The sequence below is a fragment of the Pan troglodytes genome, chromosome 2 (assembly GCF_028858775.2).
Source record: "Pan troglodytes isolate AG18354 chromosome 2, NHGRI_mPanTro3-v2.0_pri, whole genome shotgun sequence".
Classification (NCBI taxonomy): domain Eukaryota; kingdom Metazoa; phylum Chordata; class Mammalia; order Primates; family Hominidae; genus Pan; species Pan troglodytes.
The window spans coordinates 55,956,308-56,214,882 of NC_086015.1; the positions used below are offsets into that span (position 1 = coordinate 55,956,308).

General features: G+C 53.3%; 10 protein-coding genes across 59 annotated transcripts; 4 read left to right on the plus strand and 6 right to left on the minus strand.

Moving 5' to 3' along the window:
- Positions 1-20,741: 20,741 nt before the first annotated feature.
- On the minus strand, positions 20,742-29,499 carry RRP9 (ribosomal RNA processing 9, U3 small nucleolar RNA binding protein). 2 transcript variants are annotated; one of them, XM_001170125.8, is made up of 15 exons: positions 29,075-29,499; positions 28,702-28,784; positions 25,393-25,502; positions 24,967-25,034; positions 24,843-24,884; positions 24,491-24,617; positions 23,730-23,854; positions 23,556-23,648; positions 22,892-22,992; positions 22,654-22,788; positions 22,509-22,571; positions 21,943-22,088; positions 21,784-21,863; positions 21,020-21,093; positions 20,742-20,911 (listed from the first exon to the last, which is right to left on the minus strand). In XM_001170125.8, exons 1-15 carry the CDS (start codon positions 29,159-29,161, stop codon positions 20,818-20,820), a joined length of 1,428 nt encoding a protein of 475 aa, XP_001170125.1. In that variant the 5' UTR covers positions 29,162-29,499; the 3' UTR covers positions 20,742-20,817. The 2 variants fall into 2 exon arrangements, with proteins under 2 accessions (XP_001170125.1, XP_063662856.1); XM_063806786.1 differs by having other exon boundaries at positions 28,702-28,800; positions 29,075-29,291.
- On the plus strand, positions 29,429-36,154 carry PARP3 (poly(ADP-ribose) polymerase family member 3). 5 transcript variants are annotated; one of them, XM_063806784.1, is made up of 12 exons: positions 29,563-30,002; positions 30,225-30,341; positions 30,644-30,833; positions 31,384-31,509; positions 31,682-31,870; positions 32,070-32,202; positions 32,290-32,516; positions 32,788-32,937; positions 33,146-33,232; positions 33,459-33,636; positions 35,031-35,186; positions 35,602-36,154. In XM_063806784.1, the coding sequence occupies exons 3-12, from the start codon at positions 30,651-30,653 to the stop codon at positions 35,769-35,771; spliced, it is 1,599 nt and encodes a 532-aa protein (XP_063662854.1). In that variant the 5' UTR covers positions 29,563-30,002; positions 30,225-30,341; positions 30,644-30,650; the 3' UTR covers positions 35,772-36,154. The 5 variants fall into 5 exon arrangements, with proteins under 5 accessions (XP_001170233.2, XP_063662854.1, XP_009443844.2 ...); XM_063806785.1 differs by having other exon boundaries at positions 29,904-30,002; positions 30,649-30,833; XM_001170233.7 differs by lacking the exon at positions 30,225-30,341 and having other exon boundaries at positions 29,429-30,002; positions 30,649-30,833.
- A 6,592-nt stretch (positions 36,155-42,746) lies between these two features.
- On the plus strand, positions 42,747-44,747 carry GPR62 (G protein-coupled receptor 62). Its single transcript, XM_009445576.5, has 2 exons — positions 42,747-42,836; positions 42,930-44,747. The coding sequence occupies exon 2, from the start codon at positions 42,955-42,957 to the stop codon at positions 44,044-44,046; it is 1,092 nt and encodes a 363-aa protein (XP_009443851.1). The 5' UTR covers positions 42,747-42,836; positions 42,930-42,954; the 3' UTR covers positions 44,047-44,747.
- Positions 44,748-44,760: 13 nt separating this feature from the next.
- Positions 44,761-55,756, minus strand: PCBP4 (poly(rC) binding protein 4). 26 transcript variants are annotated; one of them, XM_063806791.1, is made up of 17 exons: positions 55,668-55,718; positions 54,648-54,756; positions 52,693-52,824; positions 50,131-50,213; positions 49,262-49,409; positions 48,482-48,626; positions 48,332-48,355; positions 48,190-48,222; positions 47,850-47,966; positions 47,513-47,644; positions 47,220-47,348; positions 46,901-46,975; positions 46,691-46,735; positions 46,553-46,616; positions 46,371-46,423; positions 46,113-46,282; positions 44,761-45,652 (listed from the first exon to the last, which is right to left on the minus strand). In XM_063806791.1, exons 6-17 carry the CDS (start codon positions 48,560-48,562, stop codon positions 45,364-45,366), a joined length of 1,212 nt encoding a protein of 403 aa, XP_063662861.1. In that variant the 5' UTR covers positions 48,563-48,626; positions 49,262-49,409; positions 50,131-50,213; positions 52,693-52,824; positions 54,648-54,756; positions 55,668-55,718; the 3' UTR covers positions 44,761-45,363. The 26 variants fall into 26 exon arrangements, with proteins under 26 accessions (XP_063662861.1, XP_063662862.1, XP_063662863.1 ...); XM_063806792.1 differs by lacking the exon at positions 52,693-52,824 and having other exon boundaries at positions 55,668-55,741; XM_063806793.1 differs by lacking the exon at positions 52,693-52,824 and having other exon boundaries at positions 55,634-55,737.
- An 82-nt stretch (positions 55,757-55,838) lies between these two features.
- ABHD14B (abhydrolase domain containing 14B) lies at positions 55,839-62,421 on the minus strand. Of its 3 annotated transcripts, none has more exons than XM_003309819.5 (4): positions 61,332-62,421; positions 58,791-59,029; positions 57,274-57,515; positions 55,839-56,933 (listed from the first exon to the last, which is right to left on the minus strand). In XM_003309819.5, exons 2-4 carry the CDS (start codon positions 58,999-59,001, stop codon positions 56,754-56,756), a joined length of 633 nt encoding a protein of 210 aa, XP_003309867.1. In that variant the 5' UTR covers positions 59,002-59,029; positions 61,332-62,421; the 3' UTR covers positions 55,839-56,753. The 3 variants fall into 3 exon arrangements, with proteins under 3 accessions (XP_003309867.1, XP_063662875.1, XP_516497.3); XM_063806805.1 differs by having other exon boundaries at positions 58,791-59,142; positions 61,332-61,601; XM_516497.7 differs by lacking the exon at positions 58,791-59,029 and having other exon boundaries at positions 61,332-61,997.
- On the plus strand, positions 61,047-68,565 carry ABHD14A (abhydrolase domain containing 14A). Of its 3 annotated transcripts, none has more exons than XM_009445571.5 (5): positions 61,047-61,272; positions 65,249-65,460; positions 65,637-65,752; positions 67,762-67,997; positions 68,205-68,565. In XM_009445571.5, exons 1-5 carry the CDS (start codon positions 61,219-61,221, stop codon positions 68,385-68,387), a joined length of 801 nt encoding a protein of 266 aa, XP_009443846.1. In that variant the 5' UTR covers positions 61,047-61,218; the 3' UTR covers positions 68,388-68,565. The 3 variants fall into 3 exon arrangements, with proteins under 3 accessions (XP_009443846.1, XP_003950172.4, XP_009443847.1); XM_003950123.6 differs by lacking the exon at positions 61,047-61,272 and adding an exon at positions 62,364-62,571; XM_009445572.5 differs by lacking the exon at positions 61,047-61,272 and adding an exon at positions 64,981-65,057.
- A 1,552-nt stretch (positions 68,566-70,117) lies between these two features.
- ACY1 (aminoacylase 1) lies at positions 70,118-76,580 on the plus strand. Of its 2 annotated transcripts, XM_001170638.7 has the most exons (15): positions 70,118-70,967; positions 71,429-71,540; positions 72,586-72,650; positions 72,740-72,844; positions 73,231-73,325; positions 73,634-73,710; positions 73,794-73,883; positions 73,984-74,040; positions 74,368-74,441; positions 74,527-74,576; positions 74,689-74,833; positions 74,936-75,004; positions 75,904-75,983; positions 76,146-76,206; positions 76,291-76,580. In XM_001170638.7, the coding sequence occupies exons 2-15, from the start codon at positions 71,447-71,449 to the stop codon at positions 76,453-76,455; spliced, it is 1,227 nt and encodes a 408-aa protein (XP_001170638.1). In that variant the 5' UTR covers positions 70,118-70,967; positions 71,429-71,446; the 3' UTR covers positions 76,456-76,580. The 2 variants fall into 2 exon arrangements, with proteins under 2 accessions (XP_001170638.1, XP_063662874.1); XM_063806804.1 differs by lacking the exon at positions 72,586-72,650 and having other exon boundaries at positions 70,841-70,967.
- A 4,449-nt stretch (positions 76,581-81,029) lies between these two features.
- On the minus strand, positions 81,030-83,362 carry RPL29 (ribosomal protein L29). The gene is made up of 4 exons (NM_001251939.2): positions 83,256-83,362; positions 82,818-82,862; positions 82,436-82,500; positions 81,030-81,516 (listed from the first exon to the last, which is right to left on the minus strand). The coding sequence occupies exons 2-4, from the start codon at positions 82,852-82,854 to the stop codon at positions 81,151-81,153; spliced, it is 468 nt and encodes a 155-aa protein (NP_001238868.2). The 5' UTR covers positions 82,855-82,862; positions 83,256-83,362; the 3' UTR covers positions 81,030-81,150.
- Positions 83,363-136,051: 52,689 nt separating this feature from the next.
- Positions 136,052-143,612, minus strand: DUSP7 (dual specificity phosphatase 7). The gene is made up of 3 exons (XM_009445579.5): positions 142,956-143,612; positions 141,046-141,480; positions 136,052-138,228 (listed from the first exon to the last, which is right to left on the minus strand). The coding sequence occupies exons 1-3, from the start codon at positions 143,470-143,472 to the stop codon at positions 137,921-137,923; spliced, it is 1,260 nt and encodes a 419-aa protein (XP_009443854.1). The 5' UTR covers positions 143,473-143,612; the 3' UTR covers positions 136,052-137,920.
- Positions 143,613-162,436: 18,824 nt separating this feature from the next.
- Positions 162,437-242,066, minus strand: POC1A (POC1 centriolar protein A). 15 transcript variants are annotated; one of them, XR_001713353.4, is made up of 13 exons: positions 241,528-241,906; positions 238,189-238,273; positions 236,985-237,156; positions 236,379-236,558; positions 234,158-234,265; positions 233,019-233,134; positions 225,345-225,478; positions 212,291-212,359; positions 209,557-209,655; positions 186,472-186,512; positions 184,062-185,499; positions 183,738-183,881; positions 162,437-163,169 (listed from the first exon to the last, which is right to left on the minus strand). XR_001713353.4 is itself a non-coding variant. In XM_063806806.1 (12 exons), exons 2-12 carry the CDS (start codon positions 241,543-241,545, stop codon positions 163,071-163,073), a joined length of 1,224 nt encoding a protein of 407 aa, XP_063662876.1. In that variant the 5' UTR covers positions 241,546-241,817; positions 241,993-242,066; the 3' UTR covers positions 162,437-163,070. The 15 variants fall into 15 exon arrangements, 11 of the variants coding, with proteins under 11 accessions (XP_063662876.1, XP_016796706.1, XP_063662878.1 ...); XR_010155598.1 differs by lacking the exons at positions 184,062-185,499; positions 186,472-186,512 and adding an exon at positions 199,870-200,111 and having other exon boundaries at positions 241,528-241,937; XR_010155597.1 differs by lacking the exon at positions 186,472-186,512.
- Positions 242,067-258,575: the final 16,509 nt, after the last annotated feature.

Consider the following 258,575-nt stretch of genomic DNA (forward strand, 5'->3'; position numbering starts at 1 on the left):
TACAATCTGAGGAAAGAATATTCACAATACCTATATCTGGCAAAGGACTCCTACTCAGAATATAAGAACTCTTACAACTCAGTAATAAAAAACAAACTAATAAAAATGGACAAAAGGCTTAAACCAATACTTTATAAAAGAAGATATTCAAGTGGCTTCCAAACACATGAAATTTGCTCAACATCATTAGATATCAGGGAAAGACAAAATTTAAGCCACCATCATGATGGCCAAAATTAAAAAAAAAAAAAGAAAAGGAGAATACCAAATGTTGGCAAGGATGTAGAGCAAATGAAACTCTCATATATTTTTGATAATACAACCAATTTGGAAATTCATTTGGCTATTTCTTTTAAAATTAACCATATACCTACACCTACTCTCTGACTCAGCAATTTCATTCTTAGGTATTTACTTAAGAGAAATGAAAACATATTCACAAAAAGACTTGTACAGGAATGCTCATAGCATATACTCATAATAGTCAAACATTGGGAACAAGTGAAATATCTATAAATAGGATAATGGATACACAAATTGTGGTATATTCATAAAATAAAATACAATTGGGCAATAAATAGCCAAGAACCAATGATACATGCAATAACATGGGTGAATCTTATCCATGACATTATATTGAGCAAAAAAAGCCAAATGCAAAACAGAACATATTGTATAATTCTATTTATATCAAATTTAAAACAGGCACATTTGTTGTGGTGGCTTATGCCTATAATCCCAGCACTTTAAGAGGCCAAGAATCTCTTGAACCCAGGAGTTTGAGACCAGCCTGGGCAACCTAGGAAAACACTGTCTCTACAAAAAATGTTTTTAAAAAAATTAGCCAAGGATGGGTGTGGTGGCACATGCCTGTAATCCCAGCACTTTGGGAGACCGAGGTGGGTGGGCCACCTGAAGTCAGGAGTTCAAAACCAGCCTGACTAACACAGTGAAACCCCATCTCTACTAAATACAAAAAATTTAGCCAGGAGTGGTGGCACATGCCTGTAATCTGAGCTACTTGGGAGGCTGAGATAGGAGAATCACTTGTACCTGACAGGCGGAGGTTGCAGTGAGCCAAGATCATGCCGTTGCATTCCAGCCTGGGCAACAAGAGCGAAACTCTGTCTCAAAAAAAAAAAAAAATTAGCCAAGTGTGGTGGTGTGCACCTGTGGTCCCAGCTACTTGGGAGCCTGAGGTAGGAGGATCACTTGAGCCTGGGAGGTCAAGGCTGCAGTGAGACAGGATCAAGCCACTGTACTCCAGCCTAGGTGACAGAGCAAAACCCTGTTTTTTAAAAAAATGCAAAACTAATATATTATGATAGAAATCATGAACAATGGACCAGGCGTGGTGGCTCACGCCTGTAATCCCAGCACTTTGGGAGGCTGAGGCGGGCAGATCACCTGAGGTCTGGAGTTGGAGACCAGCCTGACCAACATGGAGAAACCCCGTCTCTACTAAAAATACTAAATGGGCCAGGCATGGTGGCGCATGCCTGTAATCCCAGCTACTCGGGAGGCTGAGGCAGGAGAATGGCTTGAACCTGGGAGGTGGAGGTTGTGGTGTGCCGAGATTGCACCATTGCACTCCAGCTTGGGCAACAAAAGCTAAACTCCATCTCAAAAAAAAAAAAAAAAAATCTCGAACAGTGGTTGCCTCTGGGAGTTGAGATTGATTGGAAAGGGACACAAAGAGACTTTCTGGGATGATATGAGTGTTCTATATCTTGATGAGGTGTGGATTTGAGATATATGCATTTGTCAAAATTCATTTAACTTCACATTTAAGATTTCTCCATTTCACTGTATATAAATTATAACTTCGCCTTTTCAAGGAAGGTGAAATAAAGACATTTTCCAAAATATAAAAGCTGAGATAATTTATTACCAGCAGACTCACACTGCCAGAATGCTAAAGGAAGGTCCCGGGTGGAAGCTCAGAGCAGCAGGTGGAAATGAAAGCCTCACAATGGTGATTATGTGGGCAAACAGAAAAGATCATCTTTTTAAATGTCTTTAAAATACCATTGAATCCAGTGCTGGCAAGATGAAGTAAGTACACTACAGACAATCTTTCCCAGTGATTACAACGGAAAACTCTGGACAGAATACAAAGTCAACTAGACTCTGAAAAGTAAACAATAGCGGCCGGGCATGGTGGCTTACACCTGTAATCCTAGCACTTTGGGAGGCAGAGGCGGGCAGATTACCTCAGGTTGGGAGTTCGAGACCAGCCTGACCAACATGGAGAAACCCTGTCTCTACTAAAAATACAAAATTAGCCGGCCATGGTGGCATGCACCTGTAATCCCAGCTACTCGGGAGGCTGAGGCAGGAGAATCACTTGAACCCGGGAGGTGGAGGTTGCAGTGAGCCAAGATCGGGCCATTGCACTGAGCCTTGGCAACAAGAGCAAAACTCCATCTCAAAAAAAAAAAAAAGAAGAAGAAGAAGAAGAAGGAAAGAAAAAGTAGCAATAGCACACAGATTGGGGAAGAAAGTCAAGTCAAAGTCAAAGATAGCCTAAAATGCAGAACCGCACAAGTGTGAAAGTAAATAATCCAAAAGAAAGTCCTTATTTTGGATCAGAGGATCAGAAAAAGACACTTCCTCATGCTAGAGAGTATGGACAGCATCCTTCTTCTTTCTTTCTTTCTCTTTTTTCTCTTAGCCCTACCCCAAGGCCAGGCCCAGTCACAGAACCGCATTGTCCCGGTGGTGGTGCTATGGGCACCTGAAAAATCATCTCCCTAGCTAGAGGAAATGTACAAACGGACGGGACCCCTGTAGTCTGAAAGAAGTAATTTTTTCTCATTTCTTTTGCCCCTTTGCCCTGAAGGCAGCTCTAGTCACATGGAACTGCATGGAAGTGTGGTGGTCTAAAACTCTGAGACAAATCCATATTTCTGGCCAGAGGAACCAAGAACATAATCTCTAGGAGTGGAAGAATGAGGAAAGTTCAGAAAATAAGGAAAAAGGAATCCCCTAATTCTGTGTATAACAAACACATGTCTCAGGCTCACGCCTTAGCTGCACATAATAAATCAAAAATAAAATTCTAAGCCCCCAACCACCTGAATGGACCCCTCCTCTTGGGCAAGGGCACTCCAGAGTTAACCTGTAAAACTAGTTCAGGCCATGATGGAAAGTGGGAGTCAGACATGCCTCATTACTATTAATATCAACACAGACCTTAAGACTGATAGAACAGACTCTTTAAGCCTGATAAGAAACACATGCAATCTATTTTCTCTAAAGCCTGCTACCTGGGGCCTCCATCTGCATCATAAACCCTTGGTCTCTGCAACCCCCTTATAACCCAGACATTCCTTTCTATTGATTCCAAGTCGTTAGATAATAACTCAACGAATTGCCAATCAGAAAATCTTTGAATCTGCCTATGACGTGGAAGCCCCCACTTCCAGTTGTCCCGCCTTTCCAGACCACACCAAGGTACATCTTACATGTATTGATTGATGTCTTATGACTCCCTAAAATGTATAAAACCAAGTTGTAGGCCGACCACCTTGGGCACATGTCATTAGGACTTCCTGAGGCTGTATCACAGGCATGTCCTTAACCTTGGAAAAATAAACTCCTAAACTGAGACTTGTCTCGGATGCTTTTGGTTTACAGCATCCTTTGAAAAATGAACTACAACAAAAAACCACTACCAAGTCCCAAACTAACCCCTACGTAGCACATGCAAGGGCAGACTCAAACAGCATAGAAAAGAATTTGAAAACTGACACTGACATTAGAATCATCATCCACGGAAAGCAAGACAAAGCCTCTGACCTTTACGTAACTGATTTGCCTGCTAAAATAAAAACTAAACATTGTCCAGAGATGTAATATTTAAACTGTCTAGGATGCAATCCAAAATTACTCAATACATGAAGAGCCAGGAAAATCTGATTAATTCCCAAGGGAAAAGACAATCAGTTTTTGCCATTCCCAAGTCACTCACGTGTTGGAAATATCAAAGACTTTAAAGCAGTTATCATCACCATTATCCATGAAGCAAAGGTGAACCCTTTTTTTTTTTTTTTTTTTGAGACAGAGTTTTGATTTTGTTGCCCAGGCTGGAGTACAATGGCGTGATCTCAGCTCACTGTAACTTCTGCCTCCCAGGCTCAAGTGATTCTCCTGCCTCAGCCTCCCGAGTAGCTGGGATTACAGGTGCCTGCCACCATGCCTGGCTAATTTTTGTATTGTTTTAGTAGAGGCAGGGTTTCATCATATTGATCAAGCTGGTGTCAAACTCCTGACATCAGGTGATCCGCCTGCCTCGGCCTCCAAAACTGCTGGGATTACAGGCATGAGCCACGGCACCTGGCTGAACTCTTTTTAAATGAATAGAAAGATAGGAGCTCTCAGCAGAGAAATAAAACAAAACAAAAATATAACCAGGGTCCTGCCCTCCCTCTCCCTCAGGAGGGCAGACAGGTCCACCAAAAATTTAAAAATGAAGAAATATAACTGAATCGAAATTTTAGAACTGTGCCGGGCACGGTGGCTCACACCTGTAATCCCAGCACTTTGGAAGGCCGAGGCGGGCGGATCACGAGGTCAGGAGATCGAGACCATCCTGGCTAACACAGTGAAACGCCGTCTCTACTAAAAATACAAAAACTAGCTGGGCGTGGTGGCGGGCGCCTGTAGTCCCAGCTACTCAGGAGGTTGAGGCAGGAGAATGGCGTGAACCTGGGAGGTGGAGCTTGCAGCTTGCAATGAGCCAAGATGGTGCCACTGCACTCCAGCTTGGGCTACAGAGCGAGACTCCTTCTCAAAAAAAAAAAAAAAAAAAAAAAAAAAAAAGAAATTTTAGAACTGTAAAATACAATCAATAGCTGACATAAAAAAATCCACTGACAGGCTCATTGGCAGAATGTCAATGACAGAAAATCAGTGAATTTGAATATAGGGCAATCGAAATTAGCTAATCTGAACAGCAGAGAAATAAAAGATTGGAAAAAATAATAAACAGAGCCCTAGTGAACTGTGGAACAGTATCAAAAAGCCTAACATTCATGTTATTCAAGACCTAGGAAGGAAGGAGAAAAATTGTTTAAAGAAATAATGGCTAAAAATTCCCCAAATTTGGTAAAAGGCATAAATCTACAGATTTAAGAATCTCAGCAAATACCAAAAAGGATATACTCAAAGAAAACCATGCCCAGATACATTATAATCAAACTGTTGAAAACCAAAGACCAAAAAAAAGAAAGAAAGAAAGAAAAGAAAAGACAAAACACCTTAAAAGTAGCCAGAGAAAAAATCATGCATTACTTATAGAGAAATAATGATTCAAATGACCGAACTTCTCATCAGAAATCATGGAGACGAAAAGACAGTGGAACAACATCTTTAAAATGCTTCAAGAGAGCCGTCACCCAGAATTCTATATCTAGGGAAAAAAATTGTTTTGAAATCATGGTGATATAAAGACATTCTCAGATGAAGGAAACAAGAGAATTCATTGCCAGCAGAACTGTTCCTAAAGAAATGCTAAAGGAAGTTAGGAAGAAGAGAAATAATACCAGAGGGAAACTTGGAACTTCAGGAATGAAGACAATACAACAGAAATGGTTATCTAGGTAAGTATAATAGACTAAAAGTAGTAGTCTTTTAAGTTCTTTAGAATATGTTTGACTGTTGTTATAGCATTGTCTGGTGGGGCTTTCAAATTATACAAACGAAATGCACATGGCAACTATTACATAAGAGGTGAAGATAAAGGGACTTGTATGGTTGTGAAGTTTCTACATGTCACTTGAAGAGAGAAAGCATTAATTCTAACAGATTGTGAAGGTATGCTATATGTATAAATATATAGTAACCCTGAGAGAAAACACTAAAAAAATACAAAGAGACACATTCAAAAATCCAAAAGTTAAATTAAAATGGAACACTAAAACATATTCAAATAACCCAAAAGAAATCAGGAATGGAGAACAGAAGGGGAAATAAATAACAGAGGGAACTCACAGAAAACAAACGATAAACTGTAGTCTTAAATTATATCAGTAATAATATTGAATGTAACCAGTCTAAATATGCCAATTAAAAGAGAGGTATTAACAGATTGGCTTTTTTAAAAAAGACAAACTGTGTGCTCTCTATAATAAATCTATTTAAAATGTAATTATATAGGTATGTTAAAAGTAAAACAAGTACTTAATGTACAATGAAAATAGTTAAAATTGTAAATTTTATGTGTATAAAAAAATTTAAGTAAAAGGATGGGACTTCCATTTCCAGCCAAGATGGAGTAACAGTAACTGGATTTACTCTCCCACCTGAAACAACCAAAAACTAGACAAAATCTAGAAAACAATGATTTTTAAGATTCTAGAAACCAGGCAATGAAGGACAGTAATCCCCAAGAGAAAGGAAACAAATGAGAGTTTACTGCCTGGAGAGTTTCCAAGCAACCGCACAGGAAGGGGGAGCCAAAGAAGATATCTCAATGGTAAACAAGCCTATGTACAGATACTCAAAATCCTTAGTAATTAGGGAAATGCAGACTAGGACGATAAACTATTATGGCGCACATATTAAAATGCCTATAATTTCAAAGACTTATGCCAAGTGCCAGTAAGGATGTAGAGCAACTTGAACTCTTTAGATGAGAACAAACTCGTATAGACTGCTTATGAGAATGAAAAATGGTACAACTGTACAAAAAAGTTTGACAGTTCTTAAAACATTTTACATATACCTACCATGTAACCCTCCTATTCCAGTCCTAAGTATTTACCCAAGAGAAATGGGAGCACATGTGTACATAAAGACTTGTACACTAATGTTCATAGCAACTTTATTTGTAATAGCCAAAACCTTAAAACAACACAAATGTGAACGCATAAACAAAATGTAGCACACCTATTCAATGGGACACTATTCCACAATAAAAAGGAATAAACTATTGATACATGCAGTAACAGGAATTAATCTCAAAATAAATTTTGTTTGAACGTATACAGATGAGGCCGGGTGCGGTGGCTCACGCCTGTAATCCCAGCACTTTGGGAGGCCAAGGCGGGCGGATCACGAGGTCAGGAGATCAAGACCAGACCATCCTGGCCAACATGGTGAAACCACGTCTCTACTAAAAATACAAAACAAATTAGCCAGGTATTGTGGCGTACGCCTGTAGTACCAGCTACTGGGGAGGCTGAGGCAGGAGAATCGCTTGAACCCGTGAGGCAGAGGTTGCAGTAAGCTGAGATCGCGCCACTGCACTCTAGCCTGGCGACAGAGCAAGACTCCGTCTCCAAAAAAAAAAAGGATACAGATGAAAAGAGTATATCCTAAAACATTTATCATTTCTTTTTTTTTGAGATGGAGTCTCCCCCTCTCGGCTCACTGCAAGCTTCGCCTCCAGGATTCAAGCCATTCTCCTGCCTCAGCCTCTCGGGCAGCTGGGACTACAGGCACCCGCCACTACGCCCGGCTAATTTTTTGTATTTTTAGTAGAGATGGGGTTTCACCGTGTTAGCCAGGATGGTCTCGACCTTGTGATCCGCCTGCCTCGGCCTCCCAAAGTGCTGGGATTACAGGCGTGAGCCACTGCGCCCGGCCAACATTTATCATTTCTTTGTGTTGAGAACATTTCAAATCTTCTAGCTATTTTGAAACATACAATAAATTCTTTTTTTTTTTTTTTTTTTTTTTTTTTTTGAGACAGAATCTCACTCTGTCACCCAGGCTGGAGTGGAGTGGCTTAATCTTGGCTCACTGCAACCTCCGTCTCCTGGGTTCAAGCAATTCTTGTGCCTCAGCCTCTCAAGTATTAGCTGGGACTACAGGCTCGCGCCATCATGCCTGGCTAATTTTTGTACTTTTAGCAGAGAAAGGGTTTCCCTATGTTGGCCATGTTGGTCTCAAACTCCTGACCTCAGGTGATCTGCCCACCTCGGCCTCCCAAAGTGCTGGGATTACAGGTGTGAGCCACAGCACTCGGCCACATGCAATAAATTCTTAACTATAGCCACCCTATTATGCTAACACTTTAACTTATTCCTCCTAGCTAACTGCATTTTTGCACCCATTAACCAACCATTCTTCATTCTTCCTCATCCCCGACCCTTTCCAGCCTCTGGTAACCATCATTCTACTCACTCCCTCCATGAGATCAATTTTTTTAGCTCCCACATATGAGTGAGAAAATGTAATATTTGCCTTTCTGTGCCTGGCTTATTTCACTTAACATGTCCTCCAGTTCCATCCAGGTTGTTCCCAAATGTCTGAAGTGATGGATATCCCAATTACCTTGACTTGATCATTACCCATTCTATGCATGTATTAAAATATTATATGTACCCCATAAACATGTACAACTTTTATATATCAGTAAAAAAATATATATATACTGTATAATTTCATTTATATAAAATTCTAGAAAAATGTAAACTAGTCTAAAATGTCAGAGAGCAGATCAGTGATTTCCTGAAGATGGAGGTGGGACTTCAGGAGGGGTGAGAGGAAGGGATGACAGAGGAACATGAGGAAATGTTTAGGAGTGATGGATTCTAAACACAGCCCAGGCTGCGCGCAGTGGCTCAAACCTGTAATCTTAATGCTTCGGGAGGCCGGGGCAGGTGGATCACTTGAGCCCAGGAGTCCAAGACTAGCTGGGCAACGTGGTGAGACCCTATCTCCATACAAAACAACACAAAAATTAGCCAGGCATGGTAGTGCGCGCCCACGGTTCCAGCTACTCAGGAGAAAGGAGAATCACCTGAGCCCAGGAGGAAGAGGTTGCAGTGAGCTGCACTCCAGCGTAGGCAACAGAGTGAGACTGTCTCAAAAACAAACAAAAGAAAACCACAGCCCAAATCCTAGCAGATTAACATAAATACATCGATCCTTACACTAAAGGCATATTTACCTCAGTTCCTATTACCTGATACATGTCTAGCTTTTTTTTTTTTTTTTTTTTAAGAGACAAGATCTTGCTCTATCTCCCAGGCTGGAGTGCAGTGGCACAATTATAGCTCACTGCAGACTCGAACTCCTGGGCTCAAGCAATCCTCCCACCTCAGCTTCCTGAGTTGTTAGGACTACAGGCATGCACCACCAGGCCCTGTTAATTTTTTTTTTAAGAGATGAGGGTCTCACTATGTTGCCCAGGCTGGTCTTGAACTCTTCACCTCAAGCAATCCTCCCACCTCAGCTTCCCAAAGAACTAGAATCACAGGTAGGAGCCACCACACTCAGTCCATGTCCAGCTTTCAACACAACACTACAAGCATGCTAAAAGGCAAAACATACCACACATACACACAATTTGAAGAGACAAAGCAATCATCAGAATCAAACTCAGATGTAACACAGATATTGAAATTATCAGACAGAAAATTTTAAGTAACCATGATTATTATGTGAAGGGCTCAAATGGAAAAAGTAATGCAAGAATAGATGGGTAATATAAGTAGAGAGATGGAGACTCTAAGAAAGAATCAAAAGGTAAAGCTAGAAATTAAAAAACGTGATAACAACAGAAATGAAGAATGTCTTCAGTGGGCTCACCTGTGGCCTGACACGACTGAGCTTGCAAATATGCCAATAGAAACTTCCCAAACTAAAATGCAAAGGAAAAAAAGACAACGCACCCAAGAACTGAGGGACAATTTCAAAAATGTGTAACATATGTGTCATTGCAATACCTAAAAAGAAGAGAGAACAGAGCAGAAGAAATATTTGCGGAAATAATGGCCAAGAACTTTCCAAGTTAATGGTAGATACCAAACCATAGATCCCAGAAACCCAGAGAACACCAAACAGGATAAATATCAAAATCTACAGTGATGCATGTCATATTCAAACTGCAGAAAATCAACGATCAATAGGCAAAGTTGAAACGCCAGGGGAGTGGAGAGGAACACCTTACCTACAGAAGAGCAAAGAAAAGAAATACAGCAAACTTCTCATCAGAAACCATCTGAGCAAAGAAGAGTAAAGTGAAGTGTTTGGTGCTGAAAGTGAAAAAAAAGACCAAAATGCTGGGATTACAGGCGTGAGCCATTGCACCAGGGCCAGGTGCAGACGCTCACACCTGTAATGCCAGCACTCTAGGAGGCCAAGGCAGGAGGATCACTTGAGGCCAGGAGTTTGAGACCAGCCTGATCAACATAGCGAGACCTCATCTCTACAAAAAATAAAAATAAATTAGCTGGGCATGGTGCTGTACACTTCTGGAACCAACTGAGGTCAAAGGAACTGTTGAGCCCAGGAGTTGCTACAGTGAGCTATGATTGCACCAATGCACTCCACCCTGGGTGACACAACCTCATCTTAAAAAAAAAAAAAAAAGGAAAAGAAAAGAAATTAACTTTTATGTTTAAAACTTTCTAATAAAGAAAATCCCAGATAAAGATGGTTTTGCTGGCATATTCTACCAAACATTTAATGAAGAAATAACACCAATTCTATACAATTTCTTCCATAAAATATAACAGAAGGGAATCATTTTCAAATGGCTTTAGAGAGCAGAATTACCTTGATATCAAAACCAGACAAAGACATTGCAAGAAAATTAAACTGTGTTCCTCATGAACATAGAAAAAAAAATCAGCAAAATATTAGCCAATTGAATCTAACAATATATAGAAAGAATAATACACTACTACCAATGGGGATTATCACAGGAATGCAAGAAGGGTTCTACATTCAAAAAAAAATCAATACAATCCATCATATAAACAGATTAAAGAAAAAAACTACATAAGCAGGCTGGGCACGGTGGCTCACGCCTGTAATCCCAACACTTCGGGAGGCCGAACTGGACAGATCACTGGAGGTCAAGAGTTCAAGACCAGCCTGGCAACATGGTAAAACGCTGTCTCTACTAAAAATACAAAAATAAGCCAGGCATGGTGGTGGGCACCTGTAATCCCAGCAACTCAGGAGGCTGAGGCAGGAGAATCCTTGAACCCGGGAGGTGGAGGTTGCAGTGAACCGAGATTGTGCCACTGCATTACAGCCTGGGCGACAGAGTGAGACCCTGCCTCAAAAAAAAAAAAAAACCCACATAAATTGGCCGGGCACGGTGGCTCACACCTGTAATCCCAGCACTTTGGGAGGCCAAGGCAGGTGGGTCACCTGAGGTCAGGAGTTCAAGACCAGCCTGGCCAGCATGATGAAACCCTGTCTCTACTAAAAATGCAAAAATTAACCAGGTGTGGTGGCACATGCCTGTAATCCCAACTACTCTGGAAGCTGAGACAAAAGAATCACTTAAACCTGGGAGTCAGAGGTTGCAGTGAGCCGAGATCACACCACCGCACTCTAGCCTGGGTGACAGAAGGAGACTCTGTTAAAAAAAAAAAAAAAAAGTATATCAATTAATTCAGAAAAATCATTTGACAAAATTCAACATCAATACATGATAAAAACTCAGTCGGGCACAGTGGCTCATGCCTGTAATCCCAACACTTTGGGAGGCTGAGGCGGGCCGATCATGAGGTCAGGAGTTCAAGACCAGCCTGGCCAAGATGGTGAAACCCCATCTCTACTAAAAATACAAAAATTAGCTGAACGTGGTGGCAGGTGCCTGTAATCCCAGCTACTCAGGAGGCTGAGGCAGGAGAATCACTTGAATCCAGGAGGCCGAGGTTGCAGTGAGCCAAGATCATGCCACTGCACTCCAGCCTGGGCAACAGAGCGAGACTGCGTCTCGAAAAAAAAAAACTGGCAGGTAAAAGAATTGTTAATGGTGATAAACTAAATGTTCGCTCTTATGATTGGGAACAAGACAATGGGTCCACTCTCACCACTCCTGCTCAAGATTGTACTGGAAGTCTTAGTGCAACAAGGCATGAAAAAGAAATAAAAACCATACACATTCGAAAAGAAATAAAAGTGTCCATATTCACAGTGACTGTCTACATAGGAAATCTCAAAGACTCCACCAAAGGCCCCTAAAACTAAGTGAGCTTAGCAAGATTAAAATAAGGATTTATTTTCATGCTCAAAGAAAAAAAATATGTAAGGTTAACATGCAAAATTTAGTCATAGGTCCATATACTTCCATGAATTGTTGGAAACCAAAATTATAAAAACAATATCGCTTACAATAGCTCCAAAAATATAATGCTTGGATTTATCTAATCTAATAAAACACATATCTAATAAAACATGAGCAGAATACATATTCTGAAATATACAAAATGCTGATGACCAAAATAAAAAGACACAAATAGAAAGATATATCATGTCTATTGATTGGGAGACTCAATATAGCTAAATACTCCCCAAATTGGTCCATAAATTAAACGTCATTTGAATCAAAATCCCAGCAGAATTTTAGAAGAGACAAGCTGATTCTAAAATTTATGTAGAAAAGCAAAGGAACTAGAATAGCACAATTTTGAAGATTAAAAAAAGTTGAAAGACTCACATAACTCAATTTTAAGACTTACTATAAAGCTATAGTAATCAAAACATTATGGCATTAGTGAAGATTAGAAGCACAGATAAATCGATCACAATAGAATGTCCGGAAATAGATCTCCACAAATATGACTAATTGCTTTTTTTCCCCACAAAGATGCAAAGGCAATTTAATGGAGAAAGAGTAGTCTTTTTTTTTCAATGGTGTTGGGATAATTGGACATCTATCAGAAAATTTAAAAAGGAGGACTCTCAGCCTAAACTTCCTACCTTATAAAAAATTAACCCAAAATGGATTATAGCTGTAAATGTAAAATGTAAAACTTTAAGAAGAAAACAAGAGAAAAATTTTCATAATATTGGGTTAAAGAAATACTTCTTAGATATAACACCAAAAGCATTATCCATGAAAGAAAAAATGAATTTGACTTCAAAATTTAAAACTTTTGCTCAGTGTAGGTCAGGCGCAGTGGCTCACGCCTGTAATCCCAGCACTTTGGGAGGCTGAGGCGGGCGGATGAGGTCGGGAGTTCGAGACCAGCCTGACCAACAGGGAGAAACCCCATCTCTACTAAAAATACAAAATTAACTGGGCATGGTGGTGCATGCCTGTAACCCCAGCTACTCCAGAGGCTGAGGCAGGAGAATTGCTTGAACCTGGGAGGCGGAGGTTGTGGTGAGCCAAGATCACGCCATTGAGCTCCAGCCTGGGCAACAAGAGCGAAGCTCTGTTTCAAAAAAAAAAAAAAAAAATTTTGTTCAGTGAAAAAGACTGTTAATAGAATGGAAAAGCAAGCCACAGAATTGGAGAAAATATATGCAAATCACATTCTAGAAGGGACTTATTTATTGAGAATTCTCAAAATTAAACAATAAGTAAACAAACCCAATTAAAAATGGACAAAGGACTTGAACAAACACAGCATCAAAAAGGATGTAATGATAGCAAGTGAATGTATTAAAAGATGTTCAATATAATTAGCCATTAGGAAAATGCAAATTAAAACCACAATGAGATATCACTATGCCCCTGTTAGAAATGCTAAAATTAAAAATCCTGGCAACACCAAGAGTTGGCAAGAATGACGAGGAACTGGAACACTCATACACTGCTGGTTGGAATGAGAAAAATACAACCATGCTGGAAAATGGTTTGGCAGTTTCTTATAAGGTAAACATATACTTACCAAATCGTCCAGCAATCCCACTCCTGGGTATCTGCCCAAGTGAAATTAAACCTTACGCTCACACAAAAACATGTACACAAAGGTTCACAGCAGTTTTAATTGTAATAGCCAAAAACTGGAAACAACCCAATGTGCTTCAAAGGATAAATGGATACACCAACTGCTGTAATTCCAGCAGTGAAAAGGAACAAGCTGTTGATACACACAACCACTTGTACAAACTCAGAGACATTAGGTTGAGTAATAGAAGCCAGTCTCAAAATGTTATATGCTGTATAATTCCATTTATTTGACATTCTTTTTTTTTTTTTTTTTGAGACGGAGTCTCACTCTGTCGCCCAGGCTGGAGTGCAGTGGGGCGATCTCTGCTCACTGCAAGCTCCACCTCCCGGGTTCACGCCATTCTCCTGCCTCAGCCTCCCGAGTAGCTGGGACTACAGGCGCCTGCCACCACACCCGACTATTTTTTTTGTATTTTTAGTAGAGATGGGGTTTCCCCTCGTTAGCCAGGATGGTCTTGATCTCCTGACCTCCTGATCCGCCCACCTCGGCCTCCCAAAGTGCTGGGATTACAGGCGTGAGCCACCGTGCCTGGCTATTTGACATTCTTAAAAGACAAACAACATAATATTTAAATAAGCAAAGGATTTGAACAGATACTTCACCAAAGATACACAGATGGAAAATAACCACATGAAAGATATCCAACATCATTATCCACTAGGAAATACAAACTAACACTAAAATGAGATACCACTACACATTTATTTAAATGGATAAAATTTTAAATACTGATAATAACAAGTGTTATAAAGGATGTGGAGTGACTAGAAGTCTCATAAATTGCTGGTGGGGATGCAAAATGGTACAGCTGCTCCAGAAAATAGTTTGGCAGCTTCTTATAAAGTTCAACATATGACCCAGCAATCTGGCTCCTTGGTATTTAACCTAGAGAAGTGAAAAAGTATGTCCATGAATATTCAGAGTAGTTTTTTTTTTTTTTTAAGACAGGGTCTCACTCTGTCATCCAGGCTGGAGTGCAGTGGTGCCATCTTGGTTCACTGCAACCTCTGCCTCCTGGGTTCACACAATTCTCCTGCCTCAGCCTCCTGAGTAGCTGGGATTACAGGCACCTGACACCACACTCGGCTAATTTTTTGTATTTTTAGTACAGATGGGGTTTCACCATGTTGGCCAGGCTGGTCTCTAACTCCTGATCCACCCGCCTCGGCCTCCCAAAGTACTAGGATTACAGGTGTGAGCCACCAGGCCCGATTTCATGGTAGCTCTATTCATAGTACCAAAAATTTGAAACAACCCAAATTTCCATCACAAAATGAATGGATAAACAAACTGGAATCCATTCATACAATAGAATACCACTCAGTTGGAAAAAGGATGTGAAAATGTGAATGAATTTCAAAGACACTATGCTGAGTTGAAAAAGACAGTCTCAAAATGTTACATACTGTATGATTTCATTCATGTGACATTCTCAAAAAGACAGCTCAGTGGCTGCCAGGGGTTAGGGATCGGGGAGGTCTGACCACAAAGGGGTACCAAGGGGATTGTTTTAGGGTAACAGACTATTCAGTATCTTGGTTGTGATGGCGGTTACATGAATCTATACATGTGTTATAATGTATAATTCACAGAACTGTACATTCCCTTAAAAAGTCAATTTCACTGCACAGTAATTTTTAAAAATTTAGAACCCCATATGTCGCACCAAACAAGTTTATCGTGTGTAAATTTTAAAAACAACTCAAAACAATCATGATTTTTTTTTTTTTTAGAGACAGAGTTTTGCTCTTGTTGCCCAGGCTGGAGTACAATGGCACAATCTCAGCCCACCGCAACCTCCCCCTCCCAGGTTCAAGAGATTCTCTTGCCTCAGCCTCCCAAGTAGCTGGAATTATAGGCATGCGCCACCATGCCCAGCTAATTTTGTATTTTTAGTAGAGACAGGGTTTCTCCATGTTGGTCAGGCAGGTCTCAAACTCCCAACCTCAGGTGATCTGCCCACCTCAGCCTCCCAAAGTGCTGGGATTAAAGGCATGAGCCACGCCACCCAGCATGATCCTCTTATTTGGGTCTATATGAGAAGCAAAGAGATGAAGGTCCTTGCACTCCAAGGGCACAGAAAAGATCCCACATTTGGAGCCGAGGGTGACTACAGAGCTGGAGCCCAGAATGGAGGGAGGCCCAGACAGGGGAGACCCAGGGGCTGCGGCGTTCGTGGATGAGGTGACTCTAGAGGCAGGGTGGGCGCTGGGGCCTTGAGTACCACCAAGACCAGCTCAGCCTCTAGCCAGTGGGCAGGGAGGAGGCACCCCAGGGGCTGAGGAGCAGAGGAAGATGCCATCCAATGGGAGGTTGGAGGGTGCGCTGGGTGAGGGGGCTGGGGCGAGCATGGTGGAGTGAACCTCCTGGAGCTGGGGTAAGGGATGCAGCACAGGGAGCAAGACACAGGCCCCTCAGGGCCACTGTGGGTGAGCGCTGAGCACAGAAGTACCAGCATCCTAGGGTACCATTCTTCCATCCCACCCCCACCAATTCTCCACCTCCTCTACCAGAGTTTCCTCCAGAGGTTCTCAGTAGGCCCCTTGAAGGAGGGCTGGAAAAAGGAGAAGAAAGCAGGACTCAGTGAGGGTCCCAGTGGGACCAGCCCTCTGCATGTGCTCCCAGCCCCACGGCCTGCAGAGGAGGAAACGCAGGTCTCCTGGGAATGGGCTATTCTAAGGCAACACTCAGCCCCTGCCTCAGGCATTTCTTCTGCAGCAGCCCCAGCCCCATCCCGAGGTTAGTGACCCTCACATGCAGCCCCTGGCACAGCAGCCTCCCAGGAGGACCCAGGAGTTTACTTGGTGGATCCTGCACCTTGGGAAGCCCTGTGGCCCCCTTTAAAGATCTCCACCTGATCTATATCCACCTGTGGTCCTCACCTGATCTTATGCAGTCACCTTTGCTAGCCGGTCTCTTCCTTCTTCTGGCTCCTTGCTGGCAGAATCTGAGCATTTCCTCATTTGTGTCCCCAGATGCTAAAAAGTGCCAGCACAGAGCAAGTACTAAATAAATGCTCATTGAATGAATGAATATTATAAAGTAAAAGAGGACCAGATGCTTCTCTAAGGAGACCCAAGGCCCTAAAGTCCCGAGACCCTTTTCTCCATGCCTAGGGAGAGTCCTGTCACTGTGCTTCCCTGTACCCAGTGTCCCCAGAAAGAGGTGGGGGTGAGCAGGAAGTGACTGGGCTGGGAATGAGGAAGCTCCACACTGGGGAAGGTGGTGTTCAGCACTGGGAACTGGACAGCAACCAGAAGAGCCAGCACTGGAAAGGTAGGGGTGGGGAAGAGAAATGAGACAGAGACGTGGTAGAGTAAGAGGGGTTGAGAGAGGCAGGCATTTAGCTGGCAGCCAACCCGTCCTGCACCAGCTACCCTTCTGTCTTACTCACCTCTGCCTGGGGTTTCTGTCCACACACTTCTCTAGTCAAGAGGCCCTGGAAAGTGGCTTCTTGAGGAAGATTCTCTTGTCTTAGGCCTTTGCACAGATGATTAAAGACTGGGGGTGCTCTTCCCCCAGGTCTTCCCATCATTCAGGTCTCACTGGATGTCACTTCTCCAGAGACCTTACCCAGTCTCTGTCCTCTCACTCTGCTTGACCTCCTCATTAACACTAATTATCTGGATTTGCATTGTATCTGATTATTTACATGCTTTATACCTCCAGAGGGTAGACTTCTTGAATGCAGGAACTTTTTCTTGTTCGTTTCTGTATCCCCAGGAGCTGGGGCATCACTGGAACACAACCAAGTTTTGTTGGATGGACAGATGCATGGATGGATGGATGGATCAATGGATCAATGGATGGATGGATGGATATGCTACAAAGATGGATATGCTACAATGGATGGATGGATGGATATGCTACAAGGATGGATATGCTACAAGGATATGCTATAAGGGATGGATGGATGGATATGCTACAAGGATGGATATGCTACAAGGGATAGTTTTCCAAGAGAAATTGGAGTTACACTTTCAGAAGGAAATGGGAATGAGTACCTGGCAGACCACACAACAGGTATCGAAGACATATTACTGTCACCATCTCCATAAAGTGGCCTCAATCCTTCCTGTTTGTGGAAAGAAGGTGAGTTGCCAGCCCTATTGCCTTCACCTCCCTGATTTCTAGTTTCCCTTTTGAAGTTAGGATTGATGGTAGATTCCCCCAGAATGGCAGTGATTTGTGTGGCTCAGAGGTTCAGACTGTACTACTAGGCCCATTCTCAGGCAGGAGGGAAGAGTGGATATTGGCTGCTCATCTGTCATGCCAACCTCCTAATAGTGGCCAGGGGGTGGCCAGGGGCTGTGGCTCATGCCTATAATCCCAGAACTTTGGGAGGCCAAGGTGGGCAGATCACTGGAGGCCAGGAGTTTGAGACCAACCTGACCAACATAGTGAAACCTCTTCTCTACTAAAAATACAAAAATTAGCCAGGTGTACTGGCTCATGCCTATAAACCCATCTACTTGGGTGGCTGAGGCATGAGACTCACTTGAACCAGGGAGGCAGAGGTTGCAGTGAGCTGAGATCGTACCACTGTACTTCAGCCTGGATGACAGAGCAAGACCCTGTCTCAAAAAAAAAAAGGGGGGGCCAGTGAGCTAGGGTCTGGTCGTTCATCCTTGACTCTTACTGCACTATCAGAGTCTGAGGTTGCCCTCTAGCACATCCTCTGCCGACTCAGGAGTAAGAAGAGCGTAGCTCTGGCAGGAGAAAGGTGGAGTGATGTTCTGGACTGGACAGTAAACTATGTGGATTCCCTGCCCTTCACAACATGACATGGCAGTCAGTCCCATCAAGAGATGAAGTTTCCTTCCCATCAATCTAGGATGGCCTGCCATTCACTTTGGCCAACTGAATGCAATAGAAGTGCCAGATCCAAGCCCGGACCTCTAGATGACTTGCATGCTTCTCTCCTGGCCTGGGCTAGCCTGCTGGAGAATGAGAAACCACATATGGAAGTGCAGTTTTCCCAGTGTGTCCATTGCCAGCCAACCTCCAAACATAGATAAGTCAAGGTCAGCAGAGCTTCAAACACACAGCTGACTGCAAAATCATGAGTAAGCTCAGCTGGGACCAGAAGAAACCCCCAGTTGGGCTGGACGCGGTGGCTCACGCCTGTAATTCCAACACTTTGGGAGGCTGAGGCAGGCAGATCACCTGAGGTCGGGAGTTTGAGACCAGGCTGACCAACATGGAGAAACCCGTCTCTACTAAAAATACAAAATTAGCCAGGCATGGTGGCACATGCCTATAATCCCAGCTATTCCAGAGGCTGAGGCAGGAGAATCACTTGAACCTGGGAGGCGGAGGTTGCGGTGAGCTGAGATTGCGCCATTGCACTCCAGCCTGGGTAACACTGGGTAACAAGAGCAAGACTCTGTCTCAAAAAAAAAAAAAAAGAAAAGAAACCCCCCGTTGGCCTGCAGACCCATGCACACTAGTGGTTCTAAGCCAATTTTAGGATGGTTTGCACCCAGCAATAGCTAACAGATGCAGGAGCCAGGGAGAACACCTACTCAATCTCAGCCTGAAAGCTGGGTGGAATGCAACCTGCCCGGAACAGGCAGATTTTGGCCAAAGTGGAGGTGAGGAGAAGGGTCCTAGGAGAGGCTGAAGGCACCGGGTTTGCTGATAGCAGCCCCTGCTCAAGAATCCAATAGCAAGGAAGCCCCGACGGAGCAAGGCTGAGAATAGAAACCATGGGAGAAGTTATCTTCACTTTGAATCCAGAGTCCTCGTTTTCGTTTGATGAGAATGTACTTAGGAAAGGGTTCACTCCTTCAGCGGCTTCTCTGGGTTGTTTACAGTGTTTTTCAGGTGTGTTTATGACACTGCTGAGCTCAATTTGGGACGGGACACAGGAGTGAGTGAATTCTACCAACATCTTCTCATCTGCAATAGGATTTTTCAGGCTGGGCACAGTAGCTCACGCCTATAATCCCAACACTTTGGGAGGCCGAGGTGGGTGGATCACCTGAGGTCAGGAGTTTGAGACCAGCCTGGCCAACATGGCAAAACCCCATCTCTACTAAAAATACAAAAATTAGCCAGGTGTGGTGGCACGCACCTGTAATCCCAGCTACTTGGGAGGCTGAGGCGGGAGAATTGCTTGAACCTGGGAGGCAGAGGTTGCAGTGAGCCGAGATCGTGCCACTGCACTCCGGCCTGGGCAATAAGACCGAAACTCCGTCTCAAAAAAAAATGATTTTTCAGAGGCTCAGCCTGAACCTGACCCCTCTGGTCCCAGATTAACCGCAGACACAGGTCAGTCTGAGGGGGAGGCCTCGTGAGCATGGGGTCAAGGGGAGCCCTGTGGCTTCGTCTCTCAGGGGACCACACCACTCCTTCACAGTTTCAGCTGTTGGGCCCCATGGGCACGGGGCTTTCCCTTAACACCCCTTCTCCTTTTTCCTGATAGGAGGGGACCTCACTGTGCCTCTACACCTCCAGTCCACCTCTACCTCCTCCTCGCTGGCTTCACCCCACAGCAGGAGGGAGCTACCCACTCTGAAATCAGAGAGAGTGAGCATTCCTTTGACTCACTTCCCTGGCAGGTAGGTCCTGGCAGGTAGGTCCTGGTTCTGACATTCAGACCAAAGACAGAGCTCTTCCCAACTTGGACCCCTGTCTCCAAACAGTAAGCCCACCAGTGCAGGGTCCCACTCCCACTCCCGACCCCCACACCTCAGGGCAGTCTGTCCCCTCCAGCTTCCTGACCTGACCTGGGAGAGGAAGCGAAGCCAGTTTGATGTGCAGGTCCGCTGTCTACAGTCCAGTCCTGACCCCAGCACCAGCCCTTACAAGCCCTGGCTTCTGAGCTGAGGGGTGAGTAGCTTCTGACCCCGACCACCCAGAGCAGTGGCAGGCAGCTAGCCTGAGGAGGTCGTGCAGGACACGCAGGGGCAGGAGCCAGGAGCCAGTTGAGGTCTCCATCCCAAGTTCTTTGGAAAAGGATAACAGCCCTCAGGCTAGCAGAGGGGCAGAGCTAGGAGACTGCTGGAGTCCTGCCCCTCCCCAGGCCACCTCCCACCCAGTCCTTCATGCACCCCCACCCCCACCAAAAAGCTACAAGAGACAAGGCCCAAAAGAGGAGGCTTTTAATACAAAGAGGGTGGGGCATAGCCTGGGAAGGACTTAAATAAGGAGGATAAGAGTGTCAGGAACCAGCAGCTGGGGGTACAGGGACCCTGCGGAGTGGGATGATGCAGACAGAATTCCGAGCCTCTTTGATTCTCCACCATCGGCCAAGCCTGCAGGGAGTGCAAGACGCAGCTGAGACTCGGCCCAGTCTCCACCCCATTTCCACCGAGCTGACCAGCCTGCACCACCTTACCTGAACCCTCGAGGGCCACACATACCTGTGCTCCTGCCCTACCCCAGCCACCAGGAAGTCCCCAGAGCTGGAGAACTTGAGGCTGTTGATAAAACCCACCTGAGCAGAAAGACAACACGGAAAGACATTAGAATGCCCCCCGCCACCACCGTCCTCAGCATCACAGTCAAGGGCTGGGCCTTATCAGGCCTGGGTTAAATCCCTGCTCTGCCTCCTGCCACCTGGTGACACAGGCCAGCCCTTCACTTGTCAGGGCCTTAGCCTCCACATCTGCGAGATGGGGGTAAGCAGAGCACGGGGCTAGCAGTGAGTTTGTGAGGATGAAGGAGGCAGTGTACACCAAGTATGGCCTGAGGCTGGCTCCTGGTGGTGGGGCCCTGGAGACCCCATGACTGTCCCCACTGACCTAGACCCTGCATTCTCAGCACACATCACTGACAGATCCTGCCACCCTCCCCCAGGTCACCCTAGTGTGGACAGTGAGGTCCACACCCTCTAGCCTGGCACCCAATCTGGCACCAGCAGTACAGAATTCATCACAGGGCCAGGCCTCCATGCCTCTCCCCATGCTGCTCCCTGACTTGTACCCCAGCACCCTGGACAGGGCCTAGGATAGGAAGGGGAGCAGAGGAGGGAAAGTGGGGAGGGTTCCTGCCAGGCCCTGTGCTAGGAGCTGGCCCTGCCCTGAGAAGGTTCCCTTCTGGCAGGAAGAAAGACCTTAAAGAGCTAATTCCAGGGGCCTAGGCAGTGTGGCAGAGACAGGCTGAGCATTCAAGCCCACTCACTCACCAGGGGGATGTCACAGAGAAGGTCAAGCTGCCGGAAGCCTTCCCCACACTGCCAAAGCCGCACACAGGAGCTGTGGGAGCCTGGGGAGACTGGAACAGTGAGCAACCCCTGCACCGGCCCACCTGGCGACCCCTCCTCCCTGCCTCTCAGGGCACCCACCTGTGGCCACAAGGTCTGTGTTGAGGAGGGCTGCCACCGACGATATCCAGAAGGGCTGCTCCAGGCCTGGCTCTCCCCGCAGCCCATGAGCTTCACGCTGCAGGGCAAGTGGTCGCTTCTTGGAGAGACCCCACAAGGCCACAGAGCTATAAACAGGGAGGGAATACAGCAGTGAGGGGGCCAGAGGCAGAAAAGGCCCCCTGTGTAACACAAAGGATTAATGCTTGAGGGGATGGATACCCCATTTCCCATGATGTGATTATTACATATTGCATGCCTGTATCAAAACATCTCAAGTACCCCACAAATACGTACACCTACTAAGCACCCACAAACAATTTTTTTTAATTCTAAAAAAAAAGAAAAAAGGCCACATGACAGGAAGGGATCAAGGGCACACAGCCCAGACAAGGTCATCTGAGCTCTCTGCCTCATCATCCTCATCTATGAAAAGAGGTTACAACAGCTCCCCCACTGGGGGTGCCCTGAGGCAAGCTGAGCACCCCGTGGGCAGCCAGCACTCAGGAGCAGAAGCCGTGGCCAGAGACATCCAAAGGACCTCTTACCCATCGTCCGCGCCGGACACCATGTGCTCCTCATTGATTAGGTGGATGCAGTCGATGGAGCCCCTGGAGAAAGGGGCTATGAGAAGCGTGGCCCAAGCCCACCCCCAGCCCATGTAGCCCCCACTGGCATGGCAGGCCACCTTACTGGTGGCCATAGAAGACAAGCTGGGACTCCTCGGGGATCTTCCACACACGTACAGTCCCATCCCGGCCCCCAGCCGTCACACAGCACTCCCGGCTCAAGGCATCCAGCGCAGCCACAGCGTCCTGATGTCCGAAGCTAGAGGGCCGGGCAGAGCAGGATAGTGGGGATAGGGGTATTGCATGAACTCACGGGCACACACTCCCACACCATCCACACACCCTCTCCCAAACACACTCACAGCGTCTCCACGTAGGAGTTCTCTGCCACATTCCACACCTTCACGGAGCGATCGTGGGATGTGCTGTAGAGCTGGTGGGTGCCTCTGCGGAATGCCAGACCCTAAGGGTGCATGGGGAGAGGACAAAGGGGACCTGGACTACAGCAGGCGAGAGACAGGTCAGGCCCAGGGAGGACTTCCCAAAAAGCAAGCCATGTGGCACGTGCTGTGAGGCAATTTTGTGCTGCCCACATGCCCGTCTGCCCCGAGCAGATGCAGACGTCTTTTTTATTTATTTATTTTTTTTAGCGACAGGGTCTCATTCTGTTGCTCAGGCTGGAGTGCAGTGGTGCGATCATAGCTCACTGCAGCCTCCATCTCCTGGGCTCAAATGATCCTCCATCTCGGCCTCCCAAAGTGCTAGGATTATAGGCAAGAGCCGCTACATCCCGCCCAGAGGCGGCTTCTCAAGGCCCTCGTTGATTCCTGAGCAAGCTCGGCCCGGTCTCCCCCAGCTCCTCCCCATCCCTTTAGCCCATTTATGTATTTTACAGCACCACTCACTACCCACTCGCTACCCCAGGATGCAGGTTCCCTGAGGACAGAGACTCCAGAGGCCAGCACTGAGCCTAGAACACTAGCATGTGCCCACTAAAGATCCACTGGCATAGACCCAGCTCCTCACCGACACTGCATCCCGGTGTCCTGTGAAGGTGTACAAGTGCTGGCAGCTCTGGGCCTCCCAAATGAGAATGAGCTTGCTGCGGTCACCAGAGGCCTGCAGGGATGAAGACAATGATCACAGGCACCCACCATGCACCAGACCTCCCACCTGCCCCCAGGGCCAACCTGGCCTTACAAGGTACTTGCCGTCGGAGGAGATGGCCATGCAGAGGACGTGGCTGCTGTGGCCAGGGGGCTTTCCCTCGGCACCCTTCTTGGCTCGAGGAATCACATGCAGCTTCCGTCCACTCTCCACGCTCCCTGCCATTGGGGGTGGGGGAGAAGCTACTGGGATGGGGGGATAGGGCTGGCTGGCAACCCCCCTCAAGGGGCAGCATGGAAAGAAGAGCCATGGCAAATGTCCCGGACTCGGCCAGAAGACCTGGCTCAGCCACCGTGAGCCTCTGGACAAGCTGCCTCAGTTTCCTCATCTATGAAGAGGGACATTAGTGCCAAACAGCAGCCACAAAGCCCAAAAAAGAGAAGGGATGTACAAGGGCTTTGGGATTGATGGTGTGAGTTCTTCTGTTACTACAGCGGGTGTAGAAGGAACCGCTGGTCAGCCAGCAACGGGTGGGAAACCAGGAGGACCGGGCACTCAATCCCAGGACTGCACAGCCTCAAATGTCTTCTAGTCCAACCACCCAGCTGCAGCATTAATTCCCATTAAATCATCATCCTGACTTTGCCCAAAGGTCTCTAGGGACAGGGAGCTCATAAGCCCCACTGCCAGGCAGCAGCTTTCACTGTCACCCAGCGAGCACTTCTAGGGCAGCAAACCTGCCTCCAGAGACTTCCCCACTTCAGGGCTCAGCCTGCCGTGACCACTCCCACTCCCCTGACCAGCCCTCCTGGATCCGCCACGGGGGCTCCAGCCCCACCCAGGCACTCACTCACACTTAATGACGGTGCAGTCTTTGGCAGCAGAGAAGATGGCTGAGTCATCGGGGGTGATGACCAAACATGTGATAGAGAGCTGGTGCCCCCGTAAAACGCGAATGTCAGCTGAGGCTGGGGCCTGGATCTGGGCAGACAGGGGCCGGGTCATTGTGGCTAGTGGCATAAAGGCACCACCTCACCAACCCCACTGCGCAGTGTTGGCCTTTCCCACCCAGGCCAGAAGGAAAACAAGACCCAAGGCTACAACGACCAGATCCTTACCTGATCAGATAGGCCCAAGTGTCCACCACGTTCCAAGTGGGGCCCCCAATTCCCTCCAACCTTATACCAAAATACCATGCCCACTCACCTCTTTTGCCACCAACTTCTGCAGCCTGCCCCTCTGCTCGAGCTGCATGGAGAAGAGATGGATGAGACCCTGGGAGCAGATCAGCTCCACCCCCGCCCTCCCCCAACTCTTCCTCCACACTTACCACATCCTCCTTCAGGCGCCCCGCCACCTGGTCCTCCTCAAATGCACGGGCCTCAGCCTTCTCCTCCTCTGTGCAGGCCAGACCAGACCAAGTAAACTGAGGCTGAGACCCCTCTTTCCCTTCCATCCTGTCCCCATCCCACTGCCCCAGGGCTGGATAATGCAGGAAGCTCCAGCTGCCTCAGCAGAGGGGAGGGCAAGCTGGAGGGTTTCCTCCTGCCTTTACTTATCGGATCAGCCCCCTGCAGGCTCCCCAGGAGACCCATGAGAGCTTCTGGCCACCCCCACAGGGCAGCCAGCACTGACAGCCTGGGCACCCACTGGGAACCCATGTCAGTCACCCATCAAGTGGCTGGGGCTGCAGCGGCGGGCAGCAGACCAGCACAGGCAGAAGCCCTGGCCATGGCTGGCCTGCCCACTGGCTCACCTTGCTGACGGAGCTGCTCTAGGTAGAGCTTGGCCAAGCGCAGCTTCTTTTCCTGTGCAGTTTCCTCCAGCTCCTCCTCCTCCTCCTCCTCAGGCTTCCTTGGAGCTAGGCTGTGGGCAGGAAGGGGCTGGGTCTGAGGGGCTCACCTTGTTCCTCTGGCTGCTAGGATCGTGCCTTCTGGATGCTCACCTTGCCATCCAACCTCCCCCATTCCCTGCCAGCCCACATGGCCGGTGACTACACTGCAGAAAACTGAAGGATGTGACTCCCCAAACTAAAAGGCCCCACTCAGTGCCCCACGTAGGGGTGGAAACAGACCCAAATCCCAAAGAGATCACTAAAGCCTCTCAACTCTGGGGGAAAGAGGAGGCTTCCAAGAGAAACCAGGCTTCCAAAAGAAATCAGGTCACATACAAAGAGTCAGGAATCAAAATGTGCAGGCATCTCAACAGCAATACTGAGAACAAGAAGACAAAGAAGCCTCACACACAAAGCTCTGGAGGAATACACTGACCCCTAAAATGCCATGCCCAGTCAAACAATCAATGACGACACTGCCAGGTGTGCAAGGTGCCATGGAATTTTCTCCCTCTTTTTCTTTAGGAAGGATAGAGGCTGTGCTCCCAAACAAGAGGGTAAACTGGGAAAGAGAAAGGCAAGGGATACCGGAAACCAGAGATGCGACACAAGAGAGCAGAAAGGGTGACACTATCCCCAGACATGACGGGGGCAGTCTGGATCAGATCCAAGGACCCACCAGGCAGACACACCAGGACTGTCATCACCACAGCACCATCATTTACCCTGGGAACAAGGTTCCAAGCGAACCTTCACTGTTTGGGGATTGGCCTTTACTGGTGAAGTTATGGCTTTCCCCTCCATGCCCCAGCCCCCGGACCAGCTGAGAGTACTCACTTCACTCAAAGACAGGTGCTGCTTTGACCTGCTCCTGGGAGCTGGGGGTAGGTCATGGGCACTCAGACACAAAGAGAATCCAGGGCAGCCCACTCCCTCTGATCATGTGCCTGAAGACATCTAGTCTCTGTCCACTCCCCTAACCATGTTTCCCAAGACTCACTCGTAAACCTGCCCCTGACTTCCCCAGAAGGGACCTTGAAAACTCTCAGGAAAGCCAAAGCTGGACCATGCCCCAGAAATAATTTAGTGCCCTGTGCCTGGCAAGCCTTCAGCCAACAGGGCTAGTGCTGCCCTTCCCTTACACAGCCAAGGGACCTGTGTTAACTTCGGACTTCTACTCAATTTAGCCAAACTAATTAATCTATTGTTGAAGGATTCATACGCATGAGGCAGAACGCTAAAGAAATGCAAGGGAATTACACACTATGATTCCATTTACAGGGCATGCTAGAAAATGCACAACTCTAGGGGCAGTGGTTAGCAGAGACTTGGGGGGAAGGAGAGGGGCTGACTACGAAGGAGCAGGAGGAGTTCTGGAGGGTGATGAAACTCTTTACCTTCAGGGTAGAGGTGGTCACACGACTGTGTGTGTTTGTCAAAACTCACTGAACTATAACTTTAAAAAGTGAATGTTACTATATGTAAATTATACCTAAATGGAAAATGTTAATTTTTTAAAAGAAGAACAAAGAAACCAAAGAAATGATTAACTCAAGTTAGGAATGACAGTTGCGGCTTCTAAGTTTCTGCAAATGTTCTAGTTCTTAACCTAAGTGGTAAGTAAGTGTACAGAGGTTTACCATTTTACCATTACTCTCTGTAGTGCAAATATATCTCATTCACTTTTCTGTATCTAACACACTTCACAACACAACATTCTAAAAATATTTAAAAGCACTTAGCCCACACTAGCCTGGCACACACTCACCCACAATAACCTTCAGATTAAGAAAAGTACATTAATGGCTGGGTGTGGTGGCTCACGCCTATAATCCCAGCACTCTGGGAGGCTAAGATGGGCGGATCACTTGAGGTCAGGAGTTCGAGACCAGCCTGGCCAACATGGTGAAACTCCATCTCTACTAAACATACATAATTAGCCAGGCATGGTGGTGCAGGCCTATAATCCCAGCTACTCAGGTGGCTGAGGCAGGAGAATCACTTGAACCTGGGAAGCAGAGGTTGCAGTGAGCCGAGATCGCACCACTGCACTCCAGCCTGGGCAACAGAGTGAGACTCTGTCTCAAAAACAAAAAAAAAAAAAGTACATTCTTTCCATGAGCAAATTAAGGCAACACATACTCAATTTTAGAAGCGAGTTCTAAAGTCAACTCATAGGGAAGGCACTAGGATTCTCTGGTCCAAGAGCCTCCAACCCACAGGGTCAGGCCTGACACCATGCCTGACCCTTTGAAAACCTGCAAGCAACCACACCCATCACCTGCAGAAATGAGGGAGGCATCCAAAGCCCTCTACAATCTACATGCACTTATGACCAGTCCTCCTGTTTTTGTGTGTGGTTTTTTTTTAGAGACAGGATCTTGCTGTCACCCAGACTGGAGAGCAGTGCATGATCATAGTTCAACTCCCTGGGAAGGGATCCCCAAACCTTAGCCTCCTGAGTAGTTGGGACTACAGGGGCACACCACCATACCCAGCTAACTTTTTTTTTTTTTTGTACAGACAAGATCTCGCTATGTTGCCCAGGCTGGTCTCAAACTCCTGACATCAAGCAATCCTCCCGCCTTGGCCTCCCAAAGTGCTGGGATTAGAGGCATGAGTTACCAGGCCCAGCCCCCTTCCATCTTTTCTACTGCCCATTCTGGCACACTTACACCTCAGACTTTCCTCTGATCACTGAATGCCTTCCCTACCTCTCCGTGAGAGACTCCTCTTCATCTCTCAAGACCCTATTTAAATGTCCCTCCTCTGTTCCCAGAACACACAACTATAAAATACACACCTCACTACAACACACTCTCTTCACCCGCCTGCCTATCTCTGCACTTCCAACAGCAAAGGCAGTGCCTGGCATGTTAAGAGACGGGGAGCCCAGTAATTGTGAAATTGCAGGAAAACTGGCAAAGGAAGAAGGATGCAAGAAATACTTGACAGCTTTGTTCTGTTTTCCTGCAATTTCTCAATCAGTCCAGTCCCTGCCAAAACCTAAGGAGGTCTCAATGGCCTTGGATTGGGGCCCAGGGTCCTTCCACCCAGAGACCTCGCAGAAACAAGACTTTGCAGGACCAGAAACTAAAGGAAACAGCCACGATCTCAGAGCCAAGGGCCAGAGTCTTGGATTCTAGGCTCAGTTCTGTTCGGACTCACTCAGTCTTCCGTGCACCATAGGACTCAGTTTTCCCTCCCACTATGTGGAAAAGAACAGCTCACCTCTCGCTCTCAGAGTCGCTGGAGATCTCCTCATTCATCTTGCCGCCACCCTTGGATTTGCCCCTGTCCCCCGCAGAGTCGGCCTGGGAATTATACGGTCTTTTCTTTGGTCAGGGGTCCAGACCACCCTGGCATTGACCAAGGGCCCCCCCGCCCTCGGTTCCCTCAGAACCCCAGGAATGGGGAAGGCGGTGGTTCCCGGGTTAAGCGAACGGCTTTCTAGGATTTGGCTCGCGGAGAGAGGGACGAAGCTGACTCCAGCAGGGGTCCAGGGCGAAGGGCTGGGGAAGGGCCCGGACCCAGGTCCCCTGGATGGGATGACGGTTGTCCGAGTAGCAGGGCTGACCGCGGCCCTCAGAAGCGCCATGCTCACCTTTCGCCGCCGCTTGCCGGCCCCCGCGCCAGCCCCGGCCCCAGAGGCCGGCTTTCCCCGCTTACGAGCAGCCGCTGTTGCCGACATGCTGCCCACCAGGCGTGTAGCAGCGGCCGCAGAACTCACGTGGCAGCTGAACCCTCCCAGCTCCCCAGCCGCCTGGCAAGACCCCGCGTATTGATAGGCTTCCACCGCCCGCCGGGCCCCGCCTCCTACTGCTCCATTGGGTCCTTCTGCAGGCTCTGCCACGCCCCCAGGCACCCATAGGATGCACGCTTGTAGCCCCGCCTTCTGAAGTTCCTAGGCTCCCGCACCAGGCTCGAGTAGGAAGCCCGCATCTCCACGGCGCTTCCGGCCTGAAGCTGTGGCGCTTGCGCTCTGCTGCTGGCCGACTTCGAAGTCGGAGCAAGAGCCTTCTCTGTGTTTGCGCCCCTTGGCCGCTGGGGGGCGCCAGAGACGCGGCGCCCTTTCGCGTTCTGGAACGTGACTCCTCCCCTCCATGGGCAGCCCGGCGCTAGACCCAACGGGGATCCAAGCAGCCCCGGGGAGAGGGAGGCTGCGTTTGTATCCGGGCCCAAGGTCACCGCGCGACCGGCAGATGCGTGCTGCAGGCCCCGGCCACATGAGCAGCGCTACGGACGCGACTGCCCCGGCCTTGGATATGCCAGATCGAGTGTCCACCCGTCCGTAGGACTGGTCGCCTGACTCGGCCTGTCCCAGCCTCTGCTTCACCCCACTGGTGGCCAAATAGCCGATGTCTAATCCCCCACACAAGCTCATCCCCGGCCTCTGGCGATTGTTGGGAATTCTCTCCCTAATTCACGCCTGAGGCTCATGGAGAGTTGCTAGACCTGGGACTGCCCTGGGAGGCGCACACAACCAGGCCGTGTGGCAGCCAGGACCTCTCCCATGTCCCTGCTTTTCTTGGGTGAGTGTCCTATGGTCCTGCCCACAGCAGGGCAGGGCAAGGCCTGGTGGGACTGGCCTTTGCCCTCTATCAGTTCAAGGCCACTGATCCGGAGTTCTGGCTCCTCAGAACTCTTGAGTCCATTGGGAAGGGCTTCTACAGCTCTGGGTTCTAAGCTCCGGGAGGATAAATCTGGCCCCAAGAATCCTGCCCCCAGGAGCCTCTGCCCACCCTCCCCCATAGCTCGGTGACTCAGCCCGGCAACCATGCCAGGGCCGAACTAGCTGACACAGGGGGAGGAGCCCCGAAGTGGAAGAGAGAGATCCTCCTTTCACTTTCCCTACCCCTCAGGACACACAGGTGAGCTGCAGAGGGTAGGGAGCCAGGCAGACCCTGTTGACCAGAGTGGGCAGACTGGACAGAGTCCTAACCTTGCACTTGGGACTGGGGAAAGGGGTGTTTCTGAGTGACAAAGAGCCGGGTGTGGTCTGGGGCTGGGAATGCCGTCAGAGTGGACACAGGATGCAGTGGGAGGCCACCGAAGGGCCAACCCGGGGTGGGGCAAGTTGGTGCTGTGCTGGCCCAGGGCAGGGGTGGGGACTGAGAGTGGGTCGTTGGGGATGAGGAGACCATGGAGGCCTAAGGGCCTCTCTGTGCCCCAGGACAGCCATGGCTCCAAAGCGGAAGCCCTGGGTACAGACTGAGGGCCCTGAGAAGAAGAAGGGCTGGCAGGCAGGAAGGGAGGAGGACCCCTTCCGCTCCACCGCTGAGGCCCTCAAGGCCATACCCGCAGAGAAGCGCATAATCTGCATGGATCCAACATGTCCACTCAGCAGCAACCCCGGGACCCAGGTGAGCTGCAGTCCCCAGTCAGGCCCAGAGCCTGCCCACTGATAAGCACAAACACACCCAGGCCACCCCCTTAGGACTCTGTTCTGGTTTTGGAGCCCAAGGCCCCCAGGTAAGCGCCAGAGCAAGGCCATGTTCTCCTGACCCCAGACGTCAGGGCTGTGTCCCGTCAGGTCCAGGCGGGTCACATCTGCCCTTCAGACCCCATGCAGGCCTCCTCCCACCGCACTTAGGGAAAGGCTGTGACTACATCAGTCTCCTGGGCGCTTGCCCATGTCCCCTCAGGGCAGAGCCATGTCCCTCTCAGATTCCCCCATCCAGGGCCCAGCTGTGTCCCCCCCAGCACCCCCCATACCTCCATGTCAGGGTTTAGCCATGTCCTCTCACACCGCATCCCCTAGGGAAGAGCAGTGACCCCCCCAAGCTTCCAAGACAGGGTCCCTCTGACTCCCACTGCCGTCAGACTCCTGTCGCCATCAGAGCCCTCTCGGTGTACGGCCAGGCACCCCATCTGACCCCAGCCAGCCTGCCCCCCACCTCCCCTCTGGCCCAGGTGTATGAGGACTACGACTGCACCCTGAACCAGACCAACATCGAGAACAACAACAACAAGTTCTACATCATCCAGCTGCTCCAAGACAGCAACCGCTTCACCTGCTGGAACCGCTGGGGCCGTGTGGTGAGTGCCCTGCCTGCTCTGCACATACTCCCCAGGGTCCTCAAAAGGCCACAGCTACTGACTGGGGGGGGCACCTCCCAACTGTCCCGGGGCGCTCAGCACAGGGCCTGGCCCGACACACAGGCCAGCAAATGCTGATGGTGGGCATACCCCTGAAGGCTGTCGGTTGCAGGGAGAGGTCGGCCAGTCAAAGATCAACCACTTCACAAGGCTAGAAGATGCAAAGAAGGACTTTGAGAAGAAATTTCGGGAAAAGACCAAGAACAACTGGGCAGAGCGGGACCACTTTGTGTCTCACCCGGGCAAGTACACACTTATCGAAGTACAGGCAGAGGATGAGGCCCAGGAAGCTGTGGTGAAGGTGAGATGGCCAAGGAAGGTGGGCAGGCCCTGGACTGAGGGAGGGGACTCGTTGGAGAGTTCCCGCTGGTTGGGCTCTGCCACTGCCCAGCTGCGCAGCCTCAGCCACAGAACTCCCCTCTGGCCTCAGGCTGGCTGGTCTCTGTCTGGTGTCGCGCCCTGCCCAGCTGCTCCTGCCCACATGTGCCCTCTATCTTCAGGTGGACAGAGGCCCAGTGAGGACTGTGACTAAGCGGGTGCAGCCCTGCTCCCTGGACCCAGCCACGCAGAAGCTCATCACTAACATCTTCAGCAAGGAGATGTTCAAGAACACCATGGCCCTCATGGACCTGGGTGAGGGGTGAGAGGCAGGCAGGGTGGCAGGGGCCTCAGGGTGGCAGGGCTGTGGGGCTGAGTCTCCCCACTCCCCTGTCCCCCTAGATGTGAAGAAGATGCCCCTGGGAAAGCTGAGCAAGCAACAGATTGCACGGGGTTTTGAGGCCTTGGAGGCGCTGGAGGAGGCCCTGAAAGGCCCCACGGATGGTGGCCAAAGCCTGGAGGAGCTGTCCTCACACTTTTACACCATCATCCCGCACAACTTCGGCCGCAGCCAGCCCCCGCCCATCAATTCCCCTGAGCTTCTGCAGGCCAAGAAGGACATGCTGCTGGTGAGGGCTGGCAGGGATGCGGGCAGGCAGTGGGGCACTGAACAGACAGCCTAGGCGAGCGAGATGAGGGGCAGGTGGCCAAGAAGGCCCAGAAGGATGGACTGCCTGGGGCAGGCTGACAGACGGGTGGGGAAGGCTGGGCAGACAGATAGGGTGGGGAGGGACAGGCGGGACACACAGGTGGGGTGGCTACAATACCAGTCATGTGAGAGAGGAGAGGGGAGGCCAGAGGTCAAGTGGGAAGACAAACTGCCAGGGCCCATCATCCTAGGTGCTGGCGGACATCGAGCTGGCCCAGGCCCTGCAGGCAGCCTCTGAGCAGGAGAAGATGGTGGAGGAGGTGCCACACCCCCTGGACCGAGACTACCAGCTTCTCAAGTGCCAGCTGCAGCTGCTAGACTCTGGAGCACCTGAGTACAAGGTGAGTTGGGCCCCACAGAGGGGCCAGGCTATCAGTGGGCACTGTCCCTCTGCCCACCTGCCCTCGAGGTGCCCAGAGGAATACTCGCCCTCAGCCTTCTCTTGCTGTGTCTCCAGGGCCTGAGGAGGGCTTGGGACTGGGGGAAGAAAAATGGGGGATTAGCTCCCGAGCCTCCCACCCTGGCAACCAGCTTCTGCTCTCCCCACAGGTGATACAGACCTACTTAGAACAGACTGGCAGCAACCACAGGTGCCCTACACTTCAACACATCTGGAAAGTAAACCGAGAAGGGGAGGTGAGGGAGGTTCCCCCACCTCTCCCCCATCACCACTGTGCCTTAGGAAGATGTCCTTGGCTAATCGGTCCCTTAGCAAATCGTTTAGCAGCTCTGGTCAGTTTCTGCCGGCCATGAGTGCGTGTGAGTAAGCAGAGGGACGCTAGGCCTTGGTCACGAGCAGCAGGGCAAGGCGACTGAGTGCTCGGGTGGCATCACTCCCATTTCTCACTTCCTCTCCACTCAGGAAGACAGATTCCAGGCCTACTCCAAACTGGGTAATCGGAAGCTGCTGTGGCATGGCACCAACATGGCCGTGGTGGCCGCCATCCTCACTACTGGGCTCCGCATCATGCCACATTCTGGTGGGCGTGTTGGCAAGGGCATCTACTTTGCCTCAGAGAACAGCAAGTCAGCTGGATATGGTGAGGTGCCCCTCTGGGCCCAGCCCTGGGAGGGTTGGCACTAAGATGGATTGGGCCCAGTCCTTGGCCACTGGAAATTCATGGTGAATCCAAGAGAGGAATCCTTTAATGGTTAATGACTACAGTGCTCAGTGGGTTGTCCTGGGCTTTGGTGGCGGGGGTCTTAGAGAAAGTGTCTGATGGTCAGGGATGGCTTCCTGGGGGAGGCAATACAGATAGGATGGGTGCACCAACCAGACCTGGGAGGGGGTAAAGGGGGAGCCTTTGAGCCAGGTGTGGTGGCACACACCTGTAGTTCCATCTACTCTGGAGGCTGAGGCAGGAGGAACGCTTGAGCCCACAAATTTAAGGCTGCCATGAGCTATGATCACACTCCAGCCTGTGTGACAGAGCCAGACTCCATCTGAAAAAATAAAAATAAAAAAGAGGAGACGTCAAGGCAAGGGGATGGGCAGAGAGGCTGGGAGGATGTGAGGATGTGGCAGGTCAGGGCTTCCAAACACTTCCTGATACTGGAGCTCAGAGCAATGCCTAGCGGGGGCAGGGTGGGTTAGGGGCCCAGAACGATCGAGGAGGCTTTATCCAGAGAGTGATGGTTAGCCCAGCTGGACTTGTCTGTAGCAGGATCCCAGTGGCTACAGCTGTGGAGAGGGGGGCAGCAGCCAGAGGCTGCAGAGAGGCCATGCTCTTATCCAGGCTGGATGTGATGGGTGCCTGGCCCAAGGGCTGGGAAGTGCAGGGGAGGGAGCCCATGAGAGGGGCATGTAGGAGATGGGATGGGGAGCGTGTGGGAAAGGGTCAAGCCTGTCTCCAGTGACTTCTGAGTTTCTGGCCAGGAGTGTCCTCACCAAAATGACCCCCCCAGACCAGCTCCTCCACCCAGGCTGTCCCCATCATTGGAGGCCACCACCCAGCTGGCCAAGAGAGCAAGGACCAAGGATTCATCCCAGAACAGATGGGGCTGAAGTTCTAGGATGCCTGAGGTCACCAAGAGCAAGGGGTCCACCAGGAGGGCAGAGGGGCTTAGGAAAGAGTGGCGGGGTGGAGGGCTTAGGAGAGCCAGCGCGAGGAAGTCCCAGGTAGGGGCTGATGATGTCAGGAGCAAAGTCAGCAGAGCAGGCCAGGGAGAAAAGCCCCTGCCACGGGTTTGGTCACTGGGAGGCCATTGCTGACCTTGGTGAGGACAGCAGAGGGTACAGATGCCTGGCCATAGGGAGCACAGTGAGGTGGGAGGGAGCAGGCCGGGACAAGGAGGGAGTGACCGTTGGGGGAGAGTGAGCCTTTTCTTGCTGGAGCAGCAAAGCCAGAAGGAATAACATCGCAGCAGAGAGGGGCCCCACAGGTCAGCAGGAGGCAGGCTGAGCTGCCCACCGGTGCCTCCCTGTGTCCTGCAGTTATTGGCATGAAGTGTGGGGCCCACCATGTCGGCTACATGTTCCTGGGTGAGGTGGCCCTGGGCAGAGAGCACCATATCAACACGGACAACCCCAGCTTGAAGAGCCCACCTCCTGGCTTCGACAGTGTCATTGCCCGAGGCCACACCGAGCCTGGTGAGTCCTCAGAAGCTGTACAGCCCAAGGAGAGAGGTGGGGCCGAGATAGGGGCTGGGACATTTTCAGGGAGGGGGCTGTGAAGAGGGACAAAAAGAAGCTTCCCTGTCGTCACTCAGTTTGTCATTTGACAAACATCCACTGGTTCAACAAATCATTCCTGGGCATCCCGGAGGGCTTCAAAAAGAGGAGTTGTTGACTGAGCATTGAAGGATTAGTATGAGTTTCCCAGAGAGAAGTCGGGGAGGACACCCCAGGCAGAAGCCCCAGCCCCTGCAGTGGTCTGGAGGTGGGCAAGGTGGAAATTAGCAGGCGTGCCCCGTGACAGACATGCAGAGCGTAGGGGTCAGGACTTACTCGTAAGGCCTGGGACCAGTGACCCCTGGGCCACCCTGGCCCTTGCTGTGCCCTGCAGATCCGACCCAGGACACTGAGTTGGAGCTGGATGGCCAGCAAGTGGTGGTGCCCCAGGGCCAGCCTGTGCCCTGCCCAGAGTTCAGCAGCTCCACATTCTCCCAGAGCGAGTACCTCATCTACCAGGAGAGCCAGTGTCGCCTGCGCTACCTGCTGGAGGTCCACCTCTGAGTGCCCGCCCTGTCCCCCGGGGTCCTGCAAGGCTGGACTGTGATCTTCAATCATCCTGCCCATCTCTGGTACCCCTATATCACTCCTTTTTTTCAAGAATACAATACGTTGTTGTTAACTATAGTCACCATGCTGTACAAGATCCCTGAACTTATGCCTCCTAACTGAAATTTTGTATTCTTTGACCACATCTGCCCAGTCCCTCTCCTCCCAGCCCATGGTAACCAGCATTTGACTCTTTACTTGTATAAGGGCAGCTTTTATAGGTTCCACATGTAAGTGAGATCATGCAGTGTTTGTCTTTCTGTGCCTGGCTTATTTCACTCAGCATAATGTGCACCGGGTTCACCCATGTTTTCATAAATGACAAGATTTCCTCCTTTTTTAAGGCTGAATGGTACTCTGTTATGTGTATGCACCACATTTCCTCTATCCGTTCATCTATCAGTGGACACCAAGGTGCTTCCATATCTTGGCTATTGTGAACAGTGCTGCAGTGAACTGGGAAAGCAGACGTCTCTTGAACATACTGATTTCATTTCCCTTTGATGTATACCCAGTAGTGGGGTTTCTGGATCCATATCACCCCTTCTTGCCAGGCTCCCCTGTGTCCCAGACATCGATCCCCCTTCCCTCCAATCCCTGTTAGCCTTGATGTGTCTGTGGCCCCAGAGTCTTGCCTCCTAAAGTGATGGGTGTGGTACGGGCGTATTACAGGGACACAGATGCAGCAGCTTACTCAAGGGGCACAGCTGAGAGTGGCTCGGATCCCACATCCACCCAGGCCGTCCATCCTGGCCTGGACTGCATGTTGGAGCCATGTGGTCACCAAGGTAGGCTAAACTGCAGGCATGTGCAAGCAGCTTTACTAAACATGGTATTCTCTTGCCCCAGCCTCTGCCTGTCTGTGCCACAACTGTGCTGGGCCTGGGCCTCCAGCCACACTCCAGGGAGCGAGCGCTCACATGGGTTGATGTGGATCATGCACATACTCCTTGCCCCTCCTGGTCCATCACTGCAACAACCTGCTTCCTCTAATTGAGCCTTCAAGGGGGACCCCCACTGTCTACTCAGAACTATTTGTCATCTGGGGACCCACCTGGTGATTCTGTCCTTTATCCCAGACATTGCCAGGTGAATCAAGCATTCCTCATGTCTTGGCACCAAACATCCCTTTGTGTCTTTTTTTTTTTTTTTTTTTTTTTTGAGGCAGGGTCTCACCCTGTCACCCAGGCTAGAGGGGAGTGGTACAACCACTGCTCACTGCAGCCTCAGCCTTCCCAGGCTCAGGTGATCCTCCCACCTCAGCCTCCAGAGTAGCTGGGACTACAGGTACATGACACCACACCTGGCTAATTTTTGTGTTTTTTGTAGAGACAGAGTTTTGCCATGTTGCCCAGTTTGGTCTCAAACTCCAGGGCTCAGGTGATCCTCCTTCCTCTGCCTCCCAAAGTGCTGGGATTACAGGTGTGAGCCACTGCACCCAGCCTCCTTTGTGTCTTAATCTAAATGTTACAAACAAGCTGAGCATATGTCAGAGGGGCACAGCTCTGCAATCATGAAAGGAGGCTGTTCAGGCAGGAATGCCAGTGATCACCAGGCAGGTCATCCTATCCACAGACAAAGGGTGCCATTGCTGGAGGAGGCCAACATCCAGGCTAGGGTTGCACATTGCATTTAGTTTTTGTGTCTCTTTAGTCTCCTTTAATCTGAAAACACTCCTCAGCCTTTTTTTTCTTTTATAACTTTGACATTCTTGACACTCTTGAAGAATACAGGCCAGTTGTTTTATAGAATGTCTCTCAGTTTAGGTTTCTCTGACGCTTTGTCGTGATTAGATTTAGGTATTGCATGGGCAGGAATGTGACATAAATGATATGCCCTAGGGAATTCCATCTGTAGGGGCATGGCCCATTCTTGGTGATGTTAATTAATTTTAATCATCCATTAAGGTGATGTCCGCCATGTTTCTCCACGGTGAAGCTACCATTTCTCCCCTTTGTAATTAATCAATAATCTGTGGGGAAATATTGTTGGGTGTAAATGTCCCTTTCCTCATCACCTTTCACCCACTAGCTTTATCCATCGATGATAACTTAACTGAAATCAACTACCTGAATCAATTTTTGCTAAGATAGTTGCAAATGGTAGTTATCTAACTCCATCATTTCTTTTATCTGTATTAGTTTCTGTCTTTATTATCAGTGTAGACTCATGCATTTTTATTTTATTCAGTGAGTTATAATCTATTACTGTCCTCAATTATTTTGATTCTCAAATTGTCCCAGATTTGGCCAGCAGAAGGTCCCTTCCGTGTCCCGATCATTTTTTGAGCACATCCTTTCTCTCTGGCATCACAAGATGTTCCAGGTTCATCTCGTACGAACCGGGAATCAGCCATTTCTCCAAGGAGCCCTGGTTCCCTGGAGCAGGAAATGTTTAGAATCCAAGATCTGGGCAATAGATGTGCTCCTTGGTACTGAGGTGTCATTGCTTTTAAGTCCTTTCAGCAAAGAGAGCTAAGGAATGTGTCTATGTGGCTGGGCGCAGGGGCTCTCACCTGTAATCCCAGCACTTTGGGAGGTCAAAGCTGGAGGATCTCTTGAGCCCAAGAGTTCAAGGCTGCAGTGAGTTATGATTGCAACACTACATTCCAGCCTGGATGACAGACTGAGACCCTGTCTCTAAAAAAATAAAAAAGGAAAAAAAAGGGGGGAGACAGAATATGTATGTGTGAATAAATAGCAAACACATCTCTCTATATCTATTTCTCCAGTTCCAATCAAACACCACAGAGTTCTTCCATTCTTCCCCAATTCCCTATTTCCTTGATTCTTAAACAGTAAGAACCTGGGTTTCTATCAACATCAATATATCTACTTATTTGCTCAATCCTGCACAAAAAGGAGTTTCAGAATTGCCATACCCATACCCTGTGAAAAACAAACATTCTAAATAGAGCTCAAGATGTATCTGATCTTACTCAGTATTTTTTTTTTTTTTGTCGTTAGATTGAGGGTCCATGGTCAAAGTAACAGTTTGAATACACGTTCAGATGTTACTTGGATTGGTTCTTTCTCTTCAGTGTGGTTATGTTATTCGTCTGAAATACAGGTAGGCTCAGTCATTTCTGTCTACATTCTTCTTTGTTACTTTATTGTTTTCAATATGTAGAACATTAACATAGTTCCAAAAGGTCCACTCTATGCAAGCTGTGCTCAGAAGAGTCCTTCTATCCCCCACACTCCATTCCTACTCACCTGCTGGAGGGAGCCAGTTTCATTAGTTTCTGGCATATCCTTCCTGTGTTTTTTTTTTTTATTTTGTTTTGTTTTTTGGAAATTTTGCAATACACATACACACACATGCTAAGGAAGTGTTTTAATTTTTTATTTATATTAATGATGTCGAAGGGAGCATGAACTCTGCAACCCACCACAGTCCCCACCCATCCCTATCGCGTTCCCCAGTCCACTTTTCTCATTTGCTGTTCCCACTTGGCCCCACCGAGCTCTCTCCAGGCCCTGGTAACTCAGGGGCTGCCCTGGGCCTACAGGGCTGCCTGGGTAAGGACCAAAACTTCAAAAATCCATCTTCACCTCCTAGAGGCAAATGCCCAAGTTCAAGTTGTAGCCAAGGACAGTAAGGGACAGCTGTGTGGACAGAGCTCTAGGAAGCAAAACTCAGCTGTGTGACCTGGGACCCATTTCTCCACTCTACTTTTCTCATCTGAATAATGGAGAACTGCGCTGGAGCCCTTTGAATTCCAGCACAAAATCAGTTAAACCAGGAGGTCCATGTCCTGTCTTCACCATCTAGATCTGCAGCAATGCTGACCGTGTGTCTGTGAGGGGTGCTAGGGCCACAGGCACAAGTGAGGCTCAGATGAGGTCCCTGCTGTCATGGAGCTTACATTCTAGTAAAGCAGGCTCTAAGCAAATGTATGCATAAATATGAAATACCACAGCAGGTAGGGAAAGTGCCGGGAAGAAAAATAAAGCAGGATAAAAGGATTTGAGTGATGGGAAGGTGGAACAATTTTAGAAAAGATGGTCGCAAGCTGGGCGCGGTGGCTCATGCCTGTAATCCCAGCACTTTGGGAGGCCGAGGCGGGCGGATCACGATGTCAGGAGATCGAGACCATCCTGGCTAACACGATGAAACCCCGTCTCTACTAAAAATACAAACAAACAAAAAAAAATTAGCCGAGCGTGGTGGCGGGCACCTGTAGTGCCAACTACTCGGGACGCTGAGGCAGGAGAATGGCGTGAACCCGGGAGGTGCAGCTTGCAGTGAGCTGAGATCGTGCCACCGCACTCCAGCCTGGGCGACAGAGCGAGACCCCGTCCCAAAAAAAAAAAAAAAAGAAGAAGGCCGGGCATGGTGGCTCATGCCTGTAATCCCAGCACTTTGGGAGGCTGAGGCAGGTGGATCATGAGATCAGGAGATCAAGACCATCCTGGCTAACACGGTGAAACCCCATCTCTACTAAAAACAAATACAAAAAATTAGCCGGGCGTGGTGGCAGGTGCCTGTAGTTCCAGCTATGCGGGAGGCTGAGGCAGGAGAATGGTGTGAACTTGGGAGGTGGGGCTTGCAGTGAGCCAAGATGTGCCACTGCACTCCAACATGGGAGACAGAGCAAGACTCCGTCTCAAAAAAAAAAAGATGGTCACTGAAGGTCCCTCTAGAGCAGAGACCTGAATCATGTGAGGGAGCAAGCCATGGACAGATCTGCAGCAAGGGTGTTCCTGCAATGGAAACAGCAAATGCAAAGAAACTGGCTTGATGGGCGGAAGGAACAGCAAGCAGACTGCTGTGGCTAGAAATACTGTGGGCAAGGAGGAGAGTGAGCTCAGAAAGGGATGGAAAAGGCAGATAAAAGGGCCTAGCTCCCTTTTATCTGCCCTTTTTTTTTTTTAGTTCCAGAGGAGCTGAGATTCTATTCTCATCTATTCTGATGATGGGAAGCTCTTGGAGGGATGAGAGCTGGGTCATGCCCCCATCTGCTTTGTTTTTAGAGGGATCCACTTCAGCCCCTGTGTAGAGAGTGGACTATAGAGTATACGTCAGTTAACAACCAGTCAGCAAAACAGAAATTACCCTAGGTATTTCAGACAAGGGAAATTTGATACAGGGAAAGAATTGAATGACCAAATGGGGGATGATGAGGCAATCCAAAGATGAGCAACAGCCGGAAGTCACTACTACTCTTAAGACTGGAGAGATAAAGGAAGTGAATGGTGCTCTGATGCCCAGAGGCTAGGATCACCCTGCAGGAGCCAGAACCACAGAGGGGGCCACCTGAAGGGAGCCCCTGGCTGAGCTTCAGAGGGAAATAAATCCTGGCTTCTTCCCTCCTCCCATCTGCCAGTCTTCTGCTGGTAACTTTCATTGGCTGAACATACCCAAAGTCAGTTGACAAAGGAGCCTGGGAAATACAGTTCCCAGGAAGGCAGTATAGCACTGGGGAAGAAGGGAATGAATCTGAGGGCAAACAGGCAGATGGCCAGCACAAGGTGCAGGAGCTGAGGCCGGGAGACCAGTTAGAAGGATGCTGAAATGGTCCAGGTGAGAGGTGGTGGTAGCTGGGACCAGCTTGATGGTGATGGTGAGAAATGGCTGGATTCCAGAGACCTCAGCAGACTGGATATAGGGCGTGGGGGAGAGGGAATCATCCTGAGATGGACACTAAGATGGAGAAGATTCTGGGAGGAGCAGGTTGTCGGGGAGGGATCAAGAGTCATGGTTCTGTTTTGGACATAGGAAGTTTGAGATGCCCATTAGTGAAAGTCCTGGTGGGGAAATGTTGAAAAGGCAGCTGGATACCCGTGAAAAGAGGAAGAGGCTTCAGATACAAATGCAAGCTATCAGACTATAGATAGGGTTTTGCCATGAAACTGGGTGACTTTGCCTGGGGGCATATGCCCCACGGGAGTTACATGGCTTTCCATGAGCCAACCACATTGGGGTGGGGAACCCTGACATTCACTGATTAGTCAAGACTGGGTTTTGTGCCTAATCAGGAAAATAGAGTGTGGGGATCTTGTTCACCCAAACTTCCTGTCCTGAGAATTGGGGAGAGGTGGTTTCCTAAAGAAAATTCAGGGTGTTTAGCCAGGTGTGGTGGCTCGTGCCTGTAGTTCCAGCTACTCAGGAGGCTGAGGTGGGAGGATCGTTTGAGCCTGGGAGGCAGAGATTACAGTGAGCCAAGATTGCGCCACTGCATTCCAGCCTGGGCAACAGAGACCCTGTCTCAAAAAAAAAAAAAAAAAGGAAAGAAAAGAAAATTCAGGGTGCTCTTACCAAAAGGGGACCTGTTTGCTAGCAGCAAAAACAAAAGCAAACAACAGCAACAAAAAACCAAACAGCATCTGCCTGCTAAGGCCTCCTCTCACTCATCTCACACACTATCATGGAGCACCTATTCTGTATGAAGTTAATATTAGCTGAGCACCTACTATGTGCCACGTCCTATGCTTTTCTCTCACTTTTCCAGCCTCCTTTCTTTCTGAGAGAACTAGCCCTCTTGGGGGGCCAGGGCATGCCTAAGGGTCCTCCTGCTTCAGCTTTTGTCTCACTGGTACCTCAGTTTCCCTTTAATATGAGAGCTAAATGCTCATCCCATTGATGAGGATGAGGCAGGACAGGAGATGGGGGGGGCACTTCTCACCACTGAGAAAGGTAGAGCAGGCTCTGGCTGACTCCAAAGCCCACACTCTAACCCTCTCAAGTCTAGGCTCCAAGTCTGTGCCTGCTCTGTCCTCCACCCCTCCACCCTAGAGGCACCCCCAAGCACTTCCACAGCAGAGCCTCCAGCCTTCAGCTGGCAGCTGCTAGGACCCAGGGGGCTGGCGCCAGGCCCTGCCCCTCCCTTGCCAGCCGTGTGTGGCAACATCAGAGTGACAGCCAGTACCATCTCCGACAGGGGCTGAGTTGCTGGAGCTGGGCTGGGGCAGGGGAGAAAGACAGCAGACTCATCCTTGCACCCCTCCATGGGCCTGGCCAAGCCCCCAAGAGGATGGCAGCCTGGGCGTCGGAGCCACCTCCTGGGCAGCCAATGAGGTGAGGGGCCGGAGGAGCAAGGGACAAGAGGAGCAGGGGACAGGTGATGGAAATCCTGCAGCTTTAGGCTCCATTCTGCCATCTACATCCTAGCGCAGGGTGAAGCCTGAGAGCCCAAATGGCCAACTCCACAGGGCTGAACGCCTCAGAAGTCGCAGGCTCGGTGGGGTTGATCCTGGCAGCTGTCGTGGAGGTGGGGGCACTGCTGGGCAACGGCGCGCTGCTGGTCGTGGTGCTGCGCACGCCGGGACTGCGCGACGCGCTCTACCTGGCGCACCTGTGCGTCGTGGACCTGCTGGCGGCCGCCTCCATCATGCCGCTGGGCCTGCTGGCCGCACCGCCGCCCGGGCTGGGCCGCGTGCGCCTGGGCCCCGCGCCATGCCGCGCCGCTCGCTTCCTCTCCGCCGCTCTGCTGCCGGCCTGCACGCTCGGGGTGGCCGCACTTGGCCTGGCACGCTACCGCCTCATCGTGCACCCGCTGCGGCCAGGCTCACGGCCGCCGCCTGTGCTCGTGCTCACCGCCGTGTGGGCCGCGGCGGGACTGCTGGGCGCGCTCTCCTTGCTCGGCCCGCCGCCCGCACCGCCCCCTGCTCCTGCTCGCTGCTCGGTCCTGGCTGGGGGCCTCGGGCCCTTCCGGCCGCTCTGGGCCCTGCTGGCCTTCGCGCTGCCCGCCCTCCTGCTGCTCGGCGCCTACGGCGGCATCTTCGTGGTAGCGCGTCGCGCTGCCCTGAGGCCCCCACGGCCGGCGCGCGGGTCCCGACTCCGCTCGGACTCTCTGGATAGCCGCCTTTCCATCTTGCCGCCGCTCCGGCCTCGCCTGCCCGGGGGTAAGGCGGCCCTGGCCCCAGCGCTGGCCGTGGGCCAATTTGCAGCCTGCTGGCTGCCTTATGGCTGCGCGTGCCTGGCGCCCGCAGCGCGGGCCGCGGAAGCCGAAGCGGCTGTCACCTGGGTCGCCTACTCGGCCTTCGCGGCTCACCCCTTCCTGTACGGGCTGCTGCAGCGCCCCGTGCGCTTGGCACTGGGCCGCCTCTCTCGCCGTGCACTGCCTGGACCTCTGCGGGCCTGCACTCCGCAAGCCTGGCACCCGCGGGCACTCTTGCAATGCCTCCAGAGACCCCCAGAGGGCCCTGCCGTAGGCCCTTCTGAGGCTCCAGAACAGACCCCCGAGTTGGCAGGAGGGCGGAGCCCCAGCATACCAGGGGCCACCTGAGAGTTCTCTCTCCTGAGCAGGAGAAAGGAGGGTGGTTTCCGTGGGGGCTCATCCAACCCCTGCACAGGTCACAGCAGGTGCCCTGCTGGATATCTGGGTCTGGAACAGGAGGAGAAAGGGTGTCTGCTGCCTGGTGAGGCCCACGGACTTCTGAGAGCCAGGAATCCTGCGGTCTGGGCCCAACACTGCATAGCACTGTGCACAGGCCGACCCTTCCTTAGGCCTCAGCTTTCCCATCTGCACCCTGCAGCATCTCTAAGGGCCCCTCCAGCATAGGTGGTTTGTGAAACTCACAGGTGGTCCCCAGGCCAAGATGGGCAGGTGTCACAAAGAAGAGGGCCCTAAGGGCTCACAACCAAAGTGATCCGCCAAGCAGGGCAGTATCTGGGTTACAGCCGCAGCAGGAAGAACCACTGGAGAGACACTCAGAAGGACTTCCCTGACATCTGCACCAAGGAGAGTCTGGACAAAGCTACTGAAACTCCTTCACCTGCTTCTAAAATGCCCAGAAGACAACTGGACCAGTTTGGTGTTAGAAGTAGGAGGCTGGACGACTTCACCCCCAAAGGGTCCTGAAGCCCCAGAACTGGCGTGTGGAAGGGGCTGAGGCCTAATTGAGGTTGGTGGATTCACACATGGGGGTCCTCCAGGACCTCAGCTGCACCCATTTTCTGGAGGTTTTGCTGCCCACAACACCAGTATTTCACAACTTCCTGGTCGCTGAGAATATTTATTCAAAAACAGGGATTGAAAAAACTGTACAGAGTGTCTGCTGCTGAGAACTGGGCCCCTGCCCCATGCCACTCCCCCAGCTACCTGGCAGTGCCCCCTCTTTGGGGTGCCCCCTGACAAGCCCAGCCAGTTCATTCCAGTCAAAAGGGTATCAGTGGAAGCAGCAAGAAATCTGCAGGTGGTGGGGAGAGAAGCCTGGCCCCAGCTACCCAATGGGCCCTCCTCCCTGACTCCCACAAGGATGCAGTAGGCCAGGAAGCCCTAAGGGATGGGGAGTGCGTGAGTGACACCCGCCATGGTGGGGGCACTAGGGAGTCTCCTGGCTGCTCCCTGTATCCAAGCACAGAGCTGAGGAGGTAGGGCCCCCTGCCCTGGGGCTGCCGCAGCTCAGACCCCTGGGCCAGAAACTGCCCCCACTCTGAGAGAAAGAACTCCCATAGATGGAGGCAGGGTAGGGGGTGCATCCATGCGTCTGGGCGTTAGCGGCGTTTGGGACCCCAGGGTGGAGTCTCCTTGGGCGGGTAGGGTGCAGAGGCAGCCCCCTGCTGGTGGTCCTGCCTGCCCCTGCCTGTACCTCAGCTGGCCTCAGTAGGGGGAGAATTTCTGCCGCTCAGCCTTCTTGCTCCCATTAGCTGCTGCCATCTTGGCAGTGTAGGCCGCCAAGCCCGGCGGCGGCCCTGGGGAAGCAGGTGGTAGAGCCAAGAAGGGCATGGGCTTGAGGCCGATGAAGTTGGAGAGGGAGATGGCATAGGGTGTGCCCAGCAGGCCAGGGGGAGCTGTGGGCAGGGCCGTCAGGGGTGGCGAGAAGGGGGCAGGCAGGTCTGCGGGGGCCGAGCTGGGCGTCCCCCCAGAGGTAGACTTGGCCGTCTCTAGACTGGAGAGAGGGATATAGAGGGGAGACAAAGGGGAAAGTGGGAGTGAGAGAGGGGCAATGAGGGCAGAGATGGGCATGAGATTAGATGAAAGGCAAGAGAGAGGTAGTGAACAGAGAACAATCACATGGGGTGGATGTGTTTAAGGGGAAGATGGGAAAGGTGGAAGAGGAAGGGAAGAAAGGACAAGCAGATATAGCACGAGGTGCAGGGAGAAATGGGGTGGCCAGAGACCCAGGGAAAAGAGACAGCAATGGAGAATGAGAGGTGGATATAGAGGGGGGAGATGGGGCAACAGAGGGTGAATTAGGCAAAGACCATGGGGAATTGGAGTAGGGTTAGGAGAGGCAGAGGTCGGGCCCAGACAGAGAGAGGAGGCCAGCTTCCTCTCCCCACCCCTGCCTTTCTTGGGCACATGAGAACCGTGACCTGCTCCCCCACTGCCGCCCAGCCCGCGCTCACCAGGCAGTGATGAGGTACTGGGCCAGGGCGATGGAGACCGGAGAGCCAGTGATGGTGACATGCCGCTCCCCAGCGCCCTCTGCTTGGTTCCCGATCTTGATATGTGCCCCTGACATCTGCCGGATCTCGCTGATCTTGCTGCCCTGGCGCCCGATCACACAGCCAATCAACTAGAGGGAAGGCAGAATTCAGCCCTGGGTGAGGTCCAGACCCCCAGGCCCCCCTACCCACCCTCCAGCCATCCCATCCCCTGCTCACATCGTTGGGAACCAAGAACTCCTGTGAGCTGGTCTGTGTGCCGGGATCCAGTCCTGAGGGGGAGAAGAGGGACTGAGTGTGGTTCTGGGCCTTTCCCGCCCCACCATTTCCACTCTCCCTGGAAGGGAGGGGGCTGCCCTCTTAGGACCCTCCCCCTGCCTCCTTGTGCAGGGGTGGCTTACCTGGCACCACGCTGGGTGTGGCAAAGGGGACCGCATGGCTTGAGAGCTGCTGGAGCTTGGTGACCTGTGCCAAAGAGGGGTCAGAGGTCAGAGGAGGCATGGTTCAGGAAGGGGTGCCTTGGGCTATGGGTCACTCACCTCAGCTGGGGTCACAGCCCCATACTGACCCTGGACAGAGAAGCCCTGTGGGGACAAAGTGGGTGAAAAGGGGGTTACTGTGACATTGCAGTTCAGCCAGAGTCACTCCTTCCCCCGTCCCTGGACCTCCAATTCCTTCTTCCATCCCCTCCTCCATCTCAATCCCCCTTCTCCAGTAACGTGTCCCACTGCTCCTGTTGTTCCCCTCACCTGGTTGGCAGAGAGAAGAACAGTACCTAGGGAGAGGCTCGGATGGTAGGGGATAGTGGCTCCTTTGGGTGGAGACTAGAAGGCATAAACAGGGCTCTGTCAGGACCCTCTCAGGCTCCGATAACCTCCCCAACTGCCCAGTGGCCTCAGGCCCCCACCATGACCCCCAGGGAAATGCACATGATCCCTGGAGCTCATCATCCATCCCTGCAGCCCTGCCCTGCCCCACCTGCAGCACAGGCATAGGGTTTGGGGTCCCCAACAAGGCAGACCCAGGGCCCATCTCCTGCCCCCCTCTCTCCCTGCCCCAGGGCAGCACCTCCAGGATAACAGCGCAGATCTGGCGCACACACAGGATGATGGCATCAGGCACCCCAGATACCGTAACAGCTCGCTCTGTGGAGTTGGGGAGCAGGTCCCCTGCCACCTGTACCTGGGCACCCGTAGTCTGCAAACAGAGAACAGGGGCCACTTCTGGCTGCTCCCATAACCCAGAAAAGGGCTGCCCAGGCTCAGAGCTCTCTAGGTGGGGAGGACGCCATAAGCCCAACACCCTCTTACAACTGCTCCCTTGCCCCGGATTCCCTGTGGGTGGTATATCTTGCCCCTCACCTCTCGGATCTCCTTGATCTTGGTGCCAGCCTTCCCAATCAGTGAGCCACACTGACTGGCAGGGATGACAAGGCGCAGGGTCACTGGAGGCCTGGAGACATTTCCACCATTTGCAGGAGCAGCACAAAGGTCCTGGGACAGGGAGACGGTGGGTTGGCCATGCTCGTCCCTGCTATATCTGCCCAGGGGTCAGGAGGGTACCCTTTCCCCAGTCCCACTTCAAGGGAACACTGCCCTGGGCTTGACCTCCCCTCCCACCCATAGCCACTATCTGGAGTCGGAGTTGCGTTCCTCCTGGGGAACCACTCTTGGCCTCCTGCCCTGGCCAGCCACGGACCTCGTCCAGTTTGAAAGCAATCATGGAGACTGCATGGAAGACAGCCGCTGTAGACCCGGTGATGGTGGTGATGCGTTCAGGGCAGGAGCCCTCGGAGATGGTGATCCGGGCACTGCTCTGCAGATATAGAATGAGCGCCGGGCAGCGGGGCATCTTCCCTGCTCCCTTGCCGGAACTTGTCTGCCTGCCCCACTCACCAGGCCTGAGGCAAGGCTCAAAACTGCCACCCTCTGGGGCACTCACTGGTCAGCCCAGAAGGAGTGGTTCAGGGAGAAAGTGGGGCAGGGATCTCCCCTCCACATCAGGTGCCCTGGGCTCCTCCCCCAAACTCCATCCTCACCTGCTCCCGGATTCGCTTTACAGTCTCGCCCTTCTGTGGGAGACAAAACAGATAATCACTCTTAACTTAGAGGTCACAGCCTCCTTCCCTGGGCTGAAGCCTCAGCTGGAGGGGGATGTACAGAGCAGAGCTAGGCACCTACCTTCCCGATGATGCTGCCCACTTCCTGCGGACAAGACAAGAGCCCTCAGATGGGTGCCAGTGCCCAGGCCCAGCCCCTCCCCACTGGGATACCCAGTGAAACCCAGCCCAGCCCAGCCTTGCCTCGCCTGGCCCTCCACCTCCCGCTCACCTTCCCGTGCATCAGCATCCGCAGCGTGAGGGTGATGCTGAGCTCTGGCTCCTCCTCCAGTCCCCCGTCCGAGCCGCTCATTCTGTCAGGCGAGGCTGGGGCCACAGCGACCTGTGAGTGTGTCCGCGCTGCGACCTGGCCGGCTCTGGCAGGGGCAGCCAAAGAGAGGTTCAAGAGGAGCCCAGTCCACCGTGCCCCTGCCCTTACATGGGGACCCCAGAGCTGGGCTAGTCAAACTCCCAGAGGAAAGAGACTGCATGGACCTTGAGCGCCACACATCACTCTGACCGGGGTGCTTATGTGTGTCTCACGAGCTGTGTAAGCCTGGGGAGCCCATTCAACCCTCTGAGCCTCAGCTTCTCCATCTGTAGAAGGGGATACAAATTCCCATCTCCAAAGAGTGATGAGAATTAAAACAATAAGCACATACATGGTAGGTACCTAGCCTTTCCCTTACCCTGAGATACTAAAAGAAATAATTAACTAGGAAGCCTATGGGAGTCAGGAGGAGAGCCTCCTCCTGACCTCTTGGAAGAGGTAACCTGTGTGGATGGGGCCCTGAAGGTGGAGTTCAGGCTGAAAGCTTACTCCATATGAGAGGCACTTGCGTCCAGCAGCCAGATGGTGGATGGAGCACAGAAGAGCAGCTGGGGAGGAAGCTGGAGCAGCCATGGGAAGCCTTGAAGGCAGGGAGGCCTCGGGTGTGGTCAGGTCTTGCCACTGCCTGGTAAAGGCTTGAGGCAGGGGTTGAGGGGGGAATTGAGGCACACTCCCACCTACCAAAAGTCACTAGGGCAGAAGCTCACTACAGACACCTCTGGGCAGGGTTCATTCAGCACTGGGCTGCAGTGGGTGGGGCACAGCGTGTCAGGGGACTGGCAGTTCTGCACGTTGGTTTCCAATCTCTCTTCTATGTGCTGGAAATGGCCTTGGGAACAGGAGGTAAGAAGTGTCCAGGCTGGCCACATTCCCAGCCTGGAACACTTTCTACTGTACCAGAAACAAGCCACTTGGGCTCTAAGTCTCAATTTCCTCACTTATAAAATGGAGGGAATACCTCTCCCTGGGACTGCGTGATGGGTAAGAAAAGGATTTGGTGGGCTGCGGGAATGTCAAGGCCATTAACTGATGGAGGAAGGTGGAGCCTGAGATTAGCTGCTGGGATTAGCTCAGTGGCCAGCCCTCCCCACCCGACCCTTTTTCATGCCCCGACTTAATCCTCAACCTTAATCCTGCTTGGAAATCCCTCTCCTTAGGCGTCTGTCTCCTGCCAAGGCTCAGCCTTGATGGGGAGCTCACTGGGGGACCAGAACCCTATGGGGAAAACAGGGAGTGGGACCAACTGGTGCTAAGTCTGGGCCAAGACCAAGCCCTAACACTGCAAATTCCTCATGCCCAGGAGGGTGTGGGGGTGAAGGATGAGTGTGCTGAGCTTGGAACACTCCAGAAGTCTCTGGGCGCCTTCCTCCTCAGTCCCCTGCCCCATCCCAACATGACAGGAAAGGGCATGGAGTTCTGTCCAACGCCCTCTTCTGAACTCCCCTTGCTAGACAGAGCTTGAGCACGGAAGGTGAAAGGGGCTCCCAGCCTGGCTCCTTCTCAGAAGCCCCAGCAAGCCACCGTATGGCATAAGGTCTTTGTTTCCTCACCTATCCAACGGAGGTGACACCCTGCTCCCCTGGGCGCAGCTGCTCCTCCTTCCATTTGAGTTCTGCCACAGGGACTCCAGAGGCTGGAGATGAGCAGTGGATGCAGGGACTGTGCTCTCCGAGCATCCTGGCCAGCCTCATGCTGGCTGCCCTTGCTAGACATTCCCCCAGCTGCCTGCACTTCCCCCATCAAAGCACTTGTGATGACGTGCTTGGTTTCTGCCTCTCTGGACAGCCAAGCCCAGGAGCCCCTTGGAGCAGGAGCCAAGGCTGCTGCCTTCTCCTTATGTCCCCAGGGCTCAGTTCAGAGCCAGGCCAGAGAAGGTGCTCAGAACATACTGAGCTCAGCTGGAACTCAGCTAACATACTGGTTAGCTGAGCAGATGAATTCACTGCACAGGAGAACCTGATGCCTGGGGAGGATCAGTAACCTGCCCAAGGTCACAGAGAGGTGGGACACAGTGGGACTAGCATTGCTAGTGTGAGGCTATCCAAAGCCCCATCTGCCTCCCCTTTCAGGCTGCTCCTGTCTGGATCTGTTAGTCCTCTTCCTGGAGGGCGGGCTCCTTCGAAAGTGGGGATTGGGCTTCAGTCGTCTCTGAGACCTTTGCCTAGCTAGAAGACAGGGATCCTATTTGGAAAGGACTGACAACTTGTCCAGAGCCTCGGTCTTAAGTTCCAAAATTTTCTGGGGTTCAAGGACCCCCTTGGGATGGTAACCAGTGGGAGACCTGACATTGTCCCCAAACCATCTCCACATGACCTCTTGTGGCTCCAGGAAAAATGGGGCAGGAGGGCTGGAACATGGCCAGAACTAGAGCTTCTGCCATGAAAAGATGCCTGGGTCTCCAGCAGAGACCCACTGCCCCAAGTCCAGTGGGTAACTTTGGCCAGGTCTTCATCTGACCTAAACCCACCTGTATTGTGTTTAGGGGCTGGGGGTAGGGAGAGAGTTGCTGGTCTATCTGCGCCCTTCCTGGTCTGAGAGACTCTCAAGGTCTTTCTCATCTTTAGGCAAGAACAAGGGGTTCTGACCCATGTCTTCCAAATTATTCTCCTAGGGCCCAAGGAACGAGCAGCCCCATGAGGCACCACTGGCTCCCCCTGCCCTCAGTGGGGCTCTAGGGAGTCATTTGCTGCTCCAGCCGGGTGGGCCCTGGGTCTTTGCCGGGCCACCCACGTGGCAGCCACACAACATGCCACAGTGACCTCCAGCTCACCTCCGCGGGTGCCCAGCCCCCTCTGGTCAGCAGGGCTCCCTGGCAGGGCACACCAAGCTCACACCAGGCCTCTGACCTCGGGCATTCCCTCCTGACTCCCAGGCCCCCTCCCCAGCCCCAGTGCCCACTCCTTCTGTCCCTGGCTTTCTGCCACTCAGGCTGGAGGAGGCGGGGGGGTGACAGCTGTGTAAGCGATGGTGGCTGCCCCCTTCCTGCCCCTCCCCCCCAGCTGTCTCTCTCCCATGACAGCTGCCCAATCAAAGGGCTGGGGGCTTAGCCAGCTCACCCCACATGCAGGGATCAAGTGTCCACCCTGCCTTTGTTCTGGAGCAAGAACAATCCGGGGGAGGGGAGGGCTCCTGGGGCCAGGCGATTCAAGTAGACTGGCCCGCCCCTTGGGGGATTCCCTCCGCTCTGCTGGCCAGAATGTCTGGACCAGCTAGGGCCTGTGGACCCACCTGGGCTTCACTCTCCATCTCACATCCCCCCACATCCTCTCAGCACCCCCAACTCCCCACCTAGCAGCCCCCTTCTCCTATTCCCACTCCCAAAGCAGCCATGCTAGCCACACCCAGAGATGCTGGGGAATGGCTCGGAGCATCCAGGGAGGCAGGGTGTGGTGGGGGTGGACCCTGGGCCACAGCACGTCTGCATCGAGGGCTCCTAACTCTCCTGCCCAATCCCTTCTCTGGAGATGCTCACTCTCCTAACTAGCCAGGCCTTCATAAGAACTGCCCCAGCATCCTTGGACACATGTGCCCAGCCTCTTGGCCTCCCAGCCTCCCGGGATAGCCAATCATCTACAGTTGGGAGAGGAGGAAGGGAGTGGGAAGCCTCAGGTGAGCATCCTGGGGTCCACAAGTTCCAGCCTCTGGCTTCTTGATTCAGATCTGCCACATAGACAAAGTGCCAGGAAGGGAAAGGCAGCTCTGACAAGTTGGCAGGTGCCAGAAATGCTACAGCTTCCATACACCATCATTAGGCAGCCCCCAGGAGTCTTCGGAACCAAGGGAAACCAAGTCAAGCCCGGGCCCAGGCTGGGCTCCAGGAGAAAGGCCACAGCCTCATGGTACCCATCCCCTCACTCTCTCACCTACATTGAGAAAGGCCTCTAGCTTCCAATCTCCGTGCTGAAAACTGTATGCTTACTCTGCTGCTCAACAGCCACCCATGGCTGCCCAGTGCCCAAAGAATAAAGCCTGAACTCCACAGACAGGCCATCAAGGACCTTCATGATCCAGCCCCTGTCTCTCTTGTCTCATCTCCACCCCATCCTTCACACATGCCAGACTGCAGAACACACTTAGCACCTCCAGCCCTTCAGGCCTTTGTCCAGGCTTACCTCAGCTCAAAACGCCCATCCTCCCCGCTCTCTGTCAAAATCCTTCTCAAACGCCACCTCCTCTGTGAAGCCCTCCCCAGGCTTCCAAGTCAGATGTGATCACTCAGGCCTCTGTACCCCTCAAAGATGTTGCTGCAACTCAAAGAAGTCCCCGTTGGGCATTTCTGAGCCTGTCTTTCCACTATACACAGAGCTCCAGAAAGAGGAAATTTGAGACAAGACCAGGGTCAGTGTGCAGGGAGAAGAGTTAAGGTTCATGGGGCCTGGGGACATTTGGAACCAAAGATGGGGCTGAGGGTCCCGGAGGAGTAATGAGAGTAGAGTGAGAAGACCTAGACATGAGGGCCAGCCACATGGGCAGAGGTAGGACCTGCCTGGACAGGATTCCTGGTTCCTTTCTCAGCATCCCCAGCCCTACTCCTGCCGTTTTACCAGGACTAGGAGCTCCCTAGGTATGCTGCTGGGGTGGGGGATTTGGGCTGTGCTTTAGGTTTTCAGAGGGTGGGAGCAGAGTGGGTCTCCTCATGGAAGAGGGGGACTGGAAGAAGGGCTGGGGGGTGAGGTACGTTTCACAGAGTCGAGTTGGGCTCAGTCTGTCACAGCTGGAAAGGTCTTACCAATCACAAGAGGGGCTCGAGGCCCAGAGAGGAAGGGAAATGTTTGTAAGGCTACATGGGAGACAACTGGCAGAGCTGGAGAACCCAGGGGTCTACCTGTGCAGCTCAGAGCTCTTTCCTCAAGATGTCAGCGCCACTGGGCAATGGTGATGGAGGCTGGAGGGGCAGCAGTGATGGGAGTAGGGAGGGTGGACAGCCTGTCTGGGGACACAGGGTGGGGCAAGCCAGCCTCCTCGTGGCCTGGGCCTGCCAGGGTGTGTGGGCTGCCTGCTCCCAGCCCCCCACCCTGAGCATGCAAGAAGAACAATCCCCTTGTGTTTGGGCAGCCTGAGCCTGCATGCTGATGAAGGCTAGGGGGTGGGGGCTGGGATGGGGGTGCCCTGGAGGTTGAGGGGGCTCCAGGACCTGGGAAGACCAGGGGATTTTTTCAGATGGGTAAGGAATAGGGTCCCAGGTACTGGTCCTGAGGCAATGAGGGTGACCCAGGGAACAGGGAGGGCAGGAGCTCAGCTCCTAGGGAGTTCATGGATTGTAAGAGCCTTTGTGGCGGAAGGCAAGCCCCTGGGGACACATGTCCTGCTGGTTCAGCACGAACATGAGCATCCTGGGCTTGGTGGGGAGAAAGGAATGCAACTGGTCCTGGGTGCATCATCACCTTGGAGACCACTCCCCTGGGTGCTGGCGCCGGGTGGGGCACTGGGTGCCACAGGTCTCAAGATGGCGGGCCAGGGATAGGGGAGAGAGGAGGCGGGCACCTCCCTCTCCTGGCCAGGCAGGCATGAGGGCCAGGCTGAAGTGAGTAGCAGAGCCTCCCACCCCCACCCCCCAGGACCCCAGCCAAGAAGCTAGGTCAGAGCTGAAGGGCTGAAGAGCTATGGGGCAAGAGGGACCACTCTGAGCCCCCAGCTGTCATCTCCATACACCCCTGGCCTGGAGGTCTGTATCTGGCTCCCCCAACGACTGCGGAGGATGGGAAGGGGTGTGTGCCCAGCCAGGAGCTACAGGGGAGTGGCGGGTGAGGGCAGAGATGGAGCAGAACCAGAACCCAGGGCAGGAGGCAGAGAGAGGAGCAGGCGCAAAGGACAGAAACAGCGAGTGGGATGGGGGCCTCAAATCTGGGATCTAAGGTCCAGGAAGCCCCTCCCTGGTGCCAAGAGCGCCTCTGGCAGACCAGCGCCCCCCACCTGTGCAGGCCTCAGCGGTGTGGGACAGAGAACGTGTTCCTCGCAGTCTCACAAACCCGGGACCCCAACCGAGGGATCTGGGCGCGGGCTCCCTGCCCCCGGGCGAACCCCCAAACTTCGCGGCCCGCCGTGCCCCGCCCGGCCCGCGCCCTACCTCGCTGGGGCTGTCCTGCGGCGGCGGCGGCGGCGGCACGGCGGCTGGGCCGCTCAGTCCCACATTGTCCCCGGGAGAGGCGGCCGCTCACAACTGCGAGTGACATCAGCTGCGAACAATGAGGGGTTTGACAGGCGCGGAGCCCGGCCGGCCCGGAGCCCGGCTCCGCGCCCCCCCCCCCACCCCCCGGCCCGCTCGGCCCGGCCCCTCCCCGCCCCCTCCCCGGATCCGATTACAGAGCGGCGGGCCCGCCCCAGCCGCCCCAGTGCCGCAGCCGCCCGCCCCGCCCCGCGCGCCGCGGTGCGCCCCGAGCGGCGGCCGCTTCCTGGAGGGCTCGGGCGACCCTTCCCCTGCCACTCCCAGAGCCCCACGGGTTGGGGGTAGGGGCGTCCGGCCTGAAGCCCGGTCCCCCAGCCACGGCCTTCCCCGCACCGCCCGCGCTGCGCCCGGCTCCAAGCCCCTCCGCTCCCGCCAGGCCAGTCCTTCCGGCCCGGGCCGCCCGCCCGGCGCCTCTGCCGAGCCCCCTGCACCCGCATCCACGCCTTGGCCCCGCCAGCCCCGGCTCCGCCTCGCTCCCGGCCCGCGTCTCTCCGAGCTCCGGCTGGGACCCTGCGCCCCGCCTAGCTCCCGGCTCTGCTCGCTGCGCGCCATCCTCCGCTCGGGCTTGCGCCCACCAAGACCCGCTCTCCTCGGCCACCCACAGCTGCATGGCCCGGCCCTCGTCCGCGCAGGACAGGCTGGAGGAGGGGCCTGAGAGCCGTGTGGCCCTGTGCACCCGATCCTGTGATAACCCCAAATCTACCCCCGGAATTCCTTTTGGGGATAGGGTCGCAAGGAACGGGCTCCGTTGAGTCTTTTACTGGGGAAGGGATACTAGTGGGGGTGATGAACTGTTCTCAAGTCCCCTGGGCACCCCCCGCCCTCGGGGGAGCAACTATTCCTTCCCCCGCCCTCCTGCATAATCGGCTCAGCCTGGTCCCACTGACCTCCACCTCCCCCCACAGCTGAGTCTCTTGGCACCTGGGTATGTGTGGGTGGGGAGGGGAATCCAATCTCCCTTCCTCTCCATCTGGCCTGGTGGACAAAGGGCAGGGGGACCATCTGGTCCCGCCGGGGTGGGGGAGGGGCCCACAGTGTTCGTCCCAGGGGTGGGGGAGGGGCGGCGCTCTTTAGAAGCAGGAGCCGGTGGGGTCTAATTGCATCACTTTATTTCACCGACCTCCACTCTGGCTCCCACCCCCCAAGCCTCAGAGCAGGAAACAAGCTTGGCTGAGATGCCTCAGGCCTGGTAACCTGGGGAGGTGTAGAGCACCCAGAAGGAAGGGTAAAAGCATGGGGGCAAAGCGGTGGCCCTCCCTTTCTGGGGGTCACTTCTGGGCTGGGGCCAGCTGAAACCTGTGTCCAAGTAGCTTTCAGGGCTGGCCACACCCTAAGCCTTGCAAAAGGGCCTCCTGCAAGGGCTGGCCCATGGGGTCCCCACCTTCCCAGCCAGTGAGGTTAGCATGGTTAGGAGTCCACATGTGTGCAAGTGCTTGTGTGGAGGCTCATGTATGCATGTGTGTATATGCAAAGCTGCACATGACAATGTGCATGCCAGTCCAGAGTTACATGTACCTATGCAGTTGCCCTCAAGCGAAGGGTCATATTTGGAAACAAGGATGGCTCTAAACATGTAAGCGTGCATGTGGGCATGTATGTATCTGGGGCCTAAGGAGGTGGGGAAGTGGGTGTTGGGGGAAGGGCTGGCCTTCAGGGCATTTGCAGAAGGAGGAGTGGGTGGGAGGGAAAGGCTGGGCAGAGCAGGGGAAGGAGTGAAAGCCAGGCAGGAAAGTGGAAGAACAGGAGAAGCTCATGTAATGGATTACCCTCCACCAGATTATGTTCCTTGATTCCTGAGAGTTTTTTCTCTTGATTTTACCCCCTCAGTCTATCACTGCAAGAGAAAGAGGCAGAAAAGACAAACAGACCACAAAAGACAAGAACCCAGACATATAGACAGACGCACCTGTTGCATGTGCATGAGCCAGAGCCCGTGAGAGAAGAGAGAGCGTGCAAGAGAGAGCTCAGAGCAGGCAGGCAGCCCACCCCCTGCAGCAGTGCTGGGCTTCACTGGAGCCCCTGCAGGAAGTCCAGCAGCCCTGTATGCCACTCCTCTGGTTTGTCCAGGTAACAGGGGTGCCCCGCCCCCTTCATGATCAGCACCCGGTGGTTGGGCAGCTGCTTCAGGTGCTCAAAGCTGGTCTGACCCATGGGGTCCTGGTCTCCATATACAATCAGAGCTGGAGTCTGAGAGGAAGGATAGGGGGGTGGGGCAGAGTCAACAGGGACCTGCCATAGCATCCCCAGCCCTCCCCACCACTTCAGTCTCTTCCTGGGACCACCCCATATGAGGGAGAGAGACAAGCTGGCCCAGTGGGTGGGGGCACAGATTGGTGTCTGCCCCAGAACACAGTTTAGCACAGGGCTTGGCACAGTAGTCTGCTGAGTAAACCAAAAGGGTGGAGTTGGGTGGTCAGCTCCTCCCAGAAGACACCCCTTGATTACCCAGCCCCTAGATGAGGAAAGCCCAGGGATGCACCCTTCCTTGCTCCTGGCAGGGGCACCTCAGCTTCCCACACAAGGGTACCTTCACACTGGCATAGTTGGCAGCATTGATTTTGTCAGTGCAGATGGGGGCCACTGGCACATAGCCCGGGAGCTGGGAGCCAGGGGCCGTGAGGAAGGGCAGGGAGTACATGCCACTCAGTGATGGACTGATCACAACAGGGGGGCCCAGCTCCAAGGCATCCACCACAGCCGCCAGGAAGCTGCCAGGGGCCAGCTCCCCAATAGGGGCAGGGGCTGCTGCTTCCTTGGAGCGCCCCAGACCTGCAGGGATTCAGGTGTGAAAGAGACAAGACAAGGGCAGTGAATGGCAAAACAAGGGAGATGGTTGCTCTCTCCAGGAAGCCCGCCTAGGTCAGTTTCTCTGTGGCCAGGTTCCTGTAACACCCAGTGTGCCCACGTTTATTCCTACAGTAGCCTCATTCTATCTTATCGTGCCAAGCATGAGGCACTTCTCTCCACGTCTGTGCCTGTCTCCCCAGCAGTAAGCGTCCTGGAGAGAATCAGGCTCTGAAGCCCAACAAGTCTGGGTCCAGAACCCAATTCTGCATTTATTGTCTATGTGACCTTGGGTAGGTCCCCCTCAGCCCTCTCTCAGCTGCTCAGTTTCCCCATCTGTTAAAGGGGGATAACAAAAGTATCTGCCATTTAAGATTGTTGTGAAAATTAACTGTGTGAAAGGCACCTGGCCCTGGATTGGGACAGGAGAGGCTCCTGAAGGACAGCAGCTGAGGGGTGGGTTCTGCAGCTCCTCCTCCAGTCATTCAGGCTTCACCAACAAGATTAGCTCCAGACCTTCACCCTGAAGCTCAAGCCAACCCACCATTGGAATCAATCCTGCCTGGGCAGGAGGCTCGCCCTTGAGCCCTGAAACCATACCATCCCTGGCCTGAGGGGGTGGGGCCAGCCATGCTGCTCCTTTCACACCTGGCACCGAGGGTTGGGACCCAGACGTCTGGGTTATGACAGGCAGTCTGGGCACTGATCCCACCTACCCTAGAACCCAGCTCAGGGCTTTGCATGTGGGATCACAAGTGGGGGCCTGGCCACCCACCAGGCCCTGCCTTGTCCCCCAGAAGACTCAGGTCTCACTCCTTAGGGCTTCCAAAAGCCTATGGTTATGATTCAGTCAAAATACTTTACTTCCAATTGGCTGAGCACCGATTACTCTGTGTCAGGTACTAGCCACATACTCACATAGATTATCTCATTCCATTCTCATTAGAGCCAGCCCAAAACATGAGTGTGGTTATCTCCCATTGCAGATGAGGAAACAGAGGCTCAGAGACACTGAGACAATGCCCAGGTAACAGTGAGGAGCAGCTGGGCAGTGAGGACCACATCTGGATCAAGACTGCTCAGAGGCCCTTGCAGTGTGCTTGACCAAACGCTGTCAAGTTCAGGGCCCAGCCTGGCTGGGTCCTCCAGATCCCACCGCCCCCACCCCTGGAGTGGGGAGGGGCTACATGTTATAGGAACCTGGCCCTGTCCCTGATGAGACCTCCCCAACCCCTGCCCAGAAGCCTGCCCCTTAAGTACCTGGCAGGTCAATGGCCACAGCCCGGTAGCCAGCCTGGGCCAGCCTGTGCAGTGTACCCAGGTTCTGCCAGGTCTCGGAGGAGAAGCGAATACCATGCAGCAGCAGTACAGAGAAGCGAGCCTGCCCACTCTCGGGCAGGGCCTCTCGGAAGAAGAGGGCCTGGCCCTGCACCTGGATGGTGCCCTCGCGCTGCTCCACGCTTGCTGCCATGCCTGCTGCAGCTGTGCTGGTGAAGGGCCTGTGGTTCAAAGCCACGATGATGAGGGGCCACAGAACACCCTGCCCAGGGTGGCAGTCCCAGAGGAGCATCAGGGAAGCCTCCAGGAGGTTTCCAGAACTTTAAAAACATGCCTTGGGGTCAGGAGGACATAGGTGTTATTTCTGCCTCTGCCATTTACTTTAGTGTGTAACCTGGGGCCTCAGCTTCTTGATCTGATATATGGGAACAATAAAGCCAACTTCAAGAATTAGGAATTTAATTAAAAGTTTAAGAAAAATTATCGGCCAGGCATGGTGGCTCACGCCTGTAATCCCAGCACTTTGGGAGGCCGAGGCGGGTGGATCACCTGAGGTCAGGAGTTCAAGACCACCCTGGCCAACATGGTGGAACCCCGTCTCTACGAAAAATAAAAATAAAAAATTAGCCAGGTGTGGTGGCACGTGCCTGTAGTCCCAGCTACTCAGGAGGCTGAGGCAGGAGAATCGCTTGAACCCGGGAGGCAGAGGTTGCAGTGAGCCGAGATCGTGCCACTGTGTTCCAGCCTGGGTGACAGAGTGAGACTCGGTCTCAAAAAAAAAAAAGAGCCAGCTGATAGTCACATGTAACTCTCATTAGGCCAGGCGCAGTGGCACACCCCTGTAATTCCAGCATTTTGGGAGGCCAAGGTGGGCGGATCACCTGAGGTCAGGAGTTCGAGACCTGCCTGATGAACATGGAGAAAGAAACCCCATCTCTACTAAAAATACAAAATTAGCCAGCTGTGGTGGCACACGCCTGTAATCCCAGCTACTTGGGAAGCTAAGGCAGTAGAATTGCTTGAACCCAGGAGGCAGAGGTTGCAGTGAGCCGAGAACGCGCCATTGCACTCCAGACTGGGCAACAAGAGCAAAACTCCATCTCAAAAAAACAAAAAACAGAAAAATTAACAGTGGGGGTGCCTGCTGTAAAACCTCAATATGTGGTGGGGCTCCATTACAATTACTGTTCTTATTCTCATCGTTATTATCCTTTTCTATAAATGGGGATAATTCAATAGTACTAGCTCATAGGTGGTTGATAGGATTAAATAAGGCCATGCACGTACCATGCCTAGCACGTAGTAAGGGCTCAGTGCTCAATCAACGGTAAGTTACAGGTCATGCGTTGGCAATGCAGGCCAGAGGGAGCCCAAATTGGGGTAAAAAGCCCATTTTATTTTATTTTATTCTATTTATTTATTTTGGGACAGAGTTTCACTCTTGTTGCCCAGGCTGGAGTGCAGTGGCATGATCTCGGCTCACTGCAACCTCCACCTCCTGGGTTCAAGCGATTCTCCTGCCTCAGCCTCCCGAGTAGCTGGGTTTACAGGCGTGCGTCACCATGCCCGGCTAATTTTTTTTTTTTTTTTTTTTTTTTTTTTTTTGAGACGGAGTCTCGCTCTGTCGCCCAGGCTGGAGTGCAATGGCACATCTCCGCTCACTGCAAGCTCCGCCTCCCGGGTTCACGCCATTCTCCTGCCTCAGCCTCCCGCGTAGCTGGGACTACAGGCACGCGCCACCACGCCCGGCTATTTTTTGTTTTTTTTTTTTTAGTACATACGGGGTTTCACCGTGTTAGCCAGGTTGGTCTCGATCTCCTGACCTCGTGATCCGCCCGCCTCAGCCTCCCAAAGTGCTGGGATTACAGGCGTGAGCCACCGTCCACGGCCTAATTTTTATATTTTTAGTAGAAACGGGGTTTCATCATGTTGGCCGAGCTGGTCCGGAACTCCTGACCTCAAGTGATCCACCCACCTTGGCCTCCCAAAGTGCTGGGATTACAGGCGTGAGCCACCGCGCCGGGACTAAAAGCCCGTTTTCTTCGTGTTTTTTTTTTTTTTTTTGTTTGTTTGTTTTTTGTTTGTTTTTTTTAAGAGAAGATGTCTCGCTCTATCGCGCAGGCTGGAGTGCAGTGGCGCAATCATGGATCACTGCAGCCTTGACCTTCCTGGGCTCAAGTGATCCTCCCGGCTCACCCCCAGTAGCTGGAACCACAGGCGCGCTTCCACACCGGAAAGCCCATTTTCTAGAGGCGGAAACCGAAGCGCCCAGTGGGAAAGGCGACCCGCCGGAGATGCGGGGTGCTCAACGCGCTGCCACCTGGGGCCCAACGCGTTGACCTCGCGGTCAGGTTGCTTCCGCGGACTACGGTTCTGGCTCGCTAGCTCTGGAAGGGAGCACCGGGAGGGAATGGTGGCAACCCCCAAGGAGGGGACCCAGGGATCCGAGAAAGGAAGACTTGGGGTAGGTGGGGTTGGATTTTGACTGGAGAGAAGAAAGGGTCAGGAGTGCAGGGCGGGTACCTGGGGAGCTGCGTGGACTCCCGCAGACGGGAAGCAGGCGCGTGCTGGCGGTGACCTGGGGCCGGAGGAGGAACGCTGGGAAGAGGCCGGGCCCCATCCCGCGGGGGCGGGGACTGGGCCGTGCTCCGGGGCGCCCTCTTGTGGCCACAAGCTCGCAGCGTCCATAGACTCCGCTAAACTCGTTCTCACAGCGGCGTCAGTTTCCCAAAGCCTCTCGGTCTCACATGCCCCAAACGCGGTGCTGAGCACGGTTTCGAACTCTTCAGCGACCTACCCCACATGGACATGGAGCAGTCTGAGGAGGAAAGTTCCTTCGGGATCGCATCCTTGCTGCTGTCTTCCTGCTCCCCATCCCCCTTATCCCCAGCTTGAACTGCCCAGGGCAACTTGTTGGCCTGGCACGGAGTTGAGGCCCGACAGGTTTGAGTGCGAGGCTCCGCCAGTGTCCAGCCAAGTGGCCTTGATCGTTTTCCCAATGCCCCCGAGCCTGTTTCCTGCCTGTAGAGCGGGTCAGATGTTGCCAACCTCTGCAGAGTAGCAATAAGCAGTAAACGCCACGCTCTGCACAGCCTCCCAGTGCTGGGCCTGGTCGCCACGCGGAGCCTTGGGCTGGGACAGGCCAGACGTTGGTAACACATCGCCAACCAGGGCAGGCGCCATGAGTAGACGTGAAGGAGCCCAGGGCCAGCCCAGGCTCTGACCGTGGGTGTGCGTCGGGGAGGGGGTGGGGAGGAGTGGGTAGGAGTCAGGAAAGTGGGTCGGCCAAGACCTGGAGCTGCTGCATAACAATATCTGGCATTTACACAACGAGGCCTCTGCTCCAGACACTGTTCTGAGGCTTGACCCGTCCTTAAGAACCTAGGACAACCCTGCGCGGTGGGTTTTATCCTTAATTCCATTATGCAGGCCAGAGAACTGGGCCAGGGTGGAGATGTTCCACTGAGAAGAAGCCACATGGCTCTCCGCCGGCCCTCAAGCCAAAAACAGTTCCGAAAATCTGGGCGGGGGGGCGGGCCAGAGAGCGCTGGGGCTCTGCCCCCAGCACCCCCTCCACGTAGACGACTCGGTAACTGGCCGCAGGCCCGCGGCTGCGGAGTGCGCAGGCGCGCCTAGATGGCCGCGCTCCTGGCCGCCTAGAGCCGGAGCGGCCCGCGGAGCTGCGGAGGCAGCCATGGTCGGGGCGCTGTGCGGCTGCTGGTTCCGCCTGGGCGGGGCCCGCCCGCTCATCCCGTTCGGCCCGGTGAGTCTCCCGGGGGAGGGAGGCCGGCCGGTGGCCCAGGGGAGGGCAGTCTTTACCCCGCCCCTTGCCCCGGCGCCCCGGGGCAGAGTCCCGCGGAAGAAGCAGACGCTGGGGCCGCGAGTGTGCATGTGCGCGCGTGTTATGTGTGCGCGTGTTGTGTGTGCGCGCAGGGTCTGCATATGTTCTTGGGGGTCTGGGTGTATGTGTACGCTTGTGTGTCTGCATGGTGTCCGTCAGTGGGTTTCTGCGCGCTTATATTTTGGGGGGGGGGGTGTGTTCGTTGATGTCTGCCTGCTTGTGTCAGCGTTATGTCTTCCAAGTGTATTTCTGTGTGCGTGTGATTTTAAGGGTATGTGTCTACCTGTCTGCGTGTGTGCATTTCTGGGGGTTTGTGTGTGTGTGTGTGTCTGCTTTCCTGTGCATGTGCCTTTCTTGTGTGAGTGTGTAGTCTTACGGTTGTGTGTATGACCGTGCTTGAGTATTTCTGAGGATCAGCCTGTGGTTTTCAAAGTGTGCATCTCCATCAGTCTCTCTGGCTTCCTGATGCCTGACTGTGTGCGTGATGTAGAGGGTACCATTACAAGGGATTAATTGCACACGGGCCAGTGTGTGTGCAAAGAGGCTGCATGTACATGCAGGGAATAGCTTGTGCAAAAGAAAAGCGTGTGGGGGCAAGACTCGTATTTGTGCGTGTGTGCACCTGTGTGTCATTGTCAACGCATATTCCAATGACCTAACCCGGGCACAGTTTACCCTGCCCCCAGCAAACCCCCGCAGGCGGCCGGCTGCAGGTCCGCTACAATTGCCTAGTACTGCGGGCACCCTCGGTTGCCAAGGCAACAGCCTAAGCCCCTCCCTTCCCGCTTTGGAGAAGCGCGGGGGCGCCCCGAGTGGGCAGCAAGGAAATGTCCCTCGCGCCCGGTGGGAATCTGGACTAATGCCCAGTTAGAGACGCGCGTCTGAGGTTGTTAGTGGTCTGGAAGAAAAGAGGAACGCGCTCTTCCTCCGCTAGGTCCTGGTTTTCCAGAAACAGCAGAAAGGCGGCTGCTGCTGTGGCCCATAAACCCCCCGACCCCGAAGCCTGGGGATGCGGGCTCAGGAAACATCCCCAAAACATCCCGGAGGGATGAATAGGAACCAAGACGGGTCCCCGGCTCCTAGTTCGGGCAGGCGCCCAGTTGGCACTCAATAAAGATGTGCTGGCCTGGCGCGGTGGCTCACGCCTGTAATCCCAGCACTCTGGGAGGCCGAGGCGGGTGAAACACGAGGTCAGCAGTTCGAGAACAGCCTGGCCAACATGGTGAAACCCTGTCTCTACTAAAAAATACAAAAATTAGCCGGGCGCGGTGGCGGGCGCCTGTAATCCCACTATTCGGGAGGCTGAGGCAGGAGAATTGCTTGAACCCAGGAGGCGGAGGTTGCAGTGAGCCGAGGTTGTACCACTGCACTCTAGCCTGGGCGACAGAGCAAGACTCCGTCTCAGAAAAATAAAAATAAAATAAAGATGTGTTTTCTGGACTCCTGGAAGGAAGCAGGCGTGCTCATCCTAGGCCCAAGAAATGACAGGGACAGCCCTGATCCCGTCCACGGTATTATCTAAATCTCACAGGAAGCTTAGGAGGGCAGCCACGAGGTTATCCCATTTTACTGACAAACTGAAGACACAAGGTCAGGAAGTGGCAGTCTCAAAGGCCTGTCCTGTTTGAGTCCTGGGTCCTAAGGGCTGTCCTCTGGGGTGGCAGAGACCCCAGACTGGAGGAGTCCACGAAGCAGGTCATTTGGCCAGAAGCTGTCTGTGTGTAGGATGGGGAGTAGCAGGCAGCATTCATCTCTCCAACCTCTACACTGTGCTTTTCATTTCTGGGTGTACCATGCTCCTCCCTGGCCCTGCAGCCCCTCACTCATCAGCATTTTCCTCTATTACAGACATTCTCTGTGAGCCTCTTCATAACAGCTGGGTTAGACCTTAGTTATAATGCGATTGTAAAACGCGTTCTGATTTTAGCAGTATTAAATGCAGTGAGATTAAAAGAACCATTTCCAAACATGCTCTTAAGTGGGAGGTCCCTTTGCACGCAGTCTTTCTCCTTTGATAGCCCTCATCACTTTTTCCACCTGCAAGGCTCCAGTTCATCCATCATCTCCCAGCTCCACGGGTTCCTCCTTGGCAAACCGAGTGTGGCCTGGTAGTTAGAAGCCCATTCCTAGGTTCAAACCCCAATTCCCCCACTTGCTACTTGGCACTTTGGGCAAGAGAATGTACCTCTCTGAGCCTCCATTTCCTCACCTATAAGAGACCTATAATCACGTCTGCTCCCCAGCATTCTTGGTGGAAAAGAACCTTGTATGTGAAGTGCCACACTCAGGGCCTGCTGTCATAAGCGCTTGATGAACGGAAGTGGTTTCAGCTGATGCCATGATGGTGGCGGTCACTGAGCATGCTGTGTGCCACAGAACACCTCAGATGCACCTCCTCACACTGTGAGGTATCTGAGCGCTTGCCCTGGCATGTGGAGTAGTTGAGTGTGAACTCCCAGAACTTTGCCCAGAGCAAGGGAAAGGGCAAGGGCTGGAGCTCTTCCTCTGCTGGGGACTCTGGGTGGGGTTTTGGGATGGGATCCAGGGTCCTTGTAGGGACTCAGTCCCAGCCTCTTTTCCTTCTCCTCTCCTCCTCCAGACTGTGGTACAGACCTCCATGAGCCGGTCCCAGGTAGCCCTGCTGGGCCTGAGTCTGCTGCTCATGCTCCTACTGTATGTGGGGCTGCCAGGCCCCCCCGAGCAGACTTCCTGGCTCTGGGGAGACCCCAATGTCACAGTCCTGGCTGGTCTCACCCCTGGCAACTCGCCCATCTTTTACCGCGAGGTGCTCCCACTCAACCAGGCACACAGGTAGGTGCTGCTCCAAGGGTCTAGTGGAGGGACTAGGCTCAAGGGGAGTCCCTGTGTGGGAGCCCCATTATACTCAGGGTGCTCAGGTCCTGGGAGGGCAATGGGAGAAGCCTAGGAATAAAGAAAGGTGGGCTACACCAGGTCCCCAGCATACACATTCCCCTGTGTGCTTGCAGGGTGGAAGTGGTGCTGCTTCATGGAAAGGCCTTCAACTCTCACACGTGGGAGCAGCTGGGCACACTGCAGCTACTGTCACAGAGGGGCTACCGGGCCGTGGCCCTTGACCTTCCAGGTGAGCACCCCCACCCCTTTGTCTAGGGAAGCCTTAAGTGTGGCTGGGAGGCAACTGGACCCTAGTGTCTGGACAAGCTGTGGCAGGTCACAACTTAAGGTGGCACCATGAAAAAGTCTGTGTTTTCATTTTCTACTATGAAAAGTACAGTGTGAATTCTAGGTCATGGAGCAAATAAAAACTCTTCACAAGCAGTATACTTTTTTTAAATTTTATTTATATATATTTTTTGAAACAGAGTCTCGCTCTATCACCCAGGCTAGAGTACAATGGCACAATCTCGGCTCACTGCAACCTCCGCCTCCCGGGTTCAAGCGATTCTCCTGCCTCCGCTTCCCCAGTAGCTGAGATTACAGGTGACTGCCACCACGCCTGGCTAATTTTTGTATTTTTAGTGGAGATAGGGTTTCACCATGCTGGCCAGGCTGGTACTGAACTCCCGACCTCAGGTGATTTGCCTGCCTCGGCCTCCCCAAGTGCTGGGATTACAGGTGTGAGCCACTGCGCCCTGCCAAGCAGTGTACTTTCTATGGCAAACCATATAGGTTTTGTGTTTTTAAGTACACAAATGATTTATGCTATCATTCTTGTCATTAAAAAAATGAAAAAATGTCGAGTCATAGAGGATTAAAAAATACTAAAAAATAGCAAAGCTCTGAGAGACCGGTGCCGCATTTCTCTCCCTCTCTAAGAAGTTTAGGGGATGCCACACGCTCTTCTGGGTATTCCCACATGTAAAGATGCAGACGATGTAGAGGATTGTCTGGTGGGGGCTGTAAACATGATTGGTATCTTGTCTGCTTAGCACTTCCATCTGTAGGTTGGTTTTCTCCCCCTACATCATGTCTCAAGGATCATGCCGGTCCCTACAAACCTCCCTCTTTGTTGTCAACCCTGCAGTGTGTCCCATAGGAGGGATGGACAGGCTTTATTCAGCCATTCCTCTACTGGCGGAGTGCTCAAGCAATATAGTAGCTAAAGCATCCTTGGACATGCTTCTTTGAGCATGTGAGCAATAATTTCTCTAGGGTAGCTACTGAGGACAATTGATGGGCCAAAGGATGTGTTGTGTTTTGTGTTTTTTTTTTGTTTCTTTTTTTGTTTTTTGTTTTTTTTTTTTGAGACAGAGCCTCGCTCTGTCACCCTGGCTGGAGTGCAGTGGCTCATACTCGGCTCACTGCAACCTCCGCCTCCTGGGTTCAAGCAATTCTCCTGCCTCAGTCTCCTGAGTAGCTGGGATTACAGGCGCGCCCCACCACGCCCGGCTAATTTTTGTATTTTTAGTAGAGACAGGGTTTCACCATGTTGGTCAGGCTGGTCTCAAACTCCTGACCTCATGATCCGCCACCTCGGCCTCCCAAAGTGCTGGGATTACAGGCATGAGCCACCGCGCCCAGCTGCCAGGACATGCATTTTTAAATTTAGATAACTACTACCTCACTCTCCAAAAACACTATATGGATTTATCTTCCCATCTGTCATGTATGAAAGTGCCCATTTCCCCATGTCTCCCCCAACACTGGGTATTATTTATTTATTTTTTATTTTATTTTTTTTTTAGACAGAGTCTCGCTGTCGCCCAGGCTAGAGTGCAGTGGCGTGATCTCGGCTCACTGCAGGCTCCGCCCCCCGGGGTTCATGCCATTCTCCTGCCTCAGCCTCCTGCGTAGCTGGGACTACAGGTGCCCGCCACCTCGCCCAGCTAATTTTTTGTATTTTTAGTAGAGACGGAGTTTCACCGTGTTAGCCAGGATGGTCTTGATCTCCTAACCTCGTGATCCGCCCGCCTCGGCCTCCCAAAGTGCTGGGATTACAGGCGTGAGCCACCACTCTCGGCCGAGATATGCTTTTCTAACAGGCATATTACATTACCAAAAAATAGCTTCTGGGCAGTTTTAGGTAGTGTGTGCCAGTGCCAGTGGTCCCCAACTTTTTCCCCCACTGTGGTGGGCAGGAAGTCCTGTGCCCCTTCCCAGTGCCCCTCAGCTGGTACCTGCTGCTGTTCCTAGGTTTTGGGAACTCGGCACCTTCAAAGGAGGCAAGCACAGAGGCAGGGCGGGCAGTGCTGCTGGAGCGGGTGCTGCGGGACCTGGAGGTACAGAATGCCGTGTTGGTGAGCCCCTCGCTGAGTGGCCACTATGCCCTGCCCTTCCTGATGCGAGGCCACCACCAGCTACATGGATTCGTGCCCATCGCACCCACCTCCACCCAGAACTACACCCAGGAGCAATTCTGGGCTGTGAAGGTACTAGGAGAAGGATCTCAAAGGTCCTGGCACCCTGTCTGTGGCTTGGGGGGGTTCAGGACTCAAGTCTTACTTGGAGGGACATGGCCTTATCCCTGACCTTGGATGGAAGAGTTGGATGGTGTTGGGGAAGGCTTCCTAGGAAGTGGCTTGGGGGTCAGAAACTCATCAGGCCCCAAGATCACAGCCCCCTGCCTTGCCCTGCAGACTCCAACCCTTATCCTGTATGGAGAGCTGGACCACATCCTGGCTCGAGAGTCACTGCGGCGGCTCCGCCACCTGCCCAACCACTCTGTGGTGAAGCTACGCAATGCAGGCCATGCCTGCTACCTCCACAAGCCGCAAGACTTCCACCTTGTCCTGCTTGCCTTCCTTGACCATCTACCTTGAGCTAACCCACTCCCAGCTCCCGGCCTGGCATGAGCTTGGACAGTCTGGACCGCCACCCTCCCTGAACCAGGGAGACAGCCTCTGGGATTGGAGGCCAGAGGCCAGGGTCAGACCCAGCCAGGACTCCTCATTTCATCTCACAGACACAATAAAAAAGCATATTTGTCCTGCCTGGGAAGTGACAGGTTCCGTTTCCTGGTGTGCTGTGGGAAAGACGGGAGTGGGAGGCAAGTCTGGGACTACTTTGGGCCTGGGAGCTGGAGGGGATGTCCAGCAGTCTGAGAAGGCTAAGAATGCACCACTTCCTAAGTGCCTGGCCTCACCACTCTGTGCCTGAGTTTCCTTATCTGTAAAACGGGTATGATGGCAACAACTAGGTTGGAGGGTGGTTATAGGACTGAATGAGTCTGGATAACTGAGTACTTGGCCACATAAGGCTGGGGAATTGCTGGTGGGAGGGCGGGGTGTATTACTGCTGCTGCATGACCACAGGGATTGGTGGGAAATCCAGGGTCTGGACAGCCAAGCCAAGGAAGTCAGGAACCTAGAGGGTATGGGGAACGCGATTTAACAATTAGCCAGCATTGGCCGGGCGCAGTGGCTCACGCCTGTAATCCCAGCACTTTGGGAGGCCGAGGCAGGCAGATCACGAGGTCAGGAGATCGAGACCATCCTGACTAACACGGTGAAAACCCGTCTCTACTAAAAATACAAAAAATTAGCTGAGCGTGGTGGCGGGTGACTTTAGTCCCAGCTACTCAGTAGGCTGAGGCAGGAGAATGGTGTGAACCCGGGAGATGGAGCTTGTAGTGAGCCAAGACCGAGATCACACCACTGCACTCCACCCTGGGTGACAGAGCGAGTGAGACTCCGTCTCAAAAAAAAAAAAAACCAGCATTGGCTGGGCACTATGGCTCACATCTGTAATCCCAGCACCTTGGGAGGCCAAGGCGGGTGGATCACCTGAGGTCAGGACTTCAAGACCACCCTGGCCAACATGACAAACCCTGTCTCTACTAAAAATACAAAAATTAGCCCAGCGTGGTGGCACGCACCTGTAATCCCAGCTACTCTGGAGGCTGAGGCAGGAGAATCACTTGAACCCAGGAGGCGGAGTTTGCAGCGAGCCGAGAAGGAGCCACTGCACTCCAGCCTGGGCAGCAGAGTGAGACTCCATCTCAAAAAAATAAATAGCTAAATAATTAGCCAGCATTGTTATGAGTTAAAGTCTATTTGCATGCATGAATAAATAGGTAAATAATTAGCCAGCATTGTTGTGAGTTAAAATCTATTTGCCCGCATGACAGAGTGAGACTCTGTATCAAAAAAATAACTAAATAAAGAATTATTCAGCATTGTTATGAGTTAAAGTCCATTTGCCCCCATGTTATGTGTGAGCAGCCAAGACTTAAACCTCAGGAAAGGTGGGACAGAACCCCTCCCACAGCCTGCCTCCTTGGCCTAGAGATTGAAGTCTTTGTCCCTCACCCTTCCCCAAGCTGACTCAGCCCCTGGAGCAGAGGGCAGACCTGGCTGGGAGTACAAAGGGCAGCTGGGGCACAAGTGGGCAACTGCAGCTGTGGCCTGCAGGGGACCAGTGGTACACCTGTGCCTGTTTAGCCTCCCCCTCTGGTGGCTGCAGAGGAGCCAGTTTCCTCACACTGTCCATCCAGGGTCACAATTACATCCATTCACAGTGACTTCATCACACCCACCCACCATCTCACACTGTCACATACACAATCATATCCACTGATAGACTGCACACGCAGTGGCACGCTTAAACCGTCACACGTGCTCTTGTCCATGCATTCATTCCCATTCTAGGCACTGTCCGGGCTCGGCAAGGCCCCGGGCAGAACCTTGCAGGAAGTGGAGCTCACAGCCTCCTGGAGCTCAGTGTGGGCAGACAGACATTGGCCAATAACTTCAGTACAAGTGGAGCTGAGGCGTCAGGGAGGACCTCCCCGAGGGGCTGAGGCCTGCAGTGGGGAGCCGCTGGAGACTTGCCGAGGAGGGCGAGGGCGCAGGCCCAGGGCTTTGCAGCTCTGCATCTTGAGAGCCTCGGGGCGGCCCCCTTTCCTCCCGCCCTATCCGGGGGCTGAAGGAGGAGGCGCCCTTAGGGGACCGGACCGTCCTGAGCTCCCGGCGCATACCTGGGGGCAGGAGTGGCAGGCGTGTCGTGTGGGGCGGGGCGAGCCTGTCAGAGCGGGGCGAGCCTGTCAGAGCGGGGCGAGCCTGTCAGAGCGGGGCCAGCCCGGAGCTCGCAACTCGCGGGGCGGCGCTGGCCGCGGCGGCCGCTGCCCGGGGACGGGACCGGATCTAATCCTCCAGTAATCTCGCTGAGGCCCGAACCAGAGGCGGGCGGGGACATCCGCGCCGACGCGGCCGCTGGCGCTGGGACGGCCCTCACTGGCGGTCTTCGGTCTCCGCCCCGACATCCGGCCTCGGCCACGTGGTGGGGACCGGGGCGGTCCTGAGCCTGCGACCTCGCAGGCGACCTCGCTGGACCCTAAGTCCAGGCCACAGTCAGGGAAGGGCGCTGAGAGGCGAGCGTGAGCCCAGCGACAGGAGAGTGAGGTGGGGGCCCTGGGGAGGGATAGAGGGACTGGGGCTCCGTGGCTAGAAAGCCGGGCAACTGGGAGGCGTTGGGGTTTTTCTTGTTTGTTTTTTGTTTTTGTTTTTGCCTTTTTTTTTTTTTTTTTTGGAGGGCGGGGGGAGTACAAGTCTGGGTTCAAACCTTGCTCAGCTACTCTCTGAGCTGTCCTTGAACCTCTCTGAGCCTCTCAGCTTTCTCCTCTGTAAAGTGGGCATTCTGAGCACAAACTTCATGGGGCTCTTTTGGGGATTAAATAAGGAAATGTGCTGGAAGCAGACAGCCCAGCGCCTGAAACAGAATGGGTGCTCCTTAATGGGGGCTCCGAAACACGGTATCCTACCCCTGTGGGAAGTCCGGGAGCCGCCTTGGGGACAGGCTGTGTGCAGGAGCGCACCATTTCCAGGGTCTTGGAGGGGTAGTTAGCCATTCACTTTGCCCCCAGCTCACCACGCGCAGCGCCATGACCAGCAAGGGTCCCGAGGAGGAGCACCCATCGGTGACGCTCTTCCGCCAGTACCTGCGCATCCGCACCGTCCAGCCCAAGCCTGACTATGGTGAGAAGACGGTGGCTCCAGAGCCTGTGACGGGGCCTAAGGGACGGGGACTGTGCTCTAAACCAGCCTCCAACCCCTGTCACCCAGCTGAGCCCCACTCTGCTGTCCCAAATGGCTCCCCAACCCCTCCAGCCATTCCCCAAGTAAATAGACTGAGGCAGCCCCTCCAGGTTAGGGAGGAACCCTTTCCCCAGAGACTCTGCTGCTGACCAAGGTTACTCCTGGCAGCTGGTTAAAGAAAAACTTCACCTCACTCTCCAGGGTAGGAGTGGTGGGGGAAGCCTGAGGCAGCCACAGGGAAAGGAGAGGCCCTCCAGAAGCCACTGGGGCTGGACAAAGGCCACAGCCTTTAGGGAGTCAAGCTTGGTGGCTAGGGCCTGGGAGGTGGCTCCTGCCTGTTATCCCAGCACTTCAGGAGGTTGAGGCTGGCAGATTGCTTGGGCCCAGGAGTTCAAGACTAGCTTGAGCAACATGGCAAGACTCTGTCTCTACAGAAAAAATACAAAAATTAGTCAGGAATGGTGGCACACCTGTAGTCCCAGCTACTCCAGAGGTTGAGGTGGGAGGATCGCTTGAGCCTGGGAGGTCGAGGCTGCAGTGAGCCGAGATCGCACCACTTCACTCCAGCCTTGGTGACAGAGTGAGACCCTGTCTCAAAAAAAGAAAAAAAAAAAAAAGGAAAAGAAAAAAAAAAAAACTTGGTGGCTGGGAATTGTGTACATGGGTCCAAATTCCTCCTCTGTGATTAATCAGCTGAGAGATGGTGGGTGAATCTCTTCATGTCTCTGTGCCATAGTTGCCCATATTTAAGGAAGATAACACCTTCCTCCAACCCTGGACATCCCCCTGGACTTCCAGAAAGGGTCACTGAGTAGCCAAAAATATCTTCTTTCTTGGGGATGGAAATGCAAGCGTCTCTGAGGGATATGGAGTGTGTCGGGGAGGCAGCAGCCCATTTCTGGGTATGCTCCACTCTCCGGGCTGCCTGGGCTGGTGGGAAGCCGTGGGTAGGCAGAAGCAGCCCCAAGACACTCTGTGCCTCCAGGAGCTGCTGTGGCTTTCTTTGAGGAGACAGCCCGCCAGCTGGGCCTGGGCTGTCAGAAAGTGGAGGTGAGCCTGGGGCCCTAAGCGGGGAAGGGAGGTGGGCCTGGGCACTTCCTCACCCTGCTCAGACCACCTACCCTCCTGACCATCTCCAGGTGGCACCTGGCTATGTGGTGACCGTGTTGACCTGGCCAGGCACCAACCCTACACTCTCCTCCATCTTGCTCAACTCCCACACGGATGTGGTGCCTGTCTTCAAGGTGTGTAAGGGGCTGGGGAGGTGGGCAGTGCAGGCCTTGGGGACAGACATGATGCAGACCCCAGGATTCAACCTCAAGTTGCTCATGGTCCTGGCCCCAGTCCTGGCACTAACTCTCAACATCCTTATGACATTACACCACTCAAGCAGCCTTCATCCAGCAGCAAGTTCTGGGCCAGAGTGGGGTGGGGACTGGGGGGCGGGAAGCAGGAGACAGCGATGGGGGATGGCAATCAGCTGCCTTCTTCAGCCCCCGTCTTTCCTCTCCCACCACTCCACCTGTCACTCCAACCCTATGGTGGGCTCCTAGGGCAGGGCCACTGTTGACCAGAGTGGATTAATGGCTAAATTTGGGGTTTGGGCCCCTCTTCCCATCCCTGCCCCCAGGAACATTGGAGTCACGACCCCTTTGAGGCCTTCAAGGATTCTGAGGGCTACATCTATGCCAGGGGTGCCCAGGACATGAAGTGCGTCAGCATCCAGTGAGTGTCCTCCATTCCTACTCCTCCACAATGTCCCCACTGGTCCAGTGGATTGACCCAGGACCTGAGGGGGTGATTGGAGAAACTCAAGGCCAAGGAACACTTTGACCTCTTGGACAGGAATTACTGCCATGACCATTGCATGGATAGGGAGATTCAGACCAGAGAGGGGCAGGGACTTTCTGGAGTCCCTATCAGGGTGTGGCAGGGTAAAGTCCAGGGCACAGGACTCCAGCCTGCTGGCCCTGCCTATGGGGCCAGCCTGAGCATCTGGTGGCTCCCCCAGCACCTGGCTTATGCCCCCTCAGGTACCTGGAAGCTGTGAGGAGGCTGAAGGTGGAGGGCCACCGGTTCCCCAGAACCATCCACATGACCTTTGTGCCTGGTAGGAGTGGCTCAGATACCTTTGGGAAAGGGGAGGGTGGGGCGGGGCAGCCTCCTCATCTCATGTCCCTGCTGCTTTTACAGATGAGGAGGTTGGGGGTCACCAAGGCATGGAGCTGTTCGTGCAGCGGCCTGAGTTCCACGCCCTGAGGGCAGGCTTTGCCCTGGATGAGGGTGAGCAGGTTGGCAAGCCAATGAGCAGCCAGGCAGGGAGTAGGAGGCTGCTAGTGGGGACTGAGCTGCTCCACCCTCTGAACCCCCTTTCCCTCCTCAGGCATAGCCAATCCCACTGATGCCTTCACTGTCTTTTATAGTGAGCGGAGTCCCTGGTGTAAGTATGAGCTTGGAGGGAGGGCTCACTCTACAGGTGGGAGGCTAGGCCAGAAAGGGCACGGTCCTATGCAGGGTTGCACAGCAAAGTTGAGGCCTGAGAAGGCCTTGAACCCAGGGCCTCTGCCTCCCAGCTCTTTCCTATCTGAGCTTCTCTGAGGGCAAGCCCTGAATAGGCAGAAACCAGCTGTATGCTACGGGCCCTGAGTGGGGACAGGACCCTGCCAGAGGAGCCTGGAATGAGGGGGAGACCTGGGCCCACCCCAGGGCTGATTGTGTCTCCAGCCCCTCAGGCTGAAGACACTGCCTTCCCCCTACACCTCCCCAGGGGTGCGGGTTACCAGCACTGGGAGGCCAGGCCATGCCTCGCGCTTCATGGAGGACACAGCAGCAGAGAAGCTGGTACGTGGCACCCCGGGAGGGAGTCTGGGAGTTCAGGAGGCTCTATCCTGAGGCCACTGTCCCATTTAACCTCATATTCTCATAGCACAAGGTTGTAAACTCCATCCTGGCATTCCGGGAGAAGGAATGGCAGAGGTGAGGCAGCCTGGGAGGCGGTGGGGTGGCTCTGGGAGGCGGTACCACAGAGGATAGAGTCTGAGCCACCTCTTTTATCTGTTGCTGCCGCTACCCTGCCCCCGCACCACAGGCTGCAGTCAAACCCCCACCTGAAAGAGGGGTCCGTGACCTCCGTGAACCTGACTAAGCTAGAGGGTGGTGTGGCCTATAACGTGATACCTGCCACCATGAGCGCCAGCTTTGACTTCCGTGTGGCACCGGATGTGGACTTCAAGGTGCCACCTCCACCTGGGTTTGGAGGAGGGATCCTGGGTCCTCAGTCTTGTCCTAGAGGCCTCTGGAAAGCCTGAAGGATCAGCTCGTCTCCCTTCTCTTAGGCTTTTGAGGAGCAGCTGCAGAGCTGGTGCCAGGCAGCTGGCGAGGGGGTCACCCTAGAGTTTGCTCAGGTATGGACTTGGGACATGTGATGGGAGAGTGTGGGAGCCGGGGGAGACCCAAGTGTGCAACAGTGGAGTGTGTGCTTGGTGTGTCTGCATATGTCTGGGCATTTCTTTATCTGTGACAGACACATTTTATTCCAACAAGCATTCATTGTAGAGGCCACTGTGGGTGCTGGGGAATGCTGTGGGGAGTAAAATTAGGCACATTTCATGCCCTTGTATGGTGAAATGGGGAGATATAAATCAAACATTTATGTGATATTACTTTTTTCTGAGAGAATCTCACTCCGTCACCCAGGCTGCAGTGCAGTGGCACAATCTCGGCTCACCTCCGCCTCCCGGGTTCAAGCAATTCTTGTGCCTCAGCCTCCAGAGTAGTTGGGATTACAGGCACCTGCCACCACGCCCAGCTAATTTTTGCATTTTTAGTAGAGACAGTGTTTCACCATGTTGGCCAGGCTTGTCTCGAACTCCTGGCCTCAAGTGATCCACCCACCTTGGCCTCGCAAAGTGCTGGGATTACAGGCATGAGCCACTGCGCCCAGCCGTACTTTCATATAACCCATGTGGTACAGGAAAGGGTGGCCCCTTGCACTCTGAAAACCTGTAACTGGAGTATCCAACTAGTCTGAGAGGTCTGGGGGAGCCATCTTGAGGAAGGGGCACTTGGGCTAGGATCTGAAGGATGGACAGGAGGTAAGTAGACGGAGGGTGGGAAGGTCCCAGACCTAGGACATTTGAGGGGCTGAAAGAGGACCTGTGGCTGGACTGGCCACCCAGATGTCTGGGTAGGTGAAGGAGTGGGAGTGGGGAGGTGTTATGTACTAGGCACAGCCCACTCTATGGGAAATAGGGCAAGATGCCCAGGCCCATGTCCTGATCCTGCCATTCTTCCTGTCCCTCAGAAGTGGATGCACCCCCAAGTGACACCTACTGATGACTCAAACCCTTGGTGGGCAGCTTTTAGCCGGGTCTGCAAGGATATGTGAGCACGCTGGCCAGCTCTCCTCACAGCCCAGCCCCCTACTCCTCTCCTTCCTGCTGCCCCCTCCCTTCTCCCTCCTTCTCCCACCTCTCTCCCACCTTCCTTTGCCCCTTCAATTCTTCGCTTTCTCCCTCCCCATTCATCAGGCTCTTTCTCCTACAGGAACCTCACTCTGGAGCCTGAGATCATGCCTGCTGCTACTGACAACCGCTATATCCGCGCGGTGAGCCACTTGCATATAGTGCCTGGGCAGTGGACTGGGCCTGAGTGCTGGCTTTTCCCTAACGGCTCTTCCTCACCCCTGCAGGTGGGGGTCCCAGCTCTAGGCTTCTCACCCATGAACCGCACACCTGTGCTGCTGCACGACCACGATGAACGGCTGCATGAGGCTGTGTTCCTCCGTGGGGTGGACATATATACACGCCTGCTGCCTGCCCTTGCCAGTGTGCCTGCCCTGCCCAGTGACAGCTGAGCCCTGGAACTCCTAAACCTTTGCCCCTGGGGCTTCCATCCCAACCAGTGCCAAGGACCTCCTCTTCCCCCTTCCAAATAATAAAGTCTATGGACAGGGCTGTCTCTGAAGTACTAACACAAGGACACTCGTGGAGCAAGAATTTTCCTTTTCCTGGGGACATGTTGCATCTCCATTTCACAGATGAGGAAACTGAGCCTGGCTGTGAGCACTTCCCCACTACCCCACACTGCTCTGTGCCCCTTGACACAGCACACCCATTCAGTACCATCCAGCCATGTCTGTGCCTAGCAAGAAAGGGCCACAGTTCCTATTTGAGTGGCCACCATACTTAGTTCTGACCTATCAGGGATTCCATTCCCATCAAAGGGGGATACTAAGGACCTCAGGAACCACTCCCATCTTCCTGGGTGTACATCTGGGATCCTGAGACAGTACCAGAATAGCACCAGCTGGGCCCCTGCTAGATGAGGGGCAGGCAGAGGGCCAACGGTGACTACTGGCTCCTGTCAAAACCTGTACACCCTTGTGTTGGCAGCAGGGGCCACAGAGGGGCAGGGTCCCTGGTAGACTAGGTCAGTTCATCTTAGGGGCCTCAGCACCCTGGATCTGTGTGTGCAGAGGCCCAGGAACTGGGCTTTCATCTCAGCCTTGCTAGGACCCCCAGGTAGTACCAAGAGTAAACTATGGCCCCAGTAGCAGAGCCTGATCTAGCCAGATCTGCTCTATCCTGTTCTGACTTCCCTGAGCGTGGGGCAGGGGAGACAGGGCTGGGGTGGGGTAGTTGGATTTTTTAAGTTTCTAGTTGTAGCCAGAAGTCCAGAGCCTGGCTCTGGGCTGCAGGCTTAGTACTAATAGAAATAACAATCACTCCTGCTCACAGTTGACAAGGAGCCAGGACTTGACTGGCTTTTTTTTTTTTTTTTTTTTTTTTTGAGATGAATTCTTTCTCTGCTGCCCAGGCTGGAGTGCAGTGGCGCGATCTCGGCTCACTGCAAACTCCGCTTCCTGGGTTCACGCCATTCTCCTGCCTCAGTTTCCTGAGTAGTTGGGACTACAGGTCCCCGCCACCACGCCCGGCTTTTTGTATTTTTAGTAGAGGCGGGGTTTCACCTCCGCCTCCCAGGTTCAAGGGATTCTCCTGCCTCAGCCTCCCAAGTAGCTGGGACTACATGCGCGTGCCACCACGGCCGGCTAATTTTTCTATTTTTAGTAGAGACGGTTTCACCACGTTGAACAGGATGATTTCGATCTCTTGACATCAGGGGAGATCGCCTGCCTCGGCCTCCCAAAGTGCTGGTGAGAGGTGACAGCGTGCTGGCAGTCCTCACAGCCCTCGCTCGCTCTCCCCGCCTCCTCTGCCTCGGCTCCCACTTTGGTGGCACTTGAGGAGCCCTTCAGCCCACCGCTGCACTGTAGGAACCCCTTTCTGGGCTGGCCAAGGCCAGAGCCGGCTCCCTCAGTTCGCAGGGAGGTGTGGAGGGAGAGGCGCGAGCGGGAACCGGGGCTGCGCGCCGCGCTTGCGGGCCAGCTGGAGTTCCGGGTGGGCGTGGGTTTGGCGGGCCCCGCACTCGCACTCGGAGCCGCCGGCCGGCCCTGCCGTCCCCACCGTCCCCACCGTCCCCGGGCAATGAGGGGCTTAGCACCCGGGCCAGTGGCTGCGGAGGGTGTACTGGGTCCCCCAGCAGTGCCAGGCCACCGGCGCTGCTCTCGATTTCTCACCGGGTCTTAGCTGCCTTCCCGCGGGTCAGGGTTTGGGACCTGCAGCCCACCATGCCTGAGCCTCCCACCCCCTCCACTGGCTCCCGTGCGGCCCCAGCCTCCCCCATGAGCGCCGCCCCCCGCTCCACGGCGCCCAGTCCCATCCACCACCCAAGGGCTGAGGAGTGCGGGCTCACGGAGCAGGACTGGCAGGCAGCTCCACCTGCAGCCCCGGTGTGGGATCCACTGGGTGAAGCCAGCTGGGCTCCTGAGTCTGGTGGAGACGTGGAGAACCTTTATGTCTAGCTCAGGGATTGTAAATACACCAATCGGCATTCTGTATCTAGCTCAAGGTTTGTAAACACACCAATCAGCACCCTGTGTCTAGCTCAGGGTTTGTGAATACACCAATGGACACTCTGTATCTAGCTACTCTGGTGGGGCCTTGGAGAACCTTTATGTCTAGCTCAGGGATTGTAAATGCACCAATCAACGCCCTGTCAAAACAGACCACTGGGCTCTACCAATCAGCAGGATGTGGGTGGGGCCAGATAAGAGAATAAAAGCAGGCTGCCAGAGCCAGCAGGGGCAACCCACTGGGGTCCCTTTCCCCACCGTGGAAGCTTTCTTCTTTTGCTCTTTGGGTCCACACTGCCTTTATGAGCTGTAACACTCACCGCCAAGGTCTGCAGCTTCACTCCTGAAGCCAGCGAGACCACGAACCCACCAGAAGGAAAAAACTCCAAACACATCTGAACATCAGAAGGAACAAACTCCAGACACGCCACCTTAAGAGCTGTAACACTCACCACGAGGGTCCGCAGCTTCATTATTGAAGTCAGTGAGACCAAGAACCCACCAATTCCAGACACACTGGGATTACAGGCGTGAGCCACCGCGCCCGGCCTAGACTGGCTTGCTTTTCATTGAACCCTTACAGCAGTCTTGTGATGGATGCTGGGTCCCACTAGTGATGCAGAAACAGGCTCCATTGGCTGGGTACGGTTGCTCATGCCTGTAATCCTAACACTGTGGGAGGCTGAGGCGGGCGGATTGCCTAAGCTCAGGAGTTCAAGACCAGCTTGGGCAACATGGCAAAACCCCCTCTACTGAAAATATAAAAAAAGTAGCCAGGCATGGTGCCATGTGCCTGTGGTCAGGAGGCTGATTCTGGAGAATCACTTGAACCCAGGGGATGGAGGCTGCAGTGAGCCGAGATCACGCCACTGCATACCAGCCTGGGCGACAGAGCGAGACTCTCTCAAAAAAAAAAAAGGAAAAAGAAACAGGTTCCACTAATATAGTTTGCCCCAGACAACAGAGCTTGGAGGTGAAGGAGTTGAAACTCAAGAACTGGGAATTTGTGCTTCCTGAGCACAAGGCAGGTTCCATGTACAAGCTGGAGGCTGAGGGTAGCAGTTGGCTATAACCTTAAGCCCAGCTGAAGCCCTGACCTGGCCTCCCCCCTCAGACCGGAACTTGGTAAAGGGATCACTCCTTTTTCATGGCAGGATGGCTGGGGAACGGAGAACCTTCACACCCCATGTCCAGGACACCAGCACAGAGACCTCACTTTGGAAGTCATCAACCTGGTGGCCTGTCTGGGCCAAACCACCTTCAGAACACAGAACCTGCTCTTGCTCCCTTTCAACCCCACCTCCACCTGTCATGCCTTGGCAAGGGGCAGTTGGCCACCCAGAGACTTCCAGGATTACAGTCAAGAGCTAGCAGCCCCAGCTCTGGTTGGGCAATTGAAACCTCCTAGGGCCCCACATGGACTGCCTAGATCAAATGCTACCCCCACCCCTTCCTAGGTTCATTATCTTCAATATTTTCTCACCCGTGAAACAAAGATAATCATAATACCTACTTCAGAAGTAGGGGATCACATACCATGGGCTGCACCTGCTGCTATAGCATAACAGCACCCCTTTAGGAGTTTCTAAAGTGTCCGAGGTTGGACCGAGGCTGGTTTTGAGGATTAAGTGCGGCCAGGAAGTGCCCACCTGGTGCCTTCTATAGGCAGCCTCCACAAAGGCTTACTATTACTTCAGTACTTTCTTCACTGACTGCTGAGGATAAAGACCTCCATGTGAAGCAGCTGACCCAGGGGCACAGAAGGGTCAGAACCAGTCACGGGAGTAAGGCAGTGCCACTACCACCTGCCTTCCTGGGTCCCTAGCTGTTGGGGGACTAACATAGCCCAGAGCAGTGGATGCTGACCAGGTGCACCAAAAGAGCCCAAATCTGGGACACCTCAGGCCAGAGTGCAGAGCTGCTCAGCGGGGCCCCTTCCCCTCCCTCGCAGTAAGCTTTAAGACCTCATGAGGATGTTTAAGATTTCTCCCTTTGGGCCAGGAGCACTGGCTCACGCCTGTAATCCCAGCACTTTGGGAGGCCAAAGCAGGCAGATCACAAGGTCAGGAGATCAAGACCATCCTGGCTAACACAGTGAAACCCCATCTCTACTAAAAATACAAAAACAAAATTAGCCGGGTGTAGTGGCAGGCACCTGTAGTCCCAGCTACTTGGGAGGCTGAGGCAGGAGAATGGTGTGAACCCGGGAGGCGGAGCTTGCAGTGAGCCGAGATGGCACCACTGCACTCCAGCCTGGGTGACAGAGCACGATTCTGTCTCAAAAAAAAAAAAAAATTTCTCCCTTTGCTCGGCAGGTTACACAGTCCAGCAAGCTATGTGCCCGAGCTTCCCAAAAGCCCCCAATCATTTCTCATTCATTAGGTCCTCCTCTTGCACTTCAGGGCCCCATCTCCTGACTCCCACCCACACCCCACCATCCAGACCCATGTCTTCTCCCACACCAACAGATGGAGCAACCAAACCCATCCCCAGGATCATAGACAGAGGCTAACAAATCCTGCCTCAGGTTTATTTGTACAAATAGCACAGGAGGACCCCAGCCCCATGCAGATGGTAGCCCAGGGGCGGGGGTGGGGGGTCGCACCAGTCCTTCTGTCCTCACGTTGGCAGAGATATCTACTCTGAAGCCTTTGTAGGGGCCTGGGTACGTTTGGGAGCCTGAGCTGGAACTGAAGCTGGAGCTGCAGCCTGGGCCTTGGTTTGATCCTTGGCCTTGGCCTTTGGCCGGCACAGCCTGAGCCCCTTGGCAATACGGGCACGAGCACGCTTCCCAAGCTTGGGGTGGGCAATGTAGGCAAGTCGATCGAGCTTGCGGCTGACACCCTTTGGGATCTTGGGCTTAACCTCCTTGGGCTTTACGAGGGCCTTGATAGCCTCGGCACGTGCACTCATGGCCTTGGCATTGTTGGCCTGCATCTTCTTTAGGCCCTTTTTGTTGTGCTTCTTGGCAAAGCGCATGTTCCTCAGGAACTTGGGGTCCACCTGAAAAGCAGGAAAGGTACAGGTGGCAGCATGTGGGTCCCCAAGTCTCTCCCTGCTGCCCCTCTCCATAGGGGTACCCAGCATTCTAAAGACAGCATCAAGTCAACCTCAAATGTGGAAATACCCAACCTCTTGAAACTATTTCCAGAGAAAGTGTACCACCACCCCAGGGAGCCAATACGCCACCTGGGTAATGCTGTGCAGACCTCCTTCAAGAACAAAATTACAAGCTGCTTTGCTGCCCTGTCTGCCAAGGTTGTGGGGCTTCGCTTCAACTTCCTACAGCAGGGGTTCAACCAAGTTTTTTCCTGACATCCCCTCAGGGACACCCCCTCCCCTCTTTAGAAGAAGGTGTCAATTAAATACCAAGTCTGGTCCAAAAGACTTATAGCCAAGGTGGAATATGGGGAAACTGAGGCTCAGAGTTTGTGATTCACTCCACGGAACAGAGAGCAAAAGTAAAGGGAAGGAACAGACTGGGGACATGCTCAGCTCTCCCCTAGACCCTCCAGCCTTCTCAGCTAATCCTTAGAACCCCCTGACACAGGAAGAGAAGCTGACCCCAACTCCAGCACTGGGTCAGATGGAGGTCATAAGGCTGGTCAGTGTGGGAATGTGCCCTGCACGCACTCAGACAAGGCCACTCCTTACCCTAAGTGCCACTGCCAAGCAAGGGAGATAGCCAAACTGCCCTCAGGAGGCAGGTTACACCCTGACCAGAGGGTTACACTTCAGGCTGTGGAGACCAAGGAAAGCTTTATTATGGGTCTGGTAGGGTAGAAAAAGGAATTGCAGGCTTTGGGTGGGCCAGTTAGGCTGTGCTCAGGCAGAAGCCAAAGCTAGAGAAAAACTACATGAAAGGCCTTGACTGTGCACCTGGACCAAGAAAAGACACTTCCATGTGATTCAGTGCACTCACCCCCTTAAGAGATTCGTATCTTTGTGATCGGGGTTTCTTGATACCATTTCTGTGCCATTTTCGGGCTGTGGGAGAAAAAAAGGGAATTAAGCCAACAAAGAACTTTCCTCTAATAAGACCACCCAACATCACAGCTGGCAAGTCTGGGAGAACCAACACTTCCTACAGCAGCTACACTTGAGATATGAGAAACCCTTACTACTAAATGCAAAACACTCTGTATCTCAAGTAGATCTCTAAACCTATAACCCTAAAGTTATTACTGGGTGAAATCAATCAGCCTCAGGCCCACAATGGAAACGTGCCCCTTCATCTCTGTCCCAGTTTGCCTGAACCAGTCCTTGCCAGGGTCTGGGATGTAGGCAGGGCCCAAAAAACTTACACTGGTTGTGTGTGGTGTGGTTCTTGGACTTGGCCATGTCTGCACCTGGAAGACAAAAGTGGAGATCAGGGTTAAGGGCTCGCCAGGCTGGGCCACCTCTGCCCCACCCCCCCCCATTCTGGTCAGAATGAGCCTGCAGACAGAGAATGTGCAGCCTCCACGAGTCTCGGCTTACTCTGCACGACCCAACGCCAGTCCTGGCCTCCCAAACCCAGGTAATGATGCCCTGAAATCAACTCCTTACCCCCGGAAAGCTGCATTCCCCAATAAAGTGGCTTTCCCTGCCATCCCCCTCCTAGGACCTAGAAGCACCATTCCCACTCCGCAGCTTTTGCTCCCGACAGACACACGGTCGGTCACCAGTCCTCTCCGCAGCCCGCGCCCCGCCGCCACCCGTAAGTCGCGGATGGCATCGGATGCCGCGCGGCCAACACTCACCATAAGCCGCGGCTCCCGAAGCGCCTAGAACCGGAAGAGAAAGGGGCTGCGGTGCAGCACGGGAAATAGGGTCAACAACGCCGGAAAGTACTACTGGAAAAGCTTCCCCAGGCTCCGCGAAGAAAAGTTCCGAAGCCCGGAAGAACGCAAGCCAGACGTGGAGGCGGTGCTACGAGCTTGCCTCCGCCACCTTCAGGCTGCCTCCTCCCTTCTCTGTTTCTCCAGGACCTGGCTCTTAAGTCTTATTCAAGATCCTGAAAAAGAAAGGAGTCCTTGAGGGATGTTGTTGGGCAAGGAGATCTGTGTTCTTTTTCTTTTTTTTTTTTTTTGAGACGGAGTTTCGCTCTTCCACCGAGGCTGGAGGGCAGTGGCACAATCTCCGCCCACTGCAACCTCCGCCTTCCGGTTTCAAGCGATTCTCTTGCCTCAGCCTCCCGAGTAGCTGGGATTACAGGCGCCCACCACCACGCCCGGCTAATTTTTATATTTTTAGTAGAGACGGGGTTTCACCATGTTGTCCAGGCTGGTCTCGAACTCCTGACCTCGCGATCCGCTCGCCTCTGCCCCCCAAAGTGCTGGGATTACAGGCGTGAGCCACCGCGCCTGGCCGATCTGTGTTCTTAAAAGCACCCCTGTAATCCCAGCACTTTGGGAGTCTGAGGTGGGCGGATCACGAGGTCAGGAGTTCCAGACCAGCCTGGACAACATGGTGAAACCCCATCTCTACTAAAAATACAAAAAAAAAAAATTCACGGGGCGTGGTGGCACGTGCCTGTAATCCCAGCTACTCTGGAGGCTGAGGCAGGAGAATTGCTTGAATCTGGGAGGTGGAGGTTGCAGTGAGCCAAGATCGCGCCATTGCACTCCAGCCTGGGCTACAGGGCAAGACTCTGTCTCAAAAAAAAAAAAAAGAAAAGCACGCCTGACTCTTTCGTGGAGAAGGAGCAGAGGGGAGGAAGGAGAGAGGGCTGCCTGGACCTGAGGGAGGACAGTGGGAATGCAGAGGAGTGGACAAAGAAAGAGTACTGGACTTGGGACACAGAAGATGAGGGAGAAAAAGGAGGCAAGGATAGCCCCTATGTCTTTGGCTTGACAACTGGGTGAATGGTGGGGCTGTTTACAGAGATGGAAGATTGAGTGGGGAGCGGGGGCTTTGTTTGTTTTGTTTTGAGGGGGAATGATGAGCCAGATATTTTTGTTGGATGCATTAAATGTGAGATGCCTGTTGGACATCAGAATTGAGAAAGTGTTGCCTCTAACAACTCTGTTGCCTTCTCCACCTCTTCCCCCTATAGTTCATTTTCCACACGGCAGTGGGTCTTGGGGACTTGTTTTAAGATACAAATCAGATCCTGTCCCTTAAATCTGCAAGGACATCCCCTTGCATTGAAGATCAATTCTTTACCCACTTGACCCTGACAACCTCTGTCATTTACTTCTCTCCAAACCCATTGCCTTTCTTTCCTGCCAACCACAAATGTGTGTTCTGCCTCAGGACCTTTGCACTTGCTATCCCAGCCACCTGGACTGCCCTTCTCCCTGCTTTTTGGATGGTGTGCTCTTTCCTATAGAGGCCTCCCTGGACTCCATTATCTAAAATAGAGAACCACTGCCTCATCTCACCAGTGATTCTGTGTCCTCTCATGGTTTTCTTTCTTTTCTATTCTTTTTTTTTTTCTTTTTTTTAGACAGTCTCACTCTGTCTCCCAGGCTGGAGTGCAGTGGTGCGATCTCAGCTCACTGCAACCTCTGCCTCCTGGGTTCAAGCGATTCTCCTGCCTCAGCCTCCCGAGTAGCTGGGATTACGGGCGCACACCACCACTCCCAGCTAATTTTTAAAGAATTATTTTTAGTAGAGACGGGTTTTCACCATGTTGGCCAGGCTGGTGTTGAACTCCTGACCTCAGGTGGTCCGCCCGCCTCGGCCTCCCAAAGTGCTGGGATTACAGGCGTAAGCCACCGTGCCCGGCCATGGTTTGCTTTCTTTATAGAACTTTCCCAGACTCTAATTGCATTGTTTACTTAGTTATGTATGTGTCCATTATCATAGGAGCCCAGAGTTTGGGACTGGTTTGATCACCTTCATTTTCCCACTGCCTAACTCAGCATAATGTAGATAGAGCAAGAGCTTAATAAACACATGCCCAGTGAACGTTCCTTGACAAGCCAGGTTCATGGAGTGACAGACGCATACTGCAGAGGTTTAGGGAGTGAAGCGGAAAGGAGGTTGTGGAGGCAGGACATGTGGATGACTCATTACCGAAGCATTCCTGAGAAAGGGGAGAGAATTCTGACAGGTGTGAGTTGGGAGAATGAAAAGCAGGCTTATATACTGATGGATGATCTGGTGCCAAGAAAGAAACAGCTGAGCCCAGAGGAGAGTGTCTCTGCAGGAATAAAGTCCCTGTGGGGTGCTGAGCACAGGTAGAGAACCTGGTGGGCAAAGACAGGGACTACAGGAGGTGGGGGTGGTGTGATGCCTGACAGCAAGTCAGGACTTCAGCTCAGGAAGTTGAAGAGGTGGCTGTGGAGACTGGGACAGGGAGGAGGAGGTCTGACTGCCACATCCTTGAGAAAGAGAAGCCAGCAGGGTAGAGGCTGACAGCGGGGGCAGTGATGACTTTATTTATTTACTTTTATTTATTTATTTATTTATTTTGAGACAGAGTTTTGCTCTCATTGCCCAGGCTGGAGTGCAATGGCGCGATGTTGGCTCACTGCAACCTCCACCTCCTGGGTTCAAACGATTCTATTGCCTCAGCCTCCCAAGTAGCTGGGATTACAGGCATCTGCCACCATGCCCAGCTAATTTTTGTGTTTTTAGTAGAGACGGGGTTCTACCATGTTGGCAATGCTGGTCTCGAACTCCTGACCTCAGGTGATCCACACTCCTTGGCCTCCCAAAGTGCTGGGATTACAGGCGTGAGCCTGTAATCCATGTCCAGCCTGTGATGACTTTAAAAGAACCAGGCTGCCCTGCTATGTGGCCTTCCAGCTGGGTAGCGACTCCCGCAGCTCCTAAAAAGTGAGTAGTGACTTGGTTTAGCTAGACTGTTACGACAGAGGCAGAAAAAGCAGTGAGCAGAAAGCCACAGTCTGACGGGGGAGGCAGATTCAGAGATGGACGATGGTCATGCAGTACCACTGGGGCTGTGTTAGGGATTGGCCCAGAGTTAAATCCCAGCTGTTAGGCAAGGGGGAGTCAGTGACAAGAATGAGGAACTTTGGCTGTGACCTGAGGAGACCTGTCCGGGAGCCAAAGGGGACCATGACCTGGAGCCACTGACCTGTCATGCTTTTCTTTTCTTTTTCTTTTTTTTTGAGACAGAGTTTTGCTGTTGTTGCCCAGGCTGGAGTGCAATGACACGATCTCAGTTCACTGCAACCTCCGCCTCCCCAGTTCAAGCGATTCTCCTGGCTCAGCCTCCTGAGTAGCTGGGATTACAGGCGCCTGCCATCACACCCAGCTAATTTTTGTATTTTTAGTAGAGATGAGTTTTCACCATGTTGGTCAGGCTGGTCTTGAACTCCTAACCTCAAGTGATCCACCCACCTTGGCCTCGCAAAATGCTGGGATTACAGGCGTGACCAACCACGCCTAGTCCCTGTCATGCTTTTCAAAGTGGGATGGATGGTAGGGTCATCCATGTCTATAAAGATAGTATTCTTTCTAGGGATAGTTTTCTTTATTTCTCCCTTCCTTCCTTTCTTCCTCCCTCCCTCCTTTCTTTCTTTTCTTCCTGCCTCCCTTTTTCACTCCTCTCTTTCATAAATGGAAACTTACACTATATGAACTCTTCTGTAACCTGATTTTATGCATTTAATCATAATTTGTGGACATCTTTCTCTGCTCATGAAAATCTTTTGTAATCTTATTTTACATATTTTGAAACATTATTTTGAGAAGAGGTCAATAAATATCACCATATGTCAATGGAGTCTCTGGCACACACATACAAAAAGGCAAAGAACTTAACCTTTCCTCTAGGGTTGACACACTCTCACCCTCCATGAGTGAGTGGTTCTTGCCCCATCTCAAATCTGCCTGGAGGCCGGGCTCCACTTGCCTCCTCCATGGAGTAGACTTGGGCATAGCCACTATCTGGACTCAGCAGAGCATAAGCCAGGTCTCTCTCAAATGCCTTGGGCACAAGGCAGAGAAAGATGTGAGCCTGGGTGACAAGATAGGGCTGGATGGGGCTGGATGTGATCAGCCCAACCCATGTGGCCTGCAAGGGTGTTGTCTTGACCAGGCCTTGTCCAGACCCATTACCCAATTCAAAGCCCGAGTAGGATCCCATAGTGTCTCCTCAGCAAAGTGATGGGGTTGGAGACCCCTGGGGTGGTTTTTGCAGTTCCTGTCACAGTCCCAGGAGTATATGGGGACCTGATACATGTTTGAGGAGTTAAATGTGCACATTTCACAAATCCAGGAAGATGACAGAATCAGGGTGGAGAAGCCAGCTGGCCTGGAGGGATTTCTCAGAGATAAGAGTCAGCTCTTCTCCTGGACCCAGAGCCTTGCTTGCCAAGCCTCAGTTCCCAGCGTAACGTGGGGATAAAAATAGTAATAACATCTTGGGGCTAAACTGGATAATTTGAGTAAAGCACAGAACACTATGTTAAGTACACAGTAGGTGCTCAATCATTGTTAGTCCCATCCATGCATCTTCCCCACAAGGCCTCAGGTGAGGGAGACGGGGCTTGGGGAAAGAAAATCAGTGGCAAGTGGATGCTAAAAATAAGGACAAGATCCAAGGAACAACAAGAGAAAGCCAAGGTGGAGGAAAGTGGCGGTGCTCGCGGGGGCTGGGTCCCTTCAGCCTCTGAGGTTCCAGAGATACAGGGACTACCAGTGTTTTCAGGTAAGAGGGACTGTGAAGGTTGTCAGAACCAGGGTGTTTTATCTGGTTGTTTTACCCCCACAAGACAGAAGTGTGGAGGTGGGGTGGGCTTTGGGACTTTGGATCTGCTTAGAACTTTCTGAGGGAGGGGCTACCTGATTCTGTGTGTCCCTAGAAGACAGAGCTGTGACTGAGGACAGCAAATGCCAGCTTCGTGGACAAGGGGAATTTTTGCAATCAGAATTCCCTCCAAAATATGGGCTGCTCCCAGCGGTAGTGAGCTTCCTGATACAAGGGTTGTGCCAGCAGTGATTGAATGACCTGGGGTTGGGGGTTTAAAAATGGGATGGAGGGGGCCAGCCATGGTGGCTTACGCCCATAATCCCAGCACTTTGGGAGGCTGAGCTGTGTGGATCACTTGAGGTCAGGAGTTCAAGACCAGCCTGGCCAACATGATGAAACCCCATCTCCACTAAGAATACAAAAAATTAAGATGGGTGTGGGGGTGGGCACCTGTAATCCCTGCTACTTGGGAGGCTGAGGCAGGAGAATCGCTTGAACCCAGGAGGCGGAGGTTGCAGTGAGTTGAGATCGCGCCATTGTCCTCCAGCCTGGGAAACAAGAGTGAAACTCTGTCTCAAAAAAAAAAAAAAAAAAAAAAAATGGAATGCAGGGTTGGAAAATAGAGTTAAGTTCACTCCCCACCAGGATCCTGGGATTCAAAGCTCCTGGTAGAAGGAAAGGGCCACAGGCTGCATGCAACGCCAGGCTGGTGCTCAGTATCTGTCAAAAGAGAGTCAGTTCCAGCAGAAACTGGAAGGTGCGGCCCATTCCTCAGGTCATCGCGCGCGCGCCCCTTTCAGCCCCAGGCCTGATCTCCCTCTGGGGGCGCACCTGGCCCACCTAGCCCAGGAGTGAGCCGGGATGTGAGCCTATCGTCCGCAAGGGGGCAGAGTGGGACCGCGGATGGAGTCTGGTGCTGCAGGTGGGCTGTAGACAGGCACCCGCTCCCCTCCGGCGGGACACTCTTGCAGCCTCCCAGGCCTTTCACAGCTGCGCTTCTCAGCACGCCCCCCCCCCCCCCCCCCCCACCTCCAGATTCAGTGCCTGTCTATTTTGAACAGGTTCTCTAGGCTGGGTCAGGTCTCCCTCAGCTCCAAGTTCCTGGTGGTGGTGGTGAGTTGTCTTCCCCCAGAGAGGGTTCAAGGCAGAGGAAGTAGAGCCTGTGGGCATCCCTGGGCACAGCCCCTCCTGGCCCACTTTAGAGTTACCCAAGGGCGATGCCTCTTGTGGGTTAAAGGAACAGGCTTTGGCATCAGACAGACTTGGTTTTCGATTCTGACTGCCACTCACCAGCAGAGCATCTTCACCTCTTGGAGCCTGCCTGCCACAGTGGAGGCGAGTAGCGCCAGGGCTGAGGAGGCAGGAAGCCTCCGGGAGCCTCGCTGTGCATTTGGGAGGCCCGCGGGTTTGATTGTGAGACCGCACAGCAGCCTTTGGAGGGGGTATGGTTTTTATCACCCCACTTCACAGATGGGGAGATGGAGTCCTTGGGCATGACTGGCTAGAGGTCCCACAGCCAAATGGAGAGCTACTGCAGTCCAGGCACCTACCAGAATCTGGGGGAGCACGGGGTGGTTTGTACCCCGTGAGGCCATGGAGGGGACCTTGTGACAGTGACTGCCATGTGACGAGAGAAGCCCGTGGCCTTTATGGCCAACGGATGCCCAGAGTGAGGGCATCCTCTGCGCCAGCCCCTGCTTCTGCCAGACACACCTGCCACATCCAGAGCAGGCCTACAAAGGAGGTGGTAGTGTCCTTGGGTGGAGGGCAGGCTGCTGCCTGAGCAGGCCTGGGCTGGGGTCAGTTGGCCTCAGGCAGCCAAGGACTGGCCAAGTATAAATGGAAGAGAAGTCCAGCAGCACAGAAAACTGACCTGCTAGGAAGGATGGGAGGGAAGGGATAGGGTAGGTGGGTGACATGAGGGTGTTGGACAGGGCTGGATGGAAGCCCGAAGTACCTCTCCCCACTCCTGTTCCCAGCCACAAAAGGAGGCTACGGAGACTCCCTTTTAACAAAGAGCATCTGAAAAGGAAGAATGAAGCTGAGGGTTGGGAGGGACACCCCTCTCCTTTCCCTCCCCAGCAGGCTCCAATGGCCCCAGCAATGTCGTTGCCTTGGCAACCACAGCCCCCTTCTAGCTCCCTTTCTCCTTTAACCCCATCCTGCCTGGATGCACCTCTCGCCTGTACCCTCCCTCCCTCTCTTCCCAGCTCAGACTAAAGAGAGACTTGGCGGGCTGGGGAGAAAGGACTTCTCTGCTCACCAAGCAGTCCTGGGGTTAATGCCCTGGCTACATCCCAGGACCGCCCCTTCCTAGGGATCAGATGGACGACTCTTTAAGATGGAGACAGGACAGGACGAAATGACCTTTGAAAGAATTATTCTGAATGAACAAGGGAGCTGTCTTCTCCCAAAGATTTCAAGCCCCAAGTCTCCCAAGTCCTCACTCCCTCCCAGGAGACAGAGGCTGTGACCCAGAAGCCCCTGGCGGAGTTTAGGAAACCAGCGCTGGAGTAGGGGGGTTTGAAGATCATCTAGTTCCCCTGTCTAAGCCAATGGGTGGGGAAACTGAGGTCTAAGAGGAGGAGGAATTTACTCAAGGGCACACAGTGAGTATTGGAGAGTCAGGGAGGGAACCAGAGAGGCCTGAGCCAGGATGAGGGTGGAGGCTGCATTTGCTACCGTTGGCCCGAGGAGTGGCTAGGTACAGAGGGCCACAGGAGACCTGCACCCCATGGGAAGGCAGTTGCTGATGTTTCTCTCATGAGTCCAGAGAAAGCCCCTGGCTGCCCTCACCCACTTTTGTTCCCTGAGAGGTGCCTGACTCCCTACCATTGGTGTTCCTGGGTTTCCTAAACTTAGTGCTTCAGTAACCCCCTCCCAGGCCCCAGCGCAACATAGGCTAAGGAAGGAGAATGAGTTCTGGCCCTGTTTAGGGAGGCACACGGGACTCTAGCAAGATCAGAGAGGAGCTAGAATTCTGAGAGGGCTGGGGATTCTAAAGGTCCCATTGAGAGTGTCCCCTGAGCAAGAAGGGCTTGTGGCTACAGGCAGCAGGTTCTGGCCCAAGGGCAGCCCTTTCTTGACTGTGTCCCTGGCAAGTCACTCAACTTCTCAGGGGCTGCTAAATGGCCCAATCCCACCTCCACGTAAACGAGGTCGGCCACACAGGCTACACAAGATTCCCATGAGGCAGCAGACACAGAGCTATGGACAGGTCCTGGGAGGGGGTCCCAGCCCCAAACCTCTTGTATCTGCTGTGCCAGGGCTACTGCCATGATCACTTGGAGCACCTACGGTGTGCAGAGCCGGGGAGGCTGGGAGGGGAGGAAGCTGTGGGCACAGCACCCCTAGATGTAGACCAGAGAGGGCTCCATTCAAGCCAGGCCAGCAGGCTCCACAAAGCTTCTGGGGTTGGAGGAGCGCCCTGGGAGCCTCCCTGGAAGATGAGGCAGGCCCTGTGCGATCAGGTGGAGGTGGAGAGAACACAGTGGGCTGGAGAGGGTGAAGGTTGGCATTTGCTCTCATAGCTCTCCCAGCTGATCCGGACCTCCCTGAGCTGTCACTGCGACCCTGAAGACCCCAAGGCCTGGCTGGAAGAGGGTGCCCTCGCCTTTCCCGCACACAGCCCAAGTCCTGGGCGCCAGCAGAGAAAGGGGCCTGCTGCTTGGGGCTGGAGTCAGGAGCTTTGCCTTTATTGTGGCTGGTTCTCACCACACCCTCAGAGCGTCCTCGCCTGTTAATCCCACGTTGCAGAGGAGGAAACAGGCTCAGAAAAGTAAAGCGACTTGCCCGTGATCACCCAGCTTTTTCTCCCCATCAAAGCCGCTCCTTGAAACTCTCCTGGGCGTGGACACTGCCTGAGACTCTCACACTCAGGTGGGAAGTGTGTCACCCAAGTGTGGGAAGTGTCATCCCAAGATGACAGCTTGAGAAAAGGAAGGGGATGCCTACCGGAAGGAGTGACCCTCTGGTGGACAGTGCTGAGGTGTCCATGGAAGGTGGGGGCAGGTGCTGGGAGACTCAGGCCCACCTCATCCAGCAGGCGTCCCCCTGCAATATTGCATTTGTTAGTCCCTCTTTCTACATCGGCCCCATACCCACTCATTAGTTCTTCAAATTCTCAGGCACCCCCTCAGCAGGCGGCCACTGGCGAGGGCTGGGGAGCACGGTCCAGACCTGCCTGGATGCCAGGCAGCTGGGTGACCTTGAGCAGAGACTCAACCCCAAGGCTCAGCTTCCTCATCTGGGAGAGGGGGAGCAGGGCATCACTTACTTGGCAGGCTGTGGTGGGGATCCAGGGACCTGTTCATTCCGAGCACCTACCAGGGCCTGGCCTGTGGACAGTGCTCAGTCACTGGCTCACCCAGGCACTCCTCAGCCCTGGTTAATCCCCCAGCCACCTGCCTACTCCTGTGCCCGCCTGCGTCGTTGGTCCCCATTTCCCAGTAATCCTCAGGGCCAGGTGCTGGCAGTCAGGGGGTCAGGGTTGTCCCCGCCCACCCAGCAGGTCTCCTAGGACAAGGCTCGGATTGGACAGATGACCAGGCAGGCAAAATGGGGGTCCTTCTCTGCCCTCCCCAATCTCCCCTGGTGGGCAGAGGCTGGTGGGGACAGAGGCAAAGAATCCCGCCCAGAGTGGGGATAAGAGAAGGGGATGGCTCTGCGGTGGCCCTCCTCCCCGTGGGCAGGGCTGCTGGGGACAGGGTCAGATGAGGTTGGGCTGACAAGCAGCTGCTGAGCGGTGGCAGTGAGGGACATGTGGGGACCCCCACCACTCCTAACAACGCGGCACCAGTGCCTAGGAGCCAGCGGGTGAGAGGCCCACGGTCCTGGCTCTGCCTGTCTCAGCGCCTGCTGCCTGCCTGGCACAGGCCCTTGCAGCACTGGTTTTAATCGATCACTTTCTTTCCGCAAGCAGCTCCTGGAGGTGCGGGGGCGGCTTCCCCTTGACTCCAATCTCCTGGAGGATGCAGCTTGGCTAAAAATAACTTGAATTACTGAGCTCCCACCCTGGCGCAGAGGAGGGGCCTGGGGGCTGCGGGGGCGGCGCCTGGAGGGAATGTTGCGGCAGCCAGGAGGGGGTTCCCTGACAGGAAGTGGAGAAGAGTGAGTGTCGGCAGGTGGGAAGGAGTGCAGCTTGTTGAAGGGAGGCTGGCCCTTTCTCGCCCATTCCTCCAGGCTCAGGCCTGCTCCCTGGGGACAGTGCTTCTTGAGAAAACCTGGGGAAGGGCTGGCCCTGACCCCTGCACTTGCATCACTGAGGGTAAGTGGCCTGGCTGCAGCGGGGGTGCTCCTCCCAGCACAGACACCGGATTTGGAGGAGACTCCCCCTGTAGATGCTCTGGGCAGGAACCTCCTCCATGCCCTCCCACAGGGCACCAGAATGCAAGCCGTGTTGGGCATCAGGCAAGAGGAGTCAGGTCTGGTCTCATGTCCTGTTCCTTCTGTGTGACACTGAACTCAACTTCCTTATCTGATAACTGGATGCAACTGCAAAATCAAGCATTTGCCTCCACCCCCATTCTGCAGGCAGCCTCTCATCTGTCTGGAGCAGCAGCATCAGGCTCCCTGTCACTCACTCCCAACCGCCTTGGTGCCTGCAGAGGGGGCAAGTCCCGTGACCACCCTTCAGAGCAGAGTGGGTGCTATGCCCAGGTTGGGCAGGCAGGACCTGGGTCTCTCGAGGTGCAGCAGGGCAGGTCAGGGAGAGTGGGGACTCCAGGGCCTCATGGAGAGTGGAAGGTGACTTCAGGGCCCAGGCAGAAGCCTGGGGTCAGGTGGCATGGTAATAGTCCCAGCTACTTGGGAGGCTGAGGCACAAGAATCACTTGAACCTGGGAGGTGGAGGTCACTGCTGCCCCCCTGCCATCCCCATCTTCATACCCCAGGGCCAGGCCAGAGCAGGATGCTGTACAAGCAGTTCAAGGGCAGGTCCAGGGCTGCATGGCGGAAGGGGGACAGGATGGCAGTCCCTTGCATGCGCACGGAGGCAGTGGGGACATACTGGTGTTGGACCAATCTGTCCTGCAGCAGGGAACAGGCTGGGAGCTCCCAGCCCCCGCCATTGCCTCAGTTCCCTCATCTGTAAAAGAGGTCTGGATTAGATGCTCTCTGAAGTTCCTGACAGCATCTGGGGAAGATGGAGCATAGATAGCAGCTGCCCTTGGGAAAACAGCAACAGCTACGACTTCAGCTTCCCTGCCCTTCACTGAGCACCTCTGGCGCTGAGATGCTCTGTGAGGACAGCACTGAGGTTATCCCCCATCACACGTGAGGAGACCGAGGCTCAGAAAGGGGGACTTGTCTGAGGTCACAAGGCTTGGACGTGATGGGCTGATTTTGAACCCGGCACTGTCCAACTGCAGCCTGTTTTCCCATTCCATCCTATTCTAAACATAGGGCCTGGGGGACGAGACATGCTTTGGGGGGTGACTCGAGGTGGGGTGCAGGGGCATGGATCCAGATAGAAGTTCCCTACAGCTGTGCCCCCTCTCACACCCCCTCCCACCCCCACCCAGGTTTGGCTCAGGTCACAGGGAGCCTCATTCTGGGGCACCAATGGGACTGGGAAGTGGCTGTTCTTGCGGGAGGTTGGGAGGAGAGGAGGGAGTGTGAACCTGCTTGAATGGGAACAGGACCAGTGATAACAATAATGACAATAACTCCCACCCCCGACCCCAGAGACATTTTTAGCAACACTGTTCCTAAGGAGAAACTCAAATATCCGGTGACAGGCAAATTGAGAAATCAGCCGCAGCTCCAACAGCAGCATGGGTGAATCCTGAACCATCATGTGGGTGAAAAAGCAAACTGCAGGAGACTACATTCAGTTCAAAGCCATTTTTATAAAGCCCCCCTGAAGTATAACTAAATGATATAGTTTTAGGAGTTCAGGTGTGTATGATGACAGAACTATCTGCAGGCTAGGAAGTGCTAAACCAAAATTTGCCATACTCGAGGAGAGGCAGGAGCTGGATAGGGAGACCCACACGGGGGACCCCACCCACGGACACCTGCCACAGGCCCACAGGGTGCGGGGCACTCTTCAGGGTGCCGGGGAGATACAGGCATGAGCAAGGCAGACATGAAGCCCGGGCCTTGTGGAGCTTATGATCTAGCAAGGCAAGTTCCGTGCCCGTTCTGTGTTGTATGGTAGATTGCAGGTGTCAATTATACTATTTTGCATTGTCTGCATTGTCCCTTACAGATATTGTTTTTTTTCTTTTTTCTTTTGAGATACAGTCTTGAGACAGAGTCTCATTCTGCCACCCAGGCTGGAGTGCAGTGGTGCCATCTTGGCTCACTGCAACCTCCGCCTCCCAGGTTCAAGTGATTCTCCTGCTTCAGCCTCCCGCATAGCTGGGATTACAGGCATGCACCAGCATACCTGGCTAATTTTTGTATTTTTCTAGAGACAGGGTTTCACCATGTTGGCCAGGCTGGTCCTGAACTCCTGACCTCAGGTGATCCACCTGCCTCGGCCTCCCAAAGTGCTGGGATTACAGGTGTGAGCCACCACATCCAGCCACAGATATTATTTTATTTTATTTTATTATTTATTTTTTTTTTTTTTGAGATGGAGTCTCGCTCTGTCACCCAGGCTGGAGTGCAGTGGCGTGATCTTGGCTCACTGATAGCTCCGCCTCCCGGGTTCATGCCATTCTCCTGCCTCAGCCTCCCGAGTAGCTGGGACTACAGGCACCCGCCACCACACCCTGCTAATTTTTTGTATTTTTAGTAGAGACAGGGTTTCACCATGTTAGCCAGGATGGTCTCGATCTCCTGACCTCGTGATCCACCCGCCTTGGCCTCCCAAAGTGCTGGGATTACACTCATGAGCCACCGTGCCTGGCCTGATATTCTTTTATATTAATCAAATACTGTATTTAGTCCAGGAGCAGTGGCTCACACCTGTAATCTCAACACTTTGGGAGCCTGAGTTGGGTGGATCGTTTGAGCCTAGGAGTTCAAGACCAGCCTAGGCAACATGGCAAAACCCAATCTCTACTAAAAATACAAAAATTAGCCAGGTGTGGTGGCTACATGTCTGTAGTTGTCTGTAGTCCCAGCTACTTGGGAGGCACAAGAATCACTTGAACCTGGGAGGTGGAAGTCATGGTGAGCCAAGATCACAGCACTGCCCTCCAGCCTGGGCAACAGAGTAAGACTCGGTCTCAAAAAAAAAAAAAAAAGATATATATATATATTTTAAATACTACTGTTTTATCTGTTTAAATACTATATATATAATCTGTTTAAATGCTATATATAGGCCGGGCGCTGTGGCTCACACCTGTAATCCCAGCACTTTGGGAGGCCTAGGAGGGCGGATCCCGAGGTCAGGAGATCAAGACCATCCTGGCTAACAGGGTGAAACCCCATGTCTACTAAAATAAAAAAAAAAATTAGCGGGGCGTGGTGGCGGGCACCTGTAGTCCCAGCTACTCAGGAGGCTGAGGCAGGAGAATGGCGTGAACCCGGGAGGCAGAGCTTGCAGTGAGCCAAGATCGCGCCACTGCAATCCAGCCTGGGCAAAAGCGAGTCTCCGTCTCAAAAAAATAAATAAAATAAAAATAAATAAATAAATACAATATACATCTACACACACATATATATACTATAGTGTGTATACACATATATACTATCTATAGTATATATGTGTATACACATATATACTATAATGTGTATATATACCATATATATAGTATATGTGTGTGTGTGTATATATAGTATTTGGTATTTAAGTAGATTAAACAAGGAATAAACACAAACTTAATTGACCTTCTTCTCCCCAGTAAAACATCCCACCCAAGTGGGTGGGTTCTGGGGGCTGAGCTCCTCTCCCTGCTACCCCTCATGGATATCCCATCACACTCACCTAGAGGGGGTGCGAATCCCAGATCCCTTCCCCCCTCTCAATCTCCCAGCCCGACTGAATGTCCCACAAAGTTATTCTCTCATTTACCAGCAGGTAAGAGTCAAATATCATTTGGAGTGCTAGGCTGGAAAGTGGGACAGAGTTCCCTACCTCTGGGAGCGCCAAAGTCATTTGGAAAGATAAAATGCAAGAGAAAGACGTGCAGGGTGGCCGGGCGCGGTAGCTCACGCCTGTAATCCCAGCACTTTGGGAGGCTTGGGTTGGCAGATCAATTGAGGTCAGAAGTTCAAGCCTGGCCAACATGGTGAAACCCCGTCTCTACTAAAAATACAAAAAATTTAGCTGGGTGTGGTGATGCAAGCCTGTAATCCCAGCTACTCGGGAGGCCAAGGCAGGAGAATCGCTTGAACCCAGGAGGCAGAGGTTTCAGTGAGCCGAAATCACGCCACTGCACTCCAGCCTGGGCGACTGAGCGACACTCCTGGCAAACATCCCTCTCCTGGTTCAGCACTCTTGCACTATATTAATAGTGATAGAGAGTACAGGAGATGGGAGGTAACACGTATGACCTGTCTCAAGCTGTTCATTCCCATCAAAGGCAGGGGGGTCAGGAGGGCTTAGTCTGCCATCCATCCATCCAACCATCTCCCCATCCATCCAACCCTCTATCCATCTGTCCATCCATCCATCCATACATACATACATCTATCCATACATCTACCCATCCATCCAACCAACCATCTATCTATCTGTAATAGGCAGACTAATGTCCCCCAAAAGATGTCTCCATCCTAATCCTAGAGCCTGTGATTATGTTACTTAACATGGCAAAGGGGGATTAAGGTTGCGGATGGAATTAAGGTTGCTAATCACCTGGTGTTAAAATAGGGGGATTATCTTGGATTATCTGGGTGGGCCCAAGGTAATCATATGGGTTCTTAAGAGGAGAAGAGGAACCACAGAGATGGCAGCATGAGAAGGACTTGGTCTTACATTGCTGGCTTTGAAGATGGAGGAAGGGGCCACAAGACAAGAAAAAATGACAGCCCCCAGAAGCTGGAAAGGCAAGGAGGACATGGATGCTCCATTACAGCCTCCAGAATGCAACCCTGCTGACACCTTGATTTTAGTCCAGTGAGACCCCTTTCAGGTTTCTGACCTCCAGAATTGTAAGATAATACATTTGTGTTGTTTTAAACCATGAAACTTGTGATAATCTGTTACAGCAGCAATAGGAAACTAACACAGCAACTAACCAGCCAGCCCTTCATGCAACCATCCACCCAACCACCTATCCAACCATCCATCCAACCATCCATCCAACTGTTCATCCAACCATCCATCTAACCATCCATCCAACAATCCATCTGTCCATTTAACTAACTAACCACCCATTTAAGAAATATTCATTGACCGTCCCCCTTGTGTCACCTGGCAAGCTGTGAAAAAAAAGTGGGCAAATTACTGAAGCTCCCCACCCATTGGGAGCAATAGACACAGGATTTCAATCCAGGATCCTCAATGCTGTGATGGTAGAATATGAAGCACTTGGGAAGGATTATGGGAGGCTTGATGGCTTTTGGTGGCAGGAACAAGGCAGGGAACGCTGTAAAACAATTGTGAGTCCCATTGATTTTTTTTCCTTTTTCTTTTTCTTTTTTCTTTCTTTCTTTTTTTTTTTTTTTTTTGAGACGGAGTTTTGCACTTGTCACCCAGGCGGGAGTACAATGGTGCGATCTCCAGTCACTGCAATCTCTGCCTCCTGGGTTCAAGGGATTCTCCTGCCTCAGTCTCCTGAGTAGGTGGGATTATAGGCACCTGCCACCATTCCCAGCTAATTTTTGTATTTTTAGTAGAGACAGGGTTTCACCATGTTGGCCAGGCTGCTCTCAAACTCCTGACCTCAGGTGATCCACCTACCTCGGCCTCCCAAAGTTCTGGGATTATAGGCGTGAGCCACCAAACCCATCCGATGTTTTTTTCTTTTAATTTTTTTTTTTTTTTTTGAGATGGAGTTTCGCTTTCGTCGCCCAGGCTGGAGTGCAATGGTGCGATCTTGGCTCACTGCAACCTCTGCCTCCCAGGTTCAAACAATTCTCCTGCCTCAGCCTCCTGAGTAGCTGGGATTATAGGTTCCCACCACCACGCCCAGCTAATTTTTGTATTTTTAGTACAGACCGGGTTTCACCATTTTGGCCAGGCTGGTCTCGAACTCCTGACCTCAGGTGATCCACCCACGTCAGTCTCCCAAAGTGCTGGGATTACAGGTGTGAGCCACCATGCCCGGTGAATTTTTTAAAAATTTGAATAAAAAAAGCCAACAATTGTGAGTCTCTGCAGCCAGCTCCTCACCTGAAGGCTGCCCCTTGAGGCCATTGTCCCTTGCTACCTCTTTCCTCACCCCCGGGTACCTGGAACTCTTTGCCTTGTCCAAGGAGCAGGGCAAGAGGCCTGGTCCAACCAGGATTTGTCCTCCTGTTGTGACTTCTGCCTCCTGCTCCTCAGCTTAGGCCTCATGCCTGCCATACTTTCTGCACAGCCCTGAGGCTCTGAGGTTCACTCTTGCTGCCACCTAAGCCATCAGCCCATCAGTTAGTAGTGAATGGCCATGACACCCACATTCTTGGTACCAGTGAGGAGCACCTGCTCAAGGGTCAGGCTGAGCCTAGTTCTTGGGCTGTGTGATCTCAGGACTGCCCCTGTCTGGGTCTTCACACCCTCATCTACAGAATGGGAATAATGATAGCTCCTCCTTTCAGGGCTGTAGTTAAGCTCAAGAGAACTCATGTTGAAGACCAGCCTGCACAGGTCCTGGCATACAGGAACCCTGCCACCATCACCGCCTGGAAGGTGCCAGATTATTATATTGGGGGATGGAGTTGTTGGCACTTAGCTCCTCCCCACCGGAAAGGACCAGTTTCCTGTCCGTGAGTTGTTAGCTTTGACATGCTGAGCTATAGCCCCATGGAGCCTGATCACAGGGGAGCCTGCGATCCACGGACAAGAGAGTTGCCCAGTATCTTGTAGGGCCGTGGGCACAGTCCTCCCCAGCCCGGCTCATGTCACGATCTTCCAGGAACAGCCTGTACTTTGGCATGGCCCTGAGAAAGAGCAAAGATGGTGTTGCCCATCCTGTTCCAATCTTGTCACAGGAAGGATATGTGTCTGGCCATGTCCAGCAGATGTTTCAGGCCAAGTGTGTAGCCCAGGATAGCTTCCTGGGCAGCTGGCCCCAGGTTGGGTGTGGGGGAAGGGAGGGCAAAGGTCAACATTGAGAAGGGACAGCAAAAAGGGCTCAGGGTAGAATTTCAGACCCGATTGCCTAGGGCAGATTGGGGTAAGGTGTTCCCAAGCTTCTTACAGTGTCAGCCACCATGAGGGTCACCCAGGTACCACATTGGAGGCCTGCTTAGCCAACCTCAACTAGATGTGAGTGGCTCTTCTCTACACACCCAACTGAGACCACAAATCCCAGATGCATGAACCTGCTGGGTCTGGCCCACCCCAAGCCAGGAGGCAGTGTGGTCAGAATGCCACACCATATGCCAGGAGCTTGGTGTGCCAGTCTTGGCTCTGCTATTGCATTCAGGATGTCACTTTAATCTCTCCAGGACTCAGTTTCCCCTTCTGGAAAATGGAGCAATACGCAGTAGCCCACCATTTGTGGAATGCCTGGGGACTGTGCCCAGAGATCTTTTGAAGTTTAATCTCATTGCTCACCTGATTCTGAATACAAAAGTTGAGGCTTCAGGAGGAAGCAGGCTGCCCAAGCCCATGATCCATGGAGGCAGCTTGTATGTGGGTCTGGCTGACTGGGTGCTGGTACAGAGCTGAGCTGGGGCAGCTGCCTGTTGGCTCTGAGACCACTGTGCTTGCTGGGCTCGGTCTGCCCCACCCCATCCTCCCCTGGAACAGGTTTTCTACTCAGAAGTTGGCCTCTAAGGATCTCCCACCCAAAGGGCTGAAGCTCTGGATGCTCATTTTTCCCTGACTCGCTTGGGAGCCTGGTGAGATGTAAGGGACCCCCTGTTTTTCATCCCTCTCTTCACTCTCTCCTCCTAGCTGCATTCTCTGCCCAGCTCTGGATCCTGGAGGTGAGATCAAATGGGAGAATTCTGTTGGCCCAGGCAATGTCATCTTCCTTCAGATGTGTGACACCTTCCTAAGTCTGGCCAGGCAGCAGGGACAGAGACTCAGGCCCACCTGGGACCTGGTGACCCAGGCTGTTCAGTGGCAGCCAGAGGTGGGGGCACAGACTAGGGGTGTTCATTGTACAGACACCCTTATAGCCTGAAGGGGATCCAGCTGGGATTAGGCTGGATGCCAAATAAGACAGGCAGCATGTGGAAGCCCAGGACCCGGGTTCAAGTCCTACATCCACTAGAGCAGGCTAGGAGAGCTTAGATAAGTCACTCATCTGTCCATCCATGCATCAACCACCCACAATCCATACAACACACATTTATAAGGCATCCTCTGTGTGTCAGGTGCCATGAGCAGGTGAAAACCTGCCCTCAGAGGTTGCAAAGGTGTAAGCATGGGAACAGTCTCATAAGAACAGAGAGATGAGAGCAGGGTGTGTGCAAGCAGGGTCCTGGTGTTGTGCAGGGTACAGCTTGCCCTAGTGGACAATGATGATGCAGCAGAGGTGGACCCAGAGACGACCAGGCAGTTGGGGCTCCAGGTTGGGTGCACACGTGTGCATGTGTCACAGGACTCTGACTCTGGGGGCTGTTGGTAGAAGCCTGGAGGCCCCATATCCCTGCGGTAGTCGCCACACTACAGCAAAGTAGTGTGTTTGACAGGAAATACCTCGGCAGCCACTGCAATTTAGGTTGCAGAGCACAGAGCAGTTGCCCCCGCGATGGTCAGCAAGCCCAGACCAGCAGAAAGGGGTGGAGAGAAGGGACTTCACCTGCTCTGCCCTCAGACTCTGCTCCCAGCTTCTGGCCTCAGGCTACACCAAGCCCCAGGATCCAGTGCGTGCATTAAAGGAAGTCCGCAAAGCCTTCCTGGCCTTCTTATCAGGGATGGCTTTGGGAAGGCGTGGGTTGGCAGCAAGGCCTCTAGGGGGCCACCCTGGAGTTAGGCTTAGGGACGAGGGGGTAGCGTGACTTTTTTGTGGCAGCTCTCAAATGCTGGTGTCCAGCCTCCCAGTGCAGTCCCATCTCCTTCCTGTCTCTAACCTACCTCGTTGTGGTGGCTTCATCTCTGGCTGGGCCAGAACCCCACTGGAAGACTACGGTGGACACCTCTCTGAGGCCCACTCCAGCCAACTGGGTGGGTGAACTCACCTTAGTCTATTGACCTCTTTGGGCTGGGAGTACCCTTCTGAGCAGGTACCTTTGGGCCTCCAAGTCCCCAAGGGAAACAAAGAAAGGGACTTTCAATCCTAGCACAGAACCAAGAAAGGAAACAGGTCAGGAAGGAGGTGGCCGAGGTACTTCTTGCATGCTGGACCTTGATGACGGGAGGCCCCACATCCCACATCAGCCTCCCTCTAGACTCCAGTGTGTCCACCCCACTCCCTCCTGGGGTAGGGCCCATCTAGCTGCTTCCAGCCAGTTGCCTGGTGCATGGTCGGTGCTTGCAGAGGGAGTGCCCTGCCTCTCTGTCTGTGCTTTCTGTAGGGGAGGATCCACTTTCAGACCCTCACGCGCCCTGTTCCTTCTGCCTGGGACAGTGTACACCTCACCTGACGGAGCCTAAAGGTCACTGCCTCTGGGAAGCCTTCCAGGACCACTTTAGTCAGGCCAGGCCCTGCACGCTGGTCTTGCTTTGTCCAGCTCCATCTCCTCTTCTGAGTGAGTGAGGGGACTCCCCAAGGGCAGGCCTGGGCCCCCAGCATCCCCTGGGCTGTGCCGGGGCTCTCAGGAGAGCTTTTAACTTCCTCTTATCTGCCATTCCTACTCCTGAACACAGTCTGCTATCTTTCCCCTGGAAGAGCTGAGCAGGAGGGGAAGCAGCCACTTCACCTCACCAAGACCTCTTGGATGCCGCTTTCTGGGTTTTTGCCACTCCCCTAGCAGCCATCTTCCCTGAGGGCTACCAGGGCTTCGGGCATCCATCTCTTCTCTTCCAGAGCTACCTTCTGCGGGAGAGATCGTGAGCAGGAAGGGAACAGGGCTAGGAAAGGGGGCTGGGGGCTCCAGGGGAAGATCCCTGAAAGACACACTGCACCCCAGCTGTCTGTCCCTGCAGCATGCGATGGAGGCTGGGGGTGGGGGATGGGGGAGATGGCAGGGGCTGGTCCTCGGTCCAAATCCAGGTCACTCCCAGCCTGTTCAGCAGCCGCTCAGTAATTAGGGGCCAGCAGGACGTGGGCAGGCAGGTGGCAGGAAGCCTAATTGTCTGATTTTTCAGGTAATTAACAGGCGGCTGTCTGGCCAGTCCCCATGGGGCCCAGCATCCGCCACCCCATCCCCTGGGCAGCCCTAGGTACCTAATGAGGCCAATTACTGAGTGGTGCCCAGGTTCTCATTAGCCACCTGGAAAGGTCATGTGGGACTGGCACCGGGGGGCAGGGCTCAGCCAGCCATGGTGGAGGCTGGGCCTCTCCCCCAGAAATCGGGGTGCAGCATGGACAGGCTGCTGGGCTCTGCTGCTGCCTGTTGAGGGGTAGCCCGTCCGACAGCTGGGACCTCTCTTCACAGCTCCCTTTTCAGGACAGCAGCTTTAGGTCAAATGCCAAACTCCCTTGCCACCTCCCAGCCATGTGGCCTTGGGTATGTCAAGCCCCAATCTGGCCCTGGGATTCCTGGATCAGAGATGATGGACGTAAAGCATAGTAGGTGCCCCGCACGTGGGTGGGCACTCACCTTCCAACAGTGCCAATTCCTGTCCTGACTCTACTTGTGAGGAGCAAGAGGCCAGAGGGGATAGAGCCTGAGGTCACCAACATGTCAGGAGCCCACTCTGCAGGGCCCTGGAGGCTGAGGGCAGCAGGGACAGCTCCCTGGGATTCACCCCAGGGGACCTCAGCACCTGGGTGGGGAGTCTTAGGAGGGGTCAGTAGAGGTGGCCAGACCAGGTTGGGGGTGCTCTAGAAATGGCTGGACATCCAGGGCATCTGATCTGGAGGAGGAGGGGAAGCAGGCAATCACCAGGAAATGAGGGGATTCGGAGACCATGGTGGAGCCCTCCCCCTCCCTGGGTGATCTGGGACATGTAGTGAAAGAGCCCAGAGTCCCCACACTCCTGTCCGAGGCAAGAGCTCGTTTTTTCTTGGTCAATTCTCGCCATTTTCGGCCCAGGAAATCAGGGGAGGTCTGCATCCTAGGATGTTGAGCCTTTTGGGCTTCTGTGGCTCTTCTGTTTTAAGAATTTTGTGACCTAATTCCATGCTGACAAATTCCATGCTGTTCCGGCTTCTGTAATTGTCAGCTAACGCTACTTTTGGTCCTGCTGCTGGCCTAGAATCTAAGTTAAGGGTTTCCAAAATGTGTCCCCCAGGAGCTCTTGGGTAGAGGCGGAAGTGAGGGGTGAAGGAATACCTGACCCCACAACTGAAGCAGCTTGCCTTTGGTCACTGGGAAAATATTGGTAGCTGCCCCTTTGTGAGCTCTTGCCTTGTGCAGGAAATCCGTCTCTATGGTTGTGTTTTGTCTTCATAAAACCCCAAAAGGAAGATAACATCACAGTCCCATTTCCCAGATGAGGATGCTGAGGCTATTCCAGGCTAAGGCTGAGCAGCTTGCCTCAGGTCTCAGAGCTTATAGGAAGAGCCGGGACTTGGATCCAGTTTCCACTCTGAGCCACCGGGAATATGGGTTCCTTAGAAAAAAAACTAGCTGCAGGGTTGGGGATGTGTGTGTCACATTTATCTAAACTTGTTTCCTCCAAGTCGGGGTGTGGACTCTGGCCTCTCTGTCCCAGGGAAGCGTGGTTCTAGTGCCAGGTCACCCAAGGACCCCTGCATCCCGCCACGCAGTGTGGTGTCTGTGTGTTTGAGGGCCCGTCTGCCTGTTTCCCTTCCCTCTGCTGTGGGCTCTGCTTTGCTCACGGTCCAAACCAATAAGATCCAGCCCAGAAATAGCATATGTTTCCAGCCTCTGCTCCTCCAAGTCATACATCGCCTGGTGTGATGTGTCCCTGTGTCAGCCTGCTTCAAGACTCAGGGCGGGGGTGGCTGAGGAGGGAGTGTGAGGAGCACGCAGGGCCACCTCCAGGTTGAGATTTAGAGGTGAAGAGCCGGGTGAGCCCAGGACACAGCCTCAGAAGGCAAGTGGGGACCAGTATTCCCTAGGCCTGGGGCCGGGTTGGGGGCTCAGCCTGGGTTGGGAGTCAGAGGTTGATGGCCCAGATTCATCCTGGGCCTAAGGGTTGAGACTTTAGAAACTAGCTGGGCACGGTGGCTCACGCCTGTAATCCCAGCACTTTGGGAGGCTGAGGCGGGTGGATCACCTGAGGTCAGGAGTTCGAGACCAGCCTGACCGACATGGAGAAACCCCGTCTCTACTAAAAATACAAAAAATTAGCCAGGCGTGGTGGCGCGTGTCTGCAATCCCAGCTACTCAGGAGGCTGAGGCAGGAGAATCGCTTGAACACGGGAGGCGAAGGTTGTGGTGACCCAAGATCGTGTTATCGCACTCCAGCCTGGGCGACAAGAGCGAAACTCCTTCTCAAAAAAAAAAGAAACTAGAGTTGGGGCCCAAAGGTTTGGGCTTCAGTCTTGTCTAGCAGTCAGAGGTCCAGACTCAGCTTGGAGTTAGGAGTTAGAGGGCCGGGTTCACTGTTCACCGCAAACTGACCTTTGACCCTGACTCCGACCCCAAACTGAGCTTGGACCTTCATCCTCGTCAGGACTCAGGCTAGTCCCAAAGGCCACGACTGCCTGAGGAAGAGGTCCCCAAAGACCCAGAAGCCTTCCTATTTTCTGGAGACGACTCAGAGCAGGACTGGTAACAAAGAGATGCCTGAAAAATGGGCGTCTAGGGCTTGGACATGACCACGCACAGGGTGGTAGCCAGGTGCGGTGGCACGCGCCTGCAGTCCCAGCTACTCAGGAAGCTGAGGCAGGAGGATCGCCGGAGCCCAGAAGTTTGAGGTTACAGTGAACTATGACAGTGCCACTGCACTCCAGCCTGGATGACAGAGCAAGACCGTGACTCTAGAAAGAAAGCAAAGGGCTTGGACCGAATCTTGTTGCCGAAGGCCTCCAGCCCCGGCTGCCTGCCTGCTCCCAGGGTGTGCTTCCCCTGAAAACTTGGCTGCTCATCTCTGAAATGTGGGTGATCACAGCACCCACCTTCACGTCGATCATGCTCCCTCTGGGTTGCCGATTTCTACCCTCAAGGCTGTAGCCTCGAGGGACCAGGGGTAGCTGAGATATTAAGTGCGGATGAGTGTTTGAGGCGGGTGTGTGAGACACCTAGTGTGGGTTCGTGCCCCTTCCCTACCTCCACGGCATGGGGGCCTCAGGGACGGGGCTGAGCCAAGGCTGTAGGTCCCCAGTCACAGCCCAGGGCCCCATCACTTCCCAGGCTACCTCCAAGAGGTAGCCCTGCGGCCTGTTCAGGCCTCATATGTCCCACCTGAGCAGGGGACAGGCAGTGCTGTCCAGGGGATCTTTTCCAGGCCTCCATTCGGCCAGCTGGGTTTTCCCGCCTCTTCTCCATTCTGGGCCCAGCGTGGAGAGACATTTGGGGACCAGCCCACATGGCAGCCAGTGGAGGAGCCAGGGTGGAGTAAGCAAGCAGGAATGAGAGGCCAGCGGGCAGCGGAAAAGGGTGCGAGGGGGAAGCCTTATCACAGGCTTCTCTGTTCTCACCTCCCACGGGGCCTGGTCACAAACCGGCCTCAGGCACCAACCCACAACTGGGGCAAGAGGTCTCCCCTCCCCAGGGGACCACAGGAAGATTCAACCAAGGGGGAAACCAGTCCTGTGTGAGGGGCAGAGGGGTGGGGGCTGGAGGAGGAGAGCACCCCTGGGGGACAGCGGTGGTGGAGTTCAGAGCCAGCAAGGGAGGGGTGGACGACAGGGGGATTGCTCTGCTGCCCAGCATGGGAGGCCTCCAGGGTTTGGCTGTCAAAGTCCCGGTCACCTCCTCCAGCTGAGCTATTAATACCCAGCTACGACCCACGCACCCTTGCTGGGAGGACGCCGAGTTCCTCAGGGGGCTAAAAATGGTTTCCCATGGGGGCAGGCAAGCCCTCCTCCCTCTCTTCTTGTCAGAGGAGCTGAGGCCAAAGGCCAGGCTGGCTTGGAAGGGGACGGGGCCAGAGTGGAGGGGCAGAGAGAAGCGGGTGGCTGAGGATTCCAGTTGGGAGCAGGAAGGCACTCATCCAGTCCAATCCCCATTGCTCAGAAACCCAAGAGGGAGGGGGCTTGCCAGTGGCCCGTTCCAGGAGGGGACCACACCAAGGTCTCCTGGCTCCTTGCCCCCATCCGGACTTTCTCCTTTCCCTCAGGTCTTCGTTTGGGCCTCCCCAGGCTGCAGTGGGGCTGGAGACTGAGGACTGCCTGTCACCTCCTGCCAGGAGGGGCCTAGAGGAAAAAAGGGGGCTCCAGGGAGATGTTTGGAGCCTCTGGTAGGAGCTGGGCTGCCTAAAGCATGGCCACTTATGTTTCTGTTTCATGTGCAAAATCTTGTTTATCCACAGCATTGTCTGAGAAGGGAATTACTGGCAGCACCATTTTACAGATAACAAAATTGAGGCTCAGTCATCTCCCCAGCTGGAAGGAGCCAGGCTGCCTGACTCCAGACCCTATCCTGTGTTGCCTCCTGTTATGGGTTATTGGAAAAGGAGATTTCCTGGTTTGTTAGCGGGGGGCCCACGAAAAAGGTGTTTCCATCCCAATGTCCTGGTCATCACAGTGTCCGGGCCCACTGAGGGGCATGGACCAAGAATGAGGAGGCTGCACGGGTGCCCTTCTGCATTGACCAACCCTCCTGCCTGGACCCATTGGCCACTTCTTTCTCCATTCCTGGGGCTCAAGGGCACATCCTCAAGGCCTGTGCTGGTCTTCTGGCCTCAAGGCCACCCAAGGCCACCTGTTTCCTGCTGTGTCCTTTTTTCTCATGGCAGATGCTCTAGGGTCCAGACATAGACCCCAGAAGAGTGCAGACTTGGCCAGCAGATTCCAGACAAGAGAGTGGCTGACAGAGGTGTCAGCCCCAGAGGTCCCCCCGTGCTGGAAATCCCGACAGCTGCCTGGCTAATAGATCCTGGGCACCAAGCCCTGACCCCGGGCAGCCAGCGGCCGTGTCAGGTGTCCACAGAAGTTGGGGGAGGTGATGGCTGGAGCCAGGGCAGTCTGCCTGTGGTTAGCGAGGCCGTCAACACCTTCTGGGTTGCCAAGGCAGAGTGGGGTAGGGGTCTGGGAGAGGGGTCCTGCCCTGGCCTGGAGAGAGACCAGTCTCTGGCCTGGCCTGGAGGTAAGGGTAGAGGCAGCTTCTGCCCTAAGGGTTCTGGGAAGGCTAAAGGATGTAGGCTGAAGGAGACCTGGCTCTAGCTTAGGAATATAAGGAGGGAGACAGGCCCCTGGCCTTTGGAGCTGGTAGAGGGGGTTTATTTCCTAATGGCTGGTGGGGACTGGGGTGCTGAGGGGTTGTCTCAGACTGACTTCACTTCTCCATCCGGGAAATGAGCTGGCCTAACTGCCTGGATTTTCCTCAGCCCCTGGGGAGGGTCCTTGCCTTTGAGCTGGGGTAGGGAGAGACTGGCCACCCTCAGAGACCGGGTTCCAAAGGAGCCTCTCCCGGGATGGGCCCAGGGTGGCTGCCACCTCCTACCTGCTCCCTTGCCCCCCATGCCTTCGGTTCTCCTAATGTCCTAACATCCACATGCTCTCCTGCTCTGGGGCCACTCTCCAGGCAGTCTTCCTAGATTGATACAGGCTGAGAGGAACCATGTTCCCAACGCCCAAAGCAGGCCTGGAGCGCCCCTGCCTGCCCCAGCTCTTAGGAACCCTCCCCAGCAAGGCCTGGCCTGAGGCCGTGGGCCTCCACCTTCCTTTTCCTGTTCTTTTCTCGGTGCTGCCTCTCTCCAGGCTGTCTCCTACACAGCAGCCTTCTGGTTCTCCCTTGTGTCTCTCCATCTTGTTTCCCTGGGTTTTATCTTTGTCCCTTGGTTTCAGACTCAGACCCGGCTGTGTCTCTGGTTCAGTCTCCATTTCTGCCTCTCTCTGCCTCTGCAGTTGGACTGGTGACTCCCTGTCCCCTCTCTAGCTCTGCCTGGCTCTCTCTTGTCCTGTCTCTAATTATCTCCACCTCTTTGTCATTGTGACTCTGGAACCCTCCCTGCCTGGCCAGGATGCCTGCTCAGACATCTGCTCCAACTGCCACGCACTGGGCCCCATGAAGAGCTTAGGGGACTTGTAGTCTCAGCTCTGGCCCAGTGCCAGGGGAGCTCCTGTGATTCCCAGGAGGCAAGCGAGGGAGAGACGAGACAGAGGGCCGCGTGCCTGCTCTGCTTGTCCCTTGGGGAGCCTAATGATGCTGGGCCTCCCCTTGGTCAGGCCATTGGCCATGCCCCCCCACCCTGGCTCCCAACTCCCAGCACCACATGGCTCATGGTCACCCCCAACGCCCCCCACTATGGCTGTGTGACCCTGGATGAGTTTCTGAGCCTCAGTTTCCTCTTCGACAGAGTGGAACCAATTCCAAGGCCAGCTTCAGCAGGCATCAGAGGGTTAAATGTCAATGCACATGGCAGGCATCTGGCACTGTGCCCAGCATGCTGTGGCGCTCAGTAGAGTCCCCGTTACCATCACTGTGGTGGTTATTCTTCAGGATCCCCAGAGCCATGGCCAGTCGGATGGGGGCTGGGTGGAGCCTCTGCTGCTTGTCCCCATGTGCACCCTGCGTCCCACGCCCGTCCTTCCTCTGCTGGGCAGTAGACGCCCCCACAACCTGGGACCTGCCTGTCTTCGGAGCCAGTCTGAATTGTACACAGTGATGCTCACCCAATTAATTTTCACTGGCTTGGGGATATATTTTTTTTAAGAAGACATTTTTCCAGGGGGAAAAACACGCAGGAGCTATAATTAGTTGGGAAGAGGAAAGAAGAGCGGAGTGTGTGAATCACCAGCCCCAGTGACAGACTGTTGGAGCCGAGCAGAAGTTTCAAGAGAAGCCACTGGGGTGTGGGTGAGTTGGGGTGGTGTGTCGTGGGGATGGCGCGCTGCCGCAGGCAGGCTGGGGTCCTGGAACACCAGGTCCAGGGATGGGCACCTTCACCCCTCACCCTGAAGAGTCTTTTGCCCCGCCTCTCCCCAGACCCTGTCACCCGACACCCTATCCCAGCGTTCAGCTTCCCTGCAGCTCCTGTCTGCCCTGACCGACCCCAGGACCTCTCCCCTCCCCAGTCCTTGCTGACACAAGCCTGAGCAGAGAGACTAGCACTCAAATGAGGAGAGAGAAACTGTAGAGGATTTGAGCTCCAGGGTTTGGAGACTGTCCAGTCCAACTCCTTATTCATTCATTCATTCATTCATTCATGCATGCATGCATTCATTCACTTCGTCATCAAATACTGAACTACTGCTCTGTGCCTAGCCCACAGACAAGCAAACTGAGGCCCAGGGAAGTGCCAGGCCTTGCCCAAGGCCATACATCTGTGAGTGGTGCAGCCTCTCTGCCTGTCCGTCATCACTAGCTCTGCTGAGCCAGGCCCTGGCCAGGGCTCTGACCACCAAGGTGACCACAACTGGAACCCACTCTCACAGAGCCCCTATCCCAATGGGGAAGCAACCAGGTACCTGTTAGACAAGGAGCCTGGAGGTAGTTCCTGACCAGCCTGGTGGACATGGAGGACTTCCCAGGGGAGGAGGAAAAGCAGCATGACAGTGGCCATCATGCTGGGAAGGACCTTAAATGACTCAGTGTGCCTAAGCTCGGGGAGTGGCAGGAATTGGGGTCAGGGTTGCTAGAGAGTGAGGCTTCTTGGACCAGGTCATTACAATGTCCATTTTGCCCACATTTCTCCTGAGCTCCTGCCTCAATGGGCGTGACCTGCTGGCCAGGGGCACCCTGGGGCAATGCTCACCATGTGGACTTGGTCCTTGGAGACCCTCCACTAGTTCTTCCTGATGCCGGGAGCACCAGTCAGTCAGTGGACCGGACAGTCAGTGACCAAGGAGTCTGGCCCTGGGTTTCTCCCTCCCTCCTTCTCCCCTGGCTGAGGACCGGCTGCCTGACTCTCTAGGGGCCCCAGCTCAGGCCTCAGGAGGGAGCACACTGGAGCAGTGTGGCCTGGAACTGAGAGCAGAGGCCCCAGGTCCCCAGGGAGGGGATGCTTCCTCCCCTGGGAGAGCGTGGCATCATTCGGCACACAGAGAGCTCCCTTCTAACCCCAGACCAAATTAGCCTTCCAAATTATAGGCTGCGTTTCCTCTAAATTGGAGACTGGGTGGGAGAACAGAGGCCCGGCTCTCCTTCCTGCTTCCTATTCACAGAGGGCCCTCAGTTGGTCTAGTCCCAGATCACAGGACCACATTCAGAAAGAATTCAGGACACACACACCCTCCTGCCCCTCAGTTCAGGGATCCCCAGGTCCCAGACCAGCATCCAGGGCTCAGGGGAAGCCTGTACCCTTCTGGGGTTTGACAACGAACTTACAGCCAGCATGGTTCAGATAAGGCCAACCCAGAGTTCTGAGGTCATTTTCGGGGGGGAAGTCATTCATTCAAAAAACACTTTCTGGGTACATTCTCTGTGCCAGGTACAGGACAGAATGAGAAGGTGCACAGGTGTCTGTGGGAATGCCTGGTGAGGTTAGGGAGGGCTTCCTGGAGGAAGAGGCATATAAACTGAGACCCCAAAAAATGAATGTGCTCTTGGTGAGGGGAAGAGAGGGGAAGACAATTATAGGAGGAAGGAGCATTGAATGAAAATCCCAGGAGCAGAGAGTGAGGGAGTGGGCATCAAGAAGTGGGTGGAAACATTGGTTTGTCCAGATTGGGGGGTGGGGAGGAGTGTCAGTCAGCCACATTGGGAGGATTGCATTTCATCAGGGAGGAGGCCTTTGAGCAGGGGTGAGGGGGTGGGGGGTGCTGTGCAGAAGCAGGGCTGGACCCATTGCCTGATCCAAACAGAGGGCTCCTTGGGATCTCTCACACTGACCTCCCTTAGGCCCCTTCCACATGGCCTCAGGCCTTTGGAGAAATAATTAAATTTACTTCAAGGAAAACACGGGACACGGGTTTTATTTCATGTGACCTGAAATGAAGGTGGCTTCCTATGTTTTTGCTAATTGACTTGGGACTTTTTGTGGTTTTCTTTTAGAAGAAAATTATTCTAGATGTTGAGAATAAATGCAATTATTGTTTGGTGCTGCACGCAGAAATAAAAGGAAAACACCTCCCTGAGCTCACCCACTCCTGTGTTACAGAAGAGACAAGTGAGGTGGGGAGGGGAGGCCCCATAGCCGTGGCAGCCACAATGATTGTTCCGGGGCAGGAGAGGGATGGCTTTCAGGGCTCAAATAGGACAGAGGATGCTTAGTGGGGAATATTCCTAACGGGGTGGAAGAGAGGAACTGGGAGATCCTCCAGCTTCTGATCTCACTTGCATACCTCTCCAGACACAGAGCTCACTGCTTACCAACTGCCTGGTAAATTTGCCCAGCTGCAGCTGTTGGACAGTCCTTCTTGAGTGAGGTGCTTCTCCCCTCAAACTCCCAGCCAAGGTTTTCTGCATCCTAACCTCTACCCACCCTCTGCCCCCAACTTTTCATCTTTCCCGCCTCGGCCTGAATGGAGTCTGGGGTCAGGGTGGACTCCGTGGGTAGGGCCCTGGGCTTCTGCAGGCTGCATAACACTAGCTGCCCATCTGATCTGTCCTGGGAATATGGCCCCAGATGGCTGAGGTGGGTTCCAGGCTAGAGCCTCCCCAGCTGGCTGCCAACATGTGCGCGTGAGGAGAGGCACACAGTCTGTTTCCTGGATGCCTGGCCTGTCAGCCTGCACATCCTGCCTGGACTGACCAGGTTGAGGACACAAGCCAGCGGGTAGAGGCAGGGCCAGACAATTTCATGGGCATTGACAGACAAGTGGAGCACCCCATTAGTGACCTCCCTCACTCAGCACACATCTGTTCGGCCCCTGCCATGTGTCTGGCCCTGTGATGGACACTAGGTCCTCAGAAATGAATTAGCCATGAACCCACACCCTGCCCTCCTAGACCAGGAGCCCTAGGTCTAGACAGGCATGGGGAGACCACAGGGAACAGTACAAAACCTGCAGCCCTGGCCACACCAGCAAAATCAACTCCAGACTTTTGGGAGTAAAATCCTACCGAAGCCACCTTCCACCCAGCAGCCAGAGAAGGACTTCTCAAAGTCACCCCTGACCTCCTGCTCCTTCTGCATGGCCTGTCACGGCTCCCCAGTGCTGGACCTATGAGGCCCTGTGTGCCCCTGATCCCACCCACACTCCAGCCTCCTCCCTGGAACTCGACTCCCTCCCTCCACTCCAGCTACCCCAAATGCTCTCGGGTTTTCATGGTCCCTCTGGCCGTCTGGCCCTTGCCCAGGTTTTTCTCTCTGCCTGGAATATGTTCTCTGTCCTTTTCACCTGCTAACTCCTGCTTACTCTTCAGATCCCAGCCCTCTCCCAGGGCAGCTTGCTCAGCCCCCAGACTATGACAGCTGTCATGGCATCTGCTCCTGTAGCCCCTTGCTCTGCTCCTCATGGAATCTGCAGTGAGAACCTTAACTGTATGCTTATTCGATTGGTGTCTGCACCCACTAGAAAAAGCAGGCTGTGTTCTCTTGGTCACTGCTCTATCCCATCACCTCACCCCCTGGATGAGCCCTGGAGCAGATGCTTAATCAATATATGTTCAAGCCAGGCACGGTGACTCACACCTGTAATCCCAGCACTTTGGGAGGCTGAGGTGGGTGGATCACCTGACGTCAGGATTTCGAGACCAGCCTGGCCAACGTGGTGAAACCCTGTCTCTACCAAACTCACAAAAAGTAGTCGGGCATGGTGGTGCGCACCTGTAATCCCGGCTTCTTGGGAGAATGAGGTGGGAGAGTGACTTGAACCCCGGAGGCGGAAGCTGCAGTGAGTTGAGATGCACTACTGCACTCCAGCTTGGGCGACAGAGTGAGACTCCATTTCCAAAAAAAAAAAAAATATATATATATATATATATGTGTGTGTGTGTGTGTGTCCAGTGTGGAGTAAATAAATATAAAAACCTATCTAGTATCAACTGAAATGTTTCCATTCCATTGTTGTAGTTAACATCATGAATGGACTTCCTAAGCTGATTACCCCACTGTGGGAACCAAACTGGATTCCTACTTTGTTGGAGTCTCTTTCCAGATTTTAACAATTTACCATCCCATTCTCTGCCCTGTGATTTTTTAAAAGCTTATTCAATGTTCTGCAGCATTGTGATTGTATGCTGGCTACACTGCTTTTAGAATGCTCTTTCTCATGAAGCAAGGAAATAAATTTGTTTGAAATGACATAAATAAATAAATAAATAAATATAAAAACCAGTGTTTCCGCTAGTAGAAATTTAAGGTCAGGATATCAGGCCAATAGCATTGAAAATGCACGTCGAGGCTGGGTACGGTGGCTCATGCCTGTAATCCCAGCACTTTGGGAGGCCGAGGCGGGTGGAATGCCTGAGCTCAGGAGTTCGAGACCATCCTGGGCAACATGGTGAAATCCTGTCTCTACTAAAATACAAAAAATTAGCCGGGCGTGGCGGCGTGCACCTGTAGTCCCAGCTACTCAGGAGGCTGAGGCAGGAGAATTGCTTGAACCCAGGAGGCGGAGATTGCAGTGAGCCAAGATGGCACCACTGCACTCCAGCCTGGGTGACAGAGTGGGACTCCATTTCCAAAAAAAAGAAAGAAAGAAAATGCACGTCCATACCCTCATGCTGAGGATGTCACAAAGATGGCTACTCTCAATCATAAAATGTAACCATCCCTGAGCCAGCCCCAATGTCACTGGCAGTGGCTGGTTCCCAGGCAGCCGGGAAGCTAACCACAGCAGTAGTAACACTGACCATGTGTTGGGAGCCACCTGGGCGCCGAACGAGTGAGGAAATTTTTTCAATGAAACACATTCGAATGTAAGAATTTAAATGTTTGAAAGTATCAAAGCAGGTGTAGCCAAGGTTCACTCATTGACAGCCATTTCTCTTTCTTTCTTTCTCTCTTTCTTTCTCTCTCTTTCTTTCTCTCTCTCTCTTTCTTTCTTTCTTTCTTTCTTTCTTTCTTTCTTTCTTTCTTTCTTTCTTTCTTTCTTTTTTGAGATGGAGTCTCGCTCTGTCGCCCAGGCTGGAGTGCAGTGGTGTGATCGCAGCTCACTGCAAGCTCCGCCTCCCGGGTTCATGCCATTCTCCTGCCTCAGCCTCCCGAGTATCTGGCACTACAGGCGCCAGCCACCACACCCGGCTAATTTTTTGTATTTTTAGTAGAGATGGGGTTTCACCATGTTAGTTAGCCAGGACGGTCTCGATCTCCTGACCTCGTGATCTGCCTGCCTCGGCCTCCCAAAGTGCTGGGATTACAGGCGTGAGCCACCATGCCCAGGCATCGACAGCCATTTCTTCAGTGCCAACTCTGTGCCGGGGTGGCACTGAGGTTGTGGACAGATAGACCCTGCCTTTGCCCAGGGTCTGAAAGCTGAAGCCAGGAGGCTCAATGGGCCTGACCAAAGGGAAGGGAACACATTTTCTCCCATGGAAGGTGCGATCTCTGGGCATAGCTGCCATCTACAATGCAGTACAGACTGATCCTGTCCCGCAGGGCCCTGAGAGGCTTGGGCCAGCCTGGGGCCCTAGAACCTCCTGTCCCTCTGCTGGGGGCCTGGGCCGTCGCCCACGCCATCTGCGGCCAGCATTCAAGCAGCTGCGATAGCAGGTCTGGGCAGAAGGACCCATGGAGACAGGCTGGCAGCCTGCCCTGCTCATGCCTTCCCCTTCCGCAGGGCACCCCTCCGCCACCAGCCCATGGGATGCAGCCTACAACCAGCTCCTGCTAAGGTCATGTACAAGTCACGGCTCAAAGCAGCCCCTCCCTGCTGCCAGGGCACAGCTCAGTGTGTCTCGATGACCCAGGCTGCATGATGTGTGTGTGCTGGGTGGGGGTGTGCAGGGGATGGGGGTGCTCTGGGAGGAACGAGGCCTCCCCTTCCCCTCAGACTCAAGGCAGGACTGAGTCTCCCCATCAGACCAAAGTCCCTAAGGGCCCTAACCAGGAACATGATGCAGCCGGCCAGCTTTCCTGGGGCCAAGCCTCTGTCCCCACCTGGCAAGACCCTTGGGTCAGTGGCCCGGGATCTTCAGCGGCCGTACTGACGTGCCTCAGCCCAAGGCTGCACCCAGCTGTGCCCTGTGCAGGCAGGCAGGGCTCTGAAGGACACAGGCAGCTCTTCCTCTGCCGGGACGGTGGGACCATCTATCAGGGAGATAAGCGGTAGCCAGAGGGCAGAGCTGGTGGAAGGAGCTGTCTGGAGGAGATAACCTGGGGTCACTCAAAGGCAGCTCACGGCCCCGCTGTCAAGCCACCTAGACCTGGGATCTGACATCCTGCCCCCATGCCTGCTGGCCACAGACATCTGGTTGCCATATCTTGGAGTAAACCCTAAGGCCCTCTGTGCACAGCTTACTCGGGACCTGCAGTCGGCATGGAGTGTGGTTCCTCTTTATATTCTGTGCCATGGCAGGGCCTCTATTATGGTTCTGTCTCACTCATTTACAGACTTTACAGATGGGGAAACTGAGGTCTGGAAGTGGCTTTGGTCTGCTCTGGTCCGAGGGAGCAGGCACAGGGTCCTGACCCCACCCTCAGCCTCCTGAGCATTGGACGGGTAGGAAGCCACATGGCGCTGCACCACTGGGCATTTATTGTGTGTGTCCCCACGTGTCTGCGGTGCGTGGCCCCTGTCCTGTTCCTGCTGCCCTGTGGACCAGGTCCTCCTTTTCTAGATGGAGACAATGCCCAGAGAGGTGAGGTCACCAGCTCAAGGTCACACCACTAGAAAGTGAAGTTTGAACGCAGGCCTCTTAGAGCTGCATTCAGAGCCTCAGCTGACCGGTGAACAGCACTGTCTGCCCAGAGGGGCCTCGGGTGCCCAGCAGAGGCCATAACAAATCCCCAGGGAGAAAATGGCTAAAAGCTGTCACCCCCAAACTGTCAGAAGACCCTGGGCTGATCTGGCCACCCCACCTCTTATTTATCGAGTAAGACTCAATAAATCTTTCTGAACAGATTAATAACTCAATACTGAGCAAATACATGGGAACAAATAATACAACATTTCCCCTTTCTGAGCCCCTGAGGTTGGTCTGGCCCATCTTTAGGGCCTCACACACTGGTCCTGACAGCTCCCTGGGACACATCTGTCCATCATCTGTTGGACTCTCAGGAAGAACCATCAATGACAGTGCCACCTGTGGGAGTCAAGAAGAGCCCAGGCCTTGGATCACAGAGACAGGGAGGAGGAGGGTGAAGGGGTGAGGAGCCCCTCAGCCTGGACTGGGAGTCAGACTCATCATTGCCCTGTGGTGGAGACTTCTGCAGCCCTTGCTGTCAGGGCCTCTAAGGGCTGGCGTGTTCAGGTATTGAAGGAGGCTAGGGCCAGTCTTGGGGATGAACCCTGGCTTTCTTCTCTGCCCCAATGTCCAGGGCAGTGGACATTACCCAGAAGCAGTTGGGAGCTTTTCTGGAAAGTATTTTCCAGATGAATGGTGGGAAGGGGCACCTTGCGGAGCCTTGGAATTCATCTGGCAGGCAGTGGAGGAATGGGGGCCTTTAAGGGGCCTGGGACCTTTCTGGCCATGATCAGCATTGAGGAGCTTCTGGGTCCGCTTTAGCCTGGGCCATCCTGGGAAGGAACAGGTGTGTGTAAAAGGAAGAGTCCCTGAGGCCTGGGGAGGGAGCCAGGGAAAAAGATCATCACTCAGAAAGGAGCCCACAGGCTGTCGGATGGGTGCCAGCCCCACCACCCCAGCCCCTGGGAGGCTTCCACACTGAACGGGTCCTTTTTTGAATCCGGCTGAGGGCCTCCACCTCCACCTAAGGCTGGATTCATGAGAACCTGAGGGTGTGGAAGGGTTTTTTGCCACATGACATGGGTTGAGTCACCTCATGCTAACCCAGAGGGGAGATCCAAGCCTCCAGTTGCCCTGAACCAGAGACCAGGCCCAGGCACGCTTCTCAGCAAAGCTCCCACCTTTAGGACCTGGGTGGTTGCTGGCTGCAGGATCCTAGCCAGACCAGGCAGATGACACTACTGACAAGAACAGAAACCTGGGGAACAGCACCCTTCTGCTCTTGCTCTGCGCCAGATACCGGCTGAGCTCGGCTTCCCAGCACTCCCTCATTTAACTTAATTCTCATGATCCTGGGAGATTTGCCCAATTATTTACCCCTGTTTTACAGACGAGGAGCTGAGGCCCAGGGGAGTTGAAATTCTTGCCCAGAGTCACAGAGCACCAATAACCCTAGTACACAGACGCACACTCAGAGGGACTGAGACACTCTGCTCAGCGGTCTCGTTGCTCACGAGCACACTCCTTGCAAGGGGGGTCTGTGATGGCAGAATCCTTAATGGCAAATCCCTGGGAAACTGGAAATGTCCATGGCAGGTCTTTGCACAGGACCCCAATGAGGCAGACATGGAAGCTGGCACAGAAGGCAATGCAAGCTCGTTGATGGGAGAAAGGCAGCTGCAGCTGGTGTAGATCAATCCCACTTATGCGACACGAGTGTCAGAGATAAAAACTGGGGACGGGGTACAGTGGCTCACACCTGTAATCCCAGCACTCTGGGAGGCCAAGTCATGGGGATTACCTGAGTCAGAAGTTCGAGACCAGCCTGGGCAACATAGTGAGAACTCATCTCTACAAAAAATACAACAACAAAAACTTAGCCAGGCATGGGGGCACTCACCTGCAGACCCAGCTACTCTGAAAGCTGAGGTGGGAGGATTGCTTGAGCCCCTTGCTGCAGTGAGCCATGATCACACCACTGCATTCCAGCTTGGGTGACAGAGTAAGACCCTGCCTCAAAACAACAAAAACAAAACCAAAGCTAGGTGGCTTAGGGAGCAGATGGGACACCCTGCTACATGCCCACTGGAGGGTAGACACAGACAGGGCCCGGGACCACGCCACCACATGTCTGCATGCTTGCATGCACACAGACCCCCCAGCCCCCCGGCGGACCCTCCAAGCCTCTCTGCCTGGGCCTCCCTGGCTGGGATGAAGGGACTGGTGGGCTGGGCCCAGGTCCACAGCATGGAGTCCTGGCCGGTCCATGGCAGTCTGGGGGCCTTGGCTCCGCCCTCTCCAGCAGCTCCCTCCTCCTTCCTTCCTCTCTTCTTTTATCCTGCTTGCTCCCTCCTCTCTGTCACCTCTGAGAGGTCCCGAGAAGGAGTCCTCAGTGGCACCAGCCACACACATGACATGTCATGCTGTTCAGTCACACACCGCATTCCTGCCCCCAGCCCGTATCTGCAACAGGCTGCCCCGTAAAGACAGCTTCCCTCACTCCATCCCTCTTTTGCGACCACAGGGTGTACCTTAGCCTTGCAGAACCTCAGTTTCTTCATCTGTAAGATGCGGAGAATGCCACACATATCTGGAGAATAGGTGTGTCTCATGGGCTATTTGTGAAGATGCATTGTACACCCCAGTTTCATTGCCTGAAAGATGGGGAGAATAATTTCTTCCCATAAAGATGAAAGCATACAAAAGGCTTCGTGCAGAGCTTGCAGAGAACAAGGCCTCACTAAACGGAGACAGTGCTCTCATGATCACGCCAGGCCCTGCACTGCCCCACCTAAACCTCTGGGGTTCTGGTCTAACACTTCCCATTTTCCTAATGAGGAATCTGGAGCTTAGCAGGGTTAGCGATGTCCCCACGGTCACACAGCTGTAGGTGGCGGAGCTGGGGCTCCAACCCAGGGTTGTCCTATACCTGCAGGCTCAACTCCACTGGATGACCTGCTCAGCCCACGTGGAGGGTGTCTGTGGCCCTCACTGGAGGGCAGCCAGTTTTGCACTGGGTTCTTTGTCTGAGCCCACAGAACACCAGGGGAGGAGGCTCAGGCACGCCTGCCTGGCTCTGCGTTCAGCCCTCTGGACAGGGCTCTGAGCCCAAGTGGGTGGCTGGGCAGCTGTCAGCTTGCAGAGAGGGGCTGAGGGCTCTGCAGGAGCTTCTGCTGCCCCTGGCACCACTCTCCCAGGTCCTGGGGTGGGGTGCGGTGGGGGCAGGAGCAAGTGGCCTTAGGTTAATTCACTCTCCTTTTCTCGTGTGAGGACCCCTGAGGCCACAGCACCTCATGCAGTGTGGAGACCAACCCGGCCTTGCCTGGAGCCAGCTAGGCTCTGGGCAGATGGTCTCTGCTGCTCAGCTTTGGAATTCCAGGCACATCCTGAGGCTGCAGCAGAGGCTGTGGGGGATAAGCCAGGGGCTGGGCCTGCATGGCTGGGAGAGGCCAGTGCAGACACTCCCAGCACCTGCTGCGGCAGCATGAAGAGTGACCCTGCAAGGTCTTAGGAGGACAGACGCTGTGAGTCCCTAAGAGGCCTCCACCTGGCCTGCACCCCTCTCCCTGCTCTCGTGCCTTCAAGGGCTCCCTCCCCACTGTTTGCAGGATTATAGCTGAGTTCCTTGGCTGGGTGCCTGAAACTCCCTGTACATCCCAATTTCACTGCCTGAAAGATGGGGAGAATAATCCCTTCCCATGAGGACGAAGTAAGGTGGTATGTGCCTAGAACAGAGCCTGATACACAGGAGGGGCTAAACCACGCAGGTTCCTCTTCCCTGAGACTTCTGAGTTCCCTGAGACTTCTGAGTTCCCTGAGACTTCCCTGAGTTCCTCTTACCTGTGACTCCTGAGAAATCAGTTATCACAGTTTAAGCTGCCTAGTGCATGGTGCTGAATGGATTAAGTACCTTCTCACTGTGCTGCACTCCTTGCCCAGCAGGCTGGCCTGTGTCTCTCTGTTTCTCTCTCACTCTCTCTTTTTCTTTTTTTGAGACAGGGTCTCACTCTGTCTTCCAAGCTGGAGTGCAGCAGTGTGATCATAGTTCACAGCAGCTGTAAACTCCTGGGCCCAAGGGATCCTCCCACCTCAGCCTCCTGAGTAGGTTCAAGCCACCATGCCTGGTTAATATTTTATTTATTTATTTATTTTGAGACAGAGTCTCTCTGTCGCCAGGCTGGAGTGCAGTGGCGCAATCTCGGCTCACTGCAACCTCTGCCTCCTGGGTTAAAGCGATTCTCATGCCTCAGCCTCCTGAGTAGCTGGGATTACAGGTACGTGCCACCACACCCAGCTAATTTTTGTATTTTTAGTAGAAACAGGGTTTCACCATGTTGGCCAGGATGGTCTTGATCTTCTGACCTCGTGATCCGTTTGCCTTGGCCTCCCAAAGTGCTGGGATTACAGGCATGAGCCACCGCGCCCGGCCAATGCCTGGCTAATTTTTTAATTTTTTGTAGAGATAGGGTGTTGCCATATTGCCCAGGCTGGTCTCAAATTCCTGGTTTCAAGCAATCCTCCCTCCTTGGCCTCCTAAAATGCTGAGACTACATGCATGAGCCACTGCACCCAGCCACCTCTGTCTCTTGGACTTACAGGGAACAAAGGGCAGAAGTTCACTCACCTCCTGCTGGAAAAATAGACTTGTAAGCAGCAAGGGCTGGAGGCAGGGGGAAGAACAGATGACCCCCCGAGGGCCTAGAGAGGGAGGGGAAGAGGGGGGCCCTGCCTGTGTCCAGGCATCCCAGGGTATGCTATGTTGAGGCCGGGCACTGCCAAAGACGGGGAACATGAGGCTCACCTGCCAGGTGTGTTGTCGTGGTGCCCACCCCTTCCCCCTAGGGAAGGACAGCAGTCCAGTCTCACACCCGCTAGAGACTGTTGGAATTCAGCAGGGAGTGGTCAAACAGCACTATGGAGAGTGGAGCCACCTCATACCCACAGGGAGGACAGAGGCCTCCAAAGACCTCCACCTGGGGGCACACAGGGTGCAGGATGCCCATAGATGAAATCTGAGCAGACTCCCTGGAGGAGGGGGCCTCTAGGATGCCCGTGTTTGGGCAGAGAGAAGCCTGAGTCCCAGAAAGGTGGAGGATGGACAGGGAAGGTCCATGAATGTGTAACACAGGCCTGGGCAGTGGCCTGGCACCATGGGCCACATTCTTTGGGGAGGATGATGGACATGATCCTATGGGAGGGAACAACCTCACTGGGGGAGGCTGGACAACAGCCGCTGGGTCCAATGTGAGCCAGGGATCACGGAGCAAGTTAGAGGCTAACCACTCCACTTCTCCCTTCCTTCAAGCTGTGATTTTCTTAGGGCAGATTCCCAGGAATGGGATTGCTGGATTAAAGGTTGTTCATATTTTTAGGCCTTTTGATTCAAGTTGCCAAATGGCCTGCAGACAGCATCTCCAGATCCCCCGCCCTTGGTTGGTTACGAGGCAGCTAGGGAGAGCTGAGATACCATCCCACCCCCACTTCCGAAGGTCAGTTATACCTGTGGTCTGGGACGAGGCTGTCTGAGCTCTCCCTAGGATAAAAGGACTGCTGTAACATCATGGTCCATGCCATAGCCTCATGGCCCCTTCTCTGGGCTTCCCTCGCTCCCTCTGTGGGAACACAGGAGTGGGTGAGCCAGCCCTACCCTCGTGGAGTCTCATGGGTATTCCCACAGACAAACAAGCCCCACATCACCAGGACAGGGTGGTGGGCACAACGAAGGCATTTCACTCAGCCTGGGGCTGGGCAGCTTCCTGGAAGCAGCAATACCAACCCACGCAGGAGGCAGCCACCTGGGGACAGGAGGGATCAGGACAGGTGGGCCTTGGGGTGGCCTTGTCCCTGTGCCTCTCTAGGGCTGGGCCTGACCCCAGGATGAAGCATCCTCATTCCATCCCTTCTGTCTAGCCAAGGGCTGGGGCTTTGGGTTCCCCTCCCTCACATTCCAAGTCACTGAATTTCTCTGGGCCTCCGTCTCTATACTTACAGTCCAGTGGGAACCTCGTGGAGGAGTTAGAAGCGCTTCTGTCAAGTCTTCACCTTGGAGCAGTGGTTACTGCTAGCCGGGGTACCTGGGAGGGAGAGTTCTTCTGGCAGGGGAAGCATGGCTGAGCCCACTGGGCACTGGCTGGAGTCCCGGGACTCCCCCAGCCCAGGGTCAGGCTCAGACTGCAGCATTCAAGGAGCCCTGCTGCCAGAGGAAAGACACCTGAGGCCACCTTCCTTCTGGGCCTGACCCCTGCGTCTCTCTGCCCTCTGTTCCCTGAGACCCAGTGCCAGGGCAGAGTGGCCTAGCACCCTGATCCTCCCAGCCACCCGCAGTGTCACCAGACGGTGTCCCCCATCTTCAAGGCAGCATTTCCATCCCCTCTGTCCTCCAGCTGGGGCACACTCCACAGTGGCTGCTTGGACAGCCCCTGACGGTGCATCCCCAGGGCTCTTCCCCCAGCAGGGTGAGGCACCAAAACTCACCCCCAGCCCAGAGGCTGCGGGGCGTTGAGGGGTGCCTGAGAGCTACTGCTCCCATCCCCCAGCAGGCACAGCCCAATACCAGCTGCTCTCATCCCCCAGGGCCTGGTGGTTCAGACAAGTTCCCCCACACCTGATGAGACAGGTCCCTTTATGATCCCCATTTAAATGAGGCTCAGAGAAGGGAAGTACCCTGCCCAGGGGCATATAGCTGATGCCCTCTGAGGGTGAGATTGGAAACCAGTCTGACTCAAAGCCAGACTCTCAACTGTGCCGCAGAGCTCACCCCACTGGGATACTGCCATATGTGATGCTCACCACCTGGCTCGGCTGTGTCCAGAGCTTGCTTTTTTTTTTTTTTTTAATACAGAATCTTGCTCTATTGGTTGCCCAGACTGGAGTGCAGTGGTACAATCATAATTCTGTGGCCTCCACCTCCCGGGCTCAAAGGATTCTCCCGCCTCAGCCTCTAGAGCAGCTGGGGCTGTAGGTGAGTGCCACCACACCTAGCTACTTTTTTTTTGGATTTTTTTTTGTAGAGATGAAGTCTCACTGTGATGCCCGGGCTGGTCTCGAACCCCTGAGCTCAAGCAATCTTCCCACTTCAGTCTCCCAAAGTGCTGGGATTACAGGTGGTTTTCAGAGTTTTTGTTCATCAGAGGTCTCTGATCCTTACCACAGCCCTTGGGGAGGGGATGCACTTACTGCCTACAGGTGGCAGCTGAGGCCCAGAGACCGAAGGGCTGGATCACATACCGACCACTCACCGACACCGGGTGCCAGTGGAGTGACACCTATACAGAGGGAGGTGCTCAGGAGGTTCAGGGGTGGAGACTGCTGGGCTGGGGGAAGGTGGGAGGAGGGGGCTGGGCTGCAAGGGGCTTTCTGCCTATCCCAGGCCCACCACCCCAGGGCTGCACTTTCAGCAGCCCCAGTATTTTATTGACTGAGTGGCAAAAAAGCTTTCAGCATAAACAGTGCCGTGTGAGTGTGGAACAAGGTCTGCTAGGCTGGCCTTTCGAAGCCTCCCTCTATGAGGACCCTGACACCTGCCCCAGCTACAGCCCTGGCTAGCCTTGCCATCAGAGCATCATTGTACTTTCCTCAGAGTGCCTCTTCACCAGAGGACAGAGTCTGAGGGACAGAGTAGGATCCCCTCCCAGAAACCCTCAGGACAGGCAGGGTGACTGCTGGGGGCCTGCTGGTGTATTCTGCCTAGCAGGTATGATGCAAGAACTTACAGTATCTGGACTGCCAATAGCCCTCTACAGGAGTCCAGCCAGTGTGCAGATGGGGAGACTGAGGCCCAGAAAGGCCAGGGACCTGGCTGCGGGCCCACAGCCCTTCGGGAGCAGAGCTGGAGTCAGGATCCAGAGCTTCAGCCTCCTGGCCCCGCCTAGGAACACTCAGGTCAGCTGTGCTTCGCCCTCAGGCCCCAGCAACCTCCTCTGCCTAGTACAGCCCAGCTCAGGCAGGTGCTGGCCACCTTAGGGCCTGAGCCTGGGGCAGAGGCTGGAGTTGGCTATGTTGGAGCTGCGGCCCTGCCCTGGATCCAAAAGTTGCCTGAAGCCCCATCTCTCCTCCCATCACTCCCTGACGGCAGCTGCCGCAGATCATCCAGGGATCCCAGACAGGGCAACCCCCAGTGTAATCAGGCCAGACTCCCACTTCTCTCCCAGACATCTTGTGGGTAGCCTCGACCTCGCTGTTCCTTGGATGGACACAGTTCAGCGGCTACCTTGAAACTGAAGGAGGTTGAAACTGGGCTCAGAGCTGAGGCTTTCCCCTTCTGCTGGGGGCTCGGCACCTAACCCCCTCACTGGGTCTTGGGCTTGACTAGGCTCGAGGAGGCTTTAGGCACCAAGGACTCTGAGGCTGGGGTGTCAGCAAGACTGGCAGCTGGGACAGAAGGGGCCCTCGGCCAGGTCTGGATGAGAGAGCACCCGCTTCTACCCCCCACTGCCTGATGTTGGCCCAGGCTGAGCCCAGCACCCTCAAACCAGGGGAGCAGCCTCACCCCTACCATGTGCTCCTGGCAGCCTCTGCCAAGGAGCCCAGAGAGAGGCTGACAGAGCAGGCACGCTCTGGGGAGGCTGGGCTGGGCATTTCCTGCCAGCAAGTGCCAGGGCTTGAATCCCCTGAAGGGGTGAGTCTTTAGCTTTAGTCAGAGGAAGTGAGGCAGGGCAAATGGGCAATGTGTGTGTAGTGCTGCCGACCTGGCAGTGACCATGCCTGCGGGGATGGGCAGCCGTAGGGACTGCAGAGCAGGCCTGGCCCTGCAGGTCTCCGGCATCCATGCAGCCATGTCTGCCCTCAGTGGCTGTGTACTGCCCAGTACCCAGGGCGGTCACCCTGAGACCAGGCCCCTGTGGTGACCAGCCTGACCCCAGCTGCATCCTGACCCAGTTGCTGAGTCTCTGTTCTGCCCCTCACCTGCCGTGTGGTTTCGAAGGTCACTTGACCTCTCTGAGCCTCAGGATTCTCATCTGGAATGTGGGGAAGACTGTGGAACCCAGATGCCCCTGGCTTCCCCCTCCCCAACATCAGGAGTCCACTCCTGAGTTAGAAAGAGCCCACAAGGGTAGAGTCTGCTGCGTTGACAGGGGGGCCCTGCTTCGTTGAGCAGAAGGGGCATCTGGGCCCAGGCAGCAGGGCCTTCTCAACACAGGCTGCCCGGATGGCTTGTGCTGTGCAGATGGCCCAGGGTGAGCCCCCAGACCCATCAGCCTTGAGAGTCATCAGCATTCCCACAGGGCTCAGCAAATTGAGCTTCCCTACTCACCCCTGGGTGATGAGTTATCAATACTATTGCCATCTGCAGGCCCAAGGCTGTGAGCACCCTCCAGGAGGCCACCAGCCTGTCCCACAGCCCCTATTTCCGAGGATGTGGCTTGGGTCCTCAATGGCTGGATTCTCAGGCATTTTTCCTGACCCAGCTCTGACCATGCAGGGTGAGAGGTGCAGTTTCTGTCTTGGTCCCCAGACTAGGGTCTCTTCATCAAGAGGAAGACAAGGCCTCCCACGCCTCTCCCTGCTAGGAAGCCTCCAGCAAACCTTGGCCACATGGAGAAGGGAGAAAATGTGGGGCTCAAGGTCCCAAACCCCTAGGCCCTAGCAAAGGCAGGAGGCAGGGCTGGGCATGGGGAAGAGAGTCTACCCTGGGTAGAGCCCTGTCCCCCTGGGCCTCTGTACAGCCTAGTATCCATTGGAGGGCTCAGGCTAGCCCAAGAGTGAGCAAAGATGTCCTTGGGCTAGCTCACATCATGGAAAGTCACTGGGAACAAAAGGCTGGTCACGGGCCTGGCAAGGACTCAGACCACAAAGCCTCTTCTATTTCCTGTCCCCCATGGGCCAGGGACCCCTCCCCAAGGAGGCATTGCCCCATCCCACTTCAATGCTCCCTCTTGGGGACCAGGACTGGCTGGGGACAGAGACTACAAGTAGAAAGGCTTACACCTTAGAGTCACAGACTTGAGCGGAGCCTGGGGGCCCACCTCTCCCAGCCCCCTTTCCACAGATGGGGACACCAAGGCTCGGGGAAGGGAAAGAGCAGAGCAGAGCCAGGTGTCTTCATAGAAGGCCAGCGGTCAGCCCAAAAGGCAAAGGTGTGGGAACTGAGGAGGGTCCTGGGACGGATGTGGCTGGGCCAGATGGGAGACCGTCCCGGGCTCTGGCCAGCCTGGGCAGTCAGCCTCCCTTCCCGGGCCCGGCTGGGTGGGGGCAGCAGGGCTCAGGCGGGCGGGCTGTTGATCCAGCCCGACAATGATGAAACGGCCCCTTTGTCCTGCGGCGCCAAAGTTGCTGTGACTGGAGGAGGCGTGACGTGAAAGGGTCATTGTTCCCACTTGGGCAACCACTCAGGGAGCTGGAGGACCGGCCCAGAGCAGGCTTCATGCCAGCACTGCAGCCCTGCCTGCTGCCTGTGGCCGGTCGGGGTATCCTGGGCTCCCTGCTCCTACTGTGGCCAGTTCCTCCCTAGGGCCAGGGCCAGCTTGGGCACAGGTATCCCTCCCCACCACTGTGTCCCCCTCCCTTTCCCTCCTTCCTCCTGTCTGGAATAGACCAGAAATGGGGGACTCCACATACATGTGAACGCTGCCAGGTCGGACGCCTGCAGGCACCAAGGAGAGCTGGCGGGTGGGGGGTAAAGAAGGTGCTTTATCCTGGGACAAGGAAACATGCCAGTGACATTCACATCCTGAGGCTGTGACCTCAGGAACATCTCCTTCCCACTCCCATCCCCCAACCCTGGCACCTTGTGGATGGAGGGAGAGAGGGCCAGAGAAGGGAATTGGGCAGCCCCGGGCACCTTGTGGATGAAGGGAGAGAGGGCCAGAGAAGGGAAGTTGGCGGCCCCGGGCACCTTGTGGATGGAGGGAGAGAGGGCCAGAGAAGGGAAGTGGGTGGGCCCGGGCACCTTGTGGATGGAGGGAGAGAGGGCCAGAGAAGGGAAGTTGGCGGCCCCGGGCACCTTGTGGATGGAGGGAGAGAGGGCCAGAGAAGGGAAGTGGGTGGCCCCGGGCCATTCAGCACAAGCTCGTGGGCTGATGCCCAGGCTGGACTTCACTCCCCACCAGCCCCCAGACATGATGGACCTCCATTCTCTCTGGAAACCTGAGGCCCCTTCTCCATGCCCCCCATTCCTCCCTTGTCCCTTCAATCCACTCTCCCCTGAGCAGCTGTCCCCCGTGAGATCTTTCTAAAACCAAAACTTTATTGGATTCCACCCTAGCTTCAAACCTGCCATGCCACGTCCAGAGAAATCCCAAGCTCTTGTGTGGCATTCAAGGCCCTCCCTGCATAGCAGCAGCCAGGGCTGGGAGCCCCTGTCTGGATCCTCCCTCAGCCCCTGTGCAGGAACACAGATCACAGCAAAGACTATTTCATCTTCCCAGATCCAGCCTCCACCCTTTTGCTCTCACAGGTCCCGCCTCTTGAGTACACATTTTCCCTCCTCCGGGTCCCACTGCCTCTGGCCTCTGGGGCTCAGGGCCGGGGTGGTCAGGAGTGGCTGGTCTGGGCTGAAGTGAGAGTCTCCTTCTCCCCGCCCTAGGTGGCCCACTGGCTTCAGTGCACAGAACTACTCTCCTATTGGGCTCTCCACTGCCCCCAGCAGCTGGCATCAGGCTCAGCCTGACCCAGGCTAATTAAACCCTCCCCCAGCTCAGAGGAGGCTCTGGCTCTAGCTCTAGACTTCTTTCCCTGGAGGGACAGAGCTAATTAACCGAAAGGGTTTAATTAATCAATTAGCGTGGCCTCCAGACCCCTCCACTTAGCTGTGGCCATGGCAGATATTTATAAATAGGAGCTGCCAGACCCTTCTCTGGCTGGAACCTGACAGAGGGGAGGGCGGGCGATCATGGTGGGCACAGGAGCAGTGAACACGGCTGCAGAGGCAGGACGTCCTGTCAGAGCTGCAGAAGCGCCAGCCCCAGCTCCTGAGCACCACCAAAGGCCTGGGCAGATGCAGTCAGTGATGCTGGGACATGTGAGGGGACACAGTGAGACAGATACTCAGGGGCCCCATGCAACACCTCTTTGTGCACAAGTCACACAGGTCTGATACCCAGAGCTAAGTAAGTTCCCAGAGGTGTCCCAGACATATGGCCAGGGGTGCTGATGATGTCCAGCTGGACACAGCACCCTGGCCACCAAGACCTCCAGGGATGGGCCTGCACAGAGGGCCATGGGAGCCAGAGGAGGCACCAGAACCCCAGCTGGGGGACAAGGTGAGGGAAGGCTTCCTGGAGGAGGAGACATGTGCACTAAACTCAGGGAAAGAGCAGACAGGCCAGGCGTGGTGGTTCACACCTGTAATCCCAGGTGGGCAGATCTCTTGAGGTCAGGAGTTCTAGACCAACTTGACCAACATGGCAAAACCCCATCTCTACAAAAAATACAAAAATTAGCTGGGCGTGGGGGCTCATGCCTGTAATCCCAGCTACTCAGGAGGCTGAGGCAGGAGAATCACTTGAACCCGGGAGGCGGAGGTTGCAGTGAGCCGAGATCGTGCCACTGCACTCCAACCTGGGTGTCAGAATGAGACTATGTCAAGAAAGAACGAAAGAACGGAAGAAAGGGAAGGAAGGTAGGAAGGAAGGAAGGAAGGAAGGAAGGAAGGAAGGAAGGCAGGCAGGCAGGCAGGCAGGCAGGCAGGCAGGCAGGCAGGCAGGCGCAGTGGCTCACACCTGTAATCCCAGCACTTTGGGAGGCCAGGGCGGGTGGATCACAAGGTCAGGAGATCGAGACCATCCTGGCTAACATGGTGAAACCCCATCTCTACTAAAAATCCAAAAAAAAAAAAAAAAAAAAATTAGCCAGGCATGGTGGCAGGCGCCTGTAGTCCCAGCTAATCGGGAGGCTGAGGCAGGAGAATGGTGTGAACCTGGGAGGCGGAGCTTGCAGTGAGCCGAGATCGCACCATTCACTCCAGCCTGGGTGACAGAGCGAGACTCTGGAAAAAAAAAAAAAAAAGAAAGAAAGAGAGAGAAGGAAGGAAGGAGAGAGAGAGAGAGAAGGAGAGAGAGAAAGAAAGAAAGAAAGAAAGAAAGAAAGAAAGAAAGAAAGAAAGAAGAAAGAAAGAAAAGAAAAGAAGCCAGACACAGTGGCTCATGCCTGTAATCCCAGCACTCTGGGAGGCCGAAGCAGGCGGATCATCTGAGGTCAGGAGTTCAAGACCAGCTTGGCCAACATGGTGAAACCCCATCTCTACTAAAAATACAAAAATTAGCGGGGTGGGTGGTGGGCACCTGTAATTCCAGCTACTCAGGAGGCTGAGGCAGGAGAATTGCTTGAACCTGGGAGGTGGAGGTTGCAGTGAGCCGAGATCACACCATTGCACTCCAGCCTGGGCAACAAGAGCAAAATTCTGTCAAAAAAAGAAGACAGAAAGAAGAGAAAGAGACAGAGAGAGAAAGAGGGAAGGAAGGGAGGAAGGGAGGGAGGAAGGGAGGGAGGGAGGAAAGAAAAGAAAAGAAAGAAAGAGAAGAGAAAAGAAAAGAAAAGAGGGAGCCAATTGAAGGGGGTGGTGGCAGGTGGAGAATATTCCAGGGGGAGGAAATAGCATGCACAAAGGCTGGAAGCAGGAACAGCAAGAGGTTCATCTCCACTAGAAGATGTCCCCTTCTGGGAGATGCCCCCAGACTACCTTACCTGTTGGAACTGGGTGTCCCTGACTCTCTGCCCCTCCAGCCTGTGCACTCCAGGAGGACAGCCCTGACTGGACACTCCCTCCCAAGCCTCCCCAGCTGTTGCCAGCCCTTCTCTTCCATTTCCCCTGCCCCACCCAGGTAACCTACAGGTGCATCGCAGTCCCTTCAGAAAGGGAGCTCCGGGCTCCTTCCCACAACATGCTGCTTTCCTCGGGCTGGCATGGGTGGGAGCCCAGCTGGTGTCAGGGATGGGAGGGGGTCAAAACCCAAAGGTCTCCTGACCTCTCAGGCCTGGGGTAGTTGAGAGCAGGGACTCTCAAGGCAGCCAGACCTGTGCCCAGACCCCAGTGGGGCCCCTTCCTGACACATGGCTTTGCAGTTCTCTGTCTTGGCTTCCTCATCTGTCCATGTGGGATAATCCAGCACCCCCTCCGAGAGCTGCTGGGGAGATTAAGTGAGTTTATCATGTAAAGCCTGCAGGACACCTGGCCCAGCACAAGGGCCATGGCTGTGTGTTATTATTATGGCTCTTACTGCAATTTGAACTGCCAGGTGACCGACTACATCGGAACAGATCCCAGGCAGGGCCAGGCATGAGGGGCAGCCATGGCAGGACCTCACGCCGAGGAATGATTCAGCCCCCAGAGCTGTCCTGGGCCCCTGCCGTGTTCCTGGCACTGCCAACACGTGGCTTCTCTAAATCAGCAACAGTAATAGCTGAACCTAAAAGACAAACAACTCTGCCTTCCTTTCAGAAGCCAGTCTGGAAAAATGGAAGCAGAGGTGTTTGTCCCAGAAATGCCACTTCTGGGCATGAGGCCCAGGGAAAGAATCTGAGATGCAGAAGAACCACACCCAGACTCCCTGCCCAGAGGTGCTGGTGAGACCACCTGAGTCCCAGCAACCGGAGAGGGACAGTGGTATCCAGCCTGCCTCTCTCCCAGCGGCCAGGGAATAGGGCTGCAGGGGCCTGGTGCCAGGGGTCTGGGGAGAAGTGTGAGCTGGGCCTTTGCTCCTGAAGTTCCTCCACCGGGAGCCTCATCCCAAGCCCCCATGCTAGGTTCTGTGGGGTGAGGAGAGAACTAGGTTTGGGGCATGTGAATTGGGGGACCAGAGGCAGGCTCAAAGGGGTGTGGTGCTGAATCTGAGGGCCAGATACCTCAGGGTCATTATTCTATCTCTCATCAGTGGAAACAGGGAACTGGAGAACTGAACGGGGGAGGAGGCTTGTCCGAGATCACACAGCAAATTGACAATAGTTGGGCCGGAGAGGTGCCCCTCAGCAGGGGTGGGGATGCCACAGCTAAATGAACTCACCTGGGCTCCTGTTCCAGAGGTCTAGGTGAGCAACAGGCCCTTCATCCTGCTCTCTCCTCTTGAATTGGCAATTCTTATCCCCACTGTACAGATGAGGAAACGGAGGCTCTGAGATGGGCCGTCAGGGCTGTGCTGTCCTGGGGGACTTCCGGGATGCTTAAGGATCTTGGGGCCCCTTGGCTCTCCCTGGGTGCCTAGCATGTGGTGGCACAATGAGGGTGAGGCAAGCTTCCCTCAGGGGAGGTGAGTGGGGGCTCGGGGTCCCGTGGGCCCACGCATGCCCGGGCTAAGCTTAATCCTTCTGCGAGGCACAGCGGCTGGCTTTCAGGCTGTGGATGTGGCATCAGACAAGCTGGGACCCTCTGTTCACACCATGGGTCTTGATTCCCATGGGGCCCAAGTCCTGCTGGTCTGCAGATGTGTCCTTCCCACACCCTCTCCTGCACTCCTGACCCACCCTCAACTACTGTCCTGGCCTCCTCCCTGTCCCCTGGCCTGCGCGCTTGCCTTTCAGGCCGCTCTCACTCACCAACTAGATCTTCATTGTGACAGCCAGACCCCATCAGCCCTGTGCCTGATGCCCTCTAGGGGCTCCCCTGTCCCCTAAAGAGGCTCCTCCCTGGCCCATGACGCCCTGTGGAAAGGCACTGCAGCTTCTCCTCTGCCTGCAGCCCTGAGGCCAGAGGAGGAGTTGAAGGCATGGAGGGAGGCGTGTGGAGACCCCACACATGCACGGAAGCTACACGGCAGACAATGGCCCCTGGAGGTGTGCAATAGGACAGCCCTGGGAAGGGGGCTGGCTGCCTGGGCAAAGAGAGGTTCTAGCAAGGGGCCGGAGTCTGTGTCACGGTCACCTGTGGGGGCTCATCTGACCCAGCCAGAGACAATGGGGCCAAGGCCTCTAAGAGTTGCTAATGATAGTCTTTAATGACCATGCCTGGAAAGGGATGACTTCACCCAGGACACACCCTGATGAGAGGAGGCTACAGTCACAGGCAGGCGGCTCCTCCATTGCTATGAGACCTGCATGGGCTTGTCTAGTCAGAGGATGGCAAAGCTGTGTGTGTGTGTGTGTGTGTGTGTGTGTGTGTGTGTGTGTGTGTGTGTGTGTGTCTGGTCCCTCACAGAGCCAGGGCCTAGTGAAAAGCCTCAGGGCAGCAGGGTGGGGGGCCCAGCTTCTACCTTGCCTCACTCTATGACACCCCTCTGCAAACCTCACCTTCCCCATCAGCACAGGGCTGGGAAGCAGAGTGATTCCGAGCCTTCCCAGGGCTGTCAGGTCAGCTGGGTCTCAGGAATCAGGTGAGAGCACTGTGTCCTGGTGGGGCCCAAAGAAAGCAGGGGAAAAGATGTCAAGGATCAGGACCTGAACACCCTCCATCGGGGCACCCAGAGGTTAACATGCTACTGTGCTCCCCACAGAGAAAGCTGGCTCCCATATCAGGCCCTCTGGCTTCTGCCAAGGATCTGGGGGTAGGTGTTGGTGTCCCAGACACATCCATTCTGACACAGAGGGAGGTACAGTGCAGTCATGGTGTTGGCCCAGGTGCACAGCATATGGGCAGTAGCAGGGAGGGGCAGGCTCCAGTGCAGGCTTGCCACCTACCCCCACCCTGGTCCATTCATGAGGAATGACTTTCGTCTGGGGAGGGGCCCTGTGGGGGTGGCAGGCAGAGCAGGGCCCTCTCCTGAGGGCTCCCTCTGCCCCCAGGCTCAGAGCGGGACCACCCTAGGGAAATGTTCATCTCTCCTGCGGTCTTGTCGGAACCCCTTCAAGGTCATCGCTCCACAGCACTCCAAGTGCTTCCTCGTATCCAGCCTTAGTCAGTCCTCATGTTGCACTTGATTCATTTATCAGAGGACAAGTTGAGGGCCCCATTATCCTGCCACCCAGTGTGACATCACCGAGCTTCCCTCGGGCATGTTCCCTCCCTGGGACTGCCCAGCCGGCACAGGAAATGGCTGCTGGATGAATGTGCAAGTGAGTAAGTGTCTTGGATCCTCCTCCCATGGGAACACTAAGCGGCTAAGGAGTGGACCAGCAGCTCCTCGGGGTCCAGGCTGAAACGGAGGCAGAAACAGGGACCAAGGAGGCAAACAGGCTCAAGAGAGCAACAGGACTGGGGACAGAGATAAAGCAGGCGCACCCCCAGAGAGCCAAGTGTCCAAGAGCTCAGGACGGCTGCGCTGAGGGCCTCAGCCACAGATGGCCTGAAGCAAGCAGGGCCCGCAGGGGAGAGCATGGCAGAAACGGGGTGGGATAGGAGGAGCTCAGGACACGGGGCCATGAGGTGGGAGCCCAAAACCCGGGGGTGGGGGACCACAGTCCAGTAAGCGTGGCCCGGCCCAAGGTCACAGAGCAAGGACCCAGGGCCCCAGCCTCTCAGCCATGACCTGGCCCTCTATCCCCCAGCAGGGAACCTTAGCCAGGCCCAGTGCTGAGGTAGGAATTTCTACAGGTAAGGAGGACACAGACGGTCAGAGAGACCACTGGCCCCAGAGTGCACAGGGGTAAGTGGCGGGGCTGGCCCTCTTCAGGCACTCCCAGTCCTCCGTCTGAAGAGCTGGCTCAGGAGGCGGCTGCCACTCCCACCCCCACCCCGTCCTGTGCTTGGGCACGCTGGCACTGCCAGGCACTTACTCGGTTTGTCGAGGGCCCAGCCCCCAGCCCAGCACCCGCGGGCTTCCCCAGGCCTGGGCGAGGGCAGCAGGAGGGAACAAAGGCCCAGTCTCTGCCTGCTCAGGCCCCCACCCCCTTTGCCTGCCCCTGGCACAGAAGGAACAGGGCCCTGAGGGAGCCCAGGAGCAACAGCAGCACCGCCCCCTTGTCGAGGATGCAGCAAGAAGCCCCCTCCCACCCACAGAGGCCTGCCGGCTGAGCGGCAGGATTCTTCCACGCTCCACATGGGAGTGTTAGGGGGTAGAACTGAGGGACTGCAGTCACACAGCTGAGATTTGCACCCAGGCCCCACAGTGGGCAGAACCTGCCCTCTACCCCTCTCCACAGGCTGCGCATGATGGTTGTGACTGTGTTCTGGTGCAGACTAACTGAAGAGCAGAGATGAGGGAGAGAAGAGGAGGAGAGCCTGGGCACCCCAACAGAGCAAGTCCCAGGCTGAGCCGCCCTCACCCTCTCGGCCCTACCTACCTACCTTCCACCTGGATCCAGCTCAGTGCTGATCACACAGTTTGCTGAAGGGATAGAGCTGGGGAATGTCAGAAATGGGGAAACTGAGTCAGCTTCCAGGCCTCTTAAGTCTTTGACTGGGGCTCACCTGATCCAGCCAGAGGCAAGGGAGACCTAAGCCACTCTGGAGCCTCCATTTCCTGATCTGTAACTCGGGGCTTGTTGTCCACTGGGGCCTCACTTCCCCAGACTGTGGCCCCCATCCTTCTCCAGACCTCCTCCCTGCTCTAGCCCAGGGCCTCGCTTAGACCCCCACCCCCAGGGGAGCCTTGACAGAGGCCCATGCCCACCCTTCCTTGTACACGCCTGAGCACGGCTGATTCCTCCCTGTGAGCCCAGGCCAATAATGTGCTCGTCATGCCACAAAGCTGAAAAGCACTCAGGAACCAGGTGCAATCGGCCTAAGGGACCTGTCCAAGGCCACCCAGCCCTTAAGAAGCAAAGAAGGGCTGACCTGTCACTACCCACTGACATCTCAGGACCTGCAGGGGCAGGGTTGAATGCACATTCCCCTCTCACCCACACGGCAGCAAGAGAAAGAGTTAGGGTCCTGGGGGCTGCAATCTGGGAAATGCCTAAGCAGACAGCCTCGGACAATGAAGGGCGAGTCAGGACTCAGTTGTGTGAACTTGGTATATACAACCTCTCCAAGCCTTGATTTCAGCAGAAGCCCACAGAGAAAGCCCTGATGCCTCTGCCTGCCAGTGCCTAAGGGCTGGGGAAATGCCACCTGCCCCAGTTCATCCAGAAACTGTGGCTGCTCCCTCCCATCTGCGGGGCACCTTGATTAGTCTAAGTGGCCAGCAGACCCCAAGCAGAACCAGGCCAGTGCCTCACACAGAGCAGGCACTAGGATGCCTGTCGACAGCACTCCTTCCCCTCCTTCCCAGGCCCCAAGCCCTTATCGGACACGACTCATTTTAAAGAAAAAATAATATTTATTTGCAATATAAACAAAGTCCCGTTGTTGGTTCGGGATATATATATATATGTATGTGTGTGTATATATATTTGTAGGGTCACAAATCTTCCTTCATAAGATCATAAAGCAAAACTGGCCACCTTCTGGCATACCCTCATTTACACAAATCTGGTACATCTTTCTGGGTTTTCTTTTTAAAAATAAAAGAGAGAAAAAGAGAACCATGTACAGCATGGAAGCTTGTTGTCAATTTCTCGACTGTGGCAAGATTTTAATCTGCTGCCCTAAAGAATCCCTGAAAGCCACCCCCGTGAGGTAAGAAGCAGTGGGGCAGAGTTTTTCTGTGGCCTCACTCACATGCTGAGTGCTGCTCCGTCAGGGACCCTGGCCTGACTCCTCTGCCTGCCCCAGGCCCCCATGCAGTCCTGACACCTGGTGGAACTGAGGCTGGAGAAGGAACAAAACTGGAGGAAGATAACGGAATCCGTGGCTTCGTTCTGTGGAGGCAGGGGGAAGTGAACAGAGCCTTACCCCCCTTCTGCTGGTCCATCCTTGCCCCACTTGCCCCCGCCCTAGGGTTGAAATGGGTGCAAGTCTCCTGGCAGTAGAAGGCATGGGCAAGATGAGGGCAGGGCAAGCTTCCAAGGGGACAAGGGGGCTGGGAGTGGCCAGACCAAAGCGACAGCTAGGGAGAAGGAAGAACCTGGAGGTCGGGCTGGGCCCCACCACCTAAGGTCTCCCCAGCCACTGGGCCTCCACTCCCAGTTACAACAAGAGAGAGAAAAGGAAGAGAGAGGGAGTGGGGGAGAGAGAAAGAAAGAGAGGGAGAGGAAGAGAGACAGACAGACAGACAGAAGTAGTGCCTAAGTATATAAAAGGGCTCAGAGCCCAGGCCTTCTTAGGGGCTGACCCCAGAGGGCTAATGCTACTGCCTGGCAGCCCCCTGCGGCCCACCTCCTGGGGGACAGCGGCAGGGCCCCAGGTTCCCCACCTTCTGCCTCAGGGAGGTCTGCAGGGACCACCAGAGGGATGGATGAGACGGCAGAAAATGCAAAGACCACCATCCAGCCCACCAATCACAACTTGCAGCAGTCATCACAGGCGAATGCAGGGCTAAGTCAGACTGGGCCAAGGGTGGGAGGCGGCACGACCGGGGGTCCCAATACCTGAAGAGCAGTAAGCCACCCCTTCAAGAAGGGCCCGCTGAGGAAACAGAGGCTTCACACATGTGCAAAACGCATTTGGTCAAGGTCAACATGGCGTCTGTCTTTTCCATTAAAAAACAAAAACAAAAACAAACACGATACTTGCTTTTTGAAATTGAACGAAAAACAAAACTGGTAACATTTCTCTCTCTTGCAGGATCAGGAAAGGGATGAAATACTGGGTTATACAATCCACTGTTGCATGTAGCCTGAAAATAACACTTTTTGTTAAAAAAAAAAAAAAAAAAAAAGAAAAATCAAGAAGAGCTCAAACACTCTTTGTGCTCCAGGGAGCTTGGATTTACCTGCCAAAAGTAAAAAGTAAACTCAGGTCCGTGGATGTGTCTTTAAAAAACAGCCAAACTGGCTGGGCCGTCAGCAGAAAGGAGCGTCCTGGACAGGATGAGGCCCTGGTGGATGCCCAAAGCCACGTGTCCAAGAGCCGAGGCCTCTCCAGCAAGCCCTGCAGTGGGAGACCTTGCCTGCGGGCCCTGCCCCCAAGGATGGTGAGGGGCGCTCCGACACCGATCAGCCTGGGCCTCTGGGCACAGGTGACATCTGGGGGTTCCTCAGGCCAGAGGTGGCGGGCTTGGGCTCTCCCACCTAGCCCTGTGGAGAGCCGAGCAGGGGCCTGGTGCCATGCCCCCCGTGCACCAGGCCTCACGTGGACTCCAGCGTATTGAGTGGGAACAGGTTGTGGTTGGTGGGCGTGGAAAAGTAGAGCTGCTCACTCGACGCGTGGTTGTCGCATGGGCTGCTTAGCCCCAGCGTCCGCTCAAAGTCCAGCAGCTGCCCCATGAAGTTGAAGTTGGGCGAGATGTTGGACTTTTTCCTCTTGACAAAGTCGTAGGCGTCGTTGAGTGACAGGTTCATCTTCTGCATCAGATAGGCCACAGTGACCGTCACTGAGCGGCTGATGCCTGCCAGGCAGTGCACCAGGACACCACACTTCTTGGAGCGGGCTTCGTCTGAAACACATTGGCATGGGTCAGGGAGGTGCCTCCTTCAAGGAGCCTTCCCACATGGGTGGGCAGGTGGGGCTGGGGCACAGAGGGCAGCATGGTCGCTGGCTGGTCTTGCCCGACCCCTGAGGGACCTGGCCAAGCCCAGTGTGGGTAGGGCAGCAACTTGGAATAGAGGTCAACAGCACTGCTGTGGAGAGGGCTCTGCACACTTTAGCCCCAAGGCACTGGACACCCGTGTCTGTTTCCTCATCTATAAAATGGGCCTATTTATGCACAGTGGTCTCATAAGGACCTGAGCCAAGTGAGGGGTCAACAAACATGAACTACTGTAATGCCTGTGATCATGGCTAGTCCTACCACTGCCATGTGCGTTAACGACTGCTGTCACGGGTGTCACCTGCATCCTCTTGGGTCATCTGCACCATGGCCAGTAAGCCCATTTTATCAACGAGGAAACAGACACAGAGACAAAGTGGCAAGCCCAAGGCCACACAGAAGCTCCTCCTAGCTCAGCGCCCGCTGCTGCCAGGCCATGACCTGGGACTGGGGGCTGGGCTGGTTCTCTTGGAGCCGCTCCCATGGGTTGTCCCTGAGAGTCTTCTAGGAAAGTGGCCTGAGGGAGGCTCCTCTGGAAGGAAGTAGGTGGCCTGGCCCTGCATTTCGCTCTGCCGTCTGCCCAGCTAGTCCCCAAGGCCTTAACTCCAGCTCCTAAGACACAGGGACTGGGATGATGGCCATACTATCACTTGTGATGGGGCTTCATAAGTGAGGTGTGCTTAAATGGGCCCCACCCCTGCCACTTGCTAGACCTTCCTCAGCAGGCCCATGTGTCAGTGATATCTCCTACCACAGCTGACTGGATGGGGCCAACCTTCCTGTCCCCTTTCCCCTCCAACCCTCCCAGCTTCCCCCAGTGCCACCCTCAGACTCCTCTGTCTGACACATAGAAGCTCAATAAATACTGGCCGAGCTACTGAACAACTCAGTCCTGTAATCTCTCCTGGACCCTGGGGCAGCTGCCTCTCTGTGTGCCACAGCTGTGCCAGGGACATAGATTCACAAGAGGCAGCCATGGGGTCCTTGATGTCCCCACCACCCTGACTCTGAACCCTCCAGGAGCCAGGCACACAGCTAGCACGCAATCAATGCCTTCCTACAAGATGACACACGGGTTCACCCACTGTTCTTCGTTGCCTTTGTCCTGACAGAGCTTCCTCTCCCATCCCCTCCCAACCAAGGAGTAAAGCATACAGTAGGTGCTTCCTCCAGACTCAGGGACTGACAGGGGGCCCCATAGCTAAGGCACTGGGGCAGGATCATCTGGCAAGGAGACAGACATTGCAGCTTCATGAGGAGCTGTGTGGTCTGACCTCGAGATTGGGGGTGGGAGAAGGGGGTGCTGGGACCAGCCTCCAGTGGTAACACCAGGATGTGAGGAACACCTGGCCTCCAAACCCACCTCCAGGTGATCCAAAGACAGTCTGTTTCTGCTGGCTTTATTTTTGGCCTTTTCAGGGTGTAGCTGGTGACTGATCCTGTCCCACTGACTCCTAAGGGATGCCTGGGCCTCAATTCCTTCACTTGTCAAATGAGGAAAAAGGTCCCCCTACCCAGACGGGGAGGAGCTTTCAGGAAGGATAAAGGTACCCACTAGCCAGGCCCAGCCTGGCGAAGCCTGCTTCCCTCTCTCTATTCCCCTCCCTCGTTGGGGGAGTTCAAATGCTGAGGCAGCACCCCTAGCCCTCTTGACCCAGGGGGTGGGGGGCAGGGCTGAGAAGCTCCAGGCAGCCCCAGTTGCAGCCCCTCCCCCAGGCCTCAGCTTCCTTCCTTCCTCCCAGCCAGGCACCTACTTTTGGTTCCCAGTAAGCGGATGAGGCGGGGAAGCCTCCCACTTCCTGTTGTTAAAGCTAGCCCAGCCCAGCCGACACCAAAACGCCCTCCACTGGACACAGCCACCATCGGGAAAAGACAGCCCGGGCCACCCCCACACCTTGCCACTGGAGGCTGGGCAGAAACATTGGGTCACCAGGCTCAGAGATAGAGCGTTTACATTCATCCTGAGCCCTCGTGCCCCTTCCTTGCACCCTGGGCCAGGGGAGATGACCTGTGGTCTCAGCCTCCAGCTGGCCAAGGAGAAAGCAGTGGGGACCCGAGTCTGCTGAGGCTGGGGATACAGGGACTCGAAGGGCACTAAGCCAGACAGCAGGACACACTGCTCTGGGGAAGGCCTTTCTCCACTCCCCCACCTTCTCTTACACTCCTCCCTACACTCCAAGCAAGCCCTACAGGCTACAGAGAGCATCTGGAGGCTGACTGAGCTAGCAGTCACCACATTTCAATAGCTGCCTGTTTGGGGTGTGCCTCTGGCTCCAGGGCTACCTTTCAGCCCTCTTAGGTCCACATTAAAGCCCAAAGAGGCACTATGACAACCCCATCCTGGAGAGACATGTGTGCTGAGGCGTGATGCGGAGCAAGTGAGACCCGTGGGAGGTCTGTGCGCTGTGATGTTTCAGCTTGCTAAGCCCGAAACAACATCTAAGCCAGGAAAACACAAGCTGGACAGCAGAGAGCCCATGACGTGCTGTCAGCTAGGGGGAGCTCAGGACTCAGGAGACTGCTCAGGCCCCAACAGGTAGAGGGGCCCAAGGGACTCGGTGACTCACAGTAGGCCTGGGTACACCCACGGGCACACGCTGGCACACGTAGGGCACACACAGGTCTCAACACGCCCAGAGGTACCCAGTCAGGCGGGGGCGCCACCCAGAGTCCTGCATACACCTTGATGCACCCACACCCCCCTGCCCAGCACACAGCACCTACCAATGAAGCTGATGGCCTCAGGGAAGAACTGGGAGAGGTTCTGGCTCCAGTGGTCAGAGATGGGGATCTGCTTGTAGGTGAACTCGCCGCCGTGCTCGAAGGCGTTGGGTAGGTTGGGTGTGACATTGAGGATATACTTGATGCCATACTTGCCGAGCACGTCCAGGTTGGTGGAGTCCTTGGCGCAGCCGAGGTAGAGGTAGGGCAGGATCTGGACAGGGAAGGCTGGTTGGCTGGATGGCACAGGGCTGCCGTCTGACTCGGTGGCACTGCTGGGCAGCTCTCGGTCCGACTCGCCGTCGGAGCAGTCAGAGCTGATGCGCAGGCCCCCCAGGCCCAGCACTGAGGTGGGTGGCGAGCTGCTCGGCGAGGAAGAGCTGTCCACGTTGGTCTCGCAGTGCTCAGAGTACTCTGTTTGAAACTTGTTGAAACCACCTGTGTCCGGGGTGAGACAGGGCCTGGGTGAGAGGCTGGTGAGAGCCCAGATGGGCTGCACAAGACCAGAGATGGCCAGGACTCTGCACGCCAAACACCACAGCACCCACGGTCAGCATGGGCCATGCCAAGCATGTTACACGTGTGCCCTCTCTCGTGTTCTCTCCATCTAAACCATGACCACTTCACAGATAAGGAAACTGAGGCCCCAGAAGGTGAAGTGACGTGCCTGGACTCCAAACTGGTACCCATAACACTTCAGGGCCCCCAGCCATGGCACCAGCTTTAGGGCACTTGAGGACAGGCCCCAGCTAATTCCTCTTCTGCAGCTCCCACGCACACCTAGCACCCATGGGTGTTCAGTAACAGCCAAGTGGTAAAGAAAAGCAGACAACCCCATCTTAGCCAGCACCTCTGGGTTGGCAAACTCCTCTTATAGATGAGACCACAGGTGCCAGAGCCACATCTGGCTCAGTTAGAGGCAGAGAGGTCCTGGGCTTCCTGAATGGGAGTCTAGTGGTTGCCCAGCCCCGAAACTACAGCTGGGGAGGGTAGTTGGAAGGTACTGGCTGGCCCCTTCCTCCAGCAAGGGCAGGTTTTTGAAGGGGGTCCTGGCTCCACTTCTCCAGAACCCTCCCTTAGAACACAAGCCCCACCCCCAGCCTTGGACCTGCAGCGGGGGAGGGCCACTGGGGCGATACAGGGACAGGAGAAATGGGGAGCCCCTTGCAGCGAGGCATGGGCCCTGCGCCCGAGGGTGCCGCAGGCCTCCCCTCCCCTCCCGCCCGCCCCGCTGCCAGCAAGAGGCCATTTTGGAATGTTAATTGGAAACACCGGCCTCAGCCACTCGCCCCCCCGGTGCTACCTCTCCCTTCTGCAAGCTCCGGGGCAGCAGGCTAGGGACCTGGGGGTCCCGAGAGACCCGGGCCAGGGCAATGGAGCCTGCCCATACCCTGCCCCAAGCGCCTCCTAGAGGCGGCAATTCTCCGGTGGAAGGAGCAATTCCCGGATCCAGGAGACCCCAACCCAAATGGTCTCCATGCGCTGGAGGTGAGGATGGTGCTATGAAAGGTGCCCTTCCTGATCCTGGCCTTCCAGAAACACGAATTCTAGGCTGGACTTGGGCGCCCTGCCGCTTTTACGGTTCTGGGAGGCGGCGCCTTCCACCTCTGAGGGGCTCCACTGGAGCCCAGGTACTACTGTCGCCCCATCAACAGGAAAAAAAGGAAACCCCAGGCAGGGGAAAGTTTGTTCCACCCACTCGAATCCTGCCGAGAAAGGGGGCGCAGAGGGAGCCCCGCGCCTGCCAAACGACACAGTGGGGACCCGGCTCCAGGAGGGCGGATGCGGGCCGGGGACGACGTGGCGCCCAGAGGGGTAGGCCGAGCGCGTGGAGAGGAAAGCGCCTCCAAGGGGGGCGTCAGGGAGTCGCGGGGGGGCCCCGATCCCGTAAGGCGTCTCGGTGCCGCCCTCACCTTGGAGGTAGTAGGCCTGGCAGCCGTCGTCGCGCAGCTTCTGTAGGAGCAGGCCGAGCACGGAGGCGGGAGCGCCGGGCTCGGGCTGCCACTCGGCCGTGGCCTCGTCGTAGAGCAGCACGGTGGCCGCCTTGCAGCGCGTGGCGAAGCGCTCCTTGTCGGCGTGGTTGGGGATGATGGAGCGGATGGGCAGGTTGCCCTTGCGCAGGCGGCGCAACATGAGGCCCGGGATGGCCAGGTTGATGGCCGTCTCGATGTGCGACGACTCGAAGAGCTCGTGCGGCCGGCAGTCGAGCAGCAGCAAGGACGCGCCGCCGCGCGCCTCCAGCTCCTCCTGCAGCCACTCGGCGCTCTTGCAGGGCATGGCCCCTGCCCCCGTCGCCGCGCCCGCCCCGGTGCCTGCGCCGGACCCCGACACCGCACCGGGCTCGGACCCCGCCCGGGTGCCCCCAGCCGCCGCCGTCCCCGAAGTCGACATGTGCGCCCGCGCTGGGGGGCCGCGGAGCTGGTTTTTCATGGGGAGCGCGGGCGGCCCGGGGCCGGGGCCGGGCAGCCCTGCCCTGGGACGGCGCCCCGGCCGCGCGGGCCCCAGCCGCGTCTCCGGGCGCCCGCCTCCCGCCGAGCTGCGCGCCCGCCGCCCCGGCCTCCCGGCCTCCCGGCCTCCGTCCCGCCCGCCCGCCCGCCCGGCCCTCCGCGCGCACCGCGGCCTGACAGCCCCAATTAAACGGCGGCTCCGGCGGCCGCGCGCCGAGGCGTTCTCCGGGGGGCGGGGCCGCGGGGGCCGGCGCCCGGGCTTAAAGGCGCAGCGCCTCCACCGCCCCTCCCCACGGGGTACGCGGGCGCGCTCGCGACCCGAGCCCGGGAGACCAGCGGCGGGGCCCTCCCCCACCGCCTCCGCACCGTTGCCCCCTGGACTAGCTCCGAGCTGACTACGATCCGCCTAGGGACCCCGGCCTAGACGCCCTCATGGGTTCACTCTGCGCGTGCTCCCAAGCTCTTCTGGACACTGCGGGAAGAGAGGCCCTGGGGGCGTCCTATGCCTGGCACCCCCACCCCACATTCACAACAGCATAGTTTTCCTGGGACGGGGCGTGGTGGGGGGGATGGTCAAGCGGAGCAACCTCTCCTCCTCCCGCCTGTCATCCCATTCATTTTTTCTGTCATCGAGTTCATTCAACAAATGAGAATTGAACGCCTACTACGTGCCAGGCACTGTGCTAGGCGGTCACAGTTTCAGGGGACCTCATCGTTCCCCTGACGGTCACAGGCTCCAGACCTGAGGGGGAGCGTCTCACGCCAGCAGGCCTGATGGGAAATCAGGACCTGGGCAACTGGCGGGGTAGAAGACTCAGGGCCGTGCCACCTTCCGTGGGCGGGGTGGAGAAATCCTGGAAAGGACCAGCTATGGGAAGGGATCGCGAGCCCTTTAAGAAAGCTTTACAAGCGGGGTGGTGACAGGCGCCCAGTGAAGCGCCACGTGACTTTTTCCACGGGGCCGGTGGGAGGGGAACGCTCCTTTATAATCAGCTTTCCTTCCCCTGCCTCCCTCTCAACGGACCAATCAACTTCCGCGGTAGGCGGGCGCCTGCCATGCAGATGGCCAATCCTGGCCGAAAGAGGCGGTGGCGGAGGGAGGCGGGGCCCGCCGCGGTTTCCACCCAGGGCGGGGAAGTGGGCGGGGCCTCCGCCCGCCCTGTGTGTGGATTTGCAGGCAGGCGGGGCAGCGGAGGTGAATGGACCCGCAGGTAGCGCTAGAACAAAGCGGCTAGACACAGGCGGCGCGCTTGCGTAGGACCTGCAGTGCTTTCCCTACGGAGCCAGGGTGGCAGCTTGAGGCTGGACCCTGCCGTCTATCTGGTCCATTCTTTTGCCTGGCGGGGTGCCCCTCCTTGGGGCTTAACCCCCCGACTCCGCCCGAGGCTGGTCGGCTCTGAGACACCTTGCCCCCATCCCTGACTGGGGGAGCGCTGGTGCTTGAGGGACGGCCTCTGGAACCCCGAGGATTTGAGCTTTCCGCTAACCTCTGACCAGAAGGCACGAAAAGGGGTGACTCAGGAGCAGTCCCCGCCTGTCTTTCAAGCGAGGGATAGTCTTTCGGAAGAGTTTCATCCTGGGCCACAGGGCTGTATCCCAAAGGAGCAGGGGTCTCTCCCACAGTCACACTCTCAGAGTGTGAAAGGAGAAGCAACTCTCCGCCCAAGGTTGTCCTGGGGGTCCTGGGCCTGTGGAAAGAGCTTCCAGGGCCCGAGATGCCAAGACCCAGATTCTGTCCTGCCACTTGCAGGTGTGTCCTGTGACCTTAGTATGGTTCTTCCCTCTGGGCCTTGGGTCTCCCAGTGTAGGAGAGTGCTAGTGTGGACTGAGCCCAATCCGTCTATGAATCCATCCGGCTGGGAGGACGTGGTCTGAGGACAGGCCTCTCGGCTGGCAGGCTGGATGCTGCTTGTCAGGGATGGAGGCAGCACTCAAAAAAGAGGCCTGAGCAAACTCCCAGGGGAGGGTGAGCTGCTGAGCAGCGCACCATTCACTCAGCAAGCCTTGCTGAGGGCCTCCTGAGTACCAGCCTGCCTGGAGCCGGAGTGACAACAGTGGAGCCTCCATCCTCCACTCAGGCCTGGCTACCTCTCCCCTCTGCTCCACCATGGGGTTGGATGCCGGTCTGGGTGCTCTCCGAGGCCTACCACAGGATGAACACAGACCCCTCTTTCTCTAGGGCAGAGACTGGTCTTGGTGTTCCCTCCCCAGACGGGTCCATGGTAGCTCAAGAAGGTGTCAAGTGCCCAATAAGTCAGGGTGACATCCCTGAGGGGCAGGCCAGAGTCACATCAACAGGAGGCTCATGCTGTCCTCAAGTGAGACTGGGCGCGTGTCCCACGGCACTGAAGCATACTCGCTTCTGAGTGCCTGGTGAGGAATGGGCCATTGCTCTCACTAGCAAGGGAACAACTGAAATGGGAGCCTCCTCTGAGCCTCCCCAGCCCCCACTACCCAGGCATGAGGAAGAACTACCCTAGAGAGAGGAAAGGGGTCCCGCCATCCCTCACATTAGCCTGCAATGACTCCTGTCTCTCTCCCTTTAGACTCCTGAGCCACCTCCAGCCTAGCCGTTTACTCAATCCTCTGATCAGGGTGAGCATCAAACTCGAACTACGCCTTAATCGGTGCATTACGAGCAGTAGCCCAAAAGTGGGGGATACACCCTGGAGGAGAGATCTGTGAGAATGTGTGAAAAGCTCCCGCAGCAGGAGGAGAGGGCGTCCTCTAACAAGGAGGTAAAGAGAGGCAGATTTGGATGAGTGCAGGAGAAGGGGGAGCATGTGGAGAGGGGGTGACAGTGGAAGCAAAGGGTTGGCAGGAAAATTAACCAGCCCCTGATGTGCCAGCAGGACCCTGGGCCCCCACCGGGCAGGTTGGAGGAGGTTGGAGGAAAGGCCCTAAGTCTTGGTTCTCACTGTGGGGAAGAACCCTCAATCCCAGACTTACAAGGCCCAGAGCAGGGCAGGAACTCGCCTATGGTCACATGGCAAGAGACCAGAGCTGTCCCTGTCCGGGGCCTTGCCTGGCAGCTGTAGGCTTCCCTCAAGGGAGAGGGTCATTCTTGGCAGCAACCTGGTGCCCTGGGTGATTCCAAGGCCTTGGAATCATTCTTCCTCTTTAGAAATGTGGTCTTTCCTGCCTTTAGGGTTCAGGCCTTCCCTCACCTGCAGCTCCCAGGAGGGGTGTCCAGCTCACTAGGGTCTCCCTGAGGGGCAGGGTGGGGGAGTGGGAAAGAGGCTGCTGGAAAAGCTCTGTCCCTGGGGATGAGCTTGTTTCAGGAGGGAGAGGGGAAGTGCAGGTGGGACATGCTTGAACTCTCTGAGGGCTGTCCCTCCTTCCCACACAGCCCCAGGCCTTTGCACAGGTATTTCCCCTGCCTGGACAGTTTTCATCCTCAGCCTTTGCCTGCCTTCTGATCCCAGCTCAGAGTCTCTGAGCACAGAGGCCTCCTCTGATCATCCAGGCCCAGATTAGCTTCCCTGCTGCGTGCTCCAAGGACCCCGTCCCCTCCTCACCCCATCTTTGCTCTGCACCCTATCACAGTCACTGTCCACCACCCAACACCATCCACTACCACACCACACTGGTCACCCGGAACGCCCAGGGGCAAGTCTGCCCTGCCTCAGGCCTGCTGCTCCTCCTGCCATCCCTTCTCATCGCGATCAGCCAACTGCCAGGCCTGAACCCACAAGGCACGTCTGGAGCTGCCTTCCCTGTCTGCACACATCCAACCTCAGAACCACACAGAGAAGGGGCCTTCCTGGCAGCACAAGGCCTCGCCATGGTGGGAATGTTTCATGGCCCTTTGCTATTCCTCTGGGAGGAGCTGAGGGTCCCTAAGAGCAAATGTGAGCTAGTATGTACCCGCTTCCCCCCAACACACACATTCATATGGCTGGTTGACCAAGGAGCTGTGTCATCAGAACAGTTCAAGTGCCTAAGAAACAGATTTACCTTTTCCCACTACTGCCCATGGATTTCTTGCAAACGGGCCACCATGCTTCTAATGGACAGGAGGCGAGGGGAGGGTCAGCTCCTTGCCCTCCTGGTCCTAAGGAGGCTGGCACAAATCTAAGCTAAGGAGGCAGCTTTCTACTATGGGTCTGTCTCACATCCCACTGTAAGGGATGAGCAAGGGCTGAGCAGTCTCTGGTGCCTGTTGCTGGAGAGTAAGCCAGCCTCTGCCCAGACCAGCTCCACCAGGCTGGAGAGGTGCTCCAATGGAGGCCTGCTGAGACCTAGACTTGGTCTGCTTGCCCTTGAACTTTGGGACAGCTTCTTCCCCAACCCTTGGTGGGGTGCCTGCCTGGGCCGGTGTTCAGACAGCAGCATCTAAGCCAGGCCAGGAGAGGACTGTGAAGGGCTGGCAACTCTTCTGCCCTGTATAGAACTCCTGGCTGCACACATACACATATACATGTAAGGATACATACAACACAGGCACCAACACACATAGTCCTACCCATATAACCACATATGCTCATGGGCACGTAAGTGTATGTACAGAAATACACAGATAAGGACCTATACATGTGTGCAAAAATACACAATACACGTGCACACACACTCTGTTGTATGTAGATACACACGCTTCCAGACCCACATCTGGGTGCTCATCACTCCTATTGGGGGATACCCACAGACATGTCCTCCAGAGGGGTGGTTACCAAGCTGGCGGGATGCACGGTCCTCTCCCCTCAGCCCTCTAGTCACCTAGGCTCACATTGTCCTATTGGCTGTTGCTGGTATCTCCATAGCAACAGGTTCTGGATGGAACCGGGGTCCACCCCTGCCTTTCCAGCAGGGGCCTGCCAGGCCCTGGGTAATGGCAGTGTAGTGTGGGAAAGCTGGGACAGCTCTGGGGTGGGGGAGCCACGTGCCTATTTATCTGCTCCCTCTCCTGCCCAGGTGTGCAGGGCAGACCTGGTGAGAGTGCAGGGCCTGGGGGAGCAAGTAGCCCTGGCAGAAAAGTGGGTCACACCCAGGATGATTAGAGCACAAGACATGGCAGGACGGAAGCAAGGGCCTGGGAGATCTGTGGGGAATCCCCAAGGCTGCTTGGAGAAGGCAAAGGGAAGAGGGAGGAGAGAGCCCGGCCAAGAGGGAAGCCTCCTTGTTCATTCTCAGACATTTTCTCAGCACCTGCCCCATACCAGGGAGTGTGCAGGACAGTGAAGGGGGGACTCAGATGGCACAGACCAACATAATTCTTCTCTCTCAGAGCTCCCCACCCAGCAGTGACAGGGCAAGCCCTTGGCCAGCCTCTCCACATGGAGTCCCTGGGGTCACTCACTTGAGGGTGTACCTTTCCAATCACAGCCCAAGGGGCCAGCCCAAGGATGGAAAACAGAGGACACACATCTACTGCTCTTCCATGCTTTGTCCCTGGCAGACATTACTAGTCAACCACAGCACATTTTCTTGCTGAGCCATGCCCTGGTCTCAAAACCCTTCCAAGCAGGCATGACCAGCTGATTGTCATAGGCAAGAAAGCTAAAACCTATTTGCTTAGGTTTTAGTTCATAGCCAGACCAGCTATGCCCTCCCTGTCCCCACCGCTAGCTCAGCTCACCCTGACTTCCTCCTGCTTGCTCCCTACACTGTGTGCCAGATACAGTGCCCCTGCCTCCACATGTGTCTTCATTCCATGCCCCCACCCTCTGAAATCATCTCCAGCTTCTTAGGGGCCACAGCTTCAGGAGGCCTTCCCTGCCTCATTGCAACAGTCTGCACCTTCTCCTAATCCTTTCCTGTGGGGCCCAGCATTTTACTTCATTTTGTTTTATTTTTATTATTAGTTTTTTTGAGACAGGGTCTTGCTCTGTCATCTAGGCTGGAGTGCAGTGGTTTGGCCACAGCTCACAGCAGCCTCGAACTCCTGGGCTCAAGTGATCCTCCCGCCTCAGCCTCCCAGAATGCTGCGATTACAGGTGTGAGCCACTGCCCCGGGCCAAGTCCAGCATTTTCTACCCTCTACCCACTTAAGGGCACCTCAGCCTGCAGGGTCTAGGGTGGGGCTTCACCTCTGTGGCTTCTTCCCCTAGGTTAGCCTCCCTTTCATCATTGAAGTCCCATCTCCCATGAGGTCACCAAGGTCCTGGGCCCCACCCTGCCCTCCATTCCAAGCTCTCCCAGGCATGGGGCCCCCCCTCAGAGCAATGGGGATCTGCTGGGCTGGTCAGCCTAGGCAAATGAGCATTTAAAACTCTGCTGGGAGCCAAGTTGGGACTGATGTCAAGAGGGCCTGGTTTCTGTTCCTGCAGAAAGGCCACACCCGGCTTTGTCCCCACTCCATTGCAGCCTCTTGCTTTCACATCCTCAGCCCTGTATTCACCCCGGATTCCCCAGTGGGGTGAGCAGAGCAGGACTTGTCTGGCCGTTCTACAGATAGGAAAGCTGAGGCCCAGGAAGGGAAGTGTCTTGCCCAAGGGCCTGGCTCCAGCCCCAGCCAGTTACTCACTCACCCACCAGGCCTGGGGTGAGTCATGGTGGCCCAGGTGATGGGAAGGAAACACATAAACACGGGCAAGTGGGAAGGACGGTCTGCAGGGAGGGTGGATGCCCACCTTGGGCTCCCAGTGATGAGTTCCCACACAGGCTGTCTTGGGCTTAATGGGCTTGCACACTCCCATCTGTCTCAAAACATCTTCCCTTCTGGCCTCGAATCCAGGCTTTGCATCAGCCCTGGGAGCACTGCCAACCCATTTGACAAATGGAGAAACTGAGGCCCATGGCCACAAATCAAGCAGTGGCAGCGGGCTGGGCTCCAGACTAAAAACCTAGAGCTCCTTTCCCACGCCCAGGGGTTCCCAGCTGGCTCTGACTGTGGCTCCAGTCTCCTCCAGGCTCAAGTACAGTCCACAGGGAGCCCTGCTCTGCCAGCTCTTTCCCGTCTCTGGGGAGGCCCAGCGCTAGCAGGGTGGGAGACAGACTGGGAGGACAGGCAGCTGTGCATGCCCATAAAGAGAAGGGCTCTGTCTTCCACAGAACATTTGTGCTACCAAACGCCTTTTCCACTTCCATGACAGAGATGGCTAATCCATCCCAGTACTCAATTTCAGAAGCCATCTGGCCACCACTACACAGCCCAGATTCTCCCCCTTCTCCCCTAGACCACCTCCCGCGCCTCCTCTCCAGGCCTCTGCCTCCATCCCGACAGTCATTTCCCACACAGCAGCCAGAGGGATCTTTTGAGAAGGTGGAGGCAGCCTCTCCTCCTCCACAGCCTCCCACTGTCCCCGGCATAGAGTCTACACTCTGCATAGAGTCTACACTATGCTCTGTGACCCCTCCCCTCCCTCTTCTCCTCGTCCTGGATTCTCCAGCCGCTTTCACTCTCTCACCCGCACTTCCCCAGCCCGGGCTCCTTCTGCAGGGCCTCTGCCCTCATTGATCCCCCTGCTGAAACCCTCTTCTCCCAGCTCTCGCCTTTGACTACCTTCTTATTCTGTCCCCCAAATCCACTCATCCTCTGAGGGCCACAGTGGGCACCTGGGAAGTGGCAGAGCCAGGATTGGAACCCTGGCCTACTTCTAGACTCTTCTGTGTTGTCAGCCATGAGCACATGGTCCTATGATTTAAACATGTTTGGGGCCAGGCGTGGTGGCTCACACCTGTAATCTCAGCATTTTGGGAGGCTGAGGTGGGTGGATCACTTGAACTCAGGAGTTCGAGACCAGCCTGGGCAACATGGCGAAACCCCATCTCTACAGAAAAAAAAAAAAAAAAATTGCTGGGTGTGGTGGTGCATGTCTGTAGTCCCAGCTCCTCAGGACACTGGGTGGAAAGATTTCTTGAGCCTGAGGGGCAAAGGCTGCAGTAAGCCATGATCATGCCGCTGCACTCCAGCCTGGGCGACAAAGCGAGAAGCTGTCTCAAAAAACCAAAGCAAACAAAACCCACAAACAAAACAAAACATCTTTGGCCCTCCGTTGCCACACTCGATGATTCCAGAAGCCTCTTACTTCCATTCCCTCCTTGGGCCTCGGCCTGTTCTGTATGACCTGCCCAGAGTCACTCAGTGAGAGTCTCTGGAGCCAGAGGGCTCCCTGACATGAAGGGATGGACCTGCTGGCACCTTGCCTGGCAGGCCTCATCCTGGCCTTGGACCATAGCCCTTGATTTCCCCCACCCAGCTACAGCTCCTCCGTCCTCCACAGAATGAGCCCAAACTCCCACCTCTTCATGGACCTGAAGGTCCCTGGGGTCTTAAGCCTGGGTTTTAGTCCTATACCCCACCGCCACCCCCCTTCAAGCCTGGAGGAGGGGCTGGGCTGGGTCAGGGGTTCTGACTCACCTGGGCACCCCATCTGCTGACACGGAGGTCATCCCTAGAGAGCCAGGAGAAGACACTCAACAGCCCAGGGAAATCAGGTGTGCTGCATCTGATGTCCTCGGGCCTCAGAGGCAGGCAGAGGAGAAGGGGAAAGGACTCAGATAAACCCAGGTGGACTGGGTTCCCTGCTCCAAAGCCACGGGTGAGGGCTACACCCTCACCTCTTGCATCCCCTTCCCCACGATCCTCAGCATCTCTGCCCTGGGATGATCTCTCGCCCTGCCTTACACTCCAGGGCTTGTGGGCTGCATGCCATGAGCCCACCTGGGAGCCTGAGGGATGGGAGCCAGGGCTTTGCAGGAGCAGGAATCCTTAGCTGCATGCCCACCTGGCCACCATGGCACTCTTGGCCCCCTGCTCAAAATTTCTGATCTTTTGAAGGCCACCTCTGCCAGGAAGGGCCTGGAGCCCAGGTGGTTTGAGCAGGGGATGGGGAGGGGGAGAAGACATCTCGGGCAGGCATTTGCTCAACCAGAGCAATGGCAAGAAGTAGTGATGGGGCTGGGGGTTGCCCTGGTTCTGTCTTTGCCAAACCAACCTATGGTTTTTTGATTGGCAGAGCTGGCAGTGGGAGGTTCCTGACAGTGAAGACAGTCCAACCTTTGAGGCGGGGAGGGCAAAAGAGGCCAGGAGTTCTCATGGCACCTCGTGGGCGGATGTGCCAGGGGCTTAATTGCCTCATTAGCATCTGCCTGCTGCCTGGGCCTGTCTGGTCCCCTCCCTGCCTGCCCACACGGCCCCGTTTTTCAGGAATCCTTCCTATGAGGCATTGATGGTGACAGTGAGGGTGACCATGATGAAGCTGGGAAATGGCTTGGGAGCCGGCTGGCCTGGCCCAGGTGCAGGGTTGCTGGCTTGAGGCCTCATAGCCCAGCACCATTCCACGTGGTTCAGCTGGCCAGCTGCCTGCCGGGACCTGGATGCGGACTGTTCCCAGGTAGGCAACAGCAGGAAATAGTCTAAGGACTCCCCTTCCTGCCCTGGCCCCACCCAGCCTGACTCCGGCCACAGGGGCACATGCTTCAAGACTTGGATGACTCCCTTCCTGAAAAGATCAGGCCCTCGAGGAGGGAGGAGTTCAATGGCTCTCTCAGGGCTCCTAGTGGGCCCTCCAAGGTGGGGACAGGATGGACGAGGGCCTACTCTGCCTGGGCCCCTGCCCACCTCCCTGCCCCTCCCCGTGGCTTACGTAGTCTCCTAGCAGAGGACAGCACTGCCCTGACACCCATCTCCAACAGGACAACCCTCTAGCCTGAGCCCTAGGAGCAGCTGAGCCCAGGGCTGGTGGGCTGAAGAGTGTGGGGAGGCATTTGGCTGGAGCTGGAGACCTACCCAGAGACCCTGAAGCATCAGCCAGCCCACAGCCCCAAGGCCCCGCCCAAGAACTCAGTCTGAGGGGTAGCTGGATTCCCCAGGCCATGGGCACTACCCAGACTTGGAGCTCCCAGGAACAACAAAAAGGCCCAAGGAGCTGGAGCCCATGGAGCTGGGGAAACACAGCTCTGCTGCCTGCTACACACTTGGGGGGCCTCTGCAGTGCCCCAGCCCCTGGGCCTTAATCTCTCCATCTATAAAGCAGGGCAGTACCTTCTGCCTCCCCTGACTCCCAGGGACTATGGGGCAGCGACGGAAGTTCCACATTGGGCCCATTAGAGGGAAAGGAAAGGCCTCTTTGTCCTAAGTGGCTGGGTATGGGCCCTCGACTACCCCTATGCACTTTGGGCAGCAGGAGTGGCCTTGGCCTGACCCACCTGTGCCAGAGAAGGTCAAGTGCTGACCACCTGGCAGGCCCTTTGCCAGGCATAGCAGGACAGCCCTATGTGGCCCTCAGGTGACCAAGGTGTGAGTGTGCCATGTGTGTTGGGACAGGGCAGGGATAAGATTGGGTTGGGGTGGAGATAAGGGAGCCTGACCAAGACACTTGGCTCCAATTTTGACCACCACTGGCCTCCCCTCTCCAAGCCTCAGTTTCTTCCTCTATAAGGAGTCCCCAGATCCCGGGCTGTGGAGAACCGCCTGAGCTCCACCTCCTATCAGGTCAGCGTTGGCATTAGATTCTCATAGCAGTGCGAACCCTATTGTGGACAGCGAATGAGAGGGATCTAGGTTGCATGCGCCATATGAGAATCTAATGCCTATGATCTGAGGTGGAACAGTTTCATCCCGAAACCATGCCTCCAGCCCAAGTCCATGGAAAAATTGTCTTCCACGAAACTGGTCCCCGGTGCCAAAAAGGTTGAGGACCGCTGGTCTATAAAATGGGGCTTCAGTCTACCAGGCAAGAGTGTTGCAAGGCAGCAGATGAGCTATGTAAAGAGCCTGGTCCTGCCTTCTGCTCAACCTCTTTGTGCCCAGAAAGTAGAGAGAGGACCTAGGGGTAGTCAAGGACTCCGTGTGGGAAGCCCCCTGGAGCAAAGGGATGAGAGGGGGCCTGTGAGCAGCTGTGCCAGGCAGTGTGGGCAGACAGGGCTCTAAGCAGAGAGGCTGGCCCCCATAGGGAAATGGGGACAAAGGAGCTCGTCCAAGCCTAGAGCCAGGGGCTGCCCATCCCAAGGCTGATGTCGCAGTGGGAGAGTAGTGTGGACACTCCCAACACCCTGGGCCTGCCCGTGCAGGTCCCATCTCCTGGGGAAGGCCCTGCCTGCCAGCCTCTGCACCCATGCCGGCCCACTCACCTGCCTGTTCTCCCACGGGGAAGAAACATCAGCGCAGGGAGAAACTCTGGGTCACCAGGACCCAGCTGGCTCAAGTGAGGTCCCACCAGCCCCCGCTGGCTCCTGCTCACCCATCCTTTGCTGTCACCCCCATCAATTCCTACCCTTTGCTCAGACCCAGCAGGTAACAATTCCTGATGGGACACTCAGGGAGCTTTTCCTGTTGTGGGGTTTTGACCCATCCTTACTGCCTCCTCACTGTTCTTTCTGTACCATTTTCTAAAGTGGGTTCTGTAGAATCCCAGGCCTGCCAGGTATGCTGCAATAAAAAGGACCATGTGGTCAAATGTCTGGAAACACCATGAACTCTATGGCCCAGTGGCTGCACTGCATGGGAGTGTATTAAAGGCTCTGACAATCCTTCAGGGAAGTAGTTGTCTTTACTTTGTTCATCCTGGCATTTCCCAAATCCTGGTGACAATAGCACCAGTTTGTTTTGCATAACCTCCGCTAACAGCCCATGGAACCGGGCCTTCACTGTGTCCTCCAGGGAGGATGTGGAACTCTGTTGCCTGGTGGCTGTTCTACGTACCATATTCTCTTCCCTGGACTTCCCTTCCCGTTTTTCAGATGGGAAGCTGAGGGCCATCGAGTTCATCACTCAGAACCCCATACCCTTGGGCCTGCTCAAGTGGCCCTGGGATCTGCTTTTCACACACAGGTCCAGCTGCCCCGGTGGGATCAGAAACCACCCTGGCCCAGCTGCTGGGGCTAAGATGTCTCACCAGGCGCCGGGACGTGGCTGGAGAGGAGAGGAGTGAGATGAGCTGGCCGCCAGGCCATGCTTCCTCCACCGGCACCGGCTGGCTCCTTGTGCTTTCCAGCCTGTAACTGCACAGGGCCAGACAGGGGCCAGATGTGGGGAAGCCGCTGTGGCTCAGCATGGGGGCTGCAGACAGGGCCCCCTCCCCAAGCCTGGGCCAGAGTTGGGTTACGAGCCCTGAGGGTCTCCTAATGAGTTCCACATGCTAGTGGATGCCTCAGAGAGGAAATGGGAAGGGGCTGGGGAGGGGAGAGGGGGCCTGAGAGGGAATTGGAAACATGTGTTTGTGGAGGAGGAGGAAGAAAGGCAGGAGGAAGGGAGAGGGAGGAGGGGAGCAGGAGGTGGGAGGAGAAGACTTTATCCCCAGGCGTTCTGGTGCTCATCCCCAGTGAGGTTGGCTGCCAGGCACACAGGCCCCTGCAGGAGGCCCCCAGGCCAGTGGTCTGCTGTGGGAGTGGTGGGAGAGGCCCTTTAGAGGCCCACTCCTCTCCTTCAGACAGAAAAAGCCCAAATCCCTGGCTCTGCTTGGCTGGGGTTCGGAGCCACTAGCCGGGGCAGGATAGAACTAGGTGGGTGGGAGGGTCTGTGGGGGCATGAGAAAGCCACCCCACATCTCATCGGCCAGCCAACAGTGAGATGCACATTTGAATCCAGCCCAGCCACCTGCACCCTACCCGAGGGGCCATGGTGCCTCGAGGCCACCGATCCCTCCAGCCCTGACACCACCTCTGCCTCTCTGAGCCAGCAACCGGCAGAGAGGCGGCCCCACTCTCACACCCTGTCCTATAGGGCTGGGTGAGGCACCTGGCTTGGCCTGGTGGTTGGAAGCCTCAGTAGGAAAAGGCTGTGCAGGAGTCACGCGGGCATGTGGGGTGGGGTATCCAGTGAGCAAGACCCATGGCAGTTACTGAGCAAAGTCCAAGGGCCTTACGGGGCACAATGGCTCCCACTCCCAGGAGCCCTGGTTGAGCCCCAGGTTGGCCCAGCCGAGCAGCTGAGGCTGAGCCTGGAGTGGGCCTTGTAGCCAGCTGGTAATCAGCTCCCATTCCCACCCATCTCCCTGGGCCACCGATTGCAGCCCAGCAGGGACAGTGCCAGCTCTTAGTGCTTTGTGTGTATTATCTCAGCAAGTCTTCCCAGCAGTCTTATGGGGTCACTTTTGCTCTTACCCCATGTTATGGATGAGGAGGCCGAGGCACAGAGAGGTGAAGTCAGAGTATTCCCAGCAGCAGGAACAGCAGGTGCAAAGGCCCTGGGGCTGGAATGTGCCTGGCGTGTCCAAGGAACAGTGAGAAGGCAGGTGTGGCTAGAGAAGAATGAGGGGAGGGGGGCAAGAGACAGGGGGTAGAGGTGGGCAAAACCGAGCAGGCCTCAGCTGTGGGGAGCACTCCTGTGGCCTGTACTTGGAGGAGGCTGGGAACTGCTTGCGAGGTTGTGCAGTGATGGCATGAGCTCTTTTACAAGTGTTCTTACTTTTTACTCTTGCATCTCAGCAGACTGGCTACTGTGTTGAGAACAGATGGGGTGGGCTGGGGGCAGAAGTGGGAGACAAGGTAGGAAGTGAGCAGGCAACATCTCAGCAGGTCTTGGCTCCTTGAGGGTCTCGCTCCAGATGGCCTAAGAGGTGGGGAGGCCTGAAGGTGGGGCGGCTGGAGGTATGCTCACCTGACCCGCCCCAGCCTGAGGCTTCCATCCCCCACCAGAGGGGACCATGGAACTGAGACTCCCCTAAACCAGAGGCATTTATCCCCAACAGGAGATTTTGGGATACCTCTCAAAGGGCCACGGTGGGGCTTCACAGTGGCCCTATTCCTGGACACACTGTAATTACCTGGGGAGCTGGACCCAACCCCAAGAAGCAGAGGCAGTCCTGGGAGCACAGGTCAGCTTCACAGTTTCAGCCAAGGCGGCTCAGGGCAGCAGCCTAGATATGGGCCATTGCTGGCCTCTGCAACAGAAAGTACCTTCTGTTTCCAGTTAGCAGGCGCGTGAGTGCTGCTGCCTGGAGGGCCAGGGAGGAATAATTACATTGCTTCTCTTGCTTCAAGTTTCAGAGGCTTCTGAGGAACAAATCCAGGCGCAAGTTGTCTTAGGAGGGAGGTTCTGGGACCTGAGCTGGGGTGGAGAGGGGGGATGTGATGGCCCTAGAGAGCATGGCTAGCACTCCCATTCCAACCTTGGGCACGAGGACATGTCTTTGGGGTGGCTGTGGCTGGGGTCAGAGTTTGAGGGGCCCAGTGTAGAGGTGGCGTGGGCACCATGGGAACTTCTGAGGGAGCTGGATGGTTCTAGAGAGAACTTCCAGGTCAAGGCAAGGACCCTGCCCAAGCCTAGCCAGGGAGGGCAGAGGTCTGGAAGAAGATACCAGGTGGGTAGGGCATCTGCAGGGCACATATGGCCTCAGACAGGCTGGAGACCAAGACGACAACATGGGCTGGATAAATGTGGGCCCAGGTGCTCAGGCCGCCCATGTCTCTGAAGTCAGTCCTGACTTCAAGGTTGAGTCCAGATGCCAAGCTGGGAAGCATGGAGACGGACAAGGGCTGGCATCAGTATGTGTGGCTGAGTGACACTGCTCAGCATGGGCTTTGGCTTCTGCAGGCCAGGCCTCTGCCTGCTGGGTACCCACAAAAGATGCCAAAGTCCCACTTTCAGGAACACACGCTGGTGCCTAAAAGAGAAGCTTAGGGCTGAGAAAAGGAAGCCGTAGCAAGATATCACTTCCTTTCCTGCCAATGTTCCTCGTACCAGCATTCTGATTTCTCATGGGTGGCAGGAGAGAGCCGGCAGGGGCAGAAGTGTCTGCCGCAAGCAGCACTCCAGGCGGACAGGGCTCTAGATGGCCTCACCTAAAGTGAAAACAACTACTGGCCTTGCTCTATAAATAGGTTCTTGGGAGAGTGTTTCCACACGGGTAGCTCCTGGCAGGAGGAGAGGTTGGCACGGGATGCGCTTCCTAATGACTTTCCTGCAGGCTCTATGGGCTGGCTTCAGCCTCGTCTTGAGCATGGCCGTGGGGGCCCCATGGGTCACGGAGGCAGGGTGAATCTTCTAGGGAGGCACTCCCCACAGTGGCCGAGCGAGAGAACCCAGGGTGCCAGGGCGGCCTGGCTGAGGCAGGCTGAGCCTACCAGGCAATGGGAAGAGGCCCTGTTCCAGGACGGCAATGCTCACAGGAAGTGGAGCCATGCCCCAGGGCACCAGGACCTCCTGGCCTGCCACCGCTGCCTTAGCACGTGTGGTTTCCTCAGCAGCCTGGGCGGGCAGAACAGGGGTGGTAAGGAGAGAACCCCCAAGGGTTCTCTAGGGAGATTCTGCTCCCCCTTAAATGACCACACACCAATTAAATTTGGAGCCATCAGGGGCCCATCTCAAGCAAATCATTTCGGAAATGAGGTTAATGACAGGGCACTGGGGTGACAGGACCAGTGTGACTCACCATGCCCTCGCTTATACAGTGGGCTGGACTTCCAGGATTGGGGGCAATCACAAACACCCACCCTCAAGCCTGTGCTCTCCCCAGAGGTGGCCTTAGTGACAGCAGAAGAGATAGCCTTAGAGTGCTTGCCTTCTCGGGTGGGGAGGGGCCCAATCCCTTCTCACCACCGGGGACACCCATGGCAGGGGCCATGGGATCAGGAGATGAGAACTCTAGCTGCCTAACATTACAAAGCCAGAGGGACCCTCGGACCACGAGCCCCCCCACCATCCCCACTGGCACATGGGGCCAAGTTTCAGGGAAGGGGCCTGACTCGCCAGGCCAGTGGTGGGATAACACCAATGGTCACACACTAACCGCACTTAACTTGCACCAACCACTGTAGTGAGTGCCCAATGACACAAGCACTATTGTACAGAGGCCCAAAAAGGTCACAGAACTAGTCGGAGAGAGCGAGGGTTTGGACCTGGGCCATGGTTTGGGGGCCTCCTGACCTCACCACTTTGCCCTTGCCCCAGAGAGCACCCCCCCACCCACCCACCACTGAGAAATCATGATGCTGTGGCAATCAAATCACAGGACAGAAGGCCAAGGACTGTGCTGGGTGGCAGGATGGCGGAGTTCCCACAGCAGGCTGGCATGTGCTACCTGAGTCTCTGAAGTGGGCGACTAGGTGGCCACAAGCCTGTGGCAACCCCTCGACACAGCCTGTCAGGCGCTCCCAGGGTGTGGTGACTTGGGTGAGAGGCGGAAAGCCTTGCCACAGGCCGGGGCTGGACTTGATGGCTTCTACCTGCAAGCTGCCTGCCTTGGTCATCTCAGCCACCTCTCAGCTTCTCCAGCAGGAAGTGCAGGTTTATCCCAGGAACCCACAGAAACTGGACAATGGTAGGCAGCAGGCTGCAGTTTAAATCACAGACATCTATTCTTTTATTTCACATTGGGAAAATTAGGGCATGAAGGCGTTGGGGAGGCAAACGATGGGGAATTGCTGCTGATATGCACTTACTGACAAAAATGCTAAACTAACTTCATCTTCCTAACACAAAAGAGATTCCTGCAATTTGGTTTCTGAGAGCTCAGTTACCAAATCCAAAATTAGGAGAGATGACGGCTGAGCCGAGCCATTTGCATTTCCAGAAGGGCTGCTTTTGTGCTTGGCAGCAAGAGTGGGGGATCAGTAGCAGCCCCAGCTACAGGGAGCCATCGGGTAGAGCTGGCAGAGCGTCGCTTAGGGAGATTCTGCAAGAAAGCTCCATCATGTGGCCCCCACACCTCGCCAAGCCACCTCAAGCCCACCCAGGCCCCACACTCCTTGCTGCCTGTGAGGGCCCTACACTCCCAGGCAGTGTGGTGTGCAGCTCAGGGGGCCTGCAGCATCTCCACGGGGAGGGGGTGAGGGTACAGAATTGAGGCTACAGGGACAATGCCCACAGCGGTCACAGCTGCCTAGGACCCCGTTTCCCTCCCACCAGATTCTCACTCAGAGCAGTGAGGTCCTGAGTCAAGCCTCGCATGAGCAAGAAAAGGAACTCAAGAAGAACTCAGGCCCCAGGTGAGAGCCTTGGCACCCACCCCACCCCCAGCTCTGCCCTCAGCATGGTGATACACATTGACCCCCTGGCTTGGTGGAGGCAGTCTCTGTCCTGTTTTGTTTTTGTTGTTTGTTTTTGAGATGGAGATTTGCTCTGTCCCCCAGGCTGGAGTGCAGTGGCATGATCTCGGCTCACTGCAACCTCCGCCTCCTGGGTTCAAGCAATTCTCCTGCCTCAGCCTTCTGAGTAGCTGGGATTACAGGCGTGAGCCACCATGCACGGCTAATTTTTGTATTTTTAGTAGAGACGGGGTTTCTCCATGTTGGCCTGGCTGGTCTTGAACTCCTGGCCTCAAGTGATCCTCCCGCCTCGGCCTCCCAAAGTGCTGGGATTACAGGCGTGAGCCACCACCCCTGGCCTGTGCTGTTTTAAAGAGCAGCATTCCAAGAAGAACATCCTGCCCGCAAATTCCAGGTCTGGCTGGTGGCTCCATCAAGAGAGGGGTGTGGGCGTGGACACCCAGACCACTCTAGCAGAGCCCTCCGACAGTCCATGGGGCTTGAGCGTGGGCCTATCCAAGCTTGGCGCTGGCGCTGGCTCTGGCCTGTCTCTATCTGGACAGCCCACGTCAGGCTGTCCCAGGACACGCCGATATCATACTACAAGAAGTGTGTGGGGGTGAGTCCTTCCTCCTGACCCCTTACATCTAGTAACCAGTGGAGCTTCCACTGGCAGTCAACAATCAGGGACAAATACCACACCACTACCCCTAAGACCACCTCCTGCAACTCCACATGTCCTCCAGCAGAGAAAGGTGGATTTCACAGAGATTCCAAACTCGATCCTGGTGTAAACTGAAGACAGGGGTGATGGCAACCTAGGTCTGAGAGCAAGACCTGCCACACAATGCCTTGGAGACCCTGCACATGCCCTGCTGCCCCCAGAGGGGCCGTCATCTGTCTCTGGAGATGACCTTGCCCTGGGCTGGTTGCTCAAATCATCAGAATCTCCACCCATGGTAGGTCCAAGCCCAGGTCCGGAAGCCACAACAAGCAGCCCAGTGCTGGTCTGGTGGCAGGAGGGCTGGCATGGGAGGGAACCGACACGGCTGGCCCCATAAGTTGCACCTCCTCTTAGCAGGCTGACCTGCAGTTGCCTAGACTCTACTTCAAAGCCTCCTGAGGTAGCCAAGAGACTTACCTGCCAGCATGGACCAGCAGGCCTGCCAGGCTTGTCCACACACCGGCAGGGCCACGTGGGAAAAGTGCGGCAGGTCCCAGCAGCTGCCAGAGCACCCTGAGCCCGCAGCTTCTTCCCATCGACAGTGCAGGGGGAGGATAGTGTTGAGAGCAGACCCTGTAGATCCAGTGGGACTGGTGGGGATGGGGAGTGATGGGCTTCTCTTGAGCACCTGCTCTGCACTGAGCACAGTGCATTGCTTACCTTGTCACCAGAGGAGGGTATCACAACCACTTCACACAATAAGAACCCAAGATTCAGAGAGGTTAGGTCACAATGTTGAGGTCACACAGCTGGCAACAGGCAGCTCCCTCCCCACCCAGTGTAGGCCAGAGAAAGCGTCCCGTCATCAGGACTCAACACAGCTGCCCTCTTGTCAGTCCAGGCTCTGAGGCATGCAGGCTCTGCTTCCACCTGGAGGCTGCAGAGGCTGTGAACCCACTGACCACGTGGTACTGACAGCTCCTGGGACGATCTAACACCACCTCCCATTCCCCAGGGCAGGGCAGGTGTGTTTGAGGATAAAGACCTCCTTGGCTGGCTGAGCCCCAAGAAGCTGAAGACGGAAGGCACGGGCGACACACAGACACAGGGAAAACATTTGTCCTGGCTTCCCCAGCACAGGGGCAGAGGGAGGACCCTATGGAAGCCCTCAGGAGCAAATGGAAACTTGGGTGCCTGAGGCCTCTGAGTCCCAACAGAAGCAGTCAGTGGGGGCCAGCCAGAGGGAGGTGGGTGCATGCAAGGGCTCTGACTGCCCTTGTTCCCCGACACCCTGAACAGCTGCAAACAGGGGGGTCCTGGCCTCAGAGGCAATCCTGGCGGAGGCCCTCCCAAGTCACCATTCTCATTCTGTTTGGGCCCTGGGGATGGGAAGATTGATTAAGTGTCATCCAGCATAAGCCACTCCTGCAACAAGTGCAATGAAGTCAGGTTTAATTTTGAGATTCCTGTGCCCTCACTCACGCAAGGAGGAAGTCACCTGGCTCCAGTGAACACATGTGGAACAGAAATCAGGGCCACTGAAAAGCCACCACCCACTTGAGAGGGCTTGTTCCCAACAAACCTGACTCAGATGGGCCCACTTTGGGCCTTTAGTCAGATTTAGAGAAAACCCCCGGCTCATCCAATCAATGTGCGATCAATTTCTACGCCATGGCAGAGGTAGGAAAAGCCAGTCACATGTCCAAATGATGAGTGAAAATCAAGGCATCGTGGAGCCACCTCCTCCAGAGGGGGAGCCACAATCTCAGGACCCCGAAGGAGCAGACATTTTCAAGTGGCTCCTTTACATTAAGCAAAATGTGGTCCTCTCATTCGGGTCTGAAGCATCATTTGTGTGTGAGCCCGGCCCACTGGGGACCTCTGGCTGCCAGGTGGAGAGCCTCCTGGTGCAGATAGCAAGGTGGAGGGCAGAACTGCAAAAATCCAGGGCTCCGGTATGGATGTGATTCCCACAGAGTTCAGTCCCCTTTATTTACCCAAGTCCCACGGTACAAATCCCTGGCCTGCCACCTGCAAATCAACCGAGCTCCTGATTCCTGCTCCCCTGATCATGGTGTTGCTCTCTGCATGATTAGCTGCTGGTTCTCCAGACACTGCTTCAGCTTGTCTTCTGTCAGTGTCAACCGCTGCTCCAGGATGGAGACTGTCTGCAAAATAAACAGTGGTTGGGTCAGAACACAGAAGGGCCACCAGGCTGCTCTAGGGACCCCCTTGGCCAGTCCCCACTTGGCTGCCTCAGCCACTGCCCAAATGCCAGCTGGCTCTTTCCACCCAGGGGTTCTGCCAGGCCCCTTGTCTCTGGTGCTATTGGGATAGCCCTTGCCTTTATGTCTGCTTCTCCTGGCTCTGGATGGCTGATCTATAATGTTTGTGGGCAGGGGGTGGGGACACAGTGAGGGAAACTAGATGGCAGGTCCCATAGCCTTTGGTCATTTCTCAAGAGAACCAAGGGGTCAGGAACCCCCCACCCTGGTGGCCTGGCATTTATATTGGAGTTCTGGAGCAAAACCAGCTTCCTTGTCTGAGCCAGGCACTGTCCATAAACAACTGGAGACCATCAACCACCTCCACTCCAGAGGTGAGAAAATTGCACCCACAAATGATGGCACTCCACTTGGGTCCTTCCCCTCACACCTGGAAGAGCCTCCCAGGCTGGCAGGGGACAAAGGCAGGGAGGTGAGTCCCCTGATCCCAGGAGGGTCTCTGCCTGTCCAAGTCCAACGAATACTACTATAGGATATGTCATGTGGGACTTCAGCCCAGGGCAATCACAGGCCATGACAACTTCATCTCTCTGAGCCCACTTTCTCCTCCTTCGCCCAGTGCGAAGGACAACCAAGCTCATGGCCTAGGTAACTCAGCAGCCCAGCAGTTGCTCACTCTGACCATGCTTGTCATCATGCTGCCTTCCTGAAGCTGGGCCCTTGCTCTCCTGGCCTCTTACACACCCAGCACAATGGCTCACCTGCGGACCTGGCTGCCTGGCCTGCCAAAGGCCCCCAGCTGCTGGAGCTGCATGTGCTTCATGGGCCAGGGCCAGTCTTGCAGACATAGCTCCCAGACAGGCTGGGAAAAGCTGCCCTCCTCCTCTGGCTTTGGACAGAGTGTCAGCAGAGGGGCAGCACTGTCTGGGAGCCTGCATGCTCCCCAAAGAGGGGCTGGACCAGAGCAAGCCTGCCCCACTCATCACTTGCGCAGGTTGGACCATGCTGGCCATGACGCCTTTGGCGTCATTTCACTTCCCTCTTTAGGGTTGGCTGAGTGCCTTACTGTATGCCAGGCCCCTGCTGGCCAATGGATGAGCCCATGTGAGTATGGGAGCCTTGACTCCGGTACTGTGCAGCCCATAGGCATCAGGAGGGTCAGATTAACCTCACCCGTGTGCTTTCCCAAGAGGTTTTGCCCCCTTCCCTGGGGCTCCATGAAGTCCTGGGCCTTGGTCCAGTGGAAAGGAAACTTTCTTTCATACATTTAATAAAACATTGAAACATTTTAGAAGGGAGTCTCCCCCTTTAAGGCTGCTATAAATTCTTGCAGCGTCCGGCACAGACATTAGCTGCCGTGGAGGGTGCTCCGCCTGGTGGCTGGCCCCTTCTAAACGGGCCAATCGAGGCTGTGAGGGCTCTGAACCCTCTGTCACTGGACAGAGCCTGGAAAAATTGCTGCCCATGGAACACAAACTGCACCCTAAGAGGCAGAGCTGAGCTGAAAGAGACCATCACATTCCCCCTGTGCTGGCCAGCCAGCCAGGGAGTGGGTCTGCAGCTCGTAAAAGTGGCAGCGGAAACAGCCACTGGCTGGCCCGGGGCAGCATTCCTGGAAGTTTCCACTGGCTGCTGTGAAACTCATAGGGCCAAAATCATTCTTCATCCAGACTTTTTCCGATGGCCCCAAACTCAAGGCCGCAGCAGAGGAGCCTGTTTTTCCTCTTCTGCCTTTTTTTTTTTCTTGAAACTTTTCACAGGAACCCAATTTGCAAATGTGGAGATAGTGGGCCCAGAAAACGTGGGTGAGGTGCTGGGCCAACGTCAATACAAGGGACTCCACTTAGTTCCATAGGGGGCCCATACTTCAGCTCAGTAGGAATGTGACCACTAAATGTGTCTAAATTATTTGAAAAGAGAAGCATCACCTGTTTCACAACCAGCCCCCTGCATGAAGGGTACCACCCCATTGAGGCCTTCCTCTGAGAGCTTTGAGGATCACTTCACAGCACAGTAGACAAACAGGCTTTTATGAGGCCCAACACCCCTCAAGGCAGTTTCTCCCCCTCCAGCCTAGCTTCAGAGGAGCTGTGTCATCTCTGTGTTTGGTCTCGGCTTCCCCTGTTCCTTCTCTGCCAAGGTGCCTCGTGGTGGCCACCATCAGGGAGAAAGAAGTCCACCAGGCCCTTCCCAGCACATGTGATCCCAGCTGCCCCCACTCTGAGCCAGGAGAAGGCCTGGGAGAGCAGGATGCTTTTTGGATTTCTGTACATTAGAATGCTGTCTGGCACTCTTTGCTCCATGTAGTTAAAAAAAAAAAATCCTACTTTCTTAAAAATTTTTATATTTTTTCTTAAAAATCAAATTTTCTTAATAAAGCATAGGGCCTCATTTTCACAGAAAATGGTGACTCCTCATAGACAGTGAAACATGGAAATCTCTCTTTTTTTTTTTTTTTTTTTTTTTTTTTGAGACTGAGTCTCGTTCTGTCGACCCGGCTGAAGTGCAGTGGTGCGATCTCGGCTCACTACAAGCTCCGCCTCCCGGGTTCATGCCATTCTCCTGCCTCAGCCTCCCGAGTAGCTGGGACTACAGGCACCCGCCACTGCGCCCAGCTAATATTTTTGTATTTTTAGTATAGACGGGGTTTCACCGTGGTCTCGATCTCCTGACCTCGTGATCTGCCCGGCTCAGCCTCCCAAAATGTTGGGATTACAGGCGTGAGCCACTGCGCCCGGCTGAAACATGGAAATCTGAAATGCTGCTGGTGTGCCTTCCCTCTACAAGGGGAAGGAAGGGGTTCCCCCATGATGGAAATGCCCCATTGGGCATCCAAGTGGCAAAGTGGAGACACACTCAGGGCTGGTGGCACACACAGGCAGGAGGGCTGGCAGGCCACCTGCAGGGAGTCTGTCTGGGCCACAGGCCCAGAGCAGCCAGGACAGGCCATCACAGTGCCACCGTGCTTCCCCAGCTGCACGGGAGCTGCGGGAGGAGGGCAGGAGAGCATCTGAAGTGGCAGAAGGGGTGTGTGGGGGGTACCCCTGGCACAGACTGGTTTGGAGCCATATCACGTGGCCTTGTTCAGAATGTATATGATCTTTACCTGTCGGTTCACAACAAAAAGTAAGCACATCCCCACATACCCATACCAGGGTTCAGAAAATACATGCTACCTCGGTGTACACAGGCCACTGCCATTTCCACCTGCTGCCTAGTGGCCCAACTCCCAGCGGGGCCCAGCCAAGCAGGCTGCTCTCGTCGCCTCATGCTCCGTCCAGCCCGGGAATTCTCCTGCTACCAGCGCCTGTCCTCACCAGGCTGGAGACAAGGCCACACCTGCCCTGGAGGGTGAGGAGGAGCGCTCTGCAGGCAAATACCTCTGCGGCCTCCCCAGGTCCACACTCCATGGCCTGGAAGCCACGACTTTCATTTATTCAAGGAAAAATGAGCGCTGACCTTCCAAACAGTTCCTTGATCACACTGCCTCTCACCCTGTGCTCTGTACAGGGGAGCAGGGGCCAGAGGTCTGGTCCTAGCCCCTCAGAAGGTCCCCAAAGAGGTACAGGCTGTGTCAGGTGCCAGGTGTCAACAAGGGAAACTGCTTTGCCTGACACAAGCGTCCATGGCTTCTGGCTTTGGGGCAGGGTAAAGGGAAACTGATGAAGGGGTTGAGGAGTCCAGGGCTCTGGCTGCTAGAGGGGCAGCCTGGGCAAAGTGGCCAGGAAAGATGGCCCATCTCCCAGAACTCCCTCTTGCTGGGGTCCAACTCTTCCACAGTGCGGCCCCTTCTGTCTGCTGACCTTGGAGAAACCAGGCAGCTCATTCCCTTTCCTTGGACCTGGTGCTACCCTGGGAACATTCTTAAGTCCTCCATGTAATTGGGGTGTGGAGCTTAAACATGAGGGGGACCAGCAGGAGGTCCTGGGACTGGGCTCAGGGCGGTTCACTCTGATCATTGACCCTCTGCTCTGTGGGCTTCTCTTGGCAGCTGACTTTCACGGGACGCTCGTGTGTGCCAAAAACTTCAACAAACCTTCAGCGTAGGAGCTTTTATCATCCCCATTTTACAGATGAAGAAACTGAGGCACAGTGAGATTAAGTAACTTGCCTAAAGTTACACAGCTTATCAGTGACAAGCCTAGGCTGTGAGCCTAGGTGGCCTGGCTGCAGTGAGCACGCTAAAGCACTGGGTAGTGTGCATCTTGGCTCTGTCCCCATCAAGAATGCTAAAGGAGAGGCCTGCTGGTGTCCCATCCCACTTCCAGCCCTGATGCCCAAACTCAGGCAGCCTGAGGAAAGACTAGGGGATCCCTGTCCTCACCCAGCAGCAGCACCTGCTGTCCTGGTTTAGGCTGCCTGGCCTAGCTGCTCCGAATTAAATGAGCAGAAACTCCTACCTCAGCCACAGTGGGAATGGACAGCCCCCAGGCTCACCCACCCCCTCACATTGTCAGGCCTCATGTGTCACCTCCCCCTGAAAAGCAGTCTCTTACCTGGCTAAACATTTAGGTTTGGAATTATTACAAAGGTCATAAGGATAATTCATGTGAGCCATGAAAACTCAATGTTATAGGAACCGAAAGGACATAGTGACAAGAACCTCCTCCTGGATGCACCACGAGAAGCTGCCCCAATCACTTCACTGTCAACGCTTCTTTCACTGGCACTTGTGCCACTGCAGCATTAAGTGATCAGCCCCAAAACATGCTGTGGAACTCGCCTGGGTCACTGCTGGGTGGCCCATCCCCCGAAGACAAGGTTCAACTTTAAACAAGGTACCTCTCTCTCCCTAAATCGGAGTGACAGGAAGCCGGATTGAGGACCCTATGGCCTGGGCACTGTCACTCCTCACCCGATACTGTCCGCCTCCCAAGTCAAGGCCCTCATGGCCAGTGTCAGGAAGCCTCATGGGGTGTGGTCAGCAGGGCTCCAGAAGTTTTATCTTCAAAGTCACATCTGCCGAGGTTCACCTGGGGGCTCATTTCTGAACCCTTTTCCTACTCTGTTACCAGCAATTTCCTGGAAGCCATGGCCCTTCTCAAGAAAGCCTTGGCCTTAAAATCACTTGTTTGCCATCGAATGTATTCTGTTGTTTCTCTAGACCAAGGGTTAGCAAACTACGGCCGGCTGCCCCTTTGTGTAAATAAGGTTTTATGGACACGCCTGCTGGCTTCCGTATGGTCTCTGGCTGCCTTCTGGGTCCAGCGACAGGTTGACAGAGGCTGTATGGTCCACAAAGCCTAAAATCTTTACTGTTTAAATTTGCTGACCCTTGCCCTCGCTCTTCACTTACTCAAACTCTCACAAAGCACCTCCCCAACGCTGGCCTGTGCCTGGCCCAGGATGATAATACGCAGACTCGGCTGAGCCCACAGGGTGCACCACAGTTCAACGAGGCAGATGCCACGCAGGCGCATAGACAGTGGGCTGCACTGCTGGGACAGAGGGGCAAGAGGGGCAGGAAGAGGATCAGGACCCAAAGAATGGTGTGTGCAAAGGCCCTGAGCTGGCCAAGGTTAAGAAATGGGAGGGATGGACCATAGGAGGCGCGTGTGCTGGAGCAAGAAGAGGGGGCCTCGGGGGAGGCAGGAGATGGGGTCGGGCTCTGCAAGTCATGCCTAGCAGCTTCATCTTCACCCTCAGAGCAGGAGGGTGCTGGGGGGTGCTAGGCTGAGGGGATTTGAGACTCCTCTGGCTACTACACAGGGACAGTCTGGGAGTGGGTTCATGGCTGTGGGAAGGTGAGGTGCAGGCAAGAGAGAACGAGAGGGGATGACAGTCGCTTGGACTGGGGGCAGGAGAAGCCAGGAAGGAAAGTGGACAGAACCAGAGATAGCCACAAAGAACGAAGCACCAGTACCTGGTGATGAGTTAGATGGGGGTCTGAGAGAGGAGATATGCTCCAAGGCCAAGAACACAAGACAAGGACTGGCCCTGCAGGAGAGGCAGAAGACGGGCTCCAGATTACACAGGCTGAGTATGAGGACCCCCAAGAATGTTGAGAGGGTCTGGCAGGCATGGGGTGGTCTGAGAGGCCTGAGCCAGCAGCAGAGTTGCACTGCATTTTTAAGACTGGGATTACTGAGGATCCTATTGAGGGCAGCCAGTGGGTGAGGAGGGAAGGAAGAGGGGGGAGTGGGGAGGGCAGTGGACCCACAAGGCCCCTGCAGGCTGGAGAGCAGAGTCCAGCCCAGGGGAGCCGAGGGCCTTGCCAGGACCCAGGGTGATGTCAGCGATGGGCTGAACGTCCTGGAAAGCTCCTTGGTGGGGATGAAGGAGGGACTGCCCAACCCAGGTGACCCAACAGGGAGGATGCCGAGATGCTGGGGACCAAAACCAAGAGCATGGTGACAGGCTAGCTTGGGCTGGCTCTCAGTAGCTGGACAGTGGATCTAGGAGCTCGGGCCAGGTGGTAGGGCTTCCAGCCGTGATTCATCCGCCTGAGCTCTCCAGGGAAAATCCCCCCAGGAGAGGGTGAACAATGGCATTCTATTTGAATCCTAATTTTTCTGCTCAGGGGAGACACTGTGATCTGTCCTATTGGGGCAACATTCAGAGGGCGAATGTGCCTTCTCTCACTCACAGTTCAAGACGTGTAAGACGTTTTATGTAACACCTTAAAGGGCCTTCTGAGCATGGTATAAAAAGAACTGATTTTAAAATGACAGGCTTTTATTTTTAGCCCCCTAAAAACTGTAGTGATGCCCAAAGAAATTGCACTGAAATACAAGTCCTCAGAGACATGTCTGGCACCTGGGCCCCCACCTCCAAGTAGAAGAGGAACACTGGCGACATCTCAACAGATACCCCCAGTCTGCACCTCACTACCTCAGATGCGTCCTTCTCTACTGACATAGAGTAATTAGGTGTCTGCTGAAAGCCTGCTATGGTCCCCACAGGGCTCCGAGATTGGAACAGTTGAGCCCAGATGCCGTATCATCCTCCACGCCCACCAATGGCCCAAACTGACCAGTTCAGGTGTCCTGCCTGGGACAGAGCCTGGGTTTATGCAGCTCTGCTGGCCTCTGAGGTGGCTGGGGGGAGAGCCTTAGCTCCTCTGAGGTATGTGATGGGGACTCGGGCATCTGGGGCATCACGAGAGTTCAGAGAGGTCTCTGTATGACCCTCCAGCTGGCAAGAGGCATGGGCGGTGTGACACTCCCACGGGCTCTGCAGAGGTACAGGAAGAGTTCCTCTCTGGACAGGCACAGAGGAGGTGGGAGCATAGTGCTTCTGGAGAGGGTGAAGCCCCCACCCTCATACGTGGTGAAACAGAGCAAACAAGGACAGGTGTGACTGACCTGGCTGCACCTCACACCCCGTGGAGTGACGTACAGTCCCTCATGCCCACTTTCTCCCCTCAGGTCTAGTTACACCCCAGCGCTCTCCCTGGGCTACGTGGGCTTTTCCTTTGTCCCTCCTTTCTCCTGCTGGCCACCTCCTCCCAGTGTGACCTCCCCTTCTTTCAGCCCCAGCCTCTTTTTCTCCCTGGCCTGGTTTTCTCTTGAGGTGGGCTTGTCCTGCACTTTTTTCTTAGCTTTTCTCCCAGTTCTCATTTCTATTTCCTTTCAAGGCCTCTTCATTCCCGTTCCACTCTGTGTTTGGTGAGAGGGCGAGGGAAATAGGAGCAGAGTGTGTGTCTGGCCACCTGGGACTGAGCTCCAGGTGGAGTCAGGCCCCTGCCACGGCTCACCTGCTATGGGGCTGATGCCAGGGCTGCCCGGCCTGGGAAGGAGAGCATCAACTCTGACAGGAAGGCCTCTGGGAGAAAGCAACACAGGATGAGCCAATGCAAGTGCTTTCCAAGTACTAGGTGCAGCAGGTGCAAAGGCCCTGAAGCACACTCTTGGAACTGTCAGGAGGCCAGGGTGCTTGGCCTCAAGTGGTTGAGCAGGGAAGAGATATGGGCCCTAGGGCCCTCAGCTCGAAACAGAAGGGAACAGAGAAGCCTCCACTCCCTGGCACTGCCTCACCAGGCTCACAGGTCTGAGTAGGCACAGCCAGGGAGGATGCTGCTCCCACGTGCCTGTGGCCAGTTTGTAGAACGCTGGTTCCAGAATAAACTCTGGGAGAAGAGCCTCGACCTAGGAACTGACCACAGCCACCTGGTCCTACAGTCCATGAAACAGAAGTGAATGGACAGACTGGCACTTCAGAGCACAGACCAAGGGCACACCCTCAGAGACAGGTCCCTTCCAGGAGCTGCTCCTCCTCCCATGACCATTGTTGTCACCACCTTTGCTGAAGGCTTCCCTCATGCACTCATGTGCAAACATGGCAGGGAAGCTGGAGCCGTAACTTCTCCAAAACTGAGGAGTTGTGGGACACTCACGACCCGCCTTGGGGGCAGCCAACAACATCATTCACTCCCATACCTCTGTCAGGCACCCACCACAGGCAGCAAACAAGGGACCCTAGCTCCTGGGGGCTTCCGAGCACTGACACAGCTGCAGCACCGGTCCCGTCTAGGCTGCGGGGAAAGCTACTCCACCACCACTGACAGCAAAGAACATCTTAGGGGCAGGAAAGAACAAGGGTGGCCAGATCCTTAAAAATACTTCTCCAAGTGCAGGCTTCACTCGAGGCTTCCCCAGTCCATCCCCCTGCCCCCCCAGCTCTGGGGCAGCCCCTCTTCCCAGGGGCCTCCTGCTCACCTTGGCCAGGGCCCTTCCCCATATCCACATCCTGCTCTTAGCAGAGCCCTGGGTGGTGGTACCTGGGGCCCTCCTTGGTGAGTGGTACTGTTTCTTATGGGAGCGTCCTCTGAGCTGGAAGACAGGTGGCATGGAGGTGGACAGGGTGGTTGGGCCAGACTGATGGGTGAAGGCGGAGCCAACATCCAGGCATGTGTCCCACCAAGCACTCTGCCTGGGCTGGGGACACAGTGGCAAGGGGAGCTGCAACTGTCCTGGGTTGGCAGGTTTGGAGGGAGGCCAGGAGATAAGGCATCAGTGGCTGATGGGGCAAGATGGAAAGCCACACTGACTGAGAGAAAGGAGAGGCAGCAGCTGGGTGAAGCCTGGGAGAGGCAGTAGGAGGGTGAACACACAGGACCATGCTGTCCCAGGCCTCCCTGGCGGCCACACTGGGTTAGTCGGCGTACCATTGGCAGGGGCAGCCACATCAGGGCTCTGCCCTCGCCAGACTCAGGCAGGCACCCCATCCCCCGCCCCAGCTGGGCTCCTCCTGCACTAGGGCCTCCCAGGCAGGGCTCGAGGCACTTCCCTCTTGGCACTCAGGTGCCCCTCCGGCCTGCTCCTCTCAGTCCCCATCCTCACACCTAGGCTTCCTGGTGACTCCCCTTGCCCTACTCCTGGGACACCCTTCACCCTCTGCCTCCTCACTGCTTCTCCGTGCCCCTTTCCTATCCAAGAGCTCAGGAATAAAGGCCAGACTCTGCGGCATGGCATTCCCGTGGCCCTCCAGGCCCTATGCTGCCCACCAATACTGCCTTCCCTGCCCAACCCCGCCCACCTGAGGCCCGCCCACTCTCCTACCCTAGGAGCCTCCTTGCCCTGGCCCCACTGCTAGGATGCCTGCCTTCCTCCCCTCATGGGTGTGGGCCCTTGGAAAATGCCACTGAGGGATTCCTAGTGGGGAACCTTGGTCCCACGTGGTAAGCACGAAGGCTCCTCAGCTACATGGCCTAGGTTCAAAGGGAAACTTGACCACTAACTCGCCGAGCAGCCTTAGGCAAGTTACCAGACTCAGGGCTTCAGTTTCTTTGTAAAACACAGCTCTCATAGTCACTGCAATATTCATATTAATAGCTAATATGCATGTAGAACTTGCTCTGTCTGGCTGGGCACAGGCATGCACTATGGGGAACATGACTCCTCTAGCCATTGCCCTGGCTGAGCTCCGGGATGTTGGGGGAGCCATGGGCACAGATGGGGCTTGATGAGGCCCCAAATAGGGCAGCCTGTGGTCAGGTTTGGGAGGGTGTGAGCCATTGATGCACGTGGTGGTCTGGCTGCTTCTTTAAGTTCTCCTGTGATGAAAAGCTCCTTTTAATCACTTCCCAGGTTGTGGTTGATGTGGGCGCCCCCATGATGTCTCCCTGGTGGGACTGGGGTTCTCCAGTCTCCTCCCCACCAACACAGGAGCCAGATAACTGGGCCAGAGGTGGCGTGGCCCCCGTTGCTCTGAGTCTCAGGGAGAGGGCGCAGTCACCCGGCCACACCGAGGACATTTGTGGCAGGCCAGGGCAAATGTCCTGGGGCTGGCCATTGACTCAACACCCCTGGTCTCAACTGTGCTGCACTGAATGTCTAACTCCTTTGGCTTCATTGCAAAGATGAAAAATGTTGAATTAATCTCCCCTGTAGCATGGTTTTGACTTCACTCAGATTCTCAAGATCTAAAACAGATACACTAAAAGGGGAATCTCTTTGCTGTGGGGTCTCATGAGCTATCAAAACAAAGCAGGGCTGCCGGGCCCCACTGCCTACCCTAGCTCTGCGTTGTATCCTGCCAACTCCAGCTTTGTCACTTGGTGTAAGCCTGTGTGCGTACACACGCAGGACCCTGACTTGCTGGTGGTGCCCTTGCTAGCCTGCTGCCACATGTCAGCAGTGACTAGGGGGCCAGCCTAGCCCTCTGCAGACAGGGCCTGAAGCACCTTCACACCACCCAAGGCTCTGCCTCTTGGCCTCAGCCACCAACCAGTACCTAATGGTCTGCAGCTCAGGGGCCTTCATGTCACAGGGTACAAACGATGCCCCTCGAGCAGCCTGTGGACATCAGTCAGCCTGCATGACAGTGATGAGGACAAAGATTATTCTCTATTCTTCCTCATCACTGTCTTCCTGCTCCTAGACAGCACCTGGTACACAGCAGGTGCACACTGAGTACTGACTGGATGGACAAATGCCCAGCCCTGAGTGCTATGGGAATGCAGGGAACACAGGTCCAGTGCCTGCCAGCCCAGGTCCCCCAGGCCAAAGGGCAGGTCTAATCTAGGGATGGGCCCACCCAGCTTGTGAGGAACACTCACCCCAGCGTGGGTCTTGGACCTGGTGAGCTTGAAGGGATAGAGGGAGAGTGGGGCGGGCAGTAGGAGGGGCAGGCCCCACCAGCTAGTCTTGGGAGGGAGGAAGCCTCATTGCTTTGGCAGGAAGTGGGGGCGGGAGTAAAGGAAGCAGTCCAGTTCCTCCCCTTCCCACCTCTGTCCTGGTCTGATGATGACTAAAATCTTTGAGGCCTGAACCTCTGAGGGGAAGGAATGGAGCTCCCCTCTCATGCTGATGTCTGACATGCTAACATGCCCAGGATCACACAGCCAATTCACACAAAAAAACAATTTCTAAAAAAATTCCTCCCAATCTCTCTAGGCCCAGCAACTGTCTTTTTAACCACTCCCCCTAACCCCACAGTCTGCTGCAAACAACAGAAAATGAGCTTTTGGTCCCTTGAGCCTATGGTCCGCGGTTGTTTCACATTATCTCAGGGATATAGGATTTCTCTGACGGTTTTGCATCCCCCAGCCCCCACCTCTACTGAGGATTAGCTCTCTTCAGGAAGTACATGAAACACTATTTTCTATTAGTGGATTAGCCACTAGATTAAGGAATCTTGGCTATTTACCTTGCTCATGGCTTAAAAACAACTCCTTTTAAATGAACACAGCTCTCTTTTCCACATCACTCTTTCCCCCAAAAGGAGAAGCTATAAAAAGTGGGTCCACTCAGACCATTCATAAAACCGGATGCTCCTGGGACCCATGGGGTGTTGCTCACACCCAAAGGGAGGACCTGAGCCACAGCCCCACTGACACTGGGGTGGGTTCAAGCACATCTCTGCCAGCCATGTACAGGCCACCAGGGAAGCCAAGTGTCTGACCGGGATAGGCCCCAAGGTGTAGGACACCAGTCATGCTTGGCCATAGGCTTTGCTGGACTCTGACTCCAGGGTGAGTCCAAACAGGGCTGAGCATGGGGTGTGGACCTTGACCTTGGCCGCCTTCTGCAACCCATTTCTTCAGAGGCTGACTTTTCCAACAATCCATATAAAGCAGTTAGTTAACTACTTTCCCAAGACCCAGTAAGACATGATCATCCTAAGCCAGACATCTTGATAGCTTGCTGGAGGCCTGGAAGTCTCACTATAGCCTGGCAAGTCGGGCTGCAGCTACCACCCAACAAGGCCACCTCCGGGAGGAAGAAGGGCACAAGCCACCAGGGATGGAGTCTCAAGGCTCCCCCATCCTGCCAAGCATCTACTGATCCACAGTGGGAAAACCTGGGCAATCATCTTAGCGAGCTTTCTGGAGCCACTGGCTGGGCCCAGATCAGAAGGGCAAGGGGCACATAATTGCTTCCCAAATGCCATGCTAAGTTCAAGGCTTCCTGTGCTTCCTCTGCTTCCTCAGCCATGGCCACTGTGGGCATGATGAGGTTCTATACCCATAGTACAGGCCTGGATCAGGGCCCTTTACAGAGTGCATGGGAGGAAGCAGCAGGCCCGACTACAGCCCTTCCTGGCCCTGCTGTGGTGGTGCCTCATTCAGGAAAGCACCAAGAGGTCACGGGGTCAGCTGTGATGAAGTAGGCTGTGGCTTGCTTAATCTCAGAGCGGGCCAGTTTGGGGCTCCTGTCATAACACAGGCCCCTTTCTTGTGGCCTGTGTTTGGCCTTTCCTTGGAGGGCCCTCAGGTCCCCGAGGAGCAAGAGCAAATCACGTGGAGTCCCCTCCCTTCCTCTTCTCAGAGCAAGCCTAGATTCAGCCCGAATGAGATGTCCCTGCATGGGCCTCTCTCCCTGCTCCCAGCCTCTGCTCTCCACCACCTGCTCCCTCCCACCATCTCCCAGCCCTCCCCCAGCCCTCCCCCATCTCCAAGCCAGCTCAGAGCCTCAGAAGAAATCTCATATGACCGACCATGAACATTCCCAGGCCCCAGAGATAACCACGGCTACTGTCGAGCCCATCTGGCAGGCAGGGGCCTTCAATCTGCAGCCTCTTTGGGAAGGGGGTGCTTTCTGCCACAACCACAGACGGGATAAAAGATAGAAAACCAGAGTTTTTTGCCTGACCCCCATGGGAGCTGCCATCCAGTCCCCCTGCAAACACGAGCTTGCCCGTTTTTGAGTGCTGTTCGCAGGCTGCATGTCACGAAGGAGGCAGGGCACTGGCCCTGACCTGCGACTTGGGGAAGACACAGGCTCCCCTGTCCCGCCACATTTGCAAAGCCAGAGGAGCCTTTGGGAAAAATGCCAAAAATAGTAACAGGGCTGGGGAATCACCAGGGGCCCAGGCAGACAGACATTTCCCCCAGTCCCTCTGCCACCAAGTGTGTCCCTGGCACAGAACAGTGTCTTGAGTCCCCTGTCCCCCAGAAGTAGCCTCTTAACAGAAGGAAAACAAGCCTCTTGTTTCCAAACCCCTACAAAGAAGTTCAGGTTGTCCTGAACATGACTCTGGCCAAAAGGGCAATCCATGAAGGTCCACAACAAGGAGGGTGGCTACATCCACTCTGGACCAAGCAGGTGAGCTGGCTAGATGTGCTGATGCAGAGAGGGGGCCCATTTTTGCAGAAACAACCCACCACCACCCTTATGGCCCTGTCTGCGAGTGGAAGCAGTGTTAGGAGGGCTGCACACGCCCTCCTGGGATCATGGCAAGACGCACTGGGTGACTTTCACTCTATACCCTCCCAACAAATTCTGTCTGGGTGCACGTGGGAGGACCGATCCCCATGGAAAACTGTATAACTATAAAATTGGGGGTCTATTTCCATAAGCAACAGCAGGTCCTCCCAGGAAAGAGGGATACAGAGAGCCCCTGAGAGTAGTGAGGCAGCTTGGCCCACATCAGGGCCAGGCACTGCCAACTTCCCCACCAGTGTGGAACCAGATGCCTCACCTGAGCAGCCCATCAAATAGGAACTTCCAGGACTACCATGGGGGTGGGGGGTGGGGGAGCAGGTTTAAGGTATCTCAAAGCAAATAGGCCATTCTCTATCCCCAAAGCAAACAGGCAAAAATCCTTGGCCTTGTTGAGTTAGGACAGCAAAACGCAATGACTTGAACACTTAACAAAATCGAATGCCAAAGAGACCCAAACAAGCAGGGCTGGTGGGCTTGCTCCCTGCCTGCTCCCCACCGCATGCATTTTCAAGTCCCGGAGCCCAGCAGCCTCCATGAGTCACAGGAACTGGAACGTGACATCACAGCATTGCTGTGGCCAGCCTGAAACACTGGGTGCCATAAAAAAACAGTTGGAGCAGGAATTTCATGGCTCGGTATTTTTAAAAAGCAGCAAGACGTGAAACTGGAGTCAAAAATAACTTTGCTGTGGGCTTCTGAGGCAAAACCACCAAGCCGCGTGTTGGGCCTATGCCGGGCCCCCTCACAGCAGCCTCCCCAGCTCCTGGGTCATTGTCCACACCCCCGAGATCCACCCCCTTGCCCTAAGGAAGGCCCAGGGCCTCTGCAACTTCCAGACACCACTGAAACCTGTTACTCCTGAGGGCAGCTGAGCACTGTGCAGCAGCCCTCTGGCCTCTTGAGGGTCCATGAAGGAAGCCACAGAGCCAGCGTGGAGGTGAGCTCATGTAGCAATGGCTATTTGTGGAAACAGCCTCTCTCCCTGCTCACTGGCGAAGTTTTCCGGCATCTGTGAAAAAGACCCCTAGATCACCTGGCATCACCCCCAAGAGCACAAGGGGAAACAGTACCAGGGTCAGGCCCAGGGCCTCTGCTTGCACACCTACTGAGCGCCCATCCCTGGGCAGGCAGGCCTAGCAGCCTCGGGGTCCGGCCTAGAGTCCTCCAGGGGTGCTCAGAATGGAGGAGCCTGGCCTGGGGGGCAGGCAGATGAAAAGGCCCCAGGGGAAGTCCTGGCCCCACCTGAAGAGGCTGACCTCTGCTGCCCACCCCATGGGACAGACAGACAGAGGGGCAGCGCTTAAAATCTCCCCTTGGTGGAAAGCCAAAAAGAGGCAGAGCCGGGTCTGAGCAGCTGCAGCTTCTGACTCCTTGTCTGGGTTTTTCTCTGGAAGCCTTGGGCCTCTGGGGTCAAGCCAACTTTCTCAGAAGACTTGAGGTAGGCCCAGCAGGTGAGTGACCCCAGGGCAGCCACAGGACAGGCGTGTGCTCTCTCCAGAGGGGATAGGGGAGGGGTGGGTCTCAGGACAGGCTCAGAGCAGGGCCCTTGGACCCTGAGGGAGAGGCGTGCGATCTCTCAGTGGGGCGGGGAGCTTGCAGCATGTGACGCCCACGCTCCTGACCTCAGGCCTAGCAGCTCCTGAGAATTCCCATAGGGGGCTCGAGAAACAAAAAGCCCTCCAAAGAAAATCTTGAGTTCCATTGTTAGGAAATACATGTTCCCTAAAAACCATTACAATATCTACATTCAAAGAACAGAAGTATCATATACATCTTCAAAGAGCTTCCATCTTGGCCCCTGTTGCCTAGGTCCAGGTGGAAGGGTCTGATCTAATGGGCCCCATGACCCATGCCTGATTTTCAAGTGTCTATGTGCACCCCAGTGCCTCTGTCACCTCCTGTGCCCTCCTCCTTCCCGGGGTTGGGGAATGACTTCTTTCTCCCCTCTCTTATCCTCCTGCCTAGCCAGACACTAGAGTCTCACTGGCAACTCAAAAGCATTTCTGGGACTTGAGTCCAGCGGTATGGGGACTGTGGAATGTCCACTCCTGTCATTCCTGTGCCACAAGCCTGCCCCAGTGCTTTCCCATATTGCTCCCAGGAGAACATCGACTCACTGCTGTGCTTCACAGAACAGCTGGCACCAGTCTAGCACACTCAGTTAACCAAGAGCCGCACAGCAGAGCTCAGAGGACCCAATGAGGCATCTCTCCCCATTTTACAAGGGAGGAGACTGAGGCTCTGGGATTGATGTCACCTGCCCAAGGTCACCCAGGTGATGAATGGTGGAGGTGTGCCCAGGCTGACGGGCAGGTGGCTCACTGGGTGAACAGAGCAGCCCTGAAACTCAAGGAGGAACAGTTGCTCCCCACAGCTGGTGGGGATGTGTAAAGCTGAACAAACCCCAGCTGCTCAAAGCATGGCATCAGCTGGGATCAGGGCCCAGAGAAGCTTAGCGAAGAAACCAGTGATGCCCCAAACAGCAAGCTCAGTGTTTGCTGGGGCAAGGAGGGGTCATACCCACACAGGGGCAGGCCAGGGCAAGGGTGTGTCTGTTCTTTGGCTGGTGACCTAAGGGACTCGGCCTGCTGGGCTCTCTGATCACAGAGCCCTGGGCAAGAGCTTCTGGCCTTACCTTTCAGGGAGGTCAAGTTTGGTTTGCAGAATTTCTTGATGAAGCCATCCCTAACTGCACCAAAACTGTTTGGCAAGGGAAGCTAGGGATGCTCTGGCCCACAGTGGTTGAGATCAGGATCACCTGGCCTCCTGGAGAAGCCCCAGGCTGGCTGGACCCCGAGGCTGGTTCAGGCACAACAAGCCATTATTAACACATTATCTGCACCTGGCATGATGTTGCTGCCACGCACCAGGTGGGAGGATAAAGTGAGGTCCACAAAGGGAAGTCCTTGGAAAGTGGCAGGCCTCAGATAAAAACCAGGAGGATGACAACTATGATGACTATGTGATCCCCACACTCTGAGGACTTTTCATCTAAAACAACTACGTGGGGAGGCCTGAAGACTGCACCTGCTCGGCTCACAAGGTCACCCCAAAGTCTATTTTCCCCATATAAATACACTTTTGAAAAATAATGTATGGATTTTATAAAAAAGGCTTTCATAAAAAAGTAAAACACCAACCCCATTTCTGGAGTTAAAGGGTTTCTGATGCTGTGCAAGTCCCAAGGGCAGTTTGGTTTCCTCTTCATCTGAAAGGCCTCTTGGCCTGGGAAGGCTGGGGGAAGCTGCCCCACTTGCCGGCTTGCTCCGGAGACCAGGAGCCTTGCAGGGGCCAGCCAAAGTGCTGTTTGTCTCATCGCCCCTGGGATGGAGCCATGATAGCACTGCCCTTGCTCGCGTCTCAACTTCTCTGTGTCCCCATCTCCACTCTACCCCAGACCCTCAGCATGGGTCAGGCCTCGACTTTGCCTAGTGTCCCGTCAGGTGAGGGCGAACTCCTGGGCTGCTGCTTCTGTTACCCCACACCAGAGGACCCATGGCCTTGACCCGGTGTCTGGACTCCCACTTGTTTCCAGTGATTCCAGTTGCCGGCTCCTCTGGGGAGGCCTGGCTCTGACCTCGGCAGATTCAGTCCTGAGTTCTTCCTGAAGGTGGGACTGGGTCTCACACAGGGCCCACCACACAGAGTGGGCTCAGTGAATGTGTGTGCACGGAAGGAACCTGCCACCTCTGCTCTGAGGGCCAAGGAATGGCTCTCCTGGGTAGGGAAGGGTCTAGCTTCATGAGGCAGTGGAAAATTGGGAGAGCTATTTCTGGTGCTGTCATGCAGATCCCCCTGGCCCCCAAGCCTTGGATAACGACAATGGCAACAACAGGAGCAGCACCCAACACATCAGCAGTGCACGGCGTTGTCAGGTACTATTCAAGGAGCTTCCCAAGAGGCCTATGAAGTGGGTATTATTATCAGCTCTGTGTTCCAGATTTGGAAAGTAAGGCACACAGACTCAAATTGACTTGCCCAAGGTCGCTGAGCTAGGCAATGGGGAAGCCAGACAAAGCCTGAGCCACTCCTCTCCATTGGCTCACTCAGCTTCCTGGCTTCCAGGCCTTTCCTTTACACAGAGGAGCCGCTGAAGGGGTCACCCTGGGGAGGACTGAGATTGGGTCCCTGACCCTCAGACTGGTGCCAGACAGGCCACAAACATCCACAGAGGTGACCTCGCCACATGGGGCCATACCAGCCTGTTGAACAGGAAGGCAGGCTTTGAAGACTGTGAGCCTCTGAAATAGGGTGTCCTACCCAGGGGCTGGAGACTCTGTGACTCACTCAGAAAACATCCCTGGCTACTGCCCGCTGCATCCCCATGGCTCTCCCCTAGAAGGATGTTCTGCAGGATGGAGGCCTGAAGGACCCAGAAGGCAGCTTCCCTCTCAAAGGCCACTCTGAAGTAGACTTCCCTGTGGGGGAGGGAAGGGATGGTGGGGGCAACAGAGGAGAACAGCACAATTCACATGGATGACTTTGTAGTAGGAATCAGTGTTGGGGTGGCTGGGCATCCTACCCCTCCAGAACACAAAGGCTCTTCAGGACTGGGCAGACAGCGAGGAGTGCTTGCTGATGGGGTGGCACCCGAGACCAATATCCACAGACCAAGTAGGAAGCCCAGCTGAACAAGCCGCTTGGGAAGACGGATGGTGGTGGCCGCCTGGCACTAAGCTTCAGGGGAGGGCTGGGTCAGTCTGGACCATCCAGAGCGGGGCCTGCTGTGGGCCTGCCTCTGCTGGGCCAATGCCAAGAGAAAGGCACAGGGAAACTTTCAACCCCCTGGTGGAGATAGCTCTGGCTGTGGCTGGAACATCTCAGCTAGAGAAAGCCCCATCTCCAGGAGAGAAAGGTTGGCCTAGAAGACAACCAACAGTCAAGCCCAAGGAGAACTTGCCAGGATTAGCACAAAGGTGCTATGCACAGTTCTGAAAATGGGTTGAACTTTAAGACCTCAACTGGTGCTTCATCTGCAGAACTCAAGTTTCCTCGGGACACATTGAGTCCGTCAAGAACATGCCTCGCTTTATGGCATCCAGAAACACACAGACACTGTCAGTTTTGCAAAGCAGGTGACTGGCTGATATTGTTGGCATCTGGTCGGGGGTGGCCTGCCAGTTGGATTTGCAAAGGGGCTGAATGGTGTGAGGCAGGACCAGGGTGCCACAGAAGCATTGAGACATCCAGACACCCAGCCATGGGCCAAAGGCCACAGGCCACAGGCCAGCCTTCACTTACTCTCTGCGATGCAAGTTTTTTAAAAGTTACTATCGTACTCCTAACTGTGAACACATAACAAAACCTTCCATGTGCACCCCTAAAACACAGTGACAGGAAATGTTTTTAGTGTTATACTCCTCTGGATCCAATGAAGCTATTTTTAACCACCTTCTCAGACTTAATTTCCAATTTTATCCTATAAAGTTCTAATTGATTCCACCTCCCCTAATCTCTCACTTGGCGAGGCTGTGAAAAACATGAGGCAGTTGCTGACGGGTTTGAAGTGGGGTGGCTTTTAAGTCTTTGCATGCTGCTCACATCTCTCTCAGCACATGCCTTCTTCTCAGGGCTTAGCAGCCTCTCAGCAAGGTCTGTACACTGGGCCCTGGAGTCCCACAGCCCCCAGTCATGACACCTGGCCTTTCCCTTCAAGAGTGCTTTCTTCAGTGGGCCCAAGGTGTGCCATCCCAGCTGGGCTATGATGACACACCCTGGAAGAGCTTTTCTCACTTAGCCCCTATCCCAAGCTGGGGAAAGGATACCATGCCATCTCAGCTCCATTTCCGTTAGTGACATCAAGGGTCCTTTGCGTCCTTCATGTGAGCTGGACTGGAGACCACTCTTCCTTGCTTCCCCATCCCCCACCCCCTGGCTTTAACACCTCTTTTCCTCGTGGGCCACATGTGTCCCTCTTGCAGCCTCGCTCTACCCATGTGCTGGCATGGTAAAGGAGGATCTGCAGAGTCCCCGCCTGGCCTCAGGAGCCAAGGAGATGAGGAATTGGGGAACCTCTAAATCCTGCCTTGCCCCCCACCCCAAGACCACATATCCACATGCCAGCCACCTGGAGCTTCACTCATTCCCTGGACGTGCCCATGGCCTCTCCAGAGCCGCAGGCAGCCAGGACCTCTCTTCCTCCCTCGGGTGAGATGGCCCTGCCAAGCATGCCCCTATTGCTGGCCACCACCTCTTGTCAAGGGATTTTGCTCTTACTGAAACTGCTACACTACGAGCCTGTGTTATGGCTGCCAACCTATGCTCCAGAGGGCAGGGCCCATATCCATCTCAGTGACGAGGGTGGTCAGGGCCACAACTAACATTTATTGAGCAGCTACCTAGGGCCAGGCATGGGTCAAACATTTCCCAGATTCATCTCCCTTAATTCTCACCATGAATGTGGCAGGCAGAGCCCACAACCACCAGCACATTACAGATAAACATACCAGGGCTTGGTGAACTGAAGGGATTTCCCCCAAGGTTGCACAGAGGATAAGGAAAGGTCCAGGCTCAAACTCAGAGCCTAGGCTCTCAGAAGCCCTGACTCACTACTCAGTTCCCTGGCATGCCCCTGCAGTGCCCATCCAGCAAAGAGTGGGAGGAATAAACAAACACAGTGTTTCTTTCAAAGCTCTTCAGTGGCCCAGGCCAGCTCTAGGTGAGCACACTCCAGTAGTACCCAGCATTGGGGATTTTGGAGTCTAGTGGTCTGGCCAGGGCTTGAATGGCTCCAAGAGCCAGGATCCCCGGGAAGGCTCTGCAATGTCATTAATATGGACTGGAAAACAGGTCCGTTATAATTATGTTTTTAAAAATCCAGCACCTGTTGTCCAACTTCAAACGGTCCAAATGCGGGACCAAGTGCAGATGACGGGATGACGGGTGAACCCACAGTGTGGCCTACCTGAGTGAGGACATCCAGCTGGCCCACAATGTGCTCCAGCGTGCTAGTCAGTGTCTGGGGCACACTCACGGGCTCCTGGGGCTGGCTCTGCACAGACTCCACACTCCTGCCTCTGCCTGGGGGGACAGGGAAGTCCACTTCTGGCTAAAGACAGAAAGAGAAAAGTTCCTCAGTCTATCCAGTGCTTGAAGAAATACTGTGAGAGGAATAGCCCCTCCAAAGGATGAAAGGGAAAACCACCAGCAAATTTGAGAAGGTAAGCTCCAAGTGTCAGTGAGAAACAGCAGCGTGGCAGTGTTCCCACATCTGGGTCCACACACATACCTTTCCAGGCAGAGGCCTTAAGTGGGGAGTGGAATCAGAACGCCTCGTGATCCAGGCAGGAAGGGGCGTGGGGAGGAGGGCAGGTAGGCCAGTGAGTGGCCTCAGCCTGCTCTTGGAGCCCCTCAGGGAGGCTAGCTGCCTCCCATATCTTCAAGCAGCTGGCACCCACCAGCAGGCATCCAGGTGAGTCCAGAGATGCTGAAGCCTGGCCTGGGCCTGAAGTCCCTCCTCTTCCTGGTCAGCTCAACTCTAATTCCCCACCCTTCAACATGGGGATGTGCCAGGCTTCACAATGCCTTTCCCAGGCCCAAGAAGCTGTGGCCCAGAACTTGGTGGAAGTGTGTGTGTGGCGGGAAGAGGGGTGTTCCAACCCCACCCTGGCCCAGATCCCCTGGAAAAACAAAGATTTCTGTGTGCATGTCCCAGGCTGGCACATGGCTGGCAGGAATCAGAATCCACAGGAAAGGCACCCCTGGGCTGCTTCAGGTAGGACTCCAGGAGGTGAGGGGCTTAGTGTTTCTGCGTAAGGCCCTTCAGCCCCTAAATTCAGCAAAGTCAGCTCCTTGCCTTATGCACAAAGGCTTCTGTGGACCGAGGAAGTGCTGTGCACATGTTCAGTGGGCGGGATGCTGGAGCCAAGGGTGTCCAAGGGCAGGGCTGGTCTTAGAGCCTGCAGTTCCTCTGTGGACTTGTTCCCGTGGGAATGTGGTTCAGCACATGGACCCTACCTGCATGTTTTCCTTTATTAGGTAAGTATTCTATTCTCATAGATCACAAACTTTCAAGGGCATGCTGATTTGAACTTGGAAAAATGCTGGCCCTCATGGTAGCTACAGGAGAACTTGAATGTGAGACATGAGCCAGAGGGATGTTCTTGACAGCATGAGCAGCACCGTGTCCACACGCCTATCATCAGCATGTCGGCCACTTCCGTGGCCATTTCTAAGACTTCGGCCATCAGGGCTGGGTCTCTTCCAGTCCTCCAGGAATCAATGTGCTTCAGATCTCAATGCTTACCCAGAAGCCCATCCCAAAAGGAAATTTCAGAAGTCCACCAGCCTTGCCAGGAGAGACTTCAGCCTACCACAGTGGCCCCCAGACTAAGGCAGTTCTGTCAGGAGACACAGCAGAGTGCAGTGGTGAGGAATGGTGACTCAGACAGTCACTGACCAGCTCTGGGCCTCCATTTCCTCATCTATAAAATAGGGATGAAGACTGGGCCAGTCCTTCAAACGGCTGGGCTGTGAGAGGTGCTTATCTGAAGCTACCAGCAGGCCTTTCTTAAGAAATGTTCAGTGCTGTGCCCACTCCTTCCAGAGGACCCCCTAGCAGTGCAGACACACACTCTTCCACTGGAGGAAGGGTGTGAGCAGGGAACTCTTCTGTCCCACAGCCAGCATTGTCATGGAATGGGCCAGAGTCTGGTGCTGCTGGCTGCCTAGGAAGGAGGGAATGGAAAATGTGAGTTTCTGCAGAATGGCCCAGAAATGGACAGTGCTGAGCTCAGCCTCTGGAAGCACAGTGGATGCTGCAGGGAGGCAGGGTGAGTACCACTGACTTTAGCAATAGAAACCCTCCTGGATGAGCCAAAGCTGAGCCAGCTCCAAGGGAGTATTAAAGACAGCAGCCATGGCGCTCCAAGCTGGAGAGGTGGCCTTTACAACAGAGGGTTGCGGCAGCCACCATGTTTTCCCACCTATACCACACTTTCATGGGCTGTCTCCATTTGACAATAAAGAGAACTAAGGCTCAGTCAGAAAACGACTGTCCAAAGGTAACCAGCCTCAAACTCTAGGGCTGCCTTGAGCCATTTCCCTGCCTCCTTGCCCACTCCCATCAGAAAACATCACAGCACTTAACACTCCACCAGTCCAGCAATTGCCATGGTTTACTTGCCATCCACTGTGTGCCCTCATTTAATGTCACCTCACTTAATACGTGTAACCTCACTTCATCCTTATGATGGCCCTTCCCAATAGGCATTATTAACCTTATTTTTCAGATATGGACCCTTGGGCTCAAAGAGGTTAAGTAACTTGTTCTAAGTTACCCAGCAAATAACAGAATTGGGATCTGAACCCAAAGTGCAGGCTCTTCCCGGACATGAGACAGCCTCTGGCAGGTGACATTGACTGCAGCTGGGCTTCCATGTGCACAATTCCTCTCCAACGTCCCCATGGAGGCCTCTGAATCCTAGGTCTAATGCTTTTTGCGTCGCTTCCCCAACCCAGCTGCCCTGGAATGATTGCCCAGCACAGAGCTGAACTCAGAGCAGGCCCTCCACAAACACTCAACACCTCAAAGAGCAGGGCCCACCGAGGTAAAATTCCTGTGTAATGAATCCTCCCCAATGTCTGCACTGCAGCAAAGGGCCAGCAGCCCCACCCCTCACAGCTCTGTAGCCACTCACCTGCATGCCAGCACTCTGGAGCTGTGGCATTTCCCTGAGAGCTGGGCAAATAAGCAAGAAAGCAGAGATAAGAAAATGACACACAAGAGTGGGAAGAGACAGTCGTACCAGAGCCATGAGTAATGACAGTGGCAGAATAACCCAAGCAGCATTTAAATGCAAAAGTCACATCAGCATTTTGTCTGTTCAACATCAAAGAGTCCTAGGGGTTTTGCCTGGTGGTTCTCAGTTAAGTATAACATGAATAAAATAACACAAAGAGGCCAGACACGGTGACTTACACCTGTAACCCAACCACTTTGGGAGGCCAAGGCAGGTGGATCACTTGAGGACAGGAGTTCAAGACAAGCCTGGCCAATATGGTGAAACCCTATCTCTACTAAAAATACAAAAATCAGCCAGGCATGGTGGTAGGCACCTGTAATCCCAGCTACTCGGGAGGCTGAGGCAGAAGAATCACTTGAACCCAGGAGGTGGAGGTTGCAATGAGCTGAGATCACACCACTGCACTCCAGCCTGGGCAACAGAGCAAGACTCCGTCTCAAAAGAAAAAGTAATGCTCACTAAAATAACAACAAAGATTAATCCACACATATACTCGTATAGGCCTACACCAATTCAACAACATTTCACTTTTGCCAAATATAAACATCTTAATACCAAAACAAAAAAAGGTGACTCTGAAGAGATGGCTCTAACTTTGGGAAATATCACTTGGGGTCTGCAGGTGTCTCCTCTCATGCCACCCTGGGGTCAGACTCTGGCCTCTCACAGTTGGTTAATGTGTTGCCCACCTCAGTTCCTGTTTCCTCTGCTGCCTGCTTTTCATACACCACCAGGAGCTCAGCACTTCACACACAGTAGGAATTGCCTAAATGTCTGTGGCTGATACTCAGCTACCCAGACACATGAGGAACCAAACCATAACATTTCATTAAAAACAAAAGAAACAGCTTGTAGATCTTCCTTGTGACAAGAAATCAACCCATCTGGAGTTGACTTCTTGAGAGGTCTCTGAATTGACCGTGATCTCACTCTTCCATCAAGATACAAGTATGGATAAGGAGCTGCTGCCTAGGATATATAAAGCTGGGGAAAGTGTTAATTCCATCCTAACAAGAAAAAGACTGACAATCTAAAAGAATCATAACTTCTCTTAAATCAGAGAGCTGAAGTCACAGAGCAACCAGTAGCCTGAAATCTAAGGAAAGACAGACACTTCCAAGGAAAATAGAAAGTGAGCATCAGCTGTGGGTCACCTATGGCAAAGCATGAGGAGAAGAGACACCAAATGCCATACGAGTGGGTAAGTTACAGTTTTAACAAACTGCTGGAGACCAAGCGCAGACTAGGGTAAGAGTGCAGAACCCCCAGGTGCCACAGACACAAGTAGAGCTTGCACCCATGCACAGGTTCTCCTTCACAGACCTCCACTGGGCTTTCATGACAAAAAAAAAATGGGGGCAGAACAGTAGATGGAAGAAAACCGTTCTTGGAGGTGCAGGCCTAGGAGAGGAGAGTGAGTAAGGAAAGGTATGAAGCCCTGCCAGGACCTCTCCCCTGTAGAAGAGCATCCTGAAGCTACTAGGGAAAAGCAAATATAAAAACACCTCTTCCCTTGAGGGAGAGGCAGGAAACTATCCTGAGCTGAGATTATCAAGGTCTCCTTTGAATGAGGAAGGAGCAGGACCGCTAAGAATGTCTCACTTTTGAGACCCAGGGAGACAGAGTCTGCTTAAGACTGAAGCTGGGTCAAGACAACAGGGCCCACCCCAACCCTCAGCAAAAAAAAAAAAAAAATATATCAAGCACCAAGCAATAAGCAACAGCAGCCTATCTAGGGAGGAGGGCCAAGAACATGGAAAAAAGCATGCCCCTCTGAGGGGCACGCCCACAGGGCTGGCTGAAAGGTGAGAGTGAGGAAAATGACTGAGAAAATCCTCCATCAACCAGACCTCATCCTAGGTACGTTAGGTAACACTAAACTAAGCTCAACTCCTGATAAGACTATTTACCTCAGTCTTTACTGTCCTAAGCATGATGCCTGGCATTTAATAAAACATTATGAGACACAAAAAGGCAGGGAGAAAAAAAACCCCACTGTCAAGAGACAAAGCAGTCAGTAGAAGCAGACTCAGATGACCTAGATGTTGAAACTATGAGATACAAAATTTAAAATAACTATGATTAATATGGTAAAGCCTCTACTGAATAACACACATGATCAAATGGAGAATTTCAGCAGAAAGGCAGAAATTATAAGAAAGAGTCAAATGGAAACAAAAGAAATAAGAAACCCAGTAACAGAGAAGTATGGCTATAATGGGCTCAATGGGAAAATAAATTAGTGATCTTAAAGATAGATCAATTCCTCAAACTGAAACACAGAGGGATAAAACAGAACAGAGCTTCCATAAGCTACAAGACAATACTGTCTCTAATACATGGACAATTGGAATCCTAGAAGGAGAAGAGAGAGAAATTAGATATTTCTTATAATACAAATTTGCTGGTAAAAAATTGTCAGCTTTGGTTTGTCTGGAGGGGAAAAAAAAGGTCTTATTTCCCCATCATTGCTAAAATATTTTTGCTAAGTACAGAACTTTGGGTTGGCAGTTTTTCTTTCAAACTTTAAAGATGTTACTCTTTCAGTTTGTATAGTTTCACGAGAATTCTTCATAATTCTTACATTTGATCCACATATATATGTCTTTTTTTCTCTGGCTACCTTCAAGATTTCTTTCTTAATCCTTGGTTTTCAGAAGTTTGAATATAACTCATCTAGGATTTTGTTTTGTTTTGTTTTTCTCCAGCTTGTTTGCTGTTTCTCTGAGCTTCCTGGAACTATGGTTTGATGCCTTTCATTATTTTTTGAAAATTCTTGGCCATTATCTTTTCAATAGCACCAAAACAACATGAAGTATATATTATTAATAGTTTCCTAGGGCTGCTGTAACAAATTGTCACATTTGATGGCGTAAAACAATCTAAATTAATTCTCTCACAGTTCTGGAAGTCTGAATCAAGGCAGGGCCACATTTCCTCTGGAGGCACTAAGGGAGAATGCTGCCTTCCCTCTTTCAGCTTCTGGTGGCTCCATAATTCCTTTGCTTATGGCTACATAACTCCAATCTCTGCCTTTGTCTTCACATGGCATTCATCTCCTTTCTCTGTGTGGCTCTCTTCTGTGTGGCTCTTCTAAGGATACTTGTCATTCAATTTAGGACCACCAATCCAAGACAATCTCACCTTAAGATTCTTAATTACATCCACAAAGATCTTTTCCCCCAAGTAAAGTCATCTTCACAGTTTCTGGGGGTTAGGATGTAGACATATCTTTCAGGGAGGCTCCCATTCAACACACTACAAAATGCTTTAGTATAAATCTAACAACATATGTGCAAAATGTGTATGTTGAAAACTACAAAACACTAATGAGAAAAATTGAAGACCTATACCAATGAAGAGATATATCATGTTCACGTATTAAAGGCTCAATGTTGTAAAGATGTCAATTTCCTCCCAAATCACCTATAGGCATCAAGAAGTTGATTCTAAAATTTACACAGAAAGGCAAAGGAACTAGAAAAGCCAAAATAATTTTGAAAAAAAGAATAAATTAGAGGAATCACACTACATGATTTCAAGACTTAGTCTAAAACTATATTAACGAAGACACTGTGGTATTGGTAAAAGGATAGACACGTACATTAATGGAACAAAGAGAATCCAGAAACTCTAGACCAGTATCCGGCCAGTTAATTTTTAATAAAGGTGCACAAACAACTTAGTACAGACAAGTTAGTATTTCCAACAGTTGATTAAGCAACTGAGCATCCACATGCAAAAAAATGAACTTCGGTACATACCTTGCACCACATACAGAAACTAATTCAAAATGGATCATAGACCTAAGTGTAAAATCTAAAACTGTAAGGCCGGGTATAATGGCTCATGCCTGTAATCCCAGCACTTTGGGAGGCTGAGGCAGGTGGATCATCTGAGGTCAAGAGTTTGAGACCAGACTGGCCAAAATGGCAAAACCACATCTCTACTAAAATGCAAAAATTAGCCAGGTGTGGTGGCGGGCACCTGTAATCCCACCTATTAGGGAGGCTGAGGCAGAAGAATCGCTTGAATGTGGGAGGCAGAGGTTGTAGTGAGTCGAGATTGTGCCAACACATTCCAGCCTGGGCAACAAAGCAAGACTTCGTCTCAAAAAATAAAAATAAAAAACAAAAACCAAAACCTAAAACTATAAAACTGATACACATTTTTCCTGTAAAACATAGAAAATCTCTGTGACCTTGGGTTGGGTATATTCCTTAGATATGACACCTAAAGTATGATCCATAAAAGAAAAAATTGATAAAATGAACTTCAAAATCCAAAACTTCTGCTCTTTGAAAGAGCAGAAATGTTAAAAAGGATGCTCTACATCATTAATCATTAGGATAATGGAAGTTAAAACCACAGCGACATACAACTATATGCGTATTAGAATAGCCTAAAGGTAAAAAAAAACTGATCATGCCAAGTGTTGGAAGGGAGGTGGAGCAACTTGAACTCTCATATACTGCTGGCACGAACGTAAGATGGCATAACCATTTTGAAAAGTTTGACAGTTATTAAAAAGCTAAACATACACCTATTATATGTCCCAGCCATTCCACTCCTACGTATTTACCCAAGAAAATGGAAGCATATTTCCATAGAAAAATATGTACATGAACGTTCATGGCAGCTTTATTTATAATAGCCAAAAATTGCAAATAGCCCAAATGCTCACCAACAAAACAAAACTGTGGTATATCCATTTGATTAAATAAAAAGGAATGAACTACTGATACATATAACAATGTGGGTCAATCTCAAAATAATTAGACTGAGTGAAAGAAACCAGACCAAAAAGAATACATAACTGTATAATTCCATTTATATCATAGTCTAAAAAATACAAACTAATCAATAGTGACAGAAAGCAGATTAATGATTGCCTGGGGCTGGGGGTGGAGTGAGTAGATTGACTACAGAGAAGCAAAAGAGAACATTTTGGGATGATGGAAAGATTCTATATCTTGATTGTGGTGGTGGTTACATGACTGTTTCTGTCACAACTCAGAGAACTGCTCGCTTTCTAAAATGGTGAATGTTACTATTCGTAAATTATAAAGCCGGACTGAAAACAAAAAACATGTGGTTACAACTAAAATGTCCTTAGGGGACCAACCTACCCATCACAGGACACAGTTGACACCGTCCATCACTGCCACTCTGCCCTCAAGGTGAAAATCACCAGCTCTCCACTGGGCATTACCAATGGGCCAAACCCAAGGCTGAAGACCCCAGGTGAGGCCCACAAGGTCCATCATCAGTCTGGGAATTACATTTTCCAAATGCAAAGCCAGAGTCATAACTCAATGCAGTTCAATTCCCAAAGCCCCAGTTTCCCAGTGGAATTTGAGAGAGCCGCAGAGATTCCCAGGCAGGGCCTCCCAAGCAGCAGCCATGCAGTCCATGGAGTGTCAGGCCTCCACTGCTTAGGAGTCTGTACACAGCTTGGCAGTCAGGAGCAAGGTCTGCACACAGCTGGTCAGCACGCTGGAGCTTGAGCAGAGATGGAACACACCCCTCTTAGGGGTTGAAATGGACAATTCTTAACACCTGCTCAAGGTGGAACTTTCTACTTTTCTTTTAATTTCTAACACTGGACCATGCCCTTTGCCCAGCCCGCTCCTGAAACTGAAACTGTAATAAACAAAAGCATCCAGGAACTGGTCCAAAGCTTGATTCTAGGCAAGAGAGGGGAGAAGAAGGTGACCTGGGGCCAAGAGCTGGACTATCTCACTCACCCTTCCTGTACAGACCCAGGTGAACAGCATGTCTGACCACTGCTCACCGAAAACCAAGGCACGTCACTACATTTCCAAAGCAGGGCTGCCCTGTGCAAAACTGGAAGAAATGGACACAAACACACCCCCATGATTAAATATTTTCAACTGAATCTTCGATTGGACTGTTCACTGTACAGCCTGCTAACTGTGGATGAGGAGACTCACAGACACAGATGTTTCTTAGTCCTGGCCTCAGGCCTTTGACAATTTGCCTTCATGAAAAGTTGACAGGCAGCCATGTCTGTCTACCTCCATGTTTGCTAAACCTGCCCCTGGGGAGGGAAGCAGGGAACACACCGAGCTCACGTGGACTCAGCCTCATGTCCATCTTCTCAAGAGGAAAGGCACGGGCGTTTTCTCAAATCAAAGCTCAAAAGAAGCCTATACTGAATACACCACACATATCTGCAGACTAGATACACTACAGCCTTATTTGTCCTGTAATTTAGGGTTCTGGCCTAGAATCCAACAGGAGAAGAAACTTCTGATTCCAAACATAGCCCTGAACCCAAGAGATATTCTGCTTTCCTAAAACCATCTAACTTTTGGCAGTCCTGCCAGTCCTGCCTCCAGGCAGCCTGAGCATGAGGGTGGGGTTTGGTCCCACCTCTGGCTTTCATCTAGGGGGTATGAACATGCAGGGTGCCTTTTCACATTCCCCATGCCAGACTGCGAGTAGGGCAGGTGCTAGGTCATTTTTGAAAGTTCAGGCCGGGTGTGGTGGCTCACGCCTGTAATCCCAGCACTTTGGGAGGCCGAGGCAGGTGGATCACGAGGTCAGGAGATCGAGACCATCCTGGCTAACGCGGTGAAACCCCGTTTCTACTAAAAATACAAAAAAATTAGCTGGGTGAGGTGGCGGGCGCCTGTAGTCCCAGCTACTTGGGAGGCTGAGGCAGGAGAATGACATGAACCTGGGAGGCGGAGCTTGCAGTGAGCCGAGATCGCGCCACTGTGACAGAGAGAGACTACGTCTCAAAAAAAACAAAAAACAAAAAAAAAGAAAGTTCAGAGACATGGGGCCTGGAGGTCCACAGTCCACACGGTAACCTCCAAAACCAAATCAGATGCTCCACAACTACAGATCACAGTCAGGCCTCAGAGCCACCCCTTGACCTCAGGCCCCTGCCTATGGGAAACCAACATGGTGTCCTTTGGATTAAAACTTGTGAAGGGGCCAGGTGTGATGGCATGCACCTGTAGTCCCAGCTACTCATGAGGCTGAGATGGGAGGATCACTTGAGCCCAGGAGTTGGAGGCTGCACTGAGCTATAATCCAGCCTGAGTGACATTGCGAGAGATCCTATTTCTAAATAAATAAATAAAATAAAAATCGTGAAGGGGTTGAGGGGTAGGTCTAAAATGAAGGATGGGGAATCTGCATGCCTGACCAACCCCTGGATTCCAGGCCTTGTCACACACAGAACCAGGACCACAGGCCATCTCCCCATCCCCTCTCAGAAAGTGGTCCCTTTGAGGCAGGGATCACAGGTGCCTGTCATCCTATTTCACCTGTGTTGCTCGCAGGCCTTGGGCATGTAGGAGATGCTGTATGCACAAACCAAGACTCTGTTCTCCTCACCCAGGCCCATGGCAAGATGGAGGACCTGCCCCAGGGCTGTGATGGCCACTCCTGGGCTTGACCCCCATCAATCTGCTGACTCCCCAGCCTCTCTCTGCAAGCATTTCCAAGAATTTTCCCCCACACAAAGGGGTGATTTTTCAAAACAGTGAAAGGATTGCCTTGATAGGCAAGAAATGGCAAGTTATTTGGTGTCCGACATGCCCCCAGGAGGAAGAAGTTGATCTGAGAGGTCTATCTTACTGAAGTGACACACACAGGTGAGGGAAGCCAGGAAGAAGAGAGCGAGATGAAGCAGGGAGGTGACGGCTAAGTAACTTCAAACCAGCAGAGGCAGTGAGGAAGCAGCAAGAACATGCCTTGGCATGTGCGGTTCCTTCCCTGGAGGGGTTCAGAGCGGGCTGGAAAACAACCCCAGCCTTTAGAAGCTGGAGCCCTCCAGGTCATCACACTTGTTACAGTGAGAAATGCACACAAGGGTGTGGGGCAGCAAGGTGGAGCCGGTTTTAGGAACACAGAGGGGGAGGACTGCATGGTGGAGGCTAGGAAGCCTCAGGAGGAAGCAGGTCCATCCTGGGCCAGGCCCACACTCCTGCTGAGTCTGTTCTGGAGTTCCTGGAGCAGATGCACCTCTGGAGCATCCTCAGAAACCACCACACAGGCAAGCAGGCAACCCGCCCTGCCCAACACCTGTGTGGGAGCATTCCCTCTCAACACACACCTGCTTCCTTGAGGGCGGCTCTGGTTCAGTTCAGCTCCATGTACACTCCCAAGGGCTCACTACGAGCTGGTGCTGAGTATCTTAGGGTTATCTACCCAATACCTGGAGACAAAAATGCCTACCCTCCCACAGCACATACCTGAACCGAGGTACCCTGGTAGGGAGATCAAGGATTCCGATAAAGCCCAAGTGCTGACTGTAGATTTCTTTTATATTAAACTGCTTTGAACTAATTTTAGAATTGGAGAAAAGTTGCAAAAAATAGTACAGAGAATTTCCATATATCCCTCTGCCAGTGTTAATGTCTTACATAACCATAGGACAATGATCAGACCAGGAAACTAACACTGTGACAATACCAATAACCAAAATAGGGACCCCATTTGAACTTTACCAGTTTTTCTACTAATGTCCTTAGATCCTGATGTTCCAGAATTCTACCGATGCATTTATTATGTATTTAGCCTCTTCCCATCTGTGTCAGTTCCTTAGTCCTCCCTTGTCTTTCATGACCTTGACACTTCTGAAGAATATTGATCAGTTATTTTATCAAATGTTCCCTGACTTGGGTTTTATCATTAGATTCAGGTTATAAATGCTGGACACCACCAGAAAAGTGATGTGCACAGTATCACAGGGTTCACATGGAAGGGCTTATTACAGGGAATGTTGACCTTGATCAATGGTGACACTGACCTCTCTGCCAGGTTTCTCCAATGCAAAGTTACTATCTTTCCTGTGTAGTTAATTTTTGGGGACTGTGGATTTTTGAAAGGGAATGTGTTGCTGTCATTACAAACTCTGTGTGTCAGCTCCGCTTGCAGCTGCCCCACAGATGAGGCATCTAATGAAGACGAGCGGCAGAGCCGACATCTCTGGGAGACGCCACAGCTCTCAGTGACAAAGAGGAACAGTAGCGGTTTATTTATAGATCCACTTGAAGACAGCTCATTGTAACTACTGGAGTTGAATTTTTAAAACCTCGGAACAAAGGCTGGCTATTTTAAACTCTCCTTGCACTTAGTTCAATGGAGAGTGTTAGAGCCACCGACCACACCCCAGGCATCACTCCCAAGCTCCGTAATTCATACTTTGTGCAGCATCACAGGACACGAGCAAAGCCTGCCAAGATAGATAACCAGGACTGGCTCTGCCCAACCCGCAGAAGCAGCAGCCCTCCACCAGAGCCCTCAGAGCCACCAGAGCAGATCAGCCAGAGCCCTCCACCAGCAGCCCCACGATTCCCAGGGAGGAGTTGCAGAAGGCTGTGTCCCATGGGGTCAAACAGCCTCTCCTTTCCTGGAAAATGAAGTCGCAGACAGCTGTTATGAACCAAGGTTACATCACGTCTTCCCTTCCCTCCCCCTGCAGGCTTCAAAGACAGCCAGTGCCCCCCAGCGGATGCCTGGCCCAAGATAGCTGGCAGTAGCTAGCCCACCTGTGCCTGACCCACCTCCAGGAAGGAGCGAGGAGCTCACAGTACCAAACTCTCCTGGAGGACATCACGAGTGTGGTGTGAGCCCAGACGCGCCCCCTTCCCCAAGCCCAAGACAGCTCCAGGCCAAAGCCCCCTCAGCTACTCCGCCTACCAGAACCATGGGTCGGGGAAGGGGGAGCAGAGAACATAGGTTTTCTCAAAGCTTTCCGCATCCTTATTTGAACAATGACACAATGTGGGAAAATGTGAATGTGGACTAGATATCTGATATGAAGGAACTATTAATTTCATTGGATGTGATAAGAGCACTGCTATTATATAACTAAGAAATGGCCTTATTTGGAGTAAAAAATGATATATCTGGGATTTTTAAAACCACTCAAACTCTTCTTTAAAATGTGGGGGAAACAGATGAAATGAGATTAACAGAATGTTGAAGCTAGGTGAGTAGTACATGGGGTTTGTTACATTATTCTATCTTTTGTGCTAGCTTGAAATTTCCACAATACAAAGGTTTTTCTGTTTTGTTTTGTTTTGTTTAATTAAAACAAACAAACAAAAAAAAACCTTCCTGGTGACTGAAAGGAGCTGTGGAGCTGAGGCCAGGCGAGTGGGACTCCAAGAGGAAGCTCAGCCACAGGATCACCTCCACTCTGGTGTCCTGGGATTTGCAAGCATAGGAGGCAGATGACTTTGTCTAAGTCCACGGAACGTTCTGACCAGCCTTTAGCACTGCCACAGAGAAAGCCCCTGATGGCAACGAGTACTCAGCGAATCCTGCAGCAATGTCCGGACCTTCAAAGAAACTAATTGTAAGATAATCTCCATGGAAACCATCTATTCTGATTTTTTTTCCATGGCAACCAATAAGAACATAAACACAAGCACTATCCAACACCCTTACACCACATGGCAATGCTGCTGTCCAATCTGGAAAATATAAACCACAAAGGGTTTTTTTCCATTTAAAATGAAAAGAAGTTCTGAAACTTCTAATCTAGGCATGCAGACTCTACCACCCTCTGTTGCCCCGCCACTGCCCACACCACCCCATGTCATCTGCCCCCCAAAACTGACAAATAAGGCCAGAAGGTAGCTTCCTTCTTTTAGTCTGAGACCATCAAAAATGCCAAAAGGAAAGACAGCCTGCCTCTAGCCTCACACACTCAACTTATGCTGCCCACAGACGTGAGAATGCTTTGACTTCCTGAGCATTTTTTATGTGTCAGACACATACTGAGCACCATGGCAAGAGCAAGGCCCCAGCCCTCCAGGGAGAAAAGTTAGGTCTGTAAATAACAGACAACAGGAGAGCGGGGCTGCTCCAGGTAGGAGAGTGCTCCAGGCAGGTGGAGCAGGAAGAACTCACCAGCTGCCAGCCTCCCAAGGAAGCCTGCATGGAGGAGGTGCCATCTGGAAAGAGACTATAAGGATGAGCGCAACAACACTAGGAGCAGTGAATGGTGGCCCCAAAAATCAGTCAGACTTAAGCGACAGGTTTATTTCTACCTGTGGCTCATTTATTTCATTTTCAGGTTTCTGAGCTTAAAAAAACAGAATGAAAACAAAAGAACAAAATAAAAGGGAAGAAAGATCCTTAAATGCCAAAGCCCTCGGTTCTTGTGCACCCTCTCTGCTTTGCAGCAAACAATTGTTACAAGACGATTCTTGTGGCCTCTGTGGGCTCTCCTGTGGAGAGGTGATGATGGGGCTTTAGACTGCCTGTCATCACTATTGGCAAAAAGGCAGTGTCATAGCAGTGGCCCCAGTGTGTGAAGCAAAAGGTCCTTCAAGGCATGCAGCCTGGCTCTGCCTGGGGCCATGTGTGCCTTGTAGGAAAGCATCACAGTGTTGAGACTCCACTTTCTGTCCTGTGACTCAGGTTCATTTCCCCACATGCACATGTGGAATCTCCAATAACCCTGAGCCCAAGCTTTGGCTGCCAGGGGAAAAGGAAAACTCAAAACAGTTCTGGAACTCTCGAAAGAGATAACGAAGCTCTCAAAGGAGTGTGTGTGCCTGGGTTTATATGCCAAATGTGTACTGATGCACGCAGAGCTGGACCCAAGGGCCTCCAGCCTTTGTCTGAGTTCCTGAGTCAGGTTGCTCTGTCTTCCTGATACTGTGATTGTCTTAATATGCTTTTCCCTGGATGTCTGAGAACACACCTCCCATTGGTTTAAGTCATTAAATAGGCCTTCCTTCCTCAACATCATGCAACTCTCCTCTGGAGAGGAACCTACTTGCTTTTAGAATGGATGGAAATTTTTCTAGTGACAGGAAACACCATTAGCCCCTCAAGGGGGCAGTTCAGAGAAGGGAGTTCTGGCTTCCACTCCAACCTTGCCACCTCTACCCTAATCGCTGTTTCAGGGCTTGTCTCTGCTCTTGCTACCTGGAGGCACCTCTTCAAGAGGCTCTGCAGGCCGGGCACGGTGGCTCATGCCTGTAATCCCAACACTTTGGGAGGCCAAGGCGGGCAGATCACCAGAGGTCAAGAGTTTGTGACAAGCCTGGCCAACATGGTGAAACCCTGTCTCTACTAAAAATACAAAAATTAGCCAGGTGTAGTGGCAGGTGCCTGTAATCCCAGCTACTCAGGAGGCTGAGGCAGGAGAATCTCTTGAACCGGAAGGAATAGGTTACAGTAAGCCGAGATCGCACTATTGCATTCCAGCCTAGGCAAGAACGGCTAGACTCTGTCTCAAAATTTAAAAAAAAAAAAAAAAAAAAAAAAAAAGAGGCTCTGCAAATAAGACCTTCATCTGGGGTTCAAATGTTAAGCCATATACACCCAAGCCATCTCTGGCTCAGACAGAGACTCTCACCCATCTGCTTCCCTAAAGCCTAGCAGGCTGTCTGGAGGATGGGAGCTGGCCTAGGCATCCACAGGTGCAGGGTGAGAAGTGGGAGACAGGACATCAAGACAGCAAGGGAGACACCAAGGATAACACAGGAGACAGGTGGCCTGGAGAACACAGATTCAAGAATAGGTGACTGGACTAATGGCAGGAGTACTAAGGGGCAGGACAGAAGCTGGGACAGAACAACAGGGCAGGCAGAGGCTCACAGCAGAGCCACAGCAAGTCCCATCTTCCTTACTACTGATGTCCTCAGCTGGTAATAAAACCACACGCCTGCCTGTCTGGTTGTAAACAGAGGCTCGGTAGATGCCTTTGGGTTTAAAGGGCCCACGGGGCAGCAGTGGACTTTCTTTCTTGCTTTCCTTCTTTTTGAGACAGGGTCTCACGCTGTCACCCAGGCTGAAGTGCGGTGGTGCAATCATAGTTCACTGCAGCCTTGAACTCCTGGGCTCATGCAATTCTCCCGCCTCAGCCCTGAATAGCTGGGACTACAGGTGCATGCCACCAAGCCTGGCTGGGCTTTCTTTAAACAGTACACTGAGATTAGAACTCAGGTTGGCTGGGCGTGGTGGCTCACACCTGTAATCTCAGCACTTTGGGAGGCCAAGGTGGGTGGATCACCTGAGGTCAGGAGTTCCAAGACCAGCTGGCCAACATGGCGAAACCCCATCTCTACTAAAAAAGTACAAAAAATTAGCCAGGTGTGGTGGTGCATGCCTGTAATCCCAGCTATTCAGGAGGCTGAGACATGAGAATTGTTTGAACTCCGGAGGCGGAGGTTGCAGTGAGCCGAGATCGCACCACTGCACTCCAGCCTGGGTGACAGAGCAAGACACTGTCTCAAAAAATACCAAAAACAAGCAAACAAACAAACACACAAAAAAGAACCAAGGTCATACCCTTTTCCTCTTCTGGAAAGCAGCAGACTACAGTGGGCTGCGAGGGACACTGATTTTCTTATTGCCTCTCCCAAGCTGTACCCACGACGAGTCATAGAAACTTCGAAGATAAAGAGACTTTCTTCTTCCCTTAATTCCCCTGCCCAGGATGCCATAGTCACAACAGGCTAGACTGTTTTCCAAAAGACCAGTGGTTCTCCAAGTGAGTCCCTGGATCAGCAGTATCAGCATCACCTAGAAATCTGTTAGAAATGTGAATTCCCTATTAAATCGGATACTCTGGATATGAGGCCCAGCAAGCTGTGTTTTAACAAGCCCTCAGAGTGATTCTGAGGCACACTAAAGTTTGAGAACCACTGCAGGAGGCTTACTACGATAACTGTCAAATGTTAAAAGGCCTGTCTCTTCACCATCACTGCCTGGGAAGCCCAGCTAGCATCTCCTAATGGATTTCTGCAAATGCTGTCCTCATGCTTATCAAAGGCAACTCCTCCCCCATTGGAAACATAGTAATTATTTAACATGTACCTAGTAATAACGTCAGTGGTAGCCTCTGGAAGAAAAAGGAGCTGGGACCCTGCCCTGGGCCTGGGTGGCCCCACTTCCAGGAGCACTGGCATCTTTGGTGCTCCTGGATCTTGCAAACACCACATTACTCACCAGCCACTGGCCAAAGGTGCTCTGTTTCAAGCAGGAAACATTCTACAAAAACTGTAGTTTGGGGCTGGGCACGGTGGCTCACGCCTGCAATCCCAGCATTTTGGCAGACCGAGGTGGGTGGATCACCTGAGGTCAGGAGTTCAAGACCAGCCCAGCCAACATGGTGAAACACTGTCTCTACTAAAAATAACAAAAGTTCACCAGTGTGGTGGTGTGCACCTGTAATCCCAGCTACTCAGGTGGCTGAGACAGGAGAATCGCTTGAACTCGGGAGGCAGAGGTTGCAGTGAACTAAGATCGCGCCACTACACTCCAGCCTGGGTGACAGAGAGAGACTCCGTCTCAAAAAACAAAAACAAACAAAAAAACAAAACAAAAACAAAACCTGTAGTTTGGTAACAAATATTGAATCTTCTTTATTTTTAGTATCCACTCTCTTCCCACTGAAACTAAGAAACCCAGAGCACTTTCCACGAATTCTATTGAGATAAAGGTGGAGGAAAATGCAACCCGAGTATGAAAGGGGGCATCTTATCTGGAGGCCTCTGCCACCCAAAGCAAAGGCTGCTGTGGCCTCTCTTCTGCAGGAAGGTCTTTTGCAGAGTGAGCCCATGAAATGAAAAATGCACAAAGGACGCAATGCAGAATGCTGGGGAGAAATCGGGGTGCAGAGAATTGAGACAACCTGCGTGAGGTTACAGGAGACACGCCACCTCAGGCTGGGTCCCAGCCTCTGCTCAGACGAGCATACTAGGGCAGCGCAGCTCTTACTGCCAACTAAGTTCTGGAAGTGGTTCTCAGAGCCAGAAGTTTCTAGTATCCACCTTCCACCTTCCTAGTGGGGCTGCCTGAAAATCCTTTCCAGGAAAGACATGCTTGTAAGCTGCCTTTTCTCATACCAGGAAGGTGCCTAGCCAGATCCCTGGCATCCCCCATGCTGTGCCCAGCCCCAGTACATCCCATGTAAACCGGAGACGCCCCACAGAACTGGAACAACAGGGTCTGCAGGGGGATTACACGAATGAGTACAAGGGAGGTGCACTTGACAGAGCATTGTGGGAATGTAGACACCAGGAGACCCTGAAGCAGCACTGACAGGGGTCCACACACGAGCATGCATGTGCACACACACAGGGGAAGGCACGGTTATCTGTCCCAGGGGTGAGGATGCTGGGCTCCTTTTTCCCACTGAGAAATGAGGAGACTCCCCCTTGCTCTTTTCCAGTCAGGGGTCTCTTATTAGCGTTCCTGCACTTCAATCCCAGAGACAAGGACTTGGCTGGGGCCCAGGCTATTCACCAGCAGGTCACCTCTGGGCTCAAAGTTCCTCCTCTGTGTGGCATAGGGGGCAGGAATGAATTTCCCCCAGGAGCCAGAGATGGGCCACCTGGTAAGTCCTAGGAAACATGAAAAAGAAAGTCCCCACTGTTCCCAAGTCATCCCATAAAGCCTGGCCCCGGCAAAGCCCCACAATAGCCACACGAGGTGGAATGGTGCCCCTTAGAAGAGGGTCTGCTTTGCCATTTCCCTCAAGCTCTCATTCACACCGATAAAAAGGACTGTGGGCAATGCCAGCTATTCAGCCAAAGGGTGTGAGCAAAGTGAGAGCCACAACACATTAACAGGCACATCTTGACCCCCAGAGATGCCCTGAGCCCAAGGGCACGGGCAGCTTGAGGCGTCGGGGGTTTGGGCTCCATGAAGCCATGCCTTTTCCAAGTTGGGTAACTTGCCTGGGCATCTTCTGACTTGCCTGCAGCAGGCAGGAAGCCAACAGTTCCCTTTAATAGTATTTTTTTTTTTTAAGAGATGGGGGTCTCACTACGTTACCCAGGCTGGTCTTGAACTCCTGGGCTCAAGCCAGCCTCTTGCCTCAGCCTCCCAAAGTGCTAAGATTACAGGTGTGAGTCACTGCATCCTACCAACTTTAATGGTCTTGAAAAAATTAGGTGCCAGGATTGGGGTCAAGTGGAGAAGGGAGAGGCTCTTCTCTAAGACATATAAATCTGGGGTTCACTCCTGCTCCAAACACCTACAACACCACTCTTGCTAAGAATCCGTTGAACCCACATTTCTCCCCTCTACAGAAAGTGAATGCCAAACCATAAATCTGTGTTCTCATTAAGCGACCCAAGTCCTCCCAAGTGAGAAGCAAATCTGCTGCAAGGTCTGAGGGCTAGTGTCCCCCAAAATTCCTGTGTTGAAATCCTAACCCCAAAGTAATAGTATTAGGAGGTGGGGCCTTTGGGAGGTGATTAGGTCATGTGGGTGGAGCCATCAGGTTTGGACTAGTGCCCTTATGAAAGAGACCCCAGAGATCTAGCTAGCCCCTTCCACCACGCGAGGACACAGTGAGAAGGAGCCATCTATGAAGCAGAAAACAAACCCTCACCAGACACTAAACCCGTTGGTGCTTTGCTTGGACTTCCCAGCCTCCAGAACTGTGAGAAATAAAATTTCTATATTTATAATCTACCTAGTCTATGGTATTTTGTTATAGCATCCTGAGCAGACTAACACATAATCTATGAGGCAAGGGATGAGAAAATACTTAACCAGTATAATGTACATTATTTGGGTGATGATTACACTAAAAGCCCAGACTTCACCCCTACACAATATACCAGGTAACAAAACTGCACTTGTACTTCTGAAATGTATACAAATAATTTTAAAAAATCTATGAGGCAGATGAGGTGGAAATGGGTCTCCTCTCCCTGTTTCTCCAACTCTCTAATTCCTCAGGCAAGGCACCTGGAGTGAGAACCCAGATCTTAAAAATCCACAGGCACCCAGGACCCCCAGATCCAAAGCATAAGGGAAGATCTAGTGCCAAGAATCTCTGGGCCAGGAATCAGGGTCCCACAAACCCCTAAGTGAATCCAACCCCTGTGGCAGTGCCCCAAAAACGGAAATGTGGGAGGTTAAGGACAAGCACAGGAGGTGGCTGGTGCTTTACTCTCAGTATCAGAGGAACTAGGAAGAAGAAATAGACCATCCTTCGGCACGGATGAGGCTCAGTTCAGATGTTCTCAACTGACCCAGCTCCCTCTTCCAGAGGACAGTTCAAGCACTGAGGCTCTGGGGATCCTGGGCATCTTGTCCTGAGGAATCCTGTGGCAGAAGGACAAGTCTGTTTCCACCCACTCACAGATCTGCTCTCTCATCTGGGAGCACAGGGGACTTGGGTCTGCCATCAGGAAACACAATTTTGATGCCTGCAAGGGTCTAGAAACCTCACTGGCCCTCACTACAATGACCTGCAGAGAGGGGTCAACGTGGAAAATTATAAGTGCTCCCATTATTGCCCACTGTCCCTCACCCCAGCAAGTTTTGAACACATAATCTCCTGGATTGGCTTTCAGTCAGGGAGGGGAAAAGAACCCTTTTTAAAGTAGCTAAAGCTTGGTGGGGCAGGCGTGGTAGTTCACACCTATAATCCCAATGCTTTGGGAGGCAGAGGCAGGAGAACTGCTTGAGCCCAGGAATTTGAGACCAGCCTGGACAAGACAGGGAGACCCTTTCTCTACAAAAAATTTAAAAAATTAGGCCAGGTGCGGTGGCTCACACCTGTAATCCTAGCCCTTTGGGAGGCCAAGGCAGGTGGATCACCTGAGCTCGCGAGTTCGAGACCAGCCTGGCCAACATGGTGAAATCCCATCTCTACTAAAAATACAAAATTTAGCCAGGCGTGGAGGTGCACGCTTGTATTCCCAGCTACTCGGGAGGCTGAGGCACAAGAATCTCTTGAATCCAGGAGGCAGAGATTATAGTGAGCCAAGATTGTGCCACTGCACTCCAGCCTGGGTGACAGCACAAGACTCTGTCTCAAAAAAAAAAAAAAATTAGCTGGGTGTAGGGGCACACGCCTATAGTCCCAGCTACTCAGGAGGCTGAGACAGGAGGATCGCTTCAGCCTGGGAGGTTGAAGCTGCAGTGAGCCACAATTGCGCCACTGTAGTTCAGCCTGGGTGACAGAGTGAGACCCTGACTCAAAAAAAATAGCTAAAGCTTGATGAGCACTTGTCATGTGCCAGGCAGATGCACCATGCATGAAATCCCACGAAGGAGGGCCCAGCCTCTCCCCAAACGACAGAAGAGAAAACCGTGCCTCACAGACGTCTGGCCACTTTCCTAGGACCACACCCTAGGCAGGGTAGAGAAAGGATTTAATCACAGGTTGGCTGGAAGCTAGAACCCAGGCTCTTAACCACAGATGAGCTTTCCTCCTTAAAATGAGATCTTGAGAGGTGAGTGGAGAAAAGCACTCAGCCCTAGAACTCAAGGTTAATGTGTGAACCGGACAGCAGCCAACCCTTAGAACTCAGAAAGTGGGGTTTTTTTTTCCTCCCGTTTCACTGAATTACCTAGAACTCTGTGTTCTCCTCCCACCCCACCCAGCGCAACCTTTCTTCCCCATTGCATAATGGGCCCTCAGACATTTGGAAGGAGGGCAAAAATAAGTCAATCAAGCAAATGCATTTTTGCTATTTAAAAAGTGGTTAAAAAATGCTTCTGTGGTTGAGCAGAAGTCCGTCCTATAGTGGCAGGGGTTTGGGAGGTGTTAAATTCAAGATCAGCCAAGATACAGGGGTCTTTATGCCTCGGGGTCAGGCCCCAAAGAACAGACAGCAAGAGGGTGGACAAGAAGAGAGGGGCCAGGGCTGTGGCAGGAACAGAGCTAAGCACTAGACCCTTGAAAACACGAGCACGGGCACCCAATGCAGAAAATTCCCAGGGGCTCCCATCCCTTGCCCACCCTCAAGCCCCTCTGGGAGGTGCTCATTTGCCTGCAAGTGGCTCTTCCAACCTTCCCCCAGCCTTGTAGCATGTCACAAGGCTGAACATGGAGCTTCTGTCCACCCTCAGCCCAGAGCATGGCCTGGAATCCTTCATCTGCAACCTTCTAAGTAGAGAAGGTTCCCCAGCCACAAGCCCTGAAATCCCTCCTCATGCACAACTCAGCCAAGAATAGAGGGAAAATGGAACCCATTATTCTCATTCTGAATGGCTGGGAAATGGCTTTTGCTTTTCAACATGAAATGTGCCTAAAAATAAGCTGTGAATTTCAACCAGAGGTTGAAAATAGCTCTGCAGTGAACAGAGCTCTATTCAGAGTGGGCTCAAGGACAACCTTCATTCCAAGATCTGAGAGCTGAAGTACTGCAGTCAGAGAAAGGGTCATGGGCAGGGGGTTTTCCTGGGCAGAAGGACCATCATAGGCTCACAGGGCTGCCCTTGCCGTGGTCTGCTAGTGGGTAAGTAAAGTAAGGGGTCCATGCAGGGTCTGCCCCTCTGGCTTTCGACTGCTACGCTGGAATGGGGACATGGTGAGGAATTCAACACCTACACCTGCCCGATGGGCTTCCTAGAATCCCCAAATGCCCAGGAGTATTTCACAAGGCTTCAGGGCCTGAGGCCCAGGGCGCAGACAGAGCTGATGTAGGCAGAGGATCATTAGATTCATGAGTTCTTGGGGCATGGCTATGGTGCCCATGAGCTCTTTGAGAAGTCGAGCCACACTGGTCAGCCACCAAACCACTGACCAGATATTCTCCCAGAGCCAGGAAAACCTTTAGTCAGGAAAGGCAAAAACACTCTCCAATTTTTAAGTGAAGAAAACCAAGTAGTTGCTAAAGGCAAAAGGTGTTTTTTTTTTTTTTTTTTTGGTTGTTTACCATCACCTCCAGAAGACTGTGACCAAATGAGATTCCTACAAAATGACTTCTGTTAGAAACCCAGGCTGAGACACCTGGGCCACTATTGCTGCTGCTGGTGGAAGCCCAAATCTGGCCCAGTTGAACAGAGTCCTCACACTCAAGGCTGCTGGAATAGTCCTCGTCCGCATGCCCAGGGCCTCTCCCACCTCATCCCCGTGCTCCTCCCACTGCTAAGACAGCCCCATCTCCAGACACATTCCCACACTCCTCCCACTGCTAGGTCAGCTTCTTTTCTGGGCTCCCCGCTGAGGCAAGACTTATTGCAGTGATTCTAAGCTGGGGACAATTCTGCCCACCAGAGGGACATTTGGCAGCATCAGAAGACTTTTTTTTTTTTTTTCCAGAGACAGAGTCTCACTCTGTCATCCAAGCTGGAGTGCAGTGGTATGATCATAGTTCACGATAGCTTCCAACTCCTGGGCTCAAGTGATCTTTCCGCCTCAGCCTCCCAAGTGACTAGGACTACAGGGGAGTGCCACCATGCTCAACTAATTTTTAAATTTTTTTGTAGAGACGAGATCTTGCTGTGTTGACCAGGCTGGTCTTGAACTCCTAGGCACAAGCGATCCTCTAGTCTCAGCCTCTCAAAGTGCTGAGATTACAGGTGTGGGCCACCATGCCTGGCCTAGAAGACATTTTTGGTTGTCACAACTTGGGTTGGTGGGAGGGTGAAGATGCTACTGGCATCTAGTGAGTAAAGGCCAAGGATGCTGCTAAATATCCCACAATGCACAAAACAGCCCCCCACAGCAAAGAATGATCTGGCCCAAGATATCAATAGTGCTGAGGGTGAGAAACCCTGGGTTACTGGGAAGGCCAGTACATGGACAGTGCTGGAGGGACAGAGGCTCATCGGACTCACAAGCTCCTGAGACATGGCTGCAGTGCTCCTGGGCTCCCTATGGGGCTGAGTCACTCTGGCCAGCCATAGAACCAGTCCCCAGATATGGTCTCAGTGCCAGGGAAGCCCTTGGGCAAGAAGGGCGAGAGCACACTCATCAGCTTCCCTTCCTATCTCAGAAGAAAACCGAACCACTGAACAGTGTTATAAAAAGTAGCTCTCCTCAGTTTGGAAAGATGAAGATCTTCTGGAAATAGACGGTGATGGTTGCACAACACTGGGAATATATTTAATGCCACCAAATTGCACACTTAAAATGGTTAAAATTGTAAACTTTGTGTTATATATATATATGTATCACAATAAAACAAGACAAAACAAACTAAAAACCTAGCTCTCCTCTTGGCGTGGGAGTCCTCAGATTAGAGAAGTCCTGAAGGTTGACACCACATGGCATGTGTGTGTCAGTGAAAGTGTGTCTGGAAGAGGACTTACATCCACTCAGGGTCTCAGAGGGGCTTATGACAAATAAGGAAAGAGGTCTGATCTGAACCAAGAATGATTTTAGGATTAACAAGTCACTTGGTGGGGGTCTCAAAGCTCTCATCAGAGCCTGCCTATGGGCGTATTCAGGTACCATGTGGAAATGTTGGTTTGGGAAGACCAGGTGTTTTGCCTGGGGCCACACATCCAGGGTTCAGACCCAGTTCTCTGACCCCAGGACCCACATCCTTTCCCCTATTTGAGGCCCACGCAGTGAGGGCCAGTGGGCAGAGCTGTGACTACAACTCCAACGTGAGTCTGTAGATAGTATGGGAACAAGTGGTTGCTCTAAGCACTGCTGAGCTGTTCACCCACTCATGCCCCATCCTGCCATGCGGGATCCCCCACCCACAGCTCTGGGAAGCAAAGGTGCTCCATACTCCATTGCTGAGCCAGGACCAAAGGAACAAGAAGCAATTCATCCAAGTTATTTTCCTAATAGCTATAAGAACATGGGATTCTCCCCCAGCTGGTAGATATTAACCATTCCCAAGCAGCAGATGTCAGGGCCCTCCCTTGAAATGGGGAAAAGCAGCCAGCAGTCCTCTGCCACCTGCAGTTTCTAGCTTTGCTCAGAGGCATCAGCCTGGTGGGCCCCCAGGTCCAGGCATCTGGGGAAGGTGACTAAACCCCAGGTGTCTCATCTGTGAATTGAGCAGTATATTTACCCACTCATTCTGATGAGATAAGGAATAAACAGGGTAGCGAGCATAAAAGGCCTTGGCTGTGGCTCACCAGAAGTGCCTAATAGAGAGAGATTCACAGGAAAGAGGGCAGGGACCTAGAGGTCTGCTGAGTCCCAGGGGGCCTCAACCCTGCAGTGTGAAATGCCTTTCTGGGTGGAAGATGAACTGGCAGCAAGCGTGCATCATGCAGCCCAGTCATCCCCCAACAAACCCAAAAGCTGAAAACTGGCCACGGATTAGCAAGTACAGAGGACAGCCAAGAGACCAGCCAGGACAGCAACCCTTGTAAGAAAAACCATAAATCCCAACTGGGCCAATGCCTAGAGGCAGCCCAGGACACAAAACGGGGGCATGTGTGTGTGTTGGGGTGGGGAGATGGAGGGTCTATCTGCTGCAGCCACAGAAGCCCCAGGATAGACTCAGGAGGCTTCCTAGTTCTATTCTGGGCCCCAGCCTTGACTCGCTGGAGGCCTTGGGCGAGCCGCTTCCTGTTGTTTGGGCCAGTATCCGTGAGGGGGAGGCCACACTCTCTCTATGGTCCAATGGAGAGACATCTAAAAAGCCTGTGGCCATAGGAGCTTAAAACCCTCAAGGTTCCACAACCTCGGCTTTAACATTTATTTCAGCCCAAGCTGAATATGACCTTATTTAATGAGACTGTATCAGTTATCAATTTTTTTCCCCAAATATTTATCAAAAATATTAACTATTTAAATTCAGGAACACTGAATATTCTTTTACGAACAGAGGTACTAAAAATGGTTTGTGGCTGAGGAACTTCCTCTCCATGGTTAGAAAAAAAAAGGGAGGGAAGTGAAAGCAACAGGGCTGGGCCTTTCCCACTTGTCCCAGCTGTGGCTTCAGGCCCTGAACCCTCTAGGAGCCCCACGTTTGGGTCCTGTGACCCAGGGTTCAGTATGGGACGGGTCCCTTGTCTCCTAAGGCCTCAATCAAACAGCACCATATGCCATGGCAACACGCTCCCACCAAATGGCACAGGCCTGGGGCACCCAGCAGCTTGCTGTAACAGCCTCTTTGTGTCTTATTCATTCACTCTAGATGGAAAACAAAGCACCACAACTTCCAAAGTATTTGGTAAATGAGAAGATCTTGCTAGGGTCCCTTTCCCGAGACAGGCCTAAACCTCCTCCCTCACCGTCTCCAAGCCCAGAGCTGTTCACCATGACCTAGCCCACCAGAGTCACAGAGCTCAGGACATGCCTGCCAAGCCACTTACCAGATTCCCCATGGAGCTGGCCAGTGTGGCTGGGGGCCTCGGCACTTTCGTGACTTCTCCATGATCAACAATATCAAAGTTACTCTTCCAAACCATCACCTGCCAAAACCAACAGGCACACCAAGTCAGGAGAAGAAAATCCCCTTGCCAGTCCTTCACTGAGGAAATGGGCTCAGAGGCCATGCCCAAAGTTCTGAGCCATGGTGGGATAGTGGTCCCCACCTGACACCCCAACTCAATTCCGGGACCTACCCCACCTCCCTGGGGAGCAGGCTTTGTGGACAGGCCTCAAGAGGACCTGGATGTGACCAGGATGGACTACCACGGCGTGACACCGCCAGGCCTTCGCACTTGCTGGTTCACCTCCCTAGGGTGTCACAGGCCCGAGCTTCATGGGGTTGGCTGCTTCGCAGGCTGAAGTGTCTGCTTCAACAGCACCACCTTCTCAGAGAGGCCTTCTGTGAATGTTTATCATAGCCCTCTATTTATTTCCTTCATAGCATCAGAGTAGGGAGTTATTTAATCCCCTTTTCATTGTTTATCATCTGCCTCTGAACTAAAATAGAAGTTCCTGCGGGCGGTGGCCTGGCCTGTTACACTGTGAGAAGTGGTTAACACATGGCCTCCAGGCCAAAACACTCCTTACTGAATGGCCTAAGGCAAGGGACTCAACCTTGTGCCTCAGTTCCTGCATCTGCGAGACCGGGATAAGTCTAGTTCCCATCTCATGGGGCTGCTGTGAGGCTCACAGGAGACAGCCTGGTGGACACGGGCACACAGGAAGTACTCAGCAACACACTCGTCATCCCAAGGCTAACTCAGCCATGAAAAACACGTCCTATTCCGGGTGTCCTCCTATCAGCAGGACCATGTCCCTCGGTTCCTTGAACACAGCTGAGGGAGGCACCTGGCTGGGGAGCAAGAGCGCTCCCTGCTGGAGGCTGCTGGCCATGCATGACGGTGTGCTTCCAGGGCCACTTCCAGGATGGCTGGCTTGGGTGTCACAAGAGAACTGGGGAGTGTGTGGCCAGTGGTCACCTGAGGCCACAGAAAAACCACCGTATCCACACAAGATGAACACTCCATATGCCCTGGACACCATCCCTGTCTGTCAGGACGCAGCTGTGAGCCTCGTTCTTCAGGAGGCTCCTCACCACTGTCTGAGCAGCTCCACTGTTTCCTCTCCCAGATGGATGGCGTCTAGGGTCGTGCACATATCACCTTAGAAACAGAACGTTAGCACACACACACCCTTGTTTACAGGGTCTTCATGTCACTGCAAATCTAACTGCTGAATAAATTCCTAACAGTAGAGTGGCTATCATGAATGCAAATAGACAATGCCAATGTCACTCTGAAAAAGCTCAGAGTAGATATTAAACAGGCAGCCTGGGAGCTGATGGCAGCGCTGCTGGACCTACTTTCCACCAGGCTGCCTCTCCTACTATGTCAGTTGATTCTACCATGACTCTATTTACTGTGTGAAGTTACCAGTTTCCCTGTCTTCTAAGCAATAAGCCAGGCTTCACGCTCAGGGAAGGCTCAGGAGTCACTTTTGCCTTCCTCCTCCCTCGTCTGCTAGAGCAGGACTGGTGCTGGTGTGGGAAGATGCCTGCTGTCTCTAACCCAGGCTGTGGTCAAAGAGCCTCCAACTACCCTCTGCCTTACTGGAAGAGACTCAACCAAAATTGGTAGATTTGGCTGAGACCAGGACTAGTATAGGCCAATAGGACTTTTCTAGGCTGAGCAGCCAGAACTAAGAGACTGGGCAGTAGTGGAATAAACATTCTCGGCCATCCATCAGGTCAACAGTGGCACAGAACAGCCACCCTTTCCTCCTTGCCTCATCAGGGGCTGTGGTTCTCTGGACAAGAGGACCATGCGGACACTGGAGAAAGACTGCTGATGGTTAGACTCTTCAGTGCTCCTGGCTTCCCCAGTGCCAGGGTCTGGACTAGGCCCCAGAAGCAGGATGCCTGCCAGGAGACAGGTCATTGGTGGTTAGCAGTCAGGGCACAAGGCACCAGGGCTAACAGGCTGAAGCCTCAGAGCAGAGGGTGACAAGGTGGGATAGGACCTCTTCACAATGTCCTCTCTCTGCAGCCAAAAATACTGAAAATGCTGACCCCTCAAACAGTGTCCAAGGGGGCTGGGAGCAAAGAGCAGCAGATGACAGAGCAGAGGCTCCCAGGGCAGGAGAAAGACTCTGAAGTGAGACAGGCCCCAGTACCTGCCCCAGCTCTAGCATCTGCTGGGACTTAGTTTCCTCATCTACAGCATGGGGAGATCAGAGAGCCTCATCTCCCACATGGAGATGTCACGAGAATTAAATGAGGTATGAAGCTCTTGTCACATTGGCCATATTCCCAGGCCTAAAGTAAGATCATATTAATAATAATCATTATCTATTTATTTGGAATCAGGAAAATAACTAAAAAACCAACTTTTCACGACAACCATAGCCCAGCCTCCTTCCACTAAGCACTAGCCTGAGCAGTGAGGATTCTGAGATGCAGCCATGAGGTCGGCACCTGCAAGAGGCCCATTCTGGAGTGGCAAGGGCCCTGGATCTGGGCAACCCCACCCCAAGCTCCATCAGGGCCTTTTTAGTCGCTGAAAGCCACCAAGGAAGCTGGCGAAACCCAGCCCATCCCCCAAACACCCTGTTTGGTTCTGAGCAGAAATCAGCTCAGATTCCCTTCTTCACCATTCCATTCGACTACTCTTTACTTACTTGTTCATCAGAGCCTCCAGAAGCAAAATACTCCCCCGTTCTTGAAAAGGCAACAGTGGTGGCTGGTCCCTGGCAGAACAAACAAAAAATAACACACATCAAAGGTCATTCTCCATTCTAAATGCACAGGAAGAAAACGAGACGTTCTTGAATGAAAGCAGCAGCAGGATAAAGGACCGAGAGCCCACTCAGCCCACAGTCCTCCGTAACCTGTAGCCCAGGAGCCTGCCTGCAGCCAGGTGCAAGCACCACCGCTCAGGCTTCTGTTCCTGAGCACTACAACAGGGACAAGTCCAGGCTATGAGAATGTGGGTGACAGAGATGAGTGAATGGGACAGTCTGCGCTGGCAGCCCTCCAGGGCTGGCCTCATTGTCCCCACTTTCCCAGTAAGAAACCACAGGTCAGAGAGATGCACTGAGTCACCCCAGCCACAGCACTGAGACCAGAACTTGGTCCCTTTGACCCAGACCAACCCTAACACCCAACATCTCCCCAACACTGCACAGCTGCTGACCAGAGAAATAGGGATCTCCAAGGAAGAGCCAATGGCTCAAGCAGACAGGGCATAGTTCAAGGCACAGGTGACAGGAAGGTTTCCAAAGGTGCTTGGGCAGCAGAGCAACGTGACATGTCTCTCTAATGTGCATTCACTTTTCTTATGTTCAGGCCATGGGTAGTGATGTGCCCACTCTGGCTTCCCAGATGCTGAAGGTCTGCGTGACCATCTGAAGGGGAATGCCAGGCACACACCAGGCCGCACTCCAAGGGCTGGAGAGCAGTCCAGGGTGGGGGGGATGGGGGATGCATGATCTCCTAGCAAAGGAGGGTTCTTCCCCACATACCTAAAATCCATCCCAGAAAGGTGCTCAGAGTAAGGATCTGTTTAGCTACGACACCATGACCACAGCCACCACCATCTCTTCCTCTCAGTTGAACTTTTACTGTGGCCAGTACCTGGTATTCCCAAGCAAAATCAGATAAAAGAGGTTCTCTCCTAGAAGACAGCACAGCCACTGTCACCAAGTCCACCTCAGTCCCCCCAGATCAGTGCAGGGAGCGGCAAGAGCCCCAACTGCCCATCAGATGGGCTCTGGCAGCACATCTACAGCTGACTCATCAATGAGAGGAACATTGGGAGGCGCCTTCCACTTAATGCCAGAAAAGACCAGCCAAGTTCTGGGAGGGAAAAGGGACCTCAAGGCCATGGAGGAAGGCAGCTTTTGTCTCCCAGAGAGACAGGCAGGTTGAGAGGTGCCATTCAGCCTCAGACACACTGGACAGCAGGGAGTATGCCCACCCATGCTTCCAGAGTCCACCTTCGGCTCTTCCTCTCAGAGGTGCTCATAACACCTCTGACGAAAAAAGCAAGTACAACACTGGTGAACACCGAGCACTCAGGCGCTCAGAGCACAGCACCTGCATTTACCCACTGAATCCTGAAAGGACAGTCTGTGCGGTGACCCTTTGCCTTAGTCCACTTCTGTTGCTATAATGGAGTATCTGAGACTAAGTAATTCATAATGAGCAGAAATGTATTGGCTCACAGTTCCAGAGGCTGGGAAGTCCAAGATCGGGGGCCAGCATCTGGCAAGGGCCTTCTTGCTGAGTCATCCCACGGCAGAAGGGCAAAGAGAGGGTGACAAAGAAAAGGGGGCCAAAGTCATCCTTTTATAAGAAACCCACCCCATGGTAACAAACCCACTCCTGCAAGAATGGCATTAATTCATACATATGGGCATGGCCTCAGGACCCAAACATCTCCCATTATGCCCCACCTCCCAACAACCCACACTGGGGATCAAGTTTCTAATACATGAACTTGGGAACACATTCTAACCACACTACCCTTCCTAAGGGTGCCATGTCCAAGTGCAGGGAACAAAGCCTGAGAGGACACAAAGACAAAGCCTCTGGCCTACACTTGCCCTCCTGCCTTCTTCACACAGGTAGAGCTGCAAGGGCCCAGGAATGCCCCACTCCCAGCAGCCCTGGGAATCCTAAGCCACCATTAACCAGGATGATATAGATCCACTTTTACTAACAGAGAAACAATGCCCAATAACATCAGTGAGGGTGAAATCCCAAGTGTAAGACATCACGGGCTGTGTGGCCCCTGCTCATGCAGGGCCTGACTGCAGGATGAGGGCAGGGCATCCATCACTCAGATACCCTTTCAGGTGGACAGTCACCAAGGGGTTAACAGAGGGGTGTGAGGTAATTTCAGGTAATTTTTACTTGATTCTTAGAAATTTTGTCATTTTTCCGTTACTTTGAACCTTTTTTTTTTTTTTGAGGCAGAGTCTCGCTCTGTTGCCCGGGCTGGAGCGCAGTGGTGCGATCTTGGCTCACAGCAAGCTCCGCCTCCTGGGTTCACGCCATTCTCCTGCCTCAGCCTCCCGAGTAGCTGGGATTACAGGTGCCCGCCACCACGCCCAGCTAAATTTTTTTTGTATTTTTAGTAGAGATGGGGTTTCACTGTGTTAGCCAGGATGGTCTTGATCTCCTGACCTCATGATCTGCCCGTCTCGGCCTCCCAAAGTGCTGGGATTATAGATGTGGGCCACTGCACCCGGTCACAAACCTTTTTTTTTTTTTTTGAGACAAAGTCTGGCTCTATCGCCCAGGCTGGAGAGCAATGGTACAGTCTTGGCTCACTGCAACCTCTGCCTCCTGGGTTCAAGCGATTCTTGTGCCTCAGCCTCCCAAGTAGCTGAGGTTGCAGGCACCCTCCACCACACCCGGCTAATTTTTATATTTTTAGTAGAGACGGGGTTTCACCATGTTGGCCAGGCTGGTCTTGAACTCCTGGCCTCAAGTGATCCACCCTCCTCCGCCTCCTAAAATGCTAAGATTACAGGTATGAGCCACCGCACCTGGCCTACTTCGAATTTTTTAATAATGAATATATGGCATTGCTACACTAATATGAACACCAAACAACAAAACTACTTTCATTGTGAGGAAAAACAAAGAGGAAACAGAGAAAAGAGAAGGAAACCAGTACACGGAATGTCAAAAAAGATGGGCCTTTTGCCTGCCCAGAGCTCACTGAGTGATGGCAGGTTTCCAAGAAGTCACAGCAACTAAGGGAAAAATACTTGCAGGTCACTCTCCTTTCATGTCGTGACTCAACCACCAGAGGCCAAGTTGGGAAAAGGTGGTGGAGTCAGAGCAGCAGCAACAGCAGCAGAACCAACAAAACACTCAGCTCAGCAGGGGTCAGGACCAGAGCGCAGGCATTAGGAGCCCTGCAGATAAGGAGTGCTAGCGCTCCTTCACGAGACCAAACCCCAGGAAGTTCCAGGGATGAAGCGAGTGATAAGCTGTGCAGATCTGCAGTCCTCCCTAACAGTGCCTGTTTACCAAGAGGACCACGCAGCCCCTGCTCCAGGTACCTTCCACGAAGGCTCCTGTTCCTCTGCCTAGCAGCCCAGGGCACTCAGAGGACAGCACAGAGAACACCTGGGCTCTGCTGTGGGCCAAAGCCAATATGTACTGTAGAAGAGACTGTCCACTGCTGACATGCTTCAGGGCCTACCCTTGGAGGCCCCAGATTACTTCGGCCCCTGCTAACCTTCCAGGCTCTCTCCTCCCTGCCCTAGTGCTCCTCAAACACCATGATCTAGACAGAAAAGGTCCTCTCTTTCTCTATATTCTTTCTGCTGTCACCTGCATTGAGTTCTTAATTCAGGTATTTTCAATTTTTTTGGTTTTATATAAATCAATTTAAGGCTACAAATTTGCCTCTGATGACACCTTCAATAGATCCTGGAAGTTTCCAGTATGCAACATTTTCAGTCATTCACTTCCAAATGTTTAGTTTCCACTGTGATTTCCCCTTCAGCCCATTGGTTGTTTGAGAGTGCATTCTAGAATTTCCAGGCTGGGCATGGTGGCTCACACCTGTAATCCCAATACTTTGGAAGGCCGAGGCGGGAGGATCATTTGAGGTCAGGAGTTCGAGACCAATCTGGTCAACATGGCGAAACCCCATCTCTACTAAAAATACAAAATTAGCCAGGTGCGGTGGCACACACCTGTAATCCCAGCTACTCGGGAGGTTGAGGCAGGAGAATCGCTTGAACCCAGGAGGTGGAGGTTGCAGTGAGCCGAGATCATGTCATTGCACTCCACCCTGGGCGACAGAGCGAGACTGTGTCTCAAAAATAAATAAAATAAAATAAAGTTTCCAAACCATAGGTGCTTGAAGAGTCTCTTCTTACCATTGCCAGCAGCCAGATATGATACATGTTTTTGGAGACTGTTCTACCCTCATGATGGCTTATTCCTTTTATTTAATCAATCACTCTTCATGCATCAGGGTATCCACTTGGGGCAGGGATGTTGCCAAGTCCATCCTCTCCAAAGGCAAGACCTGTCTCTGGGTGTCTCTGCACATCCCTGAGGATTCCTCTGAGCAGCGGCTCCTGGCTGGGCCTTCAGCAGTGTGGATGCCGGCCTGCCCCCAGCTACCAGAGGTACCCACCTGTGGGAAGCCCTGGTCTCCCTCTGACTCCAGGCCAAGTCCATTAGCAGGGATGCCTCACAGGCTCAATAAGGGCCTCCCTCCCTCCCTTGAAAGACCAGGCAGAATCTTCAGGGAGATGGTCCTGCTTAACCAGTCATGAACCCAGACACAGCCTGGCCTCTCTGCTACTCTACCTGCTAACCGGGCCATATCTGGCCCTGGAGCTTGGCTGGATCCACACCCAGTCATTTTACCACACATCATCTTCTGTTGCCAATTTCCAGACCTAAAAAGGACCCACATTGCCTGGTTTCTTCAAACAACAAAGTATCAACAGAGAAAGATTTTTTTTTAAGGCAAAACAAAGGAGCCCATGGTGATTAGATTTCACAGTCGTGCTGGCTCTCGCTCTGCTGCTCCGGCAGCTCACACTGACCTCGCTGCTCTCCTCATCCTCCTCACCTTCTCCCGCCTGACTCTCAGAGGCCCTGTATGCCTGAACTCTGACTGCATGCCCACAACAGCTATGCTGGCAAACCCACCACCACCTCTCACGCGTTGCAAAATATTTTGTGTTGGCTCTCATATGCACAGTCTTCCAGTGAACAAATAGGATTGTCACACCACATGCCCCTCAGTCAGAGGTAAAAGCAGAGTGGCCATCACACAGAGAACGGGACTGAGGAGGCCCAACAGGCCTCTGGGGTGAGTGCTGTGGTCTCCAACCCCTGTGCTCAGACAGAGAGACAACAATCCAACTCACTGTGATGCTTCTTCCAGAGCCCCACCAGGAGGCCCCTGCACTCACTTACCAGGGTCTGCTGTGAACTGGGCTCTCATGGCTGAGTGGGGCCCATAGGAGGCCATCATAACTCCACAGACGGGGAGTGACCTCCTGTCCCTGGCCGAAGACACCTGCTCCCAGCCCTCAACTCTGGGCTGCTGGCAGGGGACAGAGGGCCAGGCCAACCTCTTAGTTTCTTAGTGTGAAATATATGAGCCGTTCTCTCTCTGCATGTCCTCTCACCTCTCACAGGAGGTGCCCGACCACCCAAGCCAGGTGTGACCCTCCTGAGCATCAAAACAGTCCTCCAAAATGCCTAGACAGGAGCTACAGAGCTCTCACAGAAACAAGGGAGGGGTGGCCCACTCCCAGAGCTGCCCTCCACCTGGGGTGGACAGAAGGATGGCCCACTGGCCCAGCCACTGTCACACAGCCACCTCCCCTCCTTGAAGGTGCATCCCCTTTGCTGCTGCTATCCCAACCTCAACCTAGGGCCCAGCATGGCGCAAGCACCCCATAAGCATCAGTGGGTCTCCTACTCTGAGCCTGCAAGTTCCCACCAACTAAGCCTCAAAGCATAGCCCTGAGCACAGACAGCAGCGCCTGTGCAGGTCTGGGTCCAGGGCAGGGGCTGCTCACCCACACGGGGTCGGGGGGAGGGTGGCGGGGGCGCATGGCACCGTGTGCAGCTCAGTCACTCTACAGCGACATGCACACCAACTGCACAGCCACAAACACCAGATTTAACTCCCCACCCACAACCCGCCCACCATCCTCTCCCAAATAGCTCTAGAGAACTTAAACCAAGTAAGTGTGGCTCAAGATTATGTTTCAGAAAATACAGAAAGATAAATCTGTATTTCTAGCACACTGCCCCCCACGCTTGCCACACATGGGGCTGTGAGGGCCTCACACGGGGCCTGAGGCTCTGAACAACCGTGGTAGTTGGTAGGGAAGCCCTTCCCTCTCCTGACCAGTGTTCCCTTCTGTAAAATGAGGGGGTGAGATGGGATCATGAGCCTCCATTGCAGCTCTGACAACCCAAGTCTGTATGACATCCAGTGAGAGGCAGGGACTCCCTTTCCTCCTGCTTAACGTCACAGTTGTGTCACACCCCCTGACCAAGACTTTCCAGAGCCTCAAATAGGGCACTGGCACCAGTGCCACCACGCGGGTCTCCTGATCCACCCAGCCATCCTCCAGGAGTCAGGCCCTTGAGATGACTGGAAGGACAGGCCTGACAAAGGGCAGTGCACATGGACGTGTACACCAAGGCACCTGGCAAAGCAAACCCACGAGGGCAGCTGGTGGGGACACGAGTCTGGGTCGGGGAGTCTCCCCAGCCCCTAACCAGGGGACAGATTCCATGAGCTGTGTGACAAGAGAAGCCAAAGCAAAATGTTCTGGGGGAGACAACAACCCTAAGCAAAAGTAAAAGGCAGATGAACCCCTGAGAGATTCCGAAGGTGCACAGGAGAGGAAACGCGCACCTCCAACCCTGGGGCAGAGGCCACAGCCCCATGCCGGAAATGGGGCAGCTAAGGCACCAGACACCCCCATGGGCCTGTTTTTCTAACAAACGGACTGCCCACCCACTCAGCATCACCAGGACCGTGTCCACAACAGAAACTTCTAATGCCCTTTTAAAGAGCTCTCACCTAAAACGGCATGACATCATTTTCCATGAGCTCAAGTGGAAAGGGATTAATATCTATGAGGACCTACTGTGTCCGGTGCTGGGAAATTTAGACACATCCTCTCCTACCATGAGGCAGACAATGGGATGTCAGTCTCACAGATAAGAAAAGAGACTCAGCAAAGTCAAGGTCTTGCCCAATGTCACATAAAAAGAGGCAACACTGGAATCATCTGACCCAGTGCCCAAGCCCATTCCTCCTCCCCTCCTGAAGCTCAGGCTGTTTCAGATGAACAAGATGGGAGAGAACCGATGGTTTTTCAAAACCAGAAATGGGTGGGTACAAACTGTTTGTTCCTAAAAATACTGGGGTTTTCCTGAGAAAGCTAAGTATCATCCCCCACCAGACAAGGCTGTGTAACCTCCCCAGCTGAACATATCCCAGCACTTGGCCTCAATCAAAGATGTTTGCAAAGGTGACCGATACAGGCTCTGGTGTTCCCAGGGCAAAGGCTGTGGAAGGAGGGCAATGCACCATAACCTGCAGGCAGCACCTCCCACATCTGTCCACTCTCCTCTCAGGATGGGCAGATTTGAGAGGCAGAGGGCCCTTTACCACCCAGAGTCCCCAAGCCAGGACTGCAGGAGAGAAGCACCAGAATTCTTCAGGGCCACAATAAACTTGTAACCAACATCCACCCCTGCTATGGTGTGAATGTTTTTGTCCCCAACAAAATTGATACTGAAATTGAATCCCCAGCCAGGCATGGTGGCTCACGCCTGTAATCCCAGCACTTTGGGCGACCAAGGAAGGCAGATCACTTGAGGTCAGGAGTTCGAGACCAGCCTGGCCAACATGGTGAAACCCTGTCTCTACTAAAAACGCAAAAAATTAGCCGGGCATGGTGGCGTGCACGTGTAATCCCAACTACTCGGGAGGCTGAGGTGGGAGGATCGCTTGAACCTGGGAGACGGAGGTTGCAGTGAGCCGAGTTCGCGCCACTGCACCCCAGCCTGGGCAACAAAGTGAGACTCCATCTCAAAAAAAAAAAAAGAAAGAAAGAAATTGAATCCCCAAGGTAACAGTGTTGGGAGGTGTGGCCTTTGGGAAGTGATTGAGTCACAAGGGCTCCGCCCTCATGAAGGGGATTAGGTGCACTTATGAAAGGGCTTGACAAAGGGAGTTTGGTCCTTTCCGCCCTTCCACCTTCTGCATGTGAGGACAGTGTTACTCCCCTCAGAGGATGCAGCATTCAAGCCCCATCTCGGAAGCAGAGGGCAGCCTTCCCCAACGCTAGTACCTTGATCTGTGACTTCCAGCATCTGGAACTGAGAAATAACTTTCTGTTCTTGATAAGTTACCCAGTCTCCGGTATTTTATTACAACAGCACAGAACAGACTAAGATAACCCCTTACTCTCACAAAATGAGCCTGCACAAACAAAAGGCCTCTCAAATGGGCCGATGTGTGCCACTCATGTGCCAGAGAGCTACCAAACCACCCGCACGCTGACTCCTGGCTGATAACCTGCCCTCAACACCAGCACACAGGTCCAGCCCAGGAGACCCAGGGCTACACTGGGTGATACTCATCTTAGCTGGCACTTGGCAAGTCCCTCTGTCCTGCTGCTCCCTGTACCTTAGGAGACAACTGAAAGGTAAATCGGGGTGAGTTTGGCCTCAACTCAGACAATAGAGTTGCAGCCCAACAGCACTGCACCCTGACCCTCCTTTTTCTACCCCAAACCTCCCCCACAGTTTCCCCAGAGGGCTTGCTGGGGCCCTTCTCCTGGCACCCGCAGAGCCCCCATGCCCAGGTCAAGGTCTGCCTCATCCCACAGCAGCTCCCTGTGGCTGACCTCACTGCTGCTCACCCCCAGCCTGCACTGTCCACTTCTCAGATGCAGAAATGGAAGCTGTCCCACCGGCCCTAAGATGCAGTAGCCCTCTCTCTCGCAGCTCTCCCAAGCCATCTCTGAGGACACAGCAGGTCCCCTGCGTCCAAACCAAAGTTTCATGGGGCTCCCTTCTGTTGGATCAGAATGGGGTCATGTAGCAGCAAGATGGGGACACAAGCCGACATAAGCCTGCTGGTACCCTACCTAGACCTGTGAGCTAAACACAAGAGTGACATCCGTGGGAGTTACGTGGATCTCATGAAGATGGAGTAGAGTGGTGGTTACCAGGGCTGGGATGGGGAAGGGGAGCCAGGGAATGAAGGGGTTAAAAAAAAGAGAATATAAATGTATTTATTACCACTGAACTGTACACTTAAAAATGGTAAAGATGGTGAATTATACACATATGTTACCCCAGTAAAGATAAATAAGTAAATAAAAACAAGAAGGCTGGATGCAGTGGCTCAGGCCTCTAATTCCAGCACTTTGGGAGGCTGAGGCAGGTGGATCACCTGAGGTCAGGAGTTTGAGACCAGCCTGGCCAACATGGTGAAACCCCGTCTCTACTAAAAATACAAAAATTAGCCGGGTGTGGTGGCGGGTGCCTGTAATCCCAGCTACTAGGGAGGCTGAGGCAGGAGAATCGCTTGAACTCAGGAGGTGGAGGTTGCAGTGAGCTGAGATCGCACCACTGCACTCCAGCCTGGGCGACAGGGCGAAACTGTCTCTGAATGAATGAATGAAAGAAACAAGAGTGAAATTACAAATAGAATTTTAAAAGTCATATGTACATGTGATAGAAACTGCATAGACACAGGTACTTGTCCCAGCTCTGGCACCCTAGAAGTCATAAGACCCCCTACTAATCCAGACAGCTCTCATTTTCACCACCTGGACTCAAAAAAAAAAAAAATGCTTTCCAATCTGCCATCCTCCTTATCCACAGGACAGAAGCCCCAGGCACCCAAGACCCACTCAGGAGCCCCAGGCTGCTCAGCCACACAATTCAGGAAGTGGCTGATAGCAGCTGCGCTCCATCAGGCCCTTGGCCACCAGGACCCCACCACATCGCCACCTCCCAGAACAGAATGTGAAAGATGAAGTCACCAAAGAACCAGCTGCACATCTTCCTGGAAGGTCTGAGTGAGTGGGAGCCCATGAGGACTCTATACCCGCTGCAGAGTGCCCAGGCAGAACCCAGCCCCTTTGTCAGCAGGCCCCTGTGATGTGGCCTCCAGCCAGGCCTTCATCAGTAATGAACATCCTCGGAACCAGTTGGGTGACAACACAGGCCCAGCCCCTACGGATTTCTACCCCCAGCTGGAGCAAAGCCACCTCTGATCCTAGCCACAGATCTCCATAAGCACTAGGTATTCTGTCCAGCCAGTGGACCCCGTATCTTAACCAAATCCCCAAATTAAGGTTCCTCGATTGCACTATGCTCCCTTGGGAAGCCAACATTAGCTGAATCTGTTTTTTGGGGGGTTTTCTGTTTTGAGACAGTGTCTTGCTTTGTCACCCAGGCTGGAGTACAGTGGCACAATCACAGATCACTGCAGCCCCAGCTTCCCAGGCTCAAGCAATCCTCCCACTTCAGCCTCCCCCGAAAGTGCTGGGATGACAGGAGTGAGCTACCACACCTGGCCCATTAGCTGATTCTGAATCACTCCAAATCCAGGGGCAGAGCTAAGCATGACAAGGAGCCACAGCAAACGCTGGCAGACCTGGGTCCCAGGGGTGCCAGGCTGTGGTATGGAGGTGAGCTGGTCTTTGCTGGAAGTAAGTAAGGCCTTCTCCTGGGCATCCCTGCCCCATACGTACTCACACACTCACACCCCTACCTCAGCCCTCAGCCTGGCTCTTCAATCATGCTGCTGCACATCATTAGTAAGGACCCCAAAAGAAAGCCCTCTCAAGGCAGCAACCCCACAGTGCAGGTGGGAGGGGCGCAGGAATCAGGCCAGGTTTGTCCGCATCGGGACCTTTCAACCCAGGCCAGCTGTAGAACCCAGTGTTGACCTGCCACCACCAGTTGGAGTGCATGGTTGGTCTCACCATGGGTCTTAAAGAGGAGGGATGGGAGAGAATCAGCCTCTAGAAAGGAGCAAGGATTAAAGTAAGTGCAGAGGTGGGGAAAGAGTCAGGGTGACCCTGGGCAATTTGTCTTCCTGAATCAGTTTGCAGAACCCTGAGCAAGCCAGGCCCAGGGGTTCCTACACCTGGATACCTGGAGTACCCCACACAGGGGCTGGGTGTCGTCGGTATCCCAGGACAAAGAACCCTTAAAACTTGTGGTAACTCAATCCTAAGTTCCTGTATTTGATAGGGAGTTTAGGGGGCTGGGAGAAGAAAATAATTTGAGCCTCATACGCTGACTCCCACCTTCATCTGAGCTGTACCCTGGGAGATGGGCAGGGCCTACCCACCTTCACCTGCCCTCCAAGCACTCTCTAAGACTCAGTCTACCTCTCAGCCAGCCTAACTCGTCTCATGCTGCCTTCAGCTCTGTCAGCCTCCCTGTGGAGTCCCCCTCTTCCCAGGCCAGGAAGCCCAGGAAGTAGAGCTATAACATCCATTTCCTATCCCTGGTGCCCAGCCCCGTGAGCTAGAGAGTCGATGATGAATGAACAAACAGACAGATGGCAAAATGAACAGAGGTCGTCAGTTCGTTTCTCTTCTTCTCCTTTCCTCTGGGCATTGTGAGCCTGGTGCCCTGAAGAAGAAATGACCCAGCCCTATCCACACCCCAAACCATCAGCTGTCCCTTGGCCTGGTTCCCGTATCTCTAGATTTAATAGCAGACAAGTGACCACACAAGGCAATGCGCCATGGTCCTTGCCTCACTTCCCGGAGAGAACAATGTCAATAGCTTTCGTTTATGTGCCAGATGCGATGCTAGAACACCGGGAATGACATTTTAGATCCCACATTCAAGTGTTTTCAGGCTAAGCGTGAGTTAGCTGTTTAAAGAACACTCACAAAAAGAGGTGATCACTTGATAGGCATCTGTTTCAAACTGTTTCTGAGTTTTGTTTTGTTTTTTTTAGGGGAGCAGGAGCGGTAGCAGCATTCACATGATTTTCAAATGCCCTCCTGGGCATAAGATCCCAAACGGTTACACATGAATCTGTATAACTTGCTTGTCCAGGGGCTTGGCTTGTGAACAGGCTTACACCAGGGCCAGCAGCCACCCCCTCTGGATGTGCTGGCCCAGGGAGAACAGGCCCACTAGTCCTGCACACTGGGTATGTCTCTGACAGGGAAGGCAAGGGGTCACAACAAGGCTGGGGGCAGCAAGCAGCCTCCAGACCTTGAGGAAGTAGAAGAAAAGGCCTATGTCCCCATCCCCTAGTCATAGCCAAATGGCCCCCAGGTACCCTAACTCAGATGGCAGTGGAAACCCAAACAACAGCTCAGAAAGCACCAGGCTAGACACCTCAGACTTAGCTGATAGTCTAAGACACATAAGCACCCCCAGGGCCTCCCTCAGCGTGGCAGGCAGATTAGAGACAGACTTGAATTCAATGGACTCCAGACCTCCCATCTCAAGTGGGCATGGTGACTACGCCCCAACAGGAGACATTCTGACGACCGCTCTGATCAGGAGGGCTCGGACACTACTTCCTAGTGGAAGTACTAGATGTGAAAGGCCCGGACCCAGGCCAGTTCCTGGGGAGAACTGCATGTGGCCTACTTCCCACAGCCAGCCCCCAGGGACCCAGCCCACCCAGGGAGACCAGGGAACCGGCTGCTTTGAAGCTCATTCAGAAAGGAGGCCTTTGCTTCCTTGATTCCATTCCAGGAATTCTCAAACGACAAACATGAAGAAGACTTCCCTTCTTCGTCCCAGCCTCTGCAAGACACCTGAGGTTGCCTCAGTCTCTAGACACACTGATGTCTGCCAGTCCAAGGGCCTCCAGGAAACCCTGATGTCAACTCAGAGCATGGATTCCAAGGCTCAACTCAACCTCTGGACCAAGGGATGGCTGAGGCCATTAGGGGACAGATTCCATTCAGGCCCCTAAGGGGCGGCTTGCTAACCATGCCCAGATGCAGCCCCCAACCCTTGCCCAATTCAACTCTTATATACCCTTCTCAGCTGCACCAGTCCCAGGCCCAGCAATCTGCCCAGGTCACACGGAAATGCCTCCATCCATCTCCCTGCAGGCTGTGTGGGTGACAAGCCTGTTTCTGCATCTTGCCCACTGCCCAGACAGTGACGGTACCACCACTCCACACCACTCAGCACCTGGCCGACACCTCTCACCTGATGCCCGTGGAGTGTGTAGAGCAGCCGGCCCTCCATCAGGTCCAGGATCTTCAGGGTTGAGTCACTGGAGGCTGTGATCAGGTAGTTTCCCGACGGGTGGAAAGAGAGCCCGTTCACTGCTGCACTGTGCACTGGGGGAAGGACATCAGTCAGGTGCTGGCTAGGAGGCACAGGGAGCACAGCTGAAGCCCAAGACGGGCAATCAGGGCCAATCGAGGCTCAGCACAGGCCTGATGGGGCTGGGTCAGGATGGTCATTGCTCAAAAGAGCTGTGGGGAACCCAACAAGGATTTCCCAGGAGAGGGGCACAATCGAAGAACAGGAAAAGGCCTGTTCAGAGCCAAGGGCAGGCAGTGGAAGACAGGCAGACAGAAACAGATGCAAAAACCAGAGGCAGCAGACGATTCCTCCATCCTCTCCCACAGCACCAAGCAGTCAAGCTGGAGCAGAATAGGGTACTCAAACATACAAACATAGCCTTTGGTCTGCCCGATATACTCTTTCTTTAAAGAAACCAATGGAAAACAAAACCCTTCAAATGTCAATACAATGCCACTGCCATACAGGAAGGACGTGTGTGGGGGCAGACGAGCAGAAAGCTAAGACACTCTTAGGAAGCAGTCAGGCCTGCATTCGGACCCCAAACCTCCTGCCTGGGCTCACCCCATGACGTTTTTGAGAGACAGAGTCTCGCTCTGTCGCCCAGACTGGAGTGCAGTGGTGCGACCTCAGCTCACTGCAGCCTCCGTCTCCTGGGTTCAAGAGATTCTCCTGCCTCAGCCTCCTGAGTAGCTGAGACTACAGGTGTGCCACTACGTCCAGCTGATTTTTGTATTTTTAGTAGAGATGGGGTTTCACCATGTTAACCAGGCTGGTCTCAAACTCCTGACCTCAGATGATCCACCTGCCTCGGCCTCTCAAGGTGCTGAGATTACAGCCGTGAGCCACCACATCCATCGTGAGCAAGCATCTTAACCACATTGAGCCTCAGTTTCTCCATCTGTACCATAGCACCTATGTGTAAGAGGTACTGTGTGGATGCTACTAAGTTAAGCACATGAGGTCTTTGCAGAGTGAGCCATCCAATGCCAACATGGATGTTCCTCTCCTTTGCCCCCTGTGTTCCATGCAACTCAAGGTCCTGCCACTTCACCCACTCAACAGCTTGGCCCTGTCCATGACTCTCTTTTCCCTACCATCTCAGGCTAACCCCACCATCTTTTCTGGTGTCCCTCACTCTCCAAGAGCCGGCCACCCCAGCTCTGTCGATTGCCCCAGCCGTAGAACTTTTTTACCCCTTGTTTCCAATGGGCCTGGGAGACTCTTACCCTCCCCTTTCCCTGACCTTAAAGCTCAGTACTGGAAGCTGCCTTCTCCAGGAAGCCTCCCCTGGCCTCCCGATTAGGGCCACCCCCTTCATTTGTCCTTCCAAAGCCCCACAAGCCTCCCATCGGTTCACTCTTCACATTCACATGCAACTATCTGACTCACATCTGGATCTCCCATGAGACCATGAACTCCATCAGGCAGGGGTGGTAAGTCCCCGGCACCAAGCAGGACTCAGAAAGTGGTTGGTGAGCAGGTGCTTAAGCTGGGTATCCAGAAGCCCCAGCAGGTTACACAACTCTCCCTCAAGGTCAAGAGCATGTTCTAGGTGAAGCTGGGGGCACACCTAGGCAGTCTACATGGGGACAGAGCAACTCCACAGCCAATGCATGGATCGGCTGTATCACAGCCTCCTAGGGTGCCTTCTGAGGAAAACCCCAGTGTCTTTCTTCCCATTACCAGAGGCCCAATGAGGAAAACCAGTGGGGCTAAAATAACCATGACCCTGCCAAGTCAGAATTGCCACCAACATAAAGGCAGATTCAAAACCAACCGTCATCTTAGCACTGAAAGGCTGTAAGAACCACTACTGGGTTGGTAAACACACCCAACACGAAACGGCCCTCAACAAGGCCCACAGGGTGCACGCAGTCCCTCAGATGCCAGCCCAGCTGATGTGCCGATGTGCCGGGGAGTCTGGATACGTGTTCCCAGGCACACTTAGGGGGAAACAGCCAAGGCTTTATGTAACATGATATTTATATCTGAACAACACCCTCCAAGCGCCAGGATCTCCAGGAGGCAGGCTGGAGAGGGACCAGTGGGGTCTCTGAAGCCAGCTCTTGGAGGCAGAATTCAGAGACCCCCCCCCACCAGAAAGTCTGCACTGGGATGAAGGCCACCTCCACCCCTCCATGAGCAGAAGCTGCCAGAGGAACAGCCGGTGGCAGGAGGGTGCAGAAGGGAGGGCATGCTCAGGGAGCTCTGGGCTTCCCAGCACTATCAAGGTGGCAGGGTCAGTGTATGGATGCCACACCAGAGGCCCCCACCTGGTCAAGCCCATCCAAGGGAAAGAATCTCTCCCAGAAGAAGGGCAACAGAATCTCCACTCCACATAAATGCCAGGAATACCCAAGCCTGGATAGAAACACCTAGAACCATTTACTCCAGAAGAGGGGCTGGCCTGGCATGCCAGGCTTTGGGGGATACCCCAGACACCAGGACCCACCCCACCTTTCCCCACTTGCTCTCCTGCCTCACCCACTGGCCGCACCAGCCTCCACTCTCACTCCTCCTGCCTCTGTGGAGGTGGTGGGGAGCGGGTAGTCTATGGAGGCCTCATCGTAAGAACCACCCCTGCATGAGAGTCTACCACGAAGGCTAGGCTGTCCCATGAGGGCATGAGCCTTCTATCATGATGCCTTGAGCGCCAAATGTCTGAGAATGATCCACTTTTTGTCAAGTCCAAAGCCGCAGGCCTCTTCTTGGCTCCATGGCAGATATCAGTGATGACACACACTGCCACCTGGGTGGTAGCTGTGAGCTTGTGGCTCTTATCCCATCTCCACCCCAAAGAGAGAACTCTGACTCCAGGTCAGAGATACACCAACATCAAACTTCTACAGATCCTCAGGGACCCAGGGATGAGGGCACCACAGCCCCTGCTCCCAAATACCAAGAACGAAAAGTCATGGTTTGTGGGCAGTAGGTGGTCTAAGCAGAGACCTGAGTACACCCATTCCATGCTGCTCTGCCTGTAGAGGCTTGGGCAAACCTAGGCCCACTACCTAACGGACTGCAAACCAGCCAAGGGCCCAGAGAAAGCCTGGGTGCCCAAGCAGGAGGTTCCTCTCTAGAGGAGACCATGCCAGGGCCAAGCCCCACCCCAACATCCTTCCACAAAAGGACTGCTCATTTTCCCCAGGGTGGTCTCTTGCGATGCGCAACTGATGTTACTAGTGACACAGTGGCTCTGGGTTGACAAGAGGCTTTGGATTCATACCACAAAGGTGCTCTGATACCAGCAGCAAAGGACACCCAAAACACTCCTCTGTGTAAATGCCGTGTAAATGCTCACTTCAGGACAGTGGGAGAGTAGGTTGGCTAGATCAGGTGGGACAGCACCACTGCACCCCAATCAACCCTTTTAGTCTCAAAACACCCAGTACAGGGTACAGGCCTGCCCTGCTAGCTGCAACTACTTAAAACCCTCCGGCCGGGCATGGTGACTCACGCCTGTAATCCCAGCACTTTGGGAGGCCGAGGTGGGAGGATTGCTTGAGTTCAAGACCAGCCTGGGAAATACGGTGAGACCCCAACCCCATCTCTGAAAGAAAAAAAAAAAAAGACAAAACCCTCCATGGCAATGTATCAGGCCAGGCGGGGGTGCAGGGCTGCACTAAAGACCAACGGACAGAGATCTTGGGACTGTATGAGTTCTAAGCCCTGCTGACAGCCAGCCAAAGAGACCACCTCTCCCAGGGAGCCTGGAGAGTAAATGACTAGAGTCACCAAAATGCAAGGAACCGAGCGTGAGCCTGTCAACAGAATGCCAGACTCAAAGGCCCTGAGGTGGAGACTCAGACCCATAGCTTTCTAGCTGTGTGACTGTGGGCTGCATGCTCCACATCTGTGAAATGGAGGGTAGACCTACTTTGCTGGCCACCCAGGCCTGTCACTGGATAATGGACCTGCACGTGCTGTAAGGCACGAAGCACATTACAGGTTCTGGGATGGGCGCTGCTGCTCAGATGCCTGAACAGTCTTAACGTGGGCTCAGAGCATATGGAGCTAACCCACCACCACAGGGATTGGCACTCCCAGGGCTCCACCAGCCCAACTCCTTGCTGAATTGAGAAATCAGAACTGCTCTCTGCAGTGATAGGCCAGAGCCAAGAAACTCCTTACCTAGGAGAGTCAGCCAGCGCAAGACAAATGGCTCCAGCTGCCTCCATAGCCCAAAGCCCCAAGTGGGCTTCAACTCCAACAACCCTAGCAGGAACAGGAAGTGCCCTCATAGAGCACAACTATGGATGGCTGGATGCAGGCAGGCTGGGGCTTGCTAGCCACACACTGCAGTATCATTAACCAAATCCTCTCACAAGAGCCCATCAGCGTCCAACACCCGAAGGCCATTCTGGAAGTGCCTGATGCCCATCCAGAGTCACTAGGGGAGACACTGCATGTCACTGTGTCCGTAGGTTTCCCTTGGGTTTCCTAGGGATCAGGGACAGAAAGAGGATCAGGCATCTGTTTCCAGAGTACTGGGAGCCCTTCCTGGGGAATGAGCCTCCAAAGAGATTCCACTGCACCTATGGGGGTGGGGGAGCCACTTGGGTAGAGGGTTTCCCCCTAGTTTCAGCTAAAGGTTTTCTGGGGAGCCCCAAGACCAGAGCAGACCTGGCCATGTCCTCCCATCAGCAGAGGATGAGAGGTATGTTCCCCCTACCCAGGGAGCTCAGATCAACCTGGCTCACTGCACCCCTAAGGGTCAGCCTAGAGGCTATGGGATGACTCCGCTATCCTGTGAACACCCACCACTGGCCACGGCATTGAGCAGGGAGCTCAGGGGGAACCGGCTGTGTTTATGGGGTACTCCAAATCCCGCTAAGCCTCCAATCTACACTAGGGGTGGCTTAGGGATGAGACACTGCAGGCCCACTGAGAGGCTGTCATAAGAGGCAAGGCCAGAAGCACAAGCAGACTGCAATCTCCCAGCAGGGCCTGTCAGCCCACACACTCAGCTCCACTCAGGACTCAGCCCCTGGAGCTCATCTGAGTCCATCCACACCTCCCCAACCCTGCCATCATGGAGATCCGCCCCTGCCCTCCGCCAAGCCTGCTCCCTCCAGGTCCCCAGCTCCCTCTCCCCAGTATCCACCGCTCTCCTCGGCTGCTCTGCATTGCTCCACCTCCTGACAACCCTCTTCACAAGACCCCACTCTCCTTCACTCCCCAGCCTCTGCCCTCCTCAGCTCTCCCATGCTTGGAGACGGGGTTCATACCTCTCACTCTGGCTGCTTTGTGGACCTTTATCTTCTGTGGCCCCTCAATTATAGGGGCTCAGAATGTGACCTCAGCCATTCTCACATCCCAGATCCCTGGGTCCAGCTGGCCCCTCCACCCCAACAGGGTCAGCTTCTCTGCTTCTACTCAACCTCTGCAACCCATCCCCCACTCTGATGCCAGCCCCTACTTTGATACCGGGCACAGCCGGACACCTACCCATCACTGGGACACATGGGGCACACCAGCCCCCAACCCCAGCAGGCTCTGGACACCGCTATCCTCTCAGATGTCCTTCTTCCCTTCACACCTTAAATGACGAGGCTAGTCCTAGCACTGCCAATCAGGCCACATCTTTGGGACCCCGAGCCGGAGATGGTATCCAAGGCCCTTCCCAAGGGGTACCTGCTGTTATACCCGTGAACACCAGGCCCAGGCTCCTGATCCATCAGAGATGGGTCTGGACCCTCCCAGGGTCACCTAGACATCCTCTCTGCCCAGTGTCAGGACTTATGTAGCACAAACCACATACCCAGCCCTGTGTTATAATCCTTTTGTGGCTTTTCCCATCAGAGCCTCACAAAGCCATGAGGAAGGCCTACTGGCACCCCCTTTACAGAAAGGAACCACAGCATGTGCTCCTGACCACTGTCCTGCCTCATCGCCTTCCACTCCCATCTCTCCCTGTCCAAGTCCTCCCTCCTCTGCACCTGCCCACGTTCCCCAGGCAGCTGTGCAGATGTGCCCCATCCCCAAGCCCCAGCCCTTCACTCAGGCCTGGCCCAGAGCAGAAGGCTGAAGGAAGGATAGGAAAGATATGGGCTCCAAGTGGAGGCAAGCCCCACTGCTCTTCTGTTCCAGAAGCCTCTGTCTGAAAGAGCATTGGTAACAAACCTCAGGGCTTCCTATGGAGGGGGGGTGGGGTGGGGGAACAGGTTCTTGTGGCTGGCCCCTGCCACCTGGTGGTGCTGTAGGGTACTACAGGCCTTAACCAACCAGGTTGGCCTCACCAGCCCAGACAGGACCAAGACAGTGTCATTGCCATCATCACTAACATTGTACCTCCTTCCCCCCATTTTGTGCCAGCCACCCTCTCAATTCTTGATATGAAACAACTCATTAAACCTCCCAACACCTCCTGTGAGACAGGCCCCATCATTGTCCCAGAGGCCCCACAGAGTCAAATGACCTGCCCAATATCACACAGCCAGGAATGCTTTAAAAGCCAGCTGCAGAGCCCACTCTCCACCATGTGCTGTTCAAGATTAGGATCTTCTCCCCATTCTGGGAAGGTGTGCTCACCTCTGTTACCCCAAAGAAAGTGCTGTACTTGAACACCAGGAGTCAGCTAGGAAGGGTGTGTGTGTGGCAGGGGTGGGTGGGGTCAGAACCCCACACCTGTGTCCAGCCATGTCCTTCCCATTTCAGGTGTGGCTTAAGGAAGCGAGCCCAAGAACTTTAAGCTTAGTCCCAGGTTAACAACCACGGTTCTTCAAACAACTCCAGCTCTGCCTCCTTCCTGGTCTCGGCCCTGGTCCAGTCTTGCTCATCTCTGTTTTGCCAGCTACACAATTCCCAGTTTCTCCAATGACCCCTCACCAGCTCCCTTCCCTGAGCCCATCCCTGGAACTGGGGCGCCTCATGGCCCTGCCCACTCATACTTGCTCTCAGGCCAGTTCCCTACCCAGTACTCTCAGCTAACTCATCCTGGGCATGTCTAAGTCTGCCCTCGCCCTCCAACTCCCACCTGGAGCCTGACATGAGCCCATGCCCACTGCCCGCCACCCTGCCTTCCAAGGGCTACCATCCTGGGCCTGGCCCCTAGCTAAGTCAACCCTCCCTATGACTCTACATCTGTGGAGGACACTGTAAGACCAGAGGTGGCCACGGTCCCACCAATGCTGGCCTCTACTGACAGCCCTGTTCCCTTTACCACAGGTCAAGGGCTGTCACCTTGGCCCTGGAGGGCAGAGCCTCCATCACCAGGAAAGGCAAGTGGCATGCCCCTGAGAAGTGGTCCTCAAGGGAAGCCCTGACCAGAGCCCCAGTGAGGACTCCCCATCTGGCCCTGCAGTATGTGTGAGATTCTGCCACTTCGGAGGTGAGCATTGACTGGCTCAGTGGAAGCCAGGTAGCACCAGGCTCCATCTCCTGGCCAAGGTTCCAAGCCAGGCCAGCCATGCCACAGACTCCCACCCCTGGAATCCCAACAAACCCAGGACACCTTCCTGCCCAAGGCCATCTCAGACCCATTTAAGCACTACAGCACAGGACAACATCCAACACCATCACAGTCCCACCAGGGCTGCCCTTGGGCCCAGGAGGCTGTTCACCACTCACACTGATAATGCTGCAGCAGCCGGTGAGTCCGCACGTCCCACACCTTCACTGTGTTGTCCATGCCGGCAGCGGCAATGCACGTCCCACTGGGGTGGAAGTCCACATAGGTGACAAAGCTGGAAAGACAGGGGCCACTATGCACTATAGGAGGTCTGCCCTGGTTCAGGACGGACCCAGAAACATTTGGTGCTTTCCCCATCCCTGTGTCCTGCCCATGCTGTTCCCTTGACCCAGACACCTCCTTTCTGTCACATTTGTTTACCAGGTGGCCAAGGGAGAGCAAGAAGTAAAACGTGAGAACAGTGGCCAGCAACAAACTAAGGTGGACTGACCAGGGAGCACATCCCACCACCAATTTTCAATACAAGTTGAGAGAGCTATCTTCAAACCCAAAAGTCAGCCAGGCTCCCCTGGGATTTTCAAAGTTGGAGCTGGTACCCTTCCCAGGGGTGGCTGCAGGGCAGATCCTGCCAGCTGAGGCACAGGTGGGAAGGTCCAGCAGGACTACAGGGCCATTGGCCCACCCCTCTCTAGGAGACAGGCCAAGGACCCTCACCACACCCATATGTGATACCCAGGCTGGTACCATGTCCACCTCTCAAGGAGAAACCCTTGTGGCTCCCAGCCCAACAAAGAAGGGCAGAAGCTGGGGTCTCTACTCAAATGTAGGCACCTCTCTCTCCTGATGATGTGGCACAATATGAACAGCCACCATCTGCTACAAGAACCCAACAAGAATTTTGTAAAGCCATCATCATGGATAACATACCAAGAGGCTTTAAAATGTAGTTTGGGCAACTGAGTGTCAACTGCTGACAGACAGACATGTTGTAATCCTGAGAACCAGAAAGTGAAGGAGAAAAAGAGGAGCACAAATAATTACACAGCTCCAAAGAATTGCATGGCTTGAGGTTAAGCACTCCTGCTATTTGTGGGATGGGGCCAAAGCTTCCATCCACACAGCAAAAGATACAATGCTAGGTTGCCAGACCTCGCAAAAAGCACCAGACAAGGGGCAGCAGTGATAAGGCTGCTGGTCCCACGGCTCCAGCCACTGAAGGCCACTGGGCCTCCTTATGCCCAGGTCTGTGCTCTGTGCTTGAGCGCCTACAGGTGGAGGACAGCATCTGGGGACTCACCCGCCATGCTCGCAATACGAGTGGACACATTCCCGGCTGCTCTTGTCCCACAGTTTAACAGTCTTGTCATCACTGGCAGACACGATGAGCCGCCCGTCGGGGGAGAACCTGAACCGGGTGGGGCACAAGTCACATCACAGACTAACAGACGACATGGGCGCCACACACCTTCTTCCACAGCCACTCTTCCCCGAGTGCCTACTATCTGCCTGCAGGAACCACCCGGGGTCACATGCCCTGCTGTGATTTTTTTTTTTTAATTTGAATACCCTAATTTGTCTTTTCAGGAACAAATGCATTGCATCCTAGGAGGCAATGTTACTTCTGTTTATTTGGTCATATCTTAAATTATACTTTGTTTCTGAAAATAGTTAACTTTTAGCACATCATTTTTCTTTTTTCCTTCTAAAGAGTTTTTCAGGAAACTGTGACTAAATTTTGTTTTTGTTTTTGTTTTGTTTTTTAGACAGGGTATTGCTCTGTCACCCAGGCTGGAGTGCAGTGGTGTGATCTCAGCTCACTGCAGCCTCTGCCTCCTGGGCTCAAGAGATCCTCCCACCTAAGCCTCCTGAGCGCTGGGACTACAGGCGTGCACCACCACACCCAGCTAATTTTATTTTATTTTATTTTATTGTAGAGATGGGAGTCTCACTATGTTGCCCAGGCTGGTCCTCTAACTCCTGGAGTCAAAGGATCCTCCCACCTCATCCACCCAAAGTGCTAGGATTACAGACATGCGCCTTCAAGCTCGGCCTATGACTTAATTTTAAATGTTATAAAAATGTTTCCTTTATTTTTTTCTTCCTGAATCTGTGAAACTTATTGATCTTTCCTGTTGCTCTTGTTTTCGTTTTCTTACGTAGCTTCATGAGCAAATAGCCCCTCTCCCATCCCAACAGCAAACTCTGACCAAAAGGGAAAAAGAGAAATTCTTCCTGACTTAGAGGAAAACCAAACATAAATAAACAAAAAGAAAAGAAAAAAAAAAAAGGTGCCTGCCTCACGAGTGAGCACAGAGCAGCCTCATGCACATAAAGCCCCAGCACTGCCCCGACGCACAGCACATGGCAACATGAAGCCGACTGCCTGCCGGCAACATTTGCATAAAGGTGGCCAAAAGCTCACCATCAGTGTCATTACTCTGGGACCAGGTCCTCCGAGTCTACATTTGACTCAAGTGCGGGTCAGCAAGACACAATCTGCCAACAAAAGGCATGAGGTCCTGGGGACTGCCACCAAAGGCCCAGTATGGACTTGACACCCCAGTTTGCTGGCCTGGCCCCTCCTGATCTCAGGACCCTAGTCATAAAGCCTCTAAGAGCCATCAGGGGTCTCCCAGGACAAAGGAATGGGGGTGCCCTGGAGAACAGTAACTTGTATGGGGTCCCCAGAAGAACACAGCTCAATAGTCCCCAACTTCTGACTCATGTGGTTTCCTAATGTCACCTGGCACCCCAACCCCTTCCTCTGAAGCAAAGATATTTGACCCATAGGGAAGCTCTGTTGAAAGGAATAAAATAAGCTAGAAGTAGGACTATCTGTCTGCAATTCTTGGACCTTGAAAGGTCCTTTGGGTTACCTGGCCCGCTGTGTGCACAGCACTGGCTCCCTGGCCAGCAGGAAGGCTAGCCTCCAGGCTAAGCCCCCCATCTCCGAAGCCTGGGCCCCCATCTGGGAGCTCTGGAGCAAAATCATCCCCTGAGAACATCCCAGAGGAAAGTAGGCAAGCCTTACTGTCAGAGAGAGTTGGGTTCAAACTCCAGCTCTGCCACAGACCCACCGTGTGCTCTGGGACAAGATACTACTGTTCTGAGCCCCCATTTCCTCATCTGCAAAATGGAAATGCACCTAGCTTGCAGAACTGTCTTAAGGAACAAAAAGAAAATGTGTAGTGGTAGTACTGAAAGTACCTAATTGTTTTTGATAATAAATGGCCCCTGTTGACCCAGTTTGTGCTTTGCCAACACAGATGTCAGAGGGTCATCATGGCTGACTATGGACTAACTTACATGTCATGCATCAGCTCCATGAAGCTTCTCGACAACTTACAATGCAGGAGCTATTATTGTTCCCATTTTACAGATAAGGAAACTGAGGCTGAGGAAGCTTAAACAATGCCTAAGTAACTTGCCCGAGGTCATAAGTTGGTACCTAGCAGCCCCTGGGCCAGCCCCCAACCCCCAGGGTTCCTCCAAGGGTCTCCAGACAGAACAATGCTCACTTGGCACAGCGGACCCAGTTGATATGCTGGCTCAGGGAGAACAGGAATTTCTGGCGATGAGTTGCCCACACTTTGACTGTCTTGTCATCAGAGGCTGTCACGAAGGACTGGCCATCACTGCAGAAGTGGACACTCCTCACTGTGGCTGTGTGTGCACGAAACACAGTGGACTCACCTTTGCTACAAGGACAGGCATCCAAGAGTAAGGAAACCCATAACAGTGACATGAGAGCCCACAAGCACATCAAAGCTCTCCTACTCCTCAAGCACCCCTCCCAAAGTCAGTCAAGCCCGAGTACCCCAGTCTCCACAAGGGAAAGCCAGAGCCTCTCCTATATGAACAGAGCACCATCTCTAGGCCCCACCCACATGAACACAGCATCAGGTGGCATTTCTTTAGGGATAGATGGGGTAAGCCCAGAACTCCTCTTCCAACCCTGAGGGGAGGGCTCCAACTGCAGCCCCAGCCTCTGATGGCACCTCTTCCAAAGCAGAGTAGAAGTCCCACTGTGACCAGTCCAGAGCCAAGCTAGGGGACCTGGGTGGGGATGGCTCTGGCACCAGGGCCCCAGACTCCAACAAGCCTCCTCAAAGTGTACGACTCACACATTGGGTACCCAGATGCGGACAGTCTTGTCTCGGGAGCCGGAAGCCAGCAGGTGTCCCGAAGGAGAGAAGTTCACACAGGTGACGGCATCCTTGTGGCCAGTGAAGCGGTAGGCGCGTGACTGCGGCTTCATGTGCCAGACCATGAGGCATGAGTCCATGGAGCCACTGGCTGAGGACAGTGGGTGATGCTATGACCTACAGCTCTAACAGGCTTCAAGCCTCCACCAAGACATTGGAGAGGCAGGGGGAGCAACTGGCCCAGCTCCATCTTCCCTGGCATCCACAAACAGACCGTGAGAAGTCTCCCATGGAGCAGAGCACATCTCGAGGTATGGTCTGGAGGTGGAGAGCCTGTGGCCCAGAGTTCTCCAAGGAGCACACCCACATGGGAATAAGACCGAGGCCCTTCCCATGCTAGCCTTGGACTGCAATCCAGAGCTCTGGGAAAACTCATTCCCATGGGGCCCAGGGTCTCCCCCCAGACACATCCTGAGGGCACCAGAGAGCAAGTCCTCCCCAGCTGGGAAGCCAGCCCCTCCCATTGAGAGGGCCCAACTCAGTACGAAGCCTAAAGGAGGTCCCCAAAACTGATCAAAAATCACTTCAGTTCCCGCTTAACCTTTACACATCAGAGGGTCTTGATGACAGGATGAAGGGGCAAGCCTCCTCTGCAGGAACCAGAAAGCGCAGTCATAAAAGCTGTGTACGAAACCTCATGCAACCAAGGAAGGGGGACAGTCAGCTGCAGCATAAGAGCAGTGGGGTCGAGGGGGGGTGCCCATCTCTGCTCAACAGCCTTCTCACTGACAAGGCTCTTCAACAAGAAGGTGTGCCTTATTACTGTGGGCAACAGAATCAGTAAAGCTTCAAGGAAAAGGAGTCACTGTTCAGGGCCCACACCAAAAGACAGACCCAAAAGGTGGCTAGGGTGTGCAGAAAAGACCCAGATCCCAGTCCCACCCTCAAAAGCTGTGTGGCCTTAGCAAGGCCCCTAACCTCTCTGACCCTCAGGCTCTGCATGTAAAATGGAGCTCATGAAGCCCAGTGCCCAAAGAGCTGGCAAGCAGAAGCAAGACTAGAAGCAGGTCTAGACAAAGCTGTGCAGTCCTTGTGCTCTGCTTCCCACCCACCACCCCTCCGAGGTAAAAACTTGGCCTGTTCAGCTCATAACCTAGCACCTAGACAAGGTGCCTCTTCTTACCCAGCTGCTTTGTGTTGATACTGAAGTCCACACAGGTAACTGCATCTCGGTGGCCCTTAAAATGCCTTTCCAGCGAGGGGTCCTCCTGAGAGAGAGCCAGGGTCAAATGTGTGAAGCCTGGGTGAGGAAGGGGCTTCCCCAGGGCCAGCACTCTTCCTACAACAGCCGGGGGAGTAGGGTTAAAAATGCTCAAGGCATGATCTTATATAAAGAAAATCCTAAGGAATCCACTTAGGATTAGTTTTTACTAGGAATAGTTTTTACTATTTGAATTAATACATCAACTGTGGAAATGCTTCAACAAAAACAAAAAAGAACACATGAGTTCAGCAAAGTTGCAAGATACAAAATCAAGACACAAAAATCAACTTTCTGTACACTAGCAATGAATAATCCAAAAAATAAAACTATGATACATAAAAAAAATAGGAATATTTTAAATTAGCCGGGCATGGTGGCAGGCGCCTGTAATCCCAGTTACTCAGGAGGCTGAGGCAGGAGAATGGTGTGAACCCAGGAGGCGGAGCTTGCAGTGAGCAGAGATTGTGCCATTGCACTCCAGCCTGGGTGACAGAGCGAGACTCCGTCTCAAAAAAAAAAAAAAAAATAGGAATAATTTAACAAAAGAAGTGCAGGACTTGTACAGTAAAGACGACAAAACATCACTAAGAGAAATGAAAGAAGACTTAAAAAATGGAAAGACATTCCACATTCATGAACAGGAAGACTTACTATTGTTAAGATACAATACTACGATACTCCTCAGATTGATCTACCGGTTCCACATAATTCCTATCAAAATCCCTGGTGTCTTTTTTGCAGAAACTGACAAGCTGCTCCCAAGATTCACATGAAAATGCAAGACACCCAGAAAAAAAAAAAAAAACAATCTTTAAAAACAAACAAACAAACGAACAAACAAAAAAAACAGATACTATAGAAAGCAATTTGGCAGTTCCTCAAAAAGTTAAACATAGGTCAGGTGCAGTGGCTCACACCTGTAATCCCCACACTTTGGGAGGCTGAGGCAGGAGGATCACTTTAAGGCAGGGGTTCAAGACCAACCTGGGCAACACAGCAAGACCCTGACCCTACAAAAAAAATTAAAGAATTAGCCACACGTAGTGGCTCATGCCTGTATTCTCAGCTACTCAGGAGGGTGAGGTGGGAGGACTGCTTGAGCACAGGAGTTCAAGGTTGCAGTGAGCTGTGATCACATCACTGCACTCCAGCCTGGGCAACAGAGCAAGACCCTGACTAAAAAAAAGTAGTTAGCCGGGCACAGTGGCTCACGCCTGTAATCCCAGCACTTTAGGAGGCCAAGGCGGGCAGATTACCTGAGGTCAAGAGTTCAAGATCAGCCTGGCCAACATGGTGAAAACCCCTCTCTACTAAAAATACAAAAATTAGCTAGGCATGGTGGTGGGCGCCTATAGTCCCAGCTATTTGGGAGGCTAAAGCAGGAGAATCGCTTGAACCCAGGAGGAGGAGGTTGTAGTGAGCCGAGATCGCACCAGTGCACTCCAGCCTGGATGACAGAGTGAGACTCCTAATCAAAAAATAAATAAATAAAATAAATATAAATAAATAAAATAAAAAATAAAGTAGTTAAACGTGGTTAGCAAATGACCCAGCAATTCTAGGTAAATACCCCAAAGAGTTGAAAACATGGTTTACACAAAAACTTGTACACAAATGTTCAGAGCAGCATTTTCCTTAATAGCCAACAAGTGATTGAACCCAAATGATCCATCAACACATGACTGAATAAGCCAAATGTAGCATATTCATACAACAGAATATTATTCAGCCATAAAACGGACTGAAGTGCTGATGCTTGCTGCAACATGGATGAACCTTGAAAACATGCTAAGTGAAAGAAGTCAAACACCAAAGGCCACATTTTGTCTGATTCCATTCATATGAAAAGTTCAGAATAGTCAAATCTATAGAGACAGAAAGTATTAATATATTAGTTTGCCAAGGGTTGGGAGAAAATGGGGAAAGGGAAGAAGTGGCATGACTGTTATTGAGTATGGAGTTTCTTTTTGGGATGATGAAAATATTCTGGAATTAGTGATTACAGTTGCACAACACTGTGAATGTACTAAAAACTACTGAAATGTACACTTTAAAAGGTGAATTCTGTGGTGTATGAATAACTTAATAAAGTTAAAACACCAGAGAGAATACTCCAGAGACTCTCTCCATCCAATAGCAGCTTGTGTCTTAACACTTGAAGGGTTATAATTCAGCCATCCAAACATCTCCCCCTACTCTAAGTATCAGAAACCTCAAAGAAGCATTTTGGGTGCTCCAGGAAGCCCAAAGGCTCCTCCTGGGAAAGGATGTCCTTGGGGCACAGCAAAGCCACTGCCACCCTACAGAGCAGTAACCAGAACAAAGGCCCTATGGCCTTGTGCCCAGCTCCACCCCTAACGCACCTGTCAGAGTCTCCTTTCAACAACAGAGGGAGGAGCAGCTGGGGGAGGGTCCCCAACAGAGCCTTCTGCTCTCACCTAAGCTTCTTGAAAGAACATGCGTAAGAGAGTGTCCGCCTCTAGGCTCAGTGGGCAGAGGCAAGTTCAGGTCCACCCCTGACCAGTAGGCCCATGGTATCTCTCAACACCGCCTCCCCTCTGTAGTTCCCTGCATGTGGGCCTCATCTCCCTCAACAGTGGTTTATACATGAGGGGACAGGAAGGGAGGTAGAGTACCAGATTAGGAGTCAAAAGGTCTGTATCCTAGCCTGGAATCTCCGTCCATGTCCTCAAGTGCCTCAGGGCATCACAGGCTACCACCCAGCCTCCCTGACTCTCCAATCAGCCAGAGGGCCTTGCCCGTTCAAAGAAATCTCTCGAAATGAGGACCTCTGGAGGAATGTGAACTCAGAGAGGGCGGCTCCGCCCCGCTCACACTGCAGGCCCGGGCATCCCAGCGTCCTGCTGTACCTACCTGCTGGAGCAGGGTGTACCCTCAACAAGACCCCACGCAGCCACCCACTGCTAAGGACGTGGAGAATGGCTAGAGAGGCCCGATACCGGCCCCAGGTCACACATGAGTCGGGACTTGGTCGTGTGTCCCTCGCTAGGATGCAAACTATGGAGGCAGAGGCCTGTTTGTTCGCTCCAGAAACCCAGCGCAGGGCCTGGCACGCAGGAGGCGCTCAGAAAGTGCCCGACCCAGCGCCCCCTGCGCAGACGGTAAACTGGACCTGAAGAGGACCACCCTGGAACCTGGCGCCCCGCCCGCCCCTCGCAGCCATCGCTCTGGCCACTAGGCGCCCAGTGTCCCAGCGGGGAGACTGAGGCCTGGGGAGTTGCTCTCGGCTGGGCTTACCGCGCAGGGCGCAGCCATGGCGGGGCTGGCGACGCCGAAGGCAGCTGCGGTGGCCGTTGCGGCCCGTTCAGTTTCCGCGCCCCCAACGGCCACCAATAGCAACGCGGGCCGCGTCGGCACGCCCCGCCCACCGCAATTAAAGGAGAAGCGCCTCAGCTTTTTGCCCGACGACTGGAAGCAGAGCTGTATGACCGGCGGCCGGCGCCACGGTCTCCGTGCCCAGTTCCCCAAGCCCAGACAACCCACAGACAGCGCAGCCAAAAGCCTCTGTCCGCCGCCACTCGTTCCGCCTGAGAAATTAAAAGACCCAGGATGAAGGGTTCACCCCACCAGCCCGTCGTCCGGCTACTCTAACGGCGAGCGCAGCCTGCTGGGAAATGCAGTTCCAAGCCGCCCACGCCCCTATGTCTGGAGGAAGGTGGAGCTACAGTTCCCAACATGACGTGAGGGCGGGCCGGGTTTTACCACCCGAAGCGACGGCCTTAAGGATCCCGGAAGCGGAGGACACGTGGGTTGCTGTAACCAGATTGCCTTAAAGCACCCGCGCGCGCCGGCGCAGCCAGATTTTCCCCGCAGGAACCTACTGAGAGCTGAGTATTCGCCCCTCGGGAACTCTCAGTGGTTCGCCGTCCGAACGTTCTTAAGACAAGTGTCGATTTAAAATAACATGAGTTACTCGGAATCACAATCATGGAGTGGAGAGATCAAGGTTCGATTCTCAGTTCTCGCCCTGATTGGCTGTGTGATCTCAGGAAAAACGCCTCTGCTCTGTGCCCCGGTTTCCCCATTTGTAACACGAGGGAGTGTGGTGCAGCCCGGCCCTGTCAGGATCCTTAAGGCCTCAGAAGCTGTTAGAAACCCAGTCTTTAAAAGAAGGAGAGGCCGGGCTCAGTGGCTCACGCCTGTAATCTCAGCACTTTGCCACTTTGGGAGGCCGAGGTGGGTGGATCACCTGAGGTCAGGAGTATGAGACCAGCCTGGCCAACATGGTGAAACCCCATGTCTACTAAAAATACAAAAATTAGCCGGGCGTGGTGGCACGCGCCTGTAAACCCAGCTACTCGGGAGGCTGAGGGAGGAGAATTGTTCGAACTCCGGAGGCAGAGGTTGCAGTGAGCCTAGATGTTGCCGCTGCACTCCAGCCTGGGCAACAGAGGGAGACTCTGTCTCAAAAAAAATATATATATATATAAAATAAAATTTGAAGGCCACCAGCAACCATCTGAATAGACTCCCTGCTTGGCCAGGGCACTCAAATTTAACCTGAAAGAGTGGTTCAGGCCATGATGGGAAGTGGGGGTTGGACATGCCTCATTATACTCTCCAGCATTAACATCAACAAAAACCTTAAGTCTGATAAGAAACATTTACGATCTATTTTCTCTGAAACCTGCTACCTGGAGGCTTCATCTGCATGGTAAAACCTTGGTCTCCATAACCCCTTATCTTAACCGAGATATCCCTTTCTACTGATAATAATTATTTCAACCAATTGCCAATCAGAATATGTTTAAATCTACCAATGACCTGGAAGTTTCCCACTTCGAGTTGTCTTGTCCTTCCAGATCAAACCAATGTAAATCTTACATGTATTGATTGATGTATTTTGTCTCCCTAAAATGTATAAAACCATGCTGTGCCCAGGCCACTTGGGCACATGTTGTCAGGACCTCCTGAGGCTGTGTCATGGGTGTGTCCTTAACCTTAGCAAAATAAATTTTCTAAGTTGACTGAGACCTTTCGGGTTGACAGTTTGGCAACCACGAAAGGATTCTGAGTGGAGGTGCCCCTGACCTTTGACAGATCTCCTATCGGTGCTTGGTACCAGCTTGAGCTATCTTTATGGCTCAAATCTACAGGACAATTTGCTAAGGCCTGGGAGCCCCCCTCCACAAAATTCCTGATCTTCCCAAATTTGGTTAACATCTAAAGTTTATTTTACTGTACAGCTCCTTTTTCTGGAGTTTTACTTGTTTCCAACAATGAAGGCAGGTTTTCCTGCTTCCCTGACGATGGAAGGCAGGTAACTCCTTTCTGGAGTTTGAGCTCGCTTCCAACAGAGAAGGCAAGTTTGAGTTTTCCCTACTTCTGGGATGGTAGAGAGCAGTCTTTAGCCTAAGACCTGTTCTTAGGTAAGTAGCCGAATTGGGGATTTTCTTGGCTGAAGTTAAGGTTAACAACCAGCTGGTCTTAATTTTCCTTACCATTAGAGTGCTCAGTAATCATATAAATTGTACGATCAAGCCCGGCATGGTGGCTCACGCCTGTAATCCCAGCACTTTGGGAAGCCAAGGCGGGTGGATTACAAGGTCAGGACATCGCAGACCATCCTGGCTAACACGGTGAAACCCCGTCTCTACTAAAAATACAAAAAATTAGCAGGGCGTGGTGGCTGGCGCCTGTAGTCCCAGCTACTCGGGAGGCTGAGGCAGGAGAATGGCATGAACCCGGGAGGCGGAGCTTGCAGTCAGCCTAGATCAAGCCCCTGCACTCCAGCCTGGGCGACAGAGCGAGACTCCGTCTCAAAAAAAAATAAAATAAATAAAATAAATAAACAAATTGTGCGATCACTTTTTTTTTTTTTGCTTAACTGTTTTTTGTTGTTGTTTGTTTCTGTTTTGTTTCATTCTTTTTCCCATTGAGGTTGACGAATTATATCTGACTTGATCAAATCTGAAGGAAAGTTCCAAAGTTTGGGGAACAAGGCCTCGGAATTGGCTAAATTCCCACAACGGAAAAAGAAAAAAGCCTGGGCAAGGTGGCTCACGCCTGTAATTCCAACACTTTGGGAGGCCGAGGTGGGTGGATCACCTGAGGTCAGAAGTTCGAGACCAGCCTGGCCAACATGGTGAAACCCCATCTCTACTAAAAATACAAAATTAGCTGGGCATGGTGGTGGGCATCTGTAATCCCAGCTACTCAGGAGGCTGAGGCAGGAGAATCACTCAGAACCCGGGAGGCAGAGGTTGCAGTGAGCCGAGATTGCACTCCAGCCTGGGCGACGCAGCGAGATTCCGTCTCAAAAAAAAAAAAAAGAGAGAGAGAAACAGCCAGCAAAAAGAAAAAAATAAGGAGAGATTTTTTATTTTGATTACCTAAGGGGCTTTATTTACATAACAAGGCCACCTTTTTGCTAACCAAGCCAAACTGAAAGAGGAATGCTGTTGCCCCAAACTGCAGTTCCATAGCTAAGGTTCTGCCCACTTTTTTTCACCAGGACAGCCTGGGTTTGGTTCCTAAATCAAGCCCTTTTTGGTTTGATATTTGTGTTACTTTTGAAATATCAGTTATTTCTTCTAGCTAAAATATGGTAATGATATTTAAAAGGTTTTTTTTAAAGGCGCTTAATGGCTTAAAGTCAGCTTACTTAAAAGCTAACATCCAAGATGGTGTGTGTGTGTGTGTGTGTGTATTTAAAAGGCTTTTATGGTTTTTTCCTCTCCTAGTACTTTGGTTTCTTTCAGAAAAAAAATTATTTCTTCTCTATCAACTGAATTATTTTTTATTTTTATTATTTTTGTGTGTGTGTGAGATGGAGTCTCACCCCGGTTGCACAGGCTGGAGTGCAATGGAGCGATCTCGGCTCACTGCAGCCTCCACCTCCTGGGTTCAAGCGATTCTCCTTCCTCAGTCTCCCAAGTAGCTGAGATTACAGGCGTGCACCACCATGTCCAGCTAATTTTTGTATTATTAGTAGAGACGAGTTTTTGCCATGTTGGCCAGGCTGGTCTTGAACTCCTGACCTCAGGTGATCCACCTGCCTCAGCCTCCCCAAGTGCTAGGATTACAGGCATGAGCCACTGCGCCCAGCCCTGAATTCTGTTTTCTTTTTTATTTCTTTTTTTTTTTTGAAAAGGAGTCTTGCTCTGTCACCCAGGCAGCTGGAATGTAGTGGCTCAATCTTGGCTCACTGTAACCTCCACTTCCCAGGTTCAAGCAATTCTCCTGCCTCAGCCTCCTGAGTAGCTGGGATTACAGGCGTGCACCACCATGCCTGGCTAATTTTTGTTTTCTTGTTGGTTTGTTTTTTGTTTTTTGAGATGGAGTTTCGTTCTTGTTGCCCAGGCTGGAATGCAATGGTGCAATCTCAGCTCACCGCAACCTCCACCTCCCGGCTTCAAGCGATTCTCCTACCTCAGCCTCCCAAGTAGCTGGGATTACAGGCAGGTGCCACCACACCCGGCTAATTTTTTTGTATTTTTAGTACGGACGGGGTTTCTCCATGTTGGTCAGGCTGGTGTCAAACTCCCGACCTCAGGTGATCCGCCTGCCTCGGCCTCCCAAAGTGCTGGAATTACAGGCATGAGCCACCATGCCTGGCCAGTTTTTGTATTTTTAGTAGAGACCACATTTCACCATGTTGGCCAGGCTGGTCTCAAACTCCTGACCTCAGGTGATCTGCCCACCTCGGCCTCCCAAAGTGGGATTACAGGAATGAGCCATCGTGCCCAGTCTTTTTTTTTTTTTTTGAGACGGAGTCTCGCTCTGTCGCCCAGGCTGCAGTGCAGTGGTGCAATGTTGGCTCACTGCAACCTCTGCCTCCCAGGTTCATGCCATTCTCCTGCCTCAGCCTCCTGAGTAGCTGGGACTACAGGCGCCTGCCACCACGCCCAGCTAATTTTTTGTATTTTTAGTAGAGACAGGGTTTCACTATGTTAGCCAGGATGGTCTCGATCTCCTGACCTCGTGATCCGCCCACCTCGGCCTCCCGAAGTGCTGGGATTACAGGCATGAGCCACCACGCCCGGCCTTTTTTTTTTTTGAGACAGAGTCTCACTCTGTGGGCCAGGCTGGAGTGCAGTGGCACTATCTTAGCTCGCTGCAGCCTCCATCTCCTGGGCTCAAGCAATTCTCCTGCCTCAGACTCCCAAATAGCTGGGATTACAGGCATACGCCACCACGCCCAGCTAATTTTTGTATTTTTAGTAGAGATAGGGTTTCACCATATTGGCCAGGCTGGTCTCGACCTCCTGACATCAGGTAATCCACCCACTTCAGCCTCCCAAAGTGCTGGGATTACAAGCGTGAGCCACAACTCCCAGCCTGAATTCTGCTTTCATTTATTTCTGCTGTCTCTCCTTTCTCTTGCCACCCTCTGCTGCATGAGGAACCTAAAATAGTTTCTAACAGCCTGAGATTCCTTAAAGAAAACAGAGAAGGTGTAAGACTCCCTTTTGGGGAGAAAGCGCTGTTTTTCCTTAGGGAACCCCAAGAGTGTATATGGACAAGTTCATCTCAGATCTTAAACTGCTTGCTTTTGTATTGTGTTACCTGATTTCTTTTCCTTCCTTCCTTTCCTTCTTTCTTTCTTCATTTCTTTTTCTTTCTTTCTTCCTTTCTTTTTCTTTCTTTCTTTCTTTCTCTCTCTTTCTTTCTCTCTCTCTCTCTTTCTTTCTTTCAAATAGTTATTACAAGAGAGGTTACTCTTGGGTGTTTAAAGTAAGGGAAAGTGTGTAGTTTAGGCACTTAGAGAAACGTCTTGTTTAAAAAAAAGGTGCACTGTAAATCATCATGTGGTCTAGCCTTATAGTAACTCTCTTTTCGGAGACCCAGTATTCAGATTGGGCTCTTCCCAGAGCTCAGAGAGCCAGTTAAAAGATAAAGACTAAATTTAGAACTACCTGTCAAAATAAAAGTGGTTTCCTTATACAATCTTATGATAGATTTCTATAATTTTATGTTTGATTTGGCATCTTTTTTTTTTTTTTTTTTTTTTTTTGAGACAGAGTCTTGCTCTGTCACCCACAGCCTGGAGTACAGTGGCATGATCTAGGCTCACTGTAAACTCTGCTTCCCAGGCTCAAGTGATTCTCCTGCCTTAGCTGTGATTACAGGTGCGTACCACCACACCCAGCTAATTTTTGTATTTTTAGTAGAGATGGGGTTTTGCCATGTTGGTCTCAAACTCTTGACCTCAAGTGATCCGCCTGCCTTGGCCTCCCACAGTGCTGGGATTACAGGCATGAGCCACCACGCCTGGCTGGCATCCATCTTTAATCTCTTTAGTACCACTAGACTTTTCCTCTCTGTACCTTGAGATGTAAATTTAGCTATCCAATTTTTCACCTAAGAGTTTCCTTTATTTTTATTTTTATTTTTTTCAGACAGAGTCTTGCTCTGTCACCAGGCTGTAATGCAGTGGTGCGATCTCAGCTCACTGCAACCTCCGCCTCCTAGGTTCAAGCGATTCTCATGTCTCAGCCTCCTGAATAGCTGGGATTACAGGCACGTGCCACCACACCCAGCTAATTTTTGTATCTTTAGTAGAGATGGGGTTTCACCATGTTGGCCAGGATGTTCTCGATCTCCTGACCTCATGATCCACCCGCCTCGGCCTCCCAAAGTGCTGGGATTATAGGCGTGAGCCACCGAGCTAGGCCAAGAGTTGCCTTTAATATGCAAATTTAAGACTGTCTATCTGACAACTAACTGCCTCAGGTAATAAAATGGGTTATCAAGAAATTGGAAGTCTGAAATAGAAGGGAAAAAAGGAGGACTTATGAATCTATAAGATCTATTTCTGTCTACATGTCTAATACATCTAGGCATTTATGTGTCATGTAGATGATGTTTCACTGCTAAAATATATAAAAGAGCTCTAATTAATTGGCTTAAAGGAAAAAAGGCACTTAAATCCAATACTTTATCTGAAAAAATACAGACTTTTTTCTTTTTTCTTTTTTGAGACAGAGTCTCATTCTGTCACCCTCACTGGAGTGCAATAGTATGATCTCAGCTCACTGCAGCTTCCACCCCCGGGTTCAAGCAATTCTCGTGCCTCAGCCTCCCAAGTAGTTGGAATTACAGGCATGTGCCACCATGCCTGGCTAATTTTTGTATTTTTAGTAGAGAAATGGGTTTCGCCGTTTGGCCAGGCTGGTCTCGAACTCCTGACCTCAGGTGATCTGCCCGCCTCAGCCTCCCAAAGTGCTAGGATTACAGGTGTGAGCCACCACACCCAGCCAGAATGACTTATTTTACAATGACCCATGATCCTATTTTGTGATATAGTTACTGGATCTCTGGGATGTCAATTTTTCTGCCTGGAAGCCTCTGTGGCCACAGCAGCTTTGCCCAAATTCTTGTCCTGCATCCAGGAAGAATCAGGTATGCAGACAAATGAAGGGTGAAGAAGAGTTTTTGTTGTTGTTGTTGTTGTTGTTGTTGTTTTTGAGATGGAGTTTTGCTCTTGTTACCCAGGGTGGAGTGCAATGGTGCAATCTCAGCTCACTGCAACCCCTGCCTCCTGGGTTCAAGTGATTCTCCTGCCTCAGCCTCCCAAGTAGCTGGGATTACAGGCACCCACCACCACGCCCAGCTAATTTTTGTGTTTTAGTAGAGACAGTGTTTCATCATGTTGGCCAGGCTGGTCTCAAACTCCTGACCTCAGGTGATCCACCCACCTCAGCCTCCCAAAGTGTTAGGATTACAGGCATGAGCCACCAAGCCAAAGAAGAGTTTTATTTAATGTTAGAATAGCTTAGAGGAGTGGGTAGCTCCTCTCTGTAGGCAGGTCATCCTGTTGAGTGCTCAGCTCTCAGCAGAGAGGAGGACCTAGAGAGGGTGGCTCCTCTCTGCAGGCAAGTCATTCAGATGTCTCTGCAGGTCTCTGAAGCTCTCAGCAGAGAGGGTAGTTCCTCTCTGCTGGCAGGTCGTCTGTGAAGCTCTCAGCAGAGAGATTACTCCTCTCTGTAACTGATCATCCCATCCTGTCATCTCTGCCCTACTCTGACTGAGCCCAGGGCTTTTATGGACCTCAGAGGAAAGGAAGTGTGTGCCAATTGGTCCATGGGCAGCCATGGGTGGGCCCAGGAGAGGCACCATGAGTCCCTACTCCCTGCCCTACGGGACTGGCAGCCTGGACCCCAGCCTTCAGGCCTTCTCTGCCCTGAAGGTGGGACCTTACTAGGGACCTTCCCCCTTCCATCCAGGACTCTGTCTGCCTCCCACTGCCATTCAAATCTCCGGGGCTTAGCCCCAACCCTGCTCTGAGATCAGAGCAGGCACCAGAAGTGGAGGGAGGCTAGGCAGTGGGAGCAGACACCCCTGAGCCTGCAGGGATGGGGTCAGTGGGCAGGGGGAGGTCCTCCCTGGGGCCCCTGAGGGTGCAGGCTGCAAAGACACCCAGGTCCTGCACCCTAGAGCCCAGCTGCACCCAGGAAGACAGGTCCTGCCTGCTCCCAGCCCTCCCCCAAGAGCACAGGGAGGTTAGGATCCATAGCTGCAGTTTGGGTGGCTGTAGCCCTGCCCAGGAGGGTGGAGCTCCTGCCTGCTCCATAAAGCAGGAGCCCTGGGTCTGCAGCTGCAGTTTGGGCAGCTTCAGTGGCACCTGAGGAGCTCCCACCCCAACTCAGAAGAAGCGGGGCTCGCAGAGCTCCCACCAGCTCCACAGTGCGTGCAGCCCAAGCCGCGTCTCCCTGCTGCAGCCAGCCTGATGGCATAGCCACTGCCATCAGTATCAAGTGTTTTAAGCTTTTTATATTTGACAAACTCCCCAAAAGCACATTCTAACTTCAGTTTGCATTTTTTTTTATTAGTCACCTGAAGTCCGGAAGAGATATATTAGACTTGTTTGAGATAAATAATAAAATCATACAGGAAGTATTGTCAAATATGAAATGGTGTTTAACCTTCTTTGGATTATATTTATATAAATGTGTTGTTATGTGTTCCAGAATTGTGTGAAATTCCTGTGATTCTGATATGTCTTAGCATATGTTATCAGAAGTAATTATGGGTCAGGCACGGTGGCTCATGCCTGTAATCCCAAAACTATGGGAGGCCTAGGTGGGTGGATCAGCTGAGGTCAGGAGTTCAAGACCAGCGTGGCCAACATGGTGAAACCCCATCTCTACTAAAAATACAAAAATTAGCTGGGCATCATGGCAGGCGCCTATAATCCCAGCTATTTGGGAAGCTGAGGCAGGAGAATTGCTTGAACCCAGGAGGCAGAGGTTGCAGTGAGGTGAGATCCCGCCATTCCACTCCAGCCTGGGTGACAAGAGTGAAACTCCATCTCAAAAAAAAAAAAAAGAAGTAATTATGGTTATTATGTAAAATTGTTGTATACCACAGAAGTAACCAAATTTCCTTGTCAATTGTGTCTTTAACTATGACTGCTCTCAGACTTTATCATCCATAGTTATTTTACTTTTATCCTTTTCAAAAGATGTTTTTTATAATCAGCTATAGGACTCTGACAGGTGCTCTTGAATGCAAGTTTCTGATAACTATGGAGACTGTGACAGTAGAATAGAGGAAAAACTTCCAAGACTCCCATGGAGAGCTGAAATGTTCATGAATATCAAACAGAACAGGGATTAACCGCATGGACTGAACTAATGGAAGACTGAAATAATCCTTTTATGATTTTTGCTTAAAACACTGCTTATCTGGCCGGGCACGGTGGCTCACACCTGTAATCCCTGCACTTTGGGTGGCCCAGGCGGGCGGATCACCTGAGGTCAGGAGTTTGAGACCAGCCTGGCCAACATGGCAAAACCCCATCTCTACTAAAAATACAAAAATTAGCTGGGTGTGGTGGCACATGCCTGTAATCCCAGCTACTTGGGAGGCTAAGGCAGAAGAATCACTTGAATCCGGGAGGCAGATGTTGCAGTGAGCCAAGATCGCACCACTGCACTTCAGCCTGGGTGACAGAGTGAAACTCCATCTCAAAAAAAAAAAAAAGACTGGGCACAGTGGCTCATGCCTGTAATCCCAGCACTTTGGGAGGCCAAGATGGGTGGATCACCTGAGGTCGGGAGTTCAAGACCAGCCTGACCAACACGGAGAAACCCCGTCTCTACTAAAAATACAAAACTAGCCGGGCATGATGGCACATGCCTGTAATCCCAGCTACTAGGGAGGCTGAGGTAGGAGAATCGCTTGAACCCGGGAGGCAGAGGTTGCGGTGAGCCGAGATTGTGCCATTGCACTCCAGCCTGGGCAACAAGAGTGAAACTTCGTCTCAAAAAAAAAAAAAATTGCTTATCTTTTGTTTTTTGGAGCCAAGAAAACTTTCTTTTTCTCTTTTTTTTTTTTTTTTTTTTGAGACAGTCTTCCTCTGTCGCCCAAGCTGGAGTGCAGTGGTGCGATCTCGGCTCACTGCAACCTCCGCCTAGCAGGTTCAAGCGACTCTCATGCCTCAGCCTCCCAAGTAGCTGGGAGTACGGGTGCACCACCTCACCCAGCTAATTTTTGTTTTTTTGTTTTTTTCGTTTTTTGTTTTGAGACAGAGTCTTGCTATGTCGCCCAGGCTGGAGTGCAGTGGCGCGATCTCGGCTCACTGCAAGCTCCGCCTCCCAGGTTCATGCCATTCTCTCGCCTCAGCCTCCCCAGTAGCTGGGACTACAGGCACCCACCACCATGCCTGGCTAATTTTGTTTTTGTATTTTTAGTAGAGATGGGGTTTCACTGTGTTAGCCAGAATGGTCTCAATCTCCTGACCTCGTGAGCCGCCCGCCTCTGCCTCCCAAAGTGCTGGGATTACAGGCGTAAGCCACAATGCCGGCCAATTTTTGTATTTTTATTAGAGCTGGGGTTTTGCCATGTTGCCCAGGCTGGTCTCGAACTCCTAGCTTCAAGTGATCCGCCTGCCTCAGCCTCCCAAAGTTCTGGGATTACAGGCATGAGCCACCCCACCTGGCCCTGTTTTGAGCTATTTGCAGCTTTTAACAATTGAGTAAAGTGTACTGCTATAAACAAAATTTGGAACATATTTCTCTCTACCTGATTTTTTCCAAATTTGGAAACTATTTGTGAGTATTCTTAACTTACACTATATATTTATTTGCGTAAGTTCAATAAGAATCTGTTTTCTTTTGTAACAGGACACAGTTGGAGACACTGGTTACTTCATCAAGGCTTTGACTGGAATGGCATGCTTTCAGACAGAAACACACTCCTTTAAGGAATCAAAGTTGACTTATACAGCCAATAAAGCCCCTAAAGAAAACTGGCACCTTGTCTATACAGTACCTGTACAGGGTTCCTGACCTGTGGTAAGTAAAGAATGCCATTTTCTGACAGGCTTAGGAGCCCCAAGTTATCTTGGGACCTCAAGAGTAGACAAATTTACCCAAACTCACATAGGTATTAATATTTGACTGCACAAACTCAGGGCTGGGCTCGAGGCTTTAAAAAAGTCTTATCTGAGATTCCTTATAAAACAAAATTCCATAAAAGCCAATTACAAAAAGATCCTATGTGGTAAATAGTTATTCTTGCTGCACTTTATACAAATAATCAGGCCAAGCATAAGACTAAAGCTTATTTTTGCAGACAAATCAATCCTACCATGATTTGTCTTTTGTGAAAATGGGGACTAGAGAGACAGAAATTATGTTTCAAGATAAACTATAGTACACTTGTTATTAGATTCTAGTCTTGCCTAATGTTTTTCAATTTTTATTATTTTCTACAGTTTGGACTGAATTCTAAATTTGTCCTGGCTACAAGTCTCCAAAATGCTTTCCTTTTTTTTTTTTCCTTCTTTCTTTTCCTTTTTTCCCCTATTTTCTCTGATTTGAAATCACTGAAAATTAAGCTGTGCTTTCTTAAAGCCCTGTGAACTGAAGCTAGACAACTTAAACTTCAGAACAAAATAGCAGCAACCTATTTACATACATAAGCCACTTTCATACCTGCCTACCAATGTATGGACTTCAGGGTAATATGGCCTATATCAGTTTTCCAGGATTGTTCTTTTTGTTGTTGTTGTTCGGTTGTTGTTGTTTTTCTCCCTTCCTCCCCCTATTTTCTCTTCGTAGGACATGAGCCTTCACAGCCTGCTAAAAATGATCTTTCTTAATAACGTGGGACCTACCCCTCTAGGAATAAACCATCCTACCAATGAGAGATCAGATGAAACCTGAGACCAGAGCCTTATTTTCTTTTTCTTCTTTTTTCTTTTCTTTTTCTTTTCTTTTTTTTAAAACAGAGTCTGGCTCTTGTCACCCAGGCTGGAGTGCAGTGGCACGATCTCGGCTCATTGCAGCCTCTGCCTCCTGGGTTCCAGCAATTCTTCTGCCTCAGTCTCCCAGGTAACTGGGATTACAGGCGTGTGCCACATATACAGGCTAATTTTTGTATTTTTAGTAGAGACAGAGTTTCACCATGTTGGCCAGGCTAGTCTCAAACTCTTGACCTCAGGTGATCCGCCCCCTCAGCCTCCCAAAGTCCTGGGATTACAGGCAGGAGCCACCGCGCCCGGCCCAGAGTCTCATTTTCTTCTAAAATGCTTTCTCTGAAAGATTTTAAAAAGAAAAGGAGGCCGGGCGCAGTGGCCAGGTGCACTAAGGCATAAGTGACTATTTCCTCTACCCTTCTTTCATATATATTAATAAATTGTGTATTTAGTGAAAAGCTAATCAGAAACTCAAAGGAATGCAATCGTTCATCTCTGATCTACCTAGGACCTGGAAGCCCCCTCCCTGCTTCGAGTTGTCCCACCTTTCTGGACCAAATCAATGTATATCTTACAAGTACTGATCGATGTCTCATGTCTCCCTAAAACGTATAAAACAAAGCTGTGCCCCAACCACCTTTGGCACATGTCATCAGGACCTCCTGAGGCTGTGTCATAGGCATGTCCTTAACCTTGGCAAAATAAACTTTCTTTTTTTTTTGAGTGGAGTTTTGCTCTTGTTGCCCAAACTGGAGTGCAATGGTGCAATCTCGGCCCACTGCAACCTCTGCCTCACGGATTCAAGCGATTTTCCTGCCTCAGCCTCCCAAGTAGCTGGGATTAACAGGCGTGCACCACCACACCCGGCTAATTTTTTGTATCTTTAGTAGAAACGGAGTTTCACCATGTTGGCCAAGCTGATCTTGAACTCCTAACCTCAGGTGATCCACCCACCTCAGCAGGTGTCATGGCGCTGGCCAGGTAAAGGCCCATTTGCATAATAAAAGATTAAGGTGGGATGGCCAGTCTCTTCTCAGGCTATGTAAATAGAACACCTGGTCAAACCAATTCCCGGGGTCCTATGTAAATCAAACACTGCCTTGTCAAGCCTGTCTATAAAATCAACCGCGTCTTGCCCCAAGCCCGGAAGCCCACTTGGGCACCCCCTTACTCTGAACAAGGAAGCTCTCTCTTCTTTCTTTTGCCTATTAAACTGTCCACTCTTAAATCCACTCTGTGTGCACGCTTGTGTGTGTGTCTCCACGTCTTTGTTCTCAACGAACCTCGGGTATTTCCCCAGACAATGACACTGCTTCAACTATACAAGCACCCTCCCTCTAGGCCCAGGGATTGTCATGGAAGAGGCAGATACGTGAGATTGTAAGGGCCAGTTTTGAGGGATAGAATTTGGTCAAGGTCAGACTCTCCAAATCAAGGATGGGTACAAAGATGCCTAAACAGCTGGTAAAACAAGGGACTTAGCCTTCTAAGCTATTATGTGTCACCTTTGCATCCACTCCAACCGTAAATAATTTCCTGCTTCCTGTGGAATTAGAAGAAAAAAATTACTGATAGGATAATGATACCTCATAGCAAAGCCTTCTGGGTATAATACTCCCAGTTATGAGTTGTGCAGATTTTTTTTTTTTTTTTTTTTTGAGGCAGAGTCTTGCTCTGTTGCCCAGGCTGGAGTGCAGTGGCGTGATCTCGACTCACTGCAAGCTCCGCCTCCCGGGTTCACGCCATTCTCCTGCCTCAGCCTGCTGAGTAGCTAGGACTACAGGTATGTGCCATCATGCCTGGCTAATTTTTGTATTTTTAGTAGAGACAGAATTTTTCCATGTTGGCCAGGCTGGTCTCAAACTCATGAGCTCAAGTGATCCACCTGCCTTGGCCTCCCAAAGTGCTGCGATTGCAGGGGTTAACCATCACACACAGCCAAGATATATATTTCAGATTTTTTTTTTTTGTCACAACAATGCTTATGTTTTGTATAGCTAATTGCTATAAGCCTGTAACTAAAACCAAGATTATAGTAGCTTAGCTGGGCGCAGTGGCTCATGCCTGTAATCCCAGCACTTTGGGAGGCTGAGGTGGGTGGATCACTTGGTCAGGAATTCAAGACCAGCCTGACCAACATGGTGAAACCCCATCTCTACTAAAAATACAAAAATTATCTGGGTGTGGTAGTGCACGCCTGTGGTCCCAGCTACTCGGGAGGCTGAGGCAGGAGAATTGCTGGAACCCCGGAGGCACAGGCTGCAGTAAGCTGAGATCGCACCACTGCACTCTAGCCTGGGCAACAGAGTGAGACTCCATCTCAAAAAAAAAAAAAAAAGATTATAGTAGTTCAACATACAGAAGTTAAAAATAAGTCAGTTTTGTAACCTCACCTTTAGCTTTTGTTTGTTGGCTTTCTACTTAAAAATAATAATAACATTAATAATAATTTTAAGGAGTAATGAATGCTTGTTCACATCCATTCATATCTGGCCTAAAACAATTAATTGGCTGTAAGTCTTGTTGGTTCTAAGTCCCTTAGCCATAGGGAGTCCCACTGAGGGACAGGATGGACCCAGGGCAAGCAGCCATGCCACCCCGGCAATGCTATGGGAGAAAATTAAAATCTGGTGGCCATTAATGTTGCCTCTGGCAAATCTTGGCCAGAATGGGGAGAATGTAAACCAAAAATAAAATTTGGGCCGGGTGCAGTGGCTCATGCCTGTAATCCCAGCACTTTGGGAGGCCAAGGCGGGAGGATCACAAGGTCAAGAGATCGAGACCATCCTGGCCAACACGGTGAAACCCCATCTCTATTAAAAATACAAAAATTAGCTGGGCATGGTGGCTCGTGCCTGTAATCCCAGCTATTTGGGATGCTGAGGCAGGAGAATCGCTTGAACCAGTGAGCCGAGGTCACGCCACTGCACTCTAGCCTGGTGACAGACTGGCAAGACTCTGTCTCAAAAAAAAAAAAAAAAAGAATAAATAAATAAAATTTGACAACCATCAGATGTTGAAAACTTGACAACCATCTGAATGGACTTCCTTCTTGGCCAGGGCACTCTAAAATTTAACCTGAAAGACTGGTTCAGGCCATGATGGGAAGTTGGGGTTGCACATGCCTCACTATATCCCTCCAGCGTTAACATCAACACAGACCTTAAGTCTGATAGAAAACATTTACAATGTATTTTTTCTGAAACCTGCTATCCAGAGGCTTCATCTGCATGGTAAAAGCTTGATCTCCACAACCCCTTATCTTAACCAAGATATTCCTTTCTACTGATAATAACTCTTTCAACACATCACCAATCAGAATATGTTTAAATCTGGCCAGGCGCGGTGGCTGACACCTGTAATCCCAGCACTTTGGGAGGCCAAGACAGGCGGATCGCATGAGGTCAGGAGTTCAATACTGGCCTGGCCAGCATGATGAAACCCTGTCTCTACTAAAAATACAAAAATTAGCCAGGCGTGGTGGCACGCATCTGTAGTCCCAGGTACTTGGGAGGCTGAGGCAGGAGAATCACTTGAACCCGGGAGGCAGAGGTTGCAGTGAGCCAAGATTGCGCCACTGCACTCCAGCCTGGGTGACAGAGCAAGACTCTGCTCAAAAAAAAAAAAAAAAAATGTTTAAATCTACCTATGACCTGAAAGCCCCTTCAGGTTGTCCTGCCCTTCCAGATCAAACCAATGTAAATCATATATGTATTGACTGATGTCTCCCTAAAATGCATAAAACCAAGGTGTGCCCAGACCATCTTGGGCATAGGTCGTTAGGACCTCCTGAGGCTCTGTCATGGCGCATCATTAATCTTTTTGGCAAAATAAATTTTCTTTTTTTTTTTTTTTTTTGGAGACGGAGTCTTGCTCTGTCGCCCAGGCTGGAATGCAGTGGCGTGACCTTGGCTCACTGCAAACTCTGCCTCCCGGGTTCATGCCATTCTCCTGCCTCAGCCTCCCAAGTAGCTGGGACCACAGGCGCCCGCCACCATGCCCGGCTAATTTTTTGCAGTTTTAGTAGAGACGGGGTTTCACCATGTTAGCCAGGATGGTCTCAATATCCTGACCTTGTGATCCGCCCGCCTCGGCCTCCCAAAGTGCTGGGATTACAGGCGTGAGCCACCGCACGCGGCCTGGCAAAATAAATTTTCTAAATAGACTGAGACCTGTCTCAGATGTTTTGGGTTCACACCACCAACACTCACATCTTATTCAGTTGTTCTTTTGCCTGCCAGCCAAACATTTAGGGCAGAAAAATTAAGGAAGAAAAAAAATTAAATACAGAAAAATTGCAGTGAGCCATGATCACACCACTGCATCCCAGCCTGGGTGACAGATCAAGACCCTATCTCAAAAAAAAAAAAAAAAAAGAGTTTAGCTTAGCCTGCAGAACTAGCCCAGTGTCTCTTTTCTGTTTATCATGGGGCATGAAAGCCCGTGTCTTTGAAATCAGCCAAACCTGAGTTCCACCATGCTTCACTTTCTTCCTCTTGCAATCCATGAAATCTACAGCAAGTTAGTGAATATTTCAAAGTCGCTGGTCCCATCTTTTTAAAATGAAAAAAAGAAAAAAAAAAAAAAAAAAAAAAAGGCCGGGCACAGTGGCTCACGCCTGTAATCCCAGCACTTTGGGAGGCCGAGATGGGCAAATCACGAGGTCAGGACATCGAGACAATCCTGGCTAACACGGTGAAACCCTGTCTCTACCAAAAATACAAAAATAATTAGCCGGGCGTGGTGGCGGGTGCCTGTAGTCCCAGCTACTCAGGAGGCTGAGGCAGGAGAATGGTGTGAACCCGGGAGGCGGAGCTTGCAGTGAGCTGAGATCGCGCCACTGCACTCCAGCCTGGGTGACAGAGCGAGACTCCCGTCTCAAAAAATAAATAAAAAATAAAAACATTAATTGGAAGAATGAATGGATTAATTAAAATAAATGGTATCAATAAAAAAAAAACTACCCTTTAAATGTAAGGCTTCCTTTATTGTTGTTGGGTGGTAGTTTTGGTTTTTGTCAATTTTAGCTATGGAACACCCTGGTCTACAGGAACTTGTAACTTAGAAGATTGAATTTAGAGGCTGGGCGCAGTGGCTCAAGCCTATAATCCCAGCACTTTGGGAGGCTGAGGCAGGCAGA

Bases quoted from the DNA above. Each gene is read 5' to 3' on its own strand.
- GPR62 (XM_009445576.5), top strand. From the start codon at position 42,955: ATGGCCAACTCCACAGGGCTGAACGCCTCAGAAGTCGCAGGCTCGGTG.
- ABHD14A (XM_003950123.6), top strand. From the start codon at position 62,503: ATGGTCGGGGCGCTGTGCGGCTGCTGGTTCCGCCTGGGCGGGGCCCGC. The intron at 65,461-65,636 runs GTAGGTGCTGCT...GTGTGCTTGCAG, and splicing joins CCACTCAACCAGGCACACAG to GGTGGAAGTGGTGCTGCTTC. The intron at 67,998-68,204 runs GTACTAGGAGAA...CTTGCCCTGCAG, and splicing joins AGCAATTCTGGGCTGTGAAG to ACTCCAACCCTTATCCTGTA.
- POC1A (XM_063806806.1), bottom strand. The intron at 234,266-236,378 runs GTGAGCATTGTT...CACCCGGTTCAG, and splicing joins AACTGGGTCCGCTGTGCCAA to GTTCTCCCCCGACGGGCGGC. The intron at 209,656-212,290 runs GTAAGTAAAGAG...TGGTTTTGGCAG, and splicing joins CTGGAGGCTCTGATGAACAA to GTGATGGTTTGGAAGAGTAA.
- ACY1 (XM_001170638.7), top strand. From the start codon at position 71,447: ATGACCAGCAAGGGTCCCGAGGAGGAGCACCCATCGGTGACGCTCTTC. The intron at 72,651-72,739 runs GTGAGCCTGGGG...GACCATCTCCAG, and splicing joins TGGGCTGTCAGAAAGTGGAG to GTGGCACCTGGCTATGTGGT. The intron at 75,984-76,145 runs GTGAGCACGCTG...TTTCTCCTACAG, and splicing joins AGCCGGGTCTGCAAGGATAT to GAACCTCACTCTGGAGCCTG.
- RPL29 (NM_001251939.2), bottom strand. From the start codon at position 82,854: ATGGCCAAGTCCAAGAACCACACCACACACAACCAGT. The intron at 82,501-82,817 runs GTAAGTTTTTTG...TTTCTCCCACAG, and splicing joins CCACACCACACACAACCAGT to CCCGAAAATGGCACAGAAAT. The intron at 81,517-82,435 runs GTGAGTGCACTG...CCTGCTTTTCAG, and splicing joins GATACGAATCTCTTAAGGGG to GTGGACCCCAAGTTCCTGAG.
- PARP3 (XM_001170233.7), top strand. The intron at 32,203-32,289 runs GTGAGGGGTGAG...CTGTCCCCCTAG, and splicing joins CATGGCCCTCATGGACCTGG to ATGTGAAGAAGATGCCCCTG. The intron at 35,187-35,601 runs GTGAGTCCTCAG...TGTGCCCTGCAG, and splicing joins CCGAGGCCACACCGAGCCTG to ATCCGACCCAGGACACTGAG.
- DUSP7 (XM_009445579.5), bottom strand. From the start codon at position 143,472: ATGAAAAACCAGCTCCGCGGCCCCCCAGCGCGGGCGCACATGTCGACT. The intron at 141,481-142,955 runs GTGAGGGCGGCA...CCCCGGACACAG, and splicing joins CCAGGCCTACTACCTCCAAG to GTGGTTTCAACAAGTTTCAA. The intron at 138,229-141,045 runs GTAGGTGCTGTG...AATGTGTTTCAG, and splicing joins TGAGGCCATCAGCTTCATTG to ACGAAGCCCGCTCCAAGAAG.
- RRP9 (XM_001170125.8), bottom strand. From the start codon at position 29,161: ATGTCGGCAACAGCGGCTGCTCGTAAGCGGGGAAAGCCGGCCTCTGGG. The intron at 25,503-28,701 runs GTGAGCTGTTCT...TCCTGCCCACAG, and splicing joins AGCGACTCTGAGAGCGAGAG to CCTAGCTCCAAGGAAGCCTG. The intron at 23,855-24,490 runs GTGAGTGAGTGC...CCCCAATGGCAG, and splicing joins AGACTGCACCGTCATTAAGT to GGAGCGTGGAGAGTGGACGG.
- PCBP4 (XM_054681920.2), bottom strand. The intron at 48,223-48,331 runs GTAGGTGCCTAG...TGTCTCCCACAG, and splicing joins TGGGCAGCATCATCGGGAAG to AAGGGCGAGACTGTAAAGCG. The intron at 47,349-47,512 runs GTGAGGGGCAAG...CTCTGTTTGCAG, and splicing joins AGATCAAGGAGATCCGAGAG to ACTACGGGTGCCCAGGTACA.
- ABHD14B (XM_063806805.1), bottom strand. From the start codon at position 59,100: ATGCTCCTCTGGGACTGCCACCCTGGGCAGGGTGTTCTGTGGCCCCTC. The intron at 57,516-58,790 runs GTACTTAAGGGG...GAATCCCTGCAG, and splicing joins TGTGGCCATTGACCTGCCAG to GTCTGGGGCGCTCCAAGGAA. The intron at 56,934-57,273 runs GTACCCTTGTGT...CCTTCCTCTCAG, and splicing joins CCAACTATGCCAGTGTGAAG to ACTCCAGCTCTGATTGTATA.